The sequence below is a fragment of the Stenella coeruleoalba genome (assembly GCF_951394435.1).
Source record: "Stenella coeruleoalba genome assembly, chromosome: 21".
Classification (NCBI taxonomy): domain Eukaryota; kingdom Metazoa; phylum Chordata; class Mammalia; order Artiodactyla; family Delphinidae; genus Stenella; species Stenella coeruleoalba.
The window spans coordinates 18,539,242-18,784,658 of NC_137167.1; the positions used below are offsets into that span (position 1 = coordinate 18,539,242).

At 37.4% G+C, this 245,417-nt stretch overlaps 2 protein-coding genes and 1 pseudogene across 9 annotated transcripts; 2 read left to right on the forward strand and 1 right to left on the reverse strand.

The window, feature by feature from the left end:
- The first annotated feature begins 108,776 nt into the window (after nucleotides 1–108,776).
- LOC307179830 (ubiquitin-conjugating enzyme E2 R2-like) lies at nucleotides 108,777–109,402 on the forward strand (annotated as a pseudogene). Its single transcript has one exon. The product of its transcript is annotated as a ubiquitin-conjugating enzyme E2 R2-like (transcript).
- A 10,442-nt stretch (nucleotides 109,403–119,844) lies between these two features.
- FGF20 (fibroblast growth factor 20) lies at nucleotides 119,845–128,151 on the reverse strand (the record flags this gene model as incomplete). Its single annotated transcript, XM_079909236.1, has 3 exons — nucleotides 119,845–120,267; nucleotides 122,352–122,455; nucleotides 127,866–128,151. 3 exons carry the CDS (start codon nucleotides 128,149–128,151, stop codon nucleotides 120,022–120,024), a joined length of 636 nt encoding a protein of 211 aa, XP_079765362.1. The 3' UTR covers nucleotides 119,845–120,021.
- Nucleotides 128,152–146,865: 18,714 nt separating this feature from the next.
- Nucleotides 146,866–234,417, forward strand: MICU3 (mitochondrial calcium uptake family member 3). 7 transcript variants are annotated; one of them, XR_013825442.1, is made up of 16 exons: nucleotides 146,876–147,365; nucleotides 176,640–176,793; nucleotides 183,086–183,117; nucleotides 187,661–187,739; nucleotides 191,484–191,531; nucleotides 194,693–194,775; nucleotides 197,729–197,800; nucleotides 200,972–201,010; nucleotides 210,142–210,237; nucleotides 216,262–216,362; nucleotides 216,864–217,035; nucleotides 227,018–227,126; nucleotides 229,141–229,298; nucleotides 229,670–229,736; nucleotides 230,448–230,516; nucleotides 232,236–234,417. XR_013825442.1 is itself a non-coding variant. In XM_079908981.1 (15 exons), exons 1-14 carry the CDS (start codon nucleotides 146,979–146,981, stop codon nucleotides 230,514–230,516), a joined length of 1,599 nt encoding a protein of 532 aa, XP_079765107.1. In that variant the 5' UTR covers nucleotides 146,874–146,978; the 3' UTR covers nucleotides 232,236–234,417. The 7 variants fall into 7 exon arrangements, 6 of the variants coding, with proteins under 6 accessions (XP_079765110.1, XP_079765109.1, XP_079765111.1 ...); XM_079908981.1 differs by lacking the exon at nucleotides 229,670–229,736 and having other exon boundaries at nucleotides 146,874–147,365; XM_079908982.1 differs by lacking the exon at nucleotides 232,236–234,417 and having other exon boundaries at nucleotides 146,875–147,365; nucleotides 230,448–230,527.
- Nucleotides 234,418–245,417: the final 11,000 nt, after the last annotated feature.

Genomic DNA, 245,417 nt, shown 5'->3' on the forward strand with positions numbered 1-245,417 from the left:
TGGCATGTTTAAAAATTTCTCCGTTACACATCATAGTTGGTATCTGAACATCTACAAGTGAAATACTTTTAAATATATGTCACTTAAAATATTCAATCACTTTCTGATCAGAGGGATCATTAACGTTGATATAATTATGATTAAATAAGAAGTTATTAATATTAATCAAATATCAATATTTATTTAATGTTACGAATATTAACATTAAATAAATATTAAATAATGTTTAACAATATTTAATAATGTTAACAATTAAGATTAATAATTAAATTAAGATTAATTAATAGGATTATGATTAAAGAATTCTTAATAGAACATTTTCAGTATAGATTATTTAATATAACTGTTCCTAATTTCCATCTTGTCAAAACAATTCTTTAGCAGTGCTCAAGTTTTATATATATATATACACATACATATATATATAAAATCTAACAGAGTGATAAATTAGTAGTGCTTTTTAAACGGAGATAATTGAATGGAATACTAGTAACCTACATGTCACCCAATATTACTCAGAGTAAATTCTTCATTAAGACAAAATAAATATGTATATTTCTCTCAGAATTGATTCCTCAACTGGAAAATCTAAATTCAGTGGCAAATTCCTATTTGTTTTCCATAAATCAGGCTATGATGCCAGGAGAAAAAAATATACTGAAAAACCTCACGTCCACATCCAAAGGCTCTGCCCCAATTTCTGGGCACTGTGCCACGTTTCCACTCACTCGAGTAGATGAGTCAGGGCTCCCGGGGCCTTACTCTGGAAAGATCTGCACAGAGACAGAGACGGAAACTATTCCTCTTCAGGCAGACCTCCTGGTTAATGTCCTGGTTTAACGTGAAAGGCAAGGTTCCTTCAGCCTGCGAATGAGGGCTCGGAGAAGAGAGCATCCTCGTTCCCTGTCATCATTTACTCCACCTGGGGCTGCTTCCTGGTGGACTCACCCCCAACTCTGCGTACCATTAGGTGACCATTCTAATTCACAGGTCAGCGGCTGCTTCCTCTTCTCAGTAAGAACAGTATCTGTCTCCCACATAAAAAGTCATTCAGCAGGGCTTCCCTGGTGACGCAGTGGTTGAGAATCTGCCTGCCAATGCAGGGGACACGGGTTCGAGCCCTGCTCTGGGAGGATCCCACATGCCGCGGAGCAACTAGGCCCGTGAGCCACAACTACTGAGCCTGCGCATTTGGAGCTTGTGCTCCGCAACGAGAGGCTGCGACAGTGAGGGGCCCACGCACCGCGATGAAGAGTGGCCCCCCCTTGCCACAACTAGAGAAAGCCTTCACACATAAACGAAGACCCAACACAGCCAAAAATAAATAAATAATTTAAATAAAAGATCTATGATAACAAGGGTCATTCACAAAAACTCATTATAATGATTTATAATAATAGTTTGGTTCATTTAAAAAAAAAAGTCATTCAACAAAGTAGAGTTTACCTTCTGCTTTTCATTACATAGGAAATAGGCCCCAAAATGTGTAAAAGTGTTGTGCCTGTTGTTGACCTTTCTGCCGTATTCAGCTCAGAACTCCCTCTTTTTCTTAAAAACCATAATTTGCAGAAAAATGTAGGATCTCTTATATGGATAGCAAACCAAGATTGGCAAACTGCATAAGAATTACCTAAGGGGCAAGGAGAAGTAGCTAATAACTGAACAAAATTCATTCAATTTCTGGTGATCGATTAGCAATTTTATAATAAAATACTGAAAATATGACAACTTATATTCACATGAGAATATTATGTCTTGAGTATGTGTGTGTGAACATGCATTCATGCACAGTTCACCCAGTACCTGTAACATCCCAGGTGCTATGATAGGGGTTTCTTTCAGGTTCTTACTTAATCCTCAGACAAACTCTCTGAAGCAGATATTATTATCCTCTTTTTGCAGGTGAGAAAACTGAGGTAGGAAAGGTGATGTAACTTTCCCAGTGTTAACAGAGTCAAGAGCTTGGGCCACTATTCTCAGCCCGGCCTATCTGATTCCAAAGCTTGTACTCTTGCTACACAATGATTTTTCCTCCCATACATCAATCTTAAGATCCTGCATATCTTTTAAAACTCAGTTCAGGGAATTCCCTGGCAGTCCAGTGGTTAGGACTCTGCATTTCCACTGCACAAGGCACAGGTTCGATACCTGGTCGGGGAACTGAGATCCCACAAGCCTCAAAGCATGGCCAGAAAGGAAAAAAAAAAAAAAAAACCACTCAGTTCAAATTCTTTTAAAACATCTCTCAGAATCCCTCTCAATCAGAAGTGAACTCTTGCAACCATGTATCCACATAGCGCTTTGGTTTGCTTGGCCATTAACAATATGGATAGTCACCTGTCTTGTGTTAGTGCGGGTCATGTATGTTTCCACCTAATCAGTGGAGTGAGTCGCTTGAGAGCAGGATCCGAGCCCCACCCTTGCATCACCGACACAGTTTAACACGATGAACGCAAAGGTTCCACGTTGAACTTAGTTGAATCACCATTGCCAACAAATAGAAGCACCTGAGTAGCTTTTTCCTAAAGTAGAGAGGCTGGCTGTCTTCATGATGGGCATTTAGGTCCATCCTGCAAATCTGTAGGAGGCTGGTAGATATAAAAGAAACCCTACAATCTCACACATGCCCATCTGTGGCAGTAAGTTATGAGAATGCCAGAAACATGGCACACACATTTATAAACTCTAGGGACACTCCAAATCTATAAGTCCATAAAATCTAAAACTCACTTAATGAAACACTCAAATTTAAAAATTGAAGAACTGCAGTCTCACATAATAATAAAAGGTGTTATTCTAGATTTTGTCAATTGATTCTAAAGAAAGATTTCAGTTTTCTGCTCTAGAAAGTTTACTGTATTTTCAAAACTTCATTAAATCTGAAAAAAGAGTCTCCAAAAGGTCAAAAGGCAGAATCCACCTAATTGCTTCATGTGAACCTGTCCAAAAGAGACAGAACATTGAAAACAAGGTACTCAATTTAGAAGAGACTTTTAAGAATCTAACTTAGGCAATTTGCCTCTTTAACTTTATACATATATGCTATATAATATTGAACCTAGGGTGTTACTGCCACAACAATGCCTATTCTTAAATCCAATTCACTGAAAGAGATCAGAGGTGATTTTAAAGAAACATTATTTTGTTTAAATGACCACATCTGGTAGTAAAATCCATGACTTTAGAATCAAATGGCTGAGGTCCAAATTTCAGCTTTGCTTCCTACTAACTGGGTGATCTTGAGGAAAGTTCTTGACCTGGTTAGGACTTCGCCTTCCAGAGCAGGGGGTGTGGGTTCGATCCCTGGTTAGGGAGTTAAGATCCCACATGCCTCGCAGCCAAAAAACCAAAACATAAAACAGAAGCCATACTGTAACAAATTCAATAAAGACTTTTAAAAAATGGTCTACATCAAAAAACTCTTTAAAAAATAAATACAACGGTGGTGATAATGAAAACCTACCTTATATGGTTGTTGTGAGGATCCAGGTGCTCCATGTGAAGTACCTAGAAAAGTAGCCGGGACACAGCGTTTTAATTATTATTTGCCCTTACTAGCAGTAGTAATAGTCTTACAGTTCTTGCTTTTATTATTATTTATTATTTTTATTATATTATTTATTATATTTATTATCATCATTACGCAAGGTACTTAGCATAATACCTTGCTCATAGTAAGTACACAATTAATTTTAGTTTCTGGTGTTATTGTTATTATTATTGTTATTAGCCAGCAGTAATTACATCCCTTCATAATCCCAATGTATTTTAAAATTCGTTAAGTTTTAAACAATATTCTTAAACTATAATTCAAATGTTAAGTAGGTCAATATTGGCAGCATTTCAACAATTTACACATTTACTTTATCTTATTATTATTATTTTTATACACACACCACCTAATGAAGTGGTGGTGTCCAAGTTAGACCCATTTGAGTAGAGTTTCCAAGTTAAACCTACTTGAATTCAAATCCTGGTTCTCCCACCACTAGCTGTGTGACCCTGGGCGAGTTGCTTTACTATTTCTTCATCTCCAAGAAGGACAGAATGGTGACTAACTTGGTTGGACCATTGTGCAGAATAATGAGATACTGCATGTAAAATATGTGACACAGTGCCTGCTCAGAGATATGATGGAAGGATTCAGAGGAGGTACCCTGTACAATGTGATCCGTACCAGTGAAGCAGATTATAATGGTTGTCTTTCCTGATATCCAAGAAAAAAAATTGGTTATCAGGAAGCTCCGGATTAGCAATAAAACTGTTATCTGGTTATTTCTGCTTTTTTTCTTGGGAGGCTCTCTGTCCTTGGAAGTCTAATTGAAGCAAGTCAGAACTATGGATTTTTTAAAAATAAGGGCTCATTACTCTAAAACTTCAGAAATCATGAGTACATAGAACTGGACATCTAAGGATTTTGATTAGGTATTCAGGAAAGAGTTCTCCAGAACACCTCCTGACCTAGTATTTTTTACTATGTGAAAACACTGAGATATTCCCTATTACATTATTGTGAGTCTTTGAAATAAAACATTAGAAAATTTTCCATATTTTGAACTACAAATTAAACAGTACACATAATGGTATCACGAGAAGAGAATCTAAATAAAGCAGGACTATACAGAGTGCCGCGTATTTTAAATTTTATTTTTAATTTCTTTTTTCAGTTGTTATAAATAAGCCCCAAACCATCATTCTAGATAGAAAGTTGAGGCGATTAAAAGGTTCATATTTGTCACTCTCCACAAAAGCCTCATCGTCCCACACATCACCTCAAAGGGATGCAGCCTGGAGCCAGAGTGAAGGACTTGGCAGCATAGAGGACCTGGACTTCAGCCCACACGCACCTGCTCAACATGCTCAGGAGACCGTGCAGCTTCACGGATGTAGTCAGATGGTACATGGGAGTCAGTACGAGGCCAAATCACCAAAGGGGCCAGACTTTCATGTTTATGCAGGTCTCTGGGCCACATGGCACAGGCCCTGCTGACAAATCCCTGTGAAGCCTTGAAAGTGGTGATGCTAACATTTCCAGAGACTCTGCAAAGGGTATGACTAGGCCTGCCTTACCAGTAGACACCTGTGATGAGGGAAGCTTCATTTAGAAATATGTATTCTACCACCTATTGTACCTTATTAATTCCTTTGGGTCTTGAAGGTTTCTTTCCTTTAAAGATCTTTATCAAGAGACCTTTCCATTAAAACTCTCAGTGCCCCAGGCTGCATCCCAGGATCTCTGAGGGTGAGACTCAGGGATCAGTATTTTTCTCAGCTTTCAAAATGCAGACAAGGTTGAGATGATCTAAGCCCATCACTGTAATCTCGCCTTTCTGTGATTGATTTAGGAATTAGCATGGGACCCAATCCTTACCAAGGCATGAGAAGAAGTCTCCTGGAGGGCTGCTGGGAAAGCTTTCTTCACCTCTTTTACAAAAGTAAATAGGGCTTCCCTGGTGGCGCAGTGGTTGAGAGTCCGCCTGCCGATGCAGGGGACACGGGTTCGTGTCCCGGTCCGAGAGGATACCTCATGCCGCAGAGCGGCTGGGCCCGTGAGCCATGGCCGCTGAGCCTGCGCGTCCGGAGCCTGTGCTCCGCAACGGGAGAGGCCACAACAGTGAGAGGCCTGCGTACTGCAAAAAAAAAAAAAAAAAAAAAAGTAAATAAAGGGACTTCCCTGGCCGTCCAGTAGTTAAGACTCTGCTCTTCCACTGCAGGGGACGCTGGTCCGATCCATGGTTGGGGGAACTAAGATCCCACAAGCCACACGGCACGGCCAAAAATAAATAAATAAAATAAATAAATAAGAATACAAGAGGGCTTCCCTGGTGGCGCAGTGGTTGAGAGTCCGCCTGCCGATGCAAGGGACGCGGGCTCATGCCCCAGTCCGGGAAGATCCCACATGCCGCGGAGCGGCTAGGCCCCTGAGCCATGGCCACTGAGCCTGCGCGTCCGGAGCCTGTGCTCCGCAACGGGAGAGGCCGCAACAGTGAGAGGCCCGCGTACCACACACACACACACACACACACACACACAAAACAACAAAGAGTCCTCCTTCTTCCTCAGAGCAGTACTGATCTGAATCTGCTGCTACCATCTTAAGACTGTGACAAAAAATAGCTTAAAGGTGAAGGTGACTTTGAAGATCTAAAAGAAGTAGAAATAACTAGTCTTAGTTCCAGATAGATGGATGGATAGATGGATAGACACTTGAGAGGTCTCCTTCCAAAAAACTGTTTGTAACCAAGTAGTGATTAGTAAAAAGCCACTGAAAAGTACAAATGGCATTTACAATAGAGTATTTCCTGAACAGAAACTGGAGAGTGGGGCAAGCTACATGGCAAGTTGGGAATCAAAGATACCAAAGGATTACTGAGGAGTAGCAGAGTGTCATTGACAAACTGCCTTCCCCACATTTTGAACGTGTTATAAAACTGAGATTAAAGTGCTGTTGACTTGCACTTGCAAAAGACAGGTTGCTAAGAATTAAAGAGAAAGTCCTGCAGAATTATATGACACATTCTTTAAACCAGAAATGGTAAACATTTTTTGCAAAACCATTATTATACAAACCTAAAAACACTAAAAATTTAGGTTAACTACGTTTCTAAAATAACATTTCCCTTTTAAGTATACCTGTAAAGATCCTCCTGTTTATATTGTTTTACATTAAGGAACTGTCAAAAATCCTTGCTTATGTGTCCACTATGACTCATTATAAGAAAAACCATTTGAAATGTGATTTTATATAGTAAAGCAATCTATTTCCATGGAGGAAGCTCTGTCTTTCAACATCTTTTGGCCACCCAAGAACATTTCAGCATCTCTGGCTCTGAGAAAAGATTAGTAATATGTAAAGTATTTATCAAAGTAAATCTCAATTTTCTTTAAGTAATTTTCCCTTTCATGGATGTAAACTGACTCTGAAGATTGAAAAAAAAAAGATCCTAACTTCTTATTTCAAAATGTATTGTCAACTCATTAAATTTCTACCTATCAAGTTAAGATCAAGAAAGTGAATGTTAGTAGGTTAGTTAACTATCAACAATGTTGATTGGGCTCCAGTTTACAGACCCTGGTTTTCAAACAGGTAGTATCACATAAGAATGTTAACTGTGAAGGTGAAAACAAATCCCTATTCTCGGCTTTCTGCTTTTATTCTTCTTTTATTTTTTTATTCTTTGTTGGCTTTCCTTTATTCTTATTCTTTCTTTACCCCAGGTTGACCCCTGTCTGTCTCTTGGTCTGATTTCTCGATTTAGTGTCTCCCATCTCCTCTTTCTACTCTCCTTTTCAAGTTGCTTGGGTTTTTGTCTAAGACTCTCCTCTTTGAAGCCATCCTCTGCCTCTCAACTCCGCCTTTGTCACGGGTACTCCCCCACTCACCTCCCATTCTATCACTGCGTTCTCTTCTTACCTCCTCACCTTGGCACTCTAGGCCTACCAACAGGGATCTGTTGGAGAAACGTATATCACCTGAAGACAGTGTCTCACCTTAACCTCGTCTTGACTATCAAAAAATAATAATAATTCAAGTGTGAGTAGAGGCAACTAACCTTGGATTTTTAGTAACTTCATGGAACAACCTTCTGAAAACGCAAACCTAATCAGAGTCTCTTGTCTGTTATAAAACCAAATGCTTTTATAATGTGTCAAGAGATTTATCACTAATGCATAAACCTTCATAGGAGTGGGACTCCACTTACCACATTAGACTATTTAAATTGAGATTTAAAAAAATCCCTGGGGGCTACGTTTAAAGAGAAGGGAAAACAAAAACATCTAAATAATACAGTATAATTAAAAGATGAAAAGTTGAAATAATTACAGACCAGAAGCAGAACTGAGTTGAAGTGAATTACCTTGGACTCTAGCTAGATGGCGCTAGAGCACGTGCGTGGCTAATTGGTACAGTACCGTTACTGAATGGAAAGTACTAGTCAAACAGATGTTTCACATTTTTTAGGATATGGGACTCTGTTAGAAATTAAAGCAAATACCATAATTAGAACTTTTAAGAATCTAACTCTTCTGAGAGTGATATTTTGCATCTTTGAAAGGAAGGAGACATCCATTAATATGTATTATATACGTTCTTTGACCCTGAAGTAGGACCTTCAATATTCACATTCAGGATTTTCATCATTTTGAAATTTTTTTTTAAGCCTTGCTCATTAATTAATAGTAGCAACATGATCCATGTATTTGTGAAATTCTTCAGTAGAGATAACAACTTTAAAAATCCCAAGGATCTTTGGGATTTATAGCCTTCTGCCAGAAGCTTCTCTTTGATCACAACTGGGAGGCACCCCAGCTGATTTCTCCAGGAAGATTTCCCTCCTTCCAAATTATACAATTTCAAATGTGGCCAATGCAAGTGCATAGTTTACCTCCTTTCCATTGCACCCATTTAGCCCAGTACTAACTATGCTTCGGCTGACTTTGTGTAACATGTCATTATTCAGTTTTAATTATTGATTTAATTTAATCAGGTACTTTGAAGTTTAAAGATAGGCCACTTTCATCAGCAAGCCCACTGAAAAGGAGATTACCTTATGCGACTCTCACCTCAGCTCATCTACATGAATTTAAAAGTGAGTCACAGGCAAACTACTAAACAAAAGAAATGAACAGATTTTAGTTGTTTGTTTGTTGTATTTAGAATTAGTATTTAACATTTTTATTTTTAATATTCTTATTTTTTCAGGAAAAAAATTTATTTTACTTTAGTATTTTTATTTTTTCAGAAAAAGGTTTTTAAGTTCTCACTTACAGAATGTGACATAGATAATTATCACTGTCTCCAATTTCTACTTGCAGAAACCAGGGAAGGATCATAGAATTATCATTTGTATTCAGTTTTTGAACTTCTCTAGCCTATAAGTAATCTGTATAGTAACTATTATATGAATAAATACACATATCAATGCTCACAGAGTGCATGACTACTTCAGATTTACCTAAGAAGAACAGTAAAATTAAAATGTGTATCATTTGTAGTACAGACTTTCCAACTTTGTTTTTTAGAATCCAGTGGAATCCCCAGAAGTGCTGTTTAATCTAAAATGTCATCTTTAAGTTGCTGTTTTATCTTAGTCTTGTTGACTTGTTTTAAAAGCTTCATGGGACTTCCCTGGTGGTGCAGTGGTTAAGAATCAGCCTGCCAATGCAAGGCACACGGGTTCGAGCCCTGGTCTGGGAACATCCCACATGCCGCGGAGCAACTAAGCCCATGTGCCACAACTACTGAGCCTGCACTCTATAGCCCACGAGCCACAACTAATGAGCCCACATGCTGCAACTACTGAAGCCCGCGTGCACCTACAGGCCGTGCTCCGCAACAAGAGAAGCCACCGCAATAGGAAGCCTGCACACTGCAATGAAGAATAGCCCCCGCTCGCCACAACTAGAGAAAACCTGCGCACAGCAACAAAGACCCAATACAGCCAAAAATAAATAAATAAATTTATATTTTAAAAAGAAGCTTCAAATAGATACCCCACAGCGAAAGGGAAAAGAGACTAAAACAAAATTTTCTTCTGAACTTTTCTTATGGGAATTCCCTACAAACAGATATTGAGACTATGTACACCCCAAGCACCTACGATTCCTGTGCTTTATGGAAGTACTGATGATCCAGCTGTATCCCACTCTGGTCCTGAGCATCCCCTCTGCTTCATCCTTTTCCTCACTCATTCATTTAGCATTTAATGAACACGCACTCTGAGCTAGGCACTGTGCTAGCAAGGAGAATTCAAAATGAACCATGAGCAGTCCCTCAAGATGTCTAGAAACACAGTTTAAAGTGGTTACGCACTTTAGGTTAGATACTCAAACAGATAAATAGAGCACAACGAGATGAGTGCCAGGCTGGAGATATACAAAGTGTCTGAATAAGGACAAAAAGAGTTCAAGATCAGTTTCTTGGAGGAGGCAAAGCCTGACACAAGCCTTAACCAAAGACTACGTGTCAACCAGGTAAAAAATATGGCCCCAATGAAACCTCATTTACCCATAAGAGTCCAGAGAAGAGAATGGCAAATACCATAGGAAAAGAGAAGTATGACAAGAAAATAGCTCTATAATAAATTCCTCTCATTGCTTGCACTAAACCACTTTAACATTCTAGAAGAGCAATCCCAGGCCTTGAACACAATCTGCCTAACAGATGGATAATATCCTCTATTAGTTTTGTAACTGAGGCAAGTAAATCTGTGAGACTTCTATTCCTTCTCTGGAGAATAAGGAAATCATTACCTAGAAGACTGTTGTAAGGATCAAATGAGTTATTGCATGTAAAACTATCTGGCACACTGTAAACATCTTTTGTCTACAGGCATCACTACCTAAATAATGCTGGATGTGGAGTTCAGAGAAGGAAAAAGTATTGGATCTGAAGGCAGAAAATGGTTTGTGTCCAACTCTACCAACTACTAAACTCTGTAACCCTGAGTCAGTTAAGTAACTTTTCTGAGCTACATTTAAGCCATTAATAAAATCAGGATAGTAAGACCTCCTATGCCTACCTAGACAGGGTTGTTATGAATATCAAATGGGATAGTATGTATTACAGTGCTTAAATAAATAAAAGGGGCTTTACATATGACACAGATTTTTAAAAGACTGATCTTAATATTTTTATTAGGTGAAACATCAACAATGAATGTGGAGTGTGTGTGTGTGTGTGTGTGTGTGTGTGTGTGTGAGAGTGAGAGAGAGAGAGAGAGAAATGCTGCTAGAAAAGTGAATACGTGTGATCCCTTTTGCTAGAATCAAGGTCAAGATAAATGTAGTTTTTAAATGGAATGATTTTAAAAGTACAATACATTATTGAGAAAAAGCTATTTGCATACTCTCTAATAAAGCACTTAATAAAGTCATATCATTAAAATAAAATGGCTCTTAAAATCAGTAAAGGAAAGGATAAATAGTACTATAAAAATGACCAAAATATGAGCCAGAATTTGACTAAAACAGAATACCCAAATGGCTAATTAAACTGTGAAAATTTGTTCCAATTTGTTAGAAATCAAAATGCAAATTAATATAAGAAAATTTTGGACTCGAGGATACAGGGTGGGGGAAGGGTAAGCTGGGACGAAGTGAGAGAGTGGCATGGACATATGTACACTACTAAATGTAAAACAGCTAGTGGGAAGCAGCCACATAGCACAGGGAGATCAGCTCAGTGCTTTGTGACCACCTAGAGGGGTGGGATAGGAAGGGTGGGAGGGAGACAAAAGAGGGAGGAGATATGGGGATATAGGTACATGTATAGCTGATTCACTTTGTTATACAGCAGAAACTAACACACCATTGTAAAGCAATTATACTCCAATAAAGATGTTAAATAATAATAAAAAGGAGTGGTAAAAAATATATATATAAATAAATAAATAAGAAAATTTCTCTCTCAAATTGTTAAGTAAGAAAAATAATTATAATCCCAGTGTTGGCCAACATATAACACGGAGATGACTCTTTTATATGTATCTGGTGAGAATAAGCATGAGCCTTTAAAATATTTTTTATCCAAGTAATTCACTTTCAGATTAATATGCTAAATAAGTTATCATGGACAAGCAAGATAACTGTGTAGAATTTTTTTCACAGAATTACTTACCATCATAAAAACTGATAATAATGGAGTAGTTTATTAATTACAATGAATGTATACAATCACATATTACCATTAAAAATCTGGTTTCGAAGCATTAGTATCATTGAAAAGTATGGGGAAATTCAGGAAGCAAAATTTTGTTTACATTATCCCAAATTTAATATATATATATTTATTTCTTGGAAAAAAGACTTGAAGAGGAAACAGTGATTTATTACCAATTGTATCAGTTATCTATTGCTGTGTAACAAATTACTCCCAAATTTAGCAGCTTAAAACAACATGCATTTATTATTTCACCATTTCTACAAGTCAGGAATCCAGGCACAGCTTAGCTGGGACCTCTGCTTCAGTGTCTCAAAAGGTTTTAATCATGTTATCAATCAGCCCTGAAGGCTGGATTAGGGAAGAATCCACTTTCAAGCTCACTTATATGGTTGTTGTCAGCACTCACTTCCCCAAGAGGTGTTGGACTGAGGGTTCCTTGCTGGCTATTGGCAGAAGCCACCCTTAGTTCCTTGCTATGTTGGCCTCTCCAATATGGCAGCTTACTTCATCAAAACCAACAATGGAGAGTGTCTGCTAGCAAGTCAGAGATCACAATCTTTTGTTACTTAATCACAAAATTGACATCTCCTCAATGTTACTGTATTCTACTAGTTAGAAGCAAGTTACTCAAGGGGAAGAAATTCACAAAATTAGGACTGTCTAGAGCTGGGGATCATCGAAGGTCATGTCAGAAGCTGTCTACACATCAGTGGATACCTCATTTCCTTTCTTATATGTCTCCATTTTTATAGATCTTATTATAAACATATATTTAATATATAAGAAAAATTGTTTGAAAGTAAATATAATAAAGTGGCTAATCTGTTAAGAGAGCAATTAGGAAAAATATAAGAAAAGTAATAAAACTGTGTCCTATGATGTGATAATTAAAAATATACTTATTTATACAGCTAGTCTTCAAGGCAGTTTAAAAATATTAAAGAAGAAAGGAAGGAAGGAAAGGAGAGAGGGAACAGGGGAGAAAATAAGTGATCTAATTGCCAAACACTTGGTGAACAATTGGTTTAAAAGAATAAAAATTGTGTCATTACAGTAAAACACCTCTTTACATGAGAAATATTTAGCTATATAGAGAGATGTGAAAAAGGCACAAAATTTAAATACCAAGTAAAAACCAAAATACAACATATACCATCATGTTGTAAACTAACATTTATGTCTGTATCATTATAACTAAGCTTCACTTACACACAGTGATGTGGTAAAGGGGAATTTTGTGATTTTGTTAATAGTTTTGCTTGTATTCCCTATTGAAAAATTGGTGAAGAAAATCCCGTTTAAAAAATAAAATAGTCTAGTTATACTTGACCAAAGCAGGAAGATGCAAATTATTTTCTCACCTCAGATTTCTCCCAAATAATTAAAAACCAATATGACCACTGTATAGAAATTTTCTTTTTCCCACGACTGTTATAAGATGAATGAAATTATACAAATCTAAGATGCTTTCCTCTTAGACTGAAACATGTCCTTATGCTGTACAAAATCTCTAATGGGGAGAAAATAGAGCTGTCTGTGAAAAGAAAAGACCTGTGTTCTAGGCCAGACAGTTTATCTGATTAAGGAAAGAGAAGAAGGTTTACAGTCAAAGATTAATTCTCCAGCACCACACAGTAAGCTCTCCGAACAAGATCTGTGTCACTCCAAACTTCATTCCTAACAGTTGAGCAGAGTTTTTCAATTCCTGGTGTTATTATTGATTCTTGGTTGCAGTTGTTCAGCCCAATCTTTTGCAAAATGCTACCAACAAAGAACAAGTCAAAATATCTACTGCCAGCACCAGACAGAATCAACAATAACAATGTGAGTTGCTCTCATAACTGGAAGCTGATTTTAGTAAATGAAATAAAACTATAGATCTAAAAATAAATGTATGCACCAAACTTAGTAACTTTTCTCTTCAAAAATATATGAAAATCTGAATTCATACAAACAAAAATTTAATGCTAATGAAATAAGCTGATAGGAGGTATAATTTGCTAAAGAAAACAATAACTCCAAGAGGTGATACAGAATTAAAAATAGTGTTATACTGGATACAAAGTTGGTCATCTCCATAGTGGATGAACAGGTATCAGAGAATCGTTCTAAAATAAAGCTTCAATTTTCTCTCTTGGGGGTAAAGAGCCAATATAATAGAAGTCAGAAATAGAATGCTGCTGTGTGTTTCTTACCTATGAACATTATCTCTTGCCTACAAACATTAAAGATATTTAAGAAGTTAGAGTTCAAAGACCATAAAGAAAACAACTCCTATATTAGGACAATGCCAAAGAGTTATTTTATCTTTATCTCAGGAATAATATGCAAAGACTTTTTCTAATGTATAATGTTTCTCCTAACTTGCCTTTGTTCTGCTAGGTTTGTTTTGGGGTGGGAATTTTCTCTCTCTCTCTCCCCCACTTGGTTCAGCCGTGTCCCTATTTCTCAAATAATCTGGCATTTGGACTCCGAATTCAAATGTACCTAGATTTGATTTCTGTTTCTTATACTTACTACCTGTAGAACCACAGATCAAATACTTAACTTAAGGTTAAAACATAAGCAATGATAGTGCCTTTTGCATAAGAGTATTGTGGCAGAAGGCAGGCAAATCATTTAGCATAATGTCTGACATATATTAAGGTACTAAAAATTATTGTATAATGTTAACTTTTATTGATTTTATTACTTACCTTGATGCAATAAATAAGTTCCCATAGGCATGATTTTAGAGATAGTTTACCCTTATATCAGATTGTCTGCAGTTTCCAATATCTTTGCTTTAAATAAGTCTAGTCAAATCACTTAAATAGGTTTATTATTAAGAATTGTTCAATAAAATGTTAAACAGGAAGAAAAAAACCTCTAGTAGATACAAAAAAAAGAAAGAGAAAGAAATGAAACCATACCACTAAAAAAGATAAATCACAAAGGAAGAGAGGAAGAAAGGAACAAAATGGCAATAGTTAGTCCTTACCAGCAATCACTTTAAATGTAAATAGATTAAATTCTCCACTCAAAGAACACAGAGTGGCTGAACAGATAAGAAACCAAGATCCAACAATATGCTGCCTACAAGAGACTCTCTTTAGTTTTAGGAACATGCACAGACTGAAAGTGAAGGGATAGAAAAACATATTCATGCAAGTGGCAACTGAAAGAGAGCAGGAGTGCCCATACTTTTATCAGATAAAATAGACTTTCAGTCAAAACAGGTCACAAGAGACAAAGGAGGTCACTATACAGTGATAAAGGAGTCAATTCATTGAGAGGCTGTAACAATTCTAAATATACATTCACGCAAAATTGGAGCATCTAAATATTTAAAGCCAATATTAACAGAACTGAAGAGAGAAATAGACAACACAATAATAGTAGGAGAATTCAATAACACACTTTCACCAATGGATAGCTCATCCAGACAGGAAATCAGTAAGGAAAAATGGATCGGAATAATGCTATACACCAAACAGACCTAACAGACATAATCAGGACATTCCATCCAACAGCACCAGGGTACACATTCTTCTCAAAAACATGAAACATAAAAAAAAAAAAAAAAAACATGAAACATTCTCCAGGATAGATCATATGTTGAGGCACAAAGCAAATGTTAACAAATTTTTAAAGACTGATACCATGAATATATATTCTGACCACAATGTTATACAACTAAAAATCAGTTGTAAGAAGACTACTGGAAACTGCACAAATATGTGGAAATTAGACAACATTCTCCTGAGCAAACAGTAGGTCAAAGAAGAATCAAAAAGAAAGTCCAAAATATTCTGATACAAACAAAAATGGAAACACAACATACCAAAACTTATGAGATGCAGCAAACACAGTCTTAAAAGATAAGTTTATAGAGATGAATGTGTACATTAAAAGAAAGATCTCGGAGAGGGAGCTTCAAGGTGGCGGAAGAGTAAGACGCAGAGATCACCTTCCTCCTCACAGATACATCAGAAATACATTTACATGTGGAACAACTCCTACAGAACACCTACTGAACGCTGGCAGAAGACCTCAGACCTCCCAAAAGGGAAGAAACTCCCCACGTACCTGGGTAGGACAAAAGAAAAAAGAATAAACAGAGACAAAAGGATAGGGACAGGACCTGCACCAGTGGGAGGGAGCTGTGAAGGAGGAAAGCTTTCCACACACTAGGAAGCCCCTTCACAGGCGGAGACTGCTGGTGGCGGAGGGGGGAAGCTTCGGAGCCACGGAGGAGAGCGCAGCAACAGGGGTGCAGAGGGCAAAGCAGAGAGATTCCTGCACAGACGATCGGTGCCGACCGGCACTCACCAGCCCGAGAGGCTTGTCTGCTCACCCGCCGGGGAGGGCGGGGCTGCGAGCTGAGGCTCGGGCTTCGGTCGGAGCGCAGGGAGAGGACTGGAGTTTGCGGCGTGAACACAGCCTGAAGGGGGTTAGTGCGCCACTGCTAGCCGGGAGCGAGTCCGGGAAAAGGTCTGGAGCTGCCAAAGAGGCAAGAGACTTTTTCTTCCCTCTTTGTTTCCTGGTGCGCGAGGAGAGGGGATTCAGAGCGCTGCTTAAAGAAGCTCCAGAGACGGGCGCGAGCCACGGCTATCAGCGCGGACCCCACAGACGGGCATGAGACGCTAAGACTGCTGCTACCGCCGCCAAAAACCTGTGTGCGAGCACAGGTCACTCTCCACACCTCTCCTCCCGGAAGCCTGTGCAGCCCGCCACTACCAGCTTCCGGGATCCAGGGACAACTTCCGTGGGAGAACGCACATAGCGCCTCAGGCTGGTGCAACGTCAGTCACGCTGGCCTCTGCCGCTGCAGGCCCGCCCCGCACACCGTGCCCCTCCCTCCCCACGGGCTGAGTGAGCCAGAGCCCCCGAATCACCAGCTCCTTTAACCCTGTCCCTGTCTGAGTGAAGAACAGACGCCCTCAGGCAACCAACATGCAGACCCGGGGCCAAATCCAAAACTGAGCCCCGGGAGCTGTGGGAACAAAGAAGAGAAAGGGAAATCCCTCCCAGCAGCCTCAGGAGCAGCGGATTAAATCACCACAATCAACCTAATGTACCCAGCTTCACTCAACGACCAGCAAGCTACAGTGCTGGACACCCTATACCAAACAACTAGCAAGACAGGAACACAACCCCACCCATTAGCAGAGAGGCTGCCTAAAATCATAATAAGGCCAAAGACACCCCAAAACACACCACCAGACGTGGACCTGCACACCAGGAAGACAAGATCCAGCCTCACCCACCAGAACACAGGCACTAGTCCCCTCCACCAGGAAGCCTACACAACACACTGAAACAACCTTAGCCACTGGGGACAGACACCAAAAACAACGAGAAATGCGAACCTGCAGCCTGTGAAAAGGAGACCCCAAACACAGTAAGTTAAGCAAAATGAGAAGACAGAAAAATACACAGCAGATGAAGGAGCAAGGTAAACACCCACCAGATCTAATAAATGAAGAGGAAATAGGCAGTCTACCTGAAAAAGAATTCAGAGTAATAATAGTAAAGATGATCCAAAATCTTCGAAATAGAATAGGCAAAATACAAGAAACGTTTAACAAGGACCTAGAAGAACTAAAGAGCAAACAAACAGTGATGACCAACACAATAAATGAAATTAAAAATTCTCTAGAAGAGAGCAATAGCAGAATAACTGAGGCACAAGAACGGATAAGTGACCTGGAAGATATAATAGGGGAAATAACTACTGCAGAGCAGAATAAAAAAAAAAAAAATGAAAAGAATTGAGGACAGTCTCAGAGACCTCTGGGACAACATTAAACGCACCAACATTCGAAGTATAGGGGTCCCAGAAGAAGAAGAGAAAAAGAAAGGGACTGAGAAAGTATTTGAAGAGATTATAGTTGAAAACTTCCCTAATATGGGAAAGGAAATAGTTTTAAAAGTCCAGGAAGCACAGAGAGTCCCATACAGCATAAATTCAAGTAGAAACACGCCAAGACACATATTAATCAAACTATCAAAAATTAAATACAAAGAAAACATATTAAAAGCAGCAAGGAAATAATAACAAACAAGGGAATCCCCATAAGGTTAACAGCTCATCTTTCAGCAGAAACTCTGCAAGCCAGAAGGGACTGGCAGGACATATTTAAAGTGATGAAGGAGAAAAGCCTACAACCTACATATTTAAAGTGATGAAGGAGAAAAACCTACAAAAACCTACAACCTATATCTACCCAGCAAGCATCTCATTCAGATTATATGGAGAAATTAAAACCTTTACAGACAAGCAAAAGCTGAGAGAGTTCAGCACCACCAAACCAGCTTTACAACAACTGCTAAAGGAACTTCTCTAGGCAAGAAACACAAGAGAAGGAAAAGACCTACAATAACAAACCCAAAACAATTAAGAAAAGGGGAATAGGAACATATATATCAATAATTACCTTAAATGTAAATGGACTAAATGCTCCCACCAAAAGACCCAGACTGGCTTAATGGATACAAAAACAAGACCCATATATATGCTGTCTACAAGAGACCCATTTCAGACCTAGAGACACATACAGACTGAAAGTAAGGGCATGGAAAAAGATATTCCATGCAAATGGAAACCAAAAGAAAGCTGGAGTAGCAATTCTCATATCAGACAAAATAGACTTTAAAATAAAGACTATTAGAAGAGACAAAGAAGGACACTACGTAATGATCAAGGGATCGATCCAAGAATAAGATATAACAATTGTAAATATTTATGCACCCAACATAGGAGCACCTCAATACATAAGGCAAATACTAACAGCCATAAAAGGGGAAATCGACAGTAACACATTCATAGTAGGGGACTTTAACACCCCACTTTCACCATTGGACAGATCATCCAAAATGAAAATAAATAAGGAAACACAAGCTATAAATGATACATTAAACAAGATGGACTTAATTGATATTTATAGGACATTCCATCCAAAAACAGAATACACATTCTTCTCAAGTGCTCATGGAACATTCTGCAGGATAGATCATATCCTGGGTCACAAATCAAGCCTTGGTAAATTTAAGAAAATTGAAATTGTATCAAGTATCTTCTCTGACCACAATGCTATGAGACTAGATATCAATTACAGGATAAAAAATACAAACACATGGAGGCTAAACAATACACTAATTACTAACCAAGTGATCACTGAAGAAATCAAAGAGGAAATCAAAAAATACCTAGAAACAAATGACAATGGAGACACGACGACCCAAAACCTATGGGATGCAGAAAAAGCAGTTCTAACAGGGAAGTTTATAGCACTACAATCCTACCTTAAGAAACAGGAAACCACTCAAATAAACAACCTAACCTTGCACCTAAAGCAATTAGAGAAAGAAGAACAAAAAAACCCCAAAGTTAGCAGAAGGAAAGAAATCATAAAAATCAGATCAGAAAGAAATGAAAAAGAAATGAAGGAAACGATAGCAAAGATGAATAAAACTAAAAGCTGGTTCTTTGAGAAGATAAACAAAATTGAGAAACCATTAGCCAGACTCAACAAGATAAAAAGGGAGAAGACTCAAATCAATAGAAATGAAAAAGGAGAAGTAACAACTGACACTGCAGAAATACAAAAGATCATGAGAGATCACTACAAGCCACTCTATGCCAATAAAATGGACAACCTGGAAGAAATGGACAAATTCTTAGAAATGCACAACGTGCCAAGACTGAAACAGGAAGAAATAGAAAATATGAACAGACCAATCACAAGCACTGAAATTGAAACTGTGATTAAAAATCTTCCAACAAACAAAAGCCCAGGACCAGATAGCTTCACAGGTGAATTCTAACAAACATTTAGAGAAGAGCTAACACCTATCCTTCTTAAACTCTTCCAAAATATAGCAGAGGGAGGAACACTCCCAAACTCATTCTGCGAGGCCACCATCACCCTGATACCAAAACCAGACAAGGATGTCACAAAGAAAGAAAACTACAGACCAATATCACTGATGAACATAGATGCAAAAATCCTCAACAAATACTAGCAAACAGAATCCAACAGCACATTAAAAGGATCATACACCATGATCAAGTGGGGTTTATTCCAGGAATGCAAGGATTCTTCAATATACGGAAATCAATCAACGTGATACACCATATTAACAAATTGAAGGAGAAAAACTATATGATCATCTCAATCGATGCAGAGAAAGCTTTTGACAAAATTCAACACCCATTTATGATAAAAACCCTGCAGAGAGTAGGCATAGAGGAAACTTTCCTCAACATAGTAAAGGCCATATATGACACACCCACAGCCAACATTATCCTCAATGGTGAAAAATTGAAACCATTTCCACTAAGATCAGGAACAAGGCAAGGTTGCCCACTCTCACCACTATTATTCAACATAGTTTTGGAAGTTTTAGCCACAGCAGTCAGAGAGGAAAAAGAAATAAAAGGAATCCAAATTGGAAAAGAAGAAGTAAACCTGTCACTGTTTGCAGATGGCATGATACTATACATAGAGAATCCTAAAGATGCTACCAGAACACTACTAGAGCTAATCAATGAATTTGGTAAAGTAGCAGGATACAAAATTAATGCACAGAAACCTCTGGCATTCCTATACACTAATGATGAAAACCTGAAAGTGAAATTAAGAAAACCCTCCTTTTTACCACTGCAATAAAAAAATAAAATATCTAGGAATAAACCTACTGAAGGAGACAAAAGACCTGTATGCAGAAAATTATAAGACACTGATGAAAGAAATTAAAGATGATACTAATAGATGGAGAGATATACCATGTTCTTGTATTGGAAGAATCAACATTGTGAAAATTACTCTACTCCCCAAAACAATCTACTGATTCAATGCAATCCCTATCAAACTACCATTGGCATTTTTCACAGAACTAGAACAAAAAATTTCACAATTTGTATGGAAACAAAAAAGACCCCGAATAGCCAAAGCAATCTTGAGAAAGAAGAATGGAGCTGGAGGAATCAGGCTCCCTGACTTTATACTACAAACCTAGAGTAATCAAGACAGTATGGTACTGCCCCCAAAACAGAAAGATAGATCAATGGAACAGGATAGAAAGCCCAGAGATAAACCCACACACATATGGTCACCTTATTTTTGATAAAGGAGGCAAGAACATACATTGTAGAAAAGACAGCACCTTCAATAAGTGGTGCTAGGAAAACTGGACAACTACATGTAAAAGTATGAAATTAGAACACTTCCTAACACCATACACAAAAATAAACTTAACATGGATTAAAGACCTAAATGTAAGGCCAGAAACTATCAAACTCTTAAAGGAAAACATAGGCAGAACACTCTATGACATAAATCACAGCAAGATCCTTTTTGACCCACCTCGTAGAGAAATGGAAATAAAAACAAAAATAAACAAATGGGACCTAATGAAACTTCAAAGCTTTTGCACAGCAAAGGAAACCATAAACGAGACCAAAAGACAACCCTCAGAATGGGAGAAAATATTTGCAAATGAAGCAACTGACAAAGGATTAATCCTCAAAATTTCCAAGCAGCTCATGCAGCTCAATATCAAAAAAACAAACAACCCAATCCAAAAATGGGCAGAAGACCTAAATAGACATTTCTCCAAAGAAGATATACAGACTGCCAACAAACACATGAAAGAATGCGCAACATCATTAATCATTAGAGAAATGCCAATCAAAACTACAATGAGATATCATCTCACAACGGTCAGAATGGCCATCATCAAAAAATCTAGAAACAGTAAATGCTGCAGAGGGTGTGGAGAAAAGGGAACCCTCTTGCACTGTTGGTGGGAATGTAAATTGATACAGCCACTATGGAGAACAGTATGGAGGTTCCTTTAAAAACTAAAAATAGAACTACCATACGACCCAGCAATCCCACTACTGGGCATATGCACTGAGAAAACCATAATTCAAAAAGAGTCATATACCAAAATGTTCATTGCAGCTCTATTTACAATAGCCAGGTCATGGAAGCAACCTAAATGCCCATCAACAGATGAATGGATAAAGAAGTTGTGGCACATATATACAATGGAATACTACTCAGCCATGTAAAGAAACGAAACTGAATTATTTGTAGTGAGGTGGATGGACCTAGAGTCTGTCATACAGAGTGAAGTAAGTCAGAAAGAGAAAAAGAAATACCATATGCTAACACATATATATGGAATCTAAGGGGAAAAAAGAAGTCATGAAGAACCTAAGGGCAAGAGGGGAATAAAGTCACAGAGCTACTAGAGAATGGACTTGAGGATATGGGGAGGGGGAAGGGTAAGCTGGGACAAAGTGAAAGAGTGGCATGGACATATATAAACTACCAAATATAAAATGGATGGCTAGTGGGAAGCAGCTGCAAAGCACAGGGAGATCAGCTCGGTGCTTTGTGACCACCTAAAGGGGTGGGATAGGGAGGGTGGGAGGGAGGGAGACACAAGAGGGAAGAGATATGGGAACATATGTATATGTATAAGTGATTCACTTTGTTATAAAGCAGAAACTAACACAACACTGTAAAGCAATTATACTCCAATAAAGATGTTAAAAAAAAAAAAACCTAACTTTACACCTGAAAGAACTAGAAAGAAAATGAAAAATCTAAGCCCTAAATTAGCATAAGAAAATAATAAGAATTAGAGTATAAATAATTAAAATAGAAACTAGGAGACAATAGTAAAGATCAGTGGAACTAAGAGTTGAGTTTTTTAAAAGATAAAAAAATATATGTAAACCTTTAGCTAGGCTAACCAAGAAAAAAAGAGAGAGAGCTCAAATAAATAAAATTATAAATGAAAGAGGAGACATTACAACTGATAGCACAGAGATACAAAGAATCACAAGAGATTACTATGAACAATTATATACCAACAAATTGGATAACCTAAAAGAAGTGGATGAATTTCTAGAAGCATACAACCCACAAATCCTTTACAAAATCTTATTAAAAAAACTTAAGAGGAAAGAACACTTCAAGCTCATTTTACGAGGCCAGCATTACCCTGGTATCAAAGCATGATAAGGACACTACAAGAAAAGAAAACTGCAGGTTAATACGCCTGATGAATATAAATGCAAAAATTCTTCAAAAAATACTAGCGAACCAAATCCAGTGCAATATCTGGGACATATTTCTACTTGAAAAAAGTATCTGTTGTTTATTCTGATATTCAAATTTAACTGGGAATCCTATATTTTGTCTGGCAACCATAGCTGGGAACTGCCTGAGGAACTATGTATAACGTATCTCAGATAATCAGCCCAAAGATGTTACAGAGAAGAATATTTAGCACATGGCTCCCATCTCCATCCGTTAAAGTTTGTACGGGTGGATTGGGGAAGCAAACAGGAGCAGAAAGCAAAAGATAAGCAATGCTGCTGTAGCCACGAGCCCTCAAGCTACAGGTGCACACTGCTGGTTGCTGTAGCAACAGCTGCAGCAAAAATGTGGGCCAATATGTTAGCCTATAAAAGATCTCTAACACGCCCTACATTAAAATTGCGATAAGAAATTTTCACATTCGGGGGAAGAAATATGCCCTAAAAATTGGTGCCACCATTGTCACCTCTTTCCATTCTAGTGACAGATGGAAAAAAACTTATTTTCTTTTTTATTGAAACCAGCATGTAGGAAACAGAATCATGAAACAACAGTAATACGGACACGGCATTTCATCATGCTTTTAACCTCAGAAAAAGGTGAGCCAGGCTGTTCAACAAGGGCACACCGGGAAAAGCCACATAATTTCTGACAGTTTTTCTGAACAACTAACAAGACCCCCATAAGCCACTGTTGGGAGATGGATGTCACATCGTACTGGATTTCATTGTGAAGCAATGTGACAAGCAAACGAGATTCTATCTGGACCACCGTAGAGGTAAATAAGAGCAGCCTGGATACTCTGCCTCTTCCAGTGTAGATCAGGCCATTCAAGGAAAGAGCTTCTAACCACTAAAGAAGAATTCCAAAGGGAAGATGCCCCCTGAGCAAACCCTGAAGAGCAAATCCCACGGGAGTGAGCAGAGGGGAGCTTCTGCCTATAGGAGGAGCTGAAAGGTTTCCAAGGATGAATCTTCTCCAAACCAATGGAGACTTTCTCAGCACTAATGAAAAGTTCCAACGCACTGTTTCTTGATGGCTGAGAACTGAGTTTGAGATCCTCTTGTTTTGACCTTTGCCAAGACCTTGTGATTTTTCCTATTTCTACTCAATTTCAAATTGCTAAAAACTCTCAGAAGAAAATAGCACAAGATTTCGTATTTTAAATTTGTGAACCATCTGTATCTACTGACCTTTAAAATAATCCAGTATAAATCTCAGTTGAATTATTTGAAGAATTTTTAAGTTGCAGCATTTGCTTATTATAAGTACTTATGATCACCTAACCTGGGGGCTGTGGGGAGGGAAGGAAGAGCATATACAGTATTCCTACAGACTAGATATATTTGCAACATTTGGCATTATATGCCCTCTCTTTTTATAATGTATCACAATAATGAATGATTTTGTAAATGATGACAGCAGGATGAATTTCAAAATGTTCTTCTAACCCCCTATACATTGGTATTCAAAACAGGTTGGTAGAAAAATCATTCCCACAGAAGTGACATTCTCCCCATGGTGAAATTATATACAACACTATCATCCTGGCTGCTTTCAGTCTTTCATTTCCAAGATTTTGTTCACCTTTGAGTTCGTTTGTTCCTCTTTTCTCCAGTCAAGAGCTTATTTAGTCCATTTTGTGGCCTCTGTTGGGTGTGCTCTTCACCTGAGTGGGTCTGTTTACACAGGTAGGTGCCTGTAAAGCACCAGGAAGGGTCTCCTTTTTTGAACTCTGCTATCAAAGTCAATAGGCCCCTGAGTTTACTCTGTATAGTTTACCATCTACATTGTTAGAAAACTTCCATGTAGAACTAAGCCCATTATCATATCACTTATGTGAGGAAGTTAGAAAGGTACAGAGTATTGAGAATCCAGATAAGAGGGGAAAAGTTTTCCACATAAGGAAGGAATGACCTGTTTAATGAACACTGTGTGCTAAACTTCCTTCCTCCAGATTGTCTGAAACTAGAAACCAACAGTCAGCACTATGCTACCACTGTTTCCTCATCCCAGAGAAATCACATTGAGTAGGCACTGAAATAAACTAAGGATTAGTTCCAATTTGAGGGGGGTTTCTAATTATTCTAAATTTTAGGTGTTTGTTGGACCAGAGGTCAGGGAGAAAGGCACGCCAGATGTCAGATTTTTTCTATTTTTGTCTGCTTGGAGCCCCAAAGGGAGAACAGGAAATAAGACCAGTCCCATTCATGATTTTTATTTATTGAAAAGTAAAGGTTACACTTTTGTGGTCTGCTGCCACACACATTGCCTCCTATCACTCCTAATCACCTAAAATCACAGAAACATCATGGAGCAACTCCTTTAATCTTATAGGTGAGGAAACAGGAACTTCCCTACAGTTATACGTTACTGGTGAAGCTAGGTCTAGTACCTGAATCCTGAAGCTAAAGTCGACCCCAAGCCCCTTTAATTTCCTTCCACCTCCAGCCAGGATTTCTTTCTGTTCCATCATAACCATGTCACGTGCCACCTATGCTCCACCACCAATGGCAGAAAGGCTGGAATTCAACAGAAACCCCTTCTGCGCTTTCAAGATCTAATGGACCATTCAAGTACTCTAAGAATTTTTAGGTTTTCAAAATAAAGACATCTTTTGATCTTCTGAATAAGTGTGTTTTTCACAAATCAAACCCTAACTGTGGATCGACTGAGTTCAATGCACATTATGCTTCTGGGCCTGTTCCCAAAGGTAAGTTATTTTTATGTTGCTCTTCACTGGTTGCTTACAATATATATTGTATTCACATTTCTAAAGTCACACATTCATTTTTACAAAAGTAATTTTTTTTTCAGTCTCACAATTTGACTTTCATGTGCTCATTTTTCTATGTGGTAGAAAACAGACTTTGCCAGTTCTGGCTAAATTCAGTCATCTCTTGTTAAACATAGTTCAGAAATTTTCCTGCCCAGTCTTTCTCCCTGATATAGTATATATTTTTATGATCACTACTTAGGGGCTTGACCCAAAATTGGAGGAGATATTTGGCCATCAAGCAGCTGGGATCACCCTAACAGTTTTCACTCTTCTATCCTGGCCTCCATTGAGATGCCACCATACCTCTGTGGTGTCAGTCATTCAGCCCATTCACTTCTGGCTGTCGTCTTCTGTTACCATCATTTTATATAATAAGCCCCTTTCAATTCCACAACTCTCTCTCCATCATCTAACACCCACACCTTTTGCAAAAGTACGGGGAAAAGCTCCATGCCACTCTGGGACCACAGGAAACTTGCTGCCTATTCAGCCTCACTCTACCTAGACAAGCTTGTCTGTCATTTCTCCTCTACTGTCACTGTACCTCAACAGGGTAGGAAATAACTCTGGGACCTTATCACTTTCATGGTTTCTGCCTGGGAAACAAGACCCAGGTCTCCTCTACCCTAGAAGCCCCATGCCCAGCTGGGTTCTATCACTTTCCCCACCAAGGTTTCAGCGCTGCAAAAATAGAGCACAGGGCCTCAATTCAGAGACAACAACCTTGTCCCTCTCTGAGTTTTCTCTGGTTTGCCTCCATCCTGCTCTGCCCAGAGTTTTACCTCCAGGCTATTATAATACTCTTTTAGTCTTATCGCTGTTGCAAGGACCTTGCCCTTGGAAGCTCAAATCTTCTTCCTCTCTATATTTCTTCTGTGGTTTCCCTTCCCTGTAGTAGGTATAATAGAAGTAAAAGTCTAAGAAGTAAACAAACAAAAAAAACAACAGAGTAAACAAAGGTATTTCTGTGGCAAAGCAACAAATCGGCTATTTCTTTTCAACCTCATCCCACCTCATGAGAAACCAAAAGGAGTTGAGAAGGATTTTATCAGATCATTTTCCTATTATTTCAAGTTTCAACTATGTCCCAAATTCTTAAGTTATTTTTCCAGATAAGGAGATCCACAACTTGGTCTGGATAATATAAACCAATTATGATTGTTACGATTGTCAATATGTAAAAGTGTGATGCGCGCGCGTGTGTGTGTGTGTGTGTGTGTGTGTGTGTGTGTGTGTGTGTCTGTATCTTACTGCTAATCCAAGTTAGTCATGACAATTTAATCAGTGGAAAATGACTGTTACAAAGGAAATATAGGAAAATTTATGATGATTAACAACTTGAATTATTTTTGTGCCCAGTCTTGATGACCTCCTTGGAATTCAGCTCTGGAAACTCCTTCTTCGCATACCCACCTTCTCTCCTTTACCTGATCCACACTCCTCTCTCCAGATTTCATATCTAAGGTCAGGGTCTGATTCTGCCTCATGACTGTGGGTTAGCTGGTTCTGAATGGGAAAATTCCCTTTCTACCTACCAGTTTGTCATTGCTCAGTGCCCAAGTCAAACTGGCTGGCATAGATTCATAAACAAAGACATGGGGAGACAGAAGTAGGAGACAGGAAATGGACTGGATCAGAAGGATTCAAAATAAGGCTACATATGGTAATATATCATGTTGAATACACTGAGTGAGATCAAATTATGGATGGCTTTGAAAACCATGTTTTGTTGTTTTGAGACATGATAGAGCAGGAAATGGGACCCATGGTGGGTTTACAGAAGAGAAGTGAAATGATCAAAATGATGTTTTAGGATAATCTGTTGAAAGATGAAGTGGAAAGAAAATTGTCTGGAGCCCAAGACTTAACTTTCCAGCTGAGTTTACCTGCTGGTGCTATTTCCCATTTGTCAAAATACTGCTTTGTGAATTGAAGCCGTGCTGCAGCAAATTTTTTTTGCTAGGAACTTGAACAAAAATTTCTCAACTCACCCATTATGGAGAACAATTTATAACAGAAAGATAGAAAATAATGTTAACAATCTTTCTTCACAGGAAAGACAAATCTGACATAAAAATAATCCATTTTTTGCCAATGTTTATCCCTTATACATAGGATGGTTATCCTCCGAGAAAAATAAGATATCATTTTTATTTCATCTTCACTCTGTCAATTTACAAACACATTTATAGCTTCACCCATCCTAGCACTATGTTTCCTGTTATAACAAGGAAGCTGTTTCTTCTTCTACTTAAGATCAATCACTCCACCAGTGTCCTGGGAGAGCCTGTTGACCTGAGAAATACGGCTGCAATGTTGAGAATCCATTTGAAGTCATTGTCAAAAATAGATTGGGGAACCAACAAGCCTGTTGTATGACATTCTCCCAGAGAGCTGTACTGTTCAGATATAGATGCAGAAGACATGGGTACAAGGTTCATCTTTGGTTGGGTTTTGCCAGACAGTTGAAACAAAATGTTAGATGCAGAGGGAAATTTAATGTATGGAATGTGGCAGAGAGAAAAAAGACAAGGGCTTACGGATTAAAGAGGAAATGCAAAGACTGATGGATTGGAAAAAAAAAATAGACAATCCATGGACTGAAGATGCAGATGAGGTCAAAGAATGATCAGAGGTAGCGAATAACTTCACTAGTGAAAGAAGAGATTGTGAGACAGAGTAGCACATTTACACTGATGAGCCTATAGGTCAAGTTCTTTATTCTCCTATTCATGGGAGCCAGTGGCTCAGGTACAAAGGAAGAGATGGTGAATGGAGATGAAGAGGGCCCTAAACCGAGAAGCCACACTCTTAGCTGTTCCTTCCATCTGTCTACTAAAGCCAGGCAGGATGACGGCAAAGACTGAGATGGAAAGAAAGCCTGTGATACAGGTGCCAAAGTTTTAAATGAAGAAGGGAAAGCTAACTAGAAGCACTATTTAAATATCCCAAAGCCTGTCTTTGGACCTGCTCACATCCAAGCAATAAATTAAACTAGGAGACTATTTTAATCTTTAGTAAATGCCAAGTCTTCACACTTCCATAAGCTCTACACTATTTAGTCTAGGTATTTCCATACTCCAAAAAAAAAAAACCCACAAAAAAACAAAAAGAACTACCAAGGTGGAAATATAGAAACTTCTGTTTTTAAGAAGAGCTGGATCTACTAAATGACTCACACTCTAAATAAGACTGTCCTTTTATAATTCCTCTAGAACAATCATTCTGAATTATTGTCAGTCACTTTAATGCCCTCACATCCAAAAGTGCTAGATATATTGTTTTCCTAGAAGGGACTTTCTGCCTAAAAACCTAACTATTGAAGAGGAAAATAACTCAAGGAATATCCAAAAATCCTTAGTAAAACAGTACTGATATTGGCCAGGGATGGAATTAATGCAAACCTTGACTTAGTATCAATACTAATCATTGAGTAGGAGAGGAGGAAAGAGAGGAAAACAAAAGTTTCATCAAATACAAATGGGTTTTGTGATTAATTAAATGAAACGATGCTGATCCTACTGCTAAGAATATTGGGTATGTCCTCTTTAAATCCAATTCTAATCTAATACATTCTCCCCAATATATTTAAGATTATCATGGAGCCTGTATGACTCATATATCTTATGGCTGAACTAGAGAAAGACAGTATTTTTAATTTGGGATAACTCAAGTGGTCAGAAGTAGAGGAGAGGAGAGATTCCTTTGGAAATAGCCATTCCTAAGTATTATTATCTGACCAAACAAAAACTGATACATTTAGGCCAAATAACACAAAATATAAATGAACAGAAGGACTGCAATCCTGGTCCCTAAATAGCACAACTGTTGGCTTTTGCCATAACTGATAAAATGTGTGGTCCAAACCTAAACAGTATCATGTTTCCTATTCATCAGATATTGACAAGTATTCCCGGGTCTTTCTTTAAACAAAGGTTCCTTAATATTTTCTAAGTGTATAATTTACTTTCTGAAATTGTAATGGCCTTCTAGCTTGGTATAAATTTTTTCAGGCTTCCCGAATTATAGAGACTTGAGAAAATGAGCAATAGTTACTTGAACAAATCTGACTGAATATTGCAAAATGGTTTCAGGCTTTGCTGGACCAAAAGTTCCTAGAATTACTATGGCTTGAAATAGGAGATCAAAATATCAAAGCAAATGAAAGACTTCCAGTCCACTGCTGTTGAGAACATAAATGACTGACCAGTTTGCAAAACTGTTGAAAGTTTCTTTAAAAAGAAATCTCCCATGTGGTCCAGGCATTTTATTCCTAAATATTTACCCAAGAGAAATAAAAACATATATTCATACAAAAACTTCTACACAATTGTTCATAGAAGTTCCATTTGCAATAGCCAAAACTAGAAACAATCCAAATGTCCATCAACAGGTAAATAGATTAAAAAATTATTATATATGTCCTCACAATGGAATACTACTTAGCCATAAAAAGGGATGAGCTATTGAAACACTCTACCACATGGATGTCTCTCAAAATAATAAAGCTGAGTGAAAGAAGTCAGATTTTAAAAGAGCACATATTGTTTGCTTCTGTGTATATAAACGTCTAGGAAAGGCAAACTAATATAGGTGCATAAAAGAGAAGGAAAAAAGTGAGAGGGAGGGATTACCAAGGGGTCAAGGAAACTGTTGCCAGTGATGGATATATTCATTAACTTGACTGTGAGTGAGGATTGTATGGGCATTTTTATATCAAATATGTTACATTATATACTTTAAATATATGTGCTTTTATATGCCGATTACACTTCATTAAAGTTGTTTAAAAATAGAGATTTTGCGAAAAGTAGGCATACTATTAAAAATGTTGCTACTTCTTATTAAAAGAAGAGGGTTTTTAAAAAAAGAGGGTAATAAAAATAACACTTGTATCATAGAAACTTCATTTGGCTATTAAGCCCCGGAGCTCTATTTTCTGTACAATGACTTAAGCATGCATTAATTATACTGGGAGAAAAATTTTACTTTACATCCTAACACTTCTCAATATTAATGGTTTAAACCACCAAAGGTGTCAGTAATTAAGAGACTTGATTTCAAGGTGCTTCTTTTTATCTAACACTCATTTTAAATAATTTGAGATAATGTAAAAAGTGTTAAATTAGAAAGAATTAAAAATTGGACTGACATTATTGAAACCAAAAAGGATCATGTGGGGCTCCTGGGCATGGAAGCCTTTCAGACAATTGCTAATCAGGGAAGGGAGGGGACACAGAGTCAAGGGAGGAGCAGCCAAGAAACAATGGTGCAGCCTTGGGGCAGGGTCCTGGTTCTGCCTCAAGGGATACACATCACAATTTCTTTGAGCTCTTTACAGAACTAAAATCCCCAACAAGTGGAAGATGCTAGCATTCTTCATTCTGGAGAAGACCACCTGAGGCCAGATTAAAGGAACTAGAGAAGCTCATCAAGAGACTACCTGAGACCAGATTAAAGGAGTACAGGCCCTGCACACACCCTAATCCTTATCAGCAACCTTGCCCTTGAACCATTGCTATAAAACTCAACACCAAATCTTCCTAGGTTGGGACACACCGCTTTGAGGGGTATGAGCCTGCTGTGTCCCCATTTGCCTGGCAAAGCAATAAAGCTCTTCTTTTCTACTTCGCCCAAAATTCTGTCTGTGAGATTCAATTCAGCACCAGGGTACAGAGGCCAAGCTTTCGGCATCACTATTAAGCTAAATATACCAAATTTGAACCTGAACCTCCTCTAATCTTATTAATCCATCTTTTTACATCATCTCATCACCACCTAAACTTTCTCTCCCATCCTTCTGCTCCTGCCTGTTTCATACCCTTTTCATTTCTGTTCTTTCATCCAGCCTCCTTCATTTTCCTCTGTATTGTTCCTTCTTTTTCATTTCTCTTTGTCCTTTTATATTTTAAACATTGTCGATCCCTTCCTGTATTCCTTCTACTGAAAAAAAATTAAATTCAATGTGAAGGTTCTTTTTCTTTCAGAAAGAGAAATATTAATGGTTTCATTCACTTTTCAAACTAAAAAAGAGCACACAACTCTAAATCCAGCAACCATAAAATATATATTTCAACAGGGATAGAAGAAAAAAGAAACAGACAGACCAAAAGGCCTATAAGAGGAGAAATTTTTTAAGAAAAGAAGGTGGGAAGGAAGGCAAGAAGAAGGAAGGAAGGCAAGGAAGAGGCCATCAAGAAAAGTCAGTGGGTTTAGTTATTAATATCAGAGCCTAATATCTGAGATTCAGCTTGCAGTTCATCTGCGACACTTTATGAATTAATTTCCCTCTCCGATTTAGAACATCCCTTTTTAATGGTTGTGACAACGTCCTCTAGAAGTTACTAGGTAGCCCTACCTTTGTTCTTTGAAAGATAATAGTCATCTCATTTCACAGCATGTCAAAGCAAGGCTGGTGTCAGTGTCGATTTATTCTCCTGAGTCATTTTTGCAATTATCCAGATTGTGCTTTTTTTGTTGTTTTGCTTGTTATTGAAGGAAGAGGCATTTATTTTATCCCAATGTATGTATTTTTAAAAGTCTTTACGTACACACAAAAACGATGAATCACTCTATCGTTCTATGTATACTTGTTGATAAAATTCAGAAGCTCTTTTGCCAAATGGGAATAAACACTTGGAATTAAAAGGAAACCACAAGCCTTGGGCCAGAAAACACTCTCAATCTCCATGTTGTATGTAATGAAAATAAGCCAAAAGCTAATGTTGATCTCATAGGTAAAAATGCCTTTAGGCCCTGAAATCCAAGGTCTTAACTGTTACAACAGTCATGATAGTACACTAGGGAATGAGCAGGAAAGTGCAAATGGGATGCAGTAATAATGCAATTCATTTCCTCCTTAACTCATGGGGTGCCTGAACTTTGTGGAAATGTCCTTGACAATTCTGTCATTATCATAATCCAAGTGCTAAAAGGGAGCATGAGGCTTAAGGAAAATCCTGCATTGAATAAAATTTTCTTATCAGGAATTAATGCCCTAAAACCCAGAAATATGAGAATTTTGTTAGCAATTCACACTATCTATGCAATCAGACATAAAGTAGCTGCCAGTACCACTATCAGCGGGTGATACTTACAGATAGTTCTCAGGTGGGCATTAAACCCATGGATTATAGGGTCATCAGATTTTACTGAAATTAAGTCACCTCTGCAGAGTTGAAATGATAGCTATTACTAGAACAGCTAAAAAGAGAAAGTTTATTATGTTTTGAAGGGCAGAGAATAGACTAAAGAACCAGGCATCTAAGAATGAACTTAAAATAATAATGTTGATACACACCAGCTCAGCAGCCTACCATGGTCTTAGAAACAGACACAAAATTATACTTATATTGCTTTGAGTTATCCAGGAATAACTAAATCCTTAATCTATGGGATATTGATCACGGAGGCATTATAGATTTTTGCATTTTCCATTTAATCACCATAATATGAACTCGGCATCTTTTAAAAGGTCTTTCATAAATTTTTTAAGTCAAATGTAATTGGTATTTCTGGCTTACCATAAAACTATGGATGTTATATTGCAAGTTAAAGCATTTATAAGAGAAATTAATGAGGGATCTTCTAGTAATATTGAGTTTTGCTAGTTCTGACCTTAAAAGCCAGAAGTAACCCTAAAGATGCCACCAAAATTGCAGTCCAGAAAATACAGTCTTACACTTCATCAAATGAAAATATTTTCAGCAGTACTAAGAAAATAGTCTTGATAAATTGCAATGCCATGAGAGCTTTACTTTCTAGTGGTCAGTTTCTTTTTTTTTTTTTTGGTTGTGTTGGGTCTTCATTGCTGCCTGTGGGCTTTCTCTAGTTGCAGCGAGCAGGGGCTACTCTTCATTGTGGTTCACAGGCTTCTCATTGCGGTGGCTTCTCTTGTTGCAGAGCACAGGCTCTAGGCGTGCAGGCTCCAGTAGTTGTGGCACACAGGCTCTAGAGTGCAGGCTCAGTAGTTGTGGTGCACGGGCTTAGCTGCTCCACGGCATGTGGGATCTTCCCGGACCAACCTGTGTCCCCTGAATTGGCAGGAAGATTCTTAACCACTGTGCCACCAGGGAAGTCTTCTATAGTGGTCAATTTTTATTGAACATTGAATCCAGTTAGTGAACATTGAATATGTCAACACTGAAGTGTGATTTTTTCCTATACTTTGTGTCTCGGCATGTTTCTCCTCAGGTTTATCCTGCCTGGGACTCTCTGAGCTTCCCAGACTTGGGTGGCTATTTCCTTTCCCATGTTAGGAAAGTTTTCGACTATAATCTCTTCAAATATTTTCTCAGGTCCTTTCTCTCTCTCTTCTCCTTCTGGGACCCCCATAATGTGAATGTTGTTGTGTTTAATGTTGTCCCAGAGGTAACTTAGGCTGTCTTCATTTCTTTTCATTCTTTTTTCTTTATTCTGTTCCGCAGCAGTGAATTCCACCATCCTGTCTTCGAGGTCACTTATCCGTTCTTCTGCCTCAGTTATTCCACTATTGATTCCTTCTAGTGTATTTTTCATCTCAGTTATTGTATTGTTCATCTCTGTTCATTTGTTCTTTAATTCTTCTAGGCATTTGTTCTTTAATTTTTCTAGGTCTTTGTTAAACATTTCTTGCATCTTCTCTGAATTCTTTTTCTGGAAGGTTGCCTGGGTTTTATCTTGTTCCTTCATCTGGCACAAAGTCCTCTGCCTTTTCATTTTGTCTATCTTTCTATGAATGTGGTTTTCCTTCCACAGGCTGCAGAACTGTAGTTCTTCTTGCTTCTGTTGCCTGCCTTCGCAAACTCAACATTTCTCACCTCTAAGAACAGAAGCCAGGAAAGAGCTTAAATTTAAAGACTCTCTTGCTGTCTTCTGCCTGAAATGACATGCATTTTCTCATCTTCAGCACTTGTTTTCAGGGAGGCACTTCCTCTGTGCATCAAGGCCACTGGGTCCCATCACACTCTCTTTTATTGTTCACTAGGTCACCTCCCCTGACAGTGGCAGGTTATCTCTCCTAAAAGCCTCATCACTTCATTTGTTTTTTAAATTAACCAAAATCCCCTTATCTGCTTTTTATTTCTTTGTTTGTTGAAACTCCCATAATTTCCTTTGGACAGAGTGAGGACTAAGAGGATCTAGGTTTGCTCAAAGAGCTGACTTACTTATTCCTACAAATCTGTATAACTAAGAGCATGTGGTTAAAACAGAAGGCATTTGTATCCTCTCCTTCGATCACGTAAAGAGCACAGCTATGTCATCTTGTCCTAATCATCTGTCAAAAACTACCACAGTGCTTATGAATTTCACTTCCATTACTGCTGAGAGACGTTATGGGAATTGATGGACACAAAAGAGTAACGCCTTAAAGGGAAATACTGTATAGTAAGTCCCCTACATATGAACCTTCAAGGTGCGAACTTTCAAAAATGCAAATGTGCCCAGAGAAAGGACAAAGAGAGACAAGAGGAAGAAGAAGTAAGTGAAGAACTGAAGAGATTCATGATGCAGGAAATGACAAGGGGATTTTCTTTATTTGAGGAGACACTGTTAGTCTTTGAGGCACAGGACCTGAACATATAACAGTACACGAAGGTTGCAGTGGCCATTCAGAATGCAATCCAGTGCTACCGTGTCATCTGTGATGAGAAAAAAAGAGCTACTAACCAGACATAACTGGATCATTCTTTCAAGAGGGTAGAAAGAATTGAATCGAGCAAGGAATCAGAACCTGTGCCATCAACGTCTGGCGTGAGTGAAACTGCAGCTTGTCCTCTGTCTCCTATTGCTGACGATCCTTCAGCTCTACCATCTCCCTCCTCCTCTCCCTCCTCCTGTCGGTAACTCTTCTTGCCTGTTCACTTGATGCCAGCGCCTGTATGCCAGCTGCTGTACTGTACTACTGTACTTTTCAAGGTACTGTACTGTAAGATTAAAAATGTTTTCTTTATTTTTTGTGTTTGTTTTTTATGTATTATTTGTGTGAAAAGTATTATAAACCTATTACAGTAGAGCACTATTTAGTCGATTGTGTTAGCTGGGTACCTGGGCTAACTTTGTTGGATTTACGAACAAATTGGATTTATGAACACACTCTCAGAATGGAACTCATTCGTATGTAGGGGACTTACTGTAATATATTTATTAATGTATATATATTACATATAAGTGTCTGTGTAATATATGTATTGTATATGCATATATCGCTTTTTTTTAAATTTGAGAACCTATTGCTCTTAAACTCAAAACTATGAAGTACCCACTTATGTATATGGGTAGAAATCACCAATTCTTATAAAAATGTGCAGTCTAGTTAAAAGTTGTTTTATTATTTATTTATTTATTTTTGGCTGCATTGGATCTTCATTGCCGTGTGTGGGCTTTCTCTGGTTGCATTGAGTGGGGGGGCTACTCTTCATTGCAGTGCACAGGTGTCTCATTGAGGTGGCTTCTCTTTGTTGTGGAGCATGGGCTCTAGGCACGTGGGCTTCAGTAGTTGTGGCTTGCAGGCTCTAGAGCACAGGCACAGTAGTTGTGGCCCATGGGCTTAGTTGCTCCATGGCATGTGGGATCTTCCCGGACCAGGGTGCCAACCTGTGTCCCCTGCATTGGCAATCGGATTCGTAACCACTGTGCCACCAGGGAAGTCCCTAGTTAAAAGTATTTTTATATGGATAAGTAACATGACTATAGAGCAGAAAATAAACACTGTATTACCAGATTGTTTCCAGGTTCTGGTCAAAATCACCCCCTGAGGCCTCTGCATTTAATGAGGTCCCCTATATTCTCCTAGTTAAAGGGATCATGTAGTTTATCACTCAAAGTGGTACATTATTGAGAAAGGGGCACTTTAGTAATGACTTCAGGGAAATAAGTATCAACTGGGACAGTCCTGGGCAAATCAACCTATGGCTGCTGTTATGGGCTGAATTATGTCCTGCACCCACCCACCCACCCCCACCCCCAAATTCATGTGTTAAAGTTCTAACACAGTATCTCAGAACATGACCTTATTTGAAGATACGGTCTTCACAGAGGCAATCAAGTTAAAATGAGGTCATAAGGGTGGGCCCTAATCCAATATGACTGGTGTCCTTATAAAAGGGCAAATTTGGAAACAGACACACATACAGGGAGAGCACCATGTAAACATGAAGAGAGCCATTGATAAGACAAGGAGGAATAACTAGAACAGTCTCTTCGTCACATCCCTCAGAAGGCTGCCAATACCTTGATTTTGGACTTCTAGGCTCCAGAAGTGTGAGACAATAAATTTATGTTGTTTGAGCCACCCAGTTTGTGGTACTTTCTTACAGCAGTCCTAGCAAACTAATTCAGTCACTCTACTAGTAAATCTCTTTCTGGTGTTGTTAGTTCCATATGGATTTTGATTACTTGCAACCAAAAGACTTTTGACTTCAAGACTTCAGGAAATCAATATAAACAAGGAAAGGAGACATTGTCTAAACCACTTAAGACAGCAATTCAAGACAGCAGGAGTGCATGAGAGCTCACCAAGGAAGAGTGTGATGTTTCAACTCTATTCTTTCTTAAGAATCTGTTCAGGGTGGAGAGAGTCTTAGCAACAGCAAGAATGCCCTCAACGTCTAAGATCATGATTGTGGGAGACTGTTATTCAGCATGTAGTTATTCCATTATTTCCCCCACTCATGGGACTTGCTTAACCTCAGGGTGGATCAAAAGAACTTTTCACTTTGGCCTTAGGTGTATGGCTTGCTTTGGCTACTGGGATCTTAGCAGAAGTGATGCAAAATGAGGTTAGAAATGTATAAGAGCCGCAGAACTCGCCCTCTTGCACCTCAGCCATCACACATGATGAGCTTCCCTTATGTGGTTCCTATTCAGCCTGGACCATAGTATTATTACACCTGGAGTAGACCTGAGCCCTATGGACAGACACCAAGGCCAACTGGACCCACAGCTTGCAGCAGAGCCAGCCAAGCCCAATCTAAATCAGGCAATCTGCAACCAACCCACATATGAGGAAGTAATAATAAATAATTGTTGTCATAAACCACCAAGTTTGGGGAGATTTTTGTTACACAGCCTTGTTGTGGCAATTGCTAAATAATATACAGGACTTCACTTTATTGCAGATACTATTAATCGTGCTATGTGGTAACTAGTGTGCTGATCTTGGTGCAGATATCATGGGAGACCATATTCCCACCTTCAAGGAGCTTCTAGTTTGGAAGAGAAGATAAAAGCACATTTTAAAATTGGCAAGTAATGCAAAATAGTATTCATCTAAGTGCCAAGTAATTCAGCATTAAAGGCTGTAAAGAGCATTAACAGCAACACAAAGATCTTGGTCACAACTGGGCCACGGATTACATAATATATGCACGCCTATGACAAATAACCAAGGGAATAAAATAGTAACAATAACACAAATGTCATACAGCGTAAATGAATAATTCCTTATTTCTCATGATCCTATCCTATTATTCAATCATAATTTTAAAATCACTGTGCATTTTGACTTTCCTCTCTATCTAGCCTCATGCAGTTTTCTAAACTTAGTAGGTAAAACTTTTTTGTAACTCTACCAAGAAAAAAAGTTTCTTTTTTTAGACCTGGCCTGATGTTGGATCTTCAAAGAGGGCACATGGGTAGCACTTGCAAAGCACACTTGCAAAACACACTCTGCAGGGAAAGGGGTGTAGGTAAATGTCTATAAACACATCTCTGTGCTCTTCTTTAAAATTATACTTGTAAAAGTTATTACACAGAAAATCCCACAGATGACTAATATTTAAATTGAATAAATATCCCACACACCATGGGAATCCCAGAAGCAACAACAGAGGAAAACAGCCAATTGACCTTTTCCACACTTCTGAGAAAGGGAACCAAAGGCACTCATTAATCACTACCCACTGAACAGTGATGAATGATTATTTGTCTTTTTTGCTTAACCTAATGAGAAAACAAGAACTACTATTAAGTTCCTTTTTGTGTATAATGCCACAAATCATAGATTTAGCAAGAATGGGAGTGGGGAGATGCCCTGTTGATTTACTGCATCACCGTGATCAAAAACAGCTAAAATATGAGGTCTGAATAATTAATATGGATTTCTCCATAGGTTACTTATTCCTTTGGTTACATATCTTCATTTTGCTATATTTTTGATAAGGAAATAATTAAGTAGTATAATGATTATCATTCCTTTAGTTCTAAGGATATGAGTAGGAGCAGATCATAGGGGAGACAGAACAAGAAACTAGGAATGGAAAATTTGAAAAATATGCAGACTTTAGAAGTCTGCACAGGGATGTATTTGAGAAACTAGATAGATATCTATAAACCAATAGATCCCAGGTACCAGAAACAGTCTACACAGTAGATCAGAAATCACATTTGAAATCAGATACCACACTGAGTTGTTAGCAATGAAAGTAAAAACCACTTAAATCAGTGCCTCTCAAACTTGAATGTTCACACCTATGACCTGAGAATCTTATTAAAATGTAGATTCTGAATCAATAGCCCTGGGGTGGGATCTGAAATTCTGCACTTCTCACAAGTGTCCAGGTAATGCCAGTGCTGCTAGTCCACATTCCACACTTTGAGGATCAGGAATTTAGTCTACCCAGAAATGGGGATATCAGAACATTAGGAAGTCAGTCCAGAGGTCGTGAGATAAAAACTCCAGTCACAGTAAGCTAATGATGCCTTAGGCCTCAGCCAGGATGTTTTGTAACCCTGCTTCTTGCCAACATAGCAATCAATCCCAGGGCACAGGGAGCCCGAGGTCCGTAGATGGAAGTAGGTGATCCAGGGGAAGTAAGTAAAGCAGATTTGAGAAGTAAACACAAGGGTAAGTGCCAATATTATCCAATACAAATGTGAAATCGAACAATTATACATCAACTCCCACATTCTGATTTTAATGGGCCCCAGAAATTCAGTGTATTTTTGATATATGTAGTAGAAAAAGTTCTGGGTGAGCGGCACTGACTTATTTAACTCAGAATAATTGTCAGAGTTTTAATTCTGATCTAACATTCATCAGCTTTGTAACACAAATCAAGTTCACTTGGTCTCAGATTCCTCACCTACAAAACGGGGGATAATAAGAATACTGACCTCATAGAAGTATTGTGATGACCAAATGAAAACACGTAAAGGTCTTAGAAGAGTGCCTGGCACAGAGGAAACAAGAAATATGTGCTATTAAAGCAAGACCTTGCCATGGTATTTCTCCAACCCCCTCTCTAGGAATGCAGGGTTACAGAGCTTCAGGGCTGAGGTGATGACTCTAAGCCAGGTAAGAACTTACCAGAAACTTCTGACCTGGCCCCAGTCTGGCTCTTTAAACCTATGGACATAGGGATATAATATCAGAGCCTTCTTTTTATATCTAAAGGCTATTTGGGAGGGAAATATCTTATTCCTGCTTTCCCATCATTCCCTTTTCACCATTTCCAATCTCAATTACTTCTTTTTTCCTCTCCATTATTAACATATTTGCTGTAACCTTCTAGATGTTAGTGCCCTGTATTTGGAAAGATATGAGTTAAGATCATTGACTATTTTATGAAAATATAACTTAAGGAGAAAAATTTAGGGATATGCCTTCCGGTACAAATAATTTTTAGATTCCTCCTACCATCCCTTCATTTAGCCAATTATGCATCCAATCTAAATTTTAATGATTCTTCACCTGTAATTTTTCTTGAATCTGCCTCTTTCGTTTTGGGATGCCACCTTCCTTCTGTACTCTATGGCTCTCATGTCATAACTTGTAGATAAATACAGTTATAGTCTCTCTTCTCTAATCATAACCCTATTTCAGGCTCTCAGTGGCCCATTGCTTTATCCACCTTCCTAAAATACTACTTTGTGTGAAATGTCTACTCTTCCTGAGAATCTTTTCTTCCACATCAAACCTAGACTCTTTTGCCCACCATAACCTAACCTGTCTATCTGACCTATCTGTATCTTACCCATCTTTCAAAGAAATAAATTGTGCATCACCCCATTCACCTGCCACGCTGTCCTTAGTTGTCATTATCCTGTGCTTTGTTTGCCATCTTTTCCATTTGACTCTAATGACCACAAAGCATTCCCAAAGATATGCATGAAGTGAATTCCATGAATTTGACTGGCAGTTGACTGGGGCACACACATTAAGAAAAGAAAAACAGAAAGGACCCAAAAATACATTTACCCTTGTCTTTTCCTCAAAATTATGATCTCAGCTGAAGATTTACACAAAAGTGACATATACCAAAGTGTGTCATAGTTTAGAACAAAGTCTCATATTGGAAATGAATCCTGTGACTGACATACTATCCATTGTTTGACCACAGGTCAACATATCTGAGCTGAACATGATCCTGACACCCTGCCTGAGATCCCATTACCAGGCTACACATGGGTACATAAAGCTGTCGGACTGTTATTTTAAAAGACGGGCAAGGAAGAACATGATGATAGGGGTCAACTGCTGCTAGGAATATAGCTTTATGGCATGATAGAGCTGTTTAATGGTCCATTGATTGTTCTTCAAGACACCTGAGGTGTTTAAAGCTTAAACCACCCAGGGTGTATAAAAGACCAGTAGTCAAACTAGATAGCTTTAAGTACCTTCTTTCAAAGTCCTTTTTCAAATATCAAAACTGAATTTAATAATTATATGTTTAAAGTTCAGGTACAAAGAAAAATGATACAGATGGAAAAGGAATAGCAAAAAATACTTCTCCACTCATCACTCGTATTAATAAAGAAACATCATATACAATTTATATTCTTCTACTCTTTTGAAATTAGTGGCATGGTTTCTAACATTTTCCTTCTACTGAATTGCCATGGTTAGGAAATATGAGGCTATTTGCAAAGAAGTCTCTCCCACTATTACTTTTTAAAAAAATTAATAACCAAAGACTTACTCCTCAGAAGAGATGCATGGATGGATGGATGGATGGATAGATGGATAGATAGATAGATAGATAGATAGATAGATCTTAACAAGTTAGGATTATTCATCTGCGACACTAAACACTCAAGTGAAATTGACACCATGGCTCTCTCTCACTAGCAAAGACACTGATACATGCTGTTAGGTTCTATGCTTGTGTCTTCAATATAAGTCCCAATTTAAATAGAAAAGAAGGGATGAATAAAAGAAGGCCAATGGGAAGAAGGAACAAAGGGAGAGAAAATAACATTTATTGATTACTCCTATGCATCAGGCACAATGTGTTGCATGACTTTTCACATTACTTGACAATCTATTTCCAACTCAAGCTTAAAGGAGAACATATGAATAACTCACAGATTTTAATTCCTATTTGGAGCATTCATGTTTCAAATTCAGCCTGATTTGGTCAATGTATTACTTTATTCTCCATTAGCATTCTACCGCATTTATGACAGATTAATCCACACTTGTTTTTAAACCAACGTGACAAGCATTTTACAGAACTTTTCTGCTCATGCACACTTTTTTGTTCATGCCAACATTTTATGTCTACTCCTCATAGGTAATACTAACAGATTATTTTTGACACCTATATAATATTAAATAAAAAGTAATTTAGAGAGTTTTCCTATTATAAAATCATAGATAATAAATGCTTCTAGTTTAAAACATAACTAAACCAGCCGGTGATATAGCTTTTCCTTACTTCTTAGTAAAGTACCTCTGAAGAACAGAATAAACAAAACTTCAGAACAATACTGAAAACAAGAAATGAAAGTCAAGGCATTACCAAAACTTAGAAGATTTACACTAACGTCAGACTGATGAAACTGGACCAAAATTTCAAACACTGGCTCTGCACATTATACCATTAGAAAGAGTGAAATCTATTAACTGGAAAAGAGCCAACAGTCTCCCACCACAAGTACTTATGCTGCAGATCAAAAAATACCAGGTCTATATATCAACTAGGGAGCTGGTCAGTGGGGCACAGCGAGGGTCGGGGTGGGGTGGCACCCTGCATCCTCACAGCAATAGATCCACAGTTAAATCTCCAGGTGAAGGAACCGTCAGGGAGAGGCCTGGTCACAGCACATACTTACGGGAGTAGGTTTTCATATACAATGTTCAGGGTGTCAGAAAGAGAAGATTCTTTCTCAGTCCAACAAAATTGAACAAAATAAAAACCTGCTAACACTGGGCATTGGGCTGGGAACAATTCATGGGAAAGTATCACAGAGCTGTAGGTCTGAGGAGGTCGTTTAGTAACATCCTTGCAAATAATGAGATATGGGGGGTCAACTGCCAAGAAACATCAGCATTGGACCTATGGGGAGAAATAGTCCCACAGGTAAGGAATAGTACAGTACATAGCGAAGACAACCCAATAAAACCAAACCAGAAAAAAAAAAAAAAAAAACTTTGGTTTTCCTTGGTAGGTTTTTAAAAAACATAATTTTTTTTAACATCTTTATTGGGGTATAATTGCTTTACAATTGTGTGTTAGTTTCTGCTTTATAACAAAGTGAATCAGTTATACATATACATATGTTCCCATATCTCTTCCCTCTTCTGTCTCCCTCCCTCCCACCCTCCCTATCCCACCCCTCCAGGCGGTCACAAAGCACCGAGCTGATCTCCCTGTGCTGTGCGGCTGCTTCCCACTAGCTATCTACCTTATGTTTGTTAGTGTATATATGTCCATGCCTCTCTCTCGCTTTGTCACAGCTCACCCTTCCCCCTCCCCATATCCTCAAGTCCGTTCTCCAGTAGGTCTGTGTCTTTATTCCTGTCTTACCCCTAGGTTCTTCAGGACATTTTTTTTTCTTAAATTCCTTATATATGTGTTAGCATACGGTATTTGTCTTTCTATTTCTGACTTACTGCACTCTGTATGACAGACTCTAGATCTATCCACCTCATTACAAATAGCTCCATTTCATTTCTTTTTATGGCTGAGTAATATTCCATTGTATATACGTGACACATCTTCCTTACCCATTCATCCGATGATGGGCACTCAGGTTGTTTCCATCTCTGGGATATTGTAAATAGAGCTGCAATGGACATTTTGGTACATGATTCTTTTTGAATTATGGTTTTCTCAGGGTATATGCCCAGTAGTGGGATTCCTGGGTCATATGGTAGTTCTATTTGTAGTTTTTTAAGGAACCTCCATACTGTTCTCCATAGTGGCTGTACCAATTCACATTCCCACCAGCAGTGCAGCAGTGTTCCCTTTTCTCCACACCCTCTCCAGCATTTATTGTTCCTAGATTTTTTGATGATGGCCGTTCTAACTGGTGTGAGATGATATCTCATTGTAGTTTTGATTTGCATTTCTTTAATGATTAATGATGTTGAGCATTCTTTCATGTGTTTGTTGGCAGTCTGTATATCTTCTTTGGAGAAATGTCTATTTAGGTCTTTGGCCCACTTTTGGATTGGATTGTTTGTTTTATTGTTATTGAGCTGCATGAGCTGCTTGTAAATTTTGGAAATTAATCCTTTGTCAGTTGCTTCATTTGCAAATAATTTCTCCCATTCTGAGGGTTGTCTTTTGGTCTTGTTTATGGTTTCCTTTGCTGTGCAAAAGTTTGAAGTTTCATTAGGTCCCATTTGTTTATTTTTGTTTTTATTTCCATTTCTCTAGGAGGTGGGTCAAAAAGGATCTTGCTGTGATTTATGTCATAGAGTGTTCTGCCTATGTTTTACTCTAAGAGTTTGATAGTTTCTGGCCTTACATTTAGGTCTTTAATCCATTTTGAGCTTATTTTTGTGTATGGTGTTAGGGAGTGATCTAATTTCATACTTTTACATGTACCTGTCCAGTTTTCCCAGAACCACTTATTGAAGAGGCTGTCCTTTCTCCACTGTACATTCCTGCCTCCTTTATCAAAGATAAGGTGACCATATGTGCGTGGTTTTATCTCCGGGCTTTCTATCCTGTTCCATTGATCTATCTTTCTGTTTTTGTGCCAGAACCATACTATCTTGATTACTGTAGGTTTGTAGTATAGTCTGAAGTCAGGGAGCCTGATTCCTCCAGCTCCATTTTTCGTTCTCAAGATTGCTTTGGCTCTCCGGGGTCTTTTTTGTTTCCATACAAATTGTGAAATTTTTTGTTCTAGTTCTGTGAAAAATGCCAGTGGTAGTTTGATAGGGATTGCATTGAATCTGTAGATTGCTTTGGGTCATAGAGTCATTTTCACAATGTTGATTCTTCCAATCCAAGAACATGGTATATCTCTCCATCTATTTGTATCATCTTTCATTTCTTTCATTAGTGTCTTATAATTTTCTGCATACATGTCTTTTGTCTCCTTAGGTAGGTTTATTCCTAGATATTTTATTCTTTTTGTTGCAATGGTAAATGGGAGTGTTTTCTTGATTTCACTTTCAGATTTTTCATCATTAGTGTATAGGAATGCAAGAGATTTCTGTGCATTAATTTTGTATCCTGCAACTTTACCAAATTCATTGATTAGCTCTGGTAGTTTTCTGGTAGTATGTTTAGGATTCTCTATGTATAGTATCATGCCATCTGCAAACAGTGACAGCTTTACTTCTTCTTTTCTGATTTGGATTCCTTTTATTTCCTTTTCTTCTCTGATTGCTGTGGCTAAAACTTCCAAAACTATGTTGAATAAGAGTGGTGAGAGTGGGCAACCTTGTCCTTTTCCTGATCTTAGTGGAAATACTTTCAGTTTTTCACCATTGAGGATGATATTGGCTGTGGGTTTGTCATATATGGCCTTTATTATGTTGAGGAAAGTTTCCTCTATGCCTACTTTCTGCAGGGTTTTTATCATAAATGGGTGTTGAATTTTGTTGAAAGCTTCCTCTGCATCTATTGAGATGATCATGTGGTTTTTCTCCTTCAATTTGTTAATATGGTTTATCACATTGATTGATTTGCATATATTGAAGAATCCTTGCATTCCTGGAATAAACCCCACTTGATCATGGTGTATGATCCTTTTAATGTGCTGTTGGATTCTGTTTGCTAGTATTTTGTTGAGGATTTTTGCATCTATGTTCATCAGTGATATTGGCCTGTAGTTTTCTTTCTTTGTGACACCTTTGTCTGGTTTCGGTATCAAGATGATGGTGGCCTCGTAGAATGAATTTGGGAGTGTTCCTCCCTCTGTTATATTTTGGAAGAGTTTGAGAAGGTTAGGTGTTAGCTCTTCTCTAAATGTTTGATAGAATTCGCCTGTGAAGCCATCTGGTCCTGGACTTTTGTTTGCTGGAAGATTTTTAATCATAGTTTCAATTTCAGTGCTTGTGATTGGTCTGTTCATATTTTCTATTTCTTCCTGATTCAGTCTTGGCACGTTGTGCATTTATAAGAATTTGTCCATTTCTTCCAGGTTGTCCATTTTATTGGCATAGAGTTGCTTGTAGTAATCTCTCATGATCTTTTGTATTTCTGCAGTGTCAGTTGTTACTTCTCCTTTTTCATTTCTAATTCTATTGATTTGAGTCTTCTCCCTTTTTATCTTGATGAGTCTGGCTAATGGTTTCTCAATTTTGTTTATCTTCTCAAAGAACCAGCTTTTAGTTTTATTCATCTTTGCTATTGTTTCCTTCATTTCTTTTTCATTTCTTTCTGATCTGATTTTTATGATTTCTTTCCTTCTGCTAACTTTGGGGTATTTTGTTCTTCTTTCTCTAATTGCTTTAGGTGCAAGGTTAGGTTGTTTATTCGAGACGTTTCCTGTTTCTTAAGGAGGGCTTGTATTGCTTTTTCTGCATCCCATAGGTTTTGGGTCATCGTGTCTCCATTGTCATTTGTTTCTAGGTATTTTTTGATTTCCTCTTTGATTTCTTCAGTGATCACTTCCTTATTAAGTAGTGTATTGTTTAGCCTCCATGTGTTTATATTTTTTACAGATCTTTTCCTGGAATTGATATCTAGTCTCATGGCGTTGTGGTCGGAAAAGATACTTGATACAATTTCAATTTTCTTAAATTTACCAGGGCTTGATTTGTGACCCAAGATATGATCTATCCTGCAAAATGTTCCATGAGCACTTGAGAAAAATGTGTATTCTGTTGTTTCTGCATGGGATGTCCTATAAATATCAATTAAGTCCATCTTGTTTAATGTGTCATTTTAAGCTTGTGTTTCCTTATTTACTTTCATTTTGGATGATCTGTCCACTGGTGAAAGTGGGGTGTTAAAGTCCCCTACTATGAATGTGTTACTGCCGATTTCCCCTTTTATGGCTGTTAGTATTTGCCTTATGTATTGAGGTGCTCCTATGTTGGGTGCATAAATATTTACAATTGTTATATCTTCTTCTTGGATCGATCCCTTGATCATTATGTAGGGTCCTTCTTTGTCTCTTCTAATAGTCTTTATTTTAAAGTCTATTTTGTCTGATATGAGAATTGCTACTCCAGCTTTCTTTTGGTTTCCATTTGCATGGAATATCTTTTTCCATCCCCTTACTTTGTCTGTATGTGTCTCTAGGTCTGAAGTGAGTCTCTTGTAGACAGCATATATATGGGTCTTGTTTTTGTATCCATTAAGCCAGTCTGGGTCTTTTGGTGGGAGCATTTAGTCCATTTACATTTAAGGTAATTACTGATATATATGTTCCTATTCCCCTTTTCTTAATTGTTTTGGGTTTGTTATTGTAGGTCTTTTCCTTCTCTTGTGTTTCTTGCCTAGAGAAGTTCCTGTAGAATTTGTTGTAAAGCTGGTTTGGTGGTGCTGAACTCTCTTAGCTTATGCTTGTCTGTAAAGGTTTTAATTTCTCCATCAAATCTGAATGAGATCCTTGCTGGGTATAGTAATCTTGGTTGTAGCCTTTTCTCCTTCATCACTTTAAATATGTCCTGCCAGTCCCTTCTGGCTTGCAGAGTTTCTGCTGAAAGATCAGCTGTTAACCTTATGGGGATTCCCTTGTGTGTTATTTGTTGTTTTTCTCTTGCTGCTTTTTTTTTTTTTTTTTTTTTTTGCGGTACGTGGGCCTCTCACTGTTGTGGCCTCTCCCGTTGCGGAGCACAGGCTCCGGACGCGCAGGCTCAGCGGTCATGGCTCACGGGCCTAGCTGCTCCACGGCATGTGGGATCTTCTTGGACCGGGGCGCGAACCCGCGTCCCCTGCATCGGCAGGCGGACTCTCAACCACTGCGCCACCAGGGAAGCCCTCTCTTGCTGCTTTTAATATGTTTTCTTTGTATTTAATTTTTGATAGTTTGATTAATATGTGTCTTGGCGTATTTCTCCTTGGATTTATCCTGTATTTGACTCTCTGTGCTTTCTGGACTTGATTAACTATTTCCTCTCCCATATTAGGGAAGTTTTCAACTATAATCTCTTCAAATATTTTCTCAGTCCCTTTCTTTTTCTCTTCTTCTTCTGGAACCCCTATGATTCGAATGTCTGTGTGTTTAATGTTGTCCCAGAGGCCTCTGAGGCTGTCCTCAATGCTTTTCATTCTTTTTTCTTTATTCTGCTCTGCAGTAGTTATTTCCACTATTTTATCTTCCAGGTCACTTATCCGTTCTTCTGCTTCACTTTTTCTGCTATTGATCCCATCTAGAGTATTTTTAATTTCATTTATTGTGTTGTTCATCATTGCTTGTTTCATCTTTAATTCTTCTAGGTCCTTGTTAAATGTTTCTTGCATTTTCTCTATTCTACTTCCAAGATTTTGGATCATCTTTACTATCATTATTCTGAATTCTTTTTCAGGTAGACTGCCTATTTCCTCTTCATTTATTAGGTCTAGTGGGTTTTTATCTTGCTCCTTCATCTGCTGTGTGTTTTTCTGCTTCTCATTTTGCTTATCTTATTGTGTTTGGGGTCTCCTTTTCACAGGTTGCAGGTGCGTAGTTCCTGTTGTTTTTGTTGTCTGTCCCCAGTGGCTAAAGTTGGTTCAGTGTGTTGTGTAGGCTTCCTGGTGGAGGGGACTAGTGCCTGTGTTCTGGTGGATGAGGCTGGGTCTTGTCTTTCTGGTGGGCAGGTCCACGTCTGGTGGCGTGTTTTGGGGTGTCTGTGGCCTCATTATGATTTTAGGCAGCCTCTCTGCTAATGGGTGGTGTTGTGTTCCTGTCTTGCTAGTTGTTTGGCATCGAGTGTCCAGCACTGTAGCTTGCTGGTCATTGAGTGAAGCTGGGTGCTGGTGTTGAGATGGAGATCTCTGGGAGATTTTCATCGTTTGATATTATGTGGAGCTGGGAGGTCTCTTGTGGACCGGTGTCCTGAAGTTGGCTCTCTCACCTCAGAGGCACAGCACTGACTCCTGGCTGCAGAAACAAGAGCCTTTCATCCACACGGCTCAGAATAAAAAGGAAGAAAAAGTAGAAATAAAGAAAGAAAGAAAGGGAGGGAGGGAGGAAGGAAGGAAGAAAGAGGGAGGGAGGGAGGGAAGGAAGGAAAGAACGAAAGAATATAAAATAAAATAAAGTAAGATAAAATAAAATACAGTTATTAAAATAAAAAATAATTATTAAGAAAAACAAATTTTTTTAAAGGAAAAAAAACGGACGGAAAGTACCCTAGGACAAATGGTGGAAACAAAGCTACACAGACAAAATCTCACACAGAAGCATACACACTCACAAAAAGAGGAAAAGTGGAAAAAATCATAAATCTTGTTCTCAAAGTCCACCTCCTCAATTTGGGATGATTTGTTGTCTATTCATGTATTCCCCAGATGCAGGGTACATCAAGTTGATCATGGAGATTTAATCCGCTGCTTCTGAGACTGTTGGAGACATTTCCCTTTCTCTTTTCTTTGTTCGCACAGCTCCCGGGGCTCAGCTTTGGATTTGGACCCGCCTCTGCGTGTACGTCGCGGCAACTGTTCTTCGCTCAGACAGGACGGGGTTAAAGGAGCCGCTGATTCAGGGGCTCTGGCTCACTCAGCCCGGGGGGAGGGAGGGGCACGGAGTGCGGGGCGAGCCTGCAGCGGCAGAGGCTGGCATGATGTTGCACCAGCCTGAGGCGCGCCGCGAGTTCTCCCACGGAAGTTGTCCCTGGATCACGGGACCCTGGCAGTGGCGGGCTACACTGGCTCTTGGGAGGGGAGGTGTGGAGAGTGACCTGTGCTCACACACAGGCTTCTTGGTGGCGACAGCAGCAGCCTTAGCATCTCATGCCCGTCTCTGGGGTCTGCGCTGATAGCCGCAGCTCGCGCCCATCTCTGGAGCTCCTTTAAGCAGCGCTCTTAATCCCCTCTCCTCACGCACCAGGAAACAAAGAGGGAAGAGAAAGTCTCTTGCCTCTTCGGCAAGTCCAGACTTTTCCCCGGACTCCCTCCCAGCTAGCCGTGGTGCACTAACTGCAGGCTGTGCTCACGCCGCCAACCCCAGTCCTCTCCCTGCACTCCAACTGAAGCCCAAGCCTCAGCTCCCAGCCCCGCCCTCCCCGGCGGGTGAGCAGACAAGCCTCTCGGGCTGGTGAGTGCAGGTCGGCACCGATCCTCTGTGCGGGAATCTCCCCGCTTTGCCCTCCACACCCCTGTGGCTGTGCTCTCCTCCGCGGCCTCGAAGCTTCCCCCTCCGCCACCTGCAGTATCCGCCCGCGGAGGGGCTTCTAGTGTGTGGAAACCTTTCCTCCTTCACAGCCCCCTCCCAGAGGTGCAGGTCCCGTCCCTATTCTTTTGTCTCTGTTTATTCTTTTTTCTTTTGCCCTACCCAGGTACGTGGGGACTTTCTTGCCTTTTGGGAGGTCTGAGGCCTTCTGCCAGCGTTCAGTAGGTGTTCTGTAGGAGTTGTTCCACGTGTAGATGTATTTCTGATGTATCTGTGGGAAGGAAGGTGATATCCGCGTCCTACTCTTCCGCCATCTTCCCGATCCCCCAACATGTTTTTTTTATTTACAGGCTCAAAGGTGAAATGAAAGGCGTTTCCATTGATACCAGTTTTTATAATATAAAACTTTTCAAAACATGAAATTTTAAATTATTATCATTCCAATCCATTATTATCATAACATATTTCAGAATGCCTTGAGGAATCCAGAGCCCTGCCCTCTAAGATTCTGCCTTCTAAAGAAAAAACAAGTACTTAATATCATCTACTCTGTTTGGGTCATACATGGTCATTGAACTGAGAAGAAAAACCCCTAAATATTTGTGGTTAAAGTTCCTGCCAAAATGTAGCTTTTCTAAGGAGGCCCCCAACCACAAACCTACCGTTAAGGACTAACCTCTACAGTCTAATAATAATAATGCTAAGTGTCCCTTCAAGTGGTAAAGATTAGTACTCCAGACAAGAGATTACAGTTGAATTTAAAGCTCAAAAAAAAAAAAAAAAAGGACTAAAATCTAAGATTAAGGGAGAATTCTCTTTGAGTTTTAATGACTGGGCAGAGGTTCAGAATTGGAGCTCTCTTAAAGAGGCACTATTTCTTTTTGAAGTGAACATGCAGCAACATCTCTTAGTGAGCAGACCTTTTACTGGGTTAGGATTATTCTCTTGCCATAGGTATACACTGAAGAATAGAAAAGTGCATTACTTTGGTAAAAAGGAAAATTTCCAAGGGTAAATAAACATTATACAAAAATTATAACATTAAATAATATTATTCTAAAGGGTTTAATCTTTTCAGAAAGAATAGAAAAACATACACACAGTATATTTTTCAAACATCATTTTTTCACCATTTTTTCACCTAGAGATCTGGATCCAAATTCACTTTATCCAAGCAAATCTATTTCTCTATTTCATTTCTATTATGGGGGGATATTTGATCATTTATTCATTCAGTAAATATTTAATGGATTGCTTCTATGTGGCAGACGGCATAATGATTGTGGTTGATAGAGGAAAAGGGGAGATACTGGTATGCAAAGACACGTTTCTGGTTGTAGAGGATTTCATAGACCACTGGGGAGCACAGATAACTAGAGTAGGAAAGATCCTCTCACTGTTCCAGACAGTTGCAGAGAAGGCTTTACAGAGAGGTATCGTTTGACCTGAGCCTTGACGAAAGGATTACCAGGAATTAGTATAGGCAACAGGGGAAAGAGGATTCCAAGCAAAGACATCAGCATGTGCAAAAGCTCAGACAGTGGCATATCCACTGTACTTTCTGAGATAGGAAAGTTTTATGGTATGGTTTCAGCATTTTGAAATTTGGCACAGGAAGTTGGAAATATAAGCATAAAGTTATACATCTATATAGTTATATGGAGATATATACCATAAATTTAGATGGGGGGGCAGACCTTAAAGGGTATTGAACACAGTTTAAGAAGTTTAGATGTGTACTTATTGGCAAAGAGAGAATATTTGCAAAAGACATCAGATAAGGAACTCTTATCCAAAATATATGAAGAATTTTTTAAAAGCAATGATTAGAAAAAATTTTTAAAAAACACCTGACTAAAAAATGGGCAAAAGACTGTAACAGAAACTTCACCAAAGGAGATATATGGATGTCAAGAAAACATGTGAAAATATGTTTAACAATATATATCATTAGGAAAAATTGAAATTAAGGCAATAATAAGATACTACTACATAACTATTAGAATGACCAAAATCCAGAAAACTGACAACATCAAATGCTGACAAGAATGTGGGGCAACAGGAACTCTCATTCATTGCTGGTGGGAATGCAAAATGGTACAGCCAATTTGGAGAACAGTTTTGTGATTTCTTACAAAACTAAACATGCTCTTACTATATGATCCAACAATCACGCTCCTTAGTATTTACCGAAAGTAATTGAAAACATATGTCCACACAAAAACCTGCACACCGATATTCATAACAGATTTATTCATAATAGCCAAAACTTGGAAGCAATCAAGATGTCCTTCAGTAGGAGAAAGGAAACTGTGGTCCATCCAGACAGTGGGATATTATTCAGCACTAAAAAGAAGCTATCAAGCCATGAACGGATATGGAGGAAACTTAAATGCATATCACTAAGTGAAAGAAATAGTCTGAAAAGGCTACAGGCTGTATGATTCCAACTACCTGACATTCTGGAAAAGGCAAAATTATTGAGACAGTAAAAAATATCAATGGTGCCAGGGATGGAGAAAAAAGGGATGAATGAGTGAGACACAGAGGATTTTTAAAGCAGTGAAACTACTCTGCATAGTATAGTGGTGGATACATGTCATTTACATTTTTCTAAACCCACAGAATGTACACCACCAAAGGTGAACCCTAACATAAATTATGGAGTTTAGGTGATAATAATATGTCAACATAGGTTCATCAATTGTAACAAATATAACACTCTGATGGGTGATGTTGATAGTGGGAGAGGCTATGCCTGGAAAAATGTGCAAGAGGTTATATGAGAAATTTCTGTGCCTTCTGCTCAATTTTGCTGTGAACTTAAAACTGCTCTAAAAAATAAAGTCAATGAAAAATTATTTTTAAAACCCTCCAATTGCTTTCCATTGCCACTATAATAAAATTTAAACTTTTTACCACCAAAAACCTCACTAAATGTCCATCCCTGTGTGCATAACAGCTTTGATTCTATTAATAAAAATGAAACTACCTTCATAAAGTATCTTTCTAAACATGTATTAACACATCCAATAATTATGATTATCATCAATTGATGGTCACAGGTGAGGAAATAGAGGCAGAGGTTATGTAATATAAATCCTCAGGCAGCCCAATGGCAATGTTCAATTATTGCACCATTATACAACATTTCCAACCTGAAGGATTAGGTTTGACTTAATCAAATATGACCTTCCAATATATCATTTTTGTTTAGTACATGATAGAGATATTTAATATTTAAATGTGGTAGAAAGAATTAAAAGAACTAGAAAATAATTTTAATTAAATTGCACTAAATTCAGCAGAAGCTGGAAAAAAAAATCAGCACCCTTAACAACATCATTGATGTTAAGTGAAATTTGCTACTTATGGAAGGTATAAGTCAACTGAGTATCAATTTAATTGGGAAGAGTCGGTAGATTGTGCTGTGGTTACTGATGGTGATGGTTCACTTGTAGGCCAGCCTCCCAGGAAAGGAACTGACCTGATGCAAGGCCCCAGGAAAACCAATTTAGCCCAGTGCTTGAGGCAAGGTAGGGGGTGTACCCTGCTTGGCTATTTGCCCTTGTGTCATGGCAGTTTCCACGACAAATCATGACTCAGACAAGGGTACCATATAGCTAGTAACAGCCACATAAAATGAAAAGATTATGCTAATAGTTTCTAAAATGATTCAATAGTTTCAATAAATTGGATTCAAATGATTCAGAACTTACTGGAATGTTTTGATGAGTTGCACCTCAACTTATATCACTTGGTAAGTAGTGTTATATTTTAATTATTTAGAGTAAATAGTAATGCATTTTAAAGTTTTGATCTATATATTAATTTATATCATCATACTGTTAAATATATTGAATGTCACTCCTAGATCTAACCACAAAAATAAAATAAACATGAAATAAAGTAAAAGCAAGAACTCAAAAAGTTACCCTTGACCTCTATTTTTCCTAGTTGCCATTTAGGAAACAAAAATAATGAACAAAATTAACCAAGTACTTAAGGTATCAATATAATCCACTTAATACTTTTCCCCATGAAAGTTGCCCATTAGGTGATAGGATGCAATAAACAAATTTTTAATAGGAGATATAGTACCATATGTAAGGCCAAGTACATATATTCTAGAAACCCAAGAAGGATCCAAAATTAAAATTTATAAGCATATAGAACCTTTGGAAGTCGTACATGCTTATAAGTAAATGAATTACAGTATATAACAAAACTTTCTTGAATATTAAAATGTATACTGTGTATATATTAAGCAAAGATTAACTGTTAAAGTTCACGAAGTGGTCAGCGAAATATTCCTCTTTACCCTTTTATTTTCAATCTAAATATTGGTTTATTTGAACCAAACTCTTTAACCCACATTAAACCATTGGGCTTATTAACAAATGACAGTATATTTGAATTGTATTAGTATGTTTAGATTTCATACAGCTTTCATGTCTTAATAGGAATTCATATTTTAAAACTATCATTTTCACAGGAGACATGCAAATAGAATGCAATTTGTGAATTTGTTGATTAATTGTAGGAGACTGTACTCTATCTTCAAAAGTATGCTAGCCATGGCTAGAAATCTCCTGGCAATTGGCCTCGATACAATTTGAACGATTGGTTAGTTATTTTCCACAGCTCTCTACTACTATTACTACTACTATATACACACACACAAACACACACACACGAAGTTAACAAAGTAAGGAAGTCCTTCCTGGTTCCTCTCAGAAAAGGATCCTCGTGGCTTAATGGATTGAGGCTGAGATTAGATGACTCTAAAAGATCCCTTCAGCCAGGTGCTGAGTCTTTCGGAGACCAATAAACCTCAAGGCCGTAGAAAATTCAAGAAGACAGAGTATAATTAATGAACAATATATCATTTGGTTATTGCTTTTTAATTGTGTTATATTCTACTTGTAAAACTATTCAACACTGTTATAATTTATAGATTTATGTAAGAAAATGTTTTTGTTTATGTGTGCATTTTCTATGAAACTTTTTTAGTCCCTGAGAATCCTAAAGAATTATAATTTTAAAAACAGGCATTTATTGCATTTATAGATCAATGGTACAGGATAGAATACCCAGAGATAAACTCATGCACATATGGTCACCTAATTTACGACAAAGGAGGCAAGAACATACAATGGAGAAAAAACAGCCTCTTCAATAAGTGGTGTTGGGAAAACTAGACAGCTACATGTAAAAGAATGAAATTAGAACACTTCCTAACACCATACACAAAAATAAACTCCAAACGGATTAAAGACCTAGATGTAAGACCAGACACTATAAAACTCTTAGAGGAAAACATAGGAAAAACAGTCTTTGACATAAATCACAGCAAGATCTTTTTAGATCCACCTCCTAGAGTAATGGAAATAAAAACAAAAATAAACAAATGGGACTTAATTAAACTTAAAAGCTTTTGCACAGCAAAGGAAACCATAAACAAGACCAAAAGACAACCCTCAGAATGGGAGAACATATTTGCAAATGAAACAACAGACAAAGGATTAATCTCCAAAACATACAAACAGCTCATAGAGCTCAATATCAAAAAACAAACAATCCAATTAAAAAATGGGTGGAAGACCTAAATAGACATTTCACTAGGGAAGACGTACAGATGGCCAAGAGGCACATGAAAAGATGCTCAACACCACTAATCATTAGAGAAATGCAAATCAAATACAATGCAAATGCAAATACAATGCAAATGCAAATACAATGCAAATGCAAATCAAATACAATGAGGTATCACCTCACTCCCGGTCAGAATAGCCATTATCAAAAAATCTGAAAACAATAAATTATGGGAAGGGTGTGGTGAAAAGGGAACCCTCCTGCACTCTTGGTAGGAATGTACATTGATAAACCACTATGGAAAACACTGTGGAGGTTCCTTAAAAAACTAAAAATAGAACTACCACATGACCCAGCAATCCCACTACTGGGCATATACCCTGAGAAAACCATAATTCAGAAAGAGAAATGTACCACAATGTTCACTGAAGCACTATTTACAATAGCCAGGACGTGGAACCAACCTAAATGTCCATCGACAGATGAATGGATAAAGAAGATGTGGCTCATATATACAGTGGAATATTACTCAGCCATAAAAAGAAACGAAATTGAGTTATTTGTAGTGAGGTGGATGGACCTTGAGTCTGTCATACTGAGTGAAGTAAGTCAGAAAGAGAAAAACAAATATTGTGTATTAACGCATATATATGGAATCTAAAAAAAAAATGGTACTGATGAAGCTATTGTCAGGGCAGGAATAAAGAGGTAGACATAGAGAATGGACTTGAGGACATGGGGTGGGAGGGGGAAGCTGGGGCGAAGTGAGAGTAGCATCGACATATATACACTACTGAATGTAAAATAGATAGCTAGTGGGAAGCAGCCACATAGCATAGGGAGACCAGCTCGGTGCTTTGCGATGACCTAGAGGGGTGGGATAGGGAGGGTGGGAGGGAGACACAAGAGGGAGGGGATATGTGGATATATGTATATATATAGCTGATTCACTTTGTTGTGCAACAGAAACTAACACAGTATTGTGAACCAATTATACTCCAGTAAAGATTAAAAAAAAAAAACAGGAAACCATTAAATCTTTAAGGATAAGAAAAAAGAAAAAACACTTGCTAAGCACTGGGTCATAAGGTTTACATACATTATTTCACTTAATGTGCACATTTTTATTTGGTAGATACTATTATCATGTTCATTTTACTGATTGTTAATCTAGGGTTTAAGGAGGTTAGGTGAATTGGGAAAGATAACCCAGAGAGTTTGTTGAAGAGTTGGGGGTTTTAAGGTTAAACTGTTTGACAATAAAGCTTTTATTCTGCACTATGCAATGCTACCTCTAAACCATGAATTTAAAGTGTTTTAAGGTATATAAAAAATTTCACAGATTATTTTCATTTAATCCTTACAATCACTTCTCAGCGAGTTGTGCACATTTTACCAGGTATGGAGCCTAGACTCAAACCCAAGCCTACAGCTGCCTAATTTAACTGGGCCTAGTTTAAAAGAGATAACTTGTCAAATCTAAACATCGTTTCCTTAACTAATCGTTAAAATCATTTACATTTCTAAAAACCAGCCATGGAGGAAAGAGGGTTACCTCAATAGTATGTAATACATACTCGGGTCTATCTAAAATATGAAAAAATTTTTCTTAATTTTCTAAGTATTTTTCTTAATTTAGCCTACCTATCTTCCTACTCTCAAGTATTCTAGAGGTAAAATGGGGGGAGACATTTTTTTTTTCTATTTAGCTAATAAAAATCATGACTCAGTAGTGATGATCATTTTTAAAGTACAAGGTTTTTTTTTATAGAAAACTCAATGATGGGAAAAGTAAAAGTAAGAAAAGTATAGCAAGTGTTCAAGCTTTCCTTTTCACTAGAATTTTAAATATTCTTAGAAGATCATTTATTGTCAGATTTTACTTGCTATTTTCTAAAATTTTTTTTTTTTTTTTTTTTTTTTGCTGTACATGGGCCTCTCACTGTTGTGGCCTCTCCCGTTGTGGAGCACAGGCTCCAGACGCGCAGGCCCAGTGGCCATGGCTCACGGGCCCAGCCGCGCTGCGGCACATGGGATCTTCCCGGACCGGAGCACGAACGCGCATCCCCTGCATCGGCAGGCGGACTCTCAACTACTGCGCAACCAGGGAAGCTCTATTTTCTAAATTTTTAACAGAAAGGAGATGATAGTATTCAGGATGGTCCATTAGATCACTTCATGAGTCTAATTGCTGAAATCATCTTTTCAGCGCCATTTGGGATGGTTTTCCCAAGCACTCGGCACTTCCCTGAGGATTGCTCTGTTGAGACCAATGGCGATGATTTAATTCATCAGCAGAATCTTACTACCTATTAAGTACGCCAAGGCAACATTTATCTTCTGGTATTCCTGTTACACTGACATTTAAAAATCAAAGACCTTCTTCTTTCACTTTATCATATATTTAATTGATTTTTCTTCAGAGTAAACTTTCTTCAGATGCATATTTAACTTGCATAATGTGCTTGGCAAAAAAAAATAATGATAAAGATGCAATTTAAAAATGTTATATACTATAAAATTGTACTTTGCATAATCTACATTATATTTTAATGTGCACATGATTCTTGTAGAAGCTGTTTACATACAACCAGGTATGCTGTGCTTTGTGGAGGATGTAAGGAGTTTCCAAGCATAATTTTGACTCCATTTGATTTTCGTGTGTTCTAACTTGGGAGATCAGCCCCAGTAAGATGTGGCACCACTGCATTCAAAATGGAAACAAGCAAATTGTATTCACCATTTTCTTATTAAGAAGATCAAAAGCCAGTTTTAAAACATCAATATGTATTATGAAAAGCCTAGGTTTCTCCATAAATATTCAAATGATTTGCAACTATATGCCCAATTTTTACTGGCCACTAGGTTAATTTAGTATGGAAGAATCCAATGTCATGTACCCACACAATTACATGCAATTGTTACTCTCAATTCAGAAACTTCTCAATTCTGAAGAGCTGACTATGCCTTCCTCTTTCATTCTCCAATTTTTTTGTCCCTAGAACGTGACTGAAGTGACTGAGAGTGTTTAACATCTTTGACCTTTAAAGGAATCCTAAAAGCATCCCACGCCCTCCTGAACATCACATGGCACTGACATAAGGTGGGACACCTTGCATCTAGAGCACATCTGATTTCCAGCCTGCCAGCCTCTTCCTCTTAAGCTTTAACAGTCTCAGAAATTGCAAAGAAAACAATATAAAAGCACCTCATAGATTAACAGACCATTACTAGTCCTCGACACTTCAGGACGTGAAACCTCCTTGATCCCAGACTATAAAAACGCCTTCTGAAAGGCTATTGAGCTCCTCTTTGATTCTTGGCCCAAGTCTTAATTTTCTCACAGTGCTGAAGCTCTGTATTTCATTAGAGATATCATCTTAAATCCCTGTGTGCCCCTACTTGTTTTAACGGAGTTTCTCTTCTACAGATTCATCTGTGTCTATTTTAAAGGTGAACTAATAAATATCAAGATATACTTTTAAAACCTATTGATAATAAAGACTGGGTTGGGTTTTTTTGTTTGTTTTTTAGATAAAGCCCAATGGTTATGAGCCTGAATTTTTCTCATTCCAATATGATACAATCACTTCATATTGAGTCCTCAGGTTAAAGACACATCTATTAGCGTTAGGTCCAGGCTTTGCTCCACAGCCATCTAAGATATTCTTGCACTTTATGTCTCAACTAAATTTATAGAATCTCAAGAAGTGATCATCAAAAGTCACAAGAATCTTTCCACTCCATTCAACATAAATGATATCATCAACAGAATTGGAGTCTGTTGTTTGCCTATAAAGGCAAAGTAGGAAAACCTGAATCTTAGTACAAGCCCAGCTCTTAGTGTGCCAAATGTTATTTATTCTGTATTCAAGCTGCTTTTTTTTGTAAATGCTTTTCAATCTGACAAAAGAAAAAAAAAATGAAAACAAACAAAAAATGGCTTTGTTCCCAGGAATCATCTCATCTACAGCTTGATCCACAAAAACATAGCCTACAGTTTCACTGGTTCATTTTTAGTTGTTTAAAATGCTAATAGCTCCATTGTTTTTCCTGATAACATAAATAACACATGCTTATTGAAAAACAAATATTCACCATAAAAAAAGAAAGTAAATGTCAACTAAAATTGTTTTCCTACAGTAATTTTTTTAGTTAATTAAATTATTTAGTCAAAACTGAAATTATTTGCCATGGCATTCATCACAATGGAAAAATGAGTAGCCAGTAAATTTTCTATCTTTCTGGAATTTACAATGCGAAGTTATGCCCATGCCATAAGGTCAGCCACTTGTCACTGAGTAAACCATTAAAAAATCAATCTAATTGTCCTAAAATTATATTAGCATTATTTATGTTGTTAAGCTAATTAGATAAGAGTGACTATTTAGCAACAATAATAAATAACAATTTCAATAGAATCATCTGTCATAAGTATACAAAGAAATCAAAATATAGAGTGGTTATTAAATGCTTAATACTATTAATAAGTCACAAGTCCTGGGAGAAAGGACAGGAGCATAAGTTGGAGCATAACTAAGGTGAAGACAACTCTTCTGACTTTTATTTAACGAACAAGGAATTTAAATGTTGCCTATTAAAAACTATTAACTAAACCTGGGGCCTTAGCTTTATAAAAAGAAGGTAACATTATTCTAATTACTCTTATTCTAAATTAAATAATTTTGTTACATGGGTTCAGTTGAGATAAATGTGTATAAAGGTATTTAATCACACTCCCGTTGGACCTAAATGAACATTGACTTCCACAAACCTACCAAATATTTTCTTTATCTGAAGATTAAAATACTATTTTGCAGGGGTAGGTTAGTGGAAGGTGAGCATAAAACTAATTCAGATGAATCCCCCTAATTAGTCTTCCTGAAAAGCAGTTCCATGAAAATGGGGGGGGGGCACATGGATGGATAGAATTTGATCCCAGCTTGAGAATCACTGGTGATACATGACTCAGGAAAGTCAGAGGCTTGGTTTTCTAACCAAACAGAATAAGGATAACGACCTACTGTGTGAGAATATTGAACATTTAGTGAGAAAATACATGGACAGAGTACCTGGAACATTCCAGATTCTCAGCAATGTTTTTGTTTACTTCCATTTCTAGAAAATAGGAACACCCTCCTATATAAAATGAAAATAATCCAACTACTCCCATCACTAAAGGCTTTTATTAAGCATCTGTAAGAAAGTGTTACATAATGTGTAAAGCATATTAAAGCAGAATCGTCCGGGCCTTAGGAACTCTATAATCCAAGGTTGGCAAAGCAGATCAACTTTAAAGAACATGAATACAATGTGGATATCCATTCTACAGGAGTTTTATGTGCTGTCCCCAAAAATAGTATCCCGGCCTTAAATAATGAGAAATTGCTTGGTCAATCATTCCCCCTTTGCTCAATAAACATGTTAGAGAAACACATCCATTAAAAGATAGATTAAGTGCTTATTTTAGATTATTAATTTTAAAATGATAATTGCTGAAATTAGTAGGTAATTGTGAAAGACACAACATACTCTGAAGAGTTGTTTTTATATAAATGTATATATGTGTGTGTATATGTATAAATATATGCAGATTTATAAAGGTAAGTATACATATACACATATGTATTTATTTATATTCCTGGAATTTTTGCAAAATATTTTGTGTGGCTTACAGAAATACGTATTATATACTGGAAAATAATAAAACAGATAACTATAATCAGAGAGAGCAGCTCTACAGATAAAAAAGACCAAGAGAAATATTAAGCAAAGAAAGGCAGGCCTTAAGGTCCTTCAAGTCAGTTCCTAAATGTCAATTGCTAATTTGGCCCTGACTTTCCTGGTGGCCAACACACTGAGGAAACACAGTCAGACTCAGAATCCAAACTGATCATAAGACTGGATATCCTGGTGTCCTCAGAGAAGCAACACTTTTCCTTACATCGAGATCCAATGGAATTTTTCTCCTCTGAGGATTCCCACAATTGGGATATTAAAGGATAAAGTGGACAGTATCTACAACAGGAACCCTCAGTAAATAAACCAGATAATTTTTTTAAGAAACTATATTCTGAGAATACTGCAATACAAGTCTAGTGAACTAACCTGAAAGTTACTTTGTACAAAATCCTCCGGAAAGAATGTTACTGGACAAATCATAAAATTAAAGTGCAGGAAAGGACAAGTGCTCCTATGTCTCATTTTTCTCATTTACAAAATGAGGAGGGACTTCCCTGGCGGTCCAGTGATTAAGACTCTGCCTTCCAATGCAGGGGGCATGGGTTTGATCCCTAGTTGGGGAACTAAGATCCCACGTGCTGTGGGCTGTGGCCAAAAATTTAAAAATAAATAAAATAAAATAAGGAAAGTGGACTAAATTGTTTCTAAAATTTTTGACCCAGCAAAGCTTCAAAATATCTAAACCTGGATCCTTGCACACTAATATTTCTATTAAAAGAAGAATGGCAAAAATGTCACTAATAATGCTGAGAAATGGAAACATTTGGAGAGGAGGGAAATATTACATTTTGGGTTGATGGGAAATCTATTTCTCTGGGTGAACTATGTGAAGAGAAAAACAGGGTCAGTTGCCATAAACTGGAGGCCTGTGGACCTTGAGCTTTAATTCATTCTAGCAAGTATCATGTGTTAAAAAAAATTTTTTAATTCATTGCCAATCTTTGAAAATTGGAAGTTTTCATATAAAAATGCAAATTTCTGGCTTCTCCTATAACAGTCAGAAATATGCTTAGATGGAAACAGTCAGCTAACGCTGCATGTTCAAGGTCAGACACTCTCTAGTGTGATAAAGTCCCACACTCAGAACTTGCTATTGTGAAACTGTGTCCATTGCCATTTATCATTCACTGTGCTTGTGCTATCTTTCCCATGTTACAGATTTAGAAGAACAAAACATATGCTGTCTCATACCTAAACCTCCTTTTCAAATGTGGGAAGGTGACTGTTGGATGAAAACATCATCAAAAAAATTTAGAGAGACTTGATTTCTTGGTAGAAGTAAAGAAGATGCCTACATATTTAAACATGCTCAGTTAATATGATCTGGAAATAGGGAGATGTTAGTCAACAGCTACAAACTTCCAGATATAGGATGAATGAGTTCTGGGGACCTAATGTACAGAATGGTGATGATAATTCAGTTAATAATACTGAATTATATACTTGAAGGTTGCTAAGAGAGTAGATCTTGTTCTCACCACAAAAAAAGAAATGGTAATTAAGTGATGTGATGGAGGTGTTAGCTAATGTTATGATAGTAATCATTTTGCAATATAGAAGGGCATCAAATCAACACATTGTACACCTTAAACTCCACAAGGTTATATGTCAATTATATCTTAAAAATGCTGAAAAAAAATAAATTGCAGAGGATGGAAGAGGAATCGGAGATTAAAGAGACAAGAGCTATAGCAATTAATCACACTGTTTTAAATTTATTTGGATCTTAAGTCAAATAAAGAAATTATAAATATAAAATACATAATCTGTTTGGTACATCTAGCTTACTCTTTAACAGTGGCTACATAGTATCTGAAGGTATTTCTGTTTTATATATAACCTTATACTTAAATAACTTATTTAATATAAAACAATATACTTTGGGTTAAAATGTTGCCTTTACTTCAAGTATCCTAGAGCAACTGAGAATAGAACAAATAATGATCTTTCCAGAAGGAATACTGAAGAACAGTATAAGAGAGAAAAAGAAATTATCTCAAAAACTCAAAATTCAACTAACTTCCAAAAACTTAAGAGCACATAATTTTAAGGTTTACCCGCATGTGAAAAACTATAATTTATTTCTAATCATGTAAAAGATTACAGATTCAAGTGGAGCAACATGCATACATGCTTATAAACACTCACACGTTAGGTTTAATTTAGCAATTACAGTGATAGAATTCACTAGAGGCTTAGCACTATTATTTTACTGATATACTTAAATTCATTAATATGAGTTTGCATATGAACTCTATAATAAAGACTAAAACCTGGCTAAATAACTATAATAAGCTGGATCCACAAAAGGCAATTTTTAGGATGAGAAAGAAATGCTTACAGGGTGACCTGGACTTAGAAGTCAAACTTCTTGACTGAATCTTGACTGAATTACTGTTTTTGTAATATTTATGTTAATCCATTGGTCTATTATAATAGAGTTGATAGCCATACTGTAAAGGATACAAAAACAACATGGAAAATCTTTCAGGGTATAAAGTAAGTTCCAGATTACTTGTGTTCATTCATTTGAGCTCCTCAGTACACCTGTGAATTAGGTTTGTTTTCTCTGTGTTCTTCTGATACGCTAAAAAGGCAGGGTAAGAATACTTAGAAGAATGGTGAAACAAAGTAACCACAAAATTCACAAGGAAGTTCAACACACAGTAACATTTCCACAGAGGGAATAAAGGACAACAGTTTCTCATCCAACCAAATTCTGACCAAATTTGTTCACAGAGTTCTCACCAAAGCCAACTGACTCCAGAGCAAGGGCTGTGCTCAGGTGGCCTAGGTACCTTCCTGCCTCTTTTGTTTTTCCAATATTATCTTTTTTTAGTAGTGAGACTCAAGATACAGTAAAACTTCAATAACTACACTAGAATTCTTCATTAACTGCTCTTTTCTTTTTCGTACAATTTTGGGAGACAGTGGAAAATCACAAGGGAAAGAATTTCATATTAGATTTAATTAAACAAATGCGCACAACTTTTACAATGTAGACTGGGCACAGTATAAGTTTAACCTCAAATCCTGTGGATTCTTTACATTCAAATTTGTTCAGTAAAAACTGATCGACAGAGTAAGGCTAGCATGAAATATAGCCTAGCTCCTAGAATTGGAGAGGCATAAGTTCAAAACCTAGCTTTTCTGTTTGCTTGTTAAATTTTTAGGCTTCAGTGTATTTATCTGTGTAAAATGGGAATCATAATAACAGTATCTAGTCCATAGGGGTGTGACAAATAAATGAGATGATTCATGTCAAGCACACAGGAAACGTGCTTATGTAATATCAATTCAGTTTTCCTATTTAAACTCTCTTAAAGCAAGTATGTGTGTGTGTGTGTGTGTTAGAATTTTTTTTGTAATACAGTAAACCCAAGGAAGATTTTGTTAATGAATGTACTGTAACCTAAAAATGCAATTAATTCTAACATCATATTATGCAATTCTTTCTTCATATATACATGTGTACATATATATATATTTTTTACTAAGAAGCAAGGGCTGGAAAAAAGAAGCTATTTGGGAATCAGCTGGGGGTGAGTTTGAATTTCAGCTGTCACTTATTAGCTGGGTGGCTGCAAGTTACTTAAACTTTTCCTAGTCTCAGTTTTCTCACACTTTGAATAATACTTGGTATAAAAGATTAAAGAGGCTACTTGACATAAAGTAGGCCCAAAATAAATAGTAGCTCTTATCATCATGAGAATGTATGTGGTTATTCAATCTTTGCACGAAAATTTTTATTAGAATATTCAATATTTAATTTGTATCATAAGCAAGTCTTAACATTAAAAACAGGTAAAGGCTATTTTAATATTCTTTAATAAAATGGCTTCACCTTCCTACCAATTTCTGTGACTTAAAAGATAATAATTAATTGGAGAGACAAATGCTTTTTAGTTTATCAAATTATTGACACTTCTTGAGCCACATAGCCTCTTCTCTTGGGTGATAAAGACAAAAATGTTAAATAATTATTTTAAAAGTGAACACACGACACTAAGATATTTAGGAAAATCAGTGTTGTCACCAGTTGATACTATGGAGCCCTGACAACCTTTCTGATACTTTTCCATGTGATGCAAATGTAAGAATTATTTTTCCATTTGAGTCATGCTCAGATGCGAAGGGAATTCAAAGCATGACAGATGTACTTTTCCACCTGGATTGCAGAAAGACAATAACATATTTGGGTATAAAGAACATAAAAATCATTATTATATTGTTTTGGCAATTTCAGAAAGAACCAATAAGCCTGCACTGAACTTTAGCAATGACAGATTTTTTTTTTAAATCAACAGCTGGTTACCATTATCAGAATGAATCATGGAGCAGAACTGACAGCTGAATTGGAGCCGAGGCAGCCAAGAGATACCAGAGATAATTTCTGTGTTTTAAAGGGAGATTTTCTTCAGTGCCTCTGACCTGGTGCTACATACGTCTTAATTTAAGTCGACAGATAGTGTGATAGAAAACAAAGGACAATTATCATTGAAACCTAAAGGATCCAAATAAATAGAAGTATCATAAAGGTGGGGTATCTTCCAACAAGGGCAAAACATTCACTTTGCCCAAGAACTCTCAGTTAAACGCTAGAAATATCTAGTGCTCTACTTAGAACCATTTCATGTTTATTTATTTTTTAATAAGGAATAAACTGTATCTGTTTTTATGGTCAAGTTAAAACAAGACTCCTACCTGAAGTCTTGACAGGTAAAGCCACTCCAATCTTTGCAGCTTTAAAACCAGTAAAAAAAAAAAAAAAAAAATCTGTTTTATGCTTCTCACATAACAAAGTTATGGGAGGTTTTTTTTCCTTCAGATTTAGTGTAAATGTCCCACCTGACACACACAAAAGCCCGACTATCAAACAGAATGATGATGCTGACGTTCAACACCTGCACTTTCAGAGCCGCCAACAAAGGAAGACGGAGACTTCTCCTACTTCCACACCTGCTGGGTGGGTGGATGCCTTTAACCTCTGCTGCTCTTGATGGGTCCCCGCAAGACAGGAGCGGGAAAGCACACTCTTCAAAGGGTGATGCTCAGAAGAGCGGGCAAACAAAAGTGTTCTATATGACAAGGTTTAATGCTTAATTATAGAATATATCTGGCAACATGCTTGGAAGGAAACTATATGAATAGAAAAAATATTCCTAGTTGCTCTTAACAGAAATGGGGGGTAGGGGGAGGAGATTTCTAAAAACACCAAAAGAAAATAAATTATTATTTAAAGCAAACTTATGACATTGCATAGTATGTATGGTAGCCAATTTTTATTTTATTACTAGAAAATTTATCAAGTCTAAATATAGCATATATGAATTTCTGAAAAAAATTTTTTGGAAGACAGTTATCTCGCAAATACTAGACATGTAATTTGTAGACTTTAAACATTTGCAAGCTTAATCAAATTAGTGCCATACATAGTCATATTATTTTTAAAATAGTAAACATTTGTTTTCATCTACTTTTTTGAAATCTTAAGTTGATAAATAGATGAGTCACTAAGAAATGAACAAATAAAGCATCTGTTTGGGAAAATGTTTAATTAAACCAACTGCTTAAAGTAATGGAAAAATAAGAATTTTTTAAATTGTGAAACTTGGAAAGTTTATAGAAAATCCAAAAGATTTCATTTTGCAGCACCACTTAAAATAGCAGTATATGTGAAAGACAGTAAAGTACTGGAATGTTGTATATGTTAAAGTAATTGGGACGTAATTACATTTAAAAATATTTTCAAACACGGTTAAGTGCCTATTTCATCAAATAGCAAGATGTCTCTTAATCACCTTAATTTATAAAATAATTATTTTAAATTACTATATATATTGTTTTTACAAAATAAGATTTTTGATGAGCTTTAATCGTTAATGGTCTGGATGTACAGAAATCATGTCTTTTCACAGATTAAAAACATAGGGATACTCGAGCGCACCACCCTCATTTGTAACACTGCAGTTTGTTTCAGGCTTGAGGGGGGAACCTCAAAGGTTGTGTGTATTTCCAGTGTTAAATGTGGGCAAGAGCAGAATCCCTTTGGAGTTTCCAGAAGATGAAAGAACAAACAACTTTCATGCCCTTTTCTCTTCAGAGATATGACAGACTTGCGAAGCGGCCACGCAGCCAAACACCAAGCTCCAGAATTCTCCCCAAAATTTATGAGTGGGTAATTTCTTTATTCAAATAGAGTGATTTAGCCATTTGTGTGATATCACCATTCAAGGCAGCAAGTTCACATACCAGACCACAGTATCATTAGAAGAACCCATATTTCAGTGGCCATCCTTCTAACCCATGCTTGAACTTTGGCAGTAGTTAAAATTCAAATTGGACTGTCCACTACCTATAAATGAAGCTAAAAAGTGCTGACCGTGTGAGGAAAAGGTTGGAGCAAGCTAATAGGTTTTAGCGTCTGAAACTTTTGATAATCTGGCCCTAAGTGTCATGGGTCTTTCAAGGTGGATTCCATCTGTCCTATAAAGTTATGTATTGAAACATAATGCATCCCTTTGATCTCCTTTGTAAGAACCCTATGAAGTCAACAAAATGCCCCCATTGAGTCAAGAGCCAGATCCCCAACCTGCTGACATGAAAGATTTTAACACTTGTAAGTGTTAGTAAACAGTAACTAAGCTCTGTGTTGAAAGCTTCTCAGTAAAAAGATTCAGCAATGGGCTGAATCTTGCCACAGGTACAGGCTGTCCCGCTGATATTTCGTACCAAAGTAAAACAAAAGAGCACAGCTCCAGCCAGGATTAGGCCTGCTAGTGTCCATTTACATAAATTTCCAAAGTTATTCCCTAATAAGGCCTTGAAGAGCATAATATACTTTATTTCCAAATCACTTATGTTAGTGGGCAAAAATTTTCCTACAACACAGATGCAATACCATGGAAAAGAGCACAAGTAAGATATATATATGTGTGTGTAAGATTTATTTATTTATTTGTATGTATGTAGTTTTGTTTGTTTACAATGCTCTGTATTTGTGTGTATATGTATATAGTATACTCAACACAGGTGCATAAAGGCAAGAGTGTGCTGTGAAAATCACGTTGACTTTTGCAGTCAGAAGTATCCAAGTCCAAATATTGGCTATTACTGTTGAGTGACCTTGAGCATTTTTCTTACCTTTAAAAATGAAAAAGTACTAATACCTACTTTGCTGATTTGGGGATTGAGATCAACTATATTAAGCCCTTGATCAATTGTAGCAAACAGCAAATATTGTTTCTCTTTTCCTTCCGCATGTCACCGTCACGCCCAGACTCTGGTCCAAGTTTTTAATCCAATTTTAGAATTTAATTAGTCTGCTTTTTCAACATTAACATATGTCCTCAAGTTCTTGAGTCACTGAACACAGGCTCAGGAGGCTCTTTTTGAATGGTAAGGAAACGCGTTCTGTCTGAAGTCTGCGATTCCCAGTTGACGTATCTCCTAACAAGGCAAAATCTTGTCCATCCTTCAACAGCCAGGTCAGGTGTCACCTCCTCTGTGAAGACTTCTACAATTCTGCTGGGCAACAATAATTAATTGTTCTTTTCTCCATTCTCCCAAATCTTGTCTCATTCTATTATTAGAGTACTTATTAAATTGCATTATAATTAGTTCTTGTCCTGTCTGCCTCCTCTTAGAGAAATTGAGTTCCACGAGGTCAGGATCCGTGTCTGAGTCTTCCTGATGCCCCAGCATGGAGCACAGAGCCTGTCAGACAGCAAACACGTGCCAGAAAGGGAGAGACAAGCAGGAAAGGAAACCAGAAGGAATATTTGCCTGCTCTCCTTACATTGTGTCTTTGATCACATACTCAGCAATGAGTAAGGTTTAAAAATAAATAGTGGCCACTAACTGGAAGAACCAAACAGTTCTAAGTCCTTCCTAATCTTGAGAATATGATTCTATATTATTTCAGTATCTCACAAATTAACAGCCTCAAAGATCTCATTTTCTAACATCATCTAGCCGAGCGTATGACAGATGGCTCTGAGATCCATGCTGTATTTTTGTGTGTGAACCAACTAATGTGCTACCTAGTGGCATATGCATACACGTATTACCAATGCTAGATGCTTCAAGCTTGCAAACAGAACCCCAACTGAGGAAATGTATGTGCCATGTGAATTTATATAAACACATAAGTCTTTTATTCAATTCAAAATTAGTATTCATGTATAACTGCCCACTTATAGATTTATTCCCTTTTCTCATTTAGCCAGTCTTATTCAGTTTCCCTTTGGGGTATAAATTTTCCCTAGGTGTTTCCCTTTACATGTACACATGTGCGTGCACACACACACACACACACATACACACACACACACACACACACACACACACACCTCTGCACTGGAATTTAAAAGCCAGAAAGGGGAAGGTACTATGCCACCCTGCCATTGTCATTGGCTTCCCTGTTCCCCTCTGAGAACATACACGCAGACACACACAGTGACACACACATACACACACGCACACACACACCTATGCACATACATATGCCTGAGTGCCGCTTCCTCTCCATCATCTTCCACAGTGATTGCCACCGAAGTGATCTGCCTCAAGCTCAAATGTGATCATTGCCCTTCCACACCAAAAATTCCACCTCACCAATGATAAATCTAAACATACACCAGTCATAACCAAACTACCTTCCACTCACCAATTATGCCAGGCTCACTTTGCACAGATTGTTTCCACATTCCAAAATGCCATTATCATGCTTCTCCTATGTAAAAAATATTTTCTTTCCTCTTGATTTCAGGTCAATTGTCAACTTGTCTGAAAAACTTCCCATGACAACCCTTTCTACCCTTGCCCACTGAGAGGTTGGGTGCCCATCCACTCTGCCCCCAGGACACTCTGTGGAGACATATACACCATGCCTCATAATACTGTACTATAGTTTTTTACATATATATTTGCCTCACAAGGTTGTATGATACTTGAGAATAGGAACTGACACTTGTTCATCAATTGTATACTCAGCACTTAAAACAGTGAATGTCCTTAGTTCTTTTTTGAATGAGTAGATTACTATATAGATATTGTCCATAAAGGATTCATAATAACTTCATATTAACATACATGAAATTACAAAGTTTAAATAAAACAGTAGAAGATATAATTGAAAACTTGGGGATCAGGACCGAGAAGATTAGCAGATTAGAGTGGGGTTAATCACATAGAAAAGGATGCTTGAAATCATGTCAGGTTATTTCCTTAAGTAAGATCAAGTTGATACGGAACCTTTATATATCCCCCTTATTAATGAAGAATTCCTTGAAACTATTTGTTAAAACAAGAGCAGCCACGGCACACTTTCAATGGGATGCATTTTTATCATCAGAGCAATAGTCAAATTTCATAGCCCCAGGGCAGTAAGACAGCGGAAGAAGCACAGGCATAGAAGACAAATAATTGTCCCCAGTGGCTGTGGTCTCTGGGTGGCTGCTGGCAGTGCTGGAAAAGGACAGCCTCCTCTGACCCTCCGGAAAACCTGGAGCAGCTTTCAAAGCAGTGGGTGTCCTGTGATGCACAGGAACAAAGGTTGGCACATAAACCATGCATCCCCTGGTTCTGTCTAAGACATTTTCTAAATCTGGATCTATGCCATGAAGCTATTTCATTCAGCCTCAGAATTATAAGATTAAAGAATTCACTAGATTGTTATTTTGTCACAAGTCCAATATAGCAGAGGTTTGTTATTTTTGCCTCCCCAGAAACTGATCAGCTAGACTAGAAAGGAAGCAAGGCCTTGGTTCTCTCTATGGAAAGAGAAGGGAAGACAGATGGTCCAGGTAGCCAGGGCATGAGCAAGGGACATGACCCTGGTTGATTAGTTATTCCTCAGACTTTGCATCTTAGAGAGTGATTTTAAAAATGGAAAGCTAGTCATTGTTCACAACATGGGAAGTTCAGCAACGCAGTAACAGTATTGCTAGCTGAAGTATCCAAAGTGGATTATCCTCATGGCAGTGGGAGTCTAGATTGTTCATTCTATGTATTCTTTTTTCATGAGTTTCCTAAGATCTCATGTTTCTTAACTTTAAATTTTTTACTGAGTGTCAAGGTCTGTAGGATAGCCATTATCTCTAGTTGTCTTCCATTCCTGCTAAAGAAACCTCAAATCTCTGCGTCCATGGTCATGGAAAGGTATGTGGCACACAAAGGAAGAACCTGAACACCATCTAGTCCAACCGCCTCAGCTTTCATAAGAAGGAAGTGAAGCCCATGGAAGCTCAGTTACTTGTTGTCGGTCATTATATCCATTAAATAGCATAGATGCAGCTTTGGTCTTCACCTACTGGCCAGTTCAGAACCTTGCTAGTTCTCCTGGTAATGACCAGATTAGCGATATTCTTATGGGAAGGATTCTCTCTATTGTTCTAAATTGTTATAAGAAAAGAAGCATCCCATTAATTCACTTCAAATGTGTTCAAGCCCTTATTACTTCACATCTGTATTATCTTCTGACATGGGCATATAGACTGAAAGAGATCAGATTTGAACCCAAGCTGTGTTCATCACTAGAATTCAGACATGGCTAGTTACATGAAAACATCATCTGGCACAGATATACATATACGTTGTCAATTTCACTCATCCAACAATTATTTACTGAATACCTACTATGTGCCAGGTGCCGTGATAGGCAATGAAGATGTAATGATGAGCAAAAGAGACCTTGTTCCAGCCCTGTGGCACTTACAGTCTAGTGGAGGAGACACACACACACAAATAATCACATGCAAAAAAGCCATACTATGCTAGATACTGTGAAAGAAATGCACAGAGCTGGGGATTAGGTTTAGGAAGGAAGCTACATTTTAAGTCAAGCACTAAAGGGAAATAGACATTTTTCTACAAGACTTGCACATTTATAGAACTATACTAAGAAGGAAGTCTTTTATTTGGCATAAAGTGTTCCCTATCCCTTGGTTACTAGTCAATGCCATTATTCTACCTTGTGAATATGCACTGCATAAAGCTAACTCTAGTTATTGGTGACCAATTATATACTGCTCTACTCCCTTGCTAAACATATGGGTTATTCATTCACTTTAGATTTTCCCTCTGACATGTAGCCTTTTAAATCACATTCCATAGATGAGGATTAAACCAACCCTGAGGTCCACAAGGATGAGCAAATTCTTAACTGTCGCAGCTTTTCCTCTTTCATGCTCTGTTTGAGAAATGGTTCACATACTCAACCCTCTTTACTTATTTGTTGAAATGAGAGAAAGGTCCAGTGATCTTTCTGCCTAGCCCTTGCTTTCTAGTTGCTGGCGGGAGCTTGCACTCACTCATACCCTTGACCAGAGATGGTTCTCACTATCTGGAAGGTTAGACACTGAACAAATAAACAGTCTGGGGAGAAATGAACAGAAGGGTTGAACAGGGAAGGGATACTTGACAACCTCTAGTTGGCTTCTACTTGTTTAGAGCTATCTTATGCTTTAAAACTATGCTGGTGAGGAAACATAAATGGAAAATAGACTGTGAATTTCACATAATTTGAAAAAAACAGGAGTTTCTAAAAGCAAAAGTTCATGAAAGATAATAATCATTTATAACTTATCAGTTTCCACTTTGCCTTGCACATTAATTACATTAAGGAAACAATTTAGTACATGACTCATACCTTTCCAACCATAAAAAACAACCCGTGAGCTTCCAAAAAGCTACCGGTAGATTGTTATTGCTTCTGAGAAGAGAAAATTTAAGTGGTCTGGAATTTTTTTTATATAAAATGGTTTAAATAAATTAGTACTTCATTTAAAATACAAAGTCAGGGGCTTCCCTGGTGACGCAGTGGTTGGGAGTCTGCCTGCCGATGCAGGGGATGCGGGTTCGTGCCCCAGTCCGGGAGGATCCCGCATGCCACGGAGCGGCTGGGCCCGTGAGCCGTGGCCACTGAGCCTGCGCATCCAGAGCCTGTGCTCTGCAACAGGAGAGGCCACAGCAGTGAGAGGCCCGCGTATCGCAAAAAAAAGAAAAAAAAGAAAGTCAGGATTAACAATAGTATGAGACTCAATTTCTACAAGCATAGTCAAGACTTTTAAATTATTTTCAGCAATATTCCTCCTACTCATTCGATACCGCAAGTTATTATAATTCTTGAGTGACAGAGGGTGAGAATAGAATCAAGCTTCAAGCATTTAAGTAAACAAAATGAATCCTAGAGGAAGAAGGAACACAGAGCACAAATTTAGCCTCATGGTTCTGTAGCTGAAATAGTGATACAGAGACTCCTTAAGGGTTTGTCCTACTATGAAAGTCAACCAATCAAAATCTCAAAATATTTGGAATCATATACAGATTTTTTCTTAGTAAATTCATTTGTAGATACTTGATAAAAAATATTTGGAAGAGAATGGATTTATTGAAATTCATTTAAGGCCTCATTCTAGTATAAATTTTGCATAGAATTTTAGCCAGGATGTCAATTTTCTACTTTGTATCTGATGCCATTCAAACTGTCAAGCACTTGAGGTTAGAGATATTTCTGTTAAATTAATTTTTAAGAATAAACAAGCCAAGAGACTGCATTAACATTGCAGATTATCATAATAAAAAATAATAACATGGCCTTGTGGTCTATAAAATAAAGATGACTTTTTAAGACCTCGAGTCTTAAAAAGGGGAAAATTTAAGATGTATGTTCCACAGATACACAGTTCAAGTAAAAAAAAGTAAAAAATAAAAATAAAAAACTAAATAGAAGAAACTCTTAGCAATCATAAAGAACAAGGTAGAAAGACATACAGATGGCTAACAGGCATACGAAAAGATGCTCAACATCACTAATTGTTAGAGAAATGCAAATCAAAGCAACAGGGAGATATCACCTCACATTTGTCAGAATGGCTATCATTTAAAGTCTACAAAGCAGCCGCATAGCACAGGGAGATCAGCTCGGTGCTTTGTGACTGCCTGGAGGGGTGGGATAGGGAGGGTGGGAGGGAGGGAGACGCAAGAGGGAAGAGATATGGGAACATATGTATATGTATAACTGATTCACTTTGTTATAAAGCAGAAACTAACACACCATTGTAAAGCAATTATACTCCAATAAATATGTATTAAAAAAAGTTATTGTAGCATACCTACTTCTATTGTTATTCACTATCTACTTAGAGTTGAGAGAGTTCCCTCTTTCACGTGATCTTTTATACATCTTTTCCTAAGAGTCTTTACTCTTTTTAAGTTCTTCAGTGTCTTTCAAAAAAACTGGAGGTATAAAAAAATATATAAAATAAAATAAAAAACAAAGTCTACAAATAACAAGTGCTGGAGAGGATGTGGAGAAAAGGGAACCCTTCGTAGTTTGTAGGAATGTAAATTGTTGCAGCCGCTATGGAAAACAGTGTGGAGGTTCCTCAAAAGGCTAAAAATAGAACTGCCATATGATCCAGCAATCCCACTCTTGGGTATATATCTGGAAAAACGAAAACACTAATTTGAAAAGATTCACGCATCCCAATGTTCACAGCAGCATTATTTACAATAGCCAAGACATGGACGCAGCCTAAATGTCCATCAAGAGAGGACTGGATTAAGAAGCTGTGGTATATATATACGATGGAATATTATTCATTAAAAAGAATGAAGTACTGCCACGTGCAGCAATGCGGATGAATATCATGCCTAGTGAAGTAAGTCAGACAGAGAAAGACAAATACTGTATTATATCACTTATATGTAGAATCTAAAATATAATACCAACAAATGTATGCACAAAACAGAAACAGAGTCACAGATATAGAAAACAACTTGTGGTTACCAAAGGTGAGAGGGAAGGGAGGAGGGACAAATTACAGGTATGGGATTAACAAATAGAAACTACTGTGTATAAAATAGATGACCAACAAGGATATACTGTATAGCACAGGGAATTATAGCCATTATTTTGTAATAACCTATAATGGAGTATAATCTGCAAAACTACCGAATCACTGTGCTGTACACCTGAAACTAACATATTATAAATCAACTATACTTCAAAACTAAATATTGACCAAAAAAGAACAGGGTAGGGGGCTTCCCTGGTGGTGCAGTGGTTGGGAGTCTCCCTGCCGATTCAGGGGACGCGGGTTCGTGCCCCGGTCCGGGAAGATCCCACATGCCGTGGAGCGGCTGGGCCCGTGAGCCATGGCCGCTGAGCCTGCGCGTCCAGAGCCTGTGCTCCGCAGCGGGAGAGGCCACAACAGTGAGAGGCCGGCGTACCGCAAAAAAAAAGAACAGGGTAGAGAAACAACTTCCTGGGAGAGGAAAAATATATGAGATGAAGGTAGACTGTGGATTAGATTGCCAATATAATGTGGATAATTTTCTAGTCCTTGGGAAACACATGCACAGCGTGCATAAAATGATAGACATTGGAGCCACTGCAATAAATTTTCTATGATATTTTAAGCTGTGAGGGGTCTTCATTTAGTCCTCTCAGAATGTTGCTCCATAATCAATCATCAGATAGGCTTCTGTGCCTCAGTATTTCCCTTTGTTACAAGGTACTTAAAGCTGAACCATGTCTATAGTCCTGTGAGATATTTCCTGCAAAGTTGGCTTCTGAATCAAATCTGTTGTGGTCCACTACCTCTAAAATTCCAGCCCCAGTAAGCTGTTTTTGAGTCTCAGGCATAGAGAAAAAAATGCAGTCCTTCTCTTTCACTTTCCTAAGTCTCTTGCAAATTTTCCCTCTGGGCTCCATTTTATGGTAAAGAAATCCCCCATGTTCCAGGTCAGTACAAGGTCAAACCGGAGGTTTATTTTGTAAATAAAAGTGTGACCCATAAAATTGTTTCATTTTCCAGTGCAAATGTTATCTGAAGTAAAGATAATACCTCTGTAATTGATATAATCTTTCACTCTGCATCAGCTTTGTACATCAGGCACTTTCAGACTTCAAGAGAGCTGCTTGCATGCTTCCACTTGCGTGCATACAAGGATATGGATCAAAATCTACTAGTTAATATTCCCCTCAAGTCTTTGCAACTCTAGGAAGGTAAGGGGGCGTTCCTGAAGAAAAAGGCACTGCAACAGCAGAATAAAAGGAAATTTATGTAATTTATATTTACCTCATTAGATGGCAGCACAACACCCCAAACCAAAGTCTAATATTTTGCTGAGGAGTAGGATATCGCTTAGAAGTTGTAGAAGGGAATTAAACGTGCTGAAAATAAGTATTTACATGAACTTTCTCTAGCATATCTTGAATGCATCCATCTAAAGTCAAATATAATTTTTGAAAACAGACTTCACATCATACAAAATTACACTCATATTTGTTCATTCAAAAACAAATGTATTGATGGGCTTCCCTGGTGGCACAGTGGTTGAGAGTCCGCCTGCCGATGCAGGGGACACGGGTTTGTGCCCCGGTCCGGGAAGATCCCACACGCCGCGGAGCGGCTGGGCCCGTGAGCCATGGCCGCTGAGCCTGCGCGTCCGGAGCCTGTGCTCTGCAACGGTAGAGGCCAAAACAGTGAGAGGCCCGCGTACCACAAAAAAAAAAAAACCACATGTATTGATCACCAACTAAATGACAGGGACTGGTCTAGATACTTCAGTTACACGTGTGAACAAAACAAAGATCTGTGTCTGCCTGGAGCTTACATCCCAAAGGAGAAAGGGAGATATTTAATGGAAATGATACGTTAGTAAGTTATCTAGTGTGTTAAAAAATAACGAATGCCTATACAAAAAATAACGTAGAGTAGGGTAAGGAGGGAATCCATAGCATTGGAGTAGCAGGAGAGAACGTAATGTTAAATAGGAGTTCAGAGTAGGTCTCCTTGAGAAAATGACACTCAGGAAAGACTAGGGGCAAGGGAGGGAATTTTCATGCTGACAACTGGAAGAAGATGGTTCCAAGCAGAGGCAACAGCTGACATAAAGGGCTAGGATGCTGCTGAAACAGAGCAAAAATGACTAGATGAATAAGAAATTAAATCGAAGAAGTGAACATGTAGAGAGAGGGAGCAGATAACCCAGGGCCTGTAAAAACCTTGGCTTTTACTGAGTAAAATGGGGACGAGTTGCAAGGTTTTGAACAGAGAAGTGACCCACGCTGAATTAGAATTTCAGAGCATTGCTCTGGCTGCTGGATGAAGAATCCAGCAGCCAGGAGGTGGGGCAAGGGTAAAAGCAGGAAGACCAGTTAGGAGGCTACTGCACTGTCCATGGGAAGATGACCGTAGCTCAGACCAGGACTATAGCAGTGGAGGAGGGGAGAAGCAGTCAGATTCTAGGTGTAGTTTTAATACAGACCCAACAGGATTCTGAAAGACTGGTGAGAAGATGTGAGAAAATAAAGGGAGTCAAAAGTGAATCCAAGGTTTTTAACCTCAGCAGCTGGAAGGAAGGAGTTGCCATTAAATGAGATGACAAAGGCTGTGGGTAAAACATATTTTGGAAGAAAAAAATGGTTCCGAACACGTTGAGTTTAATATTAGACATCAAAAAGGAATGTCAATACAGCATTTGGATATATTACTAGTCTGGAGTTCAGCAGAATATCCGAATTGGAGATACATAATTGGGAGTCACCAGCACATACATGATTTTTAAAGCCATAACACTGGCTGACATCCTCAAGGGAAGAAGAGCATAGAGAAAGAAAGAGAATCAAGGTCTGAGCACTGGCATACAGTAAAATTAAACAGGGAGGAGCTGCAAGCAAAGGAGGCCGAGGAGGAAGGAGAAGTAATGGGGGACGAAACCCAAGAGGGTGTGGTACCTGGATGTCAATGCAAGAAAGAAAATGTGCTGGTAACTGGTGGGAGAAGTGGGATCAAAAGGAACTTTGTCGTTTGGGTTTTTAAGATGAGGAAATCACAGCATACTCATGTGCCAGCTGGAATGATCCAGTAAGGAGAAAAAATGATGAGGCAGGAGAAAGAGTGGAAAATTGCTGGAGCAATGTCCTTGAGCAAATGAGAGGAAATGGTATCTAGTGCAGGAGTCAAGCGATGGGCCTCAGACAGTAATGTGAAAAGTTCAAAGGGCAGGAAAGCAAACTACATGGGTGAGGGTGCTAATAGGTGAAGAAGGCTTCTAAGAGAGAGCTTGGGAGCAAACATGCTAGGAAAGTATAGTGTGATTGCCTGGCATTAGGAGACCACTGTTAGAAGCACTTACATGTTTCTAACAGTGAGACTGTCACATGAATGGATGAAGAAGATGTGGTACATATATACAATGGAATACTACTCAGCCGTAAAAAAGAAGGAAATTTTGCCACTTGCAACAACAAGGATGGACCTGGAGGGTATTATGCTTAGTGAAATGTCAGATAAATACTAAACGTTATCACTTATATGTGGAATCCAAAAAATAAAACAAATGAATGAATAGAACAAAACAGAAACAGGGCTTCCCTGGTGGCGCAGTGGTTGAGAGTCCGCCTGCCGATGCAGGGGACACGGGTTCGTGCCCTGGTCCGGGAAGATCCCACATGTTGCGGAGCGTCTGGGCCTGTGAGCCATGGCCGCTGAGCCTGCACGTCCGGAGCCTGTGCTCCACAGTGGGAGAGGCCACGGCAGTGAGAGGCCCGTGTACCACAAAAAAAAAAACAAAAAACAGAAACAGACTCATAGATACAGAGGACAAACTAGTGGTTACCAGTGGGGAGAGGTAAGGAGGAAGGGCAAGCCAGGGGTAGGAAATAAGAGGTACAAACTACTATGTATGAAATAAATAAGCTGCAAGGATATATTGTACAGCACAGGGAATATACCCAGTATTTTACGATAACTGTAAATGGAATATAATCTATAAAAATATTGAGTCACTATGTTGTACACCTGAAACTAATATAATATTGTAAATCAACTATACTTGAATTTAAAAAAATAAAATAAATTAAATGAAAGACAGAGTGATCATGTGTCTTCCTCTAGCTTCACAGGTGTAGGTGGAGAGTAGGCAGGGTTGGATTTAACCAAGATTGTGATTTTGGCTAGTAAGTACAAGATCTACAAAGCCAGAGGGAGGCAAGGAAGCCATCATGATCATTGACCATGAAACTTAAGTGCAGTAGAAAGAGGAGTGAGGACATAAGGAATGTGAGGGATATTAAAAGGATGGTAGGATGAATGGATTGGAGGTACCAGTGGGGTTGAAAGACCACTGGGGACAGGATACAGGACTGGAGAGAAAGGGAATTGTGCTCACCACATGGGATGCATGGAATTAAGATGATAGAGAAATCACAGCTATCAAGACACGTTGCTGAGGGAATGAGTGACTGAGGCAGGGTTTGATAATTCTATGTCCACAAACAGCATCATCTGGATGACGCCATAATCACACCTGTTCTTAGAAATGTCAAACTAGAAATGATCTGGAAAATAAATGGAGATTGAAGACAGGAAGACCAGTGAATTGTTACACATAAGAGGTGGAAGGTCCTGTTATGAGACAAAAGCCAACAGTGACCTTGAGGGAAACATCCATAGCCATGACTACTAGGATGAACTATTGTTTACAGTCAGGCAAAGACTTCATGACAGTTAAGTACCTTGATACTGCATGGAAAGAGTGCTTATGTTGAAAGAGGAAATACTGAAGAAGCAATTTGCTACATCTGTACCCTTTATCATTAGCAATCATTTTAAATAGCAGCCTCATAGATAAATGATAATGTTTGCAAACTTATATAACGATAAATGCGGCATCTCCTATAGACCAAAGTGTCTTCCTACTAATCAAAGGCCTACTTGATTTTTTAATAAAACTTTCCCTCCTTGAGTTATATCTAAACCATATTTAGGCCTGTTATTTTACGTGTATCTTCACTGGTGACTCATAGCCTTTCTGTTAAAACACAGACCTAAAAAGAAGAATTTTTGTTCCTCCATTCCTATTTTTCTTATATAACATTAGTCCCTTTTTAGAGATCTCAGAGGTTTTTACTTAAGTATTTCCCCTGGTTAATAGCACGAGGCCATTAATATTCAGTGCCTAATTCCTTATGATTGATATATTTTAAAACTTCAAAAGTTTACTTTTTTGAAAGTAAATAATCCCATGGATGTGAATTATTTGTTAAAGTTTTCAGCCATATTTTAGTATAAGATGGATCGTGCTGTGAATTACTTGGAACACACACGAGAATGAGAACTTGCCTTTGATGGGAATGAAGCTGTTTGTACCCAGCTGATTCCTCCCCTCACCAACTTCATGTTTCTTCCAGGGAGTGAACCACTATTTTCAATTGCATTGCTGCAACAAGATACGTTAAGTATCCTATTAACGCTGAAGGATGGCTGGCTGAATATTTCAGTTACTTATGTGTTACTTGGTAATTTTACGTTGCCTCACAGGATCTGGTATCCCAAAGAAGACTTGGATTTCCATGACCCTTTGGATCTACGACAGGCTGAGTCTCTGAATTTATGACTTTCTAGGGTTAGAACAATAGCGGTTCTTTAGAAGGTTAACACATCTCTCTTTTATTACCTTCCCCTGCCCTAGTTTCAATTTCTCATCTTTCAGTTTTGTTTTCTCTGTGTGCTCTCTCAGCCTCCCTGCAAGAAGTTACTCTGTGAGAAGTGCATGTTTGAACACAATGAAGGTGATCTACCCAAAAGTTGTTAGTGTGACTTAGAGCTCTGTTAGAATGTTGTGATGGAAGATGCTGGTCAATACAGTTCTGTGCTTCAGTGGTTTCCTAATTGACCAGGCAATAATTCAACCTGTAATCACCCGATTTCATCGCTACTCAAAAACATTCCTTGAAAGCAGTGCTCAGGTGAATTTCTTTTTCCAGTGGGTATCTTAAATAGCAAAACAGCTTGTGGGGTCTGGCACTATGCACATAAAATGTTCTTGTTCTGAGTTTCAAGGTTTCTCAAGATGAATTCCTTGGTTTCCTGAGTTTTTGATGAAAAGTATATGAAGAAATTGGAATCTTATGTATAAAATGACTCTTCAAAAACTTTTGTCATATGAAGAACAATGAAATTTTTATGTCAGCCCACATTAATTTTAGATTCAAGAACCAGAATGTATGAAGAATATCACTGATGTGTTTTGAGAAAGGAATAGCATATTTTAGTGGTAATATCAATTTAGATATATGTCTAAAAATACAACTAAACATTTCCTGTCTATCAGCTCTTCGAAGATTTTTTTTATTGCAGAAGCTTTGAATTTTTCTTTACTTTTGTTATTTAACATTTAAGCAATTATAATAATCCTATTCCTTAAGGGAAATATGGAAAACAGAGTAAAACAAAATGAAGGATAAGAGGATAATATTGTTGTTTAGTTCTAACTAATCAGTGCTGTTCACTTGGAAGTAGAGTAATATTCTTGGCTAAAATTTAGGATCTTTTAATAAGGGAGAAGAGGAGAATAAATATTAATAGACAACTTAGAATCTCTTTCACAGTAGACAAAGAAGTAAAAAGACAATCATAATTCAGTATAATGACAATTAAAATAATTGCCATCACTATATTAAAGGCTTACCATGTACCAGACTCTGGGCTAGATAACTTACAGACATGAGATCATTTAATCCTCAAAACAATGCATGAGATGATGTACTAGTTTCCAAGGGCCTCCATAACAAAGTACCCCAAACTAGGTGGCTTAGAACAACAGAAGTTAATTTTCTTACAGATCTGAAGGCTAGAAGTCCAAACACAAGGTGTCAGCAGGGCCCAACTCCCTCTGAAACCTGTAAGGGATTGTCCTTCCTTGCCTCTTCCAAGCCTCTGCTGGTGACCATCAATCCTTGGCATTCCTTCAATTCCTCACCAAAGAATATAAAGATGTCAGATAAACATATGAAAAGATGCTCCACATCACATGTCATTAGGGAATTGCAAACTAAAACAATGAGATACCACTACACACCTATTAGAATGGCCAAAACCCAGAACACTGACAACACTCAACACTGGTGAGTACATGCAGCACCAGGAACTCTCACTCACTGCTGGGGGGAATGGAAAGCGGCACAGCCACTGTGGAAGACAGTGTGCTGGCTTCCTACAAAAGTAAACATACTCTGATCATATCATCCAACCATTGCACTTATTGGTATTTTCCCAAAGGAGATGAACACTTAAATTCACACAAAAACCTGAAATGATTATTTATAGCAGCTTTATTCATAATTACCAAAACTTGAAACAACCAAGATGTCCTTCAGTAGGTGAATGGATAAATAGACTGATACATTCAGACAATGGACTATTATTCAGCACTAAAAAGAAATGAAAAGACATGGTGGAAACTTAAATGCATATTACTAAGTAAAAGAAGGCAATCTGAAAAGGCTATGTACTGTATGATTTCAACTGTATGACATCCTGGAAAAGGAAAACTACGAAGACAGTGATTTCCAGAGGGTAAGGAGAAACAGGCAGATCACAGAGGAATTTTTTAGGGCAGTGAAACTATTTTGGCTGATAGTACAATGTACAATGGTGGATACATGTCACTGTACATTTGTCAGAATCCATAGAATGCACAACACCAAGAGTAGACCCTGATGTGAACTACAGGCTTTGGGTGCTAACAATGTTCTGTGCAAGTTCATCGACTGTAACAAAGGTACCGCTGTGGTGCAGGATGTCAATAGCAGGGGAGGGTGTACATATGTGGGGATGAGACATATGGGGAATCTGTGTGTCTTCTGCTCAATTTTGCTGTGAACCTAAGACTGCTCTTTAAAAACTTAAGTTTATTAAATAAAAAAGAAGATGAGGGACTTGCCTGGTGGTGCAGTGGTTAAGAATCCGCCTGCCAATGCAGGGGACAGGGGTCTGATCCCTGATCTGGGAAGATCCCACATGCCATGGAGCAACCAAGCCCGTGCGCCACAACTACTGAAGCCCACGCACTCTAGGGTCCGCGTGCCACAACTACTGAGCCCTTGTGCTACAACTACTGAAGCCCGCATGCCTAGAGCCCATGCTTCACAACGAAGAGTAGCCCCTGCTCACCGCAACTAGAGAAAGCCCATACACAGCAATGGAAATCATGGATAATTGTTAACAGCATTTGTATAGCTCCTCCCAGTACATAAAATACATGTACGTGCCTTATTTAACTTAATCTTCACAATAAATGAACCAAGCAAATTTATTCCCATTTGAACAAACTAAAGCATGGAATAGAATTTTTTAATTTTGAGAAAATTTATCACTATTCTTGGAAATGAATATTGTCAGTACCAAGACTGAAATTATTATTTGCGAATTTGTAGGATATGGATTTGAGCATCATTAATTCTAGACTTTTTACTATTTAAGAGGTCATTATAATTAATCCTTATTTTAGAGATGATTCTAAAGCATAAATCTCAAACATCTAAAAAGTGATAGATAGCACCTGTTAAAAACAAAACAACAGGGCTTCCCTGGTGGCGCAGTGGTTGAGAGTCCGCCTGCTGATGCAGGGGACACGGGTTCGTGCCCCGGTCCGGGAAGATCCCACATGCCGCGGAGCAGCTGGGCCCGTGAGCCATGGCCGCTGAGCCTGCGTGTCCGGAGCCTGTGCTCTGCAACGGGAGAGGCCACAACAGTGAGAGGCCCACATACCGCAAAAACAACAACAACAACAACAAAAAAAAAAAAACAAGACAACAAGCCCCAAATGGAATCACTTATGCTAAACCTCATAACACCAAACTGAGACTGACTACTCAATTTAATTACAGTTTCAGCTCTCCGAGAAATGGAATCTTAAACCAGTCACTCAGGAGTTCATATGCACATGAGGTAAAGGCTATTGCTAATGGAAATCTTGGAAGCCAGAGCCATAGAACTGGTGGGCACTGATCGAGCACTTCAAAACTGTTAGAGCTCTTGCCACCTAACTCTAAGACTCCTGTGTTAGCATAAGTCATGGAACAGGTTAGATTGACACTAGATCACCACCAACCTCAAGAAAATTTCCATGCAATGAGATGCACTGTAAAACACGACACAATCTCCAACACAACAGCACATCTCTCTTAGGTATTAATTTGCCTCTGAGAGACCCAAGGCTTAGCTAAAGAAATGGGATTCTTAAGGTCCAAAGAGTTGAGTGCATCACCTTCCAACATGCCTGCTTACTTTATGTCTAATAACTGTGGTCCTGGAAGTTACAGATACCTACAAAAATGCCAAAATCTTACTAAGACAACCTAGAATTACAACGACCATTATGGGGAATTTCCGAATAGACAAGATGTGCACTTAAGAAGTGCACATAAAAGGGAGGGTTTGGGTTTCCCTGGTAGTGCAGTGATTAAGAATCTGCCTGCCAACGCAGCAGACATGGGTTCAAGCCCTGGTCCGGGAAGATCCCACATGCCCCTGGAGCAACTAAGCCCATGCGCCTCAACTACTGAGCCTATGCTCTAGAGCCCGTGAGCCACAACTACTGAGCCCATGTGCCACAACTAGTGAGCCTGCGCTCTAGAGCCGGTGAGCCACAACGACTGAAGCCCATGCGCCTAGACCCCGTGCTCCGCAACGAGAAGCCACCGCAATGAGAAGCCCGTGCACCGCAACGAAGAGTAGCCCCCGATCCCCGCAACTAGAGAAAAACCCACGCACAGCAACGAAGACCCAACACAGCCAAAAATAAATAAAATAAAATAAATTTATTAAAAATAAATAAATGTATTTTTTAAAAAGGTGGGGGGAGGATTCCCAAATCAAACAGACAGAATGGGATACCTGCTCCACGCGGTGTGCAGAAGCTTCCAACAGGCTTCAAGATTCCAAAACAGCATCATTGGAAGATTCGTGGCAAAAGGCTAGTGAAAAATTAGACGCAAAATGTACCTGAAACAAAAGACAATAAGACTGACGTGACTCCTCTACTGCTCCACTCTATCCTCTTTAGCCGAGTACTCACTCACATTCTCCTAATTCTCTATCTGAATTGCCTTTCTACTCTGAAGACACAATTAAACAGCTAACTTGTAAAGGATGACCACCTGAGGCTGCAGGTGATCCTCTTCAGGTATTTCTCATACACTGGTCAAAGGCTAAACTAAGGGCCATAGTTAAGAAATTTTCTAAACCCAAGGAGGATCATCAAAAGGTTCCTGAAGAATTTAGAGTCCTGTGATCCTGTACTGCCAGGTCTTCATCAGCTTGTGCACATGCTGGTAGGACCTGGTGAGACCCCAAAATGGATGCAGAAGGTAGAATGGTGTAAGCCTACGATGGTATTTGAGATGCTAGTCTGCAACATGGTCTCCCCAGGGACCAGAAAAAGCTCCCAAAATAGCAACTGATATTTTAAAAGCCATCCCCAGAGTCTTCCCTGCCCACACTGATTGGTCTTATTATTCAAACCTGCAAACAAAAGAAATATGAATCTGTGGCAGACTTTAAAGTTGATCTGGAAGCTCTGTTCCTGTGGCATTCTGGCTTCCATGCAATAAATGATGTCACCCAACCTACTCTAGCTGCCCTATTTATAAATGGATTGTCTCCTGAGATTAGTGGGTTGATTAAGAGGCAGAAACTAGGATGGGAAGCCACCAGTCTGACTGAACTCATGACCACACCTGAGCATTTTTAAAGAACCTTGGAACAGGACCATAAACGAAAGTCCACCGCGTTATTAGCCTAAGAGCTGAAACAGCTCCAAGGCCAGAAACGTAAAGCTATACCTGGGCCTCCCGCACTGCACCCTCCTAGGGTTCAACATCAAAATGCTGGCCCAGCGATCAGTGTCTTATTTGTAGTCAGCTGGGACACTGGAAAAAAGATCCCTCCACATCAACTTGAATAATCCCATGTCTACCCCAAAGGGAGGCCCTCCATATGGGCCCCTCCCAGAGCTGATGGGACACCAAGAGATTCTTTGGTAAACTGTTACCAGTTATTCCCTTAAACAGCCAAGGATGAACTAAAATTAAAATGAATGGAAAACCTTGCCAAATTCTAGTAGATACCAGAGCTACACTCTCTACTTTAAACCCCACTTGCATAGGACAACACATCCCTCAGAGTAAAAATGAAGTTTCTGTAGTGGGGTATCTAATGAAATTCAGAGAGAGTTTCTACCTCAACCAATGCAAATGACTCTGGGACCTAAACTGAAAAACATTCCTTTTTGCTTTGTGATACAGCTGCAGTCAATCTATTAGGTAGAGAGCTTCTTTCTAAATTAAAAGGGCTAATACGTTTTGCCTTCAGTAGAGATTTCACCTTAGAATTTTCTAAGCAACCCGAACCTGATCTTTTATGTTTCTTACAATCTGTCCTTGATATAGAAGAGGAAGAATTCTGTCAAAAGATTCTTAATTTAATTGAGGTGCCCAAATATCTGTGGGCTACCTTTAATGCTGACACTGGAAGCGTGAAGTATGCAGAACCTATAAAAATTCTGATAGACCTAACTATCGGAATAACATAATTCTTCCCAAGTTTCCTCAATATCCATTAAAGCCTGAGGCCATGGAAGGCCTCACACCAATATTATAAGACCTTATTGCCCAGGGTTTAATTATTCCCAGTACCAGCCCCTGCAACACAATGATCTTGCCAGTCCAGAAACCTAATGGGCAGGAATGAGGAATCGTTCAGGACTTAACTATTAAGAAGATACAGTAAGTCCCCTACAAACGAATGAGTTCTGTTCAGAGAGCGCATTTGTAAGTCCAATTTGTTCGTAAGTCCAACAAAGTTAGCCTATGTACCCAACTTACACAATTGGCTATATAGTACTGTACTGTTATAGGTTTGTAATTCATTCACATCTTTGAAAGTTTGCAACTCGAAGGTTCATGTGTAGGGGACTTACAGTAGTTATTCACCATCTCCCAGTTATTCAAAACCCAACACCCTTTTGTCACAAGTTCCATCAAACTCAAAATAGTTCACAGTTGTGGACCTTTGTTCAGTCTTCTTCAGCAACCCTGTAGCCCCCAACAGCCAATATCTATTTGCCTTTACTTGGAACAATCAGCAATATCCCTGGACAGTCATGCCTCAAGGGTTCACCAAGGGCCCTTCTTATTCATCCCAAGTGTTCCACTAAGATGTAAGTACCCTCCAGTTCCCCAGGAAATTGACCCTTCTACAGTAGGCAGACGACCTCAGTTACCAAAGAGGCATCCATAAAGGATTCCATCTATTGGATTCCATCTACTCCACGTTGCAACAGTTAGCTGGACAAGGACATAAAGTCTCTAAGGAAGAATTACAATTATTTTTAGACATGACCTAGACTATAATCTGAATGAGGAAGGAACCTAGCTATCTCCAAAAATAATTAAACTAATCCAAGAATTCCCTAGGCCCACAACTAAGCAACAGCTTTGTGGATTCCTAGGCCCAGCTGGTTACTGTAGAGTTTGTGTTCCTAATTTTCTCTATCGGCTTCCCTACTCTATGAACTTACTAAAATTTCAGTCCCTGAACCCCTTCTTTGGGAAGATAAACATGAGCAGGTCTTTATTAGACTAAAAGAACCACCTGCTGTCCTACAGCTGCCCAACTATCCAAAGCCTTTCAAACCCTGATTTGTGCACAAAAGAGATAAGCAAGCTCTGGGGAGGCTCACACAAGAACATGGCAATACACAGAAGCCCACTGCCTATTACAGCACACAACTTGATTCAGTTGCTCTTGCCCATCCCACTGCCTTAAGGCTATGGCTGTAACTGCAAAGTTAGTAGAGGCCTCAGCAGATTGAACCCCAGGAAATGATATTTATTTACAAACTCCACAAGCTCGCTGTGCAAAGTCTTAATTCTGAATTGGCTCAGCATTTCTCTGCCAGCTGACTAACCTCCTCTGAAATCCATTTGCTTTCATCATCTAATCTGCATTTTAAACGTTGCAACCTTCTTAATGACGCTACACTGTTATCCCTGCCTGACCAGGGTGAAGCCCGTGACTGCAAGGTAATAACGTCCCATTTTCTGACATTGCATCCTTATTAACGAGACACCCCTTTGACTAATCCTGATCTAATTTTGTTTGTTAGTGTGTCATACTGTAAAAATGAAAAAGGGAATTTCCAAGCTGGCTATGCTGTTACTACCCAATATCAAGTACTCGAGAGGGGAAACCTACCACAAGCTAAATCAGCCCAGTGAGCAGAACTCCATGCCCTTACCAGAGCAAGCCAGTTATCAGAAGGACAAAGTTTTAATATTTGTACTGACAGCTGGTATGCCTTTGGGGTCATCCACGATTTGGGGTCATTATGGAAACAAAGGGTCTTCTTTTGTCCACTGGAACCCCAATCAAAAATGGACAGCAAGTAAATGATCTTCTTGCTGCTATTCTCTTACCTTCTGAAATTGCTACCACCGAAATCGAGGCTCACACTTAAAACATTAAACCTGAGCCTCAGGGAAACGCCCTGGCTGACTTTCATGCAAAGGCTGCAGCAACAGAATCTATAAAGGATGTGACATATGAAGATAACGTCCAGTCTGCATCTGCAAAAAATGACCCCCTGTTGCCAAACTTTTGCCGTCCTGATGGCCTTGGGACATGGCATCATCCTGCTCCTGAGAGAAATCGCCATGGGCAAACAAAGACTGTAAACTCAATGAACAGTAGGGGCTACAGCAAACCCAAGGTGGCTGCTTGATTCTTCCCGGCTCCCTGGCAAACCCCTTCTTTCGGTTTTTGCATTCCTTTACCCACCACGGTGCAGCTAAGATAACTCACATTATGAATAAATACCTGTAGAGACTCTATAACATCGTGAAAACAGTTTACCATTAATGTCTGACCTCTCGAGTCCACAATCTCGGGAAAATAGTTTTTGTTTCCAGAAACCTCAAGCCTCCTTTCTCTGCAAGTTTTGAGCACCTGCAACGGGACTTTATTCAGCTGCCACCTTACATGGGTTATCAATATGTTCTTGTTATTGGATGTATGTTTTCTGGGTGGGTTGAAGCCTTCCCTTGCCGCAAGACTGAGGCCTTCACAGTGGCAAAGAAACTGTTAGAAACGTGTTTTCCACTTGGGGTATACCTTCCACAATCACCAGTGATTGGGGCACCCAAGTCATTAGGCAAATCATACAAGCCTTAATAAAAGCCTCACAAACTCCTTGGCATTATCATTGCCCCTATCACCCTCACTCATCAGGCAAGGCTGAAAGAACTAATGCGGTCCTCACACTCACGATCTCTCAACTTGCTGAAATTACTGGACACCCTTGGCTTAAGGTTTTGCCTCTGGTCTTGCTGACTGTTCACAGTACCCACTTCAGGAAACATAAACCCACTCCACATGAGATAGTCACTGGTAGGCCTATGTCTATCAGTATACAACTTTCTGTTGATCCCTTATTATCTCACAGTAATACAACCAGCTACTGTTTAAGTCTTTAATGTCTTGCTAAAGCCTATCATCAACAGATCCCAGTTCAAAGGACGTTTCCCAGATCCCAGTTCAAAGGATACTATCGGTCACCTACTGACTGGGTATTCTGGAAACGTCATAAGAGGAAGACAGCCCTTGAATCTTGTTGCAAAAGATCTTATCAAGTGTTCCTGACCCCTGACACTGCCGCAAAACTAGAAGGCATTGTACCTTGGTTACATCTCACAGCTGAAGAAACCTCCACCTGACATCTGTTTCGGCTCAAATTCTGGAGATCTCCAAATCAAACTGACAAGGAAGAGAAAGAGCTGACATAGAGGTAGACTGCTTCCACCCAAGACACTGAATAGACTTCATAACCTTTCTTCTTCTCTTTCTTTCCTTGAACTTGGCATTGACCTTGAGAGATAACACCATCATCCATATCTCCCAGGCCATTGCTAAGGGGGGTAACCTCTTAGACTGCTGGACTTGTCATCAAAAATTCTGAACAGTCTATGACATTAAAAATCCCATGACAAATTTTTCTTCTAGTCCCAATGTCACTATAAACTACAGTCAACCCCCCTTAGAAGTCAGAGTCCAACTTTTACAGCCAGAACATCCAGTGCCTTGTTTTTACCTTTCTCTCATTGTAACTGTACTTGCCCAATTACACACAAATCCCTATGCAAATCACAGTTCATTTGCACCCCACGTTCTTATGATTATCTATATCAGATCTGCCCCCAAACACTAAAAGATCTCACCAGCAGCACCCATCTTTGAAAAGAATTTAGAACAACTTTTTATTTCAGGATAGGAGATTTACTTCCCAAACGCACTGAAAACCTAACTGACCCCTGGCTTGAGTGGGCAAACACAACAGTCCCCGTGAGTGAATTCATTAACAGTGCCTCTTTAGCAGGAACGGTTTGTGTCCTGACAGGAATTACCTTTGTATGCGGTGGGTATCATTCTCCTTGAGTTTATGAATGCCTGTATGGCTGGAGCACGACCAGGCAATGACTTCTGGGTTACCCAACTGTATCCCTAACTGTCCACAATCAAACTGAGACACCTCATAGACAACTTTTAAAAGCAATGTGAGTAAAACCACAGATATTTTAAATCTTATAGAGCACAGACAATTTTTAAAGCTTAGGCTCACTCTGATTTTTCTCATGCTGGTTAGTACCAGAACTCAAACTACACATGTAATTTTCTTTGCATAAAACAATCATCAGAATCTCTTACCAGAAAAGAGAAAACAAAGCACATGTATTCCCTTTCCTTTAATATCCTTCTAAGTACTTTTTTTTTTTTTTGGTAAGTTAGTCCTATATTGTCTGGGATTTTGCTTCGCTTTGTTCACTAGAAAACCTTGCATTTAAATTTTGACTCTGCTACTTATTATCTATATGTCCTTGGGCAAGATAATTAACCAGAGATGAAGAAAATAATATGGACACCATAGGGCTGTTATGAGGATTAAATAAAATAATGTGCTTTAATATCTGGCAGAGACACAGGTACATTGAAACTTCAATTAACCTTAGTCTTCTTTTTCTTTTCTAATATTTGAGACAAGAGAAGAGTTTCCCTTTACATATTTTTCCTCAAATTAAGGTGTGTAAAATCATGAGGAGTTTGTGAAAAAGACAAATTTCTGAGCAAAGTCCCATAAGACTTTTTTTTTAATATCTTTATTGGAGTATAATTGCTTTACAATGGTGTGTTCGTTTCTGCTTTATAACAAAATGAATCAGCTATACATAATATCCCCATATCTCCTCCCTATTGCATCTCCCTCCCACCCTCCCTTTGCCACCCCTCTAGGTGTACACAAAGCACTGAGCTGATCTCCCTGTGCTATGCGGCTGTTTCCCACTAGCTATGTATTTTACATTTGGTAGTGTATATATATGTCCATGCCACTCTCTCACTTCATCCCAGTTTACCCATCCGCCTCCCCGTGTCATCAAGTCCATTCTCTACATCTGTGTCATTATTCCTGTGCTGCCTCTAGGTTCTTCAGAACCTTTTTTTTTTTTTTTTAGATTCCATATATATATGCTAGCATACACTATTTGTTGTTCTCTTTCTGACTTACTTCGTTCTGTATGACAGCCTCTAGGTCCATCCACCTTACTACAAATAATTCAATTTTGTTTCTTTTTATGGCTGAGTAATATTCCATTGTATATATGTGCCACATCTTCTTTATCCATTCATCTGTTGATGGACACTTAGGTTGATTCTGGCTATTGTAAATAGAGCTGCAGTGAATATTGTGGTACATGTCTCTTCTTGAATTATGGTTTTATCAGGGTATATGCCCAGGAGTGGGATTTCTGCATCATATGGTAGTTCTATTTTAGGTTTTAAGGAACCTCCATACTGTTCTCCAAAGTGGCTGTATCAATTTACATTCCCACCAACAGGGCAGGAGGGTTCCCTTCTCTCCACACCCTCTCCAGCATTTATTGTTTGTAGATTTTTTGATGATGTCATTTCTGACTGGTGTGAGGTGATACCTCACTGTAGTTTTGATTTGCATTTCTCTAATGATTACTGATGTTGAGCATTCTTTCATTTGTTTGTTGGCTGTGTGCATATCTTCTTTGGAGAAATGTCTATTTAGGTCTTCTGCCCATTTTTGGATTGGGTTTTTTGTTTTTTTGATATTGGCCTGCATGAGCTGCTTGTAAATTTTGGAGATTAGTTCTTTGTCAGTTGCTTCATTTTCAAATATTTTCTCCCATTCTGAGGGCTGTCTTTTCATCTTGTTTATGGTTTCCTTTGCTGTGCAAAAGCTTTGAAGTTTCATTAGGTCCCATTTATTTTTGTTTTTATTTTCATTTCTCTAGGAGGAGGGTCAAAAACAATCTTGCTGTGATTTATGTTATAGAGTGTTCTGCCTATGTTTTACTCTAAGAGTTTTATAGTGTCTGGCCTTACATTTAGGTCTTTAATCCATTTTGAGTTTATTTTTGTGTACGGTGTTAGGGAGTATTCTAATTTCATTCTTTTACACGTAGCTGTACAGTTTTCCCAGCACCACTTATTGGAGAGGCTGTCTTTTCTCCATTGTATATTCTTGCCTCCTTTATCAAAAATAAGGTGACCATATGTGCGTGGGTTTATCTCTGGGCTTTCTATCCTGTTCCATTGCTCTATATGTCTGTTTTTGTGCCAGTACCATACTGTCTTGATTACTGTAGCTTTGTAGTATAGTGTGAAGTCAGGGAACCTGATTCCTCCAGCTCCATTTTTCTTTCTCAAGATTGCTTTGGCTATTCGGGGTCTTTTGTGTTTCCATACAAATTGTGAATTTTTTTGTTCTAGTTCTGTGAAAAATGCTGTTGGTAGTTTGATAGGGATTGCATTGAATCTGTAGATTGCTTTGGGTAGTAGAGTCATTTTCACAATGTTGACTCTTCCAATCCAGGAACAGGGTATATCTCTCCATCTGTTTGTATCATCTTTAATTTCTTTCATCAGTGTCTTATAGTTTTCTGCATACAGGTGTTTTGTCTCCTTAGGTAGGTTTATTCCTAGGTATTTTATTCTTTTCATGGCAATGGTAAATGGGAGTGTTTCCTTAATTTCTCTTTCAGATTTTTCATCATTGGTGTATAGGAATGCAAGAGATTTCTGTGCATTAATTTTGTATCCTGCTACTTTACCAAATTCATTGATTAGCTCTGGTAGTTTTCTGGTAGCATGTTTAGGATTCTCTATGTATAATATCATGTCATCTGCAAACAGTGATAACTTTACTTCTTTTCCGATTTGGATTCCTTTTTCTTTTTTTCTTTTTTTTTTTTTTGCAGTATGCGGGCCTCTCACTGTTGTGGCCTCTCCCGTTGTGGAGCACAGGCTCCAGACGCGCAGGCTCAGCGGCCATGGCTCATGGGCCTAGCTGCTCCGCGGCATGTGGGATCTTCCCGGACCGGGGCACAAACCCGTGTCCCCTGCATCGGCAGGTGGACTCTCAACCACTGGGCCACCAGGGAAGCCTAGATTCCTTTTTCTTCTCTGATTGCTGTGGCTAAAACTTGCAAAAATATGTTGAATAATAGTGGTGAGAGTGGGCAACCTTGTCTTGTTCCTGGTCTTAGTGGAAATGGTTTCAGTTTTTCACCATTGAGGACGATGTTGGCTATGGGTTTGTCATATATGGCCTTTACTATGTTGAGGTAAGTTCCCTCTATGCCTACTTTCTGGAGGATCTTTATCATAAATGGGTGCTGAATTTTGTCAAAAGGTTTTTCTGCATCTATTGAGATGATCATATGGTTTTTATCCCTCAATTTGTTACTATGGTATATACATTGATTGATTTGCATATATTGAAAAATCCTTGCATTCCTGGGATAAACTCCACTTGATCATGGTGTATGATCCTTTTAGTGTGCTGTTGGATTCTGTTCGCTAGTATTTTGTTGAGGATTTTTGCATCTATGTTCATCAGTGATATTGGTCTGTAGTTTTCTTTCTTTGTGACACCTTTGGGTTTGTTATCAGGGTGATGGTGGCCTCGTAGAATGTGTTTGGGAGTGTTCCTACCTCTGCTATGTTTTGGAAGAGTTTGAGAAGGACAGGTGTTAGCTCTTCTCTAAATGTTTGATAGAATTCGCCTATGAAGCCATCTGGTCCTGGGCTTTTGTATGTTGGAAGATTTTTAATCACAGTCTCAATTTCAGTGCTTGTGATTGGTCTGTTCATATTTTCTATTTCTTCCTGGTTCAGTCTCGGAAGGTTGTGCTTCTCCAAGAATGTGTCCATTTCTTCCAGGTTGTCCATTTTTTTGGCATATAGGTGCTTGTAGTAACCTCTCATGATCCTTTGTATTTCTGCAGTGTCAGTTGTTACTTCTTTTTTATTTCTAACTCTACTGACTAGAGTCTTCTCCCTTTTTTTCTTGATGACTCTGGCTAATGGTTTATCAATTCTGTTTATCTTCTCAAAGAACCAGTTTTAGTTTTATGGATATTTGCTATTGTTTCCTTCATTTCTTTTTCATTTATTTCTGATCTGATCTTTGTGATTTCTTTTCTTCTACTAACTTTGGGGGTTTTTTTGTTCTTCTTTTTCTAAGTACTTTAGGTGTAAGGTTAGGTTGTTTATTTGAGATTCTTTTTGTTCCTTCAGGTAGGATTGCATTGCTATAAACTTCCCTCTTAGAATTGCTTTTGCTACATCCCATAGGGTTTGGGTCGTCGTGTTTTCATTGTCATTTGTTTCTAGGAATTTTTTGATTTCCTCTTTGATTTCTTCAATGATCTCTTGGTTATTAAGTAGTGTATTGTTTAGCCTCCATGCATTTGCATTTTTTACAGACGTTTTTCCTGTAATTGATATCTAGTCTCATAGCATTGTGGTCGGAAAAGATACTTGATGTGATTTCAATTTTCTTAAATTTACCAAGGCTTGATTTGTGACCCAAGATATGATCTATCCTGGAGAATGTTCCATGAGCACTTGAAAAGAAAGGGTATTCTGTTGTTTTGGTATGGAATGTCCTATAAATATCAATTAAGTCCATCATGTTTAATGTATCATTTAAAGCTTGTGTTTCTTTATTTATTTTCATTTTGGATGATCTGTCCATTGGTGAAAGTGGGGTGTTAAAATCCCCTACTATGAATGTGTTACTGTCAATTTCCCATTTTATGGCTTTTAGTATTTGCCTTATGTATTGAGGTGCTTCTATGTTGGGTGCATAAATATTTACAATTGTTATATCTTCTTCTTGGATCAATCCCTTGATCATTATGTAGTGTCCTTCTTTGTCTCTTATAATAGACTTTATTTTAAAGTCTATTTTGTCTGATATGAGAATTGCTACTCCAGCTTTCTTTTGATTTCCATTTGCATGGAATATCTTTTTCCATCCCCTTTCAGTCTGTATGTGTCTCTAGGTCTGAAGTGGGTCTCTCTTGTAGACAGCAATATATATGGGTCTTGTTTTTGTATCCATTCATCCAGTCTATGTCTTTTGGTTGGAGCATTTAATCCATTTACATTTAAGGTAATTATCAATATGTATGTTCCTATTACCATTTTCTTAATTATTTTGGGTTTGTTATTGTAGATCTTTTCCTTCTCTTGTGTTTCCTGCCTAGAGAATTTCCTTTAGCATTTGTTGTAAAGCTGGTTTGGTGGTGCTGAATACCCTTACCTTTTGCTTCTCTGTAAAAGTTTTAATTTCTCCATCTAATCTGAATGAGGTCCTTGCTGGGTAGAGTAATCTTGGTTGTAGGCTCTTCCCTTTCATCACTTTAAATATGTCCTGCCACTCCCTTCTGGCTTGCAGAGTTTCTGCTGAAAGATCAGCTGTTAACCTTATGAGGATTTCCTTGTATGGTATTTGTTGCTTTTCCCTTGCTGCTTTTAATTCTTTTTTCTTTGTATTTAATTTTTGACAGTTTGGTTAACATGTGTCTTGGTGTAGTTCTCCTTGGATTTATCCTGTATGGGACTGTCTGTGCTTCCTGGACTTGATTAACTATTTCCTTTCCCATATTAGGGAATTTTTCAACTATAATCTCTTCAAATGTTTTCTCAGTCCCTGTCTTTTTCTCTTCTTTTTCTGAGACCCCTATAATTTGAATGTTGGTGCATTTAATGTTGTCCCAGAGGCCTCTGAGACTGCCCTCAATTCTTTTCATTCTTTATTCTGCTCTGCAATAATTATTTTCACGATTTTAGCTTCCAGGTCAGTTATCGGTTCTTCTGCCTCAGTTATTCTGCTATTGATTCCTTCTAGAGAATTTTTAATTTCATTTATTGCATTGTTCATCCTTGTTTGTTTGCTCTTTAGTTCTTCTAGGTCCTTGTTAAACGTTTCTTGTATTTTCTCCATTCTATTTCCAAGATTTTGGATCATCTTTACTACCATTACTCTGAATTCTTTTTCAGGTAGACTGCCTATTTCCTCTTCATTTGTTTGGTCTGGTGGGTTTTTGCCTTGCTCCTTCATCTGCTGTGTGTTTCTCTGTCTTTTCATTTTGCTTAACTTACTGTGTTTGGGGTCTCCTTTTCACAGGCTGCAGGTTCATAGTTCCTGTTGTTTTTGGTGTCTGCTCCCAGTGGCTAAGGTTGGTTCAGTGGGTTGTGTAGGCTTACCGGTGGAGGGGACTAGTGTCTGTGTTCTGGAGGATGAGGCTGGATCTTGTCTTTCTGGTGGGCAGGACCACGTCCGGTGGTGTATTTTGGGGTATCTGTGACCTTATTATGATTTTAGGCAGCCTCTCTGCTAATGGGTGGGGTTGTGTTCCTGTCTTGCTAGTTGTTTGGCATAGGGTGTCTTGCACTGTAGCCTGCTGGTTGTTTAGTTGAGCTGGGTCTTAGCGTTGAGATGGAGATCTCTGGGAGAGCTTTCTCCGTTTAATATTACATGGAGCCGGGAGGTCTCTTGTGGACCAATGTCCTGAACTCAGCTCTCCCACCTCAGAGGCACAGGCCTGACACCCAGCCAGAACACCAATACCCTGTCAGCCACACTGCTCAGAAGAAAAGGGAGAAAAAAAAGAAAGAAAGGAAAATTAAAATAAAGCTATTAAAATAAAAAATAATTATTAAAAATAAGAAAGAAGAGAGCAACCAAACCAAAAAACAAATCCACCAATTTTAACAAGCGTTAAAACTATACTAAAAACACAAACCAAAAAAACGGACAGACAGAACCCTAGGACAAATGGTAAAAGCAAAGCTATACAGACAAAATCACACACAGAAGCATACACATACACACTCACAAAAAGAGAAACAGGAAAAAATATATATATATATATCGTTGGTCCCACAGTCCACCTCCTCAATTTGGGATGATTCGTTGTCTATTCATGTATTCCCCAGATGCAGGTACATCAAGTTGACTGTGGAGATTTAATCCGCTGCTCCTGAGGCTGCTGTGAGGCATTTCCCTTTCTCTTCTTTGTTCGCACAGCTCCCAGGGTTCAGCTTTGGATTTGGACCCGCCTCTGCGTGTAGGTCGCTGGAGGGCGCCTGTTCTTCCCTCAGACAGGACTGGGTTAAAGGAGCAGCTGACTCAGGGGCTCTGGCTCACTCAGGCCGCGGGGGAGGGAGGGGTGCGGATGCGGGGCGAGCCTTTGGCGGCAGAGGCCGGCGTGACGTTGCACCAGCCTGAGGCGCGCCGTGCGTTCTCCCGGGGGGAGTTTTCCCTGGATCACGGGACCCTGGCAGTGGCGGGCTGCACAGGCTCCCGGGAGGGGAGGTGTTGAGAGTGACCTGTGCTCACACACAGGCTTCTTGGTGGCGGCAGCAGCAGCCTTAGCGTCCCATGCCCGTCTCTGCGGTCCGCGCTTTTAGCCGCGGCTCGCGCCCGTCTCTGGAGCTCCTTTAAGCAGCGCTCTGAATCCCCTCTCCTCGCGCACCAGGAAACAAAGAGGGAAGAAAAAGTCTCTTACCTCTCCGGCAGCTCCAGACCTTTTCCCGGACTCGCTCCCGGCTTGCCGTGGCGCACTAACCCCTTCAGGCTGTGTTCACGCCGCCAACCGCAGTCCTCTCCCGGCGCTCGCATCAAAGCCCGAGCCTCAGCTCGCAGCCCCGCCCCCCCCGCGGGTGAGCCGACAAGCCTCTCGGGCTGGTGAGTGCCGGTCGGCACCGATCCTCTGTGCGGGAATCTCTCCGCTTTGCCCCCCCGCCCCTGCACCCCTGCTGCTGTGCTCTCCTCCGCGGCTCCGAAGCTTTCCCCGTCCGTCACCCGCAGTCTCCGCCCACGAAGGGGCTTCCTAGTGTGTGGAAAGCTTTCCTCCTTCACGGCTCCCTCCCACTGGTGCCGGTCCCGTCCCTATCCTTTTGTCTCTGTTTATTCTTTTTTCTTTTTCCCTACCCAGGTACGTGGGGGTTTTCTTACCTTTTGGGAGGTCTGAGGTCTTCTGCCAGCGTTCAGTAGATGTTCTGTAGGAGTTGTTCCACGTGTGGATGTATTTCTGATTTATCTGTGGGGAGGAAGGTGATCTCCGCATCCCACTCCTCCACCATCTTGAAGGTCTTCCTGTCCCATAAGATTTTGATGCAGTACATCTAGTATGAGGCCCCAAATTTTTCATTTATGCCAAGAAATTTAGGTGATTCTCATGTAGTATACTTTTTAAATGTTAGTTTAAAATGTGATATATAACTCAGAAAATATAATAAAAGAAGCAACAAGGTAATTAACATGATACACTAGAAAATACTTAGAACAGAAGAAAGCAATAATGGAGGAATAGAGAAATGAAAAAAACCTAAGATATCTAGAAAATAGCAAAATGGCAGGCATGAATATTATCAGTAATTACAGTAAATGTAAATGAATAAAACACTCCAATCAAAGGGGATATATTGGCAGAATAATACTTGGAGACTTGAGTCGATTTTTAAAAATTATCCAACAACGTGCTGTCTATTAGAGACACACCTTAGATTTCGACACAAATGGATTGAAATTAAAAGATGGAAAAAGGAGTACCATTCAAATAGTAACTAAAAGAGAGCTGCAGGGCTTCCCTGGTGGCGCAGTGGTTGAGAGTCTGCCTGCCGATGCAGGGGACACAGGTTCGTGCCCCGGTCCGGGAGGATCCCACATGCCGCGGAGCGGCTGGGCCCGTGAGCCATGGCCGCTGGGCTTGCGCGTCCGGAGCCTGTGCTCCACAGCGAGAGAGGCCACAACAGTGAGAGGCCCGCGTACCGCAAAAAAAAGAAAAAAAGAGAGCTGCAGTAGCTATACCAATATCAGGCATAATAGATTTCAAGACAACAATTATTATTAGAGACCAAAAAAGGACATTTCATAATGGAAAAATGATCAATTCATCAAGACGTAATAATTATAAACATATATGCGTGCACCTAATAACACAGCCCCAAAATACATGAAGCAAAAACCAACAAAATTGAAGGGAGAAAGAGACAATTCAACTGTAATAGTACTTGGAGGTTTAAACCAACCCTCAGACCCCATAATCCCTCCCTCATGTAGACAACATAATATGGCTCAAGAAACTAATTATCTCAAGTCAGGTCTGAATCAGCTCCTTGAGCCCTTTGTGCCAAGGTTGTCCCCATGTTTAAGTCCACAGTGTACTCTTGGACATCATATGGTGGGTTCCATTACCTCACTCACATCATTAACATCTATACTTTTTAAAGGATAAATTTTGAAGATTGAAAATTTAAATGATAGGCATTTAGAAACAAATGCATTTTTTAAAAATGTAAGCAGCTTTTCACTCGCCACCCAACAGTTATTCAATGATATCCACTGTCTCTTTGAATTTTCTGTTAACATTGTTCAATCAAATTCAGGAGCAGTTCTATACTGTGGCTTTATGCAATTCAGAGAGTGTGATTCACACACTGTATCTTCTCAGGCTGGTCACTGTTAGCTTTTACATGAGTTTTCCTGGTGTCCCAACCACTTTTATCTTTCTATTTCTATATGAAATGCTCAGTTATAAATTTATATCTGAAAATTTATCCACCACTTTAAGTTTTTTCTTTGAACTAAAAAAAAGCTTCAGGCTAATATAAATTCCTTATACAAAGGAAATTTTGAGGACAGAGTTAGTTGTAACTGTAAATCCCTTTATTAATAGGTAAGCATTACACACTATGCAGCATTTTTTATAATTTACTTTATATTTCTATTCCTTTGTCATGATTCTCTCTCACTGAATATGTTTCTTATTCTCTGAACTCAATTCCTCTGCTTCTTTTGCTAGCTGTTTTCTGTTGCTTACCTCGATATTAGTACTTCCCTAAATTCCATCCATGGCTCACTTTTCTCTTTATTTTACCTTTTATAACTAGGAAATCTAACCCTTTCTTACAGTATTCAGATCTATTAGCCAACTATTCCCAAATCTCTATCCCTTTCCTAGAAAGTTCTTCTATGTTCCAGTCTTTATTTCCACATTCTTAGTATGTAGTCCCTTGGCATATCCCACAGGCATCAATTTCAAGATCTCCCCAAAATACTCAAATCCAATCTCCCTGATCACTTCCCAGCAAATCTTCCTGTGCTATTCATTGCTTCAATTAATGCACCACTATTTACTCCTCAGCTGAATCATCCTTGATCTTCCCTCTTCCTATTTCCCGCATCTCATTTCCCCTCAAATACCATCAACTTTGCCTCCAAAATCCCTCAAACCATTTGTGATGGATTAAAAATGGACACAAATTATTTACCACTCCTCTCACCATCACTGGATTTGGCCGTGTAATTTGATTTGGCCTATGGGACATTAGTAAATGTGACACAAACAGAGGCTTCACGAGCATTTGTATCTTTTGGCTTGTCTTCTTGGAACTCTGTCCTGAGACCATCATGATGTTAAGAAGTCAGTCTCACCTCGAGAAGGAAGAGAGGAGCCACGTGGAGGACAGGAGCGATTCCTTTAACCAAGCACCAACAGCCAGACGTATGTGTGAGTTCATCGTGAGCCATGCAGGATTTCCAGCCATAATCTGATTGCAAACACAGGAATGTGCCCCAGCAAGATAAGCAGTAGAAGGATCCAGCCAACTCATATATTGATAAGAAACAATACATCGTTCTTTGTTGTAGCCACTCAGTTTGAGGTGGCTCCTTAGGCAACAATAGTTCACGGAAACATCATCTCTTTCTCTCTGTGTTGATGGCCCTACCTGAGGCTCATCAAGTCTCTTCTGGATTTTGGAAGTAGCAAGATAACCAATCTCCCTAACTCCTATATTTCTTCTTCCAATTTATCCAAAACCACCATCTTTAGTACATTCACATAGAATCATATCATTCTTATACTATACGTGGAAACTTTCAATAACCACACTGCTATGAGTAACAGCTAAACTCTCTAGTATATCCTTAATGCCCTTTATATTTTCTACCCAACTTATGCTGCCAAACTTACTTCTCACCACATCCACCTTCCTGTACTGCTATAGGATTTTGCACATTTTTATTACAGCTTTTACCATCTTTTTATGTAATAGTTATGTATTTAAGCATTTGTTCCACCACCCGTAGTAACTATAGGTGACCACAGTACCTCAAACACAATAGATGTTAAATTATCACTTATTGAATACTTTACCATGATCATAAAACTTGGTTTTACTTCCTTTTATTTGAATTTCAGTTGAAAACAATGCAGCTTTATGTCCATTTTACTGATGAGGAAACAGATTCATAAAAGTTAGGAGCCCCGCTCAGGTCACAGAGTACTAGAGCCTTTAATAAAAGTGGTGTTATCTGACTCCTTGCAGAGTATGCTTTGCCCTAATTAACTACTCTGTATCTTCAAAAACACTATGTATTTGCATATTTTGAAAATGGAAATTTAAATACTCTACCAAAATCAAGCTGTCAGTGCTTTATAATTCCATATAACATTTCTTTGATTCCATGTTATAAATGTACAGTGAATTCCTTTCCTTTGGTTGAATGTAAAGTTGTATGGTAAGAAAATCTTTAATTAATGTTTTTCATTATGGTCAGCCTTTAAATAACCCAACCTCTTTTTCCAGTATCTTCAGAGAAAGCTTTTCATTCCAGTAGGGTCAGCTTAGTAAAATCAACATGTTTAATCTTCATGTGTAATAGTTGGCTGAAAGCCAATGGAATCAAAAAGGCAGGTGTGAGCAAGGAAGAAAACAGGCAAGTGTAGACGAGCACAAGGGTAAAACACCCCTTTAATAGATGCAGGAGAAAATGTACTGTATTCTGTAGGGAATGAACAATTCTGATGGGTTGAGCAAGTCACTGATTGCTTCTCCCACTCACCTGATTGTGACCTTGGGTATTTTACTTCATTTCTGAGTCTTGATTAACTTGTCTGAAAAATAAAAGCAATTATGCCTGACAAGTTTGTTGGGGGTTTAGCTGAAATATTATACATACAGCACATTGAACAATGTCTGGCATATAGCAAGCTAGCAATAAATTGTAATAATTATATTGCTGTTATGTTAGACAGTAAATTTTTTTAGGTTAAATAGAATAATTGCTCATGATCAATACTAGAGTGTTGAAATACTCCCAAATCAAAGCTATTTTGTTACCTGTGATAATATTTTATTTACAATGTTAGTGTTATCCTAAGTAAAGACTAGGAGGAAGATATTGGCCAGAATGTATAGAATATGCAATCCCATGGCAAGGTGAATGAGACACTATGATTAATTTGGACAATATCAGTTCACACTCTTAAGGGATTTGACCACTCAGATATCACTGGAAAAACTGGGATTCTATTAGCACTGGGGAAATAGCTGGTGGGTAGTCAACCAATGGTGTCTACCACAGTTGTCTTCACATCTTTTCTCTACTTCCTCATCTTTCACTCTTCAATCCACTCCAGTCTGATATCTGTCCCTCTTGTTCTTGAAGTCACCTCCTGAAGGTCATGGACTCGCATGCCCTCAAATTTAATCAATATTTTTTAGCTCTGGTCTTATTTGACTGCTCAGTAACACATAACACAGTCAGTTGTTTCCTCCTTCTAGAAATGCTTTTTTCTTGGTCTATGTGATACAAAACTTTACTGATTTTCTTACCTAGCATCTCCCTCCCTCTCTTTAGATAACTCTTCCTCTTCCACTCGACTTAATGTGACTCAGAGCTTTTATTTTTTTTCTCCCTACCATCTATATGCCAGTAACTCCCAAATCATAATCTCTAGCCTACACTTAGAGACCTACATATTTAAATGCTTACTTGACCCAGCCAATTGATCGTCTCCATGGCATCACAAAATTGACATTCCAGACTTGAGATTTTTATTTTCTCCCAAAATTGTTATCCTCCAGACTTACGTGATTTCAATAAATGACACTATCACCTCCCCACACCCATTTGCTTAAGCCCCAAATCTGGGCACATCTTGCCATATCTCTCTCTTACCTCCATATTCAATATATTACTGAGCCTCAGTGATTCCACTACCCTCAAAACACCCCGAATCCATCCATTACTCTCCATTTGCACTGCCAATACCCCAGTCCAAGCTATTCCAACTCTCACTTGGACTAATGCAATGGTCTCCTAAAAATGTCAATCTTCTTCCACTCTTACCCCAATCCAAAACCAATGCAATACCAGTATTGCAACCAATGGGGTCTTTTAAAGATATAGAGGAAATGGTGTCACTCTCCTACTTAAAATCCTTTTATGACACTCCCCCCCACACTATTGCACTAAAATAAGATTCAAACAAGTCAGCATGGCCCACAGTCACGCCATCCTCTTAGTCTCATCTCACGCTAACTTGTCGTCACTGCACTCTGACCGTCTTGGCCTTCTTTCTTGAGCATCTCACACTCGCAGCCACAAGGCCTTTCTCATGGATGGTCTGGATTGCTATCCACACACATCCTTCCTCCCACACACAGACTCTCTGTCTGCCTAACTATTTGTCCTGCAGAAAGGCTTTTTATGATGGTCTCAGCTAAAGAAAATGCCCATGGTCTTTCTTAGAGCACCTTGTTCTTTTCCTCTATAGTGGTTGTTACAATCTGTAATTTTTAAATGTAGTTTAATTTTACAAACAAATTAAAAATGTGTCATTATCAAAATCTGTTTCATGCTTTTGCTGTCTGGTTAAAATTAGGTGTACTTTAGTCTGTTAATTTACCTACATATATTTATTCTTTAGATGCTTGGAACCCATCTCCCTTTGTAGCTACTACTACAAGGACACACACGCGCACACACACACACGCAAGTAGGCAGAAGTTTCTTTATAGCTTTGGGAGAAACGCATGAAATTCTAAAATTTGTGCACATAACTATGGGATCCTAATGCCATTTTAACCCAACAGAATTTAGTCCTTGCTAAAAGTTATTTCATTCTTACAAAGCATTAGATCAAAAAAGGAAATACAAATTCATTAACATCCGGCTTCAAGTTCACTATCAATAATGAATGAAAAATCTCTAATCCAATGAAATCTAGTTTATTTCAATAAGTATATACTAGTAAAATACCTATATGTTATTATTGAGCTCTGACTTGTTCTTGATTTTAGCTTACTAGACTGCATCAATTGAGCCATGTCAATTATTTTAAGGGAAATAATACCAGTAACATTTTGTCTTTAAAATCTCAAATAGGAAATCCCCATTAGTGTAATAAATAATGTATTTGGCAGGAAATTGGCAAGCTGTCTTAATCAGAAAACTTCCTGGCTGACAATCACACAAAACTGAGACCATAAAACATATCTTAAATGTTTCAGCACTTGGATTTTCCTAAATACTTCTTTTAAGTTCCTTCTGAACAACTTGCACAAAGATCAAAACATACTGATTTCATCATTGCTGGCCAAAATCACAAGAGAAACTTATAGAAGTATATGGATACACTTACCAACTTATGAACAACAAAATGTTTCATGACTTCATTGAAAAGAGTCAATAAGATAAAAGATTTTCCTCATTTATAGCATGGGGAGGTTGAACTAGATGAAAGCTAAGATATCTTCAAGCTCTAAAAATTCTAATGTTTTTTCTCTTAGATTAAATAAATAGAACATAATGTACTCTATACTACACATAGTACATATTTTCCTCTTCTTACAAGGAAAGGCATCTATAGTTTTACTTTATATTTATTAATGTGTATCGAGGAGGTTAATATACCAGAAGTTGTGGACTCAGTCTTACGTCTCTAAGAAGTGAAAATACAAAAGAGTAACACCATCACTCCTTAGCCTGAACAAACAGCTAATTTGGGGGACTTCCTGCCACCCCTCCACTCTCGCCTTTTATATCCCCCATCTCTGCTCCAATCCTCTTAAACACACACTAACACACACCCCATCAGGAGGCCCATTATGGATATAACCATTCTAATCTGCTGAGGGCAACAGAGAGCATCCTCAGGAACTACAGAGTAGAAACAACCTTGTTTAGAATCCATTTCAGGTGTCCTCGCTGATGGCTCAGATAGAGATGCTGCACTATGAAGGCATTTCATTCTGATCCTTGTTCATAGCTCTTCGAAATACTGTTAAAAAAGTAAGAGTCAAAATAAAAGCAAATCAAAGATGCCCCTGAGCAAGGAAGAGAATGAGCAAGTAACCAGGAATGCCTATGGTTAGGTCCACGCTGTACCCTGCCACTTGAGCCAACAGACCCTCTTGTATTAGAGGTATCAGTGGTGGGGAAAAACACCACGTGCAATTTAGGGGAAGTCCCAGTGGGAAAATCATAACACTGCCCCCTGGGGTACTGGAGCAAGGGCACACCGTTTGCAAGAGAGAAGATATGTTTTTTGAAATGCAACTCTTGGCATGGTACAAACTGAAAGTCAGACTATGGGACACCATATGAACTCATGAGCCAAATCTTCCCTGACCCATCAACTCAGAATGCCCAGACTCCTGTCATACACCATGGTTGCACCAGCACCTCTTCCTCAGCATAATCCCATGGCCCACAAGGGGGATCTCTGAGGACTAGCTGATGGAGGATGAAAATGCCCACGCTTGGTTTACAGATGGGTCAGCTCAGTGTGTGGACGGAAGCCACTACAGCCTAATTCAGGCACAGACTGGGACAGTGCATCTGGTCATCTGCTTCATGTGATAAAAGAAGTGGCCTGAGATTAGGACATATAAGGGCTCATGGGCAGTCTGGCTAGCTGATCAAAGTCACAGAAGAAAAAAGACGGGAAGATCAGGGACAAAGAGGTGTGGCAGAAAGGAATATAGTGTATGGGAAATGGGAGTGGGGGAGGGAGGGAGATGCAATAGGGAAGAGAGATGGGGACATATGTATATGTATAGCTGATTCACTTTGTTATAAAGCAGAAACTAAGACACCATTGTAAAGCAATTATACTCCAATAAAGATGGTAAAAAAAGAAAAAAAAGAAAGAAATGGGAGTGAATATAAAGTGTGAAAATCTTTGTATGAAAAGTTAACATCAATCCAAGAGTTCCCACTATGGAAGTGGCATTAAACAACCAAGTCGGTAGAATGACTTAGCCAACTGATGACAGCAAGCTGTCACTGGCCGGTCCAACGGTGGAACAATGGACATATTAAAAAGTGGCGCTGGTGAAAGAGATAGAGGTTAGGCATCAACCCAGCAGCATAGGCTCCCACTTTCCATAATGAATCGAGCTACTGCTGCCTCTAAATGTCCAACCTGCCAGCAACAGAGACCAACGTTGAGTCCATATCGTGGCACCATTCCTTCAGGAGACAATCTGCCCATTTGATGGCAATTTGTCTACACTGAGTCCCTTCTACCTTTAAAAGACCTGTGATTGAGTCAGATAGGAAGAGACCTTTTTTGGCATGGATTGCCTTTCCTGCACACAGAGTCTCGGCCAGCATCACTACCCAAGGGTTTGTTCAACCTGCCCAGGATCCCACACACAGCAGAGCAGGTATCAGAGTAGGTCCGTGACAAGGAGGTACACCAGTCATACCACCTCCATGAAAACGTGGATTTGAGCAACGGGTAGACTGTGATGGACGTGGAGATTCATCATCTACATGCCTCTGCAAGGAAGGATTTATAGTCCCAGCTGCCTACGTGTTGTCAGCCCTTTCAGAAATTGGCTCAGCTGCAGAGCCCCACTACCTGCGGGGACCCACATCCAGCAGCTGATCTATAAGTGAGAAGTTTCAGCCAACTCACTCCAGTGAGCTAGGGCCATTTTAGCTCAATCAAAATGGCTAAGTCTGACATGACGTCTGCATCACAGCTCAACGTTTCCTGCCCAATCTTATTTCCTTGCCTTTCTTTCCACATTTGTTTATCCCAAGGGCAATGCCTAATAAATATTCTAATCTCTAAACTCCAGCTCAGAGTCTAAAAGAAACCACCTGGATTACATTTTCTGAACAAATCTCAGGGCACAGAGTGAGCCGTGGGAGGCCCCAGAGCATGTTAATATCTCAGGACATTTTTATGAATCTATACAATGCACTTTCATAAGTATATATTTTAAAATTACTCCTGGGTTTATACTTGCAGCCTTATGATAATTGAAGTAGCATGCAAATAAATTCTCAAATACCTTTAGCCAATATGTACAGAAAATGTACCTCATATCTATTTTAGGAAACCCTCCTACACTGTTGATGGGAATATAAATTGGTACAGCCACTTTGCAGAACAGTATGGAGGTTCCTTATAAAGCTAAAAATATAGCTACCATATGATCCAGCAATCACACTCCTGGGCATGTATCTGGAGAAAACCATAATTCAAAAAGATACATGCACCCCAACGTTCATTGCAGCACTATTTACACTAGCCAAGACATGGAAGCAACCTAAATGCCCATCAACAGAGGACTGGATTAAGAAGATGTGGTGTATATATATACAATGGGATATTAGCCATAAAAAAAGGATGAAATAGTGCCATTTTCACCTGCATGGAAGGGACCTAGAGACTGTCATACTGAGTGAAGTAAGTCAGACAGAGATAGACAAATATCATATGATATCACTTATATATGGAATCTAAAAAAAAAATGGTACAAATGAACCTATTTACAAAACAGAAATAGAGTCACAGATGTAGAAAACAAACTAACGGTTACCAAGGGGGAGAGGGAGGGATAAACTGGGAAATTGGGATTGACATAGACACACTACTATATACAAAATAGGTAACTCATAAGAACCTTTGTATAGGACAGGGAACTCTACTCAATACTCTGTAATGACCTATATGGGAAAATAATCTAAAAAAGGGTAGATATATGTATAACTGATTCACTTTGCTATTCAGCAGAAACGAACACAAGATTGTAAATCAACTATACTCCAATAAAAATTAATTTAAAAAAGAAAAGAAAAACTAAATTCTAGGAGAGGTCCAGGAAGCTAGGCACTGTCCCCTCACCATCCCGGGCCCTCGGACGCCTTCCTCCACTTTCACCTCCTCTCACCGCCCCCTCCCCCCCAGTTAAGGTGGGGCGGGGAACAACCCAGAATTTCTTTAACTCTCTCCAGCCCTCCCCCGACCCGGCCTGAATGTGAGCAGAAGAACCAGGCCAGCCCACTGGCGTCAGGGGCCTGGTACCGCCGCGGGGTGTGTGAAGATGCCGGGGTCCGGCCCCACCCAGGGCAAGCGGCGGGGAAGGGCCTGGTCCCCCTCCCCCCTCCCCCCCCCCCCCGCCCACTTGTGAGGACTGGGTCCCAGTAGCAGATGACCAGTTCGCAGAAGGCCCTGCTCCTCGAGCTCAAATCCCTGCAGGAGGAAGCGGTGGAGGGCGCCGCATCACACTGGTGGATGAATCCGACCTCTACAACAGGGAGGTTGTCGTCTTCGGACCGCCTAACACCCTCTACGAAGGCGGCTACTTCAAGGCTCATATTAAATTCCCTATTGATTACACGGATTCACCACCTACCTTGAGATTCTTGACCCAAATGTGACTCCCCAACATTTAAGAGCGTGGAGACGTATGCATTTCCATTCTTCCTCCGCCTGTGGACGACCGGCAGAGTGGAGAACCGCCCTCTGAAAGGCGGAACCCTACTCAAAATCTCAGGACTATCTTGTTAAGTATAATCTCATTGCTTAATGAGCCCAACACCTCCTCCCCAGTCGAGGTGGATGCTTCTGTTATGTTCAGGGAAGGGAGGGACAGTACAGGAAAAGGCAAAGAATATGCCGAAATCATTAGGAAACAGGTGTCAGCCACTAAGGCCAAAGCAGAAAAGGATGGAGCGAAGGTCCCCACGACCCTGGCAGAATACTGCATCACAACTAAAGTGCTGGGACTTCCCCGGTGGTGCGGTGCGCTCCCAAGGCAGGGGGCCTGGGTTTGATCTCTGGTCAGGGAACTGGATCCCGCATGTGTGCCCCAGCTAAAGATCCCACATGGGGCGTTGAAGATCCCGCATACGAAGACCCAGCAAAGCCAAATAAATATTAAAAAAAAAAACCACTAAAGTACTGCAGCCTCAGTTCGCCTCTACAAAGTGTTCACAGTGAAACACATTTGGTCTGTTTTCTTGAAGAATTAAATAGTCTTTCATCAAAAAAAAAGATAAATAAAATTCTAAAAATTTCACAGGCAAAAATAATCTCAAAATGGATCATAGATCTAAATGTAAGAGTTACAACTATAAAAATTTCAAGAAGAACACACAGGAGAAATCTTTAGCAACTTTGGGTTTGGCAAAAGAATTCTAGATACAAAACAAACAGCATGAATGAAAACAATTTCATAAATTGGACTTTATCAAAATTTAAAACTTTGCTCTTCAAAAGACCCTGTTAATGAAAGAAAAGATAAACCACAGACTGAGAGAAAATATTTGCAAAATATATATTCAAAAAGAACTTATACCTAGAATATATATAGAACTCTTACAACTCAATAATAATACGATAAATAACCCAAGAAATATGGGCAAAAATTTGAACTAATGCTTTACTGAAGAAGATATACAGATGACAAATAACCTCATGAAAACACGTTCCACATCATTAGTCACTATGGAATTTAATTAATTAAATAAAATGCATTTAGATGTAAATTACATGCAAATTAGAACTACATGAGCTATCACTAGAATTTCTAAAACTAGAAAGACTATTGATACCAAGTGTTGATGAGCAAGTAAAACAACTGGATCTCTTATATGATGCTCTTTTATTTTTTTAATTTTTATTTTTTTTTAATTTTATTTATTTATTTATTTTGGCTGTGTTGTGTCTTGTTGCTGCACGCAGGCTTTCTCTAGTTGCAGCGAGCGGGGGCTACTCTTTGTTGTGATGCGTGGGCTTCTCATTGCAGTGGCTTCTCTTGTTGCCGGGCACAGGCTCTAGGCACAGGGGCTTCAGTAGTTGTGGTTCGCAGGCTCAGCAGTTATGGCTCATAGGCTCTAGAGCGCAGGCTCAGTAGTTGCGGCGCGTGGGCTTAGTTGCTCCACGGCATGTGGGATCTTCCCACCCATGTCCCCTGCATTGGCAGGCGGATTCTTAACCACTGCACCACCAGGAAAGTCCTTATGATGCTCTTTTAAAAGTAATATGGTACAACCACTTTGGGACACTGGTTGGCTGTGTATTATAAATACAACTCAGCAATTCCACTCTAGATATTTATCCCAGAGAATGAAAAATATATGTTCATAGCAGTTTTATTCACAATAGCCCTGGAAACAACCAGATGTCCATCAACTGTTGAATAGATAAACAAATTGTGTTATAGCCTTACAATGAACTACTACTCAGCAATAAAGAGAAAGATACCTCTGATACATGCAATATGGGTAAATCTCAAAAACATTGAGTTCATACTGAATGTTTCCATCGATGCTAAATTCTAGAAAATAAAAGCTAATCTACAGAGACAGTAAGCAGATTAGTGGTTTCCTTGAGCTGTGGGTGAAGGAAGTAATGACCACAAATGGGCAAGGAGAAGCCTTCTGGCCTGATGGATTTATTCCATATCGTGAGTGTAGTGGGAGTTACACAGGTGTATATATCAATATTTGTCAAAAGCCATAAAATGCTACACTTAAAATCTTTGAATTATTCTATGTAAATTATACCACAATAAAAATTTTTAAAGAACATTTTTAAAACCTGTTTAAAGTATGACCAAAGGAAATGAAAGTAGGAATTTGAATAAATATTTGTACACCCATGTTCATAGCAGCTTTGCAAAATAGACAAAGGGTGGAAACAACCCTTGTGTCCATGAACAGAAGAATGTGTAAACTAAATATGGTATATATGTACAATTAAACACTATTCAGCCTTAAAAGTCTGACACGTGCTACAACATAGACAAGCCTTGAAAACATTATGCTAAGTGAAATAAGCCAGTTACAAAAGGACAAATAATGTGTGATTCCACTTATACGAGGTTCTTAAAGCAGCTGAATTCACAGAAGCAGAAAGTAGAATGGTAGTTGCCAAAGGCTGAGAGGAGAGGAGAATGAGAAGTTAGTGTTCACTGGATCAGAGTTGCAGGTGGGGAAGAAGAAAACGTTCTGGAGATGAATGGTGGGGATGGTTGCACAACAACATGAATGTACCTAATACCATAGAACCGTACATTTTTAATTGTTTCAAAAAGGTAAATTTATGTATATTTTACCACAATTTAGAAAAAGGAGAGGTAATGAATAGAATATGTGAGAGGAAGAAGTGGACACCCCTTTGAAATTAATGCTTTGATTCTGTGGGTAGGGAAATCTTGGAAACCAAGATGAGTAACCCCATCATAGAAAACTGATAAGCAAGGAATAGTAGAGCAACCCCATCATGGAAAACTGATAAGCAAGGGATCAAGGAGACTAGAAAGAAAGAACTTCAAATAGGGACCATCCTGACCAGCAGGCTAGGTGAACCTAACAATTCAGATGATTATCTTTATGCCGAAATGCAAAGAAATGATCATCTTGAGTCTCTCCCAAAGGGTTATGTTTCTAACTCCCAAAAGCTTTCTATGGAAGCATGAATTTCATGGGAAATAGCTGGAGAATAGGCTAATGGAAAGATATGAATTTCGATTGGGCTCACTGTCTACACAACAATTTCCCTATGGGCTAAGACAAAGGGTCATTAGATTTGGAATCACATCCTCCATTCACAAGAGAAACACTGACAACTTACTAAGGTTCAGAGGAGATCAATAGGGCAGAAGAATCAGCTAAACTTGCAGGCACGGCAGCTATGGCAACAACCTTGGCAAACCCTCCACACAGATAGCAACAAGCCACTTCAAAATCACTGGGAGCTGAGCCAAGAGAGGGAACACTGAGACAAGGGCTTCGTAAATCCTAAGGATAAACTCCCTGCACATGGAAAACAAAGGACAACTTCCAAAGTGTTTCCTTTGATTTCTTCTGATCTTTCTTAATTTAAGAACCCTGGCACTCAAGTCTGGAGATCAGACCCAGTCTCTCAAAGGGAAGGACAATCTGCCCCAAAGTCCTTAACATCGGGTCCAGTAAAACGTTAGATTGGCCTGGAGAGACTCTAAACCCCGAGACTTGTTTTGAACAAAGGATAATTTTCAAGAATCTCAGGAACTTTTAGATACAGGATCAAAGATAACATTCATTCTGGGAAACTTGAACATAAGGAGAGAAATTTTTTTGACTATTGAAAGATATGGAGGAGAAGTAGCTGTGGTTCCTGGGTTAGGATAGTGGCCGGACACAGAGGACCAAAGAAGTTTTCCTGGGGTGGTATTTCCTTTCCCTGAGTGTGTAATTGCAAGGGATTTATTGTAATTCTAGGGATGGAAAGAGCCTTCAAATGTCAAAGAGTAGAACCCCCAACAACTGGACCTGCCAAAAGGGAAGCTCTAGAACCACACTGCTGCAAATGTGGAAAGTACCACGGTGCAGTAGGACTATAATAAATTTCATAGCAGGGATGTTGAAGAAACTGGGACTAACCTCACACACCACTTACCCCTTGAACCCTGGTTTGACTGGTCCAAAATAGAGATGGACCTTGAATCAACCTTTTGGTAATCTGTGGTCACTGATGTAGCAAATGCATCCTTTTAGATGCTAATTATGACCTGTTAATTTTGGTCGTCAATACAGTGTGCCTTTGTCTGGCCAGAATGGCCCTACTATAGGATAAATTCTTTAGCACTGCATTATAATCTAATAAGGTAACATTTAGACAGGTGTCCTTGATCTGATTCAAGTAGAAGATGTATTCATTTTAGAGCTGGCACATTGGGGTAGCCGTTGGAAATAACTGTACTTGAGGCTCTGCCTTCCCTTATTAGTTTGACAACTAAAAATGATAGAACAATTTAACAGAAAAACTAAATTCAAGGGCCCTTCACCAAACAATAACTTTTATGGGAGTGTTGTTATTTCGAACATATAAATTATGCACTGAGTGGGACAAAATGTTTGTCCTTGAAACTCACATCACTAAACAGGATGCAAAGAAAGTAAGTGCTGGGTACGGATACCGACACAATGGGGTATTCTGCTGCAGTAACATCATTAGATCACGTGGCCTCCTGACAGGCAGGTTTCTTAAAGATTACACAGGCAACTTTCTAACCTCTCAGCCCATATAACCCAGAAAGACTCCCCAGTGGACTCTCCAGTGATCCCTTGACGTGGAATCATTGGCATGTCCCTAAGGAAATGAAAATGTTGTCAAATGGTGTACTCATTTTTGAGTACAAATCAGTTGCCAGCCACTTATTGGTCCATCGTTAAAACAGAGCACCCCAAAGACAGAACATCAGGTCCTTCTGCCACCACCACAAATTTGATTATATTTGATACACAAGTACTCTCAAGGGATGACGGGCAGATGAGAGCTCCATTGTTAAATGGAAGCAGTAGAATCAGGATAGAGTACTGCCCTTCACAGAAGCATGCTGCACGACTAGGAGCCAGCCCTTGGCAAGAGCACCCTGACTGATGCCCAAGGTACACTGCTTCTTCTAAGAAACACTGTGCTTGACCACTGCACTCTTCACTCTGATACCTCCAAGACGATTATTTTCAAATACCACAAGATGTGGTAGCCATCCAAATCTCAGTGTGATTGGAGGTAGAGTCTTCTTCACCTTAACAATTTATCTTCTCAATAATTTCTCCCTTCACAATAATGCCCCCTTCACAGTCCCACCCTCCACACAACTCAAGCCCCACGGCAAAGGGTGAGGTAATAGTCTGGCCAATAAATAAATAAAAATACCACACACACGACTGGCCATTCCACCACCATGAAGAGATCTGGAGCAATACAAGTGACAGGTCCCAAATGCTTCTTCATTAAAAAACTAGACAGCAAATAGAAGTAGAGCTGACTTATTTACTGAATTGGGATAAAGAGTATACGGTTCATTGGGGAAAAAACATGGGTTGGTCAAAAATATATAAGTAAACACTTGTATCTGATGTTATATTTTCTTATATTTTAACCATGGTGGGGGGGACTTGTGGATGAAATGAGGACAGATATTCATTTCTGGATGCCAGAAATGCTAAAATAAATATTCAAACTCCCTTTGACCCAATGGGTGGCAAGATACATGTGAACCACCTAGAAGCCAAATCATACAGGAAGCTTTAGTGGCTGAGGAACCAGGAAACATCTAATATTTTTTCAAACAGGGCAAGGGGAACTTTAATTTGAAATCCAGAAATCTTTTAAAACTAAGAGGCCTTTGATTAGATTTTTCTTTTCTAGTCTAGTTCTCTAATCCTTCTTTTCTGTTGATGGACATAGTATCCTAGGCAAGACTAGGGTACAACTTCACTGTACCAGCTTGTCCCAATCAACTGCACTTTTGGGGCCTGAATGTGGGGTTGCTTAGTCTGATGAGAAGCAAGGCTATTTTCAGCATTTACGGAACCATTTAACCAACTGTCATGGGCCATTTGACACATTGCAGCCTCCCATGCCAGAGTGGTCTCTATAGAGAGAAGAACCTTGGTCTCAAAGTATTAATTATATCCAGTTATACATGGCAATGGCTGGAGCCTGTGGAGAACACCCAACCAGGAAAGAGATCAATCTGTTCTATTTTAGCAAGTAGAAAATCTAATTGTTGCTAGTGAAAGTTTATTTATATACAGTCTCTTATCATTGCAGAAACTGTAGGGAAGTTTTGCAAATGATAGTTAACATTCCAAGCAAGAAAGAATGGAAAATGTAAGTTAATAAATGATTTCTAATAGAACATTTAAAATAAAGAAGAAAGAAGATGACTAATGGGTGAGATTTTCCCCAAGCATCCTGAGGATAAAATAAATTATTTTCAAAATATTGATTTGATAATAAACCAAATTATTCTTATCCTTCCATGTATGAATTAATTAATATGTTCACACACTACTTCCATTTAGGAGTATCAAGTGAAATCTATTCAGATATGGAATAGATCATTTCTTCAAGGAGTATAAATTCAGTAGATATAAATTGTTTTTCTGACATAGGAAGACATGCCAATATATAAATAGAACTAGAATACAAGATATAGTGACTTTCTAGTTTTCTGAAAGTTTGTAAAGCCACTACTTCAATCATATTTCATATCTCAAATTTCTACAGGTAGCTATCACCATAAAAAAGTTAAACTTTTTGAATTATGGTTTTCTCAGGGTATATGCCCAGTAGTGGGATTTCTGGGTCATATGGTAGTTCTATTTTAGTCTTTTAAGGAACCTCCATACTGTTCTCTGTAGTGGCTGTATCAATTTACATTCCCACCAACAGTGCAAGAGGGTTCCCTTTTCTCCACACCCTCTCCAGCATTTATCGTTTGTAGATTTTTTTTTTTTTTTTTTGCGGTACGCGGGCCTCTCACTGTTGTGGCCTCTCCCGTTGCGGAGCACAGGCTCCGGACGCGCAGGCTCAGCGGCCATGGCTCACGGGCCCAGCCACTCCGCGGCACGTGGGATCCTCCCGGACCGGGGCACGAACCCGTGTCCCCTGCATCGGCAGGTGGACTCCCAACCACTGCGCCACCAGGGAAGCCCTGTAGATATTTTTGATGATGGCCATTCTGACCAGTGTCAGGGGATGATAACTCATTGTACTTTTGATCTGTATTTCTCTAATGACTAGTGACATTGAGCATGTTTTCATGTGCCTCTTGGCCATCTCTATGTCTTCTCTGGAGAAATGTCTACTTAGATCTTCTGCCCATTTTTTGATTGGGTTGTTTGTTTTTTTGATATTGAGCTACATGAGCTGTTTATATATTTTGGAGATTAATCCCTTGTCGGTTGTTTCATTTGCAAATATTTTCTCCCATTTTGAGGGTTGTCTTTACGTCTAATTTATGGTTTTCTTTGCATGGAAGTAACCTAAATGGCCATCAACAGATGAATGGATAAGGAAGATGTACATATATAAAATGGAATATTACTCAGCCATAAAAAGAAATGAAATTGGGTCATTTGTAGAGACGTGGATGGACCTAGAGTCTGTCATACAGAATTAAGTAAGTCAGAAAGAAAAAAACAAATACGTATATTAATGCATATATGTGGAATCTAGAAAAAATGGTACAGATGAACCTATTTGCAGGGCAGGAATAGAGACGCAGACATAGGGAATGGACATGTGGACACGGGGTGGGGAATGGGGTGTGGGATGAACTGGGAGATTGAGATTGACATATATACACTACCATGTGTAAAACAGATAGCTAGTGGGAACCTGCAGTATAGCACAGGGAGCTCAGCTCCGTGTTCTGTGGTGACCTAGATGGGTGGGATGGGGGCGGAGGAGGGATGTCCAGGAGGGAGGGCATATAGGTACACATATAGCTGATTCACTTCATTGTACAGCAGAAACTAACACAACATTGTAAAGCAACTATACCCCAATTTTTTAAAAAAAGTTAAATTTATTTTCTTATTATATCTAAAAAAAAGAAGAAATTTTGATTGAGTAACAATATTCGTTGTGGGCCATCTTTTTTTTTTGCTCTATGCGGGCCTCTCACTGTTGTGGCCTCTCCCGTTGCAGAGCACAGGCTCCGGACGCGCAGGCTCAGCGGCCATGGCTCACGGGCCCAGCCGCTCCGCGGCATATGGGATCTTCCCGGACCGGGGCCCGAACCCGTGCTGCCTGCATCGGCAGGTGAACTCCCAACCACTGCGCCATCAGGGAAGCCCTGCAGGGAAGCCCTGTGGGCCACCTCTGATCAGTGTATTATCTGTTTAAATTTATATGACTTCCTCCACAGTTATAAATTTAGACACCAGCAACATTTTGCAAAAGATTTGAAATACTTGCATAATGCTGGCTTTGGGACACATGCTTTAAATATAAGTGTCAAACACTGAACCAAAACTAGGTTTTCACTTTTATTGACAAATAAAAATAAATGGGAATTATTTTATTCTGAAGATTATTAAAGTATTACTGCTAAACCATTTTTACTATTTTTTTATATTTATAAAAGGAATAGGTTTTGTTTTTTTTTTAACATCTTCATTGGAGTATAATTGCTTTACAGTGGTGTGTTAGTTTCTGCTTTATAACAAAGTGAATCCGTTATACATATTCATATGTCCCCATATCTCTTCTTTCTTGCATCTCCCTCCCACCCTCCCTATCCCACCCCTCTAGGTGGTCACAAAGCACTGAGCTGATCTCCCTGTGCTATGCGGCTGCTTCCCGCTAGCTATCTATTCTATATTTAAACCAATAGGTTTTGAGCTAAACCATTTCTCTGCCTCTTACCCTGTATACAGGCAAGTACACACACTACCCCTCTAGCCACGCACACATTCCCGTGTAGCTTTATTAAAGGTATCTGTTGAACTCCCTACCCTCACCCTCAGCATTACCATTAATTCATTCAAGTAATGAGAGGATGAATTAACAGGAATAACTCCAGAGAACATTAAAGCAACAGTTAGTCTTTCATTCAAAGTGTGGTGCATGGTCTGGCCATCTCAAGCATCACCTGGAACATTGTTAGAAATGCAAAAGTTCAGCTCTTCACCTGCTAACTGAGACCTAGTTTAACAGATCTGTCCTTTAACAAGATCCCCAGGTGATTTTGCATGTACATTAAAGTGTGAGAAACACTGCTCTAGACTAGTGGTTCTTAAAGTATGGTCTCCAGACCAACTGCATCAATATTACCTGGGAACCTGTTAAAAATGTAAATTTTTAGGCCTCACCCCAGACCCACACATCAGAAACTGTGGGGCGGGAGCCCAGCAATGTGTTTCACCAAGACTTCCAGGTTCTAACTGGTGACAGCTGCTTCCATGATTGTAACCACATTCCCAACGATGACTGCTAATGTGAGGGTGGTGACATTGACAACTGCTGGGTAGGAGCAAATAAAACCTCAGAAATGTCTTTAAGAACCTACAGGATTTGTATCTGTGTGGCTCTGTAAACTTATATGTGCCACTCTCCCAATTGGTCACTCAGCTCCAGCCACAAAGCTCTTTCTCACCTTAGGGACTCCAGACTCACTGTTTCCTCTTCCTTTAAGGCTCTTATTCTCCTCTTAGCCTTATCCTTTAAGAAATGTCAGCTCTTTAGAGAAGCCTCTGACTCACCCTATCTAAATTTATTCTCTTTTTTTCTGTGTCTGAACCTTGTTTTTCTCATAGAGCAGGTCACAATTCACAGTTACGGTGTTCGTTAGTTTCCCTTACTAGACGTTAAGCTCCATGAAGCAGGACCCACCTCTGGCTTGATCACCATATTTTCCTTAGTGCCTCACAGTATCTTCTGCATAGTAGGCTTAATGACTGTTTATTGAAATAATGACAAAATAGCGGCTATAACGGAAAAGATAGCACACTCGGATAGGTAGATGAAGCCTTACTATTATTAATGGTGGTACCACAAAGACACATTCTTTCTGTGATCATAGTGGGTGAAAAGAAATGGGCTTTGCCAGACTAAGAAAATAGGTAAGCATAAATGGCTTATAATGTCCAATAATTTTCACCATTAGAAGTTCTCTAAATATCAAGCTTTTCTCTAGGAACTCAGAATTTTGTCACTTTAAAAATATGTCCTATAAGTAGAATAACTCCACCTGAAAAGGAATGAAACCAAAACATAAAAATTAAAATGTTTAATTCCCTTTTTGAATGTGTGTTGAGTTCAATACAAATTGATACAGCATTTTTCTAGGCCAAAGAAACCAATGTTACATTTAGAAGGCAATTGACTGCAAAAAAATATAATCTATGCTATACTTTATTTTTAAAAAGAAATTCAAGATCTTATTCTATGTTTAATGTGTAGCAATAATGATGTCTTCTTTACAGCCCAAGACATCACAACAAAGTAATGGCACGATAAAGAAATTTTTGTTGTTTTTTTCTCTTGTATTATCTTCATATACTAGTAAAAAATAAACTCTTTAATAAATAAATATATATAATAAATATTTGCAAACTGAAAATGTATAAATAGGTCCATCCTTTTTAAAAAAAAAATGTTCCGTCTTGGTGTGGCATGTTTCATAGTCCATGTTTCACCCAAATTTTTTACATAAAATGCCGTAACCTGCAAAATCCTACAAGGTTCTCAAAATTTATGTAGCAATGATCTTGGCCAACTATGTCAATACATCTCTTCAACATGAAGTATCTATTTTTAATGTAACTTTTAAAGTAAACATACTCCAGAGAGGTGAGGCACCAGCAGCAAACTAGGTAGGGTTCCCATTACCCACAGTTTAACAGATTTTCAGCTTCAATCTACAAGTGAGGACAGAGCCAGTGTACGCGAGGGAACTTAATCCACTTGTAAAGAGAGATCTTGATCTACTTCAAGTCAAGATATTTTTTGTTTGTTTGTTCTCAATATTCTTTCCAAATTCAGTCTCCCAGTGGAAAATAGACTCCATAACATTCTGAAGGTCTTCCTGTGTTATTATTTTATGATGCAAACTGTAATAAGAAAGAATAGTTGTAGTTTGGTTCTTCAGTAAAGACACTATCACCCTTCAACTGTACATTAGTAGGTCCTTGTACAGTTCAGGAACTCTTTCTGGATCCACTGGTCTAGGCAGGAAATGTGTAAATTTCTGATGTCTTTTAGATCTGGCACCATCTCTTGGAGTTCCATCTTTGTTAAGTGCCACAAAATACCTACGGCCAGTGTCTCCATGTTTATATATGTTGGATGAATAGGTATTATACCAGTTCTCTTCAAATTGCTCCCTAAAGATGCATTCAGAAGTCAGTTTCTCCTAAAAGAGAGAAGATAACTGCCATTGAAAAAGATATCTTTAAGAGAATTTCCTTAGAAAAGTCTCAACTCTCTATTTATTTGCCTATAACTATATCCTTATCAAAGAAGGAGAGAGGGTAGATTGTTTTTGCTTTGTTCTGTTTTAGTTCTCATGTTATCTGGAATTCTTTCTCCCAGGTGACTCCATCCAGCAGTTTAGTTTACAGAACTCTAAGTTAAATGTCAATTCTCAATTTTATTTTCAAACAATAAATATTCTAAACTTGCCCATGCTCCATTTGACCTCCCTTCCATCACCATCACTGGCAAATAGGCCTGTAGTTTATCTTGTTCCATCATTAGATGCCAAAGTTCTACACAGCAAATCTCCACTACCATCTTGAAATGTTTCAAGACCTTGTTAACATTCAAATTCCTAACTCAAGATCATCACTCCAAGTCATATATCTTCCCTTTATGAATTTATTGTTTGATGACATAATCCCCACAATTAACTTATATCTGGATATTACTATTAGGTAAAAAGCCCAGTGATTTCTTGTCTTTTCAAGATGGACTGTATATTATCCCAAGGGGTAGACTACAGTTGCTTTTTTAATCTGACACATACATGAAGAAGGAAGATTATGTGCATGTTTTCCTCTTTCAATTGTAATTCTACTCTTAGGAGATTACACAATGCATTATTTCTCCTTCTTCTGAGCTGACAGAAAGTCCGGAAAGGGCAAGTGTTGCCCTTAGAAGGACAGATATTAAGTGGAGTACCATTTACTGAAATATGATAACCGATTTTCCTCAGTGTATATTGAGATTCTAACTGTATATTGTGGTCTCAATTGAGATTTTAAGAAAAAAGAAGGTACCAGATAGTGTCATCTGCTAAATCATAAAAGTAAATTCTCTTTGGAAATAGCTACAGAGACTTCGACTTTAAGAAGGGATTTCACATGAGGGAATGGGTGGGAGTGGCCCACATTTACACTTTAACAATTTTCTTACAATTATATAGCAACTGCGAACAACGAAAAAATGATACAGTGAAAGCGAAAGATCTACATAGTACTGCAGGTTGAGTTTTATATTATCCTGTTGCTCTAATTCTTGTGTTGTTTTTGCTGCTTTGTCGTTAAAAAAAAAAAAGGAAAGAAAAGAAAAAAGAAAATTAAAAAAACCTTATACTGATGAAGTATTAACTTGAAAAGTTTACTGTAAGTTCCATATTTAAAACATTTATAGTAGACCTACAGATGTGTGCACTTATCCCCAGTGATAAGTTAAAAACTGCCCAATGCAACTCTGAGTAAGAGCATGGCTACTGTAATTATCAAGTCTGCAGATACGGTCCAACTAGTGTGGTTGCCATTTTCTGTTATTGTTTAAGGTATCCTAAGATTTCATTCATTCATTTCCTATATTGCAAAGGTCAGCAAGTCAGTGATGTATACTTATCTATGAAGGTAATAATAGGTAGAGAAAATATATTAAATGAATGTAAAGATGAAAAGAATCTAACATGGCAAGAAGAAAATGCTCTCATTTTTCTGTCTCTGGTACCAGGATAATGGGCAGAAAAAAAACTAGTGAGCTAAAAGCAATAAAGTTTTAGGGTTTAAGAAATGAAAGTGAGGGGACTTCCCTGGTGGCGCAGTAGTTAAGAATCCGCCTGCCAATGCAGGGGACATTGGTTCTATCCCTGGTCCAGGAAGATCCCACATGCCGTGGAGCAACTAAGCCCATGTGCCACAGCTACTGAGCCTGCACTCTAGAGCCGGCGAACCACAACTATTGAGCCCACGAGCCCACGCACTGCAAGGAAGAGTAGCCCCTGCTTATAGCAACTAGAGAAAGCCTGCATGCAGCAACAAAGACCCAACGTAGCCAAAAAAAAAAAAAAAGAAATGAAAGTGAGTTGCTATACTACTGCCTAGACATGTGGAAATTTATCAGGATCTAGATTTTTAATTTCTACTTAAGGATGTTGTTTATGTATTTCTTCTGATATGCATAATCAGTAGCTATTTTACTTATAAAATGGATAGTCATTATTTAATGAATTACAATAATTTTTTAAAAAATACGTACTGATCCATAGAGTTCTCCTTTGTCATTCATTCCAAGGTAAAGACCACTGTCCACACCTCTAATACTGACCAGTCCCACTGCCACACTGATGAATTCCAGGATACCTGAATTTATAAACAAAATAATGATTTGCATTTATTAGAGAACATACGACTAATGAAAATCTTCCAAAGAGCAGTAGATCAAATTGCTAAATATAATGATGTATGTGGAAGGCCTTTGTAAACTGAAAAGTGATGTACAGTTGTCATTATGATGAGCCTCCTATTTTACAGATGAATAAAACTAAAAAACCAAAAATTGTTCATCGTGATAAAATGTTAAGGGTGTAAAACCTTAAACCAGACTGACCTGGGTTTGAATCCAGTTCAGTAACTTACTGATTAGTCTACATAAGTCATTTGTCTTCTTTGAACTTCAATTTCCTCATACGCAAAATGGGTGAAATGCTTCCTTACAGGAGAGTGGTAAAGACTAACACATTTAGGCACCCAATAAATGGAAACTATTATTACCATAAAATTAGTACATAATAGAGGTGTTCATAATTCTCCTCCTTGATTCTATTAACTACAACCATGTTCTATTAATCAAGTAAAAAAATCAAGTAAATTTTTTTCTAGCAGCAGCCAGTATACCTTATATGGGTGTATTAGTATTTTGTAGTTTATAAAGGGCTTCTACTTTTATCAGTACTTTCTATCTGGTCCTCAAAAACAACCTCCTAAGATAAGCATAGAAGATATTACTATCCCATTTTACATATAAAGAAACTGAGGCTTGCTTAAAGGCATGATATTTGTAATTAATAGGACAGATACTTGAACTCACATCTTCTGAGCCCTAATCCAATGTTTGTACTTCAAAACAGTGCTTCTTGAGGACAAGACAGTAGTTTCAAAATTTACAGATTATATAATATGCTATTTCCTGTCCCACGATCCTTAAAAATAAATTTTATGGTTCAGAGAAGTAAAAGGACTTTATAATTCATGAAATGTAATAGCCAAATACCAAGAATTTAGCATGCAAGTAGATTTTGCTTTCAATAACTTTCCAGAATTATTTTCATTTATCTATAGGTAAATTAGTACCGAAAACTCTCCACTCAATACTCTTAATACACCATAGTTAAACAAAAACAACAGCAACAAAAAACCTTAATGCTTCCCTCTGCATCATTCTTTTTCTCTGCACACACTAACCTTTGGACTAACGTCTTTGTCTTGTTCTTCTCTTTAGACTCTTTGGTGAAAAAGTATATAGACGTACTTTCTATGCTTGGAACTGCCTTCCTCAATAGCTTTCTACCTTCACCCCTTCACTACCTCTTAAGCTCTACAAACAGTATAAATGTGTACCATTTAGCCTGACTCTTGATCTTAAGTCATTTCTTGATTTATTATACAAGTTCTTGTTTGGACACGTGACGTTCCCAAGGCCAAAGGAAAGTACAAAATCTGGCTATTTGCGTATATGGAGGTCTCTGTTCTGTCCAGATCCTAATTCACTCTTTGGCAGAAACATGGATGCTTAAGCTCTAAACATAGATTCTGAAGAGCTCAAATGAGCTCTTGCAAACTATTAGGAGATCATGTAGAGCACTAGAGCTAACAAGGATCTTACAGCAACAATATCGTACTGCTAAATTGCCTGTTAAGTGGCTTGAAAGAGTCACTGTCCCTGTATGAGAGCCTAAGGCAGAGAGGAGGTAAGATATAGTAGGAAGATACAGACGTCATAGGATAGCCATTATAATGACTGATATAGAGGTGGGAAGTAAAGGAAAATTAAATGTACTGCCAAGCTCATTAGTGAGTGATTCCTGTTAGAAACAAAAATATAGGCCCAAAACATGATTGGTAGAAGAAGATACGTTAATGGAATTTCATCCAGATATACTTACAAATGTATAATTACTTGAAGTTGTAATGAATGTTACATTCAAACTGAGAAGTGTACTGCAGTTCACTTGTAACTTAATTCTCTTTAAGTATCTGATTTACGTTAAGATGCTCTTGTCTTTCAAAGAACAGGAACTGATTAACTGATTAGACTGTATAATAGAACTAGTTTTCAAGTACAATACAAGATTCATTTCCATATAAATCAATTATAAAACAGATCTTATAAAGTATCCATTTTTCTTGCAAAACTAAATTGTAAACCACTTACACTTTAATTCTCATCTTAAAATAATGCCGTTATGTTGTCAAAAAATATGTAATTGTACAAAGACAAGAAATTATATATATTCTTAGAATAATTATATTCAATAGCTTCAACTTCATTAAACGACATCCAAAGCCTCATATACATATAACAAGGTCGAAATAATTTTGCAATGGCTCATAGGGGCTGATGGGAAAAAAGTTATGTGCTTTTCATATTCCTCTTAAAGATTTTAGCCACACTTTTAAATTCTGATCGTTTTTTCTCCACAAGGAAATAGTATACCACACAGTAATTTGTAATCATTTGATTCTTAAATGAGATTTGACAAGTCTTTCTTATTTATAATATGAGGTGGCAACTAAGCTAATTCTTTAACAAAGAGTAGACATGAAAAGCTTTCCTTAAGAGGTAATCACAGATTTTAGATAGATTTTCTAATGCCTAGTGTCCCATAAAAATACTTGGAGGTACTTTGTCTTTTTGGTATCATTTTCAAAGCCAGCCTTTTTTAAAATCATAATAAAGAGGTGAGTCAACCCACAATGCAACCACATCAGACAAATCTATGGAGAATAGGGGAGAATAAAAGAAAGGTCTTTAAAGGAATTATGTTTGATCTCAGGCTAAACTTTTTTTTTTTTTAGGTAATGATTCCAGGTTTATGTATTAGGTAAAATCTTCCTACTGTACTACTGTGCAGGAAAACTCTATTATAAATACAGAGCTAACTCAGATAGGAAATTTTTTAAACCTTACAGGGATCTTTTTGTTTATATTCTATTGATGTGGTTTTGAAATTTTAAAACACAGTATTCTGAATTTTTTATTGAATCATAGCCAAATTAGTATAAATTATCAAAAATGTTAGTTACTTTAACATCTCAAATAGCACATCTTAAGCATTTTCAAAATTCTTACTTTGATGACACAGAAATGAATTTTTAGAGAGAAAAATAATTTCATAGTTAATAATTGAAGCACTAAAAAGAGAAGGCAAATATAGAGAGAAGCTTATAATATTACACATGTTGTATATATACTTTCTTCTCACCTGCACTCTCTCGTTATAAATTATGATGTTTTAGCTATCACAGGCCACTAGGATGCACTCTAATGCGTCCTAGAGGTTGTTACTCCTTTCAGCTACGATGCTAATCTGGGTTATCGTTCCTTTGTGTAACAGTAAATATTTTGTTCTGATAGGTACCCTTGCACCACAGAGTGGCTTAAACCAGCACAAACATCAGTCCAAGTCATATTTTTCCAATTACTAAATAAGCATACAAAATTTTAGCCAAAAAAAAAAAAATTCTACTAAGATGGTCATTCTGATATGCAACATCTATTAAGGAATGAAATAAAATACCAGTTTAATGAATGTTATCAAGTCTATAAATATTTACTAATCTCTTCCCGTAGAGTCAGTCTTATAAAGAGACACAAAGCGGAAGAAGCAACTCTTGACATTGGATAGATTATGGTTGAATTATAAGGGTCTTAAAAATAGAATTTCCAAGCTTATACTATGTATCCCGGTGTGTGGGGGGGGGGGTGGGGAGATGTCTGAATATTACCTAAGCTTAACTTGTACCTGCTCTACTTATAGGCATTATCACATTTGCATTCATTTCTAAATCCTTCTGGTAGCTGGAGGGTTTTTCTGTAATGCAGTAATTCTTACAGGCAAGGGAACTGAGCCACCTGGTGTCACAAAGTTCTTTAGACTCAGAATCTCAGCCTCCTCAATTTAGAAACTACTTTCTGAAAGTGACCCCAAGGGGGGCCACTAGGTCATGACACGCTGGACTCATAGTCAATGGGAATTTGGAAGAGATCAGTGGAAGCTGCAAACATGTGGGTTTTAAAAAGTTAATTTTCTAAGCCTTTAAGTGCTACCAAATGACCACCACATGCTCATTTCTACATCCAGAGTTACAAATGCCCCTCAAACTGAGATTTACACTTCCCCAAAGTTTTAATGAGGACTACAAGTCAAAAAAAAGAAAGCCAAATAAGAACAGGGGTGAGGATAAGAGAGGGCCCTTCAGAGAAGAGATTCTCAAAGAATTCCAGTGCTTAGGAAAGAAAAGGAAAACTGACACTATGTTAGGCCCTTTCACATTGCTGCTGACAGGTAAATGGTATCTTTAAAATGAAATACACTGATTCTCTCTAATGAAGTCCCAAGTTTGATGATCAAAATCCTTTGAGAGTGCTAGCCAGTTAACTCTAATATGATGAAAACTTCCACAGTGGAGGAAAGATTCTGGGCTGTTAGAACAGGAGAGCATCTTGAGAGAATCACCTGATTTAACCTCATTGTACAGACAAGAAAACTAAGGCTTAGACCGGTGAGGGCACGTGCTACTCACGCAGCTAGTTAGGGGGTAATTAACAATCGAGACCTTACGGTTTCCCAATCTAGTGTCTTAACAATCTGCCTTAACAATCATTCGGGTTTTTTTTGTTTTTGTTTTTGTTGCTTTCTTTTAACCCCTTCTGCTCCCAGGCACTGTTGGAGGTATTCTGAAATACGTCCCTTTGTGTTCCCACCCGTATCTTCTTTCGCTTCCCCATTTCCTCTTACCTAAGGTCAATACCAAGATCTTTGCTTTCAGATTTCACAATTTCTAAAGAGGATCTCGGCTGAAGGACTGGGCATGCTCAGTAGCCGGATAAGCTTTTTTTTTTTTTCCCCCTCACCAAACTTTAAGAGCGCTGAGAACTGCAGGCAGGTGAGCCTGACAGTAGCGATGGTACCCACGGAAAGTTAATCTGTTACCTTTTCAGGTGAACATTTATGGTTCTCTAGGTAGACACGTAAAAGCTCGCCTCCTATGTTAGAGCTATCCTTTGAGCAGTAGCCATGGGAGACTCATCAACTGCACAGCTGCAGGGCAGGTTTAAAGAAGCTTCCGGTTGTTAACTTTTGTTAAGGGGAAATATGAGAGGAAGTAGGAGAAAATAATAGGGATTTTGAACACAAAAACAAAAAACTGCCTGCGAGGTAAGGAGTGCGGGAAAGATGTGGCTCCGAGTCCAGGGCTCGGTGTCCCAGGCAGCAGGAAGGGCAGGGCAGCCAGGTGCGGGCGGAGCACCCCCCTTTCTCCTCCTGCCCTCAGCGTCTGGAGCAGCAGGCCGGCCGGCAACCGCGGCGGCCCGCGGGCGGGGAAAGTCCTCCGGTGCCTCGCTGGCCGCCCAGCAGCCCAGGCCAGCACCTCACACTGGAAGGGTTCCGGGGGCTCCCGGCCCCACGTAGTCCCGACTCCATCCGCGAACGGGGAGGGAGACGCAAGAGGGGGAGCAGAGGAGCGCGGGAGGCGGGGTGCCGGTACGTACCGAAGAGGCTGTGGTCCTGCCTGGTGCCCTGCACGCTGCCGTCGGGCAGGATCTGCAGGTGGAAGCCGGTGCGGCAGTAGAGCTGCCTACGGCGCAGGATGCCGTGCAGGTGCGCCAGCTCCGCAGCCCCGGGCCCGCCGCGGGCGCCCAGCTCCGCCGCGCCCCGGCGCTCGCCCAGCAGAGGCGGCCGCTCCCCGGCAGGAGGCAGCAGGAAGTGCGAGCCCACCTGCTGGCCCAAGCCCTCCAGGCCGCCCAGGAAGCCCCCGACCTCGGCTAAGGGAGCCATGGGGCGGCCGGAGGGAGAGGCGGCGGATCCGGAAAACAAAAGACCCCCAATAAAAAAAAATGGAGCAGGGATGGGGAGGTGAATGGAGAAAAATTATAGCCAAACAAGCGCAAACAAGCTAAGGCCCGGTTAGTCCCGTGAGGTCGCTGGATGAACTTTGCACTGAGAGCAGGGAGGCTTTCACTGTCTTGGAGCGATCTTCTCTCCTGGGGTAGGTGGGAGCCGGTTGCTGGCTTTGCAGAAACATCTATAGCTGCCGCTGCCAATACTGGGGCTGGGCCTGGGGCTCCAACTCCGCAAACGGATCAGAGTCCTGTGTACATACACACAGTATATATGCGGGTCCTCTTGACATATGCTAATCAAGTCCTTTCATGCTCGCTGGGGAGGTTCTGTTTGAAATCTTAAACCGGCCTCCTCTCACGTTTTTGCTCTTCGGAAGTGACCAGAAGGGGCCCTTGACGGCTCTCTATCCATGCAGTCGCAAAAATCATTCCCGCACTTGGCCAAAGCTGGCCAGCAACTTCGGGGAGGCGCAGTCAAGGCCGCTCTTTGGGGTTGTCTTTGGAACAACCGTGATGCTGTTCTGCGGCGGCCGTGCGATTGCCTTTGATGTGAGCTCCTTTGCAGTGATAGATCGCTGCTAAAAGGAGCCCAGCTTGGCAGGTATATTGAAGAAGGGAAGGGGGGAAGGGAGGGAACTGGGAGCGGGGGCGGGGAGGAGGGGATGGGTAGGAGGAGGAAAAGGAGAGAAGAGGAGAATTGGACTCCTTGGGAGCTGCTGGGAGCCTACAGTGGACAGGTGCAAAGAAAGGTAAGAGAGGGAGAAGGAAAAAGGGCGTTACCTGAGGCTTAGACCTGCCCAGACACACATGAAAGGAAAATCAAAGCTTTGACAGTTTAACTCACTAATTTTAAAACACTAATAAAATGTACAAGCATTACTCTTTTCTTTTATCATTTAGATGGGGGATTTTCTTTACATAATCAAGGTTAGGTTAGGAACACCCCCTCCCCCTTCCCAGGTTCTCTTTAATGTTTATCTTTACTCAGGTAGCACAAGATACAACCAAGATTGCCTTATATCTATATGGAAATTTAAAGTTGTGTGCTAAGTTTGTGAACTTTTAATCAACTTTTTTTTACATCTTTATTGGAGTATAATTGCTTTACAATGGTGTGTTAGTTTCTGCTTTATAACAAAGTGAATCAGTTATACATATACATATGTTCCCATATCTCTTCCCTCTTGCATCTCCCTCCCTCCCACCCTCCCTATCCCACCCCTCTAGGTGGTCACAAAGCACCGAGTTAATCTCCCTGTGCTATGTGGCTGCTTCCCACTAGCTATCTATTTTATGTTTGGTAGTGTATATATGTCCATGCCTAATCAACTTAATATAGTAATGTAATATAATTATGAATCTAGGGATTAAGAGTAAATCCAAGTAGGCTGAAAAGAGATGGGTTACATTCTTATATTTGCCACGAATAGAAAATGAATATCTGTAATAGTGTCATAAATGATGAGTGGGCTCTGGGGCCATTATCCAATCTAAGAGCACTTCCCTGTTCTTAGTTGCATTTTCTTTAAGACTAGATTTTGGGGGTTGTTCACATTTGAATTATAAAAACAACTAAATGGAGAACGGTGTTGATTCTCGATGTGTTTTTCAGACTCAAAAAGTCGCTAGTAAAATGTGGGACTGCCCGTGCATATTTGTGAAATCAAAAGTCATTGAGCTGAAGGAGCTGCATACACATCCATTTAAAACTTAAAACTTTGGTTTTGCACCACTAGTTAAATTTAAGATCTTTAAGTTAAAATTTTTCAGTGGCAGAAGAGCTGAGAATCATTTGGCAGATTTTTGTGCTTCCCCTGAGCAAAAAGTTTTAGGGAATCACTAAAGATTACTTTTTCAGTCCTGTTTCATGGTCTGTTTAGCAAAGGCCTAAACTTGGGAGTGCAGATGGATGGGACTGCTTTATTTTATTTGCTCTGAAGGGATTTTTGCTAATTAATTGGCAGGTGCTTTAAAGTAGGTAAAGTTACACCTTTTCATCACTACGGTCCTAAGTACTGACCCTTGTGCAACCAAGTTATAAAAGAGTCCTTAAAGCAAGTGATTTACTGTTGATAGATATGAAATAAAACAAAAACACTGGCTAAAAATAATAAACAGATAAATCACTTTAGAAATGTACTCAGCTAAGTCTGTTTTAAAGGTTGTACCAGGTAAGTGTCATATTATTTCACCTTTCAAATAACAGTAATCTGTCTTGTGGTAGGACCCCCAAATCCACCATAATCAAGATTTCAAAGCACATCTGTGTAAACATTATCACATCAGTGGAAAACATCAACCAATGAGCTTTTACTTTGAACCAAATCTTCTTAATTGCAGTGTTAAATCAAAGAAAGTTAGATCAAAGTTGTGTGAATCTCATAGCGGGAAAACTAAAGTAGCCAGTACATACACTGATCACTTTTAAAGAAGATAGTTAAAGGTTTAAAACTAAGATCAAGTACCTTTTAATGAGCTTTGTTTCAAGGTCTAACTTCTGTACAATATGTAATGCTGTTAATTATTCCGCAATGGTTATATAGCATCGTCACTTGCTCCTAGAGGCACTAGTTCAGTCTATAAAATATTTCCCCACATGAACAGTTTAAGTCCTGCTGTGTGATTCATATCTCTCAGTCTGTTTAAGTCTCTTGGGTCACATATATATGTATAGATATATATGTGTGTGTGTTTATACATATATATACAAAATAGTAAAATACAGAGAAATTTTACCCATAGTCACCAAAGCCCCCAAATTTTAATAATAAAACTACTATCTCTGTACAACTTTAACATTTTCAAGTCCATTGCCTTACTTGATCACCACAATAATGCTATGAAATAAGCACAATCCACTTTATAAAGAATAAAAAGATGTCCTGGATTCTAGTTCAATGTTTAGTCCAGTCTTACATCCCAGAGAAATTTTCTCAAACTCTCTAAATGCCTCTGTTTCCTCTTTTGTAAATTAAATACAATATAACTCCTGCCTAGTTCTCTACGTCAAGGGTTGCTATGAGACTTCAATGTAAAAATACCTAGGAAAGTGGTTTTAAAACTATAAAGTATTCTATACATGTAAAATGCTAGAAACCTTCAGTTGGTGGGAAAATTTTTGCTTTATAATTTAGCAAGTATAATTTGTTTGAAATACAAAATAAATCTTTTTTCCTCAAACCAAACCTTTACTATGTAAGTTTTGAATGGTGCTTAATGCCATTTTATAAAGGGCCAGAATAGAAACAAAAAGATAAGGATTTCTTTTGTTTGCACTAGTCACGTGACAGGAAAAGATAACACTAAAGATTTTTTTGCACATGCTGTGATGATATCATGGGAAGTTAAATAATTTTGAAGAGTGTTTTACAAGAGTGCATTATTCAGCTTTTAAGTATACATTGCAATCTAATCAACTTTACCTATACTTCCTAGAGACCACACTTGCCTTGCTGTTATACAAATATGTGGTACAATTTCTACTTCCACAAAACGTAGTTACAATTTTCCAGGCTATATAATTCCTATATAGATTTTCAGCAAGCATAGTGTTATGAATCTTTGTTTTTGCACATGAAAAAGGAGTTTATGCCTTTGGTTACTTCTACATGTGTATAACTTGAGAAAAAGAAAAAAAGCTGATTTAAAAGTCATGACTTATACATTCAATAAAATAAAAGTACATTTGCCCAACATTATCTATTATTTGTAATTACAAATTATTGGCAGCAACATAAATTTCCACACATGGGAAACTGAATGAATAAATTACGTATACTCACACAATGGCGCATTACATACCTGGAAAAAAAGAATGAGTTAGATCTCTTTAAATTAGCATGGAGTATTTCCAGAAAATACTATTAGTTGAAAAGAGCAAAGTTTTAGCATGCTTTACCCATAGGATGCTATCTTTTCTGTAAGAAAGAAAGAAAATAAGAAACTTTTATATATGCTTTTTTTCCCCCAAAATAAACACGGGATGGATAAATCAGAAACGAATGAAATTGGTTATGCTGTTAATTGTCTACCTGAGTTGGATGTGAATGGAGTAGAAGAGATGGGAAATGACATGTCTTTGAGAACTTTTTATAGAGTTTGGACTTGTAGAGAAATGTTAACGTTCTAGATCTTTTTAAGTCAAATAAATAAGAATGGGGGAGGGGGGGTGGAATAAAACCAGGAACAAATGAACCTAACTAAATTCAAGTGAATAACATAACCACACAGAAGGGAATGATAATATTTTTTTAAAAAACTAAGTAACTTTCAAATACAGTTCTTTTACTGTATAATCAAGGTCTAAAGATAAAAATATACATAGATACTAAATTTAAGTTACAAAGATTATTTTTCTCAGTGTGTGGGGTTAGGCTAGTGTATTATAAGTTTGATGAAGAGGCTATTTACATAGTCTCAAATATCCCCTCACAAATTGTTTCTTGATCACAAAAAGAAAATAATAACTTCATAGTGGATTAATCTAGTAAATACTATCTTAACCACGTAATGAAAGTAAACAACAATAATGGGACAAACCAACACCATATACCTCTTGACACTCTAGGAAGGATATGATGTCACTTATTTGATGTCACTGTCAAAAATGCATCCTGAATCTAGTCATGAAGAGACATCAGCTAAACCCCAAATAAGAGACAGTCTACAAAACAACTGGCCTATATGCCTCTAAAATTTCAAAATCGGGAAAGACAAAGAAAGGTTGAGGAACTGTTCCAGATTAAAGGAAACTAAAGAGACATGAAACCTAAATGTGATGATGATCCTGTTATGGAGCCTGAATCAGAAAAACAAACAAACAAACAGAGACTTTATTGAAACAATGGGGAAATTTTAATATGGATTGTGAATTAATTAATAGTATTGTATCTATGTTAACTTTCCTAATTTTGACAATTTTACTGTGAATATATAAAGAAAGGTATTAGGAAATACAAAATAAAACTTTATGGATAAAGAGACATGATGTCTGCAAAATTATTCTCAAATGGTTCAGGAAAAATGTATATATGACTATACACAGAAAAAGAAGGAATGGATGATAAAACAGGGCAGTGAAATGTTGACTGAAGAAACTGAGTATAGGGTATGTGGAGTTCTTTGTAGTATTCTTGTAAGTTTTCTGTAAGAATGAAATTACATCAGAATTTAAGTTTTTAGGGTAAACTTTGAAAGTTCACAACTTAAATATTAGAAGCACTTCATTTATAGGAGAGAATATCTAAATTCAATAGCTATTATGTAAAGTAGTCAAGGTAAATCAGAATTCCTGAATTTGAACTATTTGCATAGAAGGGCCTCAGTCTGCACAAAATCTCAAACCTTGACCAGAACAGGTTGGATATTTTCTGTGGAGAGTATTAAACACACGTGAAAAAAGGAATATTAATTTACCATGAAGTCACATAATTTGGGGGGGGGGCAAATTCAGGCAGAATGAAAATTTAACACAAATTGAACATCTTTGTTATTTTCTCCTTAGTTCCAGGAATGTCAACTACTGTAATCCAGCCCCACTTCTCACTTTACCCACAGAGACCAACAAGAGTAATAAACAACATAGTTTAATTTTTGCCTTGTACTTTTTTTCTTTCCTATCCACCTCAGTAGATACAGGCAAGATATTTCCACTCGATAGTTATGAGACCCTGGGAACATTACATTACCTCCCTGGAACTCAGTTTTTCCTCTATGAAATTGGGTTAAAGAATGTTGTATGTAACTTGCAGAACTATTGATATTATAGGAATTATATGGATAAATGCATATGAAAATCCGTTAGTTCTACAACATCTCAGTGATTATTTGAATGACGATAATCAGTATCTATTTTCCCTGTGTTTGGGGCAACTTAAAATTCCATGTTCTGCTCTAAGTTGCAAGAAAAGAAAGATGACTTATGGGATTTACACGTCATTGAATCTAATAGTGGCCTTATTTGGAGCACAGAAAAATGCTTCCTGCAATGAAAGTTTTAACTAACAGTACTTAGAGATGGGTCTGAAAGAAATATGCTTCTAAAACAAGTTCTTTTGGAAGTAGCCACAGCATCAGGCTGACTATACATCATTTATTTGTCTTTCATAAGGTCTTCTACCATCATCCGAATGTATCATAAAATTATAATGTGAAAGTACTTCATAGTTTTCATCACTTGGAAGAAATTTGCCAAGTTACCTCAACCAAACATCTTCATTTTACAAATGAGGAAGATGGCTCTCAGAGAAATGTCACCTAGTTGATAGAAAAATCATAATTTTAATTAAAATATTTCACATCCATTTCCAATGCTGTTCCCACCAAATAATGCTGCCAATACCCAAATAGTAATAAAAGCTGATTCTCTAGAGAAACTGAAGTATATACCTTTTAAAAAAACTGTGGTTCAAACTGATGTCATTGCTCATACACAATATTTTATTTGGTTACTCCCAGAATCAGCAACTGAATAGTGGATTTGGAAAAAGTTATGGTTGGTATTTTTTTCATTGCTTTATTGCCCCCTTACTATGAATGTATCTACAGATGCCACTAAACCTCTTTGTTTTTCATTTCTCCATTTTCAAAGTGAAGAAAGAGTATGTAAGTTAAACATGCTTCGTCCTACTGAAACATAAGGCCACACAAACACTAAAAGCATATTTTATTACAATAACTAAAAATTAAATCATCAATATTAAAATAAATTGCATTTTTGGAGGGCATAGAATTGCCATCTGATTTTTTTTAATGACACTCTTCCAAATATAAAAAAAATCTATAAAATTTAGGGAGTCAATAGATTTAAACACTTAATGAATTTGTTCATTGTCTATCCTTAGAATTAGTTAGAAATAAAACACACCATTACAAGAATGGTGATACAAGTGTTTAATCTTTCACAACATCAATAATATGGATGAATTATATTTCCTTTAAAAGTTAGACAATGAAAAAGTAATTTATTAAATTACCTTGAAATTTCGTGTCTTTTAAGCACCGTAATGTGATAAGAGTAACTAAAGCCTTCTTTACCCATTTTTCTCCCGTAATTAGAGGCCTGAGATAACTAGGCCTGTTGATGCGAACCGGAGCCCCAGGCAACACCTGCTCAGGAGGCCTTTCGCCAAGTGGTGCTGAAGGGAGAGGGATGCATCTTCACCCCCGGACCAGAGGGAAGACTGGTAAGGCACTGCTTACACTTTGGCACACAGTTTAGGAAGACATACCTATCTCTCCATAACAGTCACCCTGGAGTGAGAAAATAGTATACGGAGCAGACTAACGCATTTGTATGGCGAGGTGTGACTGGAACTGCTACCAGCTATGTGAGTGACATGTTGCGGTCGTCTGCAGCTTGCCCTGAAGGCAGGTTAGAGAGATAAGACAGACACCAGCTACATGATTGGATGTTAAGAACACAGTTCATAATAGTACAGTTATTGAAATACATCAAGTTTACAAATAGCCTGGCTTGAATGTTATCCTGAGGAGAAATACGATCATTAGTGCTGTCCTCATACTAGAACGTTATGCTCCATGCCGGCAGGGATCTTTGTCTGTTTCGTTCATGAGTGTATAACAAGTGCCTACAACAGTGCCTGGCATACTTTTTTTTTTTTTTTTTGCGGTATGCGGGCCTCTCACTGTTGCGGCCTCTCCCGTTGCGGAGCACAGGCTCCGGACGCGCAGGCTCAGCGGCCATGGCTCACGGGCCCAGCCCCTCCGCGGCATGTGGGATCTTCCCAGACCGGGGCACGAACCCGTGTCCCCTGCATCGGCAGGCGGACTCCCAACCACTGCGCCACCAGGGAAGCCCTGGCATACTTTTTATACTTGATAAATATCTGTTGGTTGATTGATAGACACTGTAAAACTTTTTCAGAAACCTGAAGTACTTGCTTTGATGTTTCAATTCATCTTTTCGTTTCCCCTAAGTCATAGAATGTTTATTCAAATATGTAAAATTTAATTTGACCTGTTTTTTTGTTTTTGATTTTGTTTTTTTGGCCTCGCTGTGCAGCATGCAGGATCTTATTTCCCCCACCAGGGATTGAACCCGTGCCCCCTGCAGTGGAAGCAGAGTCCTAACCATTGGACCGCCAAGGAATTCCCTAATTTGACTATTAGTAAACACATGCACACTAGTACAAATATCTTTCATCTTGAAAAATCACCCCTGGGCATAAAAGCCAACCTCTGAGAGAAAGGGCAGTCGGCCACAGGGGTACAGGGGCTGTGGGTCTCTCACGGGGTCAGCCACTAGGGGACAATGTAGGCGCATTTGCTGCCAGACCCTCGATAAGGCCAAAAGGGACCTTGATAGAGAGGAAGGAATTGTGCCAGATTTCACTTCTCCAACTTCTAGTCATGCTGTTGGTAAATTCCTCATGTGAGTCTCACCTCCAAAAATGAAAACAGAAAAACAGCACCATTATGAGGAGGTCCTTGGCAAAGAAAAAAAATCCAGGGAAAGTTGTGAAAATGTGAGTAATCTTGATGGGGAATAAAATGCAGCTTAGTAGATACTGTGGGGCTGTCAGGACACCACGGAAGTGCTGACGCTGAATATATTTGACTGAAGCTCTTCCTGCGAACAAGGCTATAAGCTTCTAGCTGGCAATGAAATTGTGCAATGAGTTCAAGGACAAGGAGCTGAGTCAAGCGGATGAAACAGCAAGGAACTGGATTCGGAGTAGACTGCTGTCACACAAAAACAATAGAAAGAACAGTTCTTCTTTGAGAATTGCATCGCCCATAAAACTGCAAGTACCAGGGCTTCCCTGGTGGCGCAGTGGTTGAGAGTCCGCCTGCCGATTCAGGGGACACGGGTTCGTGCCCCGGTCTGGGAAGATCCCACATGCCGCGGAGTGGCTGGGCCCGTGAGCCATGGCCGCTGAGCCTGCGCGTCCGGAGCCTGTGCTCCGCAATGGGAGAGGCCACACAGTAAGAGGCCCGTGTACCGCAAAAACAAAACAAAACAAAACAAAACTGCATGTACCAGATTATACAACAAAAAAGACACAATTGCAACAGTAAATAACCTTTATGTAGATTTTTTAAAATAAGAGGTGAAAGGTTCAGACAGCAGTCTTTTATGATTGACTTCAGTAAACGCAGACCCACTGTGAGTTCCTCAAAGTTATCAATATAATAAATTGTAAGTATCTCTAATGAGCTGTTACAATTGAAATGTATTTTTCAGGCCAATCATTTTAACCTAGTAGTTTCTTGACTTGGGTTTCTGAATTTTGAACAATTTAATTCATATCTTTAGTATCCCAAAGAATTTCTATTCATGTTAAATTTGCATGAATTCTAGGTAATTTTAGAAAAACAAATATTTGCCTTTCATTCAAAAAATACATAAGTTCTTACTATATAACAAGTACCGTCTGTGTTTGTTAAATGGCAAAACACATCTCCATCTTTCTGCCACTTACTGTCTAATTGGCTGATACAAACAAGTAGAGGAGAACGTGATAATGGTGGTGCTAAGATGGGGAAGTTCGAGGTATTTTGTCGAAAGCAGGTAGCAGGGTAGATTAAACCATCCTTGGAACAGGAGAAACATTTTGGAAAATTTGTATCTAAGCAGAGTCCTGTTAGGGAGGGAAAGCAGACAGAATTCAGACTAGGACATCCTCCTGGTAAGTTTCCTCCCCTAAAATACAGGTCTTGGATTAGATTATCTCCATGGCTCCATTCAACCTAACATTTTTATGATTCTCTATTCAAATATCAAGTCAAAATTTAATTGGAAAATAGAATTCAGTAACTTTGTTTTATAGACTGATTTTCACAAACCTATTTCTTCAAATTACTTAAATTCCTCATCCCTTAAAGCTAGAGATTTAAAGAAGGATGGTTCTAATTATGAGACTCAAATACTGATATTTTAGCAAAACAAATATGTAGATAAAGATATTTTATGTACATGAGGTTCCAACTTCTGAAGTTCTCAAACACAGCACAATATTTCTCTAGATGTATCTGCAAGCTCCCATTATTATGTAAATGCTACATAATTTATAATTTTTGACTCTAACATAATCCATTTATAGTATACATAAACTGTCTTTCAAAGTATCTTATTTTTTACTAATATCACATTTAAAATTCAACTAAATTTCAGTACAAAGCTGCAGAGTGGTATTACCACCTTTAAGACCTCTCTCTGGTTTCACATCTGTAACTGCCTGGTGGCCTCTTCCAGTTGGATGTTATAGCAGTCATACATAATTATCAGAGAAAGATTAGAAGGAAATTTAATTTTAATCTACAGAATGGAAATTTTAAAAAAAGGAACATTTATCCCATGTCCTGAAATCCATTTCTCATTTGTTTCCACTTTTAAGAGACTTAAGATGATGAATTACTCTGTTAGTTCAACTTTTAGCTCTTCCTCCTTTATTTGATTCATTATCAGTCTGAGAAAGCAGGTAGTTTGGATAATGACCTTGAGTTTCATATATGGGTTTCATCACTGTTTGATGTTCCTCTTTATTTAAAATTCATTTTAGGGATGAACTCTTCACAGGCACATAGGTGTTTAATAAGTAAGTCAATGTAATTATTATATTTAACCATAGCCAAGAGTACAATGATTAATTCTGGATATCATAGAACACAAGCCTCCATTACATAGATTTTGATCAAAGCATATGCCCTGAAACAAATGCTGCACACAATAAAATTCTAATCAAACATGGTTTCCTTGTATAACACTGGAAGGATTGAAGGAACAGACCTCCTTATTCTTGAATAATTTGTTCAAGGAGCCCCCGGCACCTGCATGATGATGTTAGAGAAACTCGTTTAGTGGTATTCTATAAAGTCTTGTCATCAAGTGAAAGGTTCACTTTACTTCCCTTGATGTGGTGGTCTGAGGTTTACAGGTTCCTGAACATAAGATTTGACATGATCCTGAAAAAATGGCAAACATTTTCAAAGCACAAGAGTTTTGATATGCTTCAGTTGCCAAGAAATTTATGAACACCCCTATTTTCAGACTTTTTGCTTTTAGATCAGTCTCTAGTGTTTGAGGCAAACCGATTCATTGTAACATAAAAAGATATTGCATAGTAACCAAAACCACTTTATTATTACTTTGGCTTAAAATGAACATCTTCCTGTGAACAAAACCCCTGAATTTTAAATGTAATAAATTCAAGTATTGTTTAGATGTATTATATTGTTATATTTTAAATTTGAAATAACATTTTAATCAAACCTAAAAATTAATATTAGCATAAAGCAAGACCTAATCACCTGGCAATATCAAATGAAGTTGGTCCCTATTGGGTGGCAGTTCTTGATGCAACACTTTTCAACTAGGTAGCTTCAGGCTCAGCTCTAGAATAGTCTCCGCCTGGTCCTGGTTAGTCACTTGCACCCATCTAGACCTGAGATGATTCCTTAACTCCAAGTCTTTGGAAAAACAAATATAATTAATTGGAAAGAATAAAAATAAAGGGAGAAGGTTGGGGGGGAAGGGATAGTTAGGGAGTTTGGGATTCACATGTACACACTGCTGTATTTAAAATGGATAATCAACAAGGACCAACTGTATAGCACAGGGAACTCTGCTCAACAATATATAACAACCTAAATGGGAAAATAATTTGAAAAAGAATAGATACATGTATATGTATAACTGAATCACTTTGCTGTACACCTGAAACTATCACAACATTTTTAATCAACTATACTCCAATATAAAATAGAAAGTTAGAAAAAAAAGAATAAAAAAATTCCATAGTAACATCTGCATGCAGGTTGATTGAAAATAATTAACGACCCCAAGAAGAGAGGGAAGGTTGTTAACCCTCTTCTTGACTAAAGGATGGGTAAATTCATTTTGCCATTTGTGGCTAAAGGCAGATCCTGATCTTTTTTGGCTTAGTTTTATGTCCTTCTTATTCTGTTTCCTTCTGGAATCAAACAGTGGTCTTCAAGAGCTCCCAAACTCTCTAAGGAATATGGTAATCTTTAAGTAGTCGTGTGGTGCAGCCTCCTTGCTCAAGCTCAGTAGAGCTGATTGTTAAATTTTCAGGCATTTAGTGAGCCAAGTTGTAAGAGACATTTTAAAAATTAAGTTATATAAATTTACAATTAGATAAATTATATTAAAATCAAAGGTAATAAGTACCAAAAACTCATCACTGCCCCAAGTTTTTTACTATTCCTGTCACCTCTTTTGTATGTGTATCGTGCAAATTTTATATAATGATGTGCTACTGTGAATCTTTTCACAACTCTGCAGTCAGTAATGTCATGTTGGTAGCTTGACATCAGCTGTGGTGGGAGTATATACACCATGGAAATCTGTAAACGCTACAAATCAGGACTCCCCTGTCTTCTACCCTAGAACCAGCTGTTAAACATTTACCAGCACACCGCCGGTGCCTGACCACCGAGCCTTCTAAGAGAAGCTATTCTTCGTATTTCCTAGAAACTGTTCCCATATGACTCCACCCCTTTCATCCCAGGCACAGCTGATTGGCCTTAGAGTAAGAAACGAACAAAGATAGGAAACATCTGTAGGCTAGACCAAGCCAATACTTTATCTTTAGGTTCTGACCTAAGACTCATAGACACTGATGGGATTAGCAGCCAAGTCATGTTCACACCAGTATGTTAGAATAAATGTCCTTGAACTCTTACTATGTGGGTCTCTAGAGCTAACCTGGTTACCATACTTTCTTAGATCTCATAGTACCACTGTTCCCGGATTTGATATGGCTTTTATCCATAAAATAACTCTTTTATTTGAGCTAATGCAATTTCTATTCTACTCCTTGCAAATTAATGTGTTCTAAGAAAAACTGTTTTGGGCTTCCCTGGTGGCACAGTGGTTGAGGGTCTGCCTGACAATGCAGGGGACACGGGTTCGAGCCCTGGTCTGGGAAAATCCCACATGCCGCGGAGCAACTAAGCCCGCGCACCACAGCTACTGAGCCTGCGCGTCTGGAGCCTGTGCTCCGCAACAAGAGAAGGCCGCGACAGTGAGAGGCCCGCGCACCGCGTTGAAGAGTGGCCCCTGCTCACCGCAACTAGAGAAAGCCCTCACACAGAAACAAAGTCCCAACACAGCCAAAAATAAATAAATAAATTCATTTAAAATATATATATATATCTTTAAAAAAACCTTTTAAATTCTTAGCTTCTGATTGCAATATAGAAACTACGTAGATATAGGGCAGAATATCGAGGCTAAAGCCCTGATTGTGTAACCCAGAGAAAAGTTTTAAATTCTTTTCCTCATCAGAAAAAATTAAAGATGTGTACATTTTCATGATTTTTAAGCCCTAAGATTCTACAGAGATGCTTCAGGCCTGGCTGTGGGTGTTTAAAGAGAGGCTTTAAGTGGACAGGATCTGGATCCCCTCCTGTTTTCAACTAGAGACACTCTGCTGTTGTTTACTGGGAATTCTGGACCTTGTCTGAAAATTCTGCTCAGCGCAGTGTTCTGGGTAACACATGCCAATCAGTTGGAGTTGGCAAGAAATGAGACTGGTTTGCCATCCCACTAAGTTTCTGCACATATGTACATGGACTTACCTTATGCTATGCTTGATTTCTCTAATGGTTCCCTCTTGGTGCTGAGCTTTCCATCTGTTCTGAAGGCTGCCCTTCTGTTTGATTATCTTCCCTTAAAGCAATTTCCCATCCAACACCTGACAGTCTGGGGTTAGAGCCAGAGACAAGGGTATATACTGGTTGCACTAGGTCTTACCACCAGATACCTACTGGGTCTGTCCATATGGACATTTCACAGGAGAAAGTGCTACAAGTCAAAGAAGATGAAACACTAGGTTGCTGCTTAAAATACCAAGTTCCTTTTGGTCTTTCCTTACTAAATAAGGAAAATAGCTAATGAGCAGCTTCTTAAGGATTTTCAGGTACTAGAAGACTTTTAAGATGCTCCCTCATTAAATCTCTTTAGGCTATATCAACATTATCTACCTTTTCTGTTAGTTTCCAACTCTTCAATCAATTTTTGCTCTTAGCTCTTTACAAGCTCTATACATTCCTTTTAAGTCACATAGTTCAGAACTGAGCAAGTTATAACACTACAGTAAATAACACATCATATAAGAACATTAGGAAGAAAATCTATTTTTTATTTTATATAAACTTTTAATTGAAGTATGACATGCATTAAAAAAATATACAAATTGTAAATGGATAGCTCTAGGAATTTCCAGAGTGAATACACTTGTTTAACCAGCACCCATATCAAGAAACAGAACATGAACAGAACTCTAGAACCCCCTTTTCCCACTTCTAGTCACTACCCTCGACCCAAAGAAACCACTATTATGATTTTTGACACCACATGTATATATGTGTATATATATATATATATATATATATATATATATAGTTTTTGAACATTATAAATAGAATAATACAATTCTTTTGTGTCTGCCTTCTTTGATCCACATGATTGCATGTAGTTGCATTTCAGTAATTTTCATTGCTATATAGCATTCAATTGTGTAGATATAACACAATTAAAAAAAAATCCAGGGTACTATTGATGAACTTATGAATACGTTCTAGTTTCTGGCCAGTTAAAAATATTTCTCTATATGTCTTTTGGTGTACATAGTATACATTTCTGTTGAGTATTTCACCTAGGATTGAAATTGATGGGTCATAGGGCATGCATATGCTAAACTCTAGTAGTGATTGCCAACAGTTTTATAAAGATGATATTGTTTTGTAACCCAAATATCATGCTTGCATAATAGATGATCAATATATTATTACTCTGAGGCTATTCTTCCCCAGAAGACGGCTTCTGATGGGCATGGAAACTTTAATCGCTATCAGGCATGAAAACAGAATATGACAATTGAGAAAGGGCTCACATGTTTCAGGCAGGCGGCTTTGCTGTTCCTTGTTTCCCAAATACATAGGAAAAGAGGTCCTGGCTACCAAATGGAGGGTAAAGGCAATAACAAGAATTGAACAGTGAGACACTGTCAGCAAAGACCCTGGAAATTATATAAAATCAGAAATTATAGAAATCAGATTGGACAGATGTAATGGTCAGAGCGAGGTTATCACTGGTCTTGAAGTTAGATAGTTAAATGTGTACAACTGGCAGCTTGGTGGTGTCACCAGTGAGATATGTAAGAATGAATGGAAGGTATCAAGGTCAAATCACTGACCTTTGTCCATGGAGCATGCTGGAATTTGTCAGAGCACAAAAAGAACCAGATGGAAGTGTATTGTTTTAAGGCTCTAAATGTAGCAGGATTATGCCTCTTATTACTATGTAAGAGGATGGCTTCAAATCACAAAATTTGTTTCTGAAACAGCCCTTGTCCGTGACAGCAACTTTTTCTTGCCAACATCTTGCCTGCTCATTTTGCCCTTCCCTTTGCATTAATTGCCTTTTAGGATGTGTTGCTTACTTTATGAACTTCTTTAGCATCAGATGAGCTACTTTATTTCCTTGTCTCCCGATTCCCATTCCCATCTTGCCTCTCCCCCTCCCCCTCATTACAATAATAAATTCCCTTCTTCATTTAATAAGCATTTGTTGAAGTCCTACTATGTGCCAGCACTTGAGCCAAATAGATGATCTGGCTTCATGAAGCTTAGAAGAATTTGCTTTGACTAAGGGAAGAGGGCAGAGTGCAAACCATTGTCAACTTGTCGCTGGGAGTGGGAGCTAGTCAAAATAGAAAATGATCTGTTTTCTCAGCGCCTTCGATGAATTGGTGTCCATGGCTCTGGATGCTAGGGAATAAAGTTCCAGACTCCTAGTGGCTGGCACTCTGAAGACAAAAGACCAAGAAAAGGCTGCAACCCCACAGAACACAGCTTTCCCATCACTCTCTCTTTTGATTTTGCCAATTGTCCCCCAAGGAAAACAGCACTGAAGATGGGAACAACTTTCCCAAGAGAGAAGTGGTTTGCTGCAGCCTTACTCTTTGGCCGGTAGCCTCCCTCTGTCAGAATTGAGTAGACCTGCGGGTGGGGAGGTTCATGTGCCCTGATGTAGGTCCTCAGAGATAATTTCTCCTCTTCCAACTAGTCAAGATTCTGGTGCTCAGAGTGAGTACAACTAGATAAGCAGGATTTTTTTTAATAGAAGTTTTGTTAAACAGGACATTTGTGCCTAGGCATGACACATATTACACTTAAATTTCACATTTTCAAAATTTAAAAGTCACTCATTTATTTGCAATTTTAAAAGTATTAAAAGGTTAAAATAATTAGGTCATGGGGTGGAATTTTAATTGGAAAGAATAAAGCAATTGTAGGACAATTATGTGTTTTGAGAAGGAAAATGACATGTGAAAAATGCTATGAAGGAAGTATCTATATTCGCTTTACTAATATGCTTGGAGCATTTTGGTTAATTAGGATCATGGGTTCAGAAGGTGATCACCTATTCAATTCCATTATTTTGTAGGAAACTGTGGCCTCCAAAGCATTATAGGTTATGCAGTTAAGATGTAGCAAAATCAAGAGTCCAGATTTGCCTTCTACTTGATCACTCCACTGATAGTTATGCTTTCCTGAAAAACTGTCTGGCTTAATTCCTACCGTTGTAAATATTTTTAAATGCTTTAGAGCATTTCTTTTTACTTAGACCATAGTGAACATAAGTCAAATTTTTTTTGAAGGTGTAGGCTCTCACTGTATATTAGGGACATTTTTTGGATATTATTAATAGTAGAATTGAAATAAAAGATGAAAGAAATTAGGCTAAATCTATATTGATCTAACATTATTACCTGTAATTTCAAAAATTTTTCCAAATTCTTAATATCACTTTTTTTTAAAAATAATTTTTCCCTTTGAAAATTAAACTCAAAATGTACAGGTAATAAAGGAATCGAGTTATTTTCATGTAGCTATAGTTACAGAGCATCAGAAGTGAGATGAAAATAATAACTATTCTTAAGGAAATTTAGCTTTTAGAAGAGAGGTACTGAGGAAAGTTAGAATAACTTCTGCATGTAGAGAGACCTTTTATCCAAAGCTTTCTGAGTACTTGGCGAACCTAAACCCAGCACCTCTCATGGCAGAAGTTGGTTTCTAGCCAAAGAAATGGCTTGCAGGAGCTACATTAAATTTTTTTTTAAACTGGAGAGAAATTATACAGATAGATATGTGAAATCATCTTAGATGGATAATTTCTGTCATTTTCCTTAATTGTAATACCTTATTGTATTACCTCCCTAATTCTTTTTAAGCTACTTGGCTTTTAACATGTAGCTAATAAAAATTCATCAGTCTGTCCAAGAATTCTGCTATTAGGCCATGTCGGAAATTTATGAGAAAATCCGGAAATTGTATTCAGCTTGAAGTAAACAGTGCCAGAAGAAGAACTGTGTTGTAGATCCAGAGAATAAATGCTTCTGTGGGAATTTTCCAGAATTCAGAGAAGACAGAAATTGAAGGAATCTTGGTGATAAAACAAAGAGCCACCACTGAGTCTTCCTTGAGGTACTGGTTATATAAAACCAACAGGCTGAAAGTAAAAGAAATACAGAGATGGCATCTTAAAATAGACACATTTTGTTCATGTTATAGAGGCTTTTTCTGTTTATCACTTTTAGTGGCTTTAAGACAGGAAAATTCCATTAGCCTATATTAAAACAAGATGTAACTGAGGTGTATCTGATAGATTACTTATAGGCAAGGGGTTAGTGAGGAGTGGCAATAGCAGGACCTGGGCCAGAAAATCTCATTTTGTTTGCCTCTGAAAGCCCTCAGTTTTCGTAAGACTTGCCAGGATCTAATCCCCTTGTGACCACAGCCCATTTGAGACTAATAAATTTACTTGTGCACATCCCTAGACCCAGACTATTTTAAGGGCTCCTGGAAACATTCCAGAATATAAAGACCAAAGCTAGGTAACTAAGTTACCAAAACTGGGTTCAGGGGCAGGAAACTGATAAGAATGTCATAAACACTTTCTCATAAAGTGTAGCACACAAACAAGTATAGGAATAACAAAAATAAAAAATGGCACAATACACGTACCGATTATTTATATCAACAACTTCCCCCCAAAAGTAAGACAGTTCTGTTTTATTGAATTAAGTCACGCCACTGGTATGGTAATGTTTTTTAAACATATTAATGGTAACTAAAAAACAGCATTAGCCTTCCCCCATCAAAAGACCAGAAGCTGTCATGTAGTCAAAAAAAATCCTTTTACTTAATTTGCTATTTTTATGACTCGAGCCAAATTTTTATATCTCATTTTTGTTGTACACCTGAAGATAGCGTTCCAAATTATTCCCGACCTCGTATCAGAAGATCAGGATACCGTTAGGGGATGTGACTTCCTTAGAGGGGCATTACCGATGATTCGAGACCCACCCAGAAAAGCAGAGGCGAAGGGTCACGTTAGCGGAGGGGTGCCCAACACCCCCGCCCCCGAGGGCTCGGTTCAGCTCCGCCGACCTGGCTGTCGCCTGCGGTGTTGGGTTCTCGCGCAGTCAGGTGTCGTCCGGGGAAGGCGCAGTTATTTATGACCGCGGGGTTGGGCTGGGAACGCGGGGCCGAGGAGCAGCCGGTTGCGCCCCCTCCTCCCCAGGCTCTCCCCAGCCAGAGACCCCCGGTTCCCCAGGTGAAGGCCGCCCGGTGGGGACCCCAGGCCGCGCAATCGTAGGAGTCGCTCTCGGACAGCAGCGAACCTCAGCGAACCAACTTCTCGCGAGGTTTCGGGTGCCGCTCCACTGCCTCGTCCGCCTCCTCCTAGCTCCGGTGCGGGCAGCTCCCGCGATGGCTGCGTTGCGGAGGCTTCTGCGGCCGCCGCCTCGGCTTCCGCCTCCGCCCTCGCCTCCCCATCCCTTCTCTGGGCCGTGCGGGCGGTCTGCGGGCATAGCTCCGGGCTCTCCCGGCCGGCCCTTCTGTCGGGAGGAGGAGGAGGGGGCTGTGGCTGAGGCGGCTTGGAGGCGGCGGCGGCGCTGGGGGGAGCTGAGCATAGCGGCCGCGGCCGGCGGGGGTCTGGTCGGCCTGGTGTGCTACCAGCTGTATGGGGACCCCAGGGCCGACTCCGCGCGGGCGCCGGCCCCCTGGCTCGCCTCCAAGAGCGCGGCCGCAGAGCCGGAGGAACCGCCCCGCGGCCGGGGGCTGCTTCCCATCCCGGTCGCCGCTGCCAAGGAGACGGTATGTGCGTGAGCACCTGCGCGCGCCCGGCCGGCCCGCAGGTGACTCTCGGGGTTAGGACCGCCAGGTACTACACCTGAGCGTTGGGAGGGACGGTGTGACAGCCGTGCAGGGCGCGCATGAGACCGGACGTTGGGGGTTGTCGCAGTGTGACTCTGCGGCTACAGATCGGGACGTCCTGTGAGCGAGACCGAAATCTAATAGGCCAGGCAGCCCCGGGTCTGTTCACCCAGGTGTTGGGAAGACGTGCATGATGCATCACGTCAGGATCTTAAAGGTTGCTGCAGTCATCACCTATCTACCAAAACCCAAACCCACGACAAAATAAAACCAAAAAGCGACGCAGAAGAAGTCAAAGGCATGACAGGCAGAAAGTGGAGGGCCGCATATGTGAGAGAAAGGACACCCAGGCAGGGCCATGCAACAGCAAATGATGGAGGAGGTCCAGTGCAGTAGGAGCGCACTGAAGGAGGGTCTGAGGTCCCAGAAGCCTCGACATTATTGTATGGAAGTTTATTAGTCCCAAGGAAGGAAATGCCAAAACTGTATAGCCTCCTTATCATAGGTCAGAAAGAATGAAGATGTCACCAGATTGGAAAAGAAAAAAAAATTATTCAAAAAGGGTATATTTCTCTAATTTTTCCCCCCACTAAAGCCAGATATTAAGTAGGGACAGTGAGACGATGGAAAGTAGGGAACTGAATGAAGCTAACTCCTGCAGAGGAATTTCAGATGACAATGTTCAAGTCTCATTATGTAGTTGATAATATAAGGTAAAGGTGAGTGTAAGGCAAGAGTGAGTGAAGGGGCATGAAGTTTTTGTCTTATCAGTATATTTAATAGTCATGTATGACTAGGAAATCATCTAGGGAAATTTTTCTTGCAAGACAAGAAGAGTGTGAGGGGCTTAGATGACAGTACTTTGGAAAAGAGGTAGCTATTCTGTTTCTAACTTTAATGAGATTTATATACCCTTTATTCTTTGCCCAAATACGCAGTGGTGATCTGATGTAAGTGCATCAGTTCTTTTGGAGATTTTTGTTCTATTTAGGGCAGGGAATCTATTTTATCGACCTTCTAGCAGCAAATCACACATACATAGCATAAAGTATTTTTATACAATGAATACTTAAAATACTAGCAAATACCCTCAACCTTCATCCCCCAACCACACACACACACACACACACACACACACACACACACACACACACACACACACACACACACACACACACACACATTAAGCTTGTGTCCTGATTGACCAAGTCAGAACTTTTAATCAACCATAGTTATCTGGGAACAGATTAGGATGGTAGTGAACGTTCAAATGGTATTTTCTTTTCTTCTTTTTTAAAATTAATTTTACTTTTAAAGTTGAGGGACAGTATCATGCAGTTTTTGAAAGACCATGCTCAGAAAGCTAGGACTCTGGCTCTACCACTTCCTAGATGTATCATTACTTAATCTCTCAATGCCTGTTTCCTCATCTGTAAATGAGGTTAATAGTGTCTTCCTCATAGCTTTATGAAGGTTAAATGAGTTAATATATTTAAAGGAGTTTGAATGGCACCCCTAGCAGGTAGTGAGCATTCAGTAAATTGGTTTTATTTTATTCATTTGTTTACCTATTTATTGTCTATTATTTATTTACTTACATTATTATTGCTTGGTGTTTATAAACATTGCTGTACATTGTTTTAAAAGTCAAATAATACTGAAATCATGTCTTACCCTTGCCAAGTCTCCAGTAGTACATCCTGATCATTATTCATTTTTGTATTTTACCTTTTCCCCCCCTGAAAACTTTTATAATCTTCTTTTTATCCCTGGCGTTTGAAAACTTCACAATAAGGAGCTTTGGTGTGGGCATTTTTTCATTTATTGTGCCTTATACTTGAGGGTCCTTTCAATATGGAGATTCACGTCTGAAAGTTCTCTATACTTTTCTTGTATTATTTCTTGGACAGTTTCTTCTCTATTTTCTTTTTTTGGAATCTCTATTAGTCCGAAGTTACACCTCCTGACAGATCCTAATTTAATTCAAATTTTAATCTTTCTTAAATTCTAACTTTTTAATCTTTTTGTTTGTTTTTATGAGAGATATCCTTGACTTTATCTTCCAGTCTTCCTATTAAATATTTTATTTCAGCTATCCTAATTTTTTAATTCAAAGAACTATTTTTGTGTTCTCTGATGTTCATGTGTTCATTGTATTTTGTTTTATGGCTGCTAAATTTCTCTTTTTATTATAAGGGTATTAATTATAGGGTTTTTAAAAATTGTCTTCTACCCCATGTATTGTGTGGTTTCTTCCAGGTTTTTGTTTTTGTTTTTAAATTCCTGTTTGATTTTCTAAGCTCTCACTTTCATTTTGGAGGTTTTCCTCACTTATCTGTGGTTGTTACCTATCTGTATTTGAGAGCCACTCAGAAGCTCTTCGTACATGGGCATGATTTTTCATTTGGGCTTTTCATTAGAGTGGCATCCAAATGTCAGTATTTTATAAGTCTTTTTCTCTGGTGTCATTGCACTTCTTCAAAGAATAGGTGAGGTGGGAGGAACAGTAATATTCTGGGTTCAGGCACAAGTGCACATATGTGTGAGAGCATATATGCTGGGGGAGTGTCCAGTGATGGACTTACGTATTGTTCTCTAACCCTCTCTTTTCATCCCCACCACTTACTCTCCCTCCACAGTAACTGTGTTCCCTGGGTCTTATCTTTTTTGAGGTCTGTGCTGAAAATCAGCTAACTTCCACTTGGTCTCCTCCTCCACAGTACCCAGGTAGTGTGTCTGCTCCCCTAGGTCAATTATCACTCCTCCAGCTCTTCAATTTTATAAAAATTTGATGAGTTCTCTTGAGTGTTTTAGTCTCCTCTCCTTTTTTCTTTTTTAGTTCTCGTATGTTTACACCTTTTGAAAGATTCATTTACTGGGATTTTAATGTGGTTAGGGGAGGAAGGGGTTCAAAGAAACTCATGAGGTCAATCTGCCATTTGTCAGAAATATTTTAAACCTGTGTTGCCTCCTCATTTATTATGCTTATTTGATTTCCCTGAAGTGGTAGCAGTGATTCCTTTTGATGTTTCAAACTATAGCTAAGAACCTTTGATTTATAAAGCCTCTTTTAAGCTGCATTTTATACTGAACATAAACCTAGCATATAAATTAACCTGTACGTGTTGTGAGAATAATATAACTGATGGAAATGAACAGCAGTAACCTACAGACATGCAGTTCTGTTACCGTAGCCTTGAAGATTTTTGTTTTAAAGGCATTGCCTCTGAACTTCCTCCAGAAGGCCTTCCCTGACTCTATAGATTTGTTAAAATACCCCTGCTTATCCTGTAGCCCCAGATGGTGACTTTTTGCAATTATTTGTTCATTGTCTTCTCTTCTTAGTCTTTTAAGCAGTGGCATTGTGTTTGTCTTGATCACATTTATGTCTTCATTGCCTGCTATGGAGCCTAGCCCTGGTAGGCACATAATAAATACTTGTCAAATGAATAAGCCCATGCTAAATATTTACATGGGACATAACACATTGAAAAGGCACAACCACATTCTGTGAGAGTTAACAGTTTCATATTTTGTTCAGCTAAAGTAGTTATTTATAGCATTAGAAATGGGAAGACATCAGTCAAGGTCAAAATTCCATGCTTCAGGAGACCAAATCATGTGACATTGTATTTATTTTAATTGTGCAAGTTTGGCTTGCCAAAATTTTTTCAGTAAATGTGGCCTTGAACTTTATTAATGTTATAGAGAGATGTTGACAAGATTCTGTTAAGAACCCTACAGTTTTAACCTTAAAGCATTATTGTTATTAGAGAAAAAATTTGGGTTCTAGAACTGCCTTTCTGGTTCAGGTTCAAAAATTTTTAAAGCTACTAGATTGATTAACATACTTTAATCCAGTATTTTACCTATTATATGTAATGCATGATCTATTCTATGGTTTGATCATCTTAAGACTTTAATCAGTTTAGTTTTACTCTCAAGTGAAAAAGAGAGCAATACTTTTTATCTCTTTTGTATATTTCTATAATAATTGCCAATAATTATGCATTGTTTCTTTCACTGTATACCTTTTCTAACCTCTTTTTAAGGCAGCACGTTTTGAGACTTGAGGTAATGCTCATTCTTTCCCAGAATATTGAAGAATTTGCCAGATGTGTAAATGTAGAAGAGTCTTATGAGGGGAGTCACACAGTTGTGAAATTGGAGACAGGTTAATTCTGTGTAGAATAACCTTGTTGTATAGGAAGCTAAATTAGGTGATCCCCTCTTTTGGTTTCCTGGTAGAATCTGGTAGATTTATTTGTCACAGGCTGGCCAGGTAAGATGTTGTTGCCTCTTAGGTGAGAATGTTAGAGAGTATGGTTCTCCATATTCTTTAATTTAAAAAATACATGTCAAGCAGTTTTTTTTGTTTTGTTTTGTTTTTTGCCACGCCATGTGGCTTGTGGGATCTTAGTTCCCTGACCAGGGATTGAACCCAGGCCCTCGGCAGTGAGAGCACGGAGTCCTAACCACTGAACCACCAGGGAATTCCCACGTCAAGCAGTTTTTAACAATAATATTTCTTTAGACAAGAGATAGTTATGGCTTTACTAGGAAAATGGCAGTGAAGCACTTGGAAGTTGCTGGACTGGAGAGAGATTCTGGAGGTAGGATCAACGGGATTGGTAGTTGATTGGATTTTAGGGATGAGGGAGATGGAAGAGTCTAGGATGATATTCAGGTTTTTGTCTTGGGTGGGTTGTGCAGTAATTCACTGAGACCAGGTCTTCAGGAACAAACAAACAAACAAACAAACAAACAAACAGGTTAGGGGTAGTGGACATGGATGATGAGTTTTTAACTTGCACAGTGGATCAAGGTATCTTTGGACAGCTGAAGGGAAGTTTCCAGCTGGATACACAGGTCAGAAGCTCAGGAGAGAGATCTATATTATACATACAGATTTGGGAATCATCAAGTGTTAAAAGTCGTAAGAATGGATGATGTTGTTCAGAATATGTAGAACAAGAGAAAAGCACTTAAGGAGAGAGCCCTGGTGAGCATCAGCGTTTTAAAAGACTGACAGAGAAATGGAACTCTGCAAAAAGCTGAGATCCAGACAGAATAAAGAAAGCCAGGAGAGTTGTGGAAGCCAACAAAAGACTGCACTTCAAATAAGAGTTATTCAGTTAGAGTGAACGCTACGAGAGGAGGTCAGCTAAGACGAGTAATGGGAAGTGTTCAACGGTTTTAGCAACGAGGAGGTCATGGGTGATCTTGGTGAGATCTTGAAGGTGAAAAGCACATTATAGTTGGCTAAGGTGAGAGTAAAGGTAAAGAAAAGCTGAGGTGGGCAAGGTGAAGCAAGTGTTGACAACTCTTTCATGAACTTGGCCATGAAGAGAAAAAGAGGGCAGTAGCTCAAAGGACTACTATTGTGGAATTGATTTTTTTCTTAATGAAAGACCCTTGAATATAATTTAATTGCTGATGGAAAGAAGAGGAACACTAAACCCACAGGAAATAGAGGATAATTGACTTGCCAAGGACCAAGGTGGAGATGGGAGCTGAAAGTTAAAGCACAGGGAAGAGTTTAATCTTGTATAATAGGACATGCCATTTCCGGTGTGACAGGAGCAAGGGCTGGGAGGAGGCAGAGAGCATACATGTTTAGTGGGAAGCAGTCGAAGGAGTTCATGCCTGATGGCTTTTATTTTCTCTATGCAACAGAAGATGATGTCATCTTCTGGGAGCAAGATGGTAGAAATTTGTGGAGTCACCGTGACAGAGATTTGGGGGAGAGTAGAGGATCGACATAGCCACTTAAAAAAACATAGAAAACCATGAAACCTTTTAATTTGCTCATGTTTAGTATTTGCAAGTTTAAATGTGAGTTTTTAAATGATAAAATGAGATTTTAACTTGCTTATGAAATGTAGAAGTTTTTCAATGAATATTTTTACCTGGTCACAACTTTTGCTGTTCTAATTCTTGTTTATGTTATCTCTTTTTTTGAGATGTATAAATGCTAGTAATATCATTTAACTAGTACTTTTTTACCCATGATGTAATGTTTAACTTACCTAGGAAAGGCACCTAACTTATAGTACACTCCAAATTTTATTCTTTTTGTTTAAACTTGATGGGCAAGTTTAAACTGGACAGTACTAATTCTCACTAATTCTGATTTCCTGTAAGTATGTGCCAAACACTGAGAATTTGAGCAAGTTTATTCTGTGTAGTGTAAACACACCCATGCTGGAGAAAAATGTGTTTTAAAAAATTGAACAAGTTTTATTTATGGCATTATGTAGCATTAAAGAAAACACCTAGTCATTTGTATACTAAGTAGGATTTTCTAGACATATTGTTTTCTTCACCTTCCTCTTTAAGTAGCCCTTTACTCCTTTATCCTTTGATGTATTACTAGATTATATAAGCTAAGCAAAATATGGAACTTTAGTGCTATACCATTTAATTGACTGGCATAGTGTTTGCTCATTACAGAATTATTTTTCCAAATTGGAAAAGTAGACTCCATCTACTTTTTGGGTTTTTTTTTTCCCATTCACTAGTTTGCCTTTTAACAATTTTAATACTCAACTCCATCTCTGGAATTTAGAATACAGAAAGTATATATAAAGGAATTTCAAATAATTCCATTTTTTTTTCCTGCTTTCTGATAAGGATGATATCTATCCAGTTGACACTCTAAGTATCGACTAGGTGAGAGATTTGGATTTTCCATTTCCCTGGAAGGAATATAATGGATTGTTCAAATTGCTTGCAGCAATTCAGAGTGAACACTTCCTAACCAGCCTCACATCGAGTCAGAAGGGCTCTTACAGGTTAGGTCCAATTTAAGCTAGCTCCAACCTGTTGAAATTGGTTCTATTCAGATAGGATCATCTAAACTTCTTCCCACCACTTTAACTTTATTCTTACTGATCTAAGGTGGAATGTGGTTTGTAATTCTCCATATACATACAAGCACATTCACTCTTGTCCCCAGGAGATTAAGAAAGCTTTTGAGACATTACTGTCATCAAGCTCAATGATGGAGTCCTAAGGACAGTAATAGAAAGCTTTTGGACTAAGGTTTGTGGTGATAGGAGATCAGTGTGACTCGAACTTTACCTCCTTTCTGCATTCGATCTTTGTTGTCATGTGGCTTCCTCCAGACTGCTTGATATCCAAATAAATGTGTCACATCAGGATTTTATGTCCTCCTAGTAAAGAATACAGTCTTCGTAACCCTTTGGTCTAGTACTGTGCAGCTGTGCTATCACATATGCCTGTCATGCTCTCCTCTGATCTGCTAGCCCCGGTGATTACCTGATCACCGTAAAAGGTCAGGTAGGAGTGTTGATTCAAGTCTTTTATAACACAGACTTAATCGAAGTCAAGACATCCTATTTGGGGAGCAACGTTAAAAGTCTGTATTTCATACTTTGATCTAATATTCTAAATTTTATTACTCAAAAGTACAAAAGTGCTATTGTGAACTAAGTATTTAATTATCAAAAATATTACACCTATACATCACCAAATAATTAAATCTAAAACTTATCCTGAATCACTATAGTAGTTATTTAAAATTTTTTATAAAACTGTAGGCAAGGAGACAAACTTCTCAAGATTCCTGCCATTTGCTGGCAAATTATAGGAGAATAGCACTTGGTGTCTTTGGTCTTCTACCCACACCCCTCATCTAACAGAATTTGGAACATGGCTAAAGCCATAGATGAGGTTGAACATTGATCTTCAGTAGAATAGTGAAAACTGGGAGGATATGGAAAAGTGAACCAGAGTGGGATTATCAAAGTGTCAGGTTTATAAGGGCAGAAGTTGGGTTGTAGGCGTGTATTGTTTGATTAAAGGCTGATAGAGAAGTTCTAGAAACATGTCTTTTCTATATTTTGGTGATATGTTTCATTCAGGACTTTCCTCCGATTCTCTTAGAATCTTACAGAGAAAGTGGCATTCTTAAATGTACTATATAATTCCAGTGTCTGCTGCTGTGCTTTCTTAATTGTAGGCGAGTACAGTGGCTCCCTGGGAAGTTTAATTCCTTTGGAAAAACAAGGTACTGGGGAACAGATGGGTCAGTTACCTAACTTAGAAAAAGTGGTGGAGACGCTGTGGTGTGACTACTGATTCACTCACAGCACCACATCCTAGTCCAAAGCAATTTGATCTTCACACAGTGTTTAGCTTCTGCGTGGGAAAATACAGATCTTCCTCCCTTGCCTTTCCCTCATGTCCTCCCTCTACAGTGATCTCTGCCCATTGCTGCTTATGATTGCCCTCTACAGCAGCTTTAAACTCAGGGATGAAAGTGATTATGGAAATAACACAGGCTGAAATAAGTAAAAGCAAAGTGCAATGAGGAGCAGTTGGCTTGGGGTCAGGAGAAATAAGTCAAAATGATGACTTTGCCTTTACTCACCTGTGCCCTGTATAGCTGAGTCAGCAACCTTTAAGCTGGCTTTTCAGGAAGTCTCAAAAAACACTTTTATTTACATTTACTGGCCCAAACTTAGTCAAACGGCCCTATCTAGTTGCAACAAAGCTTGAAGAATGTGACCTTATTCTGTGTGCTATTGGGCCTAGCTAAACATCAGAGTTCTCTTTCTAAGGAAAAACGAGAGAATGAGCAATAGGTATATGTCGGTCTTTGTTAGTTGTGAAGTATATTCTGTTGGGAGAATGGCTTTTAAGTGAAATGAAAATGCTCGTAGATAAATTATGGGATGCTCATTTAATAAAATAAATGGTTTAGACTTCTGGTTTTATCCATACAGCATGCTGCATAATCTGTCCTAAAAATATTTGAAACATCTTTTTACATGCCATGCCATGCTTTTAAGAAATTAAAGGAAATTGCCTGCTGCAGGAATAAAGAGGAAACTAATAACTAGAACAGTGTGACCTGTGGCTTAAGTGGGGAGCAATGAGTCATTATTCATGGAATTCTAGGGATGTGGATTTTAATGCCTATGTGGGGACAAGACCTTGGGAAGTTGGAACTGAGGCACCACCTCCCTAAAGCCAGAGCCCTCATCAACAGAACGGACTAGAAGAAAACCATCCCTGGTCCTGCCAGTACAAGTTGATGACAGGGAGGCCTGACAATGTCTGTATGGGCTCTAAGTGGAAAAAAGGACTCTCCTGGGCTTCCCTGGTGGTGCAGTGATTAAGAGTCCACCTGCCTATGCAGGGGACACGGGTTCATGCCCCGGTCCGGGAAGATCCCACATGCCGCGGAGCGGCTGGGCCCGTGAGCCATGGCTGCTGAGCCTGCGCATCTGGAGCCTGTGCTCCGCAACGGGAGAGGCCACAACAGTGAGAGGCCCGCGTACCGCAAAAAAAAAAAAAAAAAAAAAAAGGACTCTCCTGAGAATGTATAAAAATGGTCCCACACTCCCTCAAATGGGTTTAGAGTTAGAACTTCTATTACCCATGCCGAGAAAAAGCTGTTGTAGCTGGCAGAAAGAAACGCAAAACTTCTTTGGAGGGAAATGCCCTGAACACTGGCCACATGGACATCCTACAGAGAAGGTCTCCAAGAGGGTAAGCTCATAATCCAAAGTACAAAGTATATTAAGTTCTATGAAAGAGAGTCAGCAAACTGAGTGATTAGTTTGTGATGGGAATAAACTGCCGAAACTCAGTAATATTCCATGGTTTTTAAAACTTGTTTATCCTTTTCAATATTAATTTCTACAAGTGAAAAATTGATTCATTACTTTAAAAATTTTATACCTTTTGTTAGTGCTTCTATTGTACTCTCTTTTCAGAATTAATTGTTACCATTTGGAAATATTTGTTTCTAGTCTTTTTCAGAGATTTAAAACTTACTAAGTATGCTGTCTTTTTTAATAGCAGTGTTGAAGAACATTGGCTTTCAATAGAGTTTCTCTTCATTTTTTCAAACTTAGTGATCTTAGCAATAGAAACAGTTGTTAGCAGAGTTATGGTTAAGAGTGTGGTCTGCAGAGTCAGAATACCTAGATTTGAATCTCCGCTCTTTCACTGAGGAACCTTGCCAAAACTAAATAATTTTACATGCTTCATTTTCCTCATTTGTAAAGTAGGGATAGTAATAGTACCTACATTATAGGATTATTAAGGGGGGTTAAAATGGCCAGGCACATCGGAAGTTCTTGTAGGTGTTAGCTTTGTGTGTGTGTGTGTGTGTGTGTGTGTGTGTGTGTGTGTGTGTGTGGCTAAATAGGGGCTTTGTGTATGCATAGCAGCAGAGTTACTGTGCCACTTGTCAGATTATCGCCTCAGCTCCAGATCTACCTTTCCTTGCCCTGCTTGTGATGCTGCTGCTGGAAATTGCAAACACTTCTTTGCCAGGAGATTATGACAGGGACACTGCAGGCAGAGGAGGCTTCTGGCTCTGGCTCCGGCGTGCCTCTCTTCTGCTTGTTCCTGAGGCAGCACTGGGACGCCCCATGACACTCATCTTCAGGCTCTCCTGTATCAGTCAGGGGCCAGTCAGAAACAGAAGCAGTTAAGGTTTAATATAAAGAATTATTAACTATTTACAAGGGATTAGCTACTAAGAAGGAATCAAAATTAAAAGGAATACCCTAGGGCTGAGGGAGAGTACCCAAGGAAGGAACAAAGTTGGAAGGCAGTGGCCTCCCTAGGTTGGGATTCAGGCCTCATTGGAAGAGGTGTGTTCACCTCTAGAGCTTTTCCAAGTTGCTGGGCTGAGGCTGGCAGATAGAGAACCAGAAGCTGGGACTGGCAACCTGGAAGCCTCCTGCTGGGGTGCCATTGGACCAGTGCTGGCAGACAGGGAACCATGGACCGGAACTGGCCTGCAGGAGACACCGCCCCCGCCCCCCGCCCCCCAAGCTGGGATGCAGCAGGCCAAGGCTAGTTGGCGGGTGGGGAATCTCAAGTTGGGACTAGCAAGCAGGAAGCCCCCCCACTGGGGTATAGGTAGGTCAAGGAGACTGACACTGATCTTATTTAATGTTTTTTGTTTGGTTGTTTATAAATGATCCAAAAGAGAGGGGACATGGTTAAATCTCCAAATATTCAAGTTCTTCCAGAGAGTAAATTGCCAACTTAATGGGGATGACCTACAAGAACATTTTTAAGGCCTATATAAGTGAGTAGAGAAAAAGGGCAGATGGGTTGCTCTGTGGCTGGTGTTCTGGAATGAATGTTTTGTGTCTCCCCAAAATTCATATGCTGGAGCCCTACCCCACAGAGTGGCTGTATTAGGAAATTGGGCCTCCAAGGAAGTAATTAAGGTTAAATGAGGTCATAAGAGTGGGATCCTGATCTGATAGGATTAGCGTCCTTACAAGAAGAGACGCCAGACAGCTTGCCCTCTCTTTCTTTCTGTGCCCACACACTGAGGAAAGGCCATGTGGGGACATAGAAAGAATGTGGCAATCTACAACCCAGAAAGAGGGCTCACACCGTGACCATGCTGGCACCTTGATCTTGAACATCTAGTTTCCAGAACAGTGACAAAATAAATTCTGTCACTTAAGCCATCCAGTCTATGATACTTTGTTTTAGCAGCAGGTAAGTTCACGGTGATTCATTTAGGGAAAAATAGTCCAAACTATTAATGGTATGTTGTGTTTGTTTCTTTCAGTTGTAATCTAGAAAAACTATTTTGGAGTGATTATGTAGCCAGGCCTAGAAGACAGTGGCTCAGTGCATAGCTAAAGGTTTTGTCATTACGGGTCAGCCATCACTCTCAAGAAATAAATAGAATACCACCTACTGTATAATCTAGGAGTTTGGAGCTGAGCCAGGAAGATTGAGAGAAAGGGAGTAGCGTGTGAGGCAGATGAGAGCCACAAGGAAATGCCAGGCAACTGGAATAGTTTTGTCACCATGGACGTATTTAGAGAACTCCCAATTTATAGTGACACAGAGGTACTGAGCTGCCACATTCTCTGTGTGGAGCTGAGGTGCCAACGACTGATTAATAGAGAGGATTAATAGAGAGGATAATAGATTAATAGAGAGGATACTCTTCATAAACTGATTCTATTGACCAGGGGAGAAGGAAGTGTGCTCATTTAGTTTTCATTTAATGTTTACAGTTCATGGAGTTAGTATTTATTTGTCCATTTTACAGTGAAAATGCTAAAGTTCAGAAATCTCTTTTCCCCAAGTGTACCTAATTAGGAAGTGTTGAAAGCTGGCATTTGAACCTAGGCCTGAAGGATTGTAAAATCCAGGCACTTTCATTTCAGTGTACCAAGTTGTGTAACGTGGAAGAACACTGGGTTGGGTATCCTAACACCTGAGTTCTGGTCCCAGACTCATTTGCTGTCTGTGTGGTCCTGATGAAGTCCTCTCTAGCCTCTAGACTAAGCTAACCCTTTTGTAAAAATGAGTTAATATATGTTCTGTTTGCTTTTTTAAAAAATAATACACCATTCCACAACTTTTTCTGTCTATGCATATATGTGTATATATGTGTGTATGTATGTGTATGTATGTGTATGTATTGATATGTGCACATATATATGTGTATGTTTCTTTGAAGAATGAACTTTTTAATGGTCACAGACTACTCCATTGATGTGCCATAATTTATTTAACCATTGTCCTGCTGATGGGAATTTTGATTGTTTCTATTTTTTTCACTGTTAGAAGCAGTGCTGCAGTGAATATCCAGGGTTCTTTGTAGATGCAAATGTTAAATTGCTGGGTCCATAGCTATTATATTTTAATAGGCACTGTCAAATTGTTCTTCAAAATGGTTACACTAAGATATACTTTTACCAGCAATAAGAAATGGGCTTCCAATGTTCCCCTTCACTTAATATTGTTAAGTTTAATTGTTTTCCCAATTTGAGTGTGAAAAATGATTTATCATGATTATTATAATTTCCATTTCTATGGTTACTAGTGAGGTAGAGAATTTTTTGTTTGTTTATAGTTTCCTAGGAATTGCCCATTAATATCCTTTGCCAACTTTTATTTTTTTATTGACTGATTTCTAGGATATGTCAAAATATTAAATCCTGTTCCTACTTTATAGGTCACAAATATTTTTCTCACCTCAGTCCTTTTTAAAATATATTTTACAGTCCTGTAAACTTAAACACATATATCATTTCCTTTTTAACACAAATGTGACCATACTGTACATATTGTTCTTGCCTTTTATACTGATATTTATCTGAGATATTAATATATTTATTATAGGTCTCTTTATTCTGATCTTATATTTGGATGCTCTTCCAAACTATGGATATGCCATAATTTATGTTTAATGTTGTCTCTTTCATTTTCAGTTCTTTTTCAAAATCAGACTTGATAGAGGTTTGTCTATTTTATTAAGTCTTTTCAAATACCACTATTTTGTGTTTACTGATTTATTGGGGGGGTTGTTATTTATTTCTGCTTTTATCTTTATTGTCTGTTTCCTTCTGTTTTTGTCAAATTTATCTTATCCTCTTTTTTCACTTCTTGAGTTGAATACATAGTTCATTTATTTTAAATTCTTAATTGTTCTTTAGTAAATACATGTAAGGATATGAATTTTCCTGTGTCAGTAATGACTTTGACCAAATTATACAGGTGGCTATTTGTAAGTTCCTAAGTGTCATTTATTTTCAAAAGACTTGTAATCCCAGTTTTTATTTCTTTTTTAATCCAATAATTGTTTACTTAATGGTGTATCTTAAATTTTCCAAAGTGGCCTTTTTTCTGTCAGTCTTTTGCTGTTAAATTTTAACATTTTTCCATATGCAGCAGGGAATAAGCCTTGAATTAGTTTGTTTTTTAAAGTGGAGTATATCCAACTTTTAAAAAGACAATAGACAATAATACTATAATGCATAACTATGTATGTACTACCAGCTTAAAAAATAAACTATCAACATATATACCTTCCCCCATCATAATCCTCTCTTCCCCAAAGAGGTAACCACTGTTCCAAGTCTGATTTTTATCATTCCCATGTAAGTTTTCATAGTTTTATTACAAATGGATGTATCTCTGAATAATATACACTTATTTTGCAATTTAAAAAATTTTACATAAACAGTACCTATCTTTTTATAATTTATATTTTTAAGATAACGTTTAAGAAATTTATCCATTTTGGTGCTTGCTTCGGCAGCACATATACTAAAACTGGAACGATACAGAGAAGATTAGCATGGTCCCTGCACAAGGATGACACACAAATTCATGAAGCGTTCCATATTTTTTTTAAATAAAAAAAAAGAAATTTATCCATTTTGACATATGACTTCTAGTTAATTTATTTTCACTCCTGAATAATACTCTACTATATGAATATTTCATTATACCTGTATTATAACTTTAACATTTTAATCTTATTGATGTTTTAGTGATGACTAATAAATGGTCAGTTTATATATTCTCTGTTTATTAAAATCAAGGTTAATAAGCACCTTCTTTGTTTTGTTACTCAGATACTTTTTCTTACTTAGTTTTTCCACTTGACCTATCCATTTCTAGTAGAGAAGTGTTGATATCTCAGCCATGATTGTGAGTTAAATTGCATTCTTTTAACCGTTTTTTCATTCTATTATTTTAAGCTGTTTTGTTTGTGTGTGTAATATCTTCTTGGTGAATTTTTCTTTGTCCTATTGAATGCTTTTGGTTCTTAATTCCATGTATTTTCAAACATTCTGGGTAATGTTTGACTCTTATAAGGAACATTCATAGCTTTTTAAAAAACACAATATGAGACTTGCTCATTTTTAATGAAGGAGTCTAACCCAATCATATTTATTGTAATTATGGACTTGTATACATTCATTTTTGCTGTATTATGTGAGTGATCTTTTTTCCTTTATCACCTGACATTAGATTGGTCCTTTTCTCCTTATCATTTTTCTTCCTCTAGTGGTTTGAAAGTTATACATCCTATTTCTGATCTTCAAGTGGTTACATGTAACTTTAACAAAAAATATATATATATTAATATATACATCTGAAACTTGAGGACATAAATCAGTATCAGAAAATTTACCATTCCTAAAAAGATGCATCCTTGAACATGTTTTACTGTATCGCCTTCCCCACCCCACAGTTTCTGAGGTCAGCTACACTGCTAATACCAGATAATTATTGATTTTTTAATATTATGCTTTAATTTTTAAGGGAATCATTAACAGTTACAATAAGTTTTACATCCACATTCACTCATTAATTTATTTAGCAAGTATTTGAGAGCTTGCTACAAGCCAGAAACTCTTCTAGGCACTGGGGAAATAGAAGTGTACCACTTAAACAAAAATTCCTGCCTTCATGGAATTTATATTATTGCAGAAGGCTGGAGATAGAAATTTTGGATTTGTCAGTATATTTATAGTATGTAAAGGCTAGATGAGATGATTAAGGGAGTAATTATAGATTCAAAAAGAGAGAAGGTCCAAGGACTGGCCCTAGGACTGGCCCTAGGGCAGTACAAACAGAAGTACCAGGAAGGAACTGCCAGGGGAATAGGAGGAAAATGAGTACCTGGTGGACTTGGACATTACGAAAAATTATTTCAAGGAAAAGAGAGTTATCAACTGGGTCAGACTTTGTAAGATGAAAACTGAGAATTGACCTCTGGATTTAGCAACACGGAGGTCATCAGTGACCTTGACAAGCAGCGTTAGTGGAGTGGCGGAGGGGAGACCTGCTGAAGCGGAGGAAACCAGAGACAGGAAATGCTGGCAGCTTTCCAGTAGCCCTGCTGTGAAGAGCTGGAGAGAAGTGGTGGGGAGGGGGATGGTGGCTCAGTGCAGAAGTGGGAGCGGAAGCTTTCCAGGACGAGAGAAATGTGCATGCGCTGAAGGGAAGGACTCAGCGGAAGAGGGGAAAGTAGTGAGGTAGGAAGGGCAAGGGAGATTACTGCAGGAGCAGAGCCCTTGAATAGGCAGAAGAGGTGAGATATACACATTAAACCACTGTGATTACTGCCTCCTTAGAGATACTTTCACTTACCATCCTATCAAATAATGAGATGATATATGTCAAAGTACTTTGTAAACTTGTAAAGAACCCTGTAATGTAAGCTAACATAACAATACAAGTGGAGACTTTAAAACAAGTGGTCACTTTTTATTTTTTCCAATTTGATTGCAGCCAGGGAAGTGCTTATAGACTGGTCTTCAGCTGTGTGTATTTCCACATAGACACATTTACTAAGCATCAAAACATTTCACCTAGAGGGCTTTGGGATTTTCTCACACTGAGAATTTGATGTTTAACCTTTTGACCACCCAAAAAGCAAAGAAAATGTTACCCCTTTTATCTTCTTAGAAGCTTTTAAATAAGCCTGAAGCCATATGAGAAAGCCAAGTGTAATACTTCCATGAACATCTTTTTAGCTAGAATAAAAATAGATGTGAATAGAATCTCATGCACATCTCATATGACTCTTGCCCAGAAAATATAAAGATCTAAATTCAAATGTCATTTGCTCTTTAATGTTTTATAAAAATGTTGGTACAGTTGCCAGTATCAGGTAGGGCCTAATAACCAAATGTTCAACCTCCTACATGAAATTAAATACATGTTTTAATCATTCTTTACTTTAAAAAATTAGTATTGATTTAATAAAAAAAATTTTTTTTAAATAAACTACTAAGGATGAGTAATCAAAATAATTTTGCTTAATACAAATGGTTTTATTTTTCCTTCTTCCATTCTTTATTCTCCTGTCTCTGTTTCTCAGCTGCTCAAAGGTAATGCATTATATGGTGTTTAGATAATTGATATAATTGTTTCGAGTTACCTCTTTAGGGTATTATCAGCTTGTAGGCATCAGTTTCTCTAATTGTCAAGTAGTGAATCCTTTATCTGGCATTTAATCTTGCCTCCCTGGGAAAACCAGACCTTACCACAAAGTAAATTTTCGAATTGCTAACCTGAAGTAACATGAGACTGTGCCTTGGCAGTGAACCTTTGCTTTCTGTTATTCATGGGAAAGATAATGATATAGTCTGTTGCCTGAAGGCCCTAGTTTTACTACCTTAAGAAATAACATCTAAGTACTAGTTGCAAAGGTCTGAGTTTTGAAATTCCAGAGAAAATAATTGCATTGAGACAATATTTTTTATTTTGGGGCGGAAGATGTGGTAATTAAAAATGTAAGTTTTATCATTTGTACCATTTCTTAAGCCGCTTATCTTATGGCAGCATGACTTAGAGGATCCACAGTTACCTGAAAATGATCATTACTTATTTTTATGACTAAATTATGAATGTTATTTTACAGGTGTGTTTGAAAATTTTATTTCCATGTATATGTTCAATTTTTGTAAGTAACACAACTGAGATTAAAGATCTAGAATGTAGAATGTTTTGCAGTTTCTCAGTAAAACAGAAGACAGCATTTTCTAGAACTAGAAGGAAAATTCCCTAAACATTTTTAGCAAACTTGAAAAGAATGTTAAGCAATTCCCATAAAATAATTTCCTAAAAAGTGTAAAATGCAATTTTCTAGAAGCTGTAAAATGAAAAGTCAATTTTGAAAAAAATTTTTTTTTATTTTTTATACAATTTTTAATGGTTACACTCCATTTACAGTTATTGCAAAATACTGGCTCTATTCCCCGTGCTGTATAATACATCCTCGTAGCCTGTCTTACACCCAATAGTTTGTACCTCCCACTCCCCGACCTCTATGTTGCCACTCCCCGACCTCTATGTTGCCCCTCCCCTCGCTCTCCCTACTGGTAACCACTAGTTTGTTCTCTACATCTGTGAGACTGCTTCTTTTTTGTTATATTCACTAGTTTGTTGTATTTTTTGGATTCCACATGTAAGTGATATCTTACAGTGTTTATCTTTGTCTGACTTATTTCACTTAGTATAATGCCTTCCCAAGTCCATCCATGTTGCTGCAAATGGCAAAACTTCATACTTTTTTATGGTTGACTAGTATTCCAGTGTGTGTGTGTGTGTGTGTGTATACCACATCTTCTTTATCCATTCCTTTGTCAATGGATACTTAGGTTGCTTCCATGTCTTGGCAATTGTAAATAATGCTGCTATGAGCATTGGGGTGCATGTATCCTTTCAAATTAGTATTTTTGGTTTCGGGGGTTTTTTTGTTTGGTTTTTTTTTTTTTTTTTGGTATATAGTCAAGAGTGGAATTGCTGGGTCATATGGTAATTCTATTTTTTGTTTTTTAAGAAACTTTCATACTATTTTCCACAGTGGCTGCACCAATATACATTCCTACCAACAGTGTACGAGGATTCCCTTTCCTCTACGTTCTTGCCAACATTTATTATATGTTTTCTTTTTGATGATAGCCATTGTGACAGGTGTGAAGTGATATCTCATTGTGGTTTTGATTTGCATTTCCCTGATGCTTAGCAATGTTGAACATTTTTTCATGTGCCTGTTGACCATCTGCATTTCTTCTTTGGAAAACTGTCTATTCAATTCTTCTGCCCATTTTTTATTTGGGTTGTTTGATTTTTTGATGTTGAGTTGTATGAGCTATTTATATGTGTTGGATATTAATCCCTTTGATCATATCATTTGCAAATATTTTCTCCCATTCAGTAGGTGGTCTTTTCATTTTGTCAGTGGTTTCCTTTGCTGTGAAAAAGCCTTTAAGTTTAATTAGGTCCCATTTGTTTATTTTTGCTTTTATTTCCTTTACTTTAGGAGAGGGACCCAAAAAATTCTGCTGCAATTTATGTCAGAGTGTTCTGCCTATGCTTTCCTCTAGGAGTTTTATAGTATCCAGTCTTATATTTAGGTCTTTAATCCATTTTGACTTTATTTTTGTATATGGTGTTAGAGAATATTCTAATTTGATTCTTTTATGGTAGCTGTCAAGTTTCCCCAGTACCAATTATTAAAGAGACTGTCTTTTCTCCATTGTATATTCTTGCCTCCTTTGTTGTAGATTAACTGACCATAAGTGTGTGGGTTTATTTCTGGGCTCTCTGTCCTGTTCCATTGATCTGTGTGTCTGTTTTTGTGCCAGTACCATACTGTTTTGAATACTGTAGTTTTGTAGTGTAGTCTGATGTCAGGAAGCCTGAATTCTCCAGCTCTGTTCTTTTTTCTCAAGGTTGCTTTGGCTGTTCAGGTTCTTTTGTGTTCCCATACAAATTTTAATATTATTTGTTCTAGTTCTTTGAAAAATGCCATTGGTATTTTGATAGGGATTGCATTGAATGTGTAGATTGCCTTGGGTAGTATAGTGATTTTAACAATATTGATTCTTCCAGTCCAAGAACATGGTATATCTTTCCCTCTATTTGTGTTGTCTTCAGTTTCTTTCATCAGAATCTTATAGTTTTCAGAGTAGAGGTCTTTTGCCTCCTTAGGTATGTTTATTGCTAGGTGTTTTATTCTTTTAGATGTAATGGTAAATGGGATTGTTTTCCTTAATTTCTGTTTCTGATACTTCATTATTAGTATATAGATATGCAACAGATTTCTGTATATTAATTTTGTATCCTGCAACTTTTCCAAATTCATTGATGAGCTCTGGTAGTTTTCTGCTGGTGTCTTTAGGATTTTCTATGTATAGTATCATGTCATCTGCAAACAGTGCCAGTTTTACTTCTTCCTTTCTAATTTGGATTCCTTTTATTTCTTTTTCTTCATTGATTGCTGTGGCTAGGACTTCCAAAACCATGTTGAATAAAAGCAAGAGTGGGCATCCTGATCTTAGAGGAAATGCTCTCAGCTTTTCACCATTGAGTATAATGTTAGCTGTGGGTTTGTCATATATAGGCCTTATTATGTTGAGGTATGTTCCCTCTATGCCCACTTTCTGGAGATTTTTTTTTTTTTGGTACGTGGGCCTCTCACTGTTGTGGCTTCTCCCGTTGAGGAGCACAGGCTCCAGATGCGCAGGCTCAGCGGCCATGGCTCACGGGCCTAGCCGCTCTGCAGCATGTGGGATCCTCCCGGACCAGGGCACGAACCCGTGTCCCCTGCATCGGCAGGCGGACCCTCAACCACTGCGCCACCAGGGAAGCCCCTGGAGAGTTTTTATCATAAATGGATGTTGAATTTTATCAGAAGCTTTTTCTGCATCTATTGAGATGATTATATGGTTTTTACTCTTCAATTTGTTAATATGGTGTATCACATTGATTGATTTGTGAGTATGGAAAAATCCTTGCATCCCTGGAATAAATCCCACTTGATCATGATGTGTGATCCTTTTAATGGATTGTTAGATTCAGTTTGCTAGTATTTTGTTGAGGATTTTTGCATCTATGTTCATCAATGATATTGGCCTGCAGTTTTCTTCTCTGTGATATCTTTGTCTGGTTTTGGTATCAGGGTGATGCTGCCCTCATAAAATCTGTTCAGAAGTGTTCCTTCCTTTGCAATTTCCTGGAAGCAGTAAAATGAAAAGCAAATTTAAAGTCTCTTCTACCTCTAGATTTCTATGATTTCATTTTTCTGTTGTGTTACCTTAAGCTTACAAATAAGATAATTTATGTGCCAACTCTAGGATCCATTCCGGGTAGTTGTCAGTAGCAGTTGTGCGACATCTTTTTGATATAAAAAATTCCATTTTCCCAAAAAAATATGCCACATCTAAAAATATTGCACTGATACCTTAACTTAAACTTACAATGTCTGTATTTTTCCTGTTCTGTGAAAAATGGTTCTATAAAAAATTTTAACATATCTAATTAGAATATGCCCACTAGAAGCCAAGAAATCATAATTGTATTATATTTAATAGTAATATTTGGAGAGGGCAGACAGCAGAAGCAAGAAGAACTACAGTCCTGCAGCCCGTGGAACAAAAAACACATTCACAGAAAGACAGACAAGATGAAAAGGCAGAGGGCTATGTACCAGATGAAGGAACAAGATAAAACCCCAGAAAAACAACAAAATGAAGTGGAGATAGGCAACCTTCCAGAAAAAGAATTCATAATAATGATAGTGAAGGTGATCCAGGACCTGGGAAATAGAATGGAGGCAAAGATCAAGAAGATGCAAGAAATGTTTAACAAAGACCTAGAAGAATTAAAGAACAAACAAACAGAGATGAACAATACAATAACTGAAATGAAAACTCCACTAGAAGGAATCAATAGCAGAATAACTGAGACAGAAGAACGGGTAAGTGACCTGGAAGACAGAATGGTGGAATTCACTGCTGCGGAACCGAATAAAGAAAAAAGAACGAAAAGAAATGAAGACAGCCTAAGAGACCTCTGGGGCAAAATTAAATGCAACAACATTTGCATTATAGGAGTCCCAGAAGGAGAAGAGACAGAGAAAGGACCTGAGAAAATATTGGAAGAGATTATAGTCAAAAACTTCCCTAACGTGGAAAATGAAATAGCCACCCAAGTCCAGGAAGCACAGAGAGTCCCATACAGGATAAACCCAAGGAGAAACATGCCGAGACACATGGTAATCAACTTGGCAAAAATTAAAGACAAAGAAAAATTGTTGAATGCAGCAAGGGAAAATGACAAATAACATACAAGGGAACTCCCATAAGGTTAACAGCTGATTTCTCAGCAGAAACTCTACAAGCCAGAAGGGAGTGGCATGATATACTTAAAGTGATGAAAGGGAGGAACCTACAACCAAGAGTACTTACCCGGCAAGGATCTGATTCAGATTCGATGGAGAAATCAAAAGCTTTATAGAAAAGCAAAAGTGAAGAGAATTCAGTACCACCAAACCAGCTCTACAACAAATGCTAAAGGAACTTCTTTAAGTGGGAAACACAAGAGAAGAAAAGGACCTACAAAAACAAACCCAAAACAATTCAGAAAATGGTCATAGGAATATGCATATTGATAGTTACCTTAAACGTGAATGGATTAAATGCTCCAGCCAAAAGACACAGGCTTGCAGAATGGATACAAAAACAAGACCCATATATATGCTGTCTACAAGAGACCCACTTCAGATATAGGGATACATACAGACTGAAAATGAGGGGAAAAAGATATTCCATGCAAATAGAAATCAAAAGAAATCTGGAGTAGCAATACTCATATCAGATAAAATAGACTTTAAAATAATGTTACAAGAGACAAGGAAGGACACTACATAATGATAAGAAGATATAACAATTATGTGTGCACCCAGCATAGGAGCACCTCAATACATAAGGCAACTGCTAACAGCTATAAAAGAGGACATCGACAGTAACACAATAATAGTGGGGGACTTTAACACCTCACTTACACCAATGGACAGATCATCCAAAATGAAAATAAATAAGGAAACAGAAGCTTTAAGTAACACAATAGACCAGATAGATTTAATTGATATATATAGGACATTCCACCCCAAAATAGCAGATTACACTTTATTCTCAAGTGAGCATGGAACATTCTCCAGGATAGATCACATCTTGAGTCACAAATCAAGCCTCAGTAAATTTAAGAAAATTGAAATCATATCAAGCATATTTTCTGACCACAACGCTATGAGATTAGAAATGAATTACAAGGAAAATAATGTAATAAACACAAACACATGGAGGCTAAACAATACGTTACTAAATAACCAAGAGATCACTGAAGAAATCTAAGAGGAAATCAAAAAATACCTAGAGACAAATGACAATGAAAACACGACGATCCAAAATGTATGGGATGCAGCAAAAGCAGTTCTAAGAGGGAAGTTTATAGCTATACAAGCCTACCTCAAGAAACAAGAAAAATCTCAAACAATCTAACCTTACACCTAAAGGAACTAGAGAAACAAGAAGAAACAAAACCCAAAGTTATCAGAAGGAGAGAAATCATAAAGATCAGAGCAGAAATAAATGAAATACAAACAAAGAAAACAATAGCAAAGATCAATAAAACTAAAAGCTGGTTCTTAGAGAAGATAAAAAAATTGATAAACCATTAGCCACTCATCAAGAAAAAGAGGGAGAGGACTCAAATCAATAAAATTAGAAATGAAAAAGAAGTTACAACAGACACCGCAGAAATACAAAGCATCCTAAGAGACTACTACAAGCAACTCTATGCCAATAAAATAGACAACCTGGAAGAAATGGACAAATTCTTAGAAAGGTATAACCTTCCAAGACTGAACCAGGAAGAAATAGAAAATATGAACAGACCAATCACAAGTAATAAAATTGAAACTGTGATTAGAAATCTTCCAACAAACAAATGTCCAGGACCAGATGGCTTCACAGGTGAATTCTATCAAACATTTAGAGAATAGCTAACACCCATCCTTCTTAAACTCTTCCAAAAAATTGCAGAGGAAGGGACACTCCCAAACTCATTCTATGAGGCCACCATCACCCTGATACCAAAACCAGACAAAGATACTACAAAAAAAGAAAATTACAGACCAATATCACTGATGAATATAGATGCAAAAATCCTCAACAGAATTCTAGGAAACAGAGTCCAACAACACATTAAAAGGATCATACCATGATAAAGTGGGATTTATCCCAGGAATACAAGGATTCTTCAATATGCACAACTCAATTAATGGGATACACCATATTAACAAATTGAAGAAGAAAAACCATATGATCATCTTAATAGATGCCGAAAAAGCTTTTGACAAAATTTAACACCCATTTATGATAAGAACTCTCCAGAAAGTGGGCATAGAGGGAACCTACCTCAACATAATAAAGGCCATATATGACAAACCCACAGCAAACATCATTCCCAATGGTGAAAAACTGAAAGCATTTCCTCTAAGATCAGGAACAAGACAAGGATGTCCACTCTCACCACTGTTATTCAACATAGTTTTGGAAGTCCTAGCAATGGCAATCAGAGATGAAAAAGAAATAAAAGGAATACAAATTGGAAGAGAAGAAGTAAAACTGTTACTGTTTGCATATGACATGACATATACATAGAGAATCCTAAAGATGTCACCAGAAAACTACTAGAGCTAATCAATGCATTTGGTAAAGTTGCAGGATACAAAATTAATGCACTGAAATCTCTTGCATTCCTATACACCAATGATGAAAAATATGAAAGAGAAATTAAGGAAACAGTCCCATTTACCATTGCCATGAAAAGAATAAAATACCTAGGATTAAACCTACCTAGGGAGACAAAAGACCTGTATGCAGAAAACTATAAGAACTGGTGAAAGAAATTAAAGATGGTACCAACAGATGGGGAGATATACCATGTTCTTGGATTCGAAGAATCAATATTGTGAAAATGACTATACTACCCAAAGCAATCTACAGATTCAATGCAATCCCTATCAAATTGCAAATTACAGAAATAGAACAAAAAAATCTTAAAATTTGTATGGAGACACAAAAGACCTCGGATAGTCAAAGGAGTCTTCAGGGAAAAAAAGCAGAGCTGGAGGAATCAGACTCCCTGACTTCAGACTATACTACAAAGGTACAGTAATCAAGACAATCTGGTACTGGCACAAGAACAGAAACATAGATCAATGGAACAAGACAAAGCCCAGAGATAAACCCACGTGCCTATGGTCAACTAATCTATGACAAAGGAGGCAAGGATATACAATGGAGAAACGACAGTCTCTTCAGTATGTGGTGCTGGAAAACTGGACAACTACATATAAAAGAATGAATGTAGAATACTCCCTAACACCATACACAAAAATAAACTCAAAATGGATTACAGACCTACATGTAAGACCGGGCACTATAAAACTCTTAGAGAAAAACATAGGAAGAACACTCTTTGACATAAATCATAGCAAGATCTTTTTTGATCCACCTCCTAGAGTAATGGAAATAAAAACAAAAATAAACAAATTGGACCTAATGAAACTTAAAAGCTTTTGCAGAGGAGAGGAAATTGTAAACAAGATGAATAGACAGCCCTCAGAGTGGGAGAAAATATTTGCAAACGAATCAACGGACAAAGGATTAATCTCCAAAATATATAAACAGCTCATGCAGCTCAATATGAAAAAAACAACCCAATCCAAATATGGGCAGAAGACCTAAATAGACATTTCTCCAAAGAAGACATACAGATGTCCAGGAAGCACATGAGAAGCTGTTCAGCATCACTAATTATTAGAGAAATGTAAATCAAAACTACAATGAGGTATCACCTCACATCAGTTAGAATGGGCATCATCAGAAAATTTACAAACAACAAATGCTGGAGAGGGTGTGGAGAAAAGGGAACCCTCTTGCACTGTTGGTGGGAATGTAAATTGATACAGCCACTATGGAGAACAGTATGGAGGTTCCTTAAAAAACTAAAAATAGAATTACCATATGATCCAGCAATCCCACTACTGGGCATATATCCAGAGAAAACCATAATTCAAAAAGACACATGCACTCCAATGTTCATTGCAGCATTATTTACAATAGCCAGGTCATGGAAGCAACCTAAATGCCCATCGACAGATGAATGGATAAAGAAGATGTGTTACATGTATAAAATGGAATATTACTCAGCCATAAAAAGGAACAAAATTGGGTCATTTGATGAGACGTGGGTGGATCTAGAGACTGTCATATATAGTGAAGTAAGTCAGAAAAAGAAAAACAAATATCGTGTATTAACGCATATATGTGGAACCTAGAAAAATGGTACAGATGAACCGGTTTGCAGGGCAGAAATTGAGACACAGATGTAGAGAACAAACGTATGGACACCAGGGGGGAAAGCCGCGGGGGTGGGTGGTGGTAATGGTGTGATGAATTGGGAGATTGGGATTGACATGTATACACTGATGTGTATAAAATTGATGACTTAGAAGAACCTGCTGTATAAAAAAGTAAATAAAATAAAATTTAAAAATTAAAAAAAATATAATATTTGTGAAAATCACACATGCTGTAGTTTCATTATTTGAAGTTTGATGATACTTTATTTTCACAATGAATTGTTCTTTATTAATGAAAGAAATGAAGTTCTTAGAAATTAAAATTTAAAATTCTAATTTTGAATAGTGGACTTCAGCGAATTTGCCTGCTGCTTGAACCCCTGTGTATCACTTATATTCTTGGCTAAGGTCCCCAGCCTGGGTCTTGTACTTGGTTCAGGATTTTGCCAAATAAATCGTATGCTACATCTTCTGCACCTTTCCTGTGCTGGCTTCTTGCCCCTCCACTGCTGCCCTCTCTTGCAGTCAGTCCTCCACGTAGCAAAAAGTGTAATCTACCAAATTTGAATCTCTTTCAAATTATATTTATGTTTGTTTTTTCTCTAATGATAACCAAGCACCTTCCTCTATGTTGTAACTCCCAGTGTTCAGTTAAATGTGAAAACCTATACTCTTCTCTTTCTGGCCTTCCCTAATTCATATACTGATAAAATTCTCATCAGTTATACTGTCCTTTTTTTTTTTTTTTTTCTGTACGCGGGCCTCACTGTTGTGGCCTCTCCCGTTGCGGAGCACAGGCCCCGGACGCGCAGGCTCAGCGGCCATGGCTCACAGGCCCAGCCGTTCCGCGATACGCAGGATCCTCCCGGACCGGGGCACGAACCCGTGTCCTCTGCATCGGCAGGCGGACCCTCAACCACTGCGCCAGCAGGGAAGCCCTATACTGTCCATTTTTGTTATTGTTGTTGTTATTCCTGTAGTCAGAAGCTAGAATTTGTGAATTTTACTGTCCTTTTTGGAAAGATATCATAGAAGCAAAAATTAATCTTTATTGTAGGAGAAAATTGGTAATGTATAACTGAAAGAAGGCAACAGAAGTAATATATACCTAGTATCAGTAATTACTTTAAAAAGTTAAGTACGTGGAACCCTGTTTTAAAATCTAAATATGAAAAAAAAGAAAAACTTGAATTACCCAATTTTTATATGTTGCAGTCACTTGGCAGGAGTGCCTGAGAATTGAGTGCTCCAAATTTCAAGACTTAAACCAGAAGTTATTAATACTTTTGCCTGAATCTGCACTTAAGAAGAGATTCATGTTACTGGAATTTTTACTCTATTAAAATAAAAAACAGTCAAAAATAAATCCCATAAGGCTTCTTATTGCAATAGGTATCTTAAACAATTACCAGCATTAGTTATGAAGATGGTATGTTTGAACAACTTTGAAAAGATGGATACACCTAAGTTTTAATGTGGTACCTTTCTCACTAAAGCTTTAGGTTCTCTTTTATTATCTCAGTCTAGATTCCCAGCTTGGAATCAGAAGCCTGTCTTCTGGTTGTCCTTCACTGCCATCTGAACCACACTCAGTATCCCTTTGGCTATTTATTATCCCGTTCCCAATTATCTTTTCATCCATAAGCATTCATTCATTCACGCAATAAACATTTACCAAGCCCCTTAGATATGCCATGCACTATGTTAATCATATGTAGACAGGTAACTGCAACACAGTATGAATGGGGAGGAAAGAGTACAAGCGACAGAATAGTAGGATATATAATGGAAATAGCTAGGATTTATCCAAGGTACAGGGTTAACTCTCAGGGAAGGTGTATTGTCAAAGTCTAAGATACGTTAATACAAGGGATGTGATTAAGTAGGATTGATTTGGAGTAGCATCTCATATAGTAGAGAGGGTGTGGCAGCAGAAGTTTTCTTGCAGTTCGCTTTCCTAAGAGTCTGACTAAAAGAATCCCACTGACCATTTGATATGGAGCAAAGATTCATCTCCTTGGCAATAGCTGCAAAGGTAAGGGCTCACCTCCAGAGAAACTGAAAAGCTGAACAGGAAATGGAAGTTGGTCTAAAATATTCCTGGAGCTGGCCATTGCTCAGAGACCAGTACAGTTCCCGGAGCTCATTCCAGGCATAGAGTGAAGTTTGACTCATTCTTGTTTTTATCAACAGGCTATGGCTAGACTTTGGTTAGGATTAGCTTAGTTGGTTTCATGAAGTTCTAGCAGTAGGCAACCACTGAATTTATTGATAACTAGTGGATCTCTATAGCAGAGAGAGTCTAGAATGAGGCATCAGGGAGACCTGGTAAATAGCAGCTTAATACCAAGCACTGGAGTGGGGAGCTTAGCACGTGCTGTAGTTCCAGGGGAGCTACTAAAGGATCGGGAGAAGGTCTCAGGCACAGGTAGGAAATTGCTAAATTCCTTCATTAATCTTAATAACTTTTTTCTTGGATTTTCTAGGTAGATAATCATAAGTTCTTTCAAAATAGTAACAGTTGTAACTTTTGCTATAAACTCCCTGGAGGCATTTTGATAATATGTATGAAATGATTTTGTTTGACCAATCAAGTTTACTCCTAGGAGTTTACCCCAAGGAACTATTTGTAGATATATTTAAATATTTTCAAGGCTGGTCGTTATAACATTGTTTTATAATAGTAAAGTACTATGAATTAACTAAATAGTCAACCAGTTAGAATTCATTAATTGTGTTAAGCTACAAACATTTACTATTAAATATTATATAGTTACTAAAAATGGTCTACTAGACTAGTGACATGGAAAAATGACACATGATATATTAACACATTATTGACTGGAGGATTTTGTAGCCATAATATGTCTCTGGTCAAAAATGTGTTAATAAGTAAAAAGGATCAGATTACTGAACAGCATAGTATAACCCCCATTTTTTACCAAAAAAGAAAACAAAAACAGTTATGTCTATAAAATTTTAAATTCTATCTTCTAAATTATATATAGTAACTATGCATCGCTTTTGGAATCAGGAAAAAATCATTTTATTAAAAAAGTTGTTCAGAGAGAAAATAAATAATAGTGAGAAATTATTTATCTACAAGGAAAGATCTTTAAGTAAGACAAAAGGAGATCCCCTTCCCCCCATATACACACACTCTTGATTCTGCTCATCTTAACCTTAGGTAGAATTCAGAGTGAACATTGGTGGTAACTCTACTGTAGTGATGTAGACTTAGCAACTTCAGTTCGAATCTAAGCTCTACCACTAAGTGGTTTCCTTAGTGGTCACCATGAACAGCCTATCACACTTCACCTTTCTTCTTTTAGAAAATTAATAGACTACAATGAAAAGAGTTCAGATTAAATAAATAAGCCTATATAGAGAGTACATAGTAGGCATTCAGCAAGTGTTGGCGTTCCTTCTGAAGAAACTACTAGGTCAGAAATTTAATGTTCTCTGAAACTGAAGAAATAAATCGCAGGTCCTTCAAAGTGCCAGTGTTAAGTCTTCAGAACCTTAATGATATTCATTGTGGGATCTTTTGAACATTAGTTCATTTTATTCATGTGGGTAATTATTTATAATATGATTAAGTTCTCCAGAAGACAATATTTTCACACTTTTTCATTTGTTCTGTTAATTCACTATCAACATAATTGAAAACATTTATCATCTAAAAGGAGGTGTTACTTCACACAGTCCAGACTTACTTGCTTTCTTTACTTTAGGTTGCTGTTGGCAGAACAGACATTGAAGACCTAGATCTCTATGCAACATCTCGGGAAAGGCGATTTCGTTTGTTTGCTTCTGTAGAATGTGAAGGGCAGTTATTCATGACTCCATATGATTTTATTTTGGCTGTTACAACAGATGAGCCCAAATGTAAGTATATTTCTTCAGTTATCTCAATAATTTTATAAGATTTTTCTCTTGTCTCTAGTTTGTAAAAATGTGGAGCAGTATAAGTTTTCAGAACAACTAAGCAAGCAATGTGGTGTTTCAAAAGATACTGTGCTCTACAATGTTACCAGACTAATATTTCTTATCAACTCCTACTGGTATCTTTTCTGTTTTCAGAAATTTCTGTTGTTTCCTCTTTCTCAGTACATCCAACTAAACACTGCCTTACTCTTTATAATAGGTTCTTACTCTGCCAAGTCAGTTCGTATATCCAGTCTAAACAGAATAACTCAGAGGGCTGGCTCCAGTTAGACCTGGACAAAAATTCTTCCCATATCTCTTCTGAATATGTCATGGCTCCTGCAGTGTAAATATAAGTTAATCGTTTTTCACCTTTCCATGTGTTAGAGCAGTGGTTCTCAAATTTGGGGGCATTATGTACATTCTTGCAGAGTTACTTTAATGTCTGACTTAACAGAAGCCATCTGGATTCTCATATCTGCTTTTGTGTTCAATTTGTTGCAATGTATTGTTTTTCAGGAAGTATCTGAACAAAATCTGCCTCACAAATATAGAAGTAGGAAAAGGGAAGAGTATTTCAGTAGCCTTTTAGATAATTGTAGATATTCTTCTTTGGTACTGTATCAATACTTGGCTAATAGTAGTTTCTTAAAGTTTAGCTGCAATGTGGACTTTGAAACTTTTTTGTTATCTGTTTTGTTAAAATACATTGGCCTACATTGCACTTTGAATGGATCTTTTTCCCTTATATAATCTTGTAACATCAACTGGAAAATGTTGGTTTATTAAATTATGCAGATTTTCCAAATGCTGACATATCTCATTATACAATATTTTTTAAAAATCACATTCACTAATATTGTCATAATCTCATCAGAAAAGTTTTTACTTATTGGAAAGCTGTCAAATTCGTGGTGTACACAAGTTTTCCAATATTCTGATTTTTACTTGAAATCTCAAATGTTATCATTAACAACAAATACTGTCAGTTTTCTTTAAGCAAGAAGCAACTTTGTTCATTTGTACAAAAATGTCTGCCAGATACCCAGGTCTAAATAACCATAATTTGTCTGTCAGTTATTCTTTCAAGTAAAAATAGGGTTCCATGAAAAAAAGGAACTAGTTCAGTTCACAACTCAAAAAATAATCACAGAGTATTTTTTCTCAAGACAACCATAGTACTTTGGAAGGCAGCAGAAGTGCTTTTATGCATCCTTCCCATTTCATCTCACAGAATATTAAATGACATGTAGTCAAGGACAACTATCAAATGGCAGGCACTGCACTAGGCACTGGAGATACAGTGGTGAGGGGAACGAAAGGTAAATGTTCTCCACTCTCATGGTGCTTGCAGTCTGGTGGAGGAAGCCAACACTGCTCAACAAAATTTACATATAAACAACAAATTATAACTCAGTGCCATGAAAGAATGTTTCTTGATTCTATGAGAGTGTATTTTTGAGAAGTGACCTAGTCAGGTAGCTCAGAGAAATCTTCCTTGGGGAAATAAATATCACCATGAAATATGAAATCATAAGAGCTAACTAGGTAAATGGGAAATCGGGAGTGGAGAATTTCAGCAGAAGAAACAGCGTGTGCTGAGGTGCCATGACAAGAAGGAGTGTGATACATTTGAGGAGTGGAAAAAAGATCTGGGTGGCTATAAGTGCAAAGAGCAAGGAGGAATATGGTATGTGGAATATGGGTAGGGCCAAATCATTCAGAGTCTGTAAGCTGATATTAAACATTTTTGGTTTTATCCTAAAAGTAATGGAAAACTGTGGTAGTGGTTTAAGCTGCAGGAGAATTTGGTGTATTAAAAAACCAAATTCAGGGCTTCCCTGGTGGCGCAGTGGTTGAGAGTCCACCTGCCGATGCAGGGACCACGGGTTTGTGCCCCGGTCCAGGAAGATCCCACATGCCGCGGAGCGGCTGGGCCCGTGAGCCATGGCCGCTGAGCCTGCGCGTCCGGAGCCTGTGCTCCGCAACGGGAGAGGCCACAACAGTGAGAGGCCCGCGTACTGCAAAAAAAAACCCAAAAAACCAAATTCAACTAAGTAAATTTTCAAGATCTTATTGGCTTTATTCAACGATTAATGAATTGAGCAGCATCCAATCTAGCAAATATAAAGGGGCTCTGAGGAGCTGTACAAAATGAAAGGCCTTTTATAGGCAGAAGGAAGCAGGAACAAGTAAGTTATATTAGGCCAGAAAAAGCAGGTTGGTTATTGTGAGGTCACTTGCCTTCAGGAGATGGTAGGGGTCTGTCAGACAGATGACCTAACTGCTGCTGATCAGGTGATTCCTGATGACTGGTTTAAGATTCCATGTGGGAGATAACTGACACTGTAATTAAGTCTCAGTTGGGTGACATGGGGCTTAGCGTAGGCAACTCCATTTTGGGCCTGTTGTCTTGTTTACAACAGGTGCCTGCTATGATTATATTGTGTTTTGAAAGATCTCAGGGTGGAGACAGATTACAGAGGTCCAGAGTGGCCATGAGCAGATCAGAGAGGAGACTCTTGTCCAAGCATCAGAAGCTTCTAACAATGGTGGCAATGGTAATGATGGAGTAGTGAGTACTAAGGATTTCTGGTTGGCTTAACTGGATGGATGGCAGTAGGGACTGGCGTTAAAGGGAAAAATCACAACTTCAGTTTTGGACATGATGTAGTTAAATGCCTCAGATTTGTAAAAGAGGAGATATCAAGGAGGCAGTAGGATCTAGCTCTTGATCATTGATTTCAATTCACTGAAAATCATCGTACCAAATAATTAGTTGTTTGATAATCTGCTTGAAACTGTCAAATGAATGCCTTAAGTTAGGTTAAAACAATTATAGCCATCTCTTCTTCAGAGATAGAGTTATGGCAAAACCAAACTTAAAATAAATCCTCAAGGACTAATGGAAGCATGGTTACTGTAGTTGATAATATTGTACAGCATTGTATAATTAAAACTTGCTAAGAGAACAGATCTTAAACATTCTCAACAACAAAAAAGGTAACTGAGGTGAAAGAAAAATGTATAAAAGTTCAAAAAATTCAATCTTCGGTAATTTGACAAATTGGCTACTTCACACATTAGCTTTTAATGAATTAATTTTTGATGCTTTGGATTATTTCCATTGGAGATCGTGGGGAAGGCTGGGAAGAGGTATGTGTTTGGGATTCGTCTGTACATGATTGGTAATTAATGCAGTGTGTATGGATGAGATTGCCTAGGGAGGTGGCATAGTATGAGAATAAAGGTGACAGTAGCGATACAAAAGGCTAGAGGTTAAGTAGGGCTCTTTTTTTGGAGAATTTGAAGTCTGTGGTAAGAATTGTATCTCTCTATGCTTTTTTGGTTCCCGTTCCCTCCCCCCTCCCTCCCACTTCCTTCAAGAAATATTTATTGAGTACTTACCATGTGCCAGATAAACATATTCTGCCTTGGAATTGGTTGTTTCTGTATTTTTTGTCCTCCTATAATATTGTACGTTTCCTGAGTGTAGGGACTTTGTACATAGAAAAGACTCTTATACATAAGTAGGTATATACGTGTTCCATACATTTTGTTTAATTGTTTTTGTACAGTGTGGATTTTTATATTTATTTTTGGTATAGATTTGATAAAACTATTAATATATCTCTTACAATATCAAATGGTACTTTTGCATCAAATTCTGTAACTGTTGTCAAACATATTTGAGAAGTTATCCTTTAAGTAATGCTTACTGGTTTAAAATTTCATAATCTGAAATTTTTTAATTCATTATTTTCTTTATTTTTATCTTCATAATGTATTCACTGGAAGCCTACTGTTGGATTTTTGCTTTTTGGAAATAATTTTAGCTGTGATTCTTTTGATAGATATTCCAAAACTATCACTTGCAGGGGAAAAACTGGTTTCCAGTATAAACACAGGATATTTAACAACCACAAATTAATATCAGTTAATTTCTAACCAGCACTTTTAAGACATAATTAAGAATGGTAACTAAAGATCAAGATAGTTGTAAAAACTTTTTTAAAACTGTAGGGTTTTAAAAAGAAATATTTACCTCAAAAAAGAAAATATGCTTCATAGACTGAATATTAAATCATATACATATCAAAATAGCATATTGAAATTTGACTTGTGTTTAGACCTTGGTATTCATTTATGAGCTTTGAGAACCTGAGTAAGTTATTTAATCTTTTGTTTCTTCATTTATAAAAGTAAAAATAGCAGCCTTATGAGGTTTTTTAAGGATTGAATGATATCAGTTATGTTTAGTGTAATACCTGACATGCAGTAAGCACTTAATAAACATTGCTAGCTGTCATTGTCATCATAATCATTATCACTTGAATTCATAACCATTATTTTTAAAAATCTTTAATATAATTTTATGGCAATATCAACAGGAAAATGGTATGCTATGTAAACATTTGCTTAATAATTATAGTTCAAATAAATGTCAATTGAGATATATATCTGATTGTTGATTGTAACTTTGTGTTTGAAATCAAGAAAATTTCTTGTTTTACCCACTTAAATAGAACCTAAGAGGTAAACTGTTCATCTAGAACTAAAATAAGTAATTATTTTCATATAGCTTCAAGTATTATTTAATTTTAATTTAATTTTAAGTTAAAAAATTTCAGACATACTAAAAATATTAAAAATATAATGAAAACATCAACCTATAGCTTAAGAAATAAAATATATCCAAAAGAATGAAGTCCCTCTTCACCTTATATTTATATATGCAGTAACTTCATGTGAAATAAGGAATTTAGAAAATCAGAAAATCCTTTGAAGAACAATCTTAATGGCTCTTTAGTTTTATTAAAAAAAAAAAGCCAATAATACTGACCATGGTGACATATCCGGCAGAATGAATATGTCTTTTGTGAATAATTTACCCTGGAAATCTCATAAACCCTACAAAACTCAAGAGTGTCTAACTTCCTCTTTTGATAAATAGCTTCTGAACATTGCATAAGAGCATGTGCATGTACTTTTGTACCATTTATTTTTCTTCTTTTCTTACTGCTATATTTCAAAAGCAACAGAATAATAAATATTATTTACATTGTTGTGTTCATTGTGTAAAGGAGGATGTCTATGAAATGAATGTGTAAAGTATTATAATTAAGGTTAAATGCTGAATTCTACTGTATAGACCTGTGATTTTAATCTTGATTTTAAACTTGATTACATGTTTGCATATAAACTGTCTTGGGTAAAGGAAGGATGTCGTTGCTACATAGAGAAGAAAACTATCTTCATAAAAATCAGTTTGCCAAATTTTAGAACATAGTTTTTCCCTTTTGATCTTAAAATGACTTATTACATCGCTTAAAAAAGAGAAAGTTAAGCAAAACATGCCTATCTTATAATCTTGAATTTGATATATTGTTTACGTTAGCTATGGTTAACTATACAGAAATGGCCACATTGCCATGTAGAAAAATTATTGGTTGTCATTATTGTAATGTAGCTGAAATAGTTGATATTTACTAGTTCCTAATGCAGCTGTGTTATAGGACTTAATCACATACAAACCTGGAGATAATTCTTGGACAAGCATTAGATATTCACAGTGTTCAAATCTGAGCAAGGAAACAGCAATGTTGACTATGTATTTATTTTAATATTATGAGATTTATAGTGTTTGAGATCTTCAGGGATGTGAGGAGAAATCAGAAAAAGAAAGTGATCTCAGGTATTTTATTCAACTATGACATTCTTAGGGGAGAAGAATGGAAAACGGGCCAAGAGTCTATCACATTACCTGTTCTCTCCTTGATCTTTTTTTCTTTTTGCCCCTATCCTTCCCCTTCACTCTAGAGAGACCTGACCTTTGAAGTATAATCAGAGATACTAACACAGCAGAGATCATGAGTGACACCTTAAAATTATAATTTCTCTATGTTAATATTTTATATTCTAACATCAGTTTTTAATGAATATCATTGTTTGTGTTTTAAGCCCATAGGATGTTTAACATGGAGTAATTAACTTACTTTATAAATCCAGAAATCCCCAAAGTAAGATAATGATTATGGAAAATGTGTTTTCTATTCCACTGATATTATTTAAGTAGTTTATAGTACGTGAAACAAATACATAATGCATGACATACATAGGTCTAAATCTTGAGATTAAAAAAACTTTGCCTTTTAGATATAAAAGTCAGTGTTATGAGTTATGATTGTAGATGGTTACTGAATTTTGATATATATTACATGAAGTATTATCTAATTTTTTATGTTTATTATAGTTGCTAAAACATGGAAGTCACTTTCCAAGCAGGTAGGTTAAAGCTCTTGGTATATGTATGCATGCACACTATTTTATTTTATTTATTTATTTTTTAAAAATTTATTTATTTATTTGGCTGCACTGGGTCTTAGTTGTGGCATGTGGGATCAAGTTCCCTGTCCAGGGATCAAACCCGGGGCTCCTGCATTGGGAGCATGGAGCCTTAGCCACTGGACCACCATGGAAGTCCCGCACACTATTTTTTATATATATATTTATGTGATGTATACATATATAAATGTGATATGTACATATATATAAGATATATAAAGTTGAACTCAAAGGAGATTATTAGCAAATTTTGCTAAATTAAATATTAAAAATTTTGGCACACCAAAAGACAGTGTCAACAATGTTAAAAGATGTATGACAGATGCGAGAATATGCTTGCAACATATTGGGTTGGCTAAAAAGTTCGTTCGGGTTTTCTTAAGATATGAAAAACCAGAACGAACTTTTTGGCCAACCCATTATTAACAGAAAAGGCTAAGTATCTTGTAGTCATATAGAGCTCCTGTAAATCAATATACAAAAGATAATAAGAAAATAATGGGTAGACATAGCCAGAAGGGCCAATAAATATATGTAAAGGAGCTCAACCTCACTAGTAATCAGGGATATGCAAATTAAACCAATGATCTGATGCTAGTTCACACCCATCAGATTGTCAGGTTCTAGAAATCTAACAATACCAGTAATTCAAGGACAAGAAGAAAGAGGAATCAGGTGAGAATGTAAATTGGTATAGTCTCTTTTGAGAGAAATTTGGCACTATCTAATGCATATCAAAAATTCTACTTCTAGATATGTTTACAAGAGAAACACTTGTATGCTTATACCAGGAGTCCTAAAAAAATTAGGAACAATATAAATGCCAGTCAATAGAGGAATTAATAAAAGAATGTGAAATAGGCATATGAAGGACAATACAGTAATATAGAGCTAAGATGAATAAATACACAAGAGATATGTGTATCAACATGAATAGACCTAAAAAGCATGAGTTTGAGTAAAACAGCAAATTGCAAAATAATATAAACCGGTCTTTCTTAACGTGCAAAGACCTTTTTGGGGGTCCATGAAGTCAAGACTATTTTCATAATAATACTGAGAAGATACTTGTTCTATTACTCTCATTCTGTGACAAGTGTACAGTGGAGTTTTCCAGAGGCTGCGTGATGAGTGATGACATCATCACTCTGAGAACTAATAGAATATGTGCTTGTGTGTTTTTGTGTTCTAAAAATGTATCATTTCGATTTCCACATGCATTAAATATTGATAGATATAACCTACATAAGCAATATCTCTTTTGGGTAAACAATTTTTAAGAGTATAAAGAGTTACATTTCAGAACTGCTTATATAGACAATTGCTATGTAGCCATGAAAATGAAGAATATTTGGCAGGAAAATACGCTCATGACATATTAATTTACAAAACAGTATGCAGAAAATGATTTAATATTTACAACAAGAATGACAAAAATACTGTATAAATATGCCTAGATAGAGAATTAGATTAAAAGGAGATTAAATAAAATTTTTAATTGTAGTTCGTCCCTGGATTACAATCGGTTTTATTTTCTGCACTTACTAATTTTCCTATAACATATATATTACGTATATAGTTATAAAAATTGTCCTCAGAAAAATTGTATAAAGCCTTTCAAAGGCATCTGTAATTCTAGGTAAATGAATTCAATCCAGCAAATATTTATTTAGTCCCTACTTGCAATACTGCAATACAGTTCTGACACTTATCACCCAGAGCTAGCATCAGACCCCACAGATTTAAGGACCCGTTTCCCAAAAAGGTGGCCCTCATTTCAGCTGTCAGCTGCAACTCAGGGGGTCCTGGACCACCCACGCTGCTGACCAACTGGCTACAAATTCAGAGAGTTCCCACAACTCCACTCAAGTTTGATAATTTGTTAGACTGACTCATAGAACTCAGGAACGTTCTACATGTAGAATTATAGTTTATCATTATAAGGGAACAAATCAAAGCCAGCCAAATGGAGAGACACATACAGCAAGTTATAGGAGGGTTCCAAACACAGCTTCTGTGCCCTCTCCCTGCAGGATCAGGGTATGTCACCCTCCTGGCACACCCATGTGTTCACCAACCTGAAAGCTCCACTGAGTTTGGTGTCCAGAGTTTTTATTGGGGGTTTCATTGCATGGGTGTGATTGATCAAATCATTGGCCACATGGTTGAATTCAATCTCCAGTCCCTTTCCTCTCCCCTCCCCAGAGGTCAGGCTAGTTCAAAGCCCCAACACTTGAATCATGGGGTTATTTTTGAAGGTCAGCCCCCCATCTTGAGTCATCTCCTCAGCATAAACTTTGGTGTTATGCAAGGATATAGTCTTCCTCCCAGGAACCAGGGACAAAGGCCAATCAAATTCTTTATCATACAACACTACTACCTATAAGAGACTAAGGTAGGCACTGGCAGAGGGGAGAGAGATTCCCGCCTGAGTGGAAATACAGTTTTTAATAAAACTTAAAAAAGTCCCTAGCCTCCACTGCAGTGAACTCTACTCAATACTCCGTTATAACCTGTATGGGAAAAGAATCTGAAAAAGAATGGATATATGTATATGTATAACTGACTCACTTTTGCTGTACACCTGCAACTAACATAATATTGTAAATCAACTATATGTCAATATAAAATAAAAATTGAATTAAGAAAAAAAAGTCCCTGAAGTTGACACAAAACAAGATTAGTATGTCAACTGGATGATCTAGACCAGACAAGGAACTAAATTATTACAAAAATAAACTGCTTAGAGTCAGTAAGGATCTGGACAGTCATTTACTAGTTGTATAATCCCGGGTGAGTTACTTATCTTCTTTAAGACACAGTAAAATATGCATAATGAGGATAATTTTTTAGAATTAAATGAGATATGTATCAGCCCATTGCCAAGCATATAGGGGACACTCAGTAAAAGGTAGCTATGATTTTTTTGGTCTTAAATTTTAGCTGAGTTTAAGTAGAAGAAATGAGTTGAATACATGGGAACAGTTAAAATGGAGATGGTAGTATTTATATAATAGAAACAATATTAATGAAAATATATAAAATGTACTCAAAATATTAATATTTTTTAATCTCCTGCTCTAACAAAAATGTTTATGAGTTTACTATTGTTTAAACATTAAATATCCTAGCTTCTCATTATTATTCATATGTGAATTGCTACCCTAGTCAGACACTACTGAGCACCAGGTGGCATCTATTACCTGCAGTGCAGAAATAACACCAGGAAGGAAATGAGAGCAAGGATTCACAGATAGGCTTCAGGGCGTCTATAAATCCCCTAAAAATACCTCTCCTGCCTTTGGCATCCCAGAGATTCCTTATTTGCCTGCTAACCCAGCTCTATAATGAAAAAGATGGTTTATAAATGTCACAGAGCTTTTTTATGTACAACTACATCAGGAAGGATTTGTCTAAAGTGCTTCTCAAACTTGAATGTGCATAAAAATCACCTGGAGATCGTGTTAAAAATTGATTCTGGTTCAGGAGGCCAGGGATGGGATCTGAGATTCTGCATTTCTAACAAGGTCCCCGGTGATGATGCCCGGGCCATTGGGGAACCACATTTTGAGTAGCAAGAGTCAGATCTGGAAAAAAAGTCATTTCTATTGTTTTTTCAGTATGTTACTTAGCAGACTAATTTTTTAATTTCAAATTATTTCAACTTATCTCACCAAATCCTTTAATAATTTTTTCACAGTTAACCTAATTATAATTTTCACTTATTTTTAACACAGTATGTGTAATAAATACAAAATCGTTCTAGTATCTGAGCAATGAATCAAATGTTTAAATTTTCCAAAATAGTCCCCCCTCAGCTTGATTAAAAAAGAAAAAAAGCTGGCTAACCAGCAATTGAAGTGTGTATTCTTTACTGAATATTTAAGTTAAAAGTAGAAAAAAAATTGCAGCGGTGGACACAATAACTCAACACCCTGTCATCCCGCTTCATCTGATGTCATCATTCTTTGAGTCACTATTAAAATACTCTTCATTCTTTCCCAGCATAATCTGTTGCCCAGTTACTTCATCTACCACAAAATCCCCTAAATCCAGGAGGGCTACAGAAAACAGTATGTGAAGCCCAGTGATCATGTGTGACCTGTATTAGGAAGTCCACCTTTTCCTGTGGCTTCCATGGAACCATCCTTTTCTAACTGGCTCCAGAACTTAAATTCACTGTTTCATCTTAATTAGATTATCATATATATATGTATTTCTCCAGTTATTAAGTTTACCTGAAATTTTCGGTAGCTCTAATTGAATTTAATGTAGCATCTTTATCACTTATTTTTACATTTGGACTGTGGGCAAATATTGGGTTTTATGGTTGAATGAACCACAGATAAAATAGTATAAATACAGTCATGTCTCACGTCTTCTAAGCAGAGAATGTTTTTGCATAGGCATTTGAATATTTTTGGTCTATTTTATAAGTAAATGGTTTACCAGTTAATCAGCATTATGATACCTTATGTCATAGGAATTAAATCAAATGCTATCAGAAACACCACCAGTTTGGAAAGGATCATCAAAGCTATTTCGAAGTCTTAAAGAAAGAGGTAAGTTAACTATAGTATTTATGTATTTTAATATTGATACTATATTATTTATACTATTTATACATATTTTCCTCATGCTTAAATAATTTTATAATTAATGTGTCTATGTACATGGAAAAAAAACTGAAAAGAAAAGCACCAAAATATTAATAATGATTGTTTCTCGGCAGTGGGATTAAGGGTGGTTTTTATGTTACTTTTTATATACACTATTCATATCTTCCACACTTTTCACAACAAAATGAACTTTTATAGTTAAAAAAAAACCTTTTTAACCATATTGAGAGGTATATGTTATATTTACCCACAGAAAGCAGTTTTCAAAAATACAGATTTCCAAATGTCTATTTTTCTTCTTTCCTTTTACTTCCAGGGAATTGCAGATTTTCTTAAATTTAATCAATATGAAAAGCTTATTGGATATATCTTTTGGTTGCACAATTTGAACATGTTTCTTTTAAAAACAACACTCACTGCAAAAATCCACCTATTTCAACTTACCATATTACCCATATCTATTTATACATTAAACTCGTTAATTCATACATGGCTTTGCAATCAAATTATATAGCTTTTATTGCAATTTTCTTTTACATTGTACTTTTTATAAATGTTTATAGCAGAAACTAATAAACTCTCTTTAATCTTAAAAAGGAATGTTTCTTAGAAATATATATTTTCATATTCAAATATAAGAGTATGCAAAATAACAATATAAAGCATTTATCTAAACTTACCTTTTTTTCATCAATTTCAACCGATATTGGTTTGAAAGTAATATAGTTAATGTGAAGATAAATACTTTATAAAGGATTAGTTATAATCCGTATATTTTTGCCTAAGCAGAATTAGAAATTCAGATTGCTTACACCTGGTTCTCATGGACTCTGGAAGGAGGAGACACCTTGTCTTTAACTGTAGGCTTTTCATAACTAGGATTTTTAAATCTTTGTGAAATCTGGGCCATGGTGTCTTTAAAGTTCTTAGAAGTTTTCTTCTGGAAGTTGTCTTAAAGATTGCCATTCAAATCTTAGGGTGGAATGATAGGATCAGGAAAATTCAAAGCTCGGAATAATGAGGGAAATTGGTGAATGTAAAAAATATTTCTTTAATACCTCTCGTGGGAAAATGCAATTGGATCAAATATAATCCAAGACAGATAAATGCATGGAAGAAGGAAATTCTTTTTAGTTAGGGGGAGGGTTAAATCTGGAAGCCATAGGTTTAGGCAGGTCCTAATCCTACTTAAATTGTATGCATATTTGCATATTTTCTTCAGGGGGAGATGATCTATTCAGTGCTACCCAATAGAACTATCTGCAGTGATGGGAATGTCCGTATGGTAGCCACGAGCCAAATGTGGCTATTAATTACCTGAAATGGGGCTCCTGTATCTGAGGAACTGAATTTTTAATTTTATCTACTTTTAATTATTTTAAATTTAAATAGCCCCGTGTGGCCAATGGCTACACTGTAGAACAGTGCAGATCTATGTCATAGTGATGGGATTATCAAGGTAATCCGTGTACCCAAGAAGTTTTAGAACCATAGGGTTAGGTAAAGTAGAGAGTTACAGAGAATCTTGCTTTTTTATAAAGAGATTAGGTGGAAGAGGAATTGTAAAGCTAAGTTTTTAGAACTATTGAAAACTAATTTACAAATTAATTTTGTCTGCTTAAAATATAACCCAGCAAGAAAATGTTAGGCAGTTTTACAAAAATTTAATTGGTATACAGCATTTATGAAAACATGAATTACATAGACTTAGTTATAATAGCTAACTGTAATATATCATGATATAGGAACTAAACAGTGTAATGCTTTTAAGAAACTTCCCTTAGAATTTTTTAAAATTGAATTTTCAAGAGAAACCTAGTTGGCATCTTTCTTAGCCTCTTTTTCTAAGGATCGAAACATTACTATATGCTTAGCATTTAATTATTTTATTTTTGACCCTGGGTGGCCTTAAAATAAATTGAAAGGTTAATCTAATGGTTTTCCATTTTTGTAATTAAAAACATTATGAATCTACAGTTCATGTTTAGTAATATTTTCCCTTCTCCTTGACCTTTTTTTTTTTTTTACATCTTTACTAGAGTATGATTGCTTTACAATAGTGTGTTAGTTTCTGCTGTATAACGAAGTGAATCAGCTATACACATACATATATCCCCATATCCCCTCCCTCTTGCGTCTCCCTCCCTCCCACCCTCCCTATCCCACCCCTCTAGGTGGTCACAGAGCACCAAGCTGATCTCCCTGTGCCATGCGGCTGCTTCCCACTAGCTATCTATTTTATATTTGGTCGTGTATATATGTCCCTGACCATTTTTATTAAATTATATCATGAGTTTCTCACTTTGTTTTTCTTCCCTGTGGATTACACCACCTCAAAAACCACTTAGTACTTCAGACAAGTGCCTACCATGATCATCATCATCAGGACTCTCGCTGTTTTGTAATCCTTCAGTGAGGGGAATCTTGAGTTGATTATCAAGTAAACGGTGTAGAGCAGATCTTAAACTTCCTTATGCTAACCAGCACCGCTTGTGCGTTCCACCAAGTCAGAGCAAGTCAGTGGGACGGGGTTATGGAGGTACAGAGCCCATTTCCAGATCTTTTTTTTTGAGGGATCCCTATGGAATCTAGGTATTGTATCTTATATACGTTGACCATTCCAGAATCTTTCTCCCATAACATTCATGGCAATCAACCAGAACTATGTCTATAGGTCACAATATTCTAGTATAAACAAAAGACGGGAATGCTTTCAGGGCCTCCTAGCTCGGTCCCTTCACATCTTCTGACAAACTGCCTGACAGTGACTCCTCTTCCTTTGTTCTGTAACAAAGAGGGTAGCCTCAAAGAACATCAGGTAAAGTGGAGTTTTAAAGTTCACGATCTGATTATTTTAAGGATTTTTATACCCTTTTACCAAACATGAGGACTGTCTGGTATCTGGATAAGTGTTATTGGCTTATTTCTGATTTTCATTTTCTCAGGATACACTTGGAAAAACAATTAAGCCATTAATTCTAGTTTTGAGTGTTATAATCCAAAAGCAAGAATTTGAGTAACAGAATGTATGTTTTTATGTAGTCCAAACAAACTCCTTTTAAAGTTTATGAGATTACAGAGAACTCAGGATACAACATACAGAAAGTGTAAGCTTTCTGTAAAAATTGAAACTTCTTAGATTACATTTAATAGAAGCATGAAGCTTATCAAGAATAATGAGTGATAACTTGAAAGGAGAAAAGTAATAACTATAGAGTTGTGTTTTTTGAATGCAATAAGAAGTCAAATCTCTAAGCAAGAATATCTAAATGTTTTATTCAAGGGTTACTAAGAAATTATTAAGCATTTTACAGTGTTATCCATTTCCAACATTTTTATTTTATGTTAGATTCATACCTTGAAAGCTAGCAACACATTTAAAATTTACAGCTATATGTAAACATTATTGATAATTTTGCTTTTATGCCAGTATATCTGGAAGCATTAATGTGATTTTTGTATGGGTTTCTACAGAGGCATATGAAACAATGTAAAATTCATTTGTTTCTTTCACCCTGATTTTGTAGTAATAGTTTAGTCTCATTGAAAACAATATTTAGCATCTTCTTTAAAACTCTAAGTTCTTTATAAATATTACTGCTATTATAAGAATAATATTTTACCTGATAAATATGAAGAGAAAGTAATATTTTATATATAGCATCACTAATACTATTTTTCTTCTAGGTGTGATTTCTTACACAGAATATCTTTTTCTTTTATGTATTTTAACAAGTAAGTATACTCATTAAATCTATTTCTGGATACAGTTTTCTTTCTCAAGCATAATCTTGGGAAATAAATCTTTTTTAAATTAATTAATTTATTTTTTGCTGCATTGGGTCTTCGTTGCTGCACGTGGGCTTTCTCTAGTTGTGGCGAGCAGGCGCTACTCTTTGTTGCGGTGTGTGGGCTTATTGCGGTGGCTTCTCTCGTTGCGGAGCACGAGCTCTAGGCACATGGGCTTCAGTAGTTGTGGCGCACGAGCTCTAGAGCACAGGCTCAGTAGTTGTGGTGCACGGGCTTAGTTGCTCTGAGGCATGTGGGATCATCACGGACCAGGGCTCGAACCTGTGACCCCTGCATTGAAAATCAGTTTAGGTCTATCCAGGCTGTTTTGCAAAATTCATGTCTAACTGGCAGTGGAAAATGCTAAGCACAGTACTATCAAGGGTCAAAACCATAAATATTATTATGGCTTATGGTGCAGTAAATAAAATGCTCATAAATTATACGCTTAATATCCTATATCAATCCCTGTGGTTGGATCTACATGGGAGCCTAAAGGTCAGGATGTGTAGTGATTTGTAAATTTCCTGCTACACTCATTCATTCAAATCACATTTTCTGCAAGACTAGTGTGAAAGAATGAGTCCTTTAACTAGTAAGTCTATAAGAAGACCCATCATACATCCTACAACAGCTTTATTATTATCTTCCTCTCATATACAGCAATTCTTATGAAGTACATGAAGGGTTTACTAAGGTGTTCAGTTAAATTTTGTTGCATTTAATGGAGGAACTTACATGCTATAGTTCACAGTGCTCCAGTCACCTGACCTTTTTATTCCCTGAATTCTCACCTCAGGAATTCGTACTTTCTGCTCCCTCTACCATCAGTGCTTTTACTAAAGATCCTCAGGATAGTAAAAATCATTCAGGTTTCCTTTGAAATATGAAGACTTAGAGAAGGCTTACTTGACCATTCTCCCTAAAATAACTCCCTCTTCCATCTCTCCCCTTTTATCCCTTTACAATGTTTTATTTTCTTCATAGTACTTGAACTATTCGAAAGTGTTTGTTTACTGGTTTACATGTTTTTGTCTCTCTCCCCACAGTTGAATGCAAGGTCCACGATGGCAAAGATTTTATCTTTTCACATGGTAGCCTCTCAGAAAATAATTGGCAAATGAATGAAGAAAGGAGTGAAATAAAAGAATGTGGCTAGTGGAATTTCCAATTGTGGAGATTTATGGAGATGTGTGGAAACAAGAACATCAATAAAATTGTGTCATTAGAAACCAATCTTAAAATTCCTATACTTCTGTAATTAGAAAATTCACAGCCACTGTGTTATTTCTGAATTTAGTAATGGATGCTGTTATGTTGGAGTTCTGTTGCAGGAAATTTGGGGTGTGTGTGTGTGTGTGTGTGTGCTCGCACACATGTGTATTTCAAAAATTGTATATTTTTTTCTTGCTTTTTTCCTCCTGGCTCAAAGTCATTTAAAATGTTGGTGCTGAAGAAAAGCAAGTATTGTGCAGTTAGTTATAGGACATCCTGAGGTTGTCCCAGAGTGGAAAGCCATTCTGATGATTTCAGTCCAGTCAGTGATGAATGCCACTGTGGAAAGTAGAGGAGTGGGTGCCAAGGAGTGTCTCAGAGACTTGTTTTAAAGTTATCTTGTTAGCAGAACAACTTTAGATGCAAAATTAGAAGTTATAAGTGCCTGGACCAGCAGAGTGATGGGTCCGAGTAAAACAAAACTGGTGAGGAAAGCCACTTGTTGAGCTGGGACAGGGTTGGTTTAAGCATGTTGGAAAAAACACAGATAGTGGTTTTTGCTTACTACAGAAAGGGTAGGATCTTTGGATGCTGTGAATCTTCATTTGGAGTTCAGGACCCATCTTAGAAACTACTAAGAGTTTGAATTGAAAAGTTATGGGTGTCGTTTAGATTAGAACCAAGAAAAATGTGAAAAGAGGGCTGGCAGGAAGTGGGCTAGATAATCTATGTTACCTGTCCATAGTTTTCTCCCCTTTACTTTTTATTACTTTAACTTAATATTCCCTTCCAAGTAATGCTGGTGAGGACTTCTTTCTATGTGTCTTCAGATATTTTTAAAGCTTAAATCTTGGTTATCAGAGATGGTGTAACTTTTTATTTCTTTCTCAAGCAAATGATAATGAAAATAAGTCTAGATTCCTAAAATACGTGCAAAAAAATGAACTTCCATAAAAGACTGGCTTTCATTTCCATTATTTTCAGAGACAGCTATTACCCGTTAAGAAAGTAGAGCTGTGTGCTTTGTTTTTGCCGGGTTCACGGTTTCACAACAGGTAGTGGCAAGTGTATCTGTGAGAGGTCCTTTTTAAACTTTTTGCCAGTCATCTTAAAAGAGAAGGTCAGATGTTTTGAAAAAGGCATGTACACTGAGCTCCTTTTTGAAGGATACGTTCAAGTTTTCTTCTGTCCAGGTTTTCTTCTTTATGCCTTAGAAGTGAAAAGAGAAGAAGGATTGAATCTCATTATAGGGTTCATACAATTAAGGCAGTTCGTAATGTGTGAAATTCTGATTTTCTCAGAAAAGGAGTTGTTCCTTGTATTTGGGGAGAATTAAGTATTCAAGCTCTCTTTATATTTCTGTATTTGAAGCCTCTAGAAGTTCAAACCCAAATATGTAATCTCTCATGCTTGACATTTTTTCGCAGGTTATTTCCATTATAATTTTCCCAAGATTTTAGACTGCTCCATTGTGTCATATTCTTATTTTTCCTTCTGTTCTAAGTAGCTGACATATTAAAAATACTTCAGATGTGATGAGCTGATATTTTCCTTTTAAACAAACTGACAGACTTTGGATAAGAAAGAAATATTTATCTTTGGAAGGAAGGTAGTCAAATTTTACTGTCAGTGCTATGCAACAGGTATCACACAAGTAGATTTAAAGTGTATTATCAATTGTGTTACTAAGTGTGCTAATTTATGAAGCAGAAATATATATACTTACATGTAGCTTTTATTATATTTAAATAATAACATGTTGCTTTTAATTTCTTGGTTAAAGAAAGTATTTCTGTATAGAATGTGAATAATTGTTTACAACTAATGTGGATTTTTTTACTTTAAAAACATTTTTTCATTTCACAAATACTTTTCCTGTTCTTTTCTGGCAGAGCCACATGCAGGTTTTAGAATAGCTTTCAACATGTTTGACACCGATGGCAATGAGATGGTAGATAAAAAGGAGTTTTTGGTGGTATGTATATTACAAGCTACATTTTATCAATAATTAAACATTGCTTACTTATATTTTTATGTTTTGCATTATTTAGAATACCGTTGTAGAAAAAAGAGTGAAAATTTTATGTTTTCACTTTAATTTAATAAAGTATATACTCATGTACTTTATTTTGAATGATTTTGGTTTTTTGCTGTATTAGGTCTTTGTTACTGAATGCAGGATATTTCGTTGTGGCGCGCAGGCTTCTCTCTAGTTGTGGCGTGTGGGTTTTCTCTTTGCTAATTGTGTCACGGGCTCCAGAGCACGTGGGCTCTGTAGTTTGTGGCACATGGGCTCTCGAGTTGAGGGCTCCGAGCTCAGTAGTTGTGGTGCATGGGCTTAGTTGCCCCGCGGCATGTGGGATCTTAGTTCCTTCACCAGGGATCGAACCCACATCGCCTGCATTGCAAGGCAGATTCTTTACCACTGGACCACCAGGGAAGTCCCTATTTTGCATGATTTTTACACTATAAAAAAATAAATTATATTCAGTGTATAAAGATGCTTATAGCTGTTTACACATCTTCTGGAAGTTTGAAATGTGTCAGATGTTTTCCACTGGGTGGGTGACAAGCAATCCTGAGGTGTTATGCATGCTCAGTCTCTATCATATCAGCCACCCAATCACAGACAGCTCTTTGCCACAGGAACTCCCCTTCCTTCTCATTAAAGGATTTACGATTTTTCTTTCTCCTTTTCTCTTCCACTCATTGCTGCCTTGTATTCCAGTCTTAGCCCAATTTCCTACTCCCTTCTCCTGTCTTTGACCAGGGGCTGATCTCCAGTGGAGGGTAAGAGTGTTCTTGGTATTTGTCCTTCAGCCTTTCTTACCCGACTGGTCCCGTGTCGGTGCTGGTCTGACAGCATCATCAGCTGCTCTCTCATCTTACCACCCCCACCTTCCAGAATTTTTCCATTGCTTTTTACCCCTGTGTCCTTTATCTACTTCTGTGACCAAATGCCTATTCTGTTTTTCTCCAAAACGGAGATTAACATTAGTTTACTCCTTCCAGTAACAACCTCTACCCTTAGCATTTATGTTTAACTCAATATTTACCTCTACTCTCCTAGTGAAAAGAGAAGGGAAAAATAACATAAATAGCCATTTAATTTTCTATTTTTCCTGTGTATCGAGCCAATAAAAATTCCTTGGAAAACCTCTTAAATAGCTTAGTATTTTCTTCAGAGGCTGGCGCATAGAAGAGAAACTATGCAGTCATTCTTTTCCATGGTAGGAAAGAGAAGAGAGAGAAATCCTCATCAAAAGCTAATTAGCCATTAAAAAGGAAGCAAGCTAACTAATATTGCGATCCATCAAAAGGCTTAATCTAATACCCATGTGGCCCTTGCCTGCATACAGTGCCTGAGCAGGTCACTGGAGCTGGAACCACGAAGGGTCCCTCACTGCAGTGCCTTTCAGGATACGGGGGAGGCGAGAGGTTTCAGCTTCATTGCAGTAGATCGAGAGATGCACGTACACCCTAAAATGAACAGGCTTAGTTTACTATAGTTCTGTCATGACAGTGTACAACTGTATTTTAGGACTTTCACAATGGACCTAGTAATCTAAATAATTTTCAATAAACTTTCTATGACAGCAGTGCCAAGTTCCACCCCACTGTCTTAAAGATTAACTTTTGGAACTCAGTTCATTGGAAGTTGCCTGTCTTTCGGAATCTTGTCTGTTTGTGGAGATGGGAGGTGAAAACATTCATGCAGAATTTCTATTTATTTCCACTGTACACTCTTACAAAAGTTGCCCTTGCTTTAAAGGGGTGGTCTCCTCTGCAGTGGCTGTGTACTAATAGTTTTTTGTTTGTTGTTTGTTTGTAAACAGCAAAGAGTTTGGAAGTAGAGGTGGAGTTGGGCAAAGTTATATGTAGAGGTCTAAAATCTGCGGTCCTCCTGCCTATTTATGAAGTGATTATTAATAACCTTGCAAAAAATAAAAATTCTTTTCACTAAGAAAAAGTGTGGAAATAAATTTATGTGTTAATAAAATCATTTACATTTTGTACTGTATATTTTAATTGTTATTTCATATCTTGGGAGGTAACACATTTTGACTTTCAACTATAGCCATACAAAGTGAAGTAAAGAGTTGAGATAGCTGTTCAAATTACACAGACAAGAGCAATGACCTTGTCAGAAAACTGATATAGAGACAGGATTAGGCTTCCATTTGTAAAATAGGATTTTAAAGAGGAAATAATGCCTTGTATAATGGTAGCTAACATTTATTGAGAAGTTAACTGTGTGACAGGCAATGTGCTAAGTAATTACTTGTAATATTTACTCTGTACAACATTATTTTTATAAGACCTATCGATTATACCTCAGTAAAGCTGGAAAAAAATGCTGCCCTAAGAGATTCTGTAAGATATTATCTTCATGTTCCTGATATGGAAAACAAGCCTTAAATAATTAGACTAACTTGCTCAAGGGCTTATACATGGAGAGCCCATGTTCCTACCACAATGATCAGTTACCTGAAAGAGACCTTAGAGGTCGTCTAGCCCATCTACATTTCATATAGGAGCAAATTGGAGCCCAGCGAGGGTTGAATGACCTGTCCCCCATTATAAAATTAGTGTATGACAGAAGATGGGCTCAAGCCCAGACCCCTGAGTTCCGGTCCAATGTCCTTTATCCCTCAGTAGGCTTCATCTCTTTTTATGTATATGCCACAGGCTCCACATCTTTGTCTTAGAGATAAAGTAAAACTATTTAATAGATCCTTTGGTACTGGGTTGCCTTTTTCTCAGGAAAAACATTGATATCAGAAAATATATTTATACTAGTTTTAATGATCTTGGTATATGAAGCTAACTATTTTCTTTCTTTTTAGAATATACCTAGCACAGGGTGTTAGGTAGGTACCCAGAAACTCTTGTTGGATATTTGATTTTTGATTTTTTTTTTTTTTCAGCTTCAAGAAATATTCAGGAAAAAAAATGAAAAGAGAGAAACTAAAGGAGATGAAGAAAAGCGTGCAATGCTGGTAAGAATAATTTATAATACTTTCAGGGGGGCTTTCTAGGCAAGAATTATTTTATTCATGTTGAGAAACAATAATTAAAGCCTGTAACTTTGGACCTGTCCCTTTCTTGAAAACTTTCTAAAGTTCTTATGTAGAAAAATTGCTTCAGTATTTATATGCTTTGATATCAATATTTATATCAAGTATTGATATTAAACATCTGTATCCATAATCACATTCATTAAATCATTTTCATCTGTATTGTTGTTATCCATGAGATTTGAAGGGTATATCATATAATAGATTAATACAGATCATTATGCATGTAAAAATTTAAAGGTGAATTGCAAAGATTTAATTATACCTGTGAGTAAATTTAGTAATGCTATAACAATATGAATGTTGAAGCAAAAACAAGGAAATAATATGTTTTTTTGCATTCATAGAAATATATATTATAGATTCTTCTTCTGGTAAGAGTAATGTTTTCATCTTATTCTGAAGGTAGAGTTAAGCAACATTTCCCTCCATTTTCCTACTAGTTTTCTTTTTTGCTTGTCCCAAGTATTTCAGCCTGACAACAACTCAGGTTCACATAATAAAAATAACACGCAGATACTGAGACCTTAGTATCAGACACTGTACTAGGTGCTTTGCATGCGTTTTCTTATTTACGCTACCCAGCAGTTCCCTTATTATCTGTAATTATAGATGAGAAAACTGACAGTTGGAAAGGTTAAGTATCTTGTCCAAAATTCCATAGCTATTAAATGGCAAAACCAACATTTGAACCCATGGCTGGCCAGCTCCAAAACCTGCCCTTTTACCCACTGTATCATATTTCTTCCTCTGGTACTTAGATAGCAGAAACATGGTGAATTTTGTTGGCATGTAAATGATAATTGTTTAATTTGCAAATTCATGGCCCTGTGAAATAGTTTAATTGGTCTATCTGGAATTCAAATAATTAACTTCAAAGAACTGCAGCATTTTTTATTATTCTCGTTGTTATAAGGATATGTATTAGGTTTTCTTTAAACATGGGTTATCTGTAGCAGATGGGTGTCATATTCAGTCCCAGTAGATTTTCGAAGTATGTATTTATACTAATAAAAGCAGATTATCAGGATTATGAATATATATTATTTCTTAGGATATTTGACTATGATATATTTGTCAGTATTTGTTGAATCACCCCCAGTAGACTAATTATGGAAGACACTTATATCAATAGAAGACACTGTCTATAGATAATATACTAAAAGAGTAAACAGTTATTTTAATTTTGATGGATTACCCCCAATTGACTGGATAGGCAAGTTGTTAATAAAATATCATTAAGGAGGTTGAATTATGTTAATGAATCTTTTGGTAAACCTCAGTGATAAAGTAGATAGTATTTCAATGGATACAAATTTAACTGTTTATTTATACTAATTCCAGAAAGGACTTAATGGATCTTCCAGTAAAGTCACAATCCTATTCTAATCATTAACATTTACTAAAATACCTAAGTCGAATAACAAAGGGAGAGAGGAAAGGGAATAATAATAGCAGACAACCCACATTGGGAAAAGCTACAGTGTCAGCACAAAAGCGTCATTGCAGCCCAGGTAAAGTAAATTTAATACTGATGATTTAATGCAAATAATAGTGATGTAGTAAAACTTCATTAAATTGGATTACTTAGGGAAAGTTTATCTGAATTATGAAATCTAAATTATATCAGCATACCCTAAATTGTATTAGTTTACATGAGTATACGTAGATCAATGAAGCATTCTGTAGCAGATATATGGGGAAGGAGACCTGATTTAAAGAACAGATAAAAATAACTTATAAGTAGTATATAACTTATTTATGTGTAAAGGAATGCTTGCTAAAGGCACTGATCTCCATGGGTACCTCAGAGGTGTTTATCTTACATAGCTTACAATTAGTGGCTCCTGAAATCTCATTTACAGAATTTAGCTCTCAGAACTATTTCTTAAAACAATTCAGAAATAATCTTTAGTACAACCTCTGAACTAAACAACACTCTAGGACAATACAGCTCTCTCCAAATATTTGTTACTGTGTTTAACAATAATAATTAGTGGTAACTTATTGTTAATAGTTGTCACATTTTAAATAATGCATATCTGAACTGATGAGATATTTGAGTTTTGAAGCAATTGAATTTAGCTTATAGTGAAAATATATAGATTACATTAGGGAGACAGTGTAGCACAGGCTCAAGAGCCAGGTTTTCCGGGTTTGACTATTAGCTCTGCCATTCATTACCTGGGGGACCTTGAACCAGGTCCTTAAATTTCTCTGTGCCGCAGTTTCTTCATTTGTACGAGAATAGGAGTAATAAGCACATGTGATTGTTATGGGGGTTAAATGAGCTAAAACATGTAGCCACTTAACAGTGTATGAAATATAATGAATACTCAAACAGATTAGCTAATCGTGAAACACGAAATTCTCTTTTAATTAGTAGAACGATACAGCTACTTTAAACTGAATATTACATACCCAAATCAAAATTTTAGCACGACTAAATTGTAAAATATTTACATACCAAAATTAACTATGCTTCAGAAATAAAGAGGGAAATGAACATAAAATTTCTTGGGACACTTATTATGTGCTAAGCTCTGTACTATATCCATTATAAATGTTACTCTCATTTAGTCCTCATTACACTTCTCTGAGGTAAGTATCATACCTTTTTACAGATGAGAAAACCATCTTAGAGAGGTTTGTTAACTTGCCTGAGGTCATGGCACTAAACAGGAGCAGAACAAGATGCCACTGTAGGTCTCATACCATTCCCACCACCATACTGCTGCATCTAGATTTCCCCCTTATCCCACATGGAATCGCTGAAGCATGTCTCAGTAAAACTGCATACTTTGGAGGAACATGTTTTACTCAAAGCAGTAGTTCTATCAAAAAGTTAAAATGAAAGTGGTTGAAATGAGCACAAGTTCATTTAATGTTTAATTATATGAGATTTAAAAAACTTTGCTACTCATCTTTAACATTTATCCCACTTGTACTGTGTTTATGCTGTATATAGAATGTAGCATAATGATTTGCCCTTCCTAATTGATTATTTTGTCATCTTTTTCTTTTTTTCTTTTGCTATACTTGGGTTCATTCTGAAATGTGACACTTCATTTGGCCCTTTGTGCTCTATGTCAGCGTCTTCAACTTTATGGATACCATTCTCCTACTAATAGTGTATGTACAATACTTTAAATGTTCTTTATGTAAATAGTCCTCACCTGTTTTACTTGATAATGCTATTTCTCTGTATAAAGCCAGATCTGTTACTGAGCATGTTTAGGAATTTATCGAATACAATAATGTGCAACCAGGCCAAAAATTTTTATTTCCTTCCTAGATTTATGAGGAGACTAAAACTAACAGAGCAATTGTATATCTTTAGCTTTAGATTAGAATAAGGGAAAGGTGAGTGAAACAACCAAAAACTCTGGTAGAATAATTGAAATTTTATATTTTTCAGTGGTATTTGAAGAGTTAAATACAATTTATGGAGCAGATTCTCAGGCTATGCTCTTGCAGGACACAGGTATTTTAAGAACTGGATCTGTCCATCTGATATACAGTCTTTTCTTAATTCTAATAAAGAAGATATTAATGGATAACTTTTCTTACTTTTCCGTATTTCTCCCAAATTTTTTTCTAAAACCTTTGATGCCTGCCTTCTGCCTATGGTCTATACAAAAGTCTGGTGTAAGACGACACTTGATATGTTTGATATATCACTCTATCACATGTTACTTCTCAAAAAGGATTATGATCTTCAGACTCACCTTTTCCTGAAAAAGTTGGGAGTTCCTGCAAGTGATCTTCCAACTGTACTCTTCTCACACTACGCTTTCCTTCTTTCCTTTCTCCTGGAAAGTCAGAGCTTGTTGGTTAGCCCAGCTACTACACAACTAAGAGTAGGCCATGGCCCCTTTTGAATGTAAACATGCACAGTCCATTTGATTTCCCCAAGGATCCTTAAGTCACTTAGAAGGATCCCTCAAATTATACAAATTACACCTGAGAGAAGCTCTTGAATTCAGGGTGACTGACTCAGAATTGTCCTGCTGAAAGTGTTCCAGTTATAGTGTAAACTCTAGGTGTGTTGCCTCCTATATTGTATATTTAATAAAAATTCCAAACTATAAAAACTAATTCTGTTCTAGATTTAAGTATACACTGAAGGCTGATTCAGCATAAGGTAAACCTAAGATACCTTGTCTAAGTCACAAGGAATGGACCTAGAATGGGTTGCAAAACAAGCCAAGTCCATGGGAACCTTATGACTGACTAATTGTTTTGATCCCTTACGAGATACTTTAAATTTTTTCTGCAAACTTCACTACTGTTTTCCATGAAATAAAGTCTACCATTTTCTTAAAATTTTTAAAAGATTCCTCTGTTAATTATTTCAAAAATATATAAGAATGTATAAGACGAAAATCTCATAGACTCTAATGCCATATGCCCTGTGAAACTTAATAAATGTTAATAATAATTATGACTTTTTAATTTATTTTTCTAACCTAATATGTCATTGCATGAATCATTTTTCCAACTGTGGCAATTTATATTTTTCTTTTAAACTCATAAATTTCATACAGGTGACAAATGGTTTTTTAAAAAATACATTTCAGAGTAATATTATTAAAAGGAAATAGGTACTAATATAGCTCTAGTTTAAGCTACATATGCAAATTGTAGTCACTTAGACATTAAGAGAATAATGCTGAGAACCAGATTTAAATTACGTATTTCATTTATATTATGCTTACTTATGTAATAGGAAGGTAATTTACATTTTGTTGTGATAATACATATATATTTTATTTTACTGAAGGCATCTTTGTTTTTCATCTAAGAATGTAAAATACATATTTTAAAGTGATATAACTCGATGTCATTTTTTTATCCCCAGTCTTAAATGTATTACATGATGTTTCAACTCCCTTAGTTTAGTTGGCTATATAAACTGCCTTTTTTTCATATAATAGGAAAATTTTTGCTTAGAAAGGAATGATCATTTTCAAAAAAAATGCAAGCAAACAAGGAAGATTTATTTAAAATTAAAAAAAATTCAGACAACCTGAACATTTATATGAAATATCATTGATGTATGTTTTCACAAATATATTAGTATAACGTTATGAATTAACAGGCAGTTTTCTGCTAGTTTCCAGAATTGTAGATCAACTGGAGCGATAAAGGATCTAATTTGAGTGTAGTTCGTGGAGCTGAATGTAACCTAAGATTCTATCTTTAGGAAGAAGTTCCTTCAGGAAAGGCAGGGCCTCTGGATTTTACTATAGAGACAGAGATTCTGTGGCCTCTGTAGTAACCTGTTCCAAAAGTTAATCACCCTTACAGTAGGTTCTGCCTGTATTCTGTCAAATTATTCCTTGCTGCAGTGTAAGATTGAACATACTTTTTTGTATCCTGGAAGATAGTTACCTTACAGCCTTTTCTCTTCCAAACAACCCTGATTCTTTTCATATTTCTCATATAGTCAGCTCTTGATTATCTTACTACGGTAATGAAAAGAAACATAAAACATTCAAAAGAATAAATAATGCAAAAGTCAAGTATATTTGACTTTGACATACCTTATATTTTACAAATTTTTTAAAGATTATCTTTATTACCCAAATTTCATTGTAGTCAAAAAATATAGCAATTTTTATATAATTTTTTGACATGGGTTGAACTTGTTTTATGGACTAAAACAATGTCAATATTCATAAATGATCTGTGTTTGAAAAGAATGTGTATTCTTCAATTTCGGGTACAGGGTTGTAATATATATATGACCAAACATATTAATTGTATTTTTAAATCTCTATCATTGCTAATGTTTTTTTCTGCTGTTCTGTCAAATAGTGTGTTAAATTACACATTACAATGCTAGACTTGTTAATTTCTACTTATAATTCTGGTTTTATTTTATATATTTCAAAGCCTTCTTATTACTTGTATAAGAATATAGATTACTTAAGTCGTCTTAGCAAGTTAAATCTTTGATTATATACTATCCCTAGATCTCTAGAAATGTGTTTGTGTTAAAAATCTATTTTATTGTCAAAATAAATATACTACGTTTGTTTTTATTAACATGTTACTTTCCATTTTGTGTTTTTTATTGTCTATTTTTACCTCTAGTGATAATGAAGCTTTCCCTGATTTTTTTATTTTTTATTTTTTTATTTTTTTTATTTTTGGCTGCGTTGGGTCTTCATTGCTGTGCCTGGGCTTTCTCTAGTTGCAGCGAGTGGGGACCACTCCTCGTTGCAGTGCGTGGGCTTCCCATTGCGGTGGCTTCTCCTGTTGCAGAGCACGGGCCCTAGGTGCGCAGCCTTCAGTAGTTGTGGCACGTGGGCTCAGCAGCTGTGGCTCACGGGCTCCAGAGCGCAGGCTCAGTAGTTGTGGCGCAGGGGCTTAGTTTCTCCGCGGCATGTGGGATTCTCCTGGACCAGGGCTCGAACCTGTGCCCCCTGCACTGGCAGGCGGACTCCCAACCACTGCGCCACCAGGGAAGCCCCTCCCTGATTTTTTAAATATGTATTTTAGTTCAGAAATATACTGCTGATAGAACGTAAATATAAAAACAAAAAACAATAAAAGTTTAATTACTATATAATATAGATCAAGAAATAAAACATTGCCTTTGCCGTACCCCAGAAGCCCCTTCATGTGTCTCCAATCATAATCCCTTCTTCTCCTTCAAAAGATAACCACAATCAAGACTTTTTATGTCAATTATTTCTTTGCTTTGCTTTGAGGTTTTATGACCTACTTATATGTATCCTAAACAATATAGTTTAGTTTTGCCCGTTTTTGATCTTCATATAAATGGGATCATATTAAATGAGTTTTTCTATGTGTTGCTCCTTTGACTCATCATGATTGGCAGCTTCATCTGCGTTATTGTATCTGGTCCTAGTTCATTCACTTTTATTGCTATAAGCAGCAGTGCTCAAACGTTTTGGTCTCAGGACCCCTTTACATTGTTGAAGATTATTGAGAGTCCAAAAGAGCTTTTGTTTATGTTGGTTATATTCATCTATTTTTGCCATATAAAAACTAAAAAAATTATAAATATTAATACATTTAAAAATAATTTTTAAAACTCTCATGTTACCATAAACATTTTTTATGAAAGATAATGTCAAAAATATTGTGAGGAAAGTGGTATTTTTACATTCTTTGTAAATCTCTTTAATGTCTGACTTAGTAGAAGACCGCGGGTTTCTCATACATGCTTCTGTATTCAATCTGTTGCAGTATATTGTTTTGGCAACAAATACTATCAATTGTTTCCCTTGAAGCAACAGGCTCACTTGGTTCATCTTCCAAAAAGATGCCTGCCACATACCAAAGTCTAAATAACCATAGTTTGTGTATCTGTTGTTCTTTCAAGTAAAAGTGATGGTTCATGAAAAAAGTGGCTAGTCTACCTTGCAACACAAACCACCGCATAGATGTTTTTTCTCAAGGCAACCATAGTACTTCATTAGACAGAAGTGCTTTATGCATGCTTCCCTTCACACCGAATGTTAAAAAGATGTGTGCTCAAAGGTTAAATTAACACAATTATGAGTTTTATTCTTCAGCAAGTACATTCTTAAGTGAAACTTTTTTTTTAAATATGAGTATATGACTGAAGAATGTGACAACTTCTGAAGAATGTAATGACTTTGGTCTTTGGTGCTGTCATTGTACTAAGGCTTCAGCAATTTTACCCACCATTGCTTTTGTACCAGTCAACACAGTACAAAAGGCAAATAATGTGTTTAAGATGCTTTAAGATACATCTATATTATGTTTTGTCCAGTATTTTTCAGTTATTCTCAGTGAGAAGATTGGCACTGTTTTTTCTAGTCTGTCATTACTAGAAGCCTGGTTTATCATTTACAACCTCTCATTTTCCTTATATTTTGGATGTGTCTTTTTTAAAAGTATATTTTGTGTATTTTATCGGTTCCTTTTTATCTGGATTGATAATATATGCTTTTTAATTGGAAAATTCAGTCAATTTACATTACTGTGATTACTAACTTATTTGGATTTATTTTAGCCATTCTATATACTGTTTTTTCTTCTCTTTTCTTACTTTCTTTTACCTGGGTTACCTGGTAAAAAAGGTAACCCTGGCATTACCTGGGTTTATTTTGAGTTTAGAAGACATTCACTATATTTCTTTTCTTTGTGTAGTTATTTTTGAAATTTTAATAAGACTAGATTAGGCCATATCTTTATTCTCTTTCTCAAAAATAGAGTTTAAAAGTTCTTTAATACTGTTCTTTCCTCTCCTGGCATGGGTACTTAAAGTTGAATAATGTTTGCCCTTGTCTTTTTTTAATCCCACAAGTTAGACTTATAAAATATGTATCATTCATGTTTGTTTCAAATTACTTATATATTTGCTCTTCTTTACTCAGTATTTCCCTCTTTAATCTCACCCCTTCCTAAATCTCATAATCTTATACTCACAAAGTATATCCTCAAGTGATCTTCTAATAAATTTTTTTAAAAACCCTCTCTCTGGAAATCTCTTTTTTTCCCTTTATTTTTTTCTAGTTTATTGAGATATAATTGACATATAACATGGTATCAGCTTATGGTGTACAACATAATTTGATATATGTACTTATCACAAAATACCACAATAAGTTGAGTTGACATCCATCCCCTCACATAGTTACAATTTTTTTTCTTGTGATGAAAACTTTAAGACCTATTTTCTTAGCAACTCCTAGCATACAGCACAGTATTATTAACTGTAGTCACCATGCTTTACATTACATCCCCAAGACTTACCTATCTTATAACTGGTAGTTCGTACCTTTTTACCTCCTTCACCCCTTTCTCTACCACCATCATTCCCACCTGCCTCTGGCAACCACCAACCAGCCTCTTCTGTTTCTGTGGATTCGTTTGTTTGGTTTAATTGAGATAGAATTGGCATATAACATTATATTAGTTTCAGGTGTATAATATAATGATTCGATATATGTTTACATGCTGTTATTTTGAAAGAATTTTACTATATATATTATTATGGGTTGACACTTATTCTCAGCACATTGTGGTATCATCCCAGTCTTCTGGCTTCTATTGCTGGAAATGAAAAGTCAACCCTGGGTCTAATTATCATTCTTTTGTAGGCAATCTGTTTTCTTTCTGGGTGCTTTTAAGATTCTGTTTGCCTTTGGTATTCTACAGTTTTATCACAGTCTATCTCTCTTTTTGCTTGTATCTATCATGAAATGTATTGGGCTTCTTAAATATGAGGATTGTTTGCTTTCATTATTTCTTGACTATCCACTGCCAATATGTCTCTGAATATTGCCTCTTTCCCATTTTCCCTAATATTACTTTCTAGAGCTTTGATAGATATTCATGTTTTAATGTCTCTTAACTCCTCTTTAATTTGCCATATTTTTTATCTTTTCACACTGCATTCTGTATACTTTATTCATATTATCTTCAAGTTCACTGATTTTCTCTCTAGCTATATATAATATGATATTAAATTTCAGTGGTTCATTTTTCATTTCTAGAAGTTTTATTTGGTTCTTTTTTCTAATCAGCCTAATAATTTTTGGTAGTCCCTTTTTCCTAAAAAGTCCTGTCAAATACAACTTCATCTTCTTTAAACTTATTAAACTTATTTTGTATTCCATATCTAATAATTTCAATATATGGAGCCTGCAGCTCTGGTTCTATTGTTTGTTGTTTCTGCTGGTTCCTACTTATGGTGGCTTACGTTCTTTTACGTTTAGTAATTTCCTATTATGAGCACGTATTTGTTGGAATGCATCTGTGTGGATTCTGTAAGGGCTGGGTTAAGGGTGTGTTTTTCCTGGGAAGACTTGTGTGTGCATGTTTGTTTCTGTGATACATTGCAGGTACCTGCAGTCCCATGTAACTTTAAATTACAATTCTCGGGTTATGGTTTCTCAGGCCACACTTGTCATAGTGGGGACAGATTATAAAGATGTAGTTTTCTTTTGTTTGTTTATATTTTTCTGTGTTTTTAAATATCACTAATAGCAAAGACAGTTTACCACCTGATTCTATGGGCTAATATTTTGGGATTTTTTTCCTAGTTTGCCTAACCTCTGCGTGTAGCCTTTCTCAGACCCTTACTTTATATATAGGGTATTTACCTGTCTGCACATGGACCACTTTAGGGAGCCTCTGTTCTGCTTACCACAGTGATGGAGTCCCATCTCTAAATCGGTCTTTTTTCCCCTAACTTCCTTTTTCTTCCTTCCTTCTATCTTCCCTTTCTCCCTTATTTTACTTCCTTCCTTCTTTCCTTCTGTCTTTGCTTGAGCTGCTATAACAAAAGTACCTTAAAATGGGTGGCTTATAACGAATAATCATTTTTCATAGTTCTGAGAGCTGGGAAGTCCAAGATCACCAAACCAGCAGATTCATTGTGGCAGCTGATGAGGGCCTGCTTCCTGGTTCATAGGTGGCACCTTCACACTGTGTCCTCACATGGTGGAAGGGGGCAAGGGAGCTCTCTCAGACCCCTTTTCTAAGAGCACTAATCCCATCCATGAAGGCTCTGCCCTCATGACCTAATCACCTCCCAGAGGCCCCACCTCCTCCTAATACCATCACCGTGGGGGTTAGGATTCCAGTATATGAACTTTTCACACTATGGCTCCCTCCTTCCTCCCTCTCTTGCTCTTTTCCTTCCTTCCTCCCTCCCTCCCTCCCTCCCTCCCTTCCTCCCTTTTCTATGCTCAGAACATACATTTTTTCCTATAGAGATCCGTGTCAATATAGTTTGTCAAACCAATTTTATCCCTTCATATGTTGTAAGTATGAATAATGTCATCACAGTCTGTGTGGGTGGGGTAGGGATGAGGGTGACCAGGGTTTGGAAGTAGGGGAGAGGCCTGGCTTCACCAAGCAAGTCACTCCTGTTACCCTCCTAATAATAGTGTAGTGAGCCTTATTTTCTAGTTAGGTTGGTTTAGCAGTCCTTTTCTTGACCATATACTGCCTTTCTACGTTACAGTTTAAAAATATATCCACATTCAAAATATTTAGATAACTTTGCAGAGTATTTAATCTAGTTACCATTTATTGAGGTTCTGCTATATCTGTGTAAAAGAAAATGAACCGTGTTAGTGCTACACTCAGTTAATTTTACTTGGTTACAGCTTATTTAGTTGCTAAAGGGGGTGACGAGTAGATTCTCTGCCACATTGCTACATTTACACTTATGGTAATAAATACATCTATGTTATATAAGTGATTCCTGCTTAATAATACTTTATTATTAACATTTTATTAAGTTTATTAAAATATGGGCAGTAGGCAGTGTTTTCTAGTTCATAATAATGAATTAAAACACAGATCTTTGAAATAATTCCCAGATGCTTATAATTTTATTAGTGGCACTGGACTTTTGAAAACTAACACACACACAAAAATAAGACTTCTCTCATCATCAGCCGCTCCCTCCTGAATTCATCATGCAGCATTTTCTTCTCACAATAACCCAAAGAAGACCAAGCCTGAGAATCTGTGAAACCTTCCCTGGTAAATCCTGAGAGAAACCACATTTAACTATTTTTGTTTATAGAGACCCAAGTTAAGCTTGTAGTTCTACATTTCACGTAAAGATTAGACTACACTTCTTAATTCTGATATCGCCTGCTTTAGACTAGCCTGTACCGAGATAGAAGCTAGTGCTCTGTCCTTGGAATAGATCAGAAAGTACCTGATCTATTTACAAGAGACACCAAATCCCTGATCAGCTTTGAGTGGTTTGCCTTAAACTTGCATATTTTTTTGTGACAAGTTTTCGATTAATTTAAATTTACTTTCTCTAAAGTATGGATATGGTCATTTTGATTCTTTGATGCACTAACATAATATATGCTAACCAACAATGATTCATTTTTAAATTAAGCTGAATTTTTATAGGTTGCTATAAAATTACCAAAATCTTCTCCAAATAAATTTACTTCACACAAGGTGTGAATAAAATTTTTATTTCACACTTTCTTAGAAGTTATGTATGTTTCATTAGAAGGGCATGGGGCAGGGGTGAAGAATGTGATTCTTATTGACAAAGCCACATTGTACTTAGAAATAGTGGTTATATACCATTACACCTTTGAAAATGCCCTGGGTTTACCAGTGATGTAATATGATACAACTGTGTGCAGCAGAAAACAAAAAAGGTAAGCTAATGTGTTTTCTTTTCAAGGTTGGCTAGAAGAGATTTAAACTGTATAAATTATCATTGTTTCTGACTATTCTTTAGATTTCAGTTGTGCTTCTTAAAACTTCTACAGGTACTTAAAACAGATGCTGAGGAACTTGTCTCCAGAAGCTATTGGGATACACTGAGACGTAATACAAGCCAAGCACTCTTTTCAGACCTCGCAGAGGTATAATTAAACCTCAACCAGGTCCTTGTACTATTTGCCATTTTCTTAATCTAGTCCTCATTTCATTTTCGAGTCATAGCAATGAAACCAAAAATATATTTTATATTTTCTCTTTTTCTCCAGTAAAGCAGTAATTCCTATATATAAATTGGTATATTTGAATATGTCAACTGTGCTGGCAGGGGCGGCAAGGTCACCTGTAATAGCCCATGGTAAATCCACTCGCTTCTTGTAGAAAACACGACTTTCCAACTTAATTAAAAGGAAATACTGTTCTTTTTCACTTAAAGGTCACTTTCAGGAAATTTGAAAATACTATTTTTATAGTTTCACTGAATCTTTTAACCTTATAATTTGCAATGTTACATGAAGTGCTGTAACTTCTAACTTGGTAAAAGATAGATAATGCTTTAGAGTTATGGTAGATTTTAAATCAAATTTCCTAACATTAATAGCGAGTGGCTTACCAAGGGTGGGCATGGGGGAGGTGTGCTAACAGCTGTCAGTCAGGGAAGGGAGGACATTTTACCTTGACATTGGTTAGGATTGCCAGTGTGTGGAAAATTAAAAGTAGACTGACCATTATATCATGCACTATTGTTTTCGAATTCCATAGAGACACATACCTTTTTGCTGCACTCAGGTGGACTGTTCCCACCACCCCACTCTCATTATGGCACTGTTAATAGGGATTTGTCACTTTAAAAGATGGGCTATGTCTTGTAGATTAAATACTTTTCTATGTTCCCTATTAAGAATTTTTAAGAACTTTATTAGAGATGGCTGTCTGGCTTACCACAAAGGACTTTTCAGTAAATACCAAGAGATGTATTTTTTCATTATCTTTTTCTCTTGAAAGTTGGCTTCTCGTTTCTTTTTCTAAAGTTTGACTTAAAAGTTATACTTAAAAATATCTAGAGAAGTAAACTGGAATGAATTCTGTTACCCACATAGTGTTACTCAGTGGACACCTCTAGAGCAGGGCAAACACTTGTAAATGTTAATTTTGTCACTTGTGCACAATTTTAAAGTCCTAAAACAAATAAATAAAGCATTCTGCCCTACATATAATCTGTCTGTGATATGTAAATATGATGTAATTATGACCAGCAATTATTAATCTTTAAAAATTACCTTTCAAATTTTAGCTATTTTTAGTCATAAAGTGCTAGTAGATAGTCCATTTACACATATTTTAGAAGTGCTTAATTCTGTAATCATTTATGTAGGCATATAGTAGTCAGTGCCTAAAAGTAAGAGCAATGGGGGACACTAGTCCTTAGAGTCCCTACAAGCCTGCTGTGCCCAGCTTCAAATTAGCAGTCGTGTCCTGCTGTCTCTTCCCACCATAGGCTGTCCACCTCTCAGCCTCCAACTGATCTTCAATCCCATTGAACTCTGCTAGAAATTCTCACAGTTAGGCACAACCTGCTTATTATATGTCAAATTTAATTTAAATCTTGGTAATGTCAGAAGACCAGTCAGCTCTTACACATACTCAAAGATCTTTTATAAGATTTGCTTAAGATCTTTTGAAGATGTTTATTGCTCCATCTGATGTGTGCTGGAGCTGGCTTTTACAGCTTCCCAGAGCTAGTTCTGCACATCTCTTCCCAACTCAGCATTCCATGACATTCCGTTGGTACCTTCAGATTGACCATGCTAGGCATGTTACTACCGTAGACATTGGCAAACACTACAAATCAGGCTTTTTTATTTTCCTAGAGAGCCAGTTCACTAGCACACCATTAACTGTAATCAATCCACACTATAATCATAAGCTGCTAAATCAATTAGTGAATTGACTCAAACATCGTGAAAATAAATTTGATGGAGAGAAGTGCAAAGAAAAAGAAGAAAAGAAAACAAAACTTATATTGTGTTTCCAAGTAAAATAATTATTGGGGGATCATCTCTGTTACTGCCCTCCCACATTAGAGAAGATAATTGAGAATTAGCTGTAGTTAAATTACAACTCATTATAATTCCTTATAGGTTACTACTGATGCCAGTGAAACATTGAATTGTTTATACTGTCAGTACTTCAGGATTTGAATTAGTTCAGAAAGAAAGCGTAGAAATCTATTTGTATTTCTTTGTTTCTCTTATATTTAAAATGTAAATATTGAGATAAAGCAGTTCTCTTTACATAATGTAGGTAAATTTGAGATTAGCCTCTCATATTCTTATTCCAAAGCTATTTCTAACCATAAATTTTTTTTCAGTGATAGTAAAACCATGTTATAATGAAAATTTGAATACCACAGCTGATACCACTTTCTAACCCAAATAATAGATAATAAATTCATAGTACAATATGTCTATCATGCAGCTATTGAATACAGTCTGAGTACCAGAATTACAAAAACTGTTTTGAGCTTTACAGATGCACTTTAAATTTTTTTCTTATCTGCTTTAAACTTTACTAACCCTTAATAAGTTTCAGTAGGTTATTTAAAACCTTCCTAACAAATCAAGAGTTTGACGATTTCCTCCAGCCCATGAGTAGAGCTTGATAAGATTATTATCATATAGTAATCAATAAAAATATATTAAAAGAATTAAAACTCTTTAATAGCTTGATATATTTTTATTTTATGCAAGTTTTAAAATTTGTTTATTCCATTTTTGGTGAAATCATTTAAAATAATTTTTAATCAAAACAAAGTTAGATAATGTCCGCTCATGGGGTTCTTTTGTGGCTTTTTCTCGCTTTGTTAATGAAAACACCTGAATTCATTTTATTTTAACAATGAGCACAAGAATCAAAGGGATAAAGTCTCTATTTTTGTCTCAACTCTCCTGTGATTTAAGTTATATAACACTGTTAGGATACCAAGGACACTGGTATAGTTTTCAGTGACTCCCAACAGTACTCTGTTTCACTGAATGGGGGGAAAAGGTTTTCACCATTTCCATTTTCTAATTTTTCTCTCTAATGTCAAACTCTTGTTTATGCCTCTGTGGGTCTGGATTATCTGGATAAGAGCAACCTAAGTCTAATAAGATTTTGATGATGAAAGACTGTAAATGAAGATTTGCTCTGCTCGATGGGCATGAGGAAAACTGGCCGAATGAGGTCATTATTTAAAACCTGTGTAAAGCAAAGCCACCTCATTTCAGTGTATTATGTCTCGAGGTAAGGAACATGACAACACTAGAGGAAGACATTCCATAATTATGTTATCAGGGCTCTCTAACTTTTGGTGTTCCTGTATCCTCTCATTTTAAGGCATTTTTTAGATCTATATAACATATATGTATAATTTCAATAACACAAAAGAAGAGTATACCATGTAAAAATATTTTTTTGCGTTAAGCTCCAACATTATTTTCTGTCTTGTCTAGTCCTTTTACAACTTCTTGGAATATACTGATTTGTCAGAAATAAATAATAATAGCTAACACTTATTGAACATTTACAATATGCCAGTTATAGTGCTGACTAATGTGAGTTTTCTAATCCTCACAACAACCCTTTAGGGTAAGTACTGTTGTTGTTCCTGAGGATAATTATATCCTCGGTGAGATTAACTTCCCCAAGGTCACCTAACTAACGAGGAAAAAAGTCAGAATTCAAACCAGAAATCTCACTCTTGAGTTCATCATCCTATTTGCTCACCACGCTACTGCTTATTTGTGAAGTAGCAACTTGTTCTAAAACCTTATCCCTGCTCCTCTTCTTGGTCACTTTGCCCCTCTTCCACATTCCATCGCTCTAGCTTCCAGATGGATACCCCACTTCTTCATGCTGACCTCTGATTGGCTCGAGCCCCCACTATTATGGTCCCTTTAGGCATGCCTTCTCAAATATTTCCTCCCCCTACTAAATTAAGCTGTTCCTTGGATAATAAACTGATTAGATTTGATTATACATGATCACAAAAGAATGTCTATAATTAACAAGCTACCTTCTCCCCCCACAAAGGTCTTAATGCTTTTGTCCAAAGCATCTTATGACTACCAATAAGAACATGTATATATTTCATTTACATTCATATCCTAACCTTATCCTGAAAATGGTTATTGTAGATAGGGTTTTTCCCATTTTACAGATAAGGAAGCTGATGATCAAAAAAGGTCAGTGAACTCAGGTCTTCTGATTTTAAATCCTGTCCTCCTTCCGTTACATCAGTCTACCTTCTCAACTTAAAGCTACTGGTGGAAGTATAATAGTAGTACCTTTTGAGCACTAGTCAAAAATTACACTAATTTGTCACATAGGGGGCCTTGAAAGACTGGCACCACTAATATTCCTCAACACTCATAATAGGCTTGCTCAAGAAGATATATATGTGACACCTGGCTTCCTGGCTGTGTCTTTTTTCCCCAAGTGATCAGATCAAACCACTATCAGATCAAAGGAGTTGGTTATATTATAGGGAACTTCTCGGTTATTCCAGCTCCTGAGAATACTTGGAACTTGTCAGCAAAGTCAAATAAGAAGTAGTAGAGATCATCCAAACCAATTATTAGGAGGTTACATTCTAGAGATTATTTAGAAAAATCCAAACTAAATTACAAATATAGACTACATAGGTGATTACTAAAGAATCTCAACAATTTTAGATAATTTAAAGTAGAAGATACCCTACATGTTTTAAAGAGTCTTTAAGAGAGACATGAGTAATCCATGTAGCAGGAAGATCACTTTAGAAAAATAGTTTCATGGATTAAAAGAGGGCATGTTGAAGGGGAAAAAGCCTATCAGAAGATGTAGTCTTCTATAACTCCATTCTAGTCGTTACAAGAGAAGAAGAATATTTGGTCTAGGGAGAAGGGAAATAAAGACCCAACAAATGTTATGAAGGATAAAAATGGCTATCTTCATGAAAGATTGGGAAGGGGGCTATCAGGGATCAAAAGATTGCCAAATTTAGTGTTTGGAAGATGGGTAAGATGAGACTGTATCAGGGAACATGGAAGACGACTGATGCTTTGAAGAGAAGTATATATTTTCTATTTCTTATGTTTTCTATGGAGTGGTATCATGATTCTGGTCAAGAAGTAATAGTTTCAAATATGTACCTTTAGATGGACATTTGCAGCTATTTTTTAAATATAGAAAACGATACTTATTATTTAACCTCTTACTTTTTCTTACATTTTCCAGGATAATACATGGGGAGAGGTTATAATCACTTGAATTTTATTATTTTTGTAACTGAGTTTATAAGATAGGTATGAGTTAATGGCCAAGTGAAGAAGGAAGGAAAGAGAAAGAAGGAAGGAAAGGGAATGGGATGGGAAGGAGGGAAGAAAAAGGAAACCTATAAAGCTACATTAAAAAGGGAAGATTTTCTCAGGCCATTAAACTTTATAAGGACTATAATTAAGCTATTTTAAGAATACATTTGTTGGAACTTGTTTATCAAGTTGAATGGGGAAGGGAAAATCCTCTGGAATTAATTTCTTATCCATTCAAAAAGTAATGTAAGACTTTTCTTTGGAAAAAATTGCAGATGATATAAATTCCAAGGTAATATTACTGTAGTTTCTATTTCAAAATACAGTGTCTTCTATTTAAAGTATCATGGATAAGAATACAATAGGGAAGAATCATGGTTCAAGGAAACTATTTTACGAAGCTTGAGGCCATTCTTTTGTCAGCCCTATCTGTTCAATAATCTGAGGAATTTACCTCTTTTGGACATCCTAAGTGAATGAATTTTTCAGGTTGATTAGGAAAATCCAAAGTAAATTACTTAAATAAAAATAAAATATTTGATGATTACTAAAGGCTTTTAACTATTTTAGATCATTTAAACTATAGATACCCTATATGCACAATTTGAGGCTGAGGACTTCTTAATATAATCATAACTTTAAGTTTTTTGAAGATAAACATCAATTTCATCAGTATTTCTATTTTTGAATTTTGAACTTCTTGTTAACTGTAATTAATACATCCTTCTGCTTTTCATTCTAATGTTAATGTATGTGTGTTCTTTGGGGGATATTGGGTATCTGTATTCTGTTTGGTTTTATTGCAGCTAACCTTTAAATTGTGATTTTTTTTTAAAGCGTGCTGATGACATTACAAACTTAGTAACAGATACTACACTTCTTGTACACTTTTTTGGAAAGAAAGGAAAAGCTGAGCTCAACTTTGAAGATTTTTATAGGTGAGCTTAATTTTTATATTTGTATTGAAAAATGTTAACATGCTAAAGTCAGGAAGGTCTTTAGGAATCATTTAGTGCAGTGACACTCACCTCTTTGCTGCTTTCACCTTAACTAAAGATACTCTAGAACAAATATCCACTCCTGTCAGTGCTTGTGTACCAGTAGTTCTACTGATAAATGTAACAGGAAGTCACTGAATGATGAAAAATATCCAGCTATCTGGATTGATTATTTCCTATATATTCAGAAGAAAGAATATTACCAATTCCTCAGTCTCGATAAGCTGCAGTAATAATAATAAATAGGCATGTATATAGTGTTTGCTGCAGTAAACACGAGGCAGGGCACATTAACTCCTTTAAGTCTCATCGCTACCCTGCAAGATATTCTTGTTATGCCCATTTTACAGATGAAGAAGCCAAAGTCCTGAGAGGCTAAGTACCATCTGTTACCATCACTCTTCGTTTATCTTATTCATTGTTTATGTATTTTTGTCATAGATTCATGGATAACCTCCAAACAGAAGTTCTAGAAATAGAATTCCTTTCCTACTCTAATGGGATGAATACTATCAGTGAAGAAGATTTTGCTCATATTCTTTTACGATACACAAATGTGGAAAATACATCAGTATTTTTGGAAAATGTGCGTTATAGTATACCTGAAGAAAAGGTATCTAATCCCCATTTTTATTTTGTTACATATGTTATTATCTTGTAATTATATAGGTCTGTAAAATATATTGTCCTTCAGTTAGTTCTTTTGCTCCTCTGTGGATTAATAGATTCTTTGGATATATTCCATCCTTCTTTCCTCTGTGTCTTAAGCGCTCTGGCTAAACTTTAAAATGGATTAATTTAAAATTCTGGGTTGGGACTTCCCTGGTGGCACAGTGGTTAAGAATCCGCCTGCCAATGCAGGGGACACGGGTTCAAGCCCTGGTCTGGGAGGATTCCACATACTGCGTAGCAACTGAGCCCATGAGCCACAACTACTGAAGCCTGCGTGCCTAGAGCCCGTGCTCCACAACAAGAGAAACCACCGCAGTGAGAAGCCCCCGCGCACTGCAACGAAGAGTAGCCGCTACCCACTCACCACAACTAGAGAAAGCCCATGCACAGCAACAAAGACCCAACACAGCCAAAAATAAATAAATAATAAATTTTTTTAAAAATTAAAAAAATAATATAATTCTGGGTAGATATCCGTATTTTTCTTAGACATGCTGAAAACCTTTAAGGTTATTAGCAGTTGTTTTATTCACATTATGGATATCACTTTTCAAGAGAATTCTGCTGAGCTATAAGCTTTGACTACTATGTAAACATCACCTCATATAAAACAGTTTATATTGACATCATTTCAGTCACACTTTATTCATTTCTATAATACCCTTAATAAAGGGTCATTAGAAGACGGCTGTTGACGAGTGAGTGATCTTATCGGTAGTTGAAGTGAGGTTTTTCAAAGAGTTTGGATGGCATGAATGGTTAAGAACCTGGGACAACTGATTGTCTATTTGTTTAGTAGCAAATGTTTTGTCAGCAATTCTGAGCAGTTGCATTATCTAGTGGTATTTGAGTGCATCACTGCAACCAAATAGAACTGGTGTTACAAGTACCCCTTCAAGCATGGGATGTTTTGGATATATTGCCTTCTATTTGTGTTTGTAGAAGGATCAAGTTAATCTATCCAAGAAAAACTTGCAAACAGTTTGACTTTGTTTAAAGTGGATACACTGTGACAGTGCTAACAATTCTGCAGGTCCCCTACGGAATGAGGAAAAAAGGACTTGATGCATTTGACTGTTAGTTTATGTAATCACTTAGGGGTCTTTTATCTGTTTTACATGTTGAAGTAAAATTTTTCCAATTCATAGACACTTCCCTAAAAATAAATATCAGAAATTGTACTATTTTGTCAAGCTACGAGTGTATTATTTAGGGCCTCGAAGAATATGCTTTTTTTCTTTTATCCACTGGAAACTTATAAAAATCTGAAATTCAAAAAAATCAATTCCAGGGTGAAGTGTTTAGGGAACTCTTTGTACTGTTTTTGCACCGATTTTTTACATTTAAAATTATTTCAAAATAAAAAGCTTGGGGGAGGGGAATTCCCTGCCAGGCCAGTGGTTAGGACTATGTGCTTTCACTGCCATGGCCCAAGTTCGATCCCTGGTCAGGGAACTAAGATCATACAAGCCGTGTGGCACAGCCAAAAAATAAAAAATTTTCTTTTAAGTTAAATTCAGCTTCTCAAAACTTCTAATTGATAGAGGTATCTTAAATGTAACGAATCATTACAGTAAGAAAAGGAAAATATAGCAAGTGAACCAGCATTGATTCTCACTGATTTTTTTTTTTTTTTGCATTATCTCATCAATCATTAGAACAACCTTCCAGATACTGATAAATTTCTTTTAGAAAAGAGGAAGCTAAGGCTCTCAGGTACTTAAGATAGTTGCCCAAGGATTCAAACCCAAGACGCTAAGCCAGTGATATTCTTAACACACCCTACTTCTGTATTTACCATCTTTTCACCTGCCATCCTCTTCTCTCAAAAGAATAACAAGTAGTAGTACTTGAATAACACTTTACATTTCTAAAATACTTTCATTTCCATTCATTTATCTAGCAGATATTAAACATCTGCTGTTTACTAGGCCTTATTGTAGCCACCGTGGATAAAGTGACAAGATAAGCAAAATCCTTCTCTCATGGAAACACTTCTTCGTGGAGAGATACAATAAACAAGTAAAGAAAAAATAGTAAATGATATCTTTTCAGATAATGATAAATATTATGAAGAGGACTAGAAAAGAAGATAGACAATCAAGGTAGCTTTTGAGGAAAGGCTGTGAGGAATGACCTGTGCCAAGATCTGGATGAAGAACCTTCCAGGCAGAGGAAACGGCAAATACTAAGGGCCTGGGGACAGAAAAAGCTTCCTTTATCTGAGAAATTGCCAAAACGGTAAAGTCGGTGAAGGGGAAATAGTAGGAGATCGAGGAGAGACAGATTAGGGGTCAGGTCTCAGAGGACCGTGTAGGCCAAAATAAGAAGTTTAGATTTTATTCTAATAGTGATTCTAAGAGTGATGGTAAGCTACTATAGTATTTAAACTTTAAAGCAGTGGTAAGTAAACTACCTACTTCCTATTTTTGTAAATAAAGTTTTATTGGAACATAGCCACGCTCATTCTTTAATGGATTGTCTCTGGCTCCTTTTGAGCTATAACAGTAGAGTTGAGTAGTTGCAACATGCACCATATAACCTGAAAAAATAAAAATATTTATTCTCTGACCCTTTATAGAAAAAGTTTGCCAATCTTGTTTTAGAACATAGGTGTCATGTTTGTTCATTCAACAAGTATTCATTCAGTGAGTATTTGCTGTCTACTATGACACTCAAATCTGATCTAACTCATGAGCCAGATATGACCTGATTCATGTCTCAAAAGATCATCGTGGCTGGTGTATACAGAATAGACTTCAGTTGGCCAAGGTTTGAAAGAAGAAGGCAAGTTAGAATGTTGTTATAATAGGAGTATAGGTAAGAGATGAGCATGGTTTGGACCAGGGTGAAACTAGGGAAAAGTGGTCCGATATTGGATCATTTGAAAAGTAGAGCTGATAGAACATGTTGCTGGATTAGACTGCAATGTGATGGAACAAGAATCATGAAGAACACCTAGGTTTTGGCCTGAACCACATGGTGAAAGAGTGCCATTTATTGAGCTAAGCAAGACTACAAGCTTGGGATTAGGAAAGAATCAATGGTTTTATTTTGGACAAGTTAAATTTGAGATCCCTATGAGGTATCCACTTGAAGAAATTCTGCAGGCAGTTGGATGTGTGACTCTAGCATTCAGGGGTGCAATGAGGACTACTTTTGGTGTATAGACTTCCAAATGGTGTCTCCAGTTTAAACATCTCCCCTGAATTTCAGTCTTTTACTTCATACCGCCTACTCAGCATCTCCAGTAGTATCCAATAGACATCTCAGGCTTAATGTTGCAAAACTAAACTCCTGAGCATCCCCCCAAAATCTTGCTCCACGCGCCATCTTCCCTGCTTGAATTAATGGAAACTCCATTCTTCATAGTCGTTCTAGCCAAAATTTTTGGACCTCTCCCTCTCATTCTACATACAATCCACCACAGATCCTCCTGACACTGCTCCTGTCAGCACTTGATCACTCCTTGCCACCTGCGCTGCTACCACCCAGGTCAGTTGCCTCCTAAGTCACCTCTCTGCCTCCAGCTTTGCCTCCCTGCCATCCGCTCCCCGTTCAGCATTTAAGGAAGCGCTTTATACCATGATTCAGATCTTATCATAGTAACTCCTCATTTTTCTCCTTACAGTGGCCTCCAAGGCCTACACAGGCTGCTCCCTCATTACCTCGGACCTCACTTCCTGCCATTCTCCCCTGTCCTCGCTCTGCTCCAGCCACACTGGCTACTTTACTGTTTCTCAAATACCAGGCAGTCTGCTGTCTCAGGGGTTTTGTGTGTGTTCTTTTCTCTGCCCAGAATGCTCTTCTCTTAGATATGCTGTGTATATCGCTCACTATGTTATTTCTCAATGAGGCCTACCCTTCCAATCTAATATATAAAGACTCACCTATTATATAAATAATATGTAACATACTATGTAAGTAATAATCTAGTAGATAAATTATAACCCTTTCCCTTGGCATTCCCTATTCCTTCTTCCCTTAATCTGTTTTTATTTCCATAGCGTTATTGTCTTCTAACATACCATATAATTTACTGTTTATTTTTCATTGTTTATCTGGATAAATAATAGTATTGACATTTACTTATTTTTATTATTTGTTGTCTGTCTCCCCTAACTAGAACATAAACTCCAGGAAGGCTAGTGTTTTTATCTTTTTTATTCACTCATATATCCGCAGCACCTAGAGCCCCTGTCAAATGAATTGATAGATAATATTTAAAGATGTGGAACTTAAAGCTTTTCTGTTTTTGTGAATTTTATCTACATATATATTCACTCATATGAAATGGTAGATATATACAAAGTTATTTATTATAGCATTGTAGCAAAAGATTGGAAACTACCTGCCTCTTTCAGTAACATACTGGTTAAATACCAGAAACTACCTCTTGCAGTAAGTTACTGGTTAAATAAATTATGATGTAACTATAAAATGGGAAAAGGTGCAGCTGGAAAAAGACTAAGAAAGGTCTTTATGTACTAATATAGAATGATCTCCAAGATGCAGTAAATGAAAAAGAACACAACTTAGAACATTGTATATAGTATACTACCATTTGTTTAAAAAGATAGCCTATGCTAATTCTAGAAGGACCCACAGAACTAAAAACATTGGTTCCTCCAAGGAAAGGAACTACATGGCTAGGTGACAAGGGTGGGAGAAAGGGAGATTTTGTGTTGTATATTCTTTTGTGCCTTTTGAATTTTGAACAGGTGAATATATTGCTATATAAGATAACTAACTTAAAAAAATGTTAAATACCATGGGACCAGGTGAACTTATCTAGGAGAGAATGTAGATAGAGACTGTAGAAGGGAAGGGAAGAGGGCTTCTCATCATAACCACATAATGTAAATATTAACAAGAAAGTAATAAAATTACCGTTATTAAGCTTTGAGGACACTGATGTTCAGAAAGATTTAAGAGACTTACCTTATTAGGTCATTCGGCCAGTAAGTTTCAGAGTTTGAATTTTCTGCTTTTTTCACAATGGTACACTTCCCTCAATCTTTCAAAGTTGTTTATATATTTCTAAAAGTTATTATGTATTTGCTATTTAGATCAGTTACTGATCTAAATAGCACACTTAATTTATGATATGAATATGAATTTTGTGTTGAGAATAAACATAGTTTATATTCCTGAGGTCCTCTTAAGCGCATGTTTTCTAAATGGTTGTTTTAGTTTGGATGATAATTTGTCTTGATGATGTTTTTGGCTTTTTCAAGTTAAATCTTTTCCTCATTCTAGTCTTTTGATTTTTTCAAATTTTACCGAGTTAAAAATCATGTAACATAAAATTAACCATTTTAAGCTGAACAATTCAGTGTCATTTAGTATATACACATGTTGTACAACCACTATCTCTGTCTATTTCCAAAACATTTTCATTACACCAGAAGTAAACCCTGTACCTATTAAGTGTTTTCCCCCAGCCTCTGGTAACCATCAGTCTGCTTTTTCTCTCAGTGGATTTAACCATTCTGGCTATTTCATATAAAAAGAATCAGGCAATATATGACTTTTCATGTTTGGCTTCTTTCATAATGTTTTTGAGGTTCATCCACATTGTAGCATCTATCAGTACTTCATTCCTTGTTATGGCTGAATAACGTTCCATTGTAGGTGTATACCACTATTTGTTTATCCAGTCATCTGCCCATAGCCATGTGAGCTTTTCCCACCCTTTGGGTATTGTGAATAATGCTGCTATGAATATGTGTGTACATGTATTTTTTTGTTTGAATACCAGTTTTCAGTTCTTTTGGGTATATACCTAGAGTAGAATTGCTATATATATAAATTATAGCCATCCTAGTGAGTATGAAGTGTTATCTATGTAATCACCTTTACCTTTACCTTAACCAGAACTCTTTATTTCTTTATATAGCTTTGAGTTGCTATCTAGTTTCTTGTCTTTTCAGCCTGAGGGACTTCCTTTAGCATTTCTTGTAGGACGGGTCTGCTAGTGATGAATTCCCTTACCTTTTGTTTATCTGAGAATGTCTTAATTTCTTCATTTTTGAAGGATACTTTTGCCACATACAGAATTCTTGGTTGACAGGTTTTTTTCTTTCAGCACTTGAAGTATCCCACTCACTTCTTGCCTCTGTGAGTTCTGATGAGAAATCAGCTGCTAATCTTATTGGGGATCCCTTCTATGTGAAGAGCTGCTTCTCCTCTGCTGCTTTCAAGTATCTCTGGCTCTGGCTTTTGACACTTTGAATATGTGTCTTGGTGTGGGCGTTTTTTAGTTTATCCTACTTGGATTTCATTGAGCTTCTCAGATGTGTAGACTCCCGTCTTCCCTCAAATTTGGTGTTTTCAACCATTATTTCTTTAAATATTCTTTCGACTCCTTTCTCTCTTTTCCTTCTGGAAGTCCCATAACGTATGTATGAACTTGATGGTGTCCCCAGGACCCTTAGGCTCTGTTCACTTTTCTCTTTTTTTTTTCCTGCGGTACACGGGCCTCTAACTGTTGTGGCCTCTCCCATTGCGGAGCACAGGCTCTGGACGCGCAGGCTCAGCGGCCATGGTTCACGGGCCCAGCCGCTCCGCGGCATGTGGGATCTTCCCAGACCGGGGCACAAACCTGTGTCCCCTGCATCGGCAGGCGGACTCTCAACCACTGCGCCACCAGAGAAGCCCTGTTCACTTTTCTTCATTCTTGTTTCTTTCTGTGCCTCAGACTGAATAATTTCAATTGTCCTCTCTTTAATTTCGTAGATTCTTTCTTCTGTCTGCCCAAATCTATTGTTGAACTTCTCTAGTCAGCTTTTCATTTCAGCTATTGTACTTTTAAGCTCCAGAATTTTTATTTGGTTCCTTTTACACTTTCTGTCTCTTTATTCTCATTTTGTTCATACATGGTTTTCCTGATTCCCTTTAGTTCTTTGTCCATGGTTTCCTTTAGCTCTTTAAGCGTATTTACAACAATTAATTTAAAATCTTTTTTTCTTTGGTCCAATGTCTTGGCTTCTTTAGGGATGGCTTCTGTTGATTCTTTTTTTTCTTCTTGTGAATGGGCCATATTTTCCTGATTCTTTGTATGCACTGTAATTTTTTGCTAAAAACTAGCCATTTTGAATATTATATGGTAACTCTGGAAATCACATTCTCCCTTACAGTTGTCCATTTGCAAAATAGCTTGGATAAGTCACTAAACAGTCACTAAAAAGTCCTTGTCGTGTGCAGTCACTTAAGACTCTGTTCCTTTATCTTAGGGGTTAGCCAGAGAACTGACAGAGATTTCCTTAAATGCCTGAAGCCAAGAAGAAAAAAATATAGTACTGTCCCAGTCTTTGCAGTTAAGCTGTGAGCTGGAGCACTCCTTCAACACTACGCCAGGCTACCTAAGCCCCTTTATTTACCTTCACCTCCTGCTTTCACAGAGCTCACATATCTGCCAGAGGTGGTAACCTAGGGTCCTCGCAGGTCTGTTAAAGCATGTGTCAGTTCCTGGGCATGTCCAATTTCCCAAGTATATGCAATAGCGCTGTGAGCCCCTATTCTCCCAGTAATCATTCTCTTCAGCCTCCTCCTTCCCAGGCTTTTGGATTCTGTCTGCCACTTGTCTCCTCTGTCGTCCCTTGCCCCAGCTGGCATAGAGTGTGTATGTCTTTAAATGTTTTAATAGATGTCACTGTCACCAGGAAAGCCATTCTAGTCCAAGGGGAAAAGGGTGAAACAAAAGTTAGCCTCTGTGCTGGTCCTTCAGGGAATCACCGGACAGGTCAAATCACATATCATGACAATTTGAGAACAAGGCACCCTTACTGAAAATCAGTTGACCATAGATATTTGGGTTTATTTCTGGACTCTCAGTATATATGTATTTTTGATACTTTAAAGTCGTCAGATATTATCATCACTTTATTTTTGTTACAATGTAAGCTACTTCTTTTTACTCCACTTCTAACGATTAGGACACACTCCATTCAAGTCCCAGTGGTTCATTACAGAAGTGATTCTGGGAATAAGAATGGGGAGGGAGAAGAAATGGCCATACCCCTGTCTCTCTGCCACTTCCCCAGACTGTCTGTCCCTCACTTCTGTTAAGAATGGATTGCTTTAAATAATCGCCATCAAAATGAATGCCCTATTTTTCAATTTACAAACACAAAGAGTTTAATCTGTACAAAACAATTACTGTATGGTTTTGAATTTGCCCTGTCTTTCCAAACATGAGATCCCCATTTTGAAAAATCCAAAGGTTCAGATGGAGAACATTGTATTCTGTCATTCTTTGATTTGCTTTTAATTTTAAGCTCCCTAAAAGTATTGACATTTTTGTTTACACTTTGTTTTAAAATATCCCATCCTCTTGTTTTTCACTTTTACCAGCATTAACCTGTCACCCTGACACAGAGATTGTTGCTGGGACAGCTGATCCAGCACAAACTGATACAGAACCAGAGCAGTGGCCAGTTTCCCTGGCAACAAGCTCTTCACATCAAGACAAACCCCTTCTGGCTCAGTCTCCCTAATTGAGTCAAACAGTCCTGTCAGGAAAACATGGCAGGGGGGATCAGATCACAGAGCAGAATCCAGAGTTGGAATGGCCATAAATGAATGTAAGGAAAGAGAAAAAGAAAAAGTGAAGAGAAATGACAGTGATGATTCTCCTTGAAAGTAAAGAGGGGTTATAATTGAAGTGGAACTAATGTGTATTAAAATTTGGTATTATTATTTCAATAACAAATTGATAATATTATTTTGATAATAAATCACTTAATCAGTAGCTGGCTTATATGAAAATAAACTCTCTGGTTCTTTGCCCAGCTTTCCAGTGCCACCTCCTTAGCTTCCCTTCCCCTGCTACCCCAGTAGTAAGGTCAGAATTTGTGAAGCCTAAGCTCTCAGCCCTCTGCTTGTTCTCGGTTTACTTTGTCTCTCAATTTTGTTCATCTTGCTGAGCAGAACACATCAAGCAAATGCAGCCCTTTGTATCCAAATTCGTATTATCAGAGATACATTGTGCTTATTTCAAGCAACTTTCCTGTTTAATTGAAGTTATAGCAGTGGCAATAATTTCAATTTACGTAAATGAAATTCCAGAGTCCTTTCCATGACCCTACCGGAAGCCCTGTGTTGGGCCTCCCAGAGCTCTGCTACGGTCATTGTACTTCCTCCTGTTATTCTGGCAGCCTTATCATGGCAGGAACAAGTAAAAATACATGACTGTTGGCTTATTAGACATATTTATTTTGCATTGTCATTATAAAGACATTAATGACCTAATGCTGAAATATATTTAAGGAGAAATACATGTACAGGAGAAACTGGGGGGTTTTTTTGTTGTTTTTTTTTGTGTGTTTTTTTTTGCGGTACGTGGGCCTCTCACTGTTGTGGCCTCTCCCATTGCGGAGCACAGGCTCCGGACATGCAGGCTCAGCAGCCATGGCTCACGAGCCCAGCCGCTCCATGGCATGTGGGATCTTCCCCGACTGGGGCACGAACCCGTGTCCCCTGCATTGGCAGGCGGACTCTCAACCACTGCGCCACCAGGGAAGCCCAAGAAACTGTTTTTAGAGGGTTTTTTTTCTTCTTTTTCCTTAATGATCATACTAACTTTTAAAGTTTAAGAAATTCAGGCCTGAAGTGAGAATTTCCAAAAATGGAAACTTTTAAATTTATGTTTATTGTAGCATTTTTAACTTTGTGCTGATATGACAGTGTTTTAAAAATATTTTCACCTATCATTGCTAATAGTAGCAACATTACCCAGTGGAAAAAATTTGAGTGAATTTTACATTTCATTTGGAGAAAGAAGGTTTCAGAAGGTACCCTGGAAATATATACTTACAAGATATATTGCTGATGCTCAATCTACTTATTTCTAGTAAGCGTAGATATTTATTTAAATCAATTTGACAATGCTAAATATATTTACATATATTTTCCCAATATAGGGCATTACATTTGATGAATTCAGGTCATTTTTCCAGTTTTTGAACAACCTAGAAGACTTTGCAATAGCCTTGAATATGTATAATTTTGCAAGTCGCTCTATAGGGCAAGGTAAGTAACAAACTTTCAAAAACTAAAAGCAAACCATATTCCTACATTGCTTCTGGTGACTTTGACAACAAATTAACTAGATATATCATATTAGCCATCAGTTTGCCTGAAAGTTTGGTGTATACTTCAACAGGAAATTTGTTTTCCCTAAGCTAAATTTAGGAAAATATGCTACTATTTTGTATTAAATTTATGATTGTCCTTCACTGCATATTATGGGAAAAGCTAATGATGTTTGTAAAGGTTTAAAGAGGAAGAAACCTCATGGCTGCTGGGTAACCTCGAGGGGATATGTGTCTCCCTATAGAAGAGCCAGCTGGCCATGCCGCAAACATCATCACAGGGTGATATTCATATTATTTGTTTGTCTTACTGATTTTACCCACACTCTCTGCTGGCTCAGAAACCTGAATTTTGTCAACAGAGCCACCTCTTAGCCATGGACTTACATTAGCCAAGTTTTAAGAACGATATATAAAAATGACAGTCAATTTTGCTTGATTTACCAAAAAATACAACTGCCATAGAATTCTGAATGCCGTAGTCCTCAGGACCTGCTCATTCTTTCCCTGTAGGTAGACTAACAAGTCAAGTCCTTTTCCCAGCATTCTGTAGCTATGACCCACCTTCCCTTCCCTCGTGGCCATATTGTTTTTAAATATTCTTGCCATATGAGGACTTTCTGGTTATGTCTTTATGGTGATTTTACCCGTGTCTGCCATAATCTAATAAGTGCTAATCCCCCAGTTCAATCTCAGAGGACAGTCTGGTTATTTTATTACCAAGTTCTAGGGACAAGGCAAACCGGAGCCTCTAAGTGCTAATAATTCTCTTTCCCCAAAACACAGATAGTGAATCCCTCGCATAGCTTCATTCACTTACTCGTTGAGGAAGAGAAACCTAAAAACTGAAAAGTTTTCATATTTCACCCTTTGACTGGTCTAGATATTCAAACAAGGCATCTTCTTAACACATTTTAGTGTTTTAAAACCAAAACCTTTGGGAGCCCTGCCTTAACAGGCCAATGTTTTACTGCCATGGTAAACCTACTAATCAACTTTAAAAAGAGAAAAAGTCAGTATCTGCTTAGCTGGTTCAGAATGGAAAGTTGCTCTTTTACTTTGTGGAACTGAATGAAACGAAATGAAAAAAATCACTCTTGCAGGTGCTAGGAATACATCTGTCTCTTTTTTTTTCTTCTGTTGCCACTTCTAGCACGTTAATTCACGTTATCACCCCTTAGAAAGAGCTATTGCTGTAGCCACCGCAGTGGTATTCCTGCCATTATCCACTCTCCTCTCTGACGTTTCCCGGACAACTCACAGAATAATCTTCCTAAAACAGATTAACCCTGACACACCTGCTATGGAAAATTCTTCAGTTCCCCAATTGCCTGTTGAAGATCGTACAGGTTCCTCACCTCAAAGTCCCCCTGCAGAGCTTCCCCAGCTCCTGGGTGTCCAGGCTGCTCATTTTCTGAACATGCCTGGTGCTCCTGTGCCCTGCCCCACCTTTGTTCTTTCATGTCATCATCTGCCATTTCCTCTCATCTCTACAAGCTGAAATCCTTTATCCTTCAGGGCTGAACTCAGATACAAAGCGGCAGCCTTCCCTAATCGCTGTCTTCTCTCTCTTTTCCCTACTCCACGCTACCCCACAAGTAACCACTCATTTCCAAATTCTCATAGCGCTTTGTTGCTGCTTTTTGTGTGGTCCTGTGTAATGATTATTTGGGCAGGTGTGTCATCTCCCATCTGAACTGTAAGTTTCTTGAGAGCTTATTCACCTTAATAACCTCTAAAGTATCTGTGGTTGATAGTAGGCCCTTTTAATTAAAACCGCAAAAAATTTTATGTTCCCTAAAAAGATGGCATGATTAATGAAAAGTGCTATGTTACATAAGATCATGACCCATGTTTAGAAAAAAAACCTTCTTTTATAACCTTGCTAGTAATTAACACATATTATAAGAATAATGTTAATGGTTTACTCCTTTTCTGTGTCATTTATCTAGATGAATTTAAACGTGCCGTCTATGTAGCCACTGGCCTCAGACTTTCACCACATTTAGTGAACACAGTCTTTAAGATTTTTGATGTTGACAAAGATGATCAATTAAGCTATAAAGAATTCATTGGAATTATGAAAGACAGACTCCATAGAGGATTCCGGGTAAACCTATACATTTCAACCCTATTGCTATCCTTTTAAAAAACTGAAAGAAAAAAATCCATCTAAGTTTCAGAAACAATTTATATAAGTTTTTAAGGATATAAACAGGAAATGTTATATTTGAAAAGAAAAAACATAAGGCCCTACCTATTTTCAAAAACAATTTGAAGAGATAAAAGGTGATGCTTTTTTAAATATAAAATCAGTGTGAATTTTAATAACTTATTTTCATATTCAATTAGTTTAATGTCTTCATCCCAGTTTGTGGGGGGGAAATGTTGCCAAATATTTTGATTCAGTCTGCACACTGGCTGTTTAAGACTTGCTAGTATACAAAGAAATATCACTATTTCTCATTTTATATGATGCAGATTTCCACTAGGCAACGTGAGGTTCTTAAGTCACTGCATATTCAGTACTTTTTATATGGAAAATGAGGTAAAAAATGTTTTTTTGTCTGTTGAACTGTTCTTTCCTTTTAACATCTTATACTGCAAAATAATTACAAGAAATTCAGTGATTTTTCTCAGAAATATGTTTTAAAGAATGAAATGTAGCATAAATCAATAAATGTTTACACATTTAATGTATTTGGATGTGCCACAAATGGAAAAAGAAAAAAAAATATGATTAACAGCTAGAATATTCAGTCTTCCCTCTTTGGTAACAGTACCCCTGAGCATTATACATTTAAAAAGAAAATATATATATATGTACAAAAAAATCAAGATTCATCTGAGACAATGTTTTTAAAGATTTTTAATGGATTCTTAAAATCCCAACTGTCTTGGTAAAGATACCGTGTACTTAACTGCCACCTAGTGGTTAGTTATTAACATTTGCGGTGATGGCACAAATGCCTAAAAGGGCATGCGTTGAAAATCATTTTTTTCCTCAAATATTTTAGAATAGCAAGATCAAACTAAAATATTGGGTTGGCCAAAAAGTTCGTTCAGGTTTTTTGTAAGATGTTACGAAAGACACGAACAAACTTTTTGGCCACCCCAATATAAAACCATGCTATAAACCCTTGACACTGTATTTCTCTCTTAGATTTTATGTATTTTTATTTTTGCCTTATTTATTGAATATCTGTGACCCCATAACATTTTATTTACATTTGCACACTCTTAATCCTCTGTTCCACAGGGTTATAAAACAGTTCAGAAGTATCCCACTTTCAAATCCTGTCTGAAGAAGGAACTTCATAGCAGATAAGTATGTTAGCACCTGTTTGTCTAAATTTGTTCAGTAACAGTAAAAGAAGGGTCATAATTTATTCTTCTCTTACAACATTTAGGTAATAGCTGAAAGAAATAGAATTATAATTTATTTTTAATGTTTAGGTCACTAATTCAAGTTAAGAATTAGTCTTTTAATGATTTCATTTTACACCATACAATTCAGTTTAAGAATAGTTATTATAACAAAGCATTAGTTTGCCACTGTTAAGTTGTGATCTAAAAATGAACTGGAATAAATACTCATCTGACTGGAATTCTCATGAATGTTGCGACTGAAAATTTTTCTGCTTAACCTGTAGTTTTGTATCTGAGCAGATACAATATAATGAATCCAGATTGCATTTTTATAATCTAGGATTACTAGCATCTAAGGGATATTTGTAACTATTTTTTAGGATCATGATTCCAAACATCTGCTACAATAATAGCAACTAAATTTTTTTAGAGTTATTTTGGGTGCCTGGCACTATACTAGGTGTTCTTCTACATGTAGTATTTCATTTAATCCTTACAGATAGATATCCCATTTAACAGCAGAGAAAATAGAGACTTGGGGAGTCATTTACCCAAGATAACTTGCTAGTAAGTTGCAAACCAGGATTTGAGCAATTTGAGCCTCATTCTGTGTGATGACAAAACCATCTTAGTTATTATTTACTACACCATCACCATGGAATGAAATAGTTGAGGAAGATACGGGAGATTTGTTCAGTTTGTATCAACCCAAATAAGTATCTCAGACTTGTTGCTGACCTCCAAAATGAGAGATTTGTTTTTCCTTTTTTCTTTTTGTTTTTCTTTTAAAAGTCAACTATAGCTATAAAATTTTGGTTGATTGTGGGTTCTGATTAGGTCTCTGCAGTGAAACTTTCATTCATTTACATGCTTGCAAATACCTATTTTTTTCAAGATTAAAACATTTATATTTGTCTAGAGTGGCATTACCAAAGTGGTACATATGCATAGGATGTCAATGTATATTAGTTAAAAGACCAAAAGCTGTTTAGAAATAAGTATGAGAAATATCATAATAGATATGGTTAAATAGGTTCCTTAGGACTTACAGATCTTAATATGCCACTATTGATTTTTCTCTCTAAAAGAAAACAGCAGTATTGGGTATTTTGCAAAGTAGCTTTGAAGCCTAATATTTTATGGAACCCATTTAGGGAATTGCTGGTCTAAAATGTTTAGTGGTAAGTAGGCTTATTTACTTATCTAAGGTGGTAACTGTTGTGATTGAGCTAACAGAAGAAGTCACGTCTTCCTAATCTCTATTTTGAGGAACTTTATATTGCCTTTATTATAAGAAGTTAAGCTAAACATTTAAAAAAATAGTAGGACTATACCATTTATATGTTCATATAGATAGTGTTTCCAACCAGCCTGTAATAGTGTCACATTGACATTATTGATTCTGTGTAGTAGTATATAGAACCATAGAAAAAAATGACTACTTAGATTCTAGAACTTTGTAAGACTGTGGATTAGACAAGTTACTAAACAAAACACTGAACCTTTAAATTTAAGGAAATAGTTTATGATTAAGTCTTTGATTCTTATACTTGCTGTTGCGTGTTTTTATCATGTGCCTTACTGTTTCCTGTGATTATTATAATGATTAATGCTGTTACCTCCGAATTTCATCCTAAAAAATGTTACTTTTATGTATTACATATATTTTTTTAATTAGGTACTTCTAAAGCAAAGTTTAAAGGATTATTATCTACTTGAAAGTGCAAGAAGCAAAAACTTCAGCGGGTGGAAGCAGGTCTGAGATCAGAACTTGTGTAAATGAAGGAAAAGGTGAAATGCTAATTATAATTTTTTCTTTAACTGAATTTTTGAATATAAGATGCATCTTCTTAGTGATTACTAATGTTACATGTTATCATGCATCTTCTTACTAATTACTAACGTTACGTGTTATCATGTTGAGCTTTTGACTTGATTTACTGAACTCTGCACTTTTTCATTCCCTTCGGATTCTTCCAGTGACTATATAAGAATGTATTTTAATTTTTAAAAAAATTTATTAGAAATTTGTCTCGTTTCAAAATAATGTATGACTCCTGGAATCTAGATCACTTAAAAATGAACAGCAACATATTTTTGGTTTTAGACTGAACTTATTATCAGAAAATGAATATTCCTTGAGATTTATCTTAGGGCCCTTAGAATTGTTAATAGATCTCCAGGCTTTTAATTACATTGAAGTAATTTTGAAACACAAATAGAAATTAAGCTACTATACAATATGATGGTTTACACTGTACTTTTAACTTTTAAAATTGCTTAATTAACATATATTGTTTGAATCATATAAAGTTTTTTTAAAGTTTTTGTTCATTTACCAAAGTCAACAGAATGTCTGATATTATTTTATGTATACAGTAATTTAAAATGTAAATTTTTTTCTCAAAAAAACTCATACATTAATGGTAGAAACAGTGGTAGTTTTTGTAGCAGTAGTCACTGTTGTTGTCGTTATTGTTTTAAACATGGTGCATCTCCTGATAGCAGATGGTACATGTTAATAACAGTAGTAAAAATAATATCTTGAGGCTCTGTAACTTATCGCATATTGTTATTATGTGTCTGTGGTGTCAAAATGAGTATTATAAAAGATTAATATAAAATGGTTCAGCAGACTGAAGTCTATATTAGGTAGAAGTTAATATTTGTTTCTTGCGAAAGGACCACATGTTAAAGTAATGCCAAACAGCCAGTAATCATGAATACTTTAAATAGACTTTATTATTTCAAAATGTCTTAAAAGAGAAAAGATAAACTTTCTATTGAAAAACAGCAAAATTATATTTTCTCCTGGAGAAAATAACTTGATAGGATTTAATGGAAATCTGTTCAATTAAAAAAACGTAGTTTATAAAAAGTTACTATGCAAAAATAGAACAATGAATTTAAATTATACTGTATGTGGAAGATAGGTTCATTTATCTTCTAAGATGTACTAAATATAAACTGCACACACTCCAACTGTTATCTTGCTTTTACATATGAAAATGGGAAATACTGACTTTGTTTTTGTTAAGTTATTAAAGGTGAATTTGATAGTTCTGCATCAGCCTATTTATAAAAGTAATGTTATTCCCAAGAATATGTTGTTAGCATTGACAATGCATTTTTAGACTTTTTACATTCTTTATCTGATATTATTTATTACATTGATATAGAAATATGTGATTCATCAGTTTTAGGATTTCACATAGTATAATTTCACCTGCTTTGCAGGTTGATTCAGTTGATTAACTAAATGAAAATGTCTACCTTCTCATTTAACGTGCCCCAGCTCTATTTTACCTTACACTGAATGTTCTCAATATTATTTGCTATCTAAAAGAATGGAAAAAATGCAACTTACTTTTATCTTCAATTATAAACGAAATTATCTTGCATATATGGAAAAATTGCTATTTAGAACAGTCCTATAAATAGATATTAAAAACTGAATTAGCTCATTAAGATTCTTTATAATTCTGCCATTCTCCCAAGGAATACTACATACGTAACCTTTATTCTTTATTGCTTATCAGATTGAATGGATACTCATCTGCTTGTAAGACTGCAGCATAATATTAAAATGCAAATAAATAAAATATTCTGATCAATTAAAATGGAAAAGAGTAGTAAATTATGGTGATTCTCCACATATTATCAGTCTTGAACTTTATCATCTATAAAATGGGAGGTAAAAATATCTCACTGGACTGTTGTTTACATCAATTTTAAAAATTTTAAGTGCTTTGAAAATAGTAATGTACTAAATACATGTATGCTATTCTCAGTATTTCCTTCTGCAAACTATTCCTTGGAAAGATGAAGCTATACATGAAATTTTAGTATCATACTCTTTACAGAAGACTTTATGATGAAAGGTTTATGGTAATTCTCAGAATCATTTCTTATTATGAATTTCATTTAAGTTCCAGTTTATTGTTCTTATTATAACTGTAAAGTGACCTGTCTTACATTCTTATGTTATCTTAAAATAAATACACTTGCTCTTGAATCAAGAAATTTAGTACTTTGCTTTTCTGTATATCTGTGGACTAACGTCTTTCTGAAAAATGTCACGTATAAACTTTGAAAATCTTTGTTGATTACCAAACCTCCATTGATTTTATGCCCTCTGCTATAGCAATACATGCCAAGAAATTAATCTCATCAACACTTCTGTAAGTAAATACATCATAGAGCCATAAAGCCTCTCAAAGTGTATAATAGGAATTCATACATTATATTGATAAAATATTATCATTGGTACTGGAAAACTTTCAGAAAGTTTACATGTGAATGGAATATCAATTTTCCTTTACAGACTAACTGTTTAAATGGTTTAAAATCATTAAACCAACACTGCAGCAGCCCGTTTCACTAATGTTGGTATTTTGTAGGTATCATCTTACTAAGACAACTCCTAGAAATTTACCAATTTTCAAAATACATTTCAGTAGTCCCCCCTTATCCATGGCTTCACTTCCCGTGGTTTCAGTTACTCGTGGTCAACCTGGGTCCAAAAATATTAAATGGAAAATTCCAGAAATAAAAAATCCATAAGTTTTAACTTGCTCACCATTCTGAGTAACATGATGAAATCCCACTATGTCCTTCCTGGGTTGTGAATCGTCCCTTTGCCCAGTGTATCCCACCCTTTAGTCACTTAGTAGCCGTCTTGGTTATCAGATAGATGTCATGGTATCACAGTGTTTACATTCAAGTGACCCTTATTTTACTTAATAATGGACCCAACGTGCAAGAGTAGTGATGCTAGTAATTTGGATATATTAAAGAGAAGCTGTAAAGTGCTTCCTTTAAGTGAGAAGGTAAAAGTTTTCAACTTGGGCTTCCCTGGTGACTCAGTGGTTGAGAGTCCGCCTGCCAATGCAGGGGACACGGGTTCGTGCCCCGGTCCGGGAGGATCCCACATGCCACGGAGCGGTTGGGCCCGTGAGCCATGGCCACTGGGCCTGCGCGTCTGGAGCCTGTGCTCCGCAACGGGAGAGGCGGCGGCAGTGAGAGGCCGGCGTACCGCAAAAAAAAAAATAAAAATAAAAGTTTTCAATTTAATAAGGAAAAGAAAACTATTCTGAGGTTGCTAATACCTACGGTAAGAACGAATCTTCTATTTCTGAAATTGTGAAGAAAGAAAAAGAAATTCATGCTAGTTATACTGTCACACCTCAAACTGCAAAAGTTACAGCCACAGAGTGTAGTAAATGCTCCGTTAAGATGGAAAAGACACTTAATTTATACAAGCAGATATTTTGAGAGAGAGAGAGACCACATTCACATAACTATTATTACAGTATGCTGTTACAAGTGTTCTATTTTATTATTAGTTACTGTACCTAATTTGTAAATTAGTCTGTATCATAGGTATGTATATATGTAGGAAGAAAATTTTTTTTCTCTGAATTTACCTTTTTATTGTCTCCTGTGCTTGTTTTGCGTATTCAGCAGCTTTTAATTCTGTCTCTGATTATTTAATTTCAGTTTCTTTGAAGTTTTCTTCTCCCTTCATTGCCTCATTCCATTTTTCTGTTTGTGTTTTAGGTGTCTCATATTAGAGGTTTTTCTCGAATATCTGGTAATCTTTTGTTATATGTTCATATTTTAAAACAAACTAGAAGCTCTGTGTGCATGGAGTGAGCTTTTGGCCAATGGATTCCACTCATTGCTCTTCTGGCTGGGCCATTTCATATGAGGGGCTGTGACTATCAGTATTGCTAGGTCTTTTTCTCTTTGGTCAGATTTCTCCTGCCTGTTAGTCCACAGCCTAGCTGCTGTTGTGTTCAGAGGCCCTTTGAAGATGGAGCCATAGGTATATTTAATAAAGGGGGCCATAAGCTCATGTATTTAATGAGCTGTTATTGAGCTGTTTGAGTATTTTTACCATGTCTTTGTTTACTTTTTCAAGAAAAGCACATTTTTAAAACTTAGGACCTCAGTCTGGGAAAAGTGGGACTAAATCATGAAGGTCATGTGCTGGATGGATTTATTCACCAAATCCAGAATTTGGTTACTTCTTCTTGAGGCAGATAGAGATAGTTTTAAGAAAAATAAATGTATAATGGTGATTTTGAACTGATGGAACTACCACATGTTTAAGCTTGGGTGGTAGAGATGAGGAAGAGATTAATTGATAAAGGAATGTCAGTGAATATCAGTTATTGGATTTTAAAGTTAAAGATAGCAGACATACTCTCCTACAAGACATATTTTGGTGACATTTACCACAGAGACCAAGAACTGAACTTGATTATTAGCCTAATTAAGTATGGCATTTTCTATCGCATATTTTCAAGAATGAAGCAAGTAGCTTGAAGGTAAGCAGATTTGTCTTCTAGCGGATTTTAAACTGTGATAAAATGAGAGTTTAGGACAGAAGGAAAGACAACTAATAAAGATATTTGTAATCTGTGGTATTTAATGCTTTATTCCTTGTAAGCTCTAGGTGCTATAAGAGTTAAAAGTTCAAGCTGAAAAATCTACAAAAACCACTCTGAAAATCTATACTTTTTTATTTCACTGCTCTTTGGTGCTAAGAGGTTCTCAAGAAGGTGAGTATCTTATGTACCATTTGTGCTGTAATATTTAATTACAGTGAGTGTACAGAAGATTAGCTGTCTCAAAGGTTCTTTTGAAATCAGATTGCACATCAAAACTGCATTGTGCCCTGCTAAGTAAGCAAATTTAAGAAAGAGGAGAAGGTGATGTCAAGACTTACTGCCAAATGAACAAATAAAGGAATAGGATTTGCTTGGTGTTCAGCCTATTAAAGCATAGCCAAATGTCAGCCTTCATTTGTCAACTTAAATATATTTTTCTAAAATTTACAAAGATTCAGTCTATGGAAAGTATCCTTTAGCTAGTATTTGAACTTGAGAAATAAATTAAGCAACACAAAAATGATGAATAGATTATACTAATAACTCAATTTCTCATAGTGATTACTTACCACATGAATTGTACATTAATAATTCAGATATAGATACCTGTTGTCCTTTTTTGTTATTTTTCTGATTATAATGTTAATACATGTGTTTTTGCTTCCTAATACTTGAGGTTTTAGAAACTTAGAGGTTAACTTCTCCTCCACTATAGCTAGACACCCCCCACCCCTGCACAAACACAATATACACTGAAGCATTTCAGGTTTCTAGGGATTTCTCCCTTCAAAAAAAAGAGTAAAAATGAAAATTTAAAAATCCAAGAGCTGAGCCCCAAATAATCAGGTAGACTAAGGTAGCTTGGAGCCTGATTTGGACTTGCTGGAAATAGTCAGGAACATAGGTGAGGACCTCAGGCCAGAGCAACAAAGTTCACAGGTGCTTGAAACTAGAATGATAGGGAGCCTGCAGGCTTTGTGCAGGGATAGGATTTCCCTGAGGTCAGAATTCTGTACTGACCATACCTGAGTATATTCAGCCTTGAAACAGCAACGAGGTGGAGAACCTGAATCTGAGACCCCTTCCTCTAAGCTAAAATCCTGAAGGAGGCCCTGAAGCGTCCTGAGACACGTATGTACACAAAGAGAGATGCTTGATTACAATCAAGCTTGACCTCTTAAACAAAGACTACCAAATCCAGATAAGGCCTGCCACTATTAGTGAGAATCAACTAATAAATTTAGACCCCAAAGAATGCAGTTGTTGGAACCGAAGACAGAATGCATAAGAGCTATGTATGAAACAAACTATGAAATTACAACGAGTTTTTTTTAAAACTATAGGAATTACACAGATACACTTATGAGGCAGAATCTCTAAGAAAATTTAATTGCTGAAATCAAAACCTCAATCAAGAGTTTTGAGTCCAGTCCTGAGTAACTGGTATTGTTCCATCATAAACTACAACATTGCACAACAGACACTTCAAGGCTTTTGTCCTTGAGAGAAAGGACACTCATGTGGTGACCTATACATTCACTCTGGCTTGCTGCCTGGAAGCACTTTCAGCAGAGGGAAGTGAAGCCCAAACAGAAAATAGAAGATGGAAGAAATGAGATGAGACAACAGCCACTTAAGGTCACACGGGGCTGGGAGATATTGGAGTTCAAATCAGCCAGAGTGTAAAGGCCTCACTGAACAACCCAAGAATTAAAGACATGCCTTAGGAGTAAGACCACTCTAGAGTAAGGGTGACTCTGGACCCTAATAAAACCTAAAATTAATCCTCAATTGGAACAAGCGGATCTACCAGTATAGTGACTACCTGCTAAAACAAAATTCAGTACTCTTTAAAGGAAAACAACAAAAATCCTATTTCTGATAACGTAATATCCACAGCAACCACTATAAAGCAGACAAGTTTTATATATGCTAAGCAAGAAAATGTGACCCTTAATCAGGGGAAAAAGCAACCCATGGAAACAAATGTTTGACTTAGTAGATACAAACTTTAAAAGCTCTTATAAATACGTTGAGAAGTTTAAAGGAAAAGATGGACATAATGAGAGAAGAAATGGAAATTATATACAGAAAAATTAAAACTATAAAAAATAACCAAATGGAAATTCCAGGATTGGAAAATATATTATTTAAAATAAAAATTCATTGTATGGACTTAATAGAAGATTGGAGACAGAGTAAGAAAGGATCAGTAAACTTGAAGGCAGAGAAATACAGACTATCCAAACTGGTGCACAAAGAGGGAAAGTTACTGGGGGGCGGGGGGAGACAAAACAAAAAACAGTAGTGCATCAGTGACCACACAAAGCAGTCAACCATAAGTGAAATTACAGATCCTGAAGGAGAAGGAGAAGGGTGGGCTGGGGAGCAGAAAAATACTCAAAGAGATAATGGCCAAAATTTTTCCAAATTTGAAGAAATACATAAATTATAGTTTCAAGAAGTCCATCAAACCCTAATAAAGAAACCTACACCTGGTCATATCCTAGCCAAATTGCTGAAAAGCCAAAAACAATTTTTTTAATCTTGAAAGGATCCAGAAACAAAAGATACATTATACACAGGGTTAGTGATAAGAATAACTGCTGGCTTCTCATCAGTAACAATGGAGAGCAAAAGATAGTGGTGTAACATCTTTAAAGTATGGAAAGAAAAAAAGGAAATGCAACCTAGAATATGATATTCAGCAAAATAGCCCTTTAAAAATAACAGTGAAATAAAGACAACTTTAGATAAATATCAGACAGCCTGAAACCAGCAGACCTGTACTATAAGGAAAGTTAAAAGAAATTCTTCAGGCTCTTGGGAAATGAAACCAGCCAGAAATTTTGATCTGTTCAAAATAATGAAGTTTGCCATAAATGGTAAATTTCTAGCAAATATAAAATTTTTTATCTTAAACATATAAAAAAGTAATCAACTGGTTAAAGCAAAAAGAGCAATGTAGTGTGGAGTTTATCATTAAAATGTTCAATAATATCATAAAGGACAGAAAGGGGTAAATGGAAGTATCCTGTTCTAAGAGTCTTACAGTATAGTGCAATGATATAATATTCATTCAGTCAATGCGTATTTTAACCCATGGAAACATAGATGAATTAAAATGCAATAATAAAAAGATACTGACTAACCCAAAGTAAGGCAGTAAAGGGAGAAACAAAGAAAACTAGGATGATAAATTTAAAAATAGCAAAATGATTGTATAAATTCAACCAATTAATAATTACATTAAATGTAAGTTCACTAAATATTCCAATTAATAGCTCAATTATTTTATGAAGATCATTTGCTACCTAGAAAAGATGTACTTTAGATATAAAGACATGGATAGGCGACATGTAAAGTGATAGATAAAAGAATACAATGTAAACACTAACAATAAGAAACTGCAGTGGTTATATTAATATCAGACAAAACACATGTCAAGGCAACGAGAATTACCAGTTGTATTAGTTGGGATCTGGTCAGAAGACAAAGTAACACATGATTTAAACAGGGAAGTGTAATATAAAGAATTATTAGAATAATGGAGAATTGACTAGTATATAATACATAAATTTTATGTATTTGAATATGATCTTATTTGCCATTTCCTCCATTGCTTTTAAGCTTAGAAATTTTAAGCTCCCAATTTGATAAATATTCTGTCATATATTTTTATGGCTTATATTTTCTTTGTATTTAACTAAAAAAAAAATCCACTTGGGATTAATTTTGTTACATGGTTTTAAAAAAATGAGGCCCTAACTCTAGATTTCCCTGCCAATTTATCCAGCACTATTTACAGAATAATTCTTCCTTTTTGCCATCTAATATAATGCAAATTATTTTTAAGTATTTTTACATACCTGAATCTGTGTTAAGAGTCTGGCTATCCTTGTAACCACATTGTTTTAATTATTTACAATGTTTTCATAGTTCCTAAAACTAGTCTATCTCCCCCTCTCAACAGCCACACACAGATTTCTCTTCTCTTCAAAAAATTTCTTAACTATTCTTACTTGTTTATCCTTTCAGATTAACTTTAGAACATATATAAACATATATAGATATGTTTAGAATCATATCTCCTCCAAATAGTGTTTTTATTGGGGTCACTTTGAAATGATAAATTTGGAAAGCACTGACACCTGTATTAGGGTTCTCCACAGAAACAGAACCAATAGGATGTAGATATACAGAGAAACAGATTTATTATTATAAGGAATTGGCTCACAAGATTATGGAGCCTGACAAGTCCCAAGATCTACAGGGTGAGTCAGCAAGCTGGAAATCCAAGAGAGCCAATGGTATGGTTCCAACCTGCATCTGAAGTCCCGAGAACCAAGAGAGCCATTGGTTTAGTTCCAGCCTGAAGGCTGGCAGGCTCGAGAGCCAGTGTTTCAGTTCAAAGGTCGTCAGGCAGCAGGAATTCTTTCTTACTTGGGGGAGAGTTAGCCCTTTTGTTTTATTCAGGTCTTCAACTGATCGGATGAGGCCCACCACCTTAGAGAGCTAATCTGTTTTATTCAGTCTATTGATTTCAATGTTAATCTCATCCAAAAACACCCTCACAGAAACACCCAGAATAATGTTTGACCAAATATCTGGGTACTCCATGACCCAGGCAAGATGACACCAAAAAAAAAAAAAAAAAAAAATTAACCATTACAATATCTTTATAATATTTTCATCCCATCCAGGAACAGTTATTCCAATTATTTATTCTCAAGATCTATGGCTTTCACTATCTAGGTCATACACTTCATAAGGTCTTTTCTAGATCCTACATACTTACTATTGCTTTTAAGAGTAGGATTTTTTCCCATTAGATTCTCTATCCAATTACTGTTGGTATATAGAAAAGCAGTTTGATTTATTCAGCCATTAAACTGACCCCTAGTAGTTCTGACATTATTTTCTGTTGAGTCTCTTAGTTTTCTGTTGGCCAGTCATACTATATGCAGATGACGGTTACTGTCTTTGCCATTCCTATATTATTGCTCTTATTTCTATTTCCTGTATTTTTGTGTTGATTATAGCTTTCAGAACAATGTAAAATACTAATAGCGATAGCAGGAATCTTTTGATTTCCTGTTTCAATAGGATTATATCTAATGTTTCAAGTTAAGCATAATATTTTCCTGTTGAGTTGAGACAAATACTTTATCTTGTTAAGAAACTATCCTTTATTTCCTGAATTTGAAAGAGTCTGGAAAAAGGAATGAGTGTTGAATCATCTCAAATGCCTTTTCAGCTTTGACTGACGTGATTATACATTTTTCCAATTTGATCTCCACATGCAATATATCTGCTTTACAGGCTTCCTAGTTTTAAATTATCCCATGTTATTGTAATAAACTCTGATCATAGTAGACCATTCTTTTCATTTCCTGGTCTTAGACAAGTTGCCTTCCCTGTATCAGGTTCCTTATCTCTAAATTGGGGCTAAAAATTGTATCTGCCCCATGTTACAGGGATGAGATGAGATGAGATAATTCACATAAAGTAAATCTGTATAATTTGCAGTTACCATCTTGAAATTCTTAATAATGTTATCTTTGAATTTCTGTTTTGTAAATGAAGTCAGTGGGCCGATGGAGCTTGTGCAGGGGCTTGGAGCCTCTGCTCACACCCAGGCCTCCTTCCCACTCCCAAGGATGGGTTCTTGGCTACCCGCTGCTTTGCCCAGCTTCACCCTCCCCACCCCTGCCCAGGGCTCTAGGTGTAGGAATGGGGAAGGGCACCCACACCGTCAGAGTCTTGGGGCAGAGTATGGTGGAGACCATCCTGCTCTGGACTAGCAGTGCTAGCCACGGTGCATCAGCTGGCAGCCAGCCGAAGGCCACAGGTTGGTGGAGATGAGCCTTTATCCCATATTCCTAATCCGAGTACTTAGAGCTTTCTAACTCCGAGGTTTCGATACCCTGGGGGTGGCTTATTCACTGTGGGTTGGGGTATCATGCCTATAGGAAGAAGAAATGTCTGCCTGCACTTCCCCAGGGTGCTCCCCCAGCTGAAGCACAGTGCATCAGTCCAGCAGCTGGTGTGAGCAAGTGTATGTGCATCCTGAGTCATGGGATGGGGACCCAGGACACCTGTGAGGGTCCACACTCACCTTGGAAGCATCCCCGTAGCAGAAGGAGCCTGCCCTTGGCTTGCTTCATGCTGGATGGACCTTCTCCTCCTCCTCCCAGCCTTCCTGAGTCTGACTCAAGATGCCTCAGAAGCATTCTCAGAAGCTGTGCCATTAAATATGAATTATGTAATTTTGGCGATTTCACAGAGAAGGTAAATGCTCTGATATTTCCACTTTAAACAGACATTGTACAATATAAAGATGAATGGTAAAAGTCATGCTAATAACAAAATTTTTAAGTTTTAGTTACTTAAAATGACATTAAATAGCAAATTAAAAACATCATGACATGTTGAAAGAGAGACTATGGAAGAAAGAAAAAGTTTTCTATTGTAATACCTTAGCACTTTTTCCTGCTTTGTTGAACAAAGAGCCCTGCATTTTCATTTTGCACGAGGCTCCAAAAATTATGTAGCTGGTCCTCCCTGGAATGTGGACATTTGGGCCAGTGTGCAGGGATGTCTGCGGGTTTGGTGAGATACAGGATGGTAAGAAACACAGGAAGAAAAGAGTACCATTTTATGCTACTTGAAAGTGGATATTGATTTTTTCAAAACTATAATGGAGAAAATGGTTTTTGTGTTAGAAAAAACAGAAGAGAAAAGAATGCTAAGATGGTAAGTGTGCTGCTTATGATACCGGAGGTTTATGGCAACAGCGTAGCATTAAGGCCTAGGAGAACTTGATGTCTAGAGAGCCGTTTACGATGAACTGTCTGAACTGGCCACCTGAGTATCAACAATACGACTTAGGGGCTCTACTTAACAAAATTCCAAGCAGGTTCACTTGTTTTAAAAATGTACAAAGGTAAGCTATAACTCCAGCAGAATGTAAATTTATAAAGAATAAATCATAGCAAGATAGTATAACATGTTTAAATTTCACATGAGGCAGAAGGTATTTTGATAAAAACAGGGGTTTAAAGGACACACAGAACATACCCTAACTGTGGGTTTGCGCTGTGGGCTATGGGCAAATGACTGTAATAGATAACCTAACCAAAAGATAACCTAATCTTGGGACAAATTAAAGGAAGGAAATGAATGACAGCTGGGGAAAAAAAAGTAAGAACTAGCAAATAAAGTCACCTTCTGCTGCTTTAATGTACCCAATGCTGGAAAGAATACTGGTCACCTTAATAATAAGTAAACAAATCATCATCTTCAAACACAGAAGAAAAGGGTAAGGAACAATTCTTTAAAAGCCATAGCAACGGTTCTCACAACTGGTACTTCGGTAATTACTGTTGTCACACAGTGTCTTGCTAGAGAGGCATTTTCATTCAAGATGAATATGTGGTTGATTAGCACTTTTCAAAAAACAATTGTCTGAGGTTCTCGGTACTAGATATCCTGGTACTATTTTCTCATTAAGGTGATTCATGAAATTTTTCAATGAGGTTCCTATGGTATTTTTAAAAATCGATTTGGTTTCACCCTTTCAACTAAATGAATGAGTCAGTGTATCATTCAGACAGATGTGGACTTGCTTAATTATAAAGTTAAATGATCTTTGCATAGAATTGAGAAGATGAGCAAACACTAAAAGCAGAATTCAAGATGACATAACTATATCAAAAAGGATATATTGGAAAATATGCATAAACAGGCGAAATGCATTTAGCCCATCTATTCAGCACAGCATGGTTAAGCAAGGGCTCTTGAGTCAGCCTTCCCGAGTTCAGATCCTGGCTCTGTCACTCCCTACCTTTGTAGTTAAGCAAGGTTCTTACTACACTTTCCACACCTCAGCTTCTTTGTATGTAAAATGAGGTAACAGAGCAGCTGAGTCTTAGGGTGGTTGTGAGAATTAAAGGGGAAACTGCCTGTAGAGTACTGACTTTAGCAAACACACCATCAATGTTATTATTCCTAAAATAATATTCCTATTCATTTAGAATTTGCTTATTTGTAATCATGTTCATAAACTTGACCTTGAAGATTAACAAAAAGGTAAAAATTCATGGACTATTGAAAAATATAAAGTGGTACTTATTATTAAAGTGGACTAAAAATAGTGAAAAGAAAATATCTTTTTAAAATCTCTTTTGGTAAATATGGCTAAGCACTTTAACCCTATCCTGTACATGGTTCCTACTTTAGTTGTTGTCACCATCTTCATCTATTAAATTTTCTTGGTTTCTGGGCACCTACTTAATCTAATGAATATTTTATGCCATGCATGTGAAATATATAGTCCATGTACCTAGGACTGTTTCTGTCTACTAGTTTTTCTTGTTTCTAAAAACAGAAAAGAGGAATGCCTACAGCTAAAACAAAAAATTCTCTCTCTCTGTCAGCTCCTTCTGCTGATATTTCAGCTTTCC

What these genes read in the sequence shown, in the direction of transcription:
- MICU3 (XM_079908981.1), top strand. Translation starts at nt 146,979, where the DNA reads ATGGCTGCGTTGCGGAGGCTTCTGCGGCCGCCGCCTCGGCTTCCGCCT. An exon ending in AACTTTGAAGATTTTTATAG is followed by an intron (nt 216,363 to 216,863) that starts GTGAGCTTAATT and finishes TTTTTGTCATAG; the next exon opens with ATTCATGGATAACCTCCAAA. An exon ending in ATAGTATACCTGAAGAAAAG is followed by an intron (nt 217,036 to 227,017) that starts GTATCTAATCCC and finishes TTCCCAATATAG; the next exon opens with GGCATTACATTTGATGAATT.